This window comes from Orcinus orca, chromosome 8 (assembly GCF_937001465.1).
Source record: "Orcinus orca chromosome 8, mOrcOrc1.1, whole genome shotgun sequence".
Classification (NCBI taxonomy): Eukaryota; Metazoa; Chordata; class Mammalia; order Artiodactyla; family Delphinidae; genus Orcinus; species Orcinus orca.
Window position 1 is genome coordinate 77,297,317 of NC_064566.1, and position 248,961 is coordinate 77,546,277.

General features: G+C 36.6%; 3 protein-coding genes and 1 non-coding gene across 4 annotated transcripts; 3 read left to right on the forward strand and 1 right to left on the reverse strand.

The window, feature by feature from the left end:
* Positions 1-21,353: 21,353 nt before the first annotated feature.
* Positions 21,354-37,296, reverse strand: ANGPTL5 (angiopoietin like 5). Its single transcript, XM_004283351.4, has 8 exons — positions 36,953-37,296; positions 34,609-34,753; positions 32,646-32,749; positions 31,656-31,749; positions 29,168-29,268; positions 27,421-27,541; positions 25,153-25,338; positions 21,354-21,924 (listed from the first exon to the last, which is right to left on the reverse strand). The coding sequence occupies exons 1-8, from the start codon at positions 37,046-37,048 to the stop codon at positions 21,605-21,607; spliced, it is 1,167 nt and encodes a 388-aa protein (XP_004283399.1). The 5' UTR covers positions 37,049-37,296; the 3' UTR covers positions 21,354-21,604.
* Positions 37,297-42,014: 4,718 nt separating this feature from the next.
* Positions 42,015-160,412, forward strand: CEP126 (centrosomal protein 126). The gene is made up of 12 exons (XM_049714074.1): positions 42,015-42,154; positions 48,527-48,646; positions 78,397-78,542; positions 85,645-85,756; positions 107,222-107,417; positions 111,034-113,194; positions 129,729-129,841; positions 132,722-132,797; positions 134,614-134,823; positions 146,140-146,197; positions 150,466-150,534; positions 159,992-160,412. The coding sequence occupies exons 1-12, from the start codon at positions 42,027-42,029 to the stop codon at positions 160,050-160,052; spliced, it is 3,450 nt and encodes a 1,149-aa protein (XP_049570031.1). The 5' UTR covers positions 42,015-42,026; the 3' UTR covers positions 160,053-160,412.
* Positions 160,413-164,067: 3,655 nt separating this feature from the next.
* Positions 164,068-164,186, forward strand: LOC117197963 (small nucleolar RNA SNORA57). The gene has a single exon (XR_004478871.1). It is a non-coding gene; the product is annotated as a small nucleolar RNA SNORA57 (small nucleolar RNA).
* A 46,412-nt stretch (positions 164,187-210,598) lies between these two features.
* Positions 210,599-239,009, forward strand: CFAP300 (cilia and flagella associated protein 300). The gene is made up of 7 exons (XM_004283352.3): positions 210,599-210,741; positions 210,951-211,032; positions 222,501-222,576; positions 227,855-228,021; positions 231,493-231,665; positions 237,357-237,423; positions 238,325-239,009. Exons 1-7 carry the CDS (start codon positions 210,632-210,634, stop codon positions 238,451-238,453), a joined length of 804 nt encoding a protein of 267 aa, XP_004283400.1. The 5' UTR covers positions 210,599-210,631; the 3' UTR covers positions 238,454-239,009.
* Positions 239,010-248,961: the final 9,952 nt, after the last annotated feature.

The window sequence follows — 248,961 nt, forward strand, 5'->3', positions numbered from 1 at the left end:
CAGGGAATTCCCATAAGGCTATCAACTGACTTTTCAGCAGAAACCCTACAGGTCAGAAAGGAGTGGCACATATATTTAAAGTGATGAAAGGGGAAAACCTACAATCAAGAATACTCTACCTGACAAGGCTTTCATTCAAATTTGAAGGAGAAATCAAAAGTTTTATAGATAAGCAAAAGCAACAGGAGTTTGGCACCACCAAACCAGCTTTACAAGATATGTTAAAGGGACTTGTCTAAGCAAAAAAGAAAAGGCCACAATTATAAATTTTAAAATTACAAAAGGAAAAAAATCTCATTAGTAAAAACAAATACAAATTCAAGTTAGTAAATCAACCATATATAAAGCTAGTATGAAGGTTAAAAGACAAAAGTAGTAAAAAAAAAGAAAGTATATATCCACAATAAGTAGGTAAGGGATACACAAAACAAAATGTTGTAAAATATGATGTCACAAATAGTAAACGGGGTGGGAGGAGTAAAAATACTGGGTTGTTAAAATGCATTCAAACTAAAGAAATCAACAACTAAAAATAATCATATATAGTATGTCTATATCTATAGATACAGATATGATATTGATACATAGGCCTCATGGTAACCACCAACCAAAACTCTATAACAGATATACACACACAAAAGAGAAAGAAATCCAAACACAAAACTAAAGATAGTCCTCAAATCACAATGGATAAAAGCAAGAAAAGAAAAGAACAAAAAAGAACTACCAAAGCAATCCCCCCAAATTAATAAAATGGCAATAAGTACACACCTATCAATAATTATTTTAAATGTAAATGGATGAAATGTTCCAATCATAAGACATAGACTGGCTGAATGGAAACAAAAACAAGACCCATATAAATGCTGCTTACAAGAGACTCACTTCACATATAGGAGACAAAGTCTGATTGAAAGTCAGGAGTTGGAAAAATGTATACAATGCAAATGCCAATGAAAAGCAAGCCAGGGTAGCAACACTTATACCAAACAAAATAGATTTAAAAACAAAGACTATAACAAGAGACAAAGAAGGACATTACATAATGATCAAGCAATCAATCCAAAAAGAAGATATAATAGTAAATATATGTACCTATCATAAAAACACCTAAATACATAAAGCAAATATTAACAGACATAAAGGGAGAAATTGACAGTAAAATGATAATAATAGGAGACTTTAACACCTCACTTACTTCAATGGACAGATCATCCAGGTGGAAAACCAATAAGGAAACACTGACATTAAACAACACATTAGTTCAAACAAGTTTAATAGAAATATATATAGAACACCCCATCAAACACAGCATACACATTCTCTTCAGGTGTTCATGGAACATCCTCCAAGATAGATCACATGCCAGACCACAAAATAAGTCTCAGTAAATTTAAGAATATTGAAATCATGTCAAGGAACTATTCCAAAAAACATGGTATGAGACAAGAAATCCACTACAATATTAGAACTTCAAAAACCACAAAAACATGGAGGCTAAACAATATGCTAATGAACAACTAATGGGTCACTGAAGAAATCAAGAGAAAATTTTAAAATTCCTGGAGATAAAAGAAAACAGAAACACATGCTCCAAAATCTATAAGGCACAACAAAATAGTTCTAAGAAGGTAGTTTATAGTGATACAAGCCCACTGCAGGAAACAAGAAAAATCTCAAATAAACAACCTAATCTTACACATAAAGCAACTAGAAAATAAGAACAAACAAAAGCCAAAGTTAGTAGAAGGAAAGAAATCATGAAAATCAGAGCAGAAATAAATTAAAAAGAGAATAAAAAAACAATAGAAAAGATCAATGAAACTCAGGTTCTTGTTCTTTGAAAAGAAAAATAAAATTGATAAAAATTTAGCCAGACTCATCACGAACAAAAAAGAGAGCCCAAGTAAATAAAATCAGAAATGAAAAGGGAGAAGTAGACGTGCCTCCCCATCCCAGAGAGGGCGGGGAGGTGTCACCTTCGCCGCCTTCCTCCCTTCACCCCTTCCCTGCTGTAGGGAGATGCTGAAGAACCGTTTTGTGCGCTCCAAGCTTATCTCAATGCCTATCAACTTCAACCACCTGGTGCATGTGGGCCCTGCAGATGGAAGGCCCAGTGCCAGAGACCTGTCCCTGGTGAGTGTGAGTCCTCTGGAGCCAATCCCAAGCCTCCCTGGTGAGGCTGAGTCAATCACCAGCCTCTGCTTACTTGAGACCCGGGACCTCAGGGCATCCAGGCCGTATGCAGTTCATTTGACCTGGTTCCAGCCTTCCACACTGTCCCCAACAGGCTCAGAAGAGAAAGACCAAGGTGCCCGCAGCAGTCCCACAGCTTCTCTGAGGCCTCACGGCACCCAGCTTCCATGGGCAGTGACAGCCTCACTGGAGACACAGACCACAGTCTCAGAACAGCCCCAGAGCCTCCTCCCGGCCCCTGAATCTGATAGCTCCCCTTGACACCCTCCAGCAGGGCCCAACCCCCAATCCCAGGACTGAGAGATGCGAGAGAGCAAAGAACTTGAGGAACGTCATATTACAGCTGGTCCAGGACGTGTGGAAATTCAGACTCAGGGAGGGCCTGGGCTGGGCAGCCATGGCCTGGGTTGTAGGACAGGGCTGGGGGTGGGGTCTGAATCCCAGCTCTCATCCCACCCTTTGTTCTGCTCCCAGCCCCAGCCTGTACTAGTCATGGGGAATAGGTTGGCCCCCCTTCTGCCCTGGGGGACCCCTGCACCAGTGTCCAGGGGTGATTTTTCCAAAGCTCTCACTTCCAGGGCCAAGCCTCAGAAGTCCTGTGAGCAAGAGTCCAGAAGAGGGACAGAGAGGGGCCGGGTTCCTGGGAGCAGTCTGATGTCTAGGCTGTGGACTGTCTAACCCCCAAGGAGGTTAACTTGGGGTATTTCCCAGTCTCTGCTCAGGGTCAGGGCAGGAAAGACAGGCTCTAATCCAGAGGAAGAAGTAGAGATGGAGGAAGAGGATGTCGGTGAAAGAGGTGAGAGAGGCAAGAGGAAGGAAAGGAAGCACAAGAGGAAGGGATAGTGATTGGAAGGAGGTGAAAGCCATCCAGAGGAGAAGGAGAGAAGGATAAAGGAGGAGCGATGGAGAAGAGAGAAGCTAGAGGAAAGGGGTGGAGGGAGAGGGAGCTGGGAGAGCACACGCATAGGTGCTTTCTGTCTGGGGGGAGCCAGTGGGGGTAGGAAGAGGGAGGGGCTCCATGAGCCAACTGACATTGTCATCTAATCTGTCCAGGAGGAAGATAAGTCCGAGCCAGGGAATGGATGGGGAGGTATTTATAAGGGCTACTTGGTTGGAGATGGGCACCCTATGGGTTTCCAGGCACACTCTGGCCCTTCACAGAAAAGCCGGGGTGGAGGGGTGTCTTTTTTCTCAAAGCTTCAACCAACTGCATATTAGGGGATCATAGGGGCATTTTATTATTGATTGCAGTCATTATTATTGTTATTATATTACTATTTTTATTAAACCTCCCCCTACTGATGAGTAGGGAGCAAAATAAGTATTTATCTCCTCAAATGCCATATTCCTGGGAGGGATAGACACTGAAACCCTGTGAGGCAGTAAGAAACCAATAAAGACAACTTTGTAAGCTAAAGAAAAAAAAAAGGGAGAAATAACAACCAATAGCCCAGAAATAAAAAGTATCATATAGTATGACTATGAACAATTATATACTCATAAAATGGATAACCTAGAAGAAATGGACAAATTCCTAGATATGTACAAACTCCCAAGACAACCAGGAAGAAATAAAAAATATGAACAGACCAATTACCAGTAGTGAAATTGAAACAGTAATAAAAAAAAAAACTCCCAACAAACAGAAGTCCAGGACCAGATGGCTTCACAGATGAATTCTACTAAACTAGTAGAGAAGAATTAACACTCAACTCTATATCAATAAAATGGATAGGGCTTTCCTCATGGCACAGTGGTTGAGAGTCCGCCTGCCAATGCAGGGGACACAGGTTCATGCCCCAGTCCAGAAAGATCCCACATGTCACGGAGCAGCTAGGCCCATGAGCCATGGCCGCTGAGCCTGCATGTCTGGAGCCTGTGCTCCACAACAGGAGAGGCCACAACAGTGAGAGGCCCGCGTACTGCAAAAATAATAATAATAAAATTAATAAAATGGACAACCTGGAAGAAATGGACAAATTCTTAGAAAGTTATAACCTTCCAAAACTGAACGAGGAAGAAATAGAAAATATGAACAGACCAATCACAAGTAATGAAATTGAAACTGTGACTTAAAATCTTCCAACAGACAAAAGTCCAGGACCAGATGGTTTCACAGGTGAATTCTATCAAACATTTAGAGAAGAGCTAATATCCGTCCTTCTCAAACTTTTCCAAAAAATTGCAGAGGAAGGAGCACTCCCAAACTCATTCTATGAGGTCACCATCACCCTGATACAAAAACCAGACAAAGACACCACAAAAAAAGAAAATTACAGACCAATATCACTGACATAAATGCAAAAATCCTCAACAAAATTCTACCAAACAGAATCCAACAACACATTAAAAGAATCATACACCATGATCAAGTGAGATTTATCCCAGGTATGCAAGGATTCTTCAATATACACAAATCAGTCAATGTGATACACCATATTAACATACTGAAGAATAAAAACTATATGATCATCTCAATAGATGCAGAAAAAGCTTTTCCAAAATTCAGCATCCATTTATGATGAAAAAAAAAAAAACCTCTCCAGAAAGTGGGCATAGAGGGAACCTACCTCAACATAATAAAGGCCATATATGACAAACCCACAGAAAACATCATTCTCAATGGTGAAAAACTCAATGGTGAAAGCATCTGCTCTAAGATCAGGAACAAGACAAGGATGTCCACTCTCACCACTGTTATTCAACATAGTTCTGGAAGTCCTAGCCATGGTAACAGAGAAGAAAAAGAAATAAAAGGAATCCAAATTGGAAAAAAGAAGTAAAACTATCACTGTTTGCAGATGACATGATACTGTATATAGAGAATCCTAAAGATGCCACCGGAAAACTACTAGAGTTAATCAATGAATCTGGTAAATTTGCAGGTTACAAAACTAATGCACACAAATCTCTTGCATTCCTATACACTAAAAATGAAAGATCAGATAGAGAAATTAAGGAAACAATCTCATTCACCATTGCAACAAAAAGAATAAAATACCTAGGAATAAACCTACCTAAGGAGGTAAAAGAACTGTACTCAGAAAAAGAACAATAAGACAGTGATGAAAGAAATCAAAGATGACACAAACAGATGGAGAGGTATACCATGTTCTTGGATTGGAAGAATCAATATTGTGAAAATGACTACACTGCTCAAAGTAATCTACAGATTCAATGCAATCCCTATCAAATTTCCAATGGCATTTTTTACAGTACTAGAACAAAAAACCTTAAAATTTACATGGAGACCCAAAAGACCCCGAAGAGCCAAAGCAGTCTTGAGGGGAAAAAATGGAGTGGAGGAATCAGACTCCCTGACTTCAGACTATACTACAAAGCTACATTAATCAAGACAATATGGTACTCGTGCAAAAGCGGAAATATAGATCAATGGAACAGGATAGAAAGCTCAGAGATAAACCCATGCAGCTGTGGTCAACTAATCTATGACAACGGAGGCAAGGATATACAATGGAGAAAAGACAGTCTCTTCAATAAGTGGTGCTGGGCAAACAGGACAGCTACATGTAAAAGAATGAAATTATAATACTCCCTAACACCATACACAAAAATAAACTCAAAATGGCTTAAAGACCTAAATGTAAGACCAGACACTATAAAACTCTTAGAGGAAAACATAGGCAGAACACCCTATGACATAAACCACAGCAAGATCGTTTTTGATCCACCTCCCAGAGTAATGGAAATAAAAACAAAAATAAACAAATGGGACCTAATGAAATGTAAAAGCTTTGCAAAGCAAAAAGAAACTACAATCAAGATGAAAAGACAACCCTCAGAATGGGATAAAATATTTGTAAACAGATCAACGGACAAAGGATTAATCTCCAAAATATACAAACAGCTCATGCAGCTCAAATTAAAAAAACAAACAACCCAATCAAAAAATGGGAAGAAGGGCTTCCCTGGTGGCACAGTGTTTGAGAGTCCGCCTGCCGATGCAGGGGACATGGGTTCATGCCCCAGTCTGGGAGGATCCCATGTGCCACGGAGCGGCTGGGCCCATGAGCCACGGCCACTGGACCTGCGCGTCCAGAGCCTGTGCTCCACAGTAGGAGAGACCACAGCAGTGAGAGGCCCACGTACCACAAGAAAAAAAAAAAAAAATGGGAAGAAGACCTAAATAGACATTTCTCCAAAGAAGACATACAGATGGCCAAGAAGCACATGAAAAGCTGCTCAATATCACTAATTATTAGAGAAATGAAATCAAAACTACAGTGAGGTATCACTTCACACTAGTTACAATGAGCATCATCAGAAAATCTACTAACAACAAATGCTGAAGAAGGTGTGTAGAAAAGGGAACCCTCTTTCACTGTTAGGTGGGAAAGTAAATTGATACAGCCACTATGTTGACAGTATGGCGGTGCCTTAAAAAACTAAAATTAGAATTACCATATGACCCAGCAATCCCACTACTGGTCATATACCCTAAGAAAACCATAATTTTAAAAGAGTCATGCACCCCAATGTTCACTGCAGCACTATTTACAATAGCCAGGTCATGGAAGCAACCTAAGTGCCCATCGACAGATGAATGGATAAAGAAGAAGTGGTACATATATACAGTAGAATATTACTCAGCCATAAAAAAGAATGAAATAGGGTCATTTGTAGAGATGTGGATTGATCTAGACAGAGTGAAGTAAGTCAGAAAGAGTAAAACAAATATCGTATATTAACACATATATATGGAACCTAGAAATATGGTACAGATGAACCAGTTTGCAGGGCAGAAATAGAGACACAGTTGTAGAGAACAAACATATGGACACCAAGGGGGGAAAGTGGAGGGGTGGTGGGGTGGTGGGATGAATTGGGAGATTGGGATTGACATATATACACTAATATGTATAAAATAGATAACTAATAAGTCTCTGCTGTATAAAAAATAAATAAAATAAAATTCAAAAAAAAAGACTTAACACCTATCCTTTTCAAGCAATTCCCAAAAAATGGCAGATGAAGTAACACTTACACATTCATTCTGCCAAGCCAGCATCACCCTGATACAAACAACAACAACAACAACAACAAAGATATCACAAAAAAAGAAAATTACACGCCAATATCAGTGATGAATATGATGTGTATGGATGAAAAAATCCTCAACAAAATATTTGCAAACCAAATTCAACAACACATTAGAAGAATCATACACCATGAGGAAGAGGGATTTATCCCAGAGAAGCAAGGATGATTCAATATCCACATATCAATCAATGTGATACACCACATTAGTAAATTGAAGAATAAAAATTATATGACCATCTCAATAAATGTTTTAAAAAGGTTTTGATTAAATTTAATACTCATTTATGATTAAAAAAATCTCTCAATTAAATGGATATAGAAGTAACATACCTCAACATAATCAAGATCATATATGACAAGCCCACAGCTAATATCATATCAGCTGAAAGCAGTGTAGCTGAAAGCATTTACTCTAAGATTAGGAACAAGACAAGAATGCTCATTCTCACCAATTTAGTCAACATAGCATAGTCCTAACCACAGCAATCAGACAATAAAAAGAATTAAAAGAATCCAAATTGGAAAGGAAGAAGTAAAACTGTCACTGTTTGTAGATAACATAGTATACATAGAAAATCCTAAAGATGCCACCAAAAAACTATTAAAATTCATCAATGAATTCGTTAAAGTTGCAGGATACAAAGTTAATATACAGAAATTTGTTGAATTCCTATACACTAACAATCAGAAAGATAAATTAAGAAAACAATCCCATTTACAATCACATCAAAAAGAAAGAAATACCTAGGAATAATTCTAACTGAGGTAAAAGACCTGTACTTGGAAAACCATAAGACACTGATGAAATGAATTGAAGAAGACACAAATGGATGGAAAAATATACCTTGTTCATTAATTGGAAGAATAAATATTGTTAAAATGACCATACTACCCAAAGCAATCTACAGATTCAACGCAATCTCTATGAAAATACCAATGATATTTTTTCACAGAACTCGAATAAATAATTCTAAAATACGTATGGAAATACAAAAGACCCCAAATAACCAAAATAATCTTGATAAAGAAGAAAAAGCTGGAGGTATCATACTCCCTGATTTCAAACTATACTACAAAACTACAGTAATCAATAGTATGGTACTGGTACAAAATCAGACACATAGATCAATAGAACAGAATAGAAAGCTCAGAAATGAACCCACACTTACATGGGCAATTAATCTATGACAAAGAAGGCAAGAATAAACAATGGGAAAAACAGAGCTTCTTCAATAAATGGTGTTGAAACTGGACAGCTACATGCAGAACAATCAAACTGAACTACTCTCTCACACCATGCACAAAAGTAAATTAAAAATGGTTTAAAGACTTAAACGTAAGACCTGAAACCATAAGACTTCTAGAAGAAAACATAGACAATAGCTTTTTGACATTGGTCTTGTTAATATTTTTTGGATATTGTTCCTCAGGCAAGGGAAACAAAAGCAAAAATAAACAAATAGGACTACATCAAATGAAAAAGCTGTTGCACAGCAAGGGAAACTATCAACAAAACGAAAAGGCAACCTAATGAATGGGAGAAGATATTTGCAAATGATATGTCTGATAAGGAGTTAATACCCAAAATACACAAAGAATTCATACAACTCAACATCAAAACACAAACAACATAGTTAAAAACTGGGCAGAGGATCTGAATAGACATTTTTCTAAAGAAGACATACAGATGGCCAACAAACACATGAAAAGATGCTCAACATCACTAATCATCAGGAAAATGCAAATCAAAACCACAATGAGATATCACCTCCCACCTGTCAGAATGGCTGTTATCAAGAAGACAACAAATAAGAAGTGTTGACAAGGATATAGAGAAAAGGGAACCCTCATGCACTGTTAGTGGGAATGTAAATTGGTGCAGCCACTATGGAAAACAGTATGAAGATTTCTCAAAATTTGAAAATAGAACTACCATATGATCTAGCAGTGCCACTTCTGGGTATTCATCTGAGAAAAACAAAAACACTAACTGGAAAAGATATATGCACCCCAATGTTCATTGCAGTATTATTTATAGTAGCCAAGGTATGGAAACAACTTAAGTGCCCATCAATAGGTGAATGGATAAAGATATATATGTAATGAAATTTATACTCAACCATAAAAAAATGAAATCTTGCTATTTGGGACAACATGAGTGGACTTAGAGGGCATTATGCTAAGTGAAACATCAGACAGAGAAAGACATATACTGTGTAATTACACTTATATGTGGAATCTAAAAAACAAACAAATGAACAAACATAACAATACAGAAACACAATTATAGATAGAGAGAACAAACAGGTGATTGCCAGAGGGGAGGGAGGTGGGGGAAGGAAAGAAATAAGTGAGGGAGATTAAAAGGTACAAACTTACAGTTACAAAATAAATGAGTCACAGGTAAGAAATGTACAGTGTGGGGAATATAGTCTATAACCATGTAATATCTTTGTATGGTGCTATAAATAGACAATCATGGTATAGAAATATTGAATCACTATGTTGTGTAACAGGAACTAACATAGTGTTTTTGACCAATTATACTTCAAAAACAAGCAAAAATTATACTTCACAAACAAGCAAACAAACTCATAGAAAAAGAGATAAGATTTGTGGTTATCAGAGGAGGAGGTTGGAGGGAGAGAGAATTGGATGAAGGCAGTCAAAAGGTACAAATTACCACTTATAAGACAAGTAGTAGAGATGTAATGTACAACATGATAAAGATAATTAACACTGCTGTATGTTATATATGAAAGTTGTTAAGAGTAAATCTTAAGAGTTCTCATCACAAGGATAAATTTTTTTTCTATTTCTTCAATTTTGTACCTATATGAGATGATGAATGTCCACTAATCTTATCATGATGTATGTAAGTCAAATCATTATGCTGTATACCTTAAACCTATACAGTGCAATTATATCTCAATAAAACTGGAAGAAAAAAAAGAAGCCCTTCACCCAGAAAAAGACCTGCATTCAAATTCCAGTTCACTTACACATAAGTGGTATAGTTATGGGAGGTATATACAGGATTTAAATTTCTTCATCAGTAACTCATAAGATAAGTAAATACTTAATAAGTGAGTAGATACTAAATGTTAGCTATGACTGAATATTCATAACTGTGTATGTGGATATGTTATGGAATTGGGAAAATATGGATCCTTCTGACTATTCCTCAGCTCTAGATGAGAATTATCAAAGGTATGCTCCAACAAGTTTATGTCAATTTACACTAAAACAAAACATATGGTTAAGCCCATTTCCCAACTTCCGTACAAACACTGAGTAGTGCTACCTCATAAATGCTGACAGGTCCAACATTAGGTCTTAACTTTCATGATGATTCATGACATAATTCCATGTTTATTGACCATTTATATTCTGTGAATTGCTGTTCATGTCATTTGCCTATTCTATAAAGATTTCTGTTATTTTAGAATGCATCATACATAAGAAATAGAATTTTTCATTTGCTAAAATACTTTTTCTAGTTTTTCACTTGTCTCTAATTTTGCTTCTGTTGTTGGGGGTATATGGAACATTCAACTAATCAAATGAAATATTTATGCCAAGCCTATAGAGAGACCTTCAAGATGGCAGAGGAGTAAGATGTAGAGATCACCTTCCTCCCCACAAATATATCAGAAATACATCTACATGTGGAACAACTCCTACAGAACACCAACTGAACACTGGCAGAATACCTCAGACTTCCCAAAAGTCAAGGAACTCCCCACATAACTGGGTAGGGCAAAAGAAAAAACAGAGATAAAAGTTTAGGGATGGCACCTCTGGGAGGCAGCTGTGAAGGAGGAAAAGTTTCTACACACAAGGAAGGCCTTTCATTGGCAGAGTTGGGTGGTGGCAGTGGGGTGGGGGGGCGGGAAGCTTCGAAGCTATGGAGGAGAGCACAGCAACAGGGATGCAGAGGGCAAAGCAGAGAGATTCCTGCACAAAGGATCAGTGCTGACTAGCACTCACCAGCCTGAGAGGCTTGGCTGCTCACCCACCGGGGTAGGTGGGGCCTGGGACTGAGGCATGGGATTCAGAGGTCAGACCCCAGGTAAAGGACTGGGGTTGGCTGTGTGAACACACCCTGAAGGGGGCTAGTGCACCACAGCTAGCCAGGAGAGAGTCCAGGAAAAAGTCTGGAACTGCCTAATAGGCAAGACATCATTGTTTCGGGGTGCGTGATGAAAGGGGATTCAGAGCACCACCTAAACAAGCTCCAGAGACAGGCGCAAGCCGTGGCTATCAGCGCAGACATCAGAGATGGGCATGAAACACTAAGGTTGCTGCTGCAGCTACCAAGAAGACTGTGTGCAAGCACAGGTCACTACCCACAACTCCTCTCCTGGGAGCTTGTACAGCACACCACTGCCAGCGTCCCATGATCCAGGGACAACTTCCCCAGGAGAACACACGGTGCATCTCAGGCTGTTGCAATGTCACACCAGCCTCTACCGCTGCAGCCTTGCCCCACATTCCATACCCCACTCTCCCATGGGTCTGAGTGAGCCAGAGCCCCCTAATCAGCTGTTCCTTTAACCCTTTTTTTCTAAGCTGGAACAGATACTCTCAGGCAACCAACATGCAGAGGTGGGGCCAAATCCAAAGCTGAACCCCAGGAGCTGTGCAAACAAAAAAGAGAAAGGGAAATTTCTCCCAGCAGACTCAGGAGCAGTGTATTAAATCTCCACAATCAACTTGATGTCCCCTGCATCTCAGGAATACCTGAATAGACAACGAATCATCCCCAAATTGAGGGGGTGGACTTTGGGAGCAACTGTAGACTTGGGGTTTGCTTTCTGCAAATCTAATTTGTTTCCAGTTTTATGTTTACCTTAGTTTAATATTTAGAGTTTATTATCATTGGTAGATTTATTTACTGATTTGGTTGCTCTCATCCTTTTTTTTATATATAGATATATATTTTTTCCTTTTTCTCTTTTTGTGAGTGTGTATGTGTATGCATCTTTGTGTGATTTTGTCTGTATAGCTTTGCTTTTACCATTTGTCCCAAGGTTGTCTCTCTCCTTTTTTTAAATTAATTTTTTACATTTTTTATTTTTAATCATTTTTTATTTTAATAACTTTATTTTATTTTTTCTTTATCTCTTTTTTCTCCCTTTTCTTTAGAGCCGTGTGTCTGACAGGGTCTTGGTGCTATGGCTGGGTGTCAGGCCTGTGCCTCTGAGGTGGGAGAGCCGAGTTCAGGAGATTGGTCCATCAGCGACCCCCTGGCTCCAAATAATATCAAATGGCAAAAGCTCTCACAGAGATCTCCATCTGAATGCTAAAACCCAGCTCACTCAAAGACCAGTAAGCTACAGTGCTGGACACCCTATGCCAAACTAGCAAGATAAGAACACAACCACAACCATTAACAGAGAGGCTGCCTAAAATCATAACAAGGTCAGGGAAACCCCAAAACACACCACCAGACACGGTCCTGCCCAACAGAAAGACAAGATCTAGCTTCATCCAACAGAACACAGGCACCAGTCCCAAGCACCAGGAAGCCTACACAACCCACTGAACAAACCTTACCCACTGGGAGAAGACACAAAAACAAGGGAAACTGTGAATCTGCAGCCTGTGAAAAGGAGACTCCAAACACACTAAGTTAAGCAAAATGAGAAGACAGAGAAACACACAGCAGATGAAGGAGGAAGGTAAAAACCCACTGACCAAAAAATGAGGAAGAAATAGGCAGTCTACCTGAAAAAGAATTCAGAGTAATGATAATAAAGATGATCCAAAATCTTGGAAAAAGAAGGGAGAAAATACAACAAACAATTAACAAGGACCTAGAAGAACTAAAGAGCAAACAAACAATGATGAACAACACAATAAATGAAATTAAAAATTCTCTAGAAGGAATCAATAGCAGAATAACTGAGGCAGAAGAACGGATATGTGACCAGTAAGATAAAATACTGGAAATAACTACTGCAGAGCAGAGTAAAGAAAAAAAGAATGAAAAGAATTGAGGACTGTCTTAGAGACCTCTACAACAACATTAAATGCACCAACATTTGAATTATAGGTGTCCCAGAAGAAGAAGAGAAAAAGAAAGGGACTGAGAAAATATTTGAAGAGATTATAGTTGAACATTTCCCTAATATGGGAAAGGAAATAGTCAATCAAGGCCAGGAAGCACAGAGAGTCCGATACAGGATAAATCCAAGGAGAAACATGCCAAGACAAACATTAATCAAACTATCAAAAATTAAATACAAAGAAAAAATATTAAAAACAGCAAGGGAAAAACAACAAATAACATACAAGGGAATCCCCATAAGGTTAACAGCTGATCTTTCAGCAGAGACTCTGCAAGCCAGAAGGGATTGGCAGGACATATTTAAAGTGATGAAAGGGAAAAACTGACAACCAAGATTACTCTACCCAGCAAGGAACTCATTCAGATTTCACAGAGAAATTAAAACCTTTACAGAGAAGCAAAAGCTAAGAGAATTCAGCACTACCAAAGCAGCTTTACAACAAATGCTAAAGGAACTTTGCTAGGTGGGAAACACAAGAGAAGGAAAAGACCTACAATAACAAACCCAAAACAATTAAGAAAATGGGAATAGGAATATACATATCAATAATTACCTTAAATATAAATGGATTAAATGCTCCAAGCAAAAGACATAGACTGGCTGAATAGATAAAAAACAACACCTGTACATATGTTGTCTACAAGAGACCAACTTCAGACCTAGGGACACACACAGACTGAAAGTGAGGGGATGAAAAAGATATTCCATGCAAATGGAAATCAAAAGAAAGTTTGAGTAGCAATACTCATATCAGATAAAATAGACTTTAAAATAAAGATTATTACAAGAGACAAGAACGGACACTACATAATGACCAAGGGATCAATCAAAGAAGAAGATATAACAATTATAAATACATATGCACCCAACATAGGAGCATTTCAATACATAAGGCAACTGCTAACAGCTATGAAAGAGGAAATCGAGAGTAACACAATAATAGTGGGGGATTTTAACACCCCACTTACACCAATGGACAGATTATCCAGACAGAAAGTTAATAAGGAAACATAAGCTTTAAATGACACAATAGACCAGATAGATTTAATTGATACTTATAGGACATTTCATCCAAAAACAGCAGATTACACTTTCTTCTCAAGTGTACATGGAACATTCTCCAGGATAGATCGTATCTTGGGTCACAAATCAAACCTTGGTAAATTTAAGAAAATTGAAATTGTACCAACTATCTTTTCCAACCACAATGCTATAAGACTAGATATCAATTACAGCAAAAATCTGTAAAATATACAACACATGGAGGCTAAACAATACACTACTTAATTATCAAGAGATCACTGAAGAAATCAAAGAAGAAATCAAAAAAATACCTAGAAGCAAGTGACAATGAAAACACGACCACCCAAAACCTATGGGATGCAGTGAAAGCAGTTCTAAGAGGGAAGCTTAATGCAATACAATCTCAGCTCAAGAAACAAGAAACATCTCAAATAAAAGAGCTAACATTACACCTAAAGCAATTAGAGAAAGAAGAAGAAAAAAAAACCCAAAGTTAGCAGAAGGAAAGAAATCAAAAAGATCAGATCAGAAATAAATGAAAAAGAAATTAAGGAAATGATCAATAAAACTAAAATTTGCTTCTTTGAGAAGATAAATAAAATTGATAAACCATTCGCCAGACCCATCCAGAAAAAAAGGGAGAAGACTCAAATCAATAGAATTAGAAATGCAAAAGGGGAAGGAACAACTGTCACTGCAGAAATACAAAAGATCATGAGAGATTACTACAAGCAACTCTATGCCAATAAAACAGACAACCTGGAAGAAATGGAAAAATTCTTCGAAAAGTACGACCTTCTGAGACTGAACCAGGAAGAAATAGAAAATAAAAACAGACCAATCACAAACACTGAAATTGAAACTGTGATTAAAACTCTTCCAGCAAACCAACGTTCGGGACCAGATGGCTTCACAGAAGAATTCTATCAAACATTTAGAGAAGAGCTAACACCTATCCTTCTCAAACTCTTCCAAAATAGAACAGAGGGAGGAACACTCCCAAATTCCTTCTATGAGGCCACCATCACCCTGATACCAAAACCAGACAAGGATGTCACAAAGAAAGAAAACTACCGGCTAATATCACTGATGAACATAGATGCAAATATCCTCAACAAAATACTAGCAAACAGAATCCAACAGCACATTAAAAGGATCCTACACCATGATCAAGTGGGGTTTATCCCAGGAATGCAAGGATTCTTCATTATATGCAAATCAAACAATGTGATATACCATATTAACAAATTGAAGGAGTAAAACCATATGATGATCTCAATAGATGCAGAAATATCTTTTGACATAATTCAACTCCCATTTATCTTAAAAACCCTACAGAAAGTAGGCATAGATGGAACTTATCTCAACATAATAAAGGCCATATATGACAAACTCACAGCCAACTTCATCCTCAATGGTGAAAAACTGAAACCATTTCCTGTAAGATCATGAAAAAGACAAGGTTGTCCACTCTCACCACTATTATTCAACATAGTTTTGGAAGTTTCAACCACAGCAATCAAAGAAGAAAAAGAAATAAAAGAATCCAAATTGGAAAAGAAGAAGGAAAACTATCGTTGTTTGGAGATGACATGATACTATACATAGAGAATCCTAAAGATGCTACCAAAAAACTACTAGAGTTAATCAATGAGTTTGTCATAGTAGCAGGATACAAAATTAATGCACAGAAATCTCTTGCATTTCTGTACACTAACCATGAAACATCTTAAAGAGAAATTAAGGAAACACTCCCATTTACCATTGCAACAAAAAGAATAAAATACCTAGGAATAAACTTACCTAAGCAGACAAGAGACCTGTATGCAGAAATCTATAATACACTGATGAAAGAAATTAAAAATGATACAAACAGATGGGGAGATATGCCATGTTCTTGTATTGGAAGAATCAACATTGTGAAAATGACTATACTACCCAAAGCAATCTACAGATACAATGCAAACCCTGTCAAACTACCAATGGCATTTTTCACAGAGCTAGAACAAAACATTTCACAATTTATATGGAAACACAAAAGACCCCGAATAGCCAAAGCAATCTTGAGAAAGAAATATGGAGCTGGAGGAGTCAGGCTCCTGTACTTCAGACTATACTATAAAGCTACAGTAATCAAGACAGCATGGTACTGGCACAAAAACAGAAATATACATCAATGGAAGAGGATAGAAAGCCCAGAGATAAACCCATGCACATATGGTCACCTTATCTTTGATAAAGGAGGCAAGAATATAGAGTGGAGAAAAGACGGCCTCTTCAATAAGTGGTGCTGGGAAAACTGGACTGCTATATGTGAAAGAATGAAATTAGAACACTCCTAACACCATACACAAAAGTAAACTCGCAACGGATTAAAGACCTAAATGTAAGGCTAGACACTATAACACTCTTAGAGGAAAATTTAGGCAGCACACTCTATGACATAGATCACAGCAAGATCCTTTTTGATCCACCTCCTAGAGAAATGGAAATAAAAACAAAAGTAAACAAATGGGACCTAATGAAACAAAAGCTTTTGCATAGCAAAGAAAACCATAAACTAGATGAAAAGACAACCGTCAGATTGGGAGAAAATATTTGCAAATGAAGCAACTGACAAAGGATTAATCTCCAAAATTTACAAGCAACACATGCAGCGCAATATCAAAAAAACAAGCAACCCAATCCAAAAATGGGCATAAGACCTAAACAGACATTTCTCCAAAGAAGATATACAGATTGCCAACAAACACTTGAAAGGATGCTCAACATCACTAATCATTAGAGAAATGCAAATCAAAAGTACAATGAGGTATCACCTCACACCAGTCAGAATGGCCATCATCAAAAAATCTACAAACAATAAATGCTGGAGAGGGTGTGGAGAAACAGGAACCCTCTTGCACTGTTGGTGGGCATGCAAATTGATACAGCCACTATGGAGAACAGTATGGAGGTTCCTTAAGAAACTAAAAATAAAACTACCATATGACCCAGCAGTCCCACTACTGGGCTGAGAAAACCATAATTCAAAAAGAGGAGTCATGTACCACAATGTTCGTTGCAGCTCTACTTACAGTAACCAGGACATGGAAGCAACCTAAGTGTCCATCGACAGATGAATGGATAAAGAAAATGTGGCACGTATATACAATGGAATATTACTCAACCATAAAAAGAAACAAAATTGAGTTATTTGTAGTGAGGTGGATGGACCTAGAGTCTCTTATACAGAGCAAAGTAAGTCAGAAAGAGAAAAACAAATTCCTTATGCTAACACATATATATGGTATCTAAAAAAAAAGTTCTGAAGGACCTAGGGGCAGGGCAGGAATAAAGACACAGATGTAGGGAATGGACTTGAAGAAACGGGGATGGGTAAGGATAAGCTGGGACGAAGTGAGAGTGACATGGACTTGTATATACTACCAAATATAAAATAGAGAGCTAGTGGGAATCAGCCACATTGCCCAGGGAGATCAACTCGGTGCTTTGTGACCACCCAGAGTGGTGGGATAGGGAGGTTGGGAGGGAGACACAAGAAGGAGGGCATGTGGGGCTATATGTATATGTATACATGATTCACTTTTTTATAAAGCAGAAACTGACACATCATTGTAAAGCAATTATACTCCAATAAAGATATTTTAAAAGAAAACTGTTTATGCCTTTGAAATAAAAGATTTACTGTTAACGTTTGCCTCATATTTATCCAATAATTTGGACTTTTTAATATGTTTAATGAATCTGTAATCTATTTTTGTATAATTAGATGTTCCTTTTTATTTTCAAGTTGTTAGTAATTTTCCCTCTTTGCCATTTTTCAATCTGTCTCCTCCCCCACTAATATAAAACTCTACTTTTCCTGTATACTACATTATATATTTTTTAATAATTGTAGAATTTGTACTCTACTGACCTTTCTGCTTTTCTCATAATAATTATTTTGTCACTTTATTGCAGTAGGCAGAGTTCTAAGATGGCCCCAAGATTTCCAGACTCCATTTTACATATACCTTCTCCTAGTTATTCAATTAAACACTAATTTATGTATGGCTTCAAAAAGATTTTGCAGACATAATTAAGGTCTCAAATCAGTTAACCTGAAGATAAGATTATTCAGGTGCATCTGACCTAATCACATGAGCTCTTTTTAAAGCAGTGAGCTTTCTGTGGCTGGTCTAGCTGGCTGCAGAATAGGAAGTTAGAGAGCTGTTCTGGCTGCCTTGGAAGAAAACAAATATCCACCCTATAAACTGCACATCGGACCACATGGCAAGGAACCACAGGCAGCCTCTATGAGCTGAGAGTGGTCCAAGCTCACAACTAGCTGGACAACTGAGGCCTCAATCCTACAACCACAGGGAAATAAATTCTACCAACAACCAATGAGTTTGGAAGAGGTTCCTGAACCCAGAGGAGAGCTCAGCCTGGATGACATCTTGATTTGAGCATCATAATACCCTGAGCAGAACAGTGAGCTGGTAAATGAGTGTCATTTAATTTAAAGTCACTAAGTTTGTGGTAAGTTGTCCCATAATAATTTTTAAAAAATATATTTACAATATCAATTCTTTTTCAAACATTATCTGTTCTCATTCAATACACTTCAAGAAGCGCTTCAAATTTTCTCAAGTAAAAAAAAATCGTACTGACAATTCATGGTGTCCTTATGTTAAATTTATGGACTACTTTGGTGACAGATCCAAATAGTCTCCCTCCCTTTGGTATAAAGGAACAGGCTCAGAGGATCTGCAGTGGCTCAATGGAAAGAACAAGCTGGTACCAGCTGCTGAGTGAGTGAGCTCCCCTTTCAAACAAAGCCACTTTCTCAACCATGAAATTGTACTGTTACAAAAATACCCTCCCGGAATGCACTATTCATTAGCATAAGTAGGCTCTCCTACCTGCCAGCCTGTACATTTTTTCCCAATAAACACTATTTCATATATGCCAGTGAAGCAGTGTGTCAGTGATCTCCTTGGCATGACCTAAGTCCTCCTCACATATTGTTCTTGCAACTCCAAACTGCTCTTGGTTCTCAAACCCACTACTCCATTCATACATCTGGGGATATTTGCACCAAGTCCTCTATTCAAAGAACATGACTGTGCTGCTATTTAGAGTCATTTATGTTTCTTGGTAATGTTTTATGATTATTTTTAAATAGATTATTAGCCTACTTCTATAGCTGTCAAAGCTATTATGAATGTTAACCTTTTTATTTATAACTAATATATGCTGGTATAGAGAGAAGCTTTTGGATCTGTATAGTTTCCTTTTGATTTTTAACTGGACACAGTTTCAATTTTACTGATAATTAAATTGACAAAATAATAAATTATTTGTATTTTTAAATGGGACCATTTATCCAGAGAAGTCCTCAGATTCTGAAAGAATGAATCTACAATGATGTCATGTAGACCTTGGGTATGATACTCCAATCTTTTATGCTTACTTCTAAGAGATGTGGGCATGGTGTTGGGATAATAGAGAGCAGAAAAGGAACCGTTGTCTTGATACCATAACTTCTCCCAAGGTTAAGGTCACTTCATTTCTGGAAGTCTGAAGCTTAGGATTATTAACCAAAATATAGCTTCTCGTTTGCAGTGTGGGTTAAGGCCTCTTAGTACTTTCACACCTTCTCATAAGGCATCCTGGGGGCCATTGTCTTTTACCCATTCAAAGTCAAATACATCTTCTTATTCCCAAACCCAGAGAAATTAAAATTTCTTGCTTTTGTCTGGGTCTGTCATTCCCTTAACATCCCAACATTTATTCCCACTCTGCTTTTACCCTCAGTATCTCCGTAACCTTTATGGTAGGGTAAAAATGTGAAGCCCTTAGACCTTGCAGTACAATAAAGGAGATTCCCCTGTATAGGACCAAGAATTTCAAGGTCCAGAATCCACACATTAGACGTAGCTTGCTGAGTAGCAAAATTATTTCCTTAACTGTATATAAATTTGTTTCTAGTACTCGTATCACTGCAGGCAGTGAACCTACAGTTCTCTGCTCCTGCAACCTAGTAGACATCTTACTCCAATGTAAAGACACAGAACCTCAACTGTGCTTCTATGAGATGGACAGGAAGCCATGGGGAACCATGCTCAACCATTTGCAACTGTATCCCGTCTATAATCTGTACACGGTTTATTCACTGCTTGGTGAGGAGATCAAAGTGAAAGCAATCTTGAAAGGTGACCATGTCATTTTTGCTCATCCCTGAACTCAGATGAGGTTCTATGTTCTGATCAAACTAAGCCCTCTGCTGTACTCAGATAACTCACCGTGATCTCTATACCCTCATATGTATTTTTAATTCAGACCTCCTCCCACCTCACTTTTCAGTTACTTCTACCCACTGTATAGCCCTAACTCTGGACAAAGTACTTTTCCACTCAACACTAATTTTCTTAATTAACTGAATGTGGTCTAGCACATTCCTTGCTGTATTTTCCCATGGAAGCCTTACCACTCCAACTCCTTCCAACTTCCTAAAAAAAGCTTGCTCCTAGAGCCACCTCTAGACCAGTGATTCATTGTTCTTTCTCCTTCACTTAAAGCTCATACCATTCCTATTGTCTTAAAAAGAGTTAGGATATAAATGTGTTTTAGAATGCAACTGATCAGTATGCAAATGTACAGTAAGTTCATTACAAATAAGAATAAACTTATTAACCACAATAAAATAGGAAAACAAGAAGGACTTTATTTTTGCAGCAAACTCTTATTACCTGTAAAATATTATGGAATCACCTGGAAATAGTAAGGTTTTTAAACTATGTGAAGCTTATATATTAATCTGCACAAAATTATTCCTTGTAATTGTCTTCAACAGAAATTATCTGTAGATTATATATTTAGCCATTTCAAATAAATATAGAAATAAATATAACACTTTCTTTAATTTTCCTAATAATGCACTATGGTTTATATGTTTTAAAGAAAAGGGAAAATTTTTTAAAAGGACAACAGATTCCAGGTAGACAGGTTGCAATACACTCAAAACAAATTTTATTACATATTGTTAATATAATTAGTAGTAAAAGCATACATTGAACCATGTTTTCCTTTATAAAACTCTACAAAATTAAAGATTTCTATTTAGACTCATAATACCTAGATGTCACCTATGGTTAAATTTTGGCTAATATGCTTGAAACACTCAGTAAAAAGAGAAACTATATAAAATTGTTTATATATTATTAAAAATAACTGTGGAACACTCATTACAATTTAAAATGAGATTACTTAAAATATGGATTGTAAATTCTTCTAATTTTCATTGAAACAGATTTAATCTTGACAGGTGAGTTGTTTTTGGTCCATGTGCCCCATCGAATTCCAGTTGCAAGCAATTTTCCAGGGAAGTAATGAATGCCATTCAGATTTGCGAGACCACACTGGTTGAACCACCAGCCGGTATTGTTACTGAGGTGGCTGCAGCTCTTCACAGGCTGACCATTGATGAAGCATACAGGGCGACATCCATCATTATCAACATCTGATGTGCTAAAAGGCATTGCATTTTGATTATCTTCTTTTCTGAAACCCCGGAATGCATCACCTAGGTAAAATAGATTTTTTTGATGATGAAATTGAAAGGCATTTTTTGTAATTTTAATCAACCTTTACCAGCCCATTATGCAAAAGCATTACATTCCAGAACTAAGGTTTAAATTATATTTTAATAGGTGTTATATTAAAATCTCTCCTCCGGGTGCGATATGCCAAAATCTCGTAATAAATTCCTCAACATGATAGGCATGTTTAAGTAGACATTTGTTGGAACAAATTATGGTGGTCTGTGATGGCCTAGGAAAACTTTGCATATTATCAGTTAATAAAATGAAAACTGTTAAATCGTTGCATAATTGTATGAAAGGACCAAACAGTAGCAGTATAAATTGAATGATAGTTTCCTTCGTATGCTTTAAAAACTAAATCCCATCCCTTACCCCTGGTAACCAGGGGTAATGTGCTCTCCATTTCTACAATTTTGTCATTCCAATTATTTCATATAAATAGGCTCAGAATATGTAAACATGAATAAGTGGACATTCAATATAAAATCACAAAATGGAAGCTCGGCTGTGTAGACAGAAGCACATAATTTAGGTCAAAAATATGGTGTATAAACCTGTCATACTTTGGGGAAGAATAATATGGTAATTGGTAATTTAGGAAAAGAAAATAATTTACACACAAATTTTTATACCAGTACCATTTTACATCACTTTAGATAGAGAGGTATGGATGAAAGTGAAACCTCTACCTTTCAGGAACAAATTTATAACTGCAAAAGTTGTTTGATTTTATTTAGTGGCCACCAAGTTTATATTAAATGCCTAATGCCCTCAAGAAAAAAATCAGCTATACCACTGAGGTATGCCTTTTCTTCATGGCTCTCCATATGATATGCATACTAATTGGATAGTAGTTAAAACACCACCATATTTTAAAGACTTACATTGGACATTCTATGTATGGTATCCCTGATAGTCACAGTAATCTTCAAAGATTAAGTATCTTGGCCAAGGCAACCTGGCTAACTAAGTAGCAGGGGTAGAAGTCATGTTTGTTTGTTTCTTTTAAAACATATAAATAAAAGATTCTAATTAGTCCCATTGTACTTAGATTTCACTTATAGATAAAATTTGCTAAGATGTTTGAAACACTAAGTAAAAGTGAAGCTATGTAAAATCTTTGAAGAATTCAAAGCCCATGTTTGTTTCATTATGTTCCAAATGTTTGGCATCTTTTGAGATGTCTTTGAGGAACCTGGAGAACTTCACTAATGGTAGTGGCCTATCCTGTACCCCAGCCCTGTCTCTGACCATGCACTTCATAGGAACAAAATGCCAAAATTGCACATATTTGCAGGGAGAATATCATTTTCAATACCACATGGTGCAAAACCTTTCAGAAGTTCATGAGAAAGACAACACTTACGGAGCATTACCTAAATTATATGATCCCTCCACAGATACTCTCCCTGGTTAAGTCCAACCATCAGAAGGATCATACATTATATGAGCTCCTCACTGGATTATATTTAATAATTTACTCTAAAAATATAATGCATAGGTCTATTTTTAAAGAAATGGCCCATTAAAACTCACTGTTACGTTTTCTGTCCGAGTGTAATTAGAAAACATGACACTTTGTTTTCGCTAAGAACCCAGAGAAATGTCTCTCAAGTTTTAGAACCAGGGCAATGTGTCCTCATGGAACAACTGTGCTCCTCAAATGTTCAAATTTCATATTTCTATTTTTGTTCTGAGCTCAAAGTCAAATGTCTGGCTCACCTCTACCAAATATCTGATCATACTTAACTATACTGCTATCTTTACATTCTTTTGACATCTTTTTCTTTATCTTGATTATATTATGTGATCAACATTTGAAAGTTACTTAACAACTTTATTGGGAAAAGGCAGAATAAGGCATGACAAAATTTGAGGCTTCCAAAATGAAAAAATTCTTGCCATTATAAATTGTATCCTCTAATGAGATCCTAGTCATCTTCTAGAGAAATCCCACATAAACTTTTCCTAACATTGTATGTTCCATATTTAGATAGTTCATTACTCTTTTAGAGATGAAGCCTCAAAAATTATATAACTCCTTAAAATTGCCTCTATATGTCAATATTTAAATTTCAGACTTTTACTTAATATCCTAAGTCTAAACCCCCTCAGATATCAGAGATTCCATCCATATCAGACAACCTCTCATGCCCAGTAATTTTCCTTCTTCTGTGCCTTGACTCAAGCTGCTCTGTTTGCCACCATTCATTTGCCAAAAGCCTATCCATTCCTCCAAGTACAGATCAGTGATTCTCAACTATAAGGATGCCAACATATCCATCTAGTGAATACAAATACCTGGGCCCAGACTTACTGAATCAGATTCTACATGAGTATGTACTTTCACAAAGCATCCCAGGTTGACTCTACCATTAATTCTTTGTTGAAAACTACCCTTCTCTGGATGTAATCCATTGGAATCATTCTTTCTCTTTAGCCCCCAAAGCTCTATCTGTATTCTGTGTTTTCAGTTTTATTTAATCTCCCTCTCTATATTGTGATCAGTTAAAGAACTGGAAACATAACTCATTCATTTTTGGATTTCTAACACTAAACATACCTAATGAACAAGTACAATGATGAGCAATGAACAGGAGAGCTGAATTTAATATTAACTCAAGTTAAAAATATCAGCATCAAAATATGAATTTAATATCAAGTATTTTGAAGTTCTAAAAATTTAACTGATTTAGAAATGAGTAGATGTACCGAGATATAGCCAAAAAAAAGAAAAAACCTCACTAAACTAGTTGTTCTATCAACCTGGGTCCTTGCCCTTGCTCAGATGTGATGAGCTGGGACTCTTGGGCAAGTCACTTAATCTTTCAGGTTTCTTAACCTGCAGAGTGAGAAGAGTGAAGATCAGCTCTAACATTCTATGACTTCTAAACACCAGCCTCTCAGTACATGAAAATGTAAATAATGCCTTCCCAGCCTGCCCCACAGATTTGCTATCTAAATAATCAATTGTGATTACATATGGCAAAATTGTTTTAAAGTGTATAAAGCACTTCAAAATCACAAGGTGATGCAACCATCATAGCAGAGTTTCATAACTCAAGACTTAGCCAGTTTTCGCATTCCTAACCTATTCTGTTATCAGTTATGTGTCATATACCAAAAGAAATGCATTACTTTTATCTTCATCTAATATTGAGTCAGCTATATTTAAATCTTTTGGGTAAATTTAGGAATAAAAAACTTACCAGCATTTCCCGAATATCGTCCTAAGTGCATTTTAAAAAATCTTGTTTCATCCTCTAGCCAAAAATTATCATATGATGCATAAGCGAATGTGTCATCTTCAGATTCCAGTGCCACATACAGCATAAAACTGGTATTCTTCTGATTCACTATGTAAAAAATCTTTTTCAGCCCTAGCCAAAATTCACCTGTTTAAAAAAAATGCTTTTTTAAATATATTTTAATACAAGTTAGAATAACCCTTTGTTATTAAGTCTTTGGTTTTGCTTAGTGTTTCAATAACTCCAAGATGGCACACATAAATTATTTGAGAGACTAGATTGCCCTGGTTCAAATTATCAGTGTTTGCCTAATTTACCAAAACATATATATATGTGTATCTTCCCACTTCTACTTTACTAGACTTGGGATAACTAGTCTCTGTTTCATTTTTTTATCTCCCCAAATTAAATTCAAAAATTCATTTAAAGATCACATAAAAAGTCAAGTTTTACCTTAAGGCATGTCAACAAAAAATGAGTTCAAATATTATGACAGGTAACAAAATGATGTGTACCAGTAAATATAAGAGGTTTAGCCTCCAAATCAGCAATTCCTAAAGAACTATTTTCTGAAAATGCTCAGTAGAAATTATTTTTTCTGTCTTTGAGAATAATGTTTTGTGAACAAATATTTCTTTATTGTAATGAAGCTCGTCAGTTACCTATGAATGAAGACATAATGTAGCAACACTGGAGCATACTCAGGTTAAGGGTCAATATTTTCAAGATGATTATAGATCCAAGATGGATTATTGAACTCCCTAATTCAGACTGCATTCTTCTTGCATGTTCTAGCCAATGACTTTCTACCTCCCTCTACCCACTGTGGCATAACCTAAATGTAGACACTCCTGCTCTGAAGTATATCCCTCTGCTTGAATCATGAAATTACTGAAGGAAGTAAGGTTCCAGTCAAAACAAACTTCAAGAGCTGGGAGACAATGTGACAGAATTCAAATCTTAAAACTATAGCTAAGATTCTAAGTCACTCTCCAGGCCTTACAGGGGCATTTTAGCTACATACCCACTTAGAACTGAAAAGTATTCTGAAGAAATACTGGAAGAAAGGGAGTATAGGAAGTAAAAAATAAGTACAAGAAGGAAGGTGGGCCTGCTTAGTTTCTCACAGTCTGACACTACTATTTAAGTGTCCTTGCCATCTTTCTCCTCTACCCCAACCTCAGATTTAACTGAACAATACATTTTCCTTAATCCCAAGTTTATTTTTTTAAATAGGCCAAGTACAAAGCAGTCTGCTTATGTGAAGTATACCTTCCTGAAGACATTTTTTGTCAAAACTCAGATAATTTTCCCATGGAAATAAGCATTAAGTAAGGAAGATAACAACTTAGAGCCTGCAGATCTATGACAGCTCAATTCAGAAGGCAGCCCTTACTGGAAAATTGGAGGTAATGCTGAGAAAACACAAGTACTTCAAAGGCATTCCATAGCATGGCAGCTATTTGGCCTTACTTATGACATTTTATTACATTTCATGTCCCTTCTAACACCATTGGCATGCTGTAGGGTTTTTAGCAGTAGGACAAACACCACCACTTATTAAATCCTTGGATGACATTATTATGGGATGTTAAAGACTCTAAATTATAACAACAGTAACTTAAAATAATAGCATGAAAATGATCAAAGTCACCTGCAAATGTTCCAATTAATGTAAAATTCTGCAGGGTTCAGAAATACTGGTGCTTCTATTCACCAGCAAAAGTTGATGCTGCCATTTGGTAATAACGTGAACAGATTTTACAGTTCACCTGGGGTTTACATTTTTCAAGTTTTGAGCATAGTGATTTTTATTGACATTTACATAATTTGAATTCCTACAGCTATGGACCTCAATTCTCTATTTCATTTGCTTATGTAGACACAGCACAAATCTCAAGAATTTCAAGGTCCCTGCTCATTCAGGTTTTCATTCTACAAATAGTTATTGAGTATCTGCCAGAATTCTGCTGAGAGCATAGTCAATACTTAATAAATAACACAATTTAGAATTTTCACTCAAATCACATTTCAACTAAAAATAAAGATTTTCATATCTCAACTGAAGACCTATTTATTTTAAGTAATTTGGCATATAACCAGAGGGTAATTTGTCATATTTTTATATTCACAAGGATTTGCTATTTTTACTATTTGACCAATAGAGACAGAGTCCATAGGCATATTATCAAAAAGAAGAAAAAAGAGGAGAAATAAATAAAATTTGACCTAAAAGGTCACCAAATCCATCCAGATAGTCACACCATAACCTTTGGAAGTCAATTATCCCATCGATCCTTTTCTGTATCACAGTCCATCCACCTCCTCTGTAATCCATGTCACACATTACCTAAAATAAACCCAGAAAAGACAAAAATAATATAATATTATTTTCATTCTTTTATATAAAACTCATACTTCACCCTTAAAGCCTAGAGAAAGAGAAGATACTTCCACTGAAAGCTTCAATGCAACTGTATGTCATTAATGTATTCAGATTTTTAAAAAATCTCTAGAAATAATACTGTTTATTATAAAACAAACCTAATTGTGGTCCCTGTATCAGTCATTTTTTTAACATATGTGTTTGTAGCATTTTAAGGTTACCCTCTTATTCCTCAACTCCATAAATATTTTTCAGTTGAGTAATAACTGTACCAATCTGATATGGCAGAGTGATGTATTTCTTTATAAATTAACTCTTCCTTTTAATTAAAACACTGATTTTTTAAAAGAACAGTGTTAAATGTGCCTGTCTTTGATTGCTTTTTTCCTCCAAAAGCCTGGAAGGCCTGTGTTCAGACTGGGATTTTCAGACAGAAAGGCATGATTTGTGCCCCATCTCAGCAGGCACTCATAGGTACATCTGTGGTGCTCTGTTAAATGCCTCTAAGAGGACAACTGTAGGGGACCCATAGAAGTGACACAGCGAGAAAATCAGACCAATCCTCCCCATCAGAAACTTCCCACACACAGACAGAAAAAGGCCGTGTGGAGGAAGTTAGGGAACCAACACTTTCCCACAAAAGAGGTAATTATGCATCCCACTCTTCACAAAATTAGAAGCCTTCCCTTTTCACATCTGTTCAGGTCCATTTTTGAATCTGTAGGTGAAGTAATTTAGGTAATTTAAAATTATTTCCCACTTAATTCCCAATTTTTGACATCCTGTCAATAGATGTCAAAAAATAACGTTAGTAACTCTGAGATGAGAAACTGGTTTAGAAAAAATATTTTAATATTTTAATAAAGACTATCAATAAGGTATGATATTGGTATTATAAATTTCTTATGCACAAAAAAGTAACCAGAAAATTATATATATATAATGTTTATATATTATATATACTGTATGTAATATAGTAATATTATAATACTAATTTTAATAACACAATTTCTAGTAGAAATTTCTTCTAGAAATCATGGTATAGAACTACTAAGGATAAATATGAGTAATATATTTTATTTGATTTAAGAAATGGATCAGCTTCTCAATCTGTCTCGCAATTCAGTGAAAGGATTTTTTAATTATTAATTTTTTATACAATCACAAAAAATCACTTATCATCCAAAGAAAGTATAACCAAGTGTAGGAAGAGAAACTAAAGTATTTTTAGCAAGCCCCAAGGCAAAGCACACAATTATTTTTTAATATCCATAAGCTAATTCAAGCAAGTATTTATTTTGCATAGTTCTGCCTACTGTAAGGATAATATAAGATCTTGCACCAAATGGATTTACTTTAAAGAGTGTAACCATGAACACTCAAATAGAAAAGTGAAAGACCCTCTAGTTCCTTTATTGGTTTGTGGTTTGGGCAAAGAATTCCAGAAAACAAAACTTTTGAAACTGGAACTTACACTGATTTATTTTTAAATTGTTAAGAAAAAATAAAATATTAAAACAATTAAAATTCTAATATTATTTAAATAAATTAGATGTCTATCCTATTCCATATAATAAGGGAAAACTTTACCTCAAATGGGTAACTAGATCCTTCTGGGTGGATTATATACAAACCACTTGGTGTTTTAGTGACAGAGCCAATGGTATCTTTAATATCAGTACAATCTAAACCTAGAAAAGTAAAATTAGTTATTTAGGATATTTCCACATATACACTTAAGACAATCATTTTATAAAAGAGAATTGACAGTGCTATCTGAAATTGTTATTATTAAAATGTTCAGTAATGATGATGATTTTAACTTTTTGAAAATGAAAAATTATCTCAACTTTAGAAATAAGAAGAAACTAGATAGGTGGAGGAACTGGCATTGAATAAGTTATGCTGCAATAAACCTTCACTAATAACTAACTCACTGTTATTGATTAGTATTCCATTTGGTATCAACATTTATTTAATATATTTTATGATTATGCATTCTCTTGTCCAATAAATTATGCCCTTTAAGAAACCTAGGCTTACTTTGGGAACATAATATGTAACAGAAATCTGTGTGAATGAGGAGGAGAAAATCCAAAGGAATAAGTAGATTAATTACTATTGACACATCCTTTCTCCACTATTTGAAATTTCAGAGATTCTGGTGTTTTGGGGCCCACCATTACAAACAGGCAAAGGGAGAGGAGGGGGGAAATCACTTTCTTCACCAGAGAAAATGATGCTGAGGCTAGAGCCTGCTCTGTTGACAATAGCTAGAACTGTAGCAGTCTATAATCACCTTCTCTTAAGCACTCCCCTTTCTAGGGGATTGTAACTATATTATGTAGATATGATATTATAGTTTACACTTTGTGTTATCTATTATGTAGATATGTATGTAGATATGATGTTATAGTTTACTTTACTTTGTGTTATCTTTTATAAATGTGATAAAACAAATTCAACCCTTACAGCATCAGTTACCAAGAGAAAAAACACATGAAAGCCTGATACTTCAGAGCCAGAAGCTTGGGTTAGATTCCTAGTACTACTATTTACTAGCCAGAACCATTAACTAAGTTACTTAACTACTTTTCTTTTTTTTTTTTTTTTTTTTTTTTGCGGTAAGCGGGTCTCTCACTGTTGTGGCTTCTTCCGTTGCGGAGCACAGGCTCCGGACGCGCAGGCTCAGCGGCCATGGCTCACGGGCCCAGCCGCTCCGCGTCACGTGGGATCCTCCCAGACTGGGGCACGAACCCGTGTCCCCTGCATCGGCAGGCGGACTCTCAACCACGGCGCCACCAGAGAAGCCCCTTAACTACTTTTCTTCATGTGCAATATTGTTATAATAATAATACTATCTACTTCATAGTGTTATTCTGACGATATACATAGTAAGACATTATATCAATATAAAGCACTTAGCACAGTGCCTAGCGCACAGTATTTTGTTGCCTTCTTCTAAATTGCTAAGAGACATTTTCATAATAACTTTATGCTCAGAGATATGATAATAGAAGTTTACAATGAAGGACTAATCTGAGTTGGAATATCTGCTTTGCCATCACCATCCAAATAAATATGAACAGGTTATTCAGATGTTTCTGGGCTCCATATTCCTTATCTGATGATGAAGATCATCATAGCGAATGCTTATACTGTCTTACTATGCATCAAGCAATATTTTAGGAGCTTTTGGTGTATTTATTCATTTAATTCTCATAAGAACCATATGAGGTAGGTACTATCAGTTTACTGATGAGGAAACTGATATCAAGGAAACAGTGGATGAGGGATTTGAAGACAGGTGATCTGACACCAGAGTCCATGCTCATAACCACCATATTACACTACCTACCTACACTACTCACTTATGGGAAATAAATGAGATATAATAGAACAACAAAAAATAACATGTGAAAGTGCCTGTCATAGTACCTGACACATAGGTGATTCTCAGTAACAGTTTATTTCCTTCTCTTTGTAAGGAAAAAAGAAAGATCATTCACTAGGCTGTCAATAAATATTTACTTGCTTGGAACTTTTTGTTATTAATTCACAACTGTAAGATATATAGGGCACTTTTCTTAGAAACCCATGACTTTAGGAATTACTATATATTGTTTTAGTATAAACAGTGCTAAATTCCACTTTCTTTTGTCTTAAGTTTCTTTTTCTTTTCAAATTTTGTGTCCCAATTTGAAACATCTCAAACATGTGAAAAATAGTTTTTACAGGTGGGAGGAATTCTGAGACCTTCTTTTCTTCTAGCTGAAGGTTGATTATTAATATTAAAATGCAAAAGGAGAGCCTGAATTCAGTTACATAAAACTATGCTATTTTCAACAGATTCAGAATATCTGTATACAGCCATAGCTTTCAAATGGTCAGAAAAGCTTCCCAATTCAGGAAAGTACACATTGTCTGGGTTGAAATTTAGCAGGTATTACTCCTCCAGTCTGTTAGATGATAATGAGCTGTATTTTTTAAACAAAAGTTCTAAATGCTCCAACCTGTCCAGGAAATTTTTAAGCAATAAAAGACAAGTATGAAAAGGGTGAAATACCAAAGTTCTCACCATGTGACTGAACTGGTCTGTGAGGAAAAGTATCCAGCTGTTTTCTAAAAACTTCCGTAGTCAAAATGAGAACTCGATTCATGAGCTCATTAACCTAAACACACATGCATACATTTAAGCAAATTTATATTTGAACAAAAATCTCTTAGCTGAATTTTATAAGTGATATCTCTAAGACTCTTATAAATCCAGCTTTGAAATATATATATAATGTCCATTTTTCTTTTGAATTCTTTACTGCTCTAAGCAGTAAAGAAAGGCATTACTAAATAGCAGTCATTAAATTGAGTACTGTTTTCCTCCTACACATTGCTTTCATCTGCCCAGTTCTGCATTTGACTGCTCTTGCAGATCTGTTCTTTGTATCTTGCCTGCTCCTTTGCTGTAGTTTCTTATCTGATCTCCCTGTCTCCTCCCTCTGCTCTTCCTCAAGTCATCCTCCTCACTAGCTGTCAATCTAATCATCCTCACTAGCTGTCAATCTAATCATCGCATTTCCCTCCTTGGTGTGGCATGAGTTAGCTCCTATTTCTTTAAGTCAGTTTTCCTTATACACCTCAACCTCACCAGCCACTCCACCCCTGCACCACTTCAAGCAGTTCCCCAGAATGGAAGGTCCTACTCTTCTTACCCCACATTTGTGACCTTTGAAGCATTTATCCATCTTTCATGATTCAGTTCATAATCTCTGTCATCTGGGAACACTTCTCATAGCTCAGATATTGAATTTCTTTGGTGCATCTTTCTGACAGCAGTCACAACATTTTCAATACATTTTTCTGCTCTCTTAGACTGTATAAGCTTTAAGTGAAGATCTTTTTTTGTTGTTATTGCTTTCTGTTTGCCTGAGGCTTACTATGGTGCCTCTAACATAGTAGGCACTAAATAGATGTATGGACTTTAATGCATTAAAAAATTAAACAATTATACCTCTAGCTAAGTATATCAATGTACACATACAATAACAACACAATTCTAAAAAATCCATACCTGATTAGATAAATAATCCAAGGAAGCTTGCTGCTCATCCATCATATTTCTTAGTAGTTTTTTGGTACTTCGTGTATAAGAAACAATAGAATTTTGCAAATTTCCTTAAATCATAACAAAATGTGTTTGCTAAATATTATTTTTTTATAGAAAACAATTACAGTGAAAAATAATTTCAAAATGATTTTGGATAAATATGTAACAATAAAGCTCAATCTAATACATAGAATTGCATATTCTAGTCAGTACTTTTTTGTTTAACTCAGGATTATCCAAGAAAACAATTATTTCAATACCTCACAATGAAAGTATGCTTCCTAATAATTTAGATTACCCCCAAATAAGTTAATCTGATATAAATGCAAGACAACATTCTGAATATCAATTCTCACTTTATAAGATGAGAGGTACAGAAGCAGGAGGTCAAAGACTCATCAATTCTTACTACATAAGAAAGTAAAAGGCAATAATTCCATATCATGTAAGTTAATTTTAAAAGTAAATCTTTCTTTAAATTTTTTCTATTAATGATATATTTTTATATAAACAAATTACAAACACACATACATATATACTCATAATAAATCTTAGTCAAAAGTTTTAGCTGGTTGGTTTCTGGTTAAACTTTTACTATGTATTTTTGTTTTTATTTTAAAACAATCTTACTTATAGAATAGTTTCAAGAACAGTATGAAGAACTTTTTCTTAATTCTTTTGAGCATGCCACCATGATGCCCCTGGATACTTCACTGTGTTTTTCTTACACCAAAGACATTCTCCCCAACACAGCCATAAAAATCAGGAAATAAACATTGACTACCATGCACTTCTCAGATTTTATCCAAGTTTATTCAGTTATACTGATGATGTCCTTTACAACAAAAGGAGTCACACATTATGGCATACATTATTCTTTTAAAAATTATTTATTTCTATGTTCCTAACTTTTACTCTAGCAGTAGAATCACATTAATAATTCATGATATTTTAAAATCTACCTCACCCAGCTTCATCTCTCATTTTTACTTTCAGTCTCTCACTTTCTATTAGATACTCCCTGGATTTAGACATCTGTCTTAATGGATCTAAAGCCACACTCATAGGTTTGAGAAGCCTGAGATACCTGTGTTACACATAGAATTAAACACAATAAAGTGAGCTTTTTATACTTTCTGACCTAGGAGTTACAGTCCTATAAGAACTGGATCAGAACCTCCTCCCTTTCTGATCCCCTGTCTCATTTCACCGCCTATGTACATATAAATAGATCATGAAAATTACTGCACTATTACTAGTTTTAAACAAAAATGGAGATTTAAAAACTTTTTATTTTTTATGCTTTGCTACATAAATTCGCTGTGAATTTGTATTATATCTATTGTAGCATTTACTCAATATTAGTGAATTCCTTCTCAAAACTCAGGTGAAATTTGCCATTTGTTCAGACGGAAGTAAGAAAATAGTGCTAGGCGAATTGGTACCATCAGTGCGTTGTGGCTCGCCCCTTCCCTCTGTGGCTAGTTGGTGTCACTGGGCCATATTATACAAAAGAAGAATTTGTTCATTTACCAAACACTTACGAAGCACCTACTATGTGCCAAACACATAAAACTCCTGGCCTAGGATGATCAGGATATATATAAAATGACCCACACAAATGCTAATGTATATTTTTCCATCTCTACCCTAGAAATAATAAATCATATCCCTGTATAATTGTGGGTGGGGGTTTGTTTTGTTTTGTTTGCGGTACGCGGGCCTCTCACTGTTGTGGCCTGTCCCGTTGCGGAGCACAGGCTCCGGACGCACAGACCCAGCAGCCATGGCTCACGGGCCCAGCCACTCCGCGGCATGTGGGATCTTCCCGGACCGGGGCACGAACCCGTGTGCCCTGCATCGGCAGGCGGACTCTCAACCACTGCGCCACCAGGGAAGCCCAATTGTGGTTATTTTTAATACTTACTACACATGAAATGTTTTTCTTCTCGTGTAATTTTAGTTTTAACATCACATGATTCCTCACAATCTTCTTTATAAACAGTAGCATTACTTTTACTTTCACCTTTTGCATTAGATTCATCTTCTACAATGTTAACTACTGGAGAATCCTTCATATTAAAAAAATAGAAATAAGAAAAAATATATGAAATATGTTATATTACCTAATATGTCATAAATAAGAAGAGTGTAGAAAAAAAGATGAGATTTCAGGACATATACAAGGATGATCATTAGAAAAAAACATAATTAACTGGTTAGTTCAAACTTCCACAAATAAACCTTATGGGTAAATTCTAGGTATGAACAATAAATATATGTTAATTCATTATTTTTGCTCTCTTTTTTTCTTCTCCAATTCTAAAAGGAATCATTTAGGGTCTACGTTCTAGTGTGGTGGCTCTATGGCCTTGACCTTTAACTTTTACACAATTCCATGTGCAATATAGTTCTGACCGTCCCTCTTCCAGAAATTGTGCAATTTGAAGTTCTTTGAATGGGTACTAAGAAGGTTCCCTGAGATGCCTACAACATTTCTATGCCAAAGACACTTTCTGCCACTAGTTATTAGGAATCGTGGTTTGGGGAAAATGTGCAGGAGAATTGTCGCTCTTGTATAAGCTAAAGTATTTACAGATTTGAAAGGTAAAGTATGCATAGATTTAAAAGGTACTGCTGAATATTTAAAAAGGATACCCAACAAGGACCTACTGTATAGCACAGAGAACTCTGTTCAATGTCATGTGGCAGACTGGATGGGAGGGGAGTCTGAGGGAGAATGGATACGTGTATATGTATGGCTGAGTCACTTTGCTGTGCAACTGAAACTATCACAATATTGTTAATCGGCTATACTCCAATATAAAATAAAAAGTAAAAAAAATTTTTTTAAAAAGGTAGCAGTGATAACAGAAAAAAAGCACGGAATTTTGCTTTGCAAAATCAACAACAGATATCATTTTAAAAAGCCAGCAACCTTATATATAGAATGGATAAACAACAAGGTCCTACTGTGTAGCACAGGGAACTATATTCAATATCCTGTAATAAACCATAATGGAAAAGAATATGAAAAAAGATATATATATATTCAGTTACATATGTATAACTGAATAACTTTGCTATACAGCAGAAATTAACACAACATTGTAAATCAACTACACTTCAATAAAATAAATTTAAAAAAAATTAAATTTAACTTAAAATAAAAAGCCAACAACCAACTACAAACCTGTGATTGCTAGTGGGGAGAAGGAAGGAGAAAGGTGCAAGATGGGGTAGGAGATTAAAAAGTACTAACTACTATTCAAAAAGAAAAAAGAAAGAAAGCCAATTACAGATGTCATTCCAAAGGTATCTATTCTTGTTGGCACACTACTGGTTTTTTTAATGTTGAAACATCCTTTGGTATAAGTTATGTGATTTAGAATAACTCTGTAATTTAAAGAAAATAATAGCAAGCTTTGTCCTCTTTGACCTGGATATTGAGAGAAAGGTAAAGAGCTAATCACAATATAAAAGATATTTGCCCAAAAAGATGCTTACATTTTGTTACATAGATCTACTTTTAACTTTTTGCTCTTTCCCCTAAACTCCTATAATAATTGACATAGTAGATGTTTTCAAAAACTTAGGTTACAACTATATTTTTTAGATCTAAATAAGATTCTTAAATTTTTAGTATAGAGAATTGTTATTAATATTTCTGTAGCTTTTTTAGAATTTATTCTTGCTTCAGCTTTGGAATTTAGTATTGATACAGTGGTAAATACATTTTATAACATTTAAAAATTATAAGCCAACATTTATATGTATAGAGATTCAAATCACAATCTACTCATAGTATTGCATACACTATCTTAGCTATCAATCACTCTGACATTGTTTTGAATAAAATTTTCTAATTCTAAATTTTAACATTTCCTAGGTAACCAGTCACAAGACTATATTTGAAGTATGAAAGTTTCTAGAATAGTTTTTTTTAAGCAAAGTGAATTTTTTTACTACCTACCAGATATTTCATTATTAAAGTTAACTGGAAAGTTGTTGGCTAGTTTTTAACCAAGGCCTGCAATTTCTTTAACAATTTTTCACAAGAAATGTATTAAGAGTCAATCTTCAGTTTATGGTTTCCTAAGTTTAAAAGTCATATTATTTAAGCATAAGTCTCAGCATTTCTAAATAAACACTTTAATTTTCCCATTAATTATATTGAGTACTGTAATTAATCTTTTCAAACATCTAATATATATCTTGAAAACTATATAATCATGCTTTCCTAGATGAAATAATATTGCTGAAATTCTTACCGTAGAATGATGAACACAGTTACATTGTATAACTTCTCCACAAGTAAAAATACATAGATTTAAAAACAAGAGTGAAGCTTGGAAAAGATAAATCATATTTTTCTTGGTTGGAGAAATGAAAATTTTCTTCAAATATCAGTCAGCTCTGTGTGGAAAGAACTCTAGTACACAGAGTCTTCAGTCAAAAATTTCTGGAAGGTGTACAACAAAAACAGAAGCCAGTACTTACTAGTTTCCATGCCCTCATTTGAAACACCCTTCATATGAGAAACAAGGTAGCCTCTAGAGATCCAGTCATTTTAAGTTATACAAACCTTTTTTATCACTACATGCCTGCCTTGTAAATCCACACTTTTGGAATACAGGCAGTAGCCAGCCAGCTAGGTAGCTAAATCAAGTAAGCAAGCAAGAATTTATAGCATCATCTAATTTTTATGTCAGATTATATTTTTTTTGCCCTTAGGAAAAAATGCCTTTGATAAGGTATAACTCTATAATTGCGAACCAGTTTGCATAAAAATAGTAAGAAAGTAGAAATGAGTGATGTAGAGGGAAGAATATTACATTGGAACTATTTCTACAAAATACTAAGTAGAAATTTAATGAGTGTGGACACCCAGAGCAGATAATTCAGACTTAAAATATGTTTGCAACTTAATTTAGCTATCAGTGATGGTCACATTAACCACATAATGCCAAATTTCTAGGACTCTAATTGATTTATATGTTTTACATCAATAGTGTCAAAACTTCAAAAATTGTGACTATAAGGGGACTATTGTTATTGAAAATTACCACTCTCTGAAAGTTGATAGATCAATGTCTGTGATGAATTTTCAAATTCTCCATGATAGTGGCTCCTGTTTTTCACCACTTAAGCAAGCCTAAGTCTTCACTATCCTAAAATTAAGATTTTCCTGAGTCTTGCTTCCTATTCAAGGTATTATTTTATCCATTTCCTTTCCTAGCCCAAGAACAACAGGGCAGAGATCATAGTTTTTATGGTACTTGCATAGTGATTGGTATGGTATAGGCACTAGGATATCAATTAATGAAGTAATATCTTAAACAAATTATCTATTTTCTGACTTTACATCCTCACGCACTATTTAAATGCAAACACTCTTATCTCTTATTCTACTGAAAATTTCTCAGTTTCTCCAGTGAGGCAGCTTGGAGGTGGGGGTTGGGAGTGCTGGCTCTGGTACCAGAATGCCTGGGTGAATCTTGACTCACCACTCCCTTGCTCTGGAAACTTGGGCAAAATTACCTAATATCACTATAGCTTACTTTCTTTGTAGAATGAGGATTGTTGTGTGGATTCAGTTATTTAATATATGTAAGCACTTAGCACAGTGCAAGAGACACGACAAGTACTCAAGTGTTAGGTGGTATAATTATTTTTTTTTATTATTATCATCATTATTATTTGACTTGCTCTAAAATACAGTTCTAACATTGCTGGCAATATTGATGACCTTTAAAATCTATATTAGAACTAGACGAGTATGTATCTTTAATCTTAAATTTCTAGTTGACGTCTCATAAAATTGAAAAGAAGATGGCAGAACTTTAGCAATTTTAAATCAATCAGACATTAATATACTTTATTCTTTCACAGCATGCCCAGAGACAAATTCAGGAAATTCTTACTTGAGCAAGAAAATACTTCAGCAGAAAAAGTAATAGCCTCAGCAAGAAAATACTTCAGCAGAAGAAAAAATAGCCTCAGCCAAGATGAAAGTGAAAGCTCAAGAAATTGTCCATCACATGCTGCCTCACATAATTCACAATGTTATTTATAATGGTATCCAAATTAGATAAATTACGTGAACATGTTTTGTAACCATAAATTGGTTATTATATTTTCTTTTGTAAACAAAACATCATTAACAATTTCTGAGACCATGTTAATGAAGTTGGGTGTCTAATAGGCATCTCACATTTAACATATTTGAAACCTAAATCTTATTCTTTCTCCCACCCTCAACCTACTCCTCCCCATTTTAGGAAATGGCAAAACCCTTTAGGCAGTTGGTTCCAGCTCCAAATCTGAGAGTCACATTTGACTCTTTTTTAAAAAATTCCACTCACTTGCCACAACCATGCACCAACACATCTTACTGGCTCAAGTTTAAAATCTGGAAGACTTCTTGCCACCTCTATTACTACCATCCTAGTCCAAGCCGCCATAATCTCTCACCCAGCCTACCATTACAACATTCAATCTAGTCTCGTTTCTAGCCTTATCGACTGTAGCCTAGTTTCTCCATAGCCACTAGAGTGATCCTTTTGAAAGATTAAATTAGATCTTACTCTCCTACTCAAAAGTCTCCAATGGCTTTCCCTCCACTGGAAGCTGGATTTTATATTAATCCCTTGTATACTACATAAGTCTCCACTGCACTAGAAGGATATCCCCCATGCACTGTTCCAATTTCAAGTCCTAGCACACTTCCCCTACCCCACTCTTTTCTAGATACAGTGATCTTCTTGCTGTTCCTTGAACATATCAAATGAAATTCTGCCCTCAGAGCCTTTTGTATTTAAAGTATCCACTGCTTCTAGATAATATTCTTCACCCAAATATTTGAGTGGCAACCTTCTTTCTTCATTCAGACCTCTGCCCTAATTTCCCTCCTTGGAGGCCTTCCCTGAGCACCGTATCTAAAATAGAACTGACATCAGTCTCTATCCCTCTATACTACTCCATTTTTCCTCATAGCACTTTTCACTACCTCATATATTCTAGTAGGAAAGAAAAATAAATGTAAGCTTAATGAGCATAGGGACTTTGAAGTTTTGCTCACTACTGTATCCCAGCACCTAGAAAGTGCTTGGCACATAGTAGGTGCTCAATATTTATTTCCTTCATAAAAGAATGAATTATTTTATGGTTTTTGAAGTGTGAAAAGTTAACCATTATATTTAATTCATATGTCTCTTTTAACAAAATAGAGAGACTTTAATGTAATACTCTTTTTTATTGCTTAAATCATACTCATCTTTCCTGCCAAGAGAAAAAACTTATAAATGTCTCAAATTATCTTTCTATTATCCAAATATCTAACCTTAAAGCCTTTTTTTTTAGAATCAATACAACTTAATAAAGGACTGTACAACTTAAATAAAACATGAAAAACCTGCTTAAAATTTTGAAGAAAGAAATAAATAATTTAAAGGTGAAAAAATAGATCTGTAATTTTTAAAAAAGTTGGTAACATTGTGTTTAAATTTTCTTTTTTCTTGGGTATCATTGTAAAGCAACATTTGAATGAAGAATGATTATAAGAGTAAACATCTGTAAGCAACTAAGAAACCAAGTTATGCTTCTTAATGCTAATACACCATGTGACAAAGCAATAAGGTGCCTATGAGTGATGAGATATCAAACTAATAATATAGAAAACACTAGACTTTCAGGAAGGCTAACCATGCCCAAATACTTCAAACAGTAAGCACAACCTTCTCATTTTTATTTGCACTTTACACTGCCCTACTTTGCTTACTCTCTCTCAAATTGGCCCTGGAGAAACAGACTTGTGATGATAGCAGTGGGAATAGAATCAACTTAAATTCCTGTGACTAGGCCAGTTAAAAATTTGCAAAGATAGCTAATCGTCCCAGTATACACATTTAGCCTTTCTTTGTCAAGATCATCTATTCTACCCTCTTGGCATGGTCCTGAAGGGGGCTTATGTGTTTTGTGTTTTAACTCAAAACTGGATTCGTTGTGGCACTTTTGAATCTCAGTCACCAGAACACATTCCAATTTGAGTCATTGTATCCAACTTTGCAAAAACTCTGTTTTAAATAGCTTCAACTGGAAAAGTTTATTATTTGAACTCTAAAAATGAACAAATTGATTCACAAAGACAGAGGCATTTGAATGGTGGGCGAGTGATTTTTATTCTGTTTGTACATTCTGCTTCCAATCTGGGAGTTTTTTCCACACAAAAAGAAAGAAAGAAAGAAAGAAAGAAAAAAAACCTGGCTGAAATACAGTCAGAATTTATATGTACTTTTAAAATGAACTCCAACAAGGAGTTTCAGCCTTTTTTCAAATTTTTACTTGCAAAACCACTAAACCTGGTGGCTAAAATATCCAATTTTCCATAAGAGCTTGAAACAATTTCAATATGATGACCTCTTTTGGCATATCTTCCCAGGAGATTACTGAATTAAATCTGCACTACTTTCCTGGCCGCCGATGATCTATTTCCAGAATCTGGCAGCAAGGCTGGCACCATTAAAAGCCTTTGAAATGCGACGTTATAAGTAGGGAAATGGCAAGGAGGACGACTTGCAGACGGAATGGCAGAAGCGTCAGGGAGTGGGTGAGAGAATGTAGAGAAAGGAAATTTCCACTCCACAAAGCCTTTTAAAAGAGATGGTGTTTGGGGATAGTGATGCTCCAGAAAGACACAACTCAAACCCCACAGCAGGACTCGGTAGTTAAACAACAAATCCTACCCTGAATTATCCCCGAGGCAATCATTTCAGAATCCCCACGGTGGCGTTTGCCTGTATCTGAAGATTCTGCATCTCACTGTCTTTCATCACTCTCAATACCCTCACGAAAACATCATCATAAAAAGGGAGGTAGAACGGAGTCAGGCTCCGAGGAACAAGTCAGCTCCGCATTCCTGCGAAGACTTGCGTCCCTGAGGATGCTAGGCTTCCAGGCCGCCGCCCGCAGTCCGCTCAGAGGGATGGGGGGAGTAGGCGGCAGTCCGCTCCTCCTATTGGCTGCCCCTGGAGCCCCGCCCCCACACACTGGTAGCCGTCGCGAAGGACGCGGTGTCGGTTGGCTGTCAACATGGCGGAGGCGTTGGGGTCGCGGCCGCCACCTCTGCCATTGCCAGGCAAGGTCGCCGCTGCTGCAGCTGCCGTCGCCACAACAGCCAAGAGCGCCACTGTGCGGGAACCAGAGCTGCCGCGGCCAACCTTCCCGCCGCAGTGACGCGGGGCCTGAGAGACGGAGTGCAGGGAGGGGCGGAGGAGGAGGAAGCCGGAGCTGCCATGAGGGAGACTCTGGGGGCGAGCCGAGAGGCGGCGCTGAGGTGAATGAAGGATGATGACCCGGAGGCCCGGAGCCCGGAGCGCGGTCTCGAGACAGGGCACTGAATCCTCGGACACCCGCGTCAGAGCCCCCCTCAGCCCTCGGTTGAGCGACGGGCGTCACCGACCTGGCGCTTGCCTGTATCCTTCCAGCCGTGGCTGCCGGCGTAGCGATGTTGGAAGCGGGGCCCATCTTTTTTCCCATTCGATTCCCGTTATCACAGATGCAAGGTGATAGAAACTAGCTAGTCATCTTAGTGCGGATATTTGATTCAGTAACTGTCGTTGCTCCCCTTAAACCTGAAATACCATTTTATCCTATTCTAGGACCGCTTTCCCGGCCACCTTGTTATCTCACCCCCATTCAACTTTGGTGTAAGTTTTTTGTGAGTTTTCAAATAGATCAACCGTGTGTTCTGTGGGGATTGTTTTGTCTTCTAGAGTTATGCCATTATGCTCTTTACTTCATATTATCCACACCCTGATTAATCATGCTGCTTGGAGAAAAGAATTCCACAAACAGGTAAAATGTTTTGCTCTCCTGAAACAGTCCGTTTTAACAGTTAACCTAGCACTTCCCTAATTTATTTACCAGAGCTGCTAAAGCCTAACACAGTTGGTTAATTTGTTTTGTTTTCCATCCTCTGCCCAGGCTGTTGTCAGAGAGACAACAGACAGAAAATTAGAAGCAAAGGACCCGGAGGCTTCGCACTGGATTATCTCTGACCTGTCCCTAAGAATTGGTCTAGCTCACCTTTGAGATTGCTGTTGGTTGCATTGTAGAAAATTGAAAGAGTGAAAGAGTTTTGTTTTCAAAGTATGTAAACCATGTTTATTCCTTCAGAGAATGTTATGATAATTAGAGTGTAACCTTTGTATTCTCAAAGGACTTGGTTGGTAGTGATGGTGCTGTATAATCATCTTCATTCTTGTCAGAGAATGGAGTGTCTTCACTTTTCAAGTTAAACCCCATTTTCTTATCCTTATTGTCTTCCACTTCTGGGATGTTGCACTTTTAAAAGCAAGTCAATCAATTTTCATTTAGTGCCTGCTCTTTAACTAGGTGCTTGGGATACAACTCTAGTGAGGAAGACAGATATGTACAAAGCTTAACTGATGGTAAAATATCCCCCCCTCTGATCATGCTTTCCTCAAGCTTTTAACCCTTCTGTCTTTTCTTTCTTTAGTCAACTTCTCAGAAACCCTAACCACAATAGCAGCTTCTAATTCTTTTCATCTATTCATTATTAACTCCATTCACTTTGGCTTTTGCCCTTACTACTCCTCAAAACTGTCCTCGCTCAAGAAGTAATCTGAAATAAACTGTATTGCTTTCTGTATGGATTTGATTCTGTCCCCTTGACATTGTATTTTCTTGGACCCCGAACTCCTATTACACCGACCCTGATTTATAGCTAAATCAGAAAATAGGGAAGCACTGTAAGTGGCTCATTGACAAAGTGTATCTTTCCATCATTTTCATTAGTGAAATGGTCATAAACTTAATATTTTTAAATTTATGAGGTATGAATATTGATACAACAAAGGAAATATTTGTAAATAAATTCAGCAGTACCTCAAATGAACAAAACCAAATAGACATAATTCCAGAATTATGTTGGTTTCCTATAAAGAAATGCATTACTAAAAATATACTTGAATTATAAATATATAGTTAAAATTAAGAAAGTTGTAGATGATTATTTCAATAGATGCCCAGGGCTTTGCTAAAATCCAACAACTTTTGCTAGTATGTGTGTATATATATGCATCTGTATGTATATATAAGTATATATACTTTTTGCTAGTTTATATATATATATATATATTTGCTAGTATATATAAAATTAGTATATATATTTAAATTGGGATAGAGGAATTCTTTTGAACGTAATAAAGACTATGACACTAAATCAAGAATATCATTATGTTACTAGTTGGAGAAACACTTAAGCACCTTTTGTATTATTTTGGATGTTCTTAGTATCTGTAATGTTTCATATTGGATACCTGGTACAAAGTACGTATGCAAATTTATTGAATTAATGACTAAATTTAAAAAATGAACTGCAGACTTAAAATAAGCAAGTGGCTTGGTAAAATTTCTACATATGATTTCCAAATATGAATTCAATACTCAGAGGCCATCCAGCTTTCTGTTGAAGTTCTCTCACTCAAGTTAGAATTCCCTGACTCTAAAGGCAAGGAACAAAACCTTATGAAGTTCATCTAATTAAAATTAGCTGAAGTTCTATAATTTCAATTTCTTAAAATAATTCAAATATATATAGAAATAGAATAAAAAAGTGAAGTTTTCATGTCCCCTTCACACTATGCCTCTTATTTTCTCATAAATATCTCCAGTCTTTTCCCCTTCCATTTTATCCTAGCCCCCACTTTGCCTCTCTTTATTCCCTACCCAGTTTACACCCTATTCTTAATTATCTACACATATTCTCTCACCAACATCCTTGGTTCTTTGCACTCCTATTCTTCCTCAACAACCCAGTAACTACTACAACCCTATTTCTCTACTCCTTCACTCAACAATAAAAATGCTGTCAGAGAAAAAATCACAAAACCGCTACAGCTTGATGGTTTCCAGCTTCACCAGAACAAGAACAGGGTTCTCTCTTGTTCCTCTTAATTAGTTTCTGTGCCGGATCTTGATCACCTCCCGTCACTCGCAGTAGACTGTCTTACTACAATACTTCATAAGAGAATGGATGCCATGAACTCCCTCAGGTCCCTCCCAACAAACAACACAAACCTTCTTACTCCCATCACCACCCTCAATCCCCTACCCTGTTTTTATTCCAGGCTCACTGATGGGATATCACTTTTACTGTAGAAGGTGAATCCATTCACTTGTGCCCTATTTTCATCACCTCTCTTCTCAGTAACCCTGGATTGTAAATTATCCTAACTCTCTCTTACAATTTACTTACAACTTTTGTCAAATAGCCTTCTTTCCCTACAGCCTGTAAACATGCTCTGGTCTTAACTATCCTTAAAACTAACAATCAAACCCTTTTAACTGTGTTCTAATATCTCCTGTCTCCTTAGTCAAACCTCTAAAAAAGCATAGTCTAAATTCACCATCTCTATCTTGAGTCACATTTTACACTAAATTCCAAAATATGCTTGAACTGATAAAAAGGGTAAATATAAAAATAAATACAAAATCATAAAGGAAAACTGACAGAAAATAGAACTTCAACACTTTCATAGTTTGAAGGTATAGTAACTTTACCTTTTGAAAAGAAAGAATCAATTTCAAGTGAAAAATATCTCAAAAATAACTCATTAATTTAAAACTTCAGTGTAAGGAGAAATTGTATAATTAAATAAAACAAATTATCTGGGGAAAATACTTGTAGTAACTATGATAGAGGGTTAATATTTACACTATTCTATCTCTATTGAATTTACTGAAATTGATTTTTTAAATGACATTCTCAATAGATAAATGTCCAGTGACTCTGAACTAACGATTCACCAAAAAGGAAAATAAAAATTAGTTGCCCAACATGGCAATTATTCTATTTTGCTAATACATACATAATAAAACATGACTTTCCATTCGGTCTTTCTATAAAAAAAGTACTACCTTATGCTTGTGAGGTGTAGAAACTCATGTTCATATATTTCTAATGACATGTAGATTTATAGAACCCTTTTAGAAACCAATTTGTCTGTGAGGCACTAAAAGCTATAAAAATGTGTATACATTTTTTCCTAGTTTATCTACTGAGAATTTTCTCCAAGGAAGTCATTCAGTAAGCTTTTATTAAGCCATTACCATATTCTAAGCACCATGCCAGGCATTGGAGTTACAGAAATACAGAGGAGACGCATATGACGTACCCATGAGGGTGTTAAGTCATCCAGTGAGGGTTAGAAGAAGCTTCACAGGGGAGGAACTTCTTGAGGTGTCCCTGAAAGGATGAGTAGAATTAGCCAGCAAGTGCCAAAAGATAATGGCATACTACATCATGGCTTGTTCTGTTAATAAGTATCTTAGTGTGGCTGAGCATCGGAGACATGCAGGGAAATGTTGAAAAATGAAGTTGAAAAAACAGACCAGATTATAAAATGCTGTATATTCCAAGAAATTTTTAATGCATCATGAAGGTGATAGGGAGATTTTAGAGAATAACAAAGAATGAGAAACCCAATTAGATTTCTGTTTAGCTGGTTTTGTTGAGGTTCAAATGGAGGACGGCAAGTTTAGGAGTACTGTAATAAGATGAGTTAGAAGACTACTGAAGTAGTCCAGGCAAGGGATTTAGAACATCTGAGCCAAGTCTGTGGAGAGGTACAGAGAAGAAGAAAAAGAATCTGGATGGCTCTAATAAACTTGACAAGAGTATGGGTTATATGATTCATAGTTATTAGTGATGGTAACATATTTAAAACAACCTAAATAAGCTACAATTAGAAAAAGACTAAATTGGGAGAAGAAGAGATGAGGATGAGGTGGGGTAGATTAGGCTATGCTTTTAAATTATAATCATTATGTATTACGTGCCCGTAGTAATCTCGGGTTTGTTGTTGGTTGGTTATTTTACTGTTAAATATATAAAAATTACCTTCCTTTGAACAAGTATTTAACAGTGATTCTTATGGAAATATCTTACCTTTACAACACAGCTTGTATGAAAAATAAAAGTTTAACCAACCATCTAATATTTTTTAAATTTGGATACCATACTTTGAAGAGATGCAAAGGCAGCAGTATATTTTACAACTTGGCAGGCAATATTATACATATATTATATATAATACATGTGTATATTATATAGAGTAAGAGACATTTAATTAAATCTAACAATATATAGTTGTCAGAACATTATTACAAACGTTACGTTTGTGATTTTCTTTATGTTCCTGTGGTGAGACTTCAGGCATGTTAAACAGAGAACAGAATTATCTCCACATGCATCTTAGTCCTGCATATTTCTTACCTGAGCCAAAGCAATGTCTCCCTTTTCTCCCGACAATGTTGCTCTTGGGTACCCTGAAAGGAAGTTGCACTTTCCTCCACTGCCATGTTGTGACTTCGTAGTTAGCCATCTTGTTAAAGTCTGACTCCTTCTAATAAAGTACTCTATTAGAAAAGAACAAGCTAAATCTTTAGCTGTTTCTATGCTAACAAAAAACAAAAACAAAAACAGGTTGCTTCCCTTTCTGTTTCACTTTTATAAATCCTTCAAAAGAAACTTTAAGTAAAAATATTGTGTGTGAGTGCATGTATTTGTTTATGGTGAGGTAGTGCAAAATTTTTAATACAGGTAAATTAATTATGAGCAATGGCATAAAAATGGTTAAATAGCAACATAATTGAAAGCTCCCATTAGCAAAGTTTCAAATGACCAAAAAGTTCAAATAGACGTGCTTGTTTTGAAATATATAAGGTTTTTTTTACTATGTTGATGCTGAAGCACTGCAGGATCCTAAAATTAACACATTTTGAATTAACAACTTATGTATAGCATAATTTATTATTTAATATATTTCTTATATTCTGTTTTACCATTAATATTTATGACATATAAAAAAACTTGATTAAATAGAACTCTTAAAGAGAATTTCATACCTTTATTTTGAGGGGAGAAAATTTAAACACACTGTTTATTCTAAAAAGACAAATAGGCATGCCCTGCAATAAATAACTTCAGTACAATCTTGTATGCATCTACATCTAATGATGAGGTACTGAAAATGGTAATTGAATGACCACTTTTTAAAACTTCAAAATCATTAAAAACAGAAAAATACTGTGATAAATTTGGTAAAGGCATTCATTGATGCCAGTTGAAATGTAACTAAATAAGCTCAGACATCAATTAACCATATCAATTCAACTTATTTAAAGAAAGTTTAATTTTATACAGTAAATTTCAAATGAATGGATAATTAGGATAACTAAAATACTCCATATTTGGCAAAATTCTGAGTAAACATTACTGTGTATGGTTTTCCTAATGGTTTGTTTTTTAACTTATGAGTAAATCACTAAGTAATCTATATTCCCAAACTTCCCAGTTATATTGCTATTTGATTTTTAATATTTGAATATGACTTTCATGCTATGGATTAAAGGATCTACTGAAACGTTTAATTCATCGGCTTTCTATTAATGAGATATAACCTTCTTTCATTTTTCTATATACATGCCTAAGATAGTAACTTGTTAATAAGTACTCAAATATCTGTATAATGAATGAAAAGATATGTAGTCTCCTTATCTGGGCTCATGATGTCTAAAAGTAATTAATTTTTTTCCCCAAAGAAAGTAAAATATATCTTCAGTTCTAATACCAAGCCAAGAGTTTTTTTTATATAAAACATGTGCCGGTCATACACTAACAGTGATGTGTACACATACTAATTGTTCCACAAAAAATCATTACATCATTAGTATGAGGCTGTAATTGTACTTATCAGATAGCACTGATACTCATCCAGTAAAGACATAAACCACTGTCCTTAACTTTATGCTACCATTAGAGATATGAAAATCCATTTTGAGAAAAATTTAGAAGAAGAGCGCCAAATCTTACTGCAGCAACAAAAAATATGTCGAAATCAAGCACGTAAATATTTTGTGGAGTCAAACCGGAGAAAAAAGTAAGTAACTGTATTTTATTCAGAAGCATAGAAACTCAAAGGCATAAATTAATCATTTCTCTACTCTGTAGCATTTTATGAACCTAAGTCATGACAGTGTTTTATCTATAAAATTGATCAAGATTTTTGTGGCTTTTAAATTTTATTGTTTTTCTGCCACAGCACAAAGATAGTGATGTATCATCTAGTTTACTGACCATGACTGTAGCAGTCTTTTCTTGTCATAGAACTTATTAGTGTCATATTCACTTCTTAAAATGACTATAAAAAGTATTCTTCATTTTTTGTAACATTTTATGATAAAAGGTTACCAATTAGCATTTAGGCTCTAATAGAACATATTTCATTTTAATTCATTATTCACTTATATATAATTTTTCTATATGTGCTACCCTCATTCATCCAGTCAGAAAAATGGGGAAAATATGAATAGTTGTGGAAATATGATAAAAAAAATTTTATAAATGATTGCCATGAAAAAAGATGCTTTCTAATATAAACTGGAAACTAAATAAAGTAAAAATGCAAACCATCCTATCCCTGCTTGACATTTTTCAAGAGTGTTTGAATTATTAGATTTTTTTAATACAGAGTGGTTATGCCATTTTTATTGTTGTTTTTGCTACCTTGTTCATAGTTCTACAATAGGTGAATAGTAGAAAAGCCCTAGAATTTATTACTACATCATTGGGCATATGTTGCAAATCCCATTTGGGGAATACAAAATTGTTTATCTGTAATTTTTTTCTGGCGCTGAATTATCTTTAGACTAACTCTATATTGCCTGGCGTAGTTGAAAGTATTTAATGAAGCTTGTTTTTGTTTTTGTTTTATATTTGTGTATTTCTGTTTTTCTCCTACCTTTCAGCTCCTGAAGCTTATAAGAGGCACATGATAGGAGTTCAATAAAAATGAATAATCATATGTTGAAAGGGTCATGGGCTTTGGAATCAGAGATCTAGGTTTAAATCCTAGCTTCATGAGTTAGAGCAAGTTATTTAATCTCTTTGAGCTTCAGTTTCTTATTTATGATTGGAATTAATACAATATTTTTCAAGGAATTGTTACATAGAGCAAAAAAGGTAATATTAGAGATGAATAGTTGAGAACGCATGTAGAAGTATTTGTCTGTCACATAGTGCTCTTCATTAAGCTTATTTTATTGATTAATAAATAAATATTTGTCAGTTGTATATTTTCTAATAATTGTCTTGCTGTATGAAATAGCAGGCTTTACATGTGGAATTTGATTCATAAAGTTCCAACCTGTCTTCTCTTATCAAACACCCATAAGAATTCTGATGTAGAAAATATAGAAGAAAATTTTTGGTTTAAAATTCTAAGAGGCAGAACATTTTCCAATACAATTTGATTATATTTTATTTTTCTGTCACCCTACAGCGGTGTAAAAAAAAAAACAAACCCTTTTTGTTTTTGTAAAGCCACATAAAAATTTATTTTAAAACACTAATCTTTTGTTTCTATATTTCACCTTTTAAAAGGGGACCAAATTATTTGTACACTTCTGAATTTCAGAATATGTCTATCATTATGGATTTTTTGGCCTATCTATCTATGCTTAACCTCATCTAAGTTTATGCTGTCTATTCATATTATGGTTATAGAATTTAGAAAAAAATATTTTTCCTACAAGTAGAGATATTCTCCTAACACTGTTTTTTTCTACAAAAAGAGACAAATTTATACTTTGACATTGTCAGTACTGTTTCCCCAATAGTACTCAAAAGATGTTCATAGCACCAAGTGCTCTTTGTTTACTTGCATTAATCACTTAAAATCACACACATTTTAATTTTCTTGTTATGTATTATTTTTTGCATTTCTATTGCCAGTATTTTTCTTGTATGTTTTTATCACATTCTTAAGTTTTCCATTCTGTCACTCAGTGTCCATACAGTGGAGTCCCCTTTGTTTCCCTCCAAGTCCTCCTCCTTTCATCACTAGGTACTGCTACAACAGATACAGGTTACCTTTTAGACCTAATGCACAACGGGCATCTGAGACTTCCCTTTATTGGTCTCAGGAACTGGAGCCACAGTTTCTTGCCTCATAGCATCCCTTTTTTTGTTTTGTTTTATAACATTAGATTGCTGGATTACATCCTCAGGTAACTTTCTAGTAGGCTGCTTTGTGGACCAAGTAATTTTAATATATACACACATAAAGAAAATTAAATTATTTCCTACATTGTTTTTAATTTTCAACTTTAGAACTATCTTTTGATAAATCAGTGAATAAGCATTTATTCATTAGCAAGCATAACTGAGTACCAATTATTAAACATCATATTGGAAGAAAAAAATAATTTTGGTTAACCTATTTTATCACTAAACATTAGAAATGTCAATAATCTGATTTAACGTGACTTCATGAGGAAAATAAATTGAAATAAATTTTAGGAAGTAAAGAACTCAAAAGGAACCTTCAGATAGTTTTAAAATAATATAAGCATGTAGGCTTAAAAGTTCAGATGATCAGACTATATAACTAACTGGCAGAATAAGAAAGAAAAGGACAGAATGGGGAAAACTGCCCAAAAAAAGAGAAGAGGAAACACTACCAAGTGGTGAGAGACAAGCACTTAGGAAGAATCACTAAAATCTATAATTAAAAAAGATTCCTTACATATCCTATAGGCGGAAAAAAAAATTACCTAGAGAATCACGGAATGAATTACTTGGTGAACATGAAGTATGGGGTAGCTGCATTATCTATTCGTGAGAATGATGGAGTTTGGAGTTCCCCATGAAGCAGGAAAAATGTACCTTAGAATAAATAAGAAGGAATTATACTTTAAGCAATAAGTCATATTAATCAAACCTGCATATATAGAAGTTTGGTATAAGCTAAAAAATATAAACAGATTCAAATAAATCCAGGTATCAGTAGGTTTAAATATCCATGGGTATATTATCCATAATATATTCATAATGTATTAAAGGAAAATTAAAGGAATTTAGTATATTTAGAAGTTATCTTTGACCATTTAAAATGTCATACAGGACAGCACTTATTCATTCAACTAACATTTACTGGGTTTCATATACTAGAGGATAAAAATAAAATGCATGATTCTTGCCCTCAATTTACTAATAGTGAAGTAATAAAGGATGACAATGCTATGCAATAAATACTATGATTGAGTCACCTACAAGGTGCTGTAGAAGTACATCTCATATACTGCAGGACAAGGAAGAACTCCTGGAAGAGTAAAGTCTTATTAGATAACCAGGAGTTAGGGTACTTGAGAGATAAAGGAGAACAATAGGTGAAAAAGCTTAATGTTATGAAATAAAAGACAAAAGTTTTATGTGATTTAGGCACAGGAAAATGTGGAAGGGTATCAGGAAAGGAAGCTATAGAGATGATAGGAGTCATTTCATAAAATAACTTTTGTGTCAATCTGAAGACATTAAACCCTATCCTTAGGACTCTGAGAGGTTGTTGAAAGAGTGAAATCATAAAAGTATCATGATTATGTTTATATTTTATCTCATTGTAGCAGAGGGGTAGAGGATGAATTGAAAGCACAGGCTGGAGGCAAAGAAGACAGGTAGAAAGCTGTTATAGTGATCTAAGCCAGAGAAGGTATGAAGGTAGAGTATGAAGGTAGAGTCGGGATTGAGTAGGTAGGGTCAGTAGGAGTCAAAGGTCAGTTATGTGTGGTGCATGAAGAGCATTGTCAGAAATGGAATACTTATCAATTATGCAAATGTTATTGACATTATTAATATAAATCCTTCTAAATTGCAATGCATATTTCTGTAATCTTTTATACAAATTATGATAAATGCAGTTTGATCTATTCTTTATGCCTTAGAATCATTATTATGGGCATCAAATATTCTATTCTGTTGTATTACTGTATTGTCCTTGAGCTATTAAGCTTTATTTAGTTTACAGTACTAGCCTCAATTGGTAAGCTTGGTGAATTTTTTTTAATTTAATTTTTATTGAAGTATAACTGTTTTACAATGTTGTATTAGTTTCTACTGTACAGCAAAGTGAATCAGCTATATGTATACATATATCTCCTCTTTTTGGATTTCCTTCCCATTTAGGTCACCACAGAGCATTTAGTAGAGTTCTCTGTGCTATACAGTAGGTTCTTATTAGTTATCTATTTTATATGTAGTATCAATACTGTATATAATCAATCCCAATCTCCCAATTCATCCCCCCCCGCTTTCCACCTTGGTATCCATACGTTTGTTCTCTACATCTGTGTCTCTATTTCTGCTTTGTAAATAAGATCATCTATACCAGTTTTCTAGATTCCACATATATGCGTTAATATACGATATTTTTTTTTTCTCTTTCTGACTTACTTCACTGTGTATGACTCTCTAGGTCCATCCACAATTCTACAACTGACCCAATTTCATTCTTTTTTATGGTTGAGTAGTATCCCGTTGTATATATGTACCACATCTTCTTTAACCAGTCCTCTGTTGATGGACATTTAACTTGCTTCCATATCCTGGCTATTGTAAATAGTGCAGCAATGAACATTGGGGCACATGTGTCTTTCTTAATTATGTTTTTCTCTGGGTATATGCCCAGTAGTGGGATCACTGGGTCATATGGTAGCTCTGTTTTTAGTTTTTTAAGGAACCTCCATACTGTTCTCCATAGTGGCTGTACCAATCTACATTCCCAACAACAGTGTAACAGGATTCCCTTTTCTCTACACCCTCTTCAGCATTTATTATTTGTAGATTTTTTTGATGATGGCCATTCTGACTGATGAGAAGTGATACCTCACTGTACTTGTGATTTGCATTTCTCTCATAATTAGTGATGTTGAGCATCTTTTCATGTGTTTGTTGGCCATCAGTATGTCTTCTTTGGAGAAATGTCTGTATAGGTCTTCCGCCCATTTTTTGATTGGGTTGTTGTTTTCTGGGTTTTTTTTTTTTTTGACATTGAGCTGCATGAGCTATTTGTGTATATTGGAGATTAATACCTTGTCAGTTGCTTCGTTTGCAAATATTTTCTCCCATTCTGAGGGTTGTCTTTTCATCTTGTTTATGGTTTCCTTTGCCGTGCAAAAGCTAATAAGTTTAATTAGATCCCATTTGTTTATTTTTCTTTTTATTTTCATTACTCTAGGAGGTGGGTCAAAAAAGATCTTGCTGCAATTTATGTCAAAGAGTGTTTTGCCTATGTTTTCCTCTAAGACTTTTATAGTGCCCAGCCTTACATTTAGGTCTTTAGCCCATTTTGAGTTTATTTTTGTGTATGGTGTTAGGGAGTGTTCTAATTTCATTCTTTTACATGTAGTCGTCCAGTTTTCCCAGCACCACTTATAGAAGAGAGCATCTTTTCTCCATTATATATTCTTGCCTCCTTTATCAGAGATTAGGTGACCATAGGTGCCTGGGTTTATCTCTGGGCTTTCCATCCTGTTCCCTTGATCTATATTTCTGTTTTTGTGCGAGTACCATACTGTTTTAATGACTTAGTAGTATAGTCTGAAGTCCGGGAGCCTGATTCCTCCAGCTCTGTTTTTCTTTTTCAAGATTGTTTGAGCTATTCGGGGTCTTTTGTATTTCCATACAAATTGTAAATTTTTTATTCTAATTCTTTATAAAATGCCATTGGTAATTTGATAAGGATTACAGTGAATCTGTAGATTGCTTTGGGTAGTATAGTCATTTTCACAATATTGATTCTTCCAGTCCAGGAACATGGTATATCTCTCCATCTGTTTGTGTTGTCTTTGATTTCTTTCATCAGTATCTCATAGCTTTCTGATTACAGGTCTTTTGCCTCCTAGGTAGGTTTATCCCTAGGTATTTTACTCTTTTTGTTGCAATGGTAAATAGGATAGTTTTCTTAATTTCTCTTTCTGATTTTTTGTTATTAGTGTATAGGAATGCAAGAGATTTCTGTGTATTAATTTTGTATCCTGCAACTTTACCGAATTCATTGATTAGCTCTAGTAGTTTTGAGGCGGCATCTTTAGGATTTTCTATGCAAAGTATCATGTCATCTGCAAACAGTGACAGTTTTACTTCTTTCCAATTTGGAATCCTTTTATATCTTTTCCTTCTCTGATTGTTGTGGCTAGGACTTCCAAAACAATGTTGAATAAAAGTGGTGAGAGTGGTCATCCTTGCCTTGTTCCTGAATTTAGGGAAAATGCTTTCAGTTTTTTACCATTGAGAATGATGTTTGCTGTGGGTTTGTCATATATGGCCTTTATTAGGTTGAGGCTGGTTCCCTCTATGCCCATTTTCTGGAGAGTTTTTTAATCATAAATGGGTGTTGAATTTTGTCAAAAGCTTTTTCTGCATCTATTGAGATGATCATATGGCTTTTATTTCTCTATTTGTTAATATGGTGTATCACATTGATTGATTTGCATATATTGAAGGATCCTTGCATCCCAGGGATAAATCCCACTTGATCAGGGTATATGATCCTTTTAATGTATTGTTGGATTCTGCTTGCTAGTATTTTGCTGAGGATTTTTGCTTCTATTTTTATCAGTGATATTGGCCTGTAATTTTCTTTTTTGTGATATCTTTGTCACCTCTGGGTATCAGGGTGAAGGTGGCCTCATCGAATGAGGTTGGGGGTGGTCCTCCATCTGCAATTTTTTGTAAGAGTTTGAGAAGGATAGCTGTTAGCTCTTCTCTAAATGTTTGATAGAATTCACCTGTGAAGCCATCTGGTCCTGGACTTTTGTCTGTTGGAGGATTTTAATCACAGTTTCAATTTCATTACTTGTGATTGGTCTGTTTATAGTTTCTATTTCTTCCTGATTCAGTCTCAGAAGGTTGTGCTTTTCTAAGAATTTGTCCATTTCTTCCACATTGTCCATTTTATTGGCATATAGTTGCTTGTAGTAATCTCTCATGATCCTCTGTATTTCTGCACTGTCAGTTGTTACTTCTCCTTTTTCATTTCTAATTCTGTTGATTTGAGTCTGCTCCCTTTTTTTCTTGATGAGTTTGGCTAAAGGTTTATCAGTTTTGTTTATCATCTCAAAGAACCAGCTTTTAGTTTCATTGATCTTTGCTATTGTTTTCTTTGTTTCTATTTCATTTATTTCTGCTCTGATCTTTATGATTTCTTTCCTTCTACTAACTTTGGGTTTTGTTTGTTCTTCTTTCTCTTGTTGTTTCAAGTGTATTGTTAGGTTGTTTATTTGAGATTTTTTTGTTGTTGCTTGAGGTAGGATTGTATTGCTACAAGCTTCCCTCTCAGAACTGCTTTTGCTGAGTCCCATGGCATTTGGGTCATCATCTTTTTGTTATCATTTGTTTATAGGTATTTTTTTATTTTCTCTTTGATTTCTTCAGTGATCCATTGGTTACTTAGTAGCATATTGTTTAGCCTCCATGTGTTTGTGATTTTTATAGTTTATTTTCTGTAATTGATTTCTAATCTCATTGCATTGTGGTCAGAAAAGATGCTTGATATGATTTTGATTTTCTTCAATTTACCAAGGCTTGATTTGTGACCCAAGATGTGACCTATCCTGAAGGATGATCCATGTGCACTTGAGAAGAAAGTGTATCTGCTGCTTTCGGATGGAATGTCTTATAGATATCAATTAAGTCTATCTGGTCTAATGTGTGATTTAAGGCTTGTGTTTCCTTACTAATTTTCTGTTTGGATGATCTCTCCATTGGTGTGAGTAGAGTGTTAACGTTTCCCACTATTATTGTATTACTGTCAATTGCTTTTATGGCTGTTAGCATTTGCCTTATGTATTGAAGTGCTCCTATGTGGGTGTATAAATATTTACAATTGTTATATCTTCTTCTTGGATTGATCCCTTTATTCTTATGTAGTGTCCTTCCTTGTCTCTTATAACAGTCTTTATTTTAAAGTCTATTTTTTCTGATGTGAGTATTGCTACTCCAGCTTTCTTTTGATTTCCATTTGCATAGAATATCTTTTTCCTTCCCCTCACTTTCAGTCTGTATGTTTTCCTAGGTCTGAAGTGCAGCTCTTATAGACAGCATATATATGGATGTTGTTTTTGTATTTATTCAGCCAGTCTGTGTCTTTTGGTTGGAGCATTCAATCCATTTACATTTAAGGTAACTATCGATATGTATGTTCCTATTCCCATTTTCTTAATTGTTTTGGTTTTGTTTTTGTAGGTGTTTTTCTTCTCCTGTGTTTCCTGCCTAGAGAAGTTTCTTTAGCATATGTTGTAAAGCTGTTTGGTGGTCCTGAATTCTCTTAGCTTTTGCTTGTCTATAAAGCTTTTGATGTCTCTGTAGAATCTGAATGAGAACGTTACTGGGTACAGTGTTCTTGGCTGTAGGTTTTTCCTTTTCATCACTTTAAATATATCCTGCCATTGCCTTCTGGCCTGTAGAGTTTCTGCTGAAAAATCAGCTGATAACCTTATGGGGATTCCCTTGATGTTATTTTTGCTTTTCCTTTGCTGCTTTTAATTTTTTTCTTTGTATTTAATTTTTGTTAGTTTGATTAATATGTGTCTTGGTGTGTTCCTCCTAGGGTTTATCCTGTATGGGATTCTCTGGGCTTCTTGCACTTGGGTGACTATTTCCTTTCCCATGTTTGGGAAGTTTTCCACTTTAATCTCTTCAAATATTTTCTCAGACCCTTTCTCTTTCTCTTTTTCTTCTGGGACCCCTGTAATTTGAGTATTGGTGGGGTTAATGTTGTCCCAGAGGTCTCTGAGACTGATCTTATTTCTTTTCATCCTTTTTTTTCTTTATTCTGTTCTGTGGCATTTATTTCCACTATTCTATATTCCAGTTCACTTATCCATTCTTCTGCCTCAGTTATTCTGCTATTGATTTCTTCTTGTGTATTTTTCATTTAAGTTATTGTGTTGTTCATCACTGTTTGTTTGTTCTTTAGTTCTTCTAGGTCCTTGTTAAACATTTCTTGTATCTTCTCGATCCATGCCTGCATTCTATTTCTGAGATCTTGAATCATCTTAACTATCATTACTCTGAATCGTTTTTCAGGTAAATTGCCTATTTCCTCTTCATTTATTTAGTCTTGTGGATTTTTACCTTGCTTCTTCATCCGAAACCTATTTCTCTGTCGTCTCATTTTATCTAATTTACTGTGTTTGTGGTCTCCTTTCCACAGGCTGCAGTGTTGTAGTTCCTCTTGTTTCTGGTGTCTGCCCCCTGGTGGGTGAAGTTGGTCCAGGGGCTTTTGTAGGTTTCCTGTTGGAAGGGACTGGTGCCTGAACTGGTGGCTGGAGCTGAGTCTTGTCCCTCTGATCGGCAGGGCCTCATCGGGTAGTGTGTTTTGTGGTGTCTGTGAGTTTAGTACAACTTTAGGCAGCCTGTCTGCTAATGGATGTGGCTGTGTTATTGTCTTGCTGGTTGTTTGGTGTGGGGTGTCCAACACTGGTGCCTGCAGGCAGTTGGGTGGAGCCAGGTCTTGCTGTCGAGATGAAGACCTCCCGGAGAGCTCACATCATTTAATATTCCCTGGGGCCGGAAATTCTCTGGCATTCCAGCATCTTGGACTTGGTACTCTTACCCATGAGTCTCAGGCCTGACCCCTCGTTAGGGAACCATGACCCTGCAAGCTGTGTGGCACAGCCAGGAAAAAGAAAAGAAGACCAACAAAACCCAAGACAAATGATAAAAACAAAATGAAAGAAACAAGGAAAGAAAGATAGAAAAGAAAACCAAAAAAAGAAAACAAAAATCCAGAGAACAACCTAACAAACAAAAGAACCCAAAAACGAATAATAAAAACAAAATTAACAATAAAAACAAAACCAACAAAAACCAAGAACAGAACAAAAACAGAAAACAAGCTGAAAAAAAGAAAACATTAAACACACAAAAATGATAAAAACAAAACAAGAAAAATCACAAAACAATAAAGTAAAAATTTTAAATTTAAAAATATATTTTGAAAATTTTTAAATTAAAGCAAAAAAAGAAATAAGTAAAGAAAAAGTAACAAATAAAATATAATTAAAAAACAGAAAACAACAACAGAACAAAATGAAACAAAAAGGAAAAAGAGAGAAAAAATAATACTAGTAATAATATTTTCCTGAGTCCTTCACTGTCAGTGTCCTTGCCCCCCACTGACAGCAAGCCACAGTCAACCCCCACCTCCCCAGGAGGCCCTCCTGTACCTCTAGGTAGGTCTCTGGACCTGCCATGGGCACTGTGGGGGCAGCTCAGACTCTGACCTGGCCCAACTCCCACATGCACTTGCCCCCAAAGTCCACAGCTGCCAAAGTTAGACCGGTCTAAGTTGTGGGAGTACTCAGTGTCCATTCAGATATTCCACAGGTGCAGGGTTTACCAAGAAGATCACTGGGATTTAATCTGTGGCTTGTGCAGCTGCACAGAGAGATTTCCGTTCCTCTTCCTTAGTCAGACAGCCCCTGGGGCTCAGCTTTGGTTTTGGCCCCACCTCTGCATGTGGGCCACCCTCAGGTTTCTGTTCGCCATCCAGGTGAGAGAGAGGCAAAAGCAGTGGCCAGTTGGGTCCCTCAGTCTGATTGGGGCACTTATTCGCTCAGGCCAGGGAGGGAGAAGGAGACCACAACTGTGGCACATGCAAAGTGCTTGTGGCAGAGACCATCAGGAAGATGCAACAGACTGGGACGTGTCTGGTGGGAGTCCCTCCCAGTACCCATGGAGGCAGGGGTTAGCAGGTGGGGAAGGGTTTTGCAGTGGTGACCCTGCCCCTTGTGCACCACTCAACAATGGCACCTTGTTTCCAAGGCAGACCATGCTTCCTCTAGCAGCATTTCCAGCCATGGAGCCCCTCACTCCCGTCTCCTCAAGTTGTCTCTGCACAGCCAACAGCAGTCCTCTCCCCACATCCACTCTTCTAACACCACACTTTAGCACTCAGCTTCTGCCAGCATTGGCGTCTTTCTTTCTCAGTCTGGGGTGCCCAGGGCTGATTCTGGATGAAGCTTTGGCATGGGCATCGTGAGCAGGCCCCATGTGCACTCAAAGGAGGCTTTGGCAGTGGTGGAGCTCAGGACTCTGGAGCCTGTGCACCAAAGAGACCTTGGCTTGAGGAGCAGGTGGGCCTGCACAGACGGGTGCCCCTCCCAGTGCCCACAGAGGCAGGGGGCTGACAGGTGGGGAAGGGAGTTGCAGTGGCGGCCCCGCCCCTTGCATGCCACTCAACAATGGCGACTTGTTTCTATAGTGCTCCAGGATTCTTCAGAAAACTTTCCAGGTTGTGAAGCTCCTTACTCCGGTCCCTTCAGGCTGTCTCTTCACAGCCAGCAGCTGTCCCCTCCCTGGGTCCACTCTCCAAACCCCACTTTCTAGCACCCAGCCTCCCTCCACACCTGGAGACACACAACTCAGGCTGGGGTGTGCAGAGCAGCAGCATGGGCCATACACACAGTTCTTACTTTGTCCTGCCTTCCACAGACCAGTTGCTGCATTTCCCTTCAAACCCCTGAAGGTCCCTTTCTGCCCCAGCTGATTTCCCTGCCATGAATGGGCTTTTGTGAGTGCGGGAACCTCTCCTCACCTTCAGTTCCCTGCCAGGGGTGATGGTTCCTTCCTGTTTCCTTTTTTTTCTTTCTTTCTTTCATCTGTCCTGGTTGTGTGGGGATTTATCTTGTCCTTTTAGGTGTCCAGGGGCTTCCACTAGTGTTCAGCAGATGCTCTGTGAGAATTGATCCATTTGTAGATGTATTCTTAATGTACTTGTGAGGAGAGGCAAATTCTGAATCCTCCTATTCTGCCATCTGACTCCTCCCCACCAAATTTATTCCTTTTTGATTTTAGTCTTTCTCTTTCTAGAAGTTCCCTCACCTTTCTTCTTTTATATTTCTAATACATTATTACCTAAGTAAACAAAGGATTTTGTTGGAACTGAATCCAATAAGAATTCATGTGAATAAGGACCTAAGAGACTCTTATGATTAAAATTTATGGGCTTCAGTTAATTGATATTGACATGTTTATTTTGGCTGACACCTCAGCTTTTAGAGAAATGAGGTGCTATTATATTTTGCCTTTGTAGTATGTACATTACTAATTCTCTGTGTTAAATCAGAATATGGATCTTTGTTGTTTGGGTATTTTCCATTCCAATAGTCTGTTAAGGGTCATTTTTAATTTTTTATTTGTTTTCTTTTCCAGCAAAGTGACAGACAATAAGTTGGAAATATGATATTCAACATAGATTGGGGGATTTCAAATAAGTTTAAGTCTTGGCAAGTACAGGATTAATAACCACTGGGACATATGTGTTTCTTTGCCAAGCAGTGAAAACTGACAGTATATTCTTCAGTTGTTTTATTTCTTATAGGATGTTGACATTATTGTTTGTTTAAAATGTTATTCTTTATTTTTAAAAACTATATTTCTCCAATTGCATTTTTTAATTTAAAAGAATATTTTATCCTATTTTAAATGTCTTTAATTTCTATCTATCTAAAATAGTGCTGAGTTTTAAACTTAAATGTGATCATATCTCTAGAAAGTTATATTTACATAAGTCTGAATTATGGTTCCAAACAGGAAAAAGAAATACATCACAAATGGCTGGTCTCCAGTTCTAGTGGTGTCCCTTGTGACCTCAGTTACTCTTTCTTCTTTTTATTAACATCTTTATTGGAGTATAATTGCTTTACAATGGTGTGTTAGTTTCTGCTTTATAACAAAGTGAATCAGCTATGCATATACATATATCTCCATATCCCCTCCCTCTTGCATTTCCCTCCCTCCCTCCCTATCCCACCCTTCTAGGTGGTCAGAAAGCACCGAGCTGATCCTCCTGTACTATGCAGCTGCTTCCCACTAGCTATCTATTTTACATTTGGTAGTGTATATATGTCCATACCAATCTCTCACTTCGTCCCAGTTTACCCTTCCCCCTACCCGTGTCCTCAAGTCCATTCTCTACGTCTGCATCTTTACTCCTGTCCTGCCCCTAGCTTCTTGAGAACCTTTTTTTTTAGATTCCATATATATGTGTTAGCATACGGTATTTTTCTCTTTCTGACTTACTTCACTCTGTATGACAGACTATAGGTCCATCCATCTCACTACAAAAAACTCAATTTTGTTTCTTTTAATGGCTGAGTAATATTCCATTGTATATATGTGCCACCTCTTCTTTATTCATTCATCTGTTGATGGACACATAGGTTGCTTCCATGTCCTAGCTATTGTAAATAGAATTACAATGAACATTATGGTACATGACTGTTTCTGAATTATGGGTTTCTCTGCCTATATGCACAGTAGTGGGATTGCTGGGTCATATGGTACTTCTATTTTTAGTTTTCTAAGGAACCTCCATACTGTTCTCCATAGTGCCTGTATCAATTTACATTCCCACCAACAGTGCAAGAGGGTTCCCTTTTCTCCACACCCTCTCCAGCATTTATTGTTTGTAGATTTTTTGATGTTGGCCATTCTGACTGGTGAGAGGTGATACCTCACTGTACTTTTCATTTGCATTTTTCTCATAATTAGTGATGTTTAGCATCTTTTCATGTGTTTGTTGGCCATCTGTATGTCTTCTTTGGAGAAATGGCTATTTAGGTCTTCCGCCCATTTTTGGATTGGGTTGCTTGTTTTATTGATATTGAGCTGCATGAGCTGCTTGTAAATTTTGGAGATTAATCCTTTGTCAGTTTCTTCATTTGCAAATATTTTCTCCCATTCTGAGGGTTGTCTTCTCATCTTGTTTATGGTTTCCTTTGCTGTGCAAAAGCTTTTAAGTTTCATTAGGTCCCATTCGTTTATTTTCATTTTTGTTTCCATTTTTTTAGGAGGTGGGTCAAAAAGAATCTTGCTGTGATTTATGTCATAGAGTGTTCTGCCTATGTTTTCCTCTAAGAGTTTTATACTGTGTGGCCTTACTTTTGGTCTTTAATCCATTTTGAGTTTATTTTTGGGTATGGTGTTAGGGAGTGTTCTAATTTCACTCTTTTATAGGTAGCTGTCCAATTTTCCCAGCCCCACTTATTGAAGAGGCTGTCTTTTTTCCATTTTATATTCTTGCCTCCTTTATGAAAAATAAGGTGGCCATATGTGCATGAGCTTATCTCTCGGCTTTCTAACCTGTTCCATTGATATATTTCTGTTTTTGTGCCAGTACCATACTGTCTTGATTACTGTAGCTTTCTAGTATAGTCTGAAGTCAGGGAGCTTGATTTCCTCCAGCTCCATTTATCTTTCTCAAGATTGCTTTGGTTATTCAGGGTCTTTCAAGTTTCCATACAAATTGTGAAATGTTTTGTTCTAGTTCTGTAAAAAATGTCATTTGTAATTTAATAGGGATTGCATTGAATCTGTAGATTGCTTTGGGTAGTATAGTCATTTTCACAATATTGATTCTTCCAATCCAAGGATGTCGTATATCTCTCCATCTGTTTGTATCAACTTTGATTTCTTTCATGAGTGTCTTATAGTTTTCTGCATAGAGGTCTTTCACCTCCTTAGGTAGGTTTATTCCTAGGTATTTTATTGTTTTTGTTGCAATGGTAAATGGGAGTGTTTCCTTAATTTTGCTTTCAGATTTTTCATCGTTAGTGTATAGGAATGCAAGAGATTTATGTGCATTAATTTTGTATCCTGCTACTTTACCAAATTCATTGATTATCTCTAGTAGTTTTCTGGTAGCATCTTTAGGATTCTCTATATATAGTATCATGTCATCTGCAAACAGTGACAGCTTTACTTCTTCTTTTCCGATTCGGATTCCTTTTATTTCTTTTTCTTCTCTGATTGCTGTGGCTAAAACTTCCAAAACTTTGTTTAATAATAGTGGTGAGAGTGGACAACTTTGTCTTGTTCCTGACGTTAGAGGAAATGGTTGAAGTTTTTCACCATTAAGAACTATATTGGCTGTGGGTTTGTCATATATGGCCTTTATTATATTGAGGTAACTTCCCTCTATGCCTAATTTCTGGTGGGTTTCTATCATAAATGGGTGTTGAATATTGTTGAAAGCTTTTTCTGCATCTATTCAGATGACCATATGGTTTTTCTCCTTCAGTTTGTTAATATGTTTTATTACACTGATTGATTTGCCTATATTGAAGAATCCTTGCATTCCTGGGATAAACCCCACTTGATCATGGTGTATCATCCTTTAAATATACTGTTGGATTCCGTTTGCTAGTATTTTATTGAGGATTTTTGCATCTATGTTCATCAGGCATACTGGCCTGTAGTCTTCTTTCTTTGTGACATCTTTGTCTGGTTTTGGTATCAGGGTGATGGTGGCCTCATAGAATGAGTTTGGGAGTGTTCCTCCCTCTGCTATATTTTGGAAAAGTTTCAAAACGATCGATGTTAACTCTTCTCTAAATGTTTGATCGAATTCGCCTGTGAAGCCATCTGGTCCTGCAGTTTTGTTTGTTAGAAGAATTTTAATCACAGTTTCAACTTCAGTGCTTGTGATTGGTCTGTTTATAGTTTCTATTTCTTCCTAGTTCAGTCTCAGAAGGTTGTGCTTTTCTACGAATTTGTCCATTTCTTCCACGTTGTCCATTTTATTGGCATGTAGTTGCTTGTAGTAATCTCCCATGATCCTTTGTATTTCTGCACTGTCAGTTGTTCTTTTTCATTTCTAGTTCTGTTGATTTGAGTCTGCTCCCTTTTTTTCTTGATGAGTCTGGCTAATGGTTTATCAATTTTGTTTATCTTCTCAAAGAACCAGCTTTTAGTTTTATTGATCTTTGCTCTTGTTTCCTTCTTTTCTTTTTCATTTATTTCTGATCTGATCTTTATGATTTCTTTTCTTCTGCTAACTTTGGGGTTTTTTGTTATTCTTCTTTCTCTAATTGCTTTAGGTGCAAGATTCGGTTATTTGAGATGTTTCTGATTTCTTCAGGTAGGATTGTATTGCTCTAAACTTCCCTCTTAGAACTGCTTTTGCTGCATCCCATGGGTTTTTGGGTTGTCATGTTTTCATTGTCATTTGTTTCTAGGTATTTTTTGATCACCCCTTTGGTTTCTTCAGTGATCTCTTGGTTACTTAATAGTGTATTGTTTAGCCTCCATGTGTTTGTATTTTTTAGAGATTTTTTCCTGTAACTGATATCTAGTCTCATAGTGTGGTGGTCAGAAAAGACACTTGATATGATTTCAATTTTCTTAAATTTACCAAGGCTTGATTTGTGACCCAGGATATGATCTGACCTGGAGAATGTTCCATAAGCACTTGAGAAGAAAGTGTATTCTGTTGTTTTGGGATGGTATGTCCTATAAATATCAATTACATCCATCTTGTTTAATGTATCATTTAAAGTTTGTGTTTCCTTATTTATTTTCATTTTGGATGATCTGTCCATTGGTGAAAGTGCAGTGTTAAAGTCCCCTACTATGATTGTGTTACTGTCAATTTCCCCTTTTATGGGTGTTAGCATTTGCCTTATGTATTGAGGTGCTCCTATGTTGAGTGCATAAATATTTACACTTGTTATATCTTCTTCTTTGATTGATCCCTTGATCATTATGTAGTGTCCTTCTTTGTCTCTTGTAATAGTCTTTATTTTAAAGTCTATTTTTGTCTGATATCAGAATTGCTACTCCAGCTTTCTTTTAATTTCCATTTGCATGTAATATCTTTTTCCATCCCCTCACTTTCAGCCTGTATGTGTCCCTAGGTCTGAAGTGGGACTCTTGTAGACAGCATATATAAGGGTCTTGTCTTTGTACCCATTCAGCCAGTCTATGTCTTTTTGCTGGAGCATTTAATCCATTTACATTTAAGGTAATTATCAATATGTATGTTCCTATTACTATTTTATTAATTTATGGGGGTTTTGTTATTGTAGGTATTTTCCTACTCCTGAGTTTCCTGCCTAGAGAAGTTCCTTTAGAATTTGTGGTAAAGCTGGTTTTGTGGTGCTGAATTCTCATAGCTTGCTTGTCTGTATAGGTTTTGATTTCTCCATCGAATCTGAAAGACGTCCTTGCCAGGTAGAGTAATCTTGATTGTAGGTTTTTCCTTTTCATCCCTTTAAATATGTCCTGCCACTCCTTTCTGGCTTGCAGAGTTTCTGCTGAAATATCAGCTGTTAGCCTGATGGGGATTCCCTTGTATGTTATTTGTTGTTTGTCCCTTGCTGCTTTTAATACTTTTTCTTTGTATTTAATTTTTGATGTTTTGATTAATATGTGTCTTGGCATGTTTCTTCTTGGATTTATCCTGTATGGGACTCTCTGGGATTCCTGGACTTGATTGACTATTTCTTCTCCCTTATTAGTGGAGTTTTCAACTATAATCTCTTCAAATATTTCTCAGTCCCTTTCTTTTTGTCTTCTTCTTCTGGGAACCCTATAATTCGAATGTTGCTGCATTTAATGTTGTCCCAGAGGTCTCTGAGACTGTCCTCAATTCTTTTCATTCTTTTATCTTTATCCTGCTCTCTGGTAGTTATTTCCACAATTTTATCTTCCTGGTCACTTATCTGTTCTTCTGCCTCAGTTATTGTGCTATTGGTTCCTTGTAGAGAATTTTTATTTTCAATTTATTTTGTTGTTCATCATTGTTTGTTTACTCTTTAGTTCTTCTAGGTCCTTGTTAAACGTTTCTTGTATTTTCTCCATTCTATTTCCAAGATTTTGGATCAGCTTTACTATCATTACTCTGAATTCTTTTTCAGGTAGACCGCCTATTTCCTCTTCCTTTGTTTGGTCTAGTGGATTTCTACCTTGCTCCTTCATCTGCTGTGTGTTTCTCTGTCTTCTTATTTTGCTTAACTTATTGTGTTTGGGGTCTCCTTTTCTCAGGCTGAAAGTTTGTAGTTCCGTTGTTTTTGGTGTCTGCCCCCAGTGGGTAAGGTTGTTTCATTGGGTTGTGTAAGCTGGGTCTTAGCCTTGAGATGGAGATCTCTGGGAGAGCTTCTTTTGCCACTTGATATTATGGGGAAGTGGGAGGTCTCTGGTGGACCAATGTCCTGAACTTGGCTCTCCCACCTCAGCGGCATAGGCCTGACACCCAGCCAGAGCACCAAGACCCTGTCAACCACATGGCTCAGAAGAAATGGGAGAAACAAACAAAGAAAGAAAAAAAGACAACAAAATAAAGTTATTAAAATTTTAAAAATATATTAAAAATTTTAAAATATTTAAAAGTAATTTAATAAAAGACAGACAGAACCTTGGGACAAATTGTAAAGGCAAAGCTATACAGACAAAATCACACAAAGAAGCATACACATACACACTCACAAAAAGAGAAAAAGGAAAAATATATATATGTATATATTTTTTAAAAAAGGAAAAGAGCAACCAAATCAATAAACAAATCTACCAATGATAATAAACTCTAAATACTAAACTGAGATAAACATAAAACCAGAAACAAATTAGATACAGAAAGCAAACCCCAAGTCTACTGTTGCTCCCAAAGTCCAACACCTCAATTTTTGGATGATTTGTTGTCTATTCAGGTATTCCGGAGATGCAGGGTACATCAAGTTGATTGTTGACATTTAATCCACTGCTCCTGAGGCTGCTGAGCGAAATTTTCCTTTCTCTTCTTTGTTCGCACAGCTCCTGGGGTTCAGCTTTGCATTTGGCCCTGCCACTGCATGTAGGTCGCCTGGGGGCATGTGTTCTTCCCTCAGACAGGATGGGGTTAAAGGAGCATCTTATTAGGGGGCTCTGGCTCACTCAGGCCAGGGAGAGGGAGGGGTACAGAATGCAGGGCAAGCCTGCGGTGGCAGAGGCTGGCGTGATGTTGCAACAGCCTGAGGTGTGCTGTGTGTTCTCCCGGCAAAGTTGTCCTTGGTTCATGGGACCCTGGCAGTGGTGGGTTTGCCAGGCTCCCGGAAGGGGAGTTGTGGATAGTGACCTGTGCTTGCACACAGGCTTCTTGGTGGCTGCAGCAGCAGCCTTAGCATTTCATGCCCATCTCTGGTGTCTGTGCTGATAGCCACAGCTTGCACCCATCTCTGGAGCTCATTTAGGAGGTGCTCTGAATCCCTTCTCCTTGCGCACCCCAAAACAATGGTCTCTTGCCTCTTAGGCAGTTCCAGACTTTTTCCTGGACTCCCTCCAGCTAGCTGTGGCACACTAGCCCCCTTCAGGCTGTGTTCACACAGCCAACCCCAGTCCTGTCCCCGGGATCTGAACTCTGAAGCCAGAGCCTTAGCTCCCAACCCCCTCCAGTCCCGGTGGGTGAGTAGACAAGCCTCTCGGGCTGGTGAGTGCTGGTCAGCATTGATCCTCTGTGCGGGAATCTCTGTGCTTTGCCATCTGCACCCCTGTTGCTGCGCTGTCCTCCATGGCTCTGAAGCTTCCCCCCGACCACACGCCGTCTCCACCAGTGAAGGGCCTTCCTAGTGTGTGGAAACATTTCCTCCTTCACAGCTCCCTCCCAGAAGTGCAGGTGCTGTCCCTATTCTTTTGTCTCTGTTTTTTCTTTTTTCTTTTTCCCTACCCAGGTATGTGGGGAGTTTCTTGCCTTTTGGGAAGTCTGAGGTCTTCTGCCAGCATTCAGTAGGTGTTTTGTAGGAGTTGTTCCAAATGTAGATGTATTTCTGATGTATTTCTGGAGAGGAAGGTCATCTCCACGTCTTACTCTTCCACCATCTTGAAGGTCTCCCCCTCAGTTACTCTTAATTACTACAGCTTGGGTTCTATTGTTAAAGAAAGTTATTGCAATGGTGGTTATTTGTTCTCTTCTTAAGAATATTTCCAATAGAAGAAAATTATATGTCATAGCTGTAAATTCCCAGGAAACCAGAACAAACAGTTTAGTATATGGCCATCATTTTATGAGGTGTCTCGCTTTGAGCCAAGGTGGTCTACATCTTTCATGAGGCAAATTGTACATGTTAAATAGACCCTTTTAATGTTTCTAAGGCACATTATTCACAATACACAATCTAAAAGTCTGTTAATGGATGAATGGATAAAGAAAATGTGGGATATATATACCATGGAATATTACTCAGCCTTAAAAAAAAGGAAATCCTGTCATTTGCAACAACATGAATGAATCTGGAGGACATTATACTAAGTGAAATAAGCCAGACACAGAAAGACAAGTATTACATGATCTTTCACTTATATGTAGACTCTAAAAAAAAAAGTTGACTTCATAGTAACAGAGTGGAATTGTGGTTTATGGAGGCTGGTGGGAGGGTGTGGGCTAAAAGGAAAGAGATTGATTAAAGGATACAGACTTTCATTTATAAGATGAGTAAGTTCTGGAAATCTAATGCACAGTGACTGTAGTTAGTAATAATGTATTATATATTGGAAATTTGCTAAGAGAGTAGAGCTCAAGTGATCTCACCACACACACAAAAGAAGTAACTATGAGAGGTGATCGATATGTTAATTATTTTGCTTGTTGTAATCATTTCATAATGTATACATATATATCAAAATATGTTGTAAACCTTTAATATATATACTTTTTATTTATCAAAAAAAATGTTTTTCTGTTGCCAAGACAGACCATGTTTCTTCTGTGAAAAAGGCTAATCCCAGGGTTAATGGGATGCAGCAACATACTCTTCCAACTCTGCATTCTACAATGGTAGAGAAGCTATCTTTCTCATTTTTATCACCAGATCCTTCTATTCCCACAGCACTTACCACAGTGCCTGGCACTTATTAGCATAAAAGAAAATCAGTAACTAGTCATTAACTGAATAACGAAGGAACTACAGTAATCATCACTACAATTGCTTATCAAAACTTTTTATTATTGGGCCTATTAGTTTAGGAGTGGAAACGTCTGCTTTTTGATCACATTCCATCTCTGGTTTAATTTGATTCAGTCTATCACAGGCTTTATTTCCTATGGTCCAAGAAAGGGCTGTGTGAAATTATTATTACTATCTATATATGTTTTATCCCAGAGAACAGGGCCACTGTGGAACAATATAAAAATTGTTGAGGATGAGGTATAAGGAATCATTATTGCTACTCATTATCACTTCTAATAATTTCTCTCTCTTTTCTTTAAAATTCCCCAGTTCTTCTGAAGCAAATCCCATCAAACTATGTTGCTCACCACTTCCTCTCTGATTGTAGCCACTTATAGATCCTCTATGTCATCCCTTGAAAGTTTTAGCACCTGGCTCTTTTTGTCTCCCTACCACTATTACAGTGATTGTTCTTTGTAATTTTAATATTTGCCTAGACCACCCATCCAACCTGGTGACCTGTTATTTTCTTGAACTTCACCCAGTCAATGGCACCTCACCTCAGCTATTACCAATTACTCCTCCACCTCCAAAACCTAAATTTCAAGCATCTCAGTCTCTAATCTATACCTCCTATCTTTCCATATCACCTCCTCCTAGTACTCTGAATTCAGCAATTCTAAGACTACACCCCAGTCCACTTATCCTATCACCCTTTCTCTGTTCATTCCATGCCTCATATCTGCACTTTTATTCAAACTGAGCTTCTCACTCCATGATCTGTCATTATCATTCCCTTGCATATACCCTCAAATCCCTTGTAGTTAATTTCTACCTTTATAACAACCACTGCTCTGATTTCTGTCATCAGAATTCGTTTTGCCTGTTTTTGCACTTTTGTTTCTGGCTTCTTTTTCTTAATGTTGAGAGTCATCCATGTCATTACATATATCAGTAGTTCATTCTTTTTTATTGCTGAGTGACATTACATTGTAAGAAAATACCATAATTTGTTTATCCATTTTCCTATTGATGGACATTATGTTTTTTCAATTTATGACTATTAATAAAGCTGCTGACTGAAAGATAATTCACATGAAAGAATCAATAATTAAGAAAATTTTTTTGTGGACGTGTGTTTCATTTCTCCCAATAAATACCTAAAAGTAGAATTGCTGGGTCTTAGGGTATGTGTGTGTTTATCCATATATGAAGCTGTGAAACAGTTTTACAAAAGGGCTAACCATTTACACACCCACCAGCAATGTACATGAGCCCCAGTGGCTTTTATAACCTTCCAATCCAATCTGTTTCATTTTAGCCATATAATAGGTTTTAAATGGTTATATTTTGCACTTCCTTGACTAGCCATTCCTGTATGGTTTTTGTGAAGTTTCTCTTCTAATATTTTGTTCATTTTTTAATTGGGTTGTCATTTTCTTCTTGTAAGTTTTTTAATGTATTCTGGATACAATTTCTTCATATCATAAACATAAATCCCCTAATTCAAAGACAAAGAGTTTCCACAGGAAAAGCAGTAGCCAAAGCAATATCTTGTGTCAATTCCCCAACCTCCAGTCCCCAAAGGGCAGTGTACTGAAGGCCAGACAGCAGTTATACATGCAGTGGGGTTCATTACAGAGTCGGAACCACAGAATTGGGAAACTGATCTTATGCATGGCTACTGCCCATCCTCCCCTCCAGAGAGGGAGAGAGAGGCATCCTATCTTTACTCTGGAATGTAAGCAAGGAGAGATCTCTATCTTTACTACCCCAGGTTGTCTCCAGGAAGAGAAACCTCTCTAAGCTTTACTATCCTGGAATGTCTCCTTATACAAACATTTTGAACTGGGCTGTAAATGCCTTCACACAGAGGACCCGGACTGTGTGGAAACATGAAATATTCATAGAGAATTATCTCCCAAAACCAAGACTCTGCCTTTTAAATGGAGTGTTTCATCCATTTCCATTTAATAATTATTGAAATGGTTTGATTTAGGTCTATCATTTAACTTTGTTTTCTATTAATTCTGTATTTTTTCTACTGTTTGTCTTTTCCTCCTTCCCTGTCTTACTTTGGCTTAGTAAAAAAAATTTTTTTTCAATTTTCCTTTATTCAGTGGCACCTCTAGGAATTAAAAAATCCATTCTTAACTATTTGGAGTTAATATTGGATCATTTCACATAAAATATGAGGATCTTTTAACATTATAATTCTGTCTACCCCACCCCAACTCTGGCATCGTTTGTGCTATTATTGTCATTTCTTTTACATCTTTACATGTTATAAACCCAAAATACAATGTTGTATTTTTTTGTATTAAACCCTCAGTAGTCTTTTTAACAGTTGGAGAAGAGAGAATTAACATACTATTTTCCATTTACCCACAAATTTATTTTTCCAGTGTTCTTCATTCCTTTGTGGAGATCCATGTTTCCATCTGGTGTAATTTCCCTTTAGCCTGAAGAACTTCCTTTGGCATTTCTTGTAGTGGAGGACATCTGGCAACAAACACTCTCAGCTTTTGTTTATCTGAAGATAACTTTAGTTTGCTTTCATTTTTGAAAGAGAGTTGCACTGAATACACAATTCTGAGTTAAGAGCTATTTTCTTTTAGCACTATAAAAATGCCACTCTCTTGCCTTCTGACCTTCATGTTTCTCACTGAGAATTAGCTGTCATTCATATTGTTGCTCCCCTATATGTAATGTGTCTTTTTTCTGTAACTACCTTTAAGATTTTTTTAAATCATGCAAGTAATATATGTTTAATATAGAAATTTTTTTAATTTAACTTTTATATTAGAGTATAGTTTATCTACAATGATGTGATAGATTCAGGTCTACAGCAAAGTGAATCCATTATAAACATATATCCATTCTTTTTCAGATTCTTTTCCCATAGCAGATGTTACAGAATGTTGAATAGAGTTCCCTGTGTTATGCAGTAGGTCCTTGTTGATTATCTGTCTTATATATAGTAGTGTTTGTGTTAAACCCAAACTCCTAATTTATCCCTCCCCTGCACCTTTCCCCTTTAGTAAACATAAGTTTGTTTACTAAGTCTGTGAGTCTGTTTCTGTTTTGTAAATAAGTTCATTTGTACCATTTTTGAAGATTCCACATATAAGTGATATATATGATATTTGTCTTTATCTGTCTGGCTTACTTCACTTAGTATGATAATCTCTAGGTCCGTCCATGCTGCTGCAAATGGCATTATTTAATTCTTTTTATGGCTGAGTAATATTCCATTGTATATTTGCACCACATCTTCTTTATCCATTCCTCTGTTGATGAACATTTAGCTTACTTCCATGTCTTGGCTATTGTAAATAGTGCTGCAATGAACATTGGGGTGCATATAACTTTTCAAATTATGTTTTCTCTGGACATATGCCCCAGAGTGGGATTGCAGGATCATATGGTAGCTCTATTTTTAGTTTTTTAAGGAACTGCCATACTGTTCATAATAGCTGTACCAATTTACATTCCCACCAACAATGTAGGAGTGTTCCCTTTTCTCCACACCCTCTCCAGCATTTGTTATTTGTAGGCTTTTTGATGATGACCATTCTGACCAGTGTGAGGTGATACCTCATTGTAGTTTTGACCTGCGTTTCTCTAATAATTAGTGATGTTGAGCATCTTTTCATGTGTTTATTAACCATCTGTATGTCTTCTTTGGAGAAATGTCTAGTTAGATCTTCCGCCTATTTTTTGATTTTTTTTTTTTAATTGAGCTGCATGAGCTGTTAGTATATTTTGGAGATTAATCCCTTGTCAGTTGCTTCATTTGCAAATATTTTCTCCCATTCTGAGGGTTGTTTTTTCGTTTTGTTTGTGGTTTCCTTTGTCATGCAAAAGCTTTTAAGTTTAATTAGGTTCCATTTGTTTATTTTTGTTTTTATTTTCATTGCTCTATAAGAAGTGGGTCAAAATATCTTGCTGTGATTTATGTCAGAAAGTGTTCTGCCTATGTTTTCCTCTAAGAGTTTTTTGGTATCTGGCCTTACATTTAGGTCTTTAATCCATTTGGAGTTTATTTTTGTGTATGGTGTTAGGGAGTGTTCTAATTTCATTCTTTTACATGTAGTTGTCCAGTTTTCCCAGCACCACTTATTGAAGAGACTGTCTTTTCTCCATTGTATATTCTTCCCTCCTTTGTCATAGATTAGGTGACCATAAGTGTGTGGGTTTACCTCTAGGGTTTCTATCCTGTTCCACTGATCTATATTTCTGTTTTGGAACCAGTATCATACTGTTTTGGTGGCTGTAGCTTTGTAGTATAGTGTGAAGTCAGGGAGCCAGATTCCTCCAGCTCTGTTTTTCTTTCTCAAGATTACTTTGGCTATTAGGGGTATTCTGTGTTTTCATACAAATTATAAAATTTTTTGTTCTAATTCTGTGAAAAATGCCATTGGTAATTAGACAGGGATTGCATTGAATCTGTAGATTGCTTTGGGTAGTATAGTCATTTTCACAATATTGATTCTTCCAATCTGTCTGGTTTTGGTATCAGGGTGATGGGGACCTCATAGAATGAGTTTGGGAGTTTTTCTTCCTCTGCAAATTTTTGGAAGAGTTTTAGAAGAATAGGTGTTAGCTCTTCTCTAAACATTTGATCGAATTCGCCTGTGAAGCTATCTGGTCCTGGACTTTTGATTGTTGGAAGATTTTTTATCATAGTTTCAATTTCATTACTTGTGATTTGTCTGTTCATATTTTCTGTTTCTTCCTGGTTCAATCTTGGAAGGTTGTACCTTTCTAAGAAGTTGTCCATTTGTTCCAGGTTGACCATGTTTCGCCATGTAGTTGCTTGTAGTAGTCTCTTATGATCCTTTGTATTTCTGTGGTGTCAGTTGTAACTTCTCCTTTTTCATTTCTAGTTTTCTTGATTTGATTCCACTCCCTTTTTTTCTTGATGAGTCTGGCTAAAGGTTTATCAATTTTGTTTATCTTTTCAAAGAACCAGCTTTAGTTTTATTGATCTTTTCTATTTTCTTCACCTCTATTTCATTTATTTCTAGTCTGATCTTTATGATTTCTTTTGTTCTGCTAACTTTGGGTTCTGTTTGTTCTTTCCCTAATTGATTTAGGTGTAAGGTTAAGTTGTTTATTTGAGATTTTTCTTGTTTCTTGAGCTGGGATTGTATTGGTATAAATTTCCCTCTTAGAACTACTTTTGCTGAGTCCCGTAGGTTTTGGATTGTCATATTTTCATTGTCATTTGTCTCCAGGTACTTTTTAAAATTTTCTCTTTGATTTCTTCAGTGAGCCATTGTTTATTTAGTAACATATTGTTTAGCCTCCAAGTGTTTGTATTTTTTATGGTGTATTTTCTATAATTGATTTCTAGTCTATAGAGTTGTGGTTGGAAAAGACGCTTGATATGATTTCAGTTTTCTTAAATTTACCGAGGCTTTATTTTTGACTGACCATATGATCCATCCTGAAGAATTTCTATGTACATTTGAGAAGAAAGTGTATTCTGTTGCTTTTGGATGGAATGTCCTATAAATATCAATTAAGTCTACCTGGTCTAATGTGTCATTTAAGGCTTGTGTTTCCTTATTAATTTTCTGTCTGAATGATCTGTCCATTGCTGTAAGTGGGGTGTTAAAGTCCCCCACTATTATTATGTTACTGTCAATTTCCCCTTTTATGGCTGTTACATTTGCCTTACATATTGTGGAGCACCTATGTTGAGTGCATATATATTTACAATTGTTATGTTTTCTTCTTGGATTGATCCCTTGATCATTATGTAGTGTCCTTCCTAGTCTCTTGCAACAGTCTTTATTTTAAGGTCTATTTTATCTGATGTGAGTATTGCTACTCCAGCTTTCTTTTGATTTCCATTTGCATAGAATATCTTTTTCCAACCCCTCAGTTTCAGTCTGTATGTGTCCCTAGGTCTGAAGTGGGTCTCTTGTAGACAGCATATATATGGGTCCAGTTTTTGTATCCATTCAGCCAGTCTGTGTCTTTTGGTTGGAGCATTTAATCCATTTACATTTAAGGTAATTATCAATGTGTATGTTCCTATTCCCATTTTCTTAATTGTTTTGGGTTTGTTTTTGTAGGTCTTTTCCTTCTCTTGTGTTTCTTGCCTAGAGAAGTTCCATTAGCATTTATTGTAAAGCTGGTTTTGTCTTGCTGAATTCTCTTAACGTTTGCTTGTCTGTAAAGCTTTTGATGTCTCTGTAGAATCTGAATGAGATCCTTGCCGGGTAGACTAATCTTGGTTGTAGGTTTTTCCCTTTCATCACTTTAAATATATCCTGCCACTGCCTTCTGGCCTGCAGAGTGTCTGCTGAAAGATCAGCTGTTAACCTTATGGGGATTACCCTGTGTGTTATTTGTTCCATTTCCCTTGCTGCTTTTAATATTTTTTCTTTGTGTTTAGTTTTTGTTAGTTTGATTAATATGTGTCTTGGTGTGTTTGTCCTTGGATTTATCCTGTATGGGACTCTCTGGGCTTCCTGGACCTGGGTGACTCTTTCTTTTCCCATGTTAAGAAAGTTTTGGACTATAATCTCTTCACATATTTTCTCAGACCCTTTCTCTTTTTCTTCTTCTTCAAGGACCCCTATAATTCAAATATTGCCACGTTTAATGTTGCCCCAGAAGTTCTGAGACTGCCCTCATTTCTTTTCATTCTTTTTTCTTTATTTTGTTCTGTGGCAGTTATTTCCACCATTCTATATTCCAGCACATGTATCCATTCTTCTGTGTCAGTTATTCTGCTATTGATTCCTTCTAGTGTATGTTTCATTTAAGTTATTGTATTGTTCATCTCTGTTTATTTGTTCTTTAGTTCTTCTAGGTCCTTGTTAAACATTTCTTGTCTTTTCTCGATTTATGCTTGTATTCTATTTCTTAGATCTTGCATCATCTTTACTATCATTACTCTGAATTCTTTTTCAGGTAGATTGCCTATTTCCTCTTCATTTATTTGGTCTTGTCTATTTTTACCTTGCTCCTTCATCTGTAACTTATTTTTCTGTCATCTCATTTTGTCTAACTTTCTGTGTTTGTGGTCTCCTTTCTGCAGGCTACAGTGTTGTAGTTCCTCTTGTTTCTGGTGTCTGCCCCCTGTTGGGAGAGGTTGGTCCAGAGGCTTGTGCTGTTATCCCCTTGATAGGGGCTTTGATTTGTGTTGTGGTGATCAGATATTGCCCTAGATATTGAGCAGGGGCTCCCCTTTGCTCTGTGGTTGTCACTGCCCTGTCAGGGGTGGAGTCTGCTCCCTAGTTGTTGGAGTAGAGGCCCCCAGATCTGTTTCTTCACTGTGATTCTGATCTATGGTGCAAGGTAGGAAGAATTGGAGCATTCCCACTAGGAGAGAAGCCACTGAGTTTTCCTCCTTTAGAGCTGTTCACCTGTGTATATGCTCTGTTGTGTCCCCTTTCACCCACTGTGTGGGGTCAGAAAGTATCTGTTGTTGGCACTGCTCTCAGTCCCACCTTAACTGTGGGTATGCTGGTAATTGGCCCTGGTAACTCTCGGACATTCTTTTCACCCAGCCACCAGTGCAGGTCTACTGAGGTTAGGTCCCAGTACTGCAGTAATCATGCACCTGGACCCACTGTGGGGACTATGGAGGCAGCTCAAACTCGGTCTGGCCCTACTCCCACATGTACATGCCCACAGAGCCCACAGCTGGTAAAGCCAAACCCATCCCAGATGCAAGAGCACTTGTCCTTTCAGATGTTTCGCAGACACTGAATTTAGGAAGCTGTCAACCGAGGTGTAAGTCCACAGTTTGTGCAGCCACGAGGGGAGATTTAAGCTCTTATTTCTTAGTCACATAGCCCCTGGGGCTCAGCTGTGGTTTCAGCCCCTCCTCTGGGTGAATTTCCTAGTGCAGGGAACTATCTGCGCCCTCCTGGGACACCATGGAAAGTCCTGGCACCCACTAGCAAATTTCCTAGTGGGAGGCATTATCCACACACTCCCAGGACACCTGGCTGGTCCTGGAAGCCACTGGCGGATTTCCTAGTAGTGAAAGGTTTCCGTGCACTCCTGGGACAGCAGGGCCGGTTCAAGTACCCACTGATGGATTCTGGGGTAATTCTTGAAGGATATTGTTTTGAGAAGTAAAAATATCCTCTCCCACCTGTGGCACCACACCACTACCTCATACCTACCACAGAGATTGAACCACTTGAAGATCTATGGCCCTACTGCCCAGAATTATAGTTCCTAAAATCTGAGTTATTAAACTAGAATAATGCTCCAGCCAGTGGAGGTCTTCGGAAGGATGGTTAATAGTAACCTATGGCACTGAAAAATTTAAAGAGTTCTTACCAACCACCTCCCAACCCCATGTATTCCAAAGAGGTACTTGGAGGTTTCTCTACCAGTGAGTTGTAAACTTGCTTCTTCATTTTTCTCATTATCCAGAAGATAATTATTGAATCACTCAAACACACACATTCTTATGAACATAATTAATTCTTTGAAATTAATTCTTTGAATATAAACTCAAATGCCTAGGGACAATCAGAAATAAATGAAACAGGATAGTTAAGAAAAATAGAGATGGTAAGAATTATGGGCAGGTGTTTATAACCATGTGTGAATAAGAGTCCAGGGTTGCCAAATCTTTCATATTTTCAAGAGAAGTCGAGAATCAAGATTTTTATGTAAATTGTCCAGATTTTTAGCACAGTTCAGACTCAACATGACTGCCAATTTTGAACTTTTGGCTAAAAGAAAAAGAGAAATATACAATATTTTCCTGGTTACTCCATAATTTGCAAGACTGATTTTTTTACCAATGAGTTAGTTCTTCACATTATAGAAAATAGTGTAGCTTTTTAGAAAAGACTTTTTCCACAGCAGGGCTTGGGAAGTGGAAGGGGGACGTGTGTGCAGGCCTGCCCAAAATTAGAAAGAGCTTCATTAAAGGCCTTCTCTTAGTTGCAAAAGACCTAGATAAGGTTCTGAAATTACTATTTGCAAAGGTATTTAAATTCTTAGCAAAGGGCCTTTTTTTATTTAAAACTTGTTTTTTCTAAGTAATTAAACTTTTGAAATATGAAAACACTCATATAATAAATGTATTGTTTTGGAACTATTTTCTGTGTTGCGATTTTATAAACTTATTGTCAGTTCTGTTGTCCACTTTGTGTTTTAAATACAGAGCTTTTGAAGAGAAACGAAAACAACAAGAAGAAAGAGAACACCAAATCAGAGAACAAATACTTCAACAACGAAAAAAAAAGTTTGAAGAAGTTACTGAAAAATTCCAGCGGGCCCATATTCCTCTTTCACAGCGGAAGAGAACAGGTGCCTTAATTTCTAGAACAATATAAAAACAAAAAATGAAAGTTATAATCACATTCAGCTTGAGTAGACAATAAAATAAATTAAGAAACAGTGGAAATTCAGACTAAAAAGGCTACTATGCCTTTTGAATAACAGGACTAAAGTAAAATGAAATGAAAAATTGCAATTTGATATAGGTTTAATTTGGAGAATTAATATTTTGTTGGCTCTATTTGTAAATTTGGAAAGCACACAAGTTTGATTCTACTTAATACTGGCTTACAGTGTTTTGTCTTTTTAAAACTGATTTAATAAATAGCTTAACATAAAAAGAAAATTTAGCATTTAGGTTTAGTAAATTTATATATATATACATATATATATATATATATATACATATCCTTTTTTTTTTTTTTTGGCTGCACCACACAGCATGTGGAATCTTAATTCCCTGACCAGGGATCAAGCCCGTGCCCCCTGCAGTGGAAGCATGAAGTCTTAACCACTGGACCGGCAGAGAAGTCGTTAGGTTTAGTAAATTAATGTCAGATTCATTTTGGCATTTTGTCCACATTTTTGCTCAAATTCATATTTGAGAGACTGGCAAAATAAAACAAAAGTACAGAGTGACATAATCCAACAATCTAAGACTGAAACCAATTCAGAATTTTTAAATGATTATGTTTGATTCTTCAATATCACATCTATATTTTTTTATGCCTTACATAGTAACACAGAATTAGCAACAAAATGTCAAAGCTTCAAAAAAATAGGAGAAGCAGAACCTTTATGTATTCAGCAAACATATGTTGTGCTCCATTGTACACAGCCCTGGGCTAAGCTGAGATGCTGAGATACAGAGAAATCTAATTGTACTCTACCATTAAAGACCTCACAGTTTATTTTGGAGATGAGAGTGATATAAACAATTAATGTCAATAAATATAATTGCTATGGTAGCAGAATGTGTAAAGTACTATGAGAGCACAGAGGAAAGAACACTAAACTTATACAGGGATATGAGGGATATCATCCCTGGAAAATTTTGAATCTTAAAGAATAAGCATTTTGCCAAGCAAAGAGACAATTTTAAAAACATCCCAGACATAAGGAACAGCTTTTACAAATAAATTATACATTGCAAATACAAAGTGTATCCAAAGCATAGGATGGGGAAAAAAATGGATATAAGGCTAGAAAAATGAGTTGGAACAATTCTCTAAGAACTTTGTATCCCATGCTAGGAATTTTGTCTTTATCCAATATGCAGTCCACTTAAAGTTTTTTAACTGGAAAGAAGCCAGTTAACTGGGTCAATAAAAGATCTTACTGAAAGTAAGGGCAGCTAGTAACACTGCTAAAAATAATAATATCTTAAACATCATGGGGTTTATTTTTCTCTAGTGTAATATGAAGTCCTCAGTTCGGCAGTCAGGAGCTGGTTTGATGATTATGCAAAGTCACTGGGAACACAGACTCCTTCTGTCTCTCAGCTCAGCTGCCCTCAGTATGTGATTTACATAGCTTTACCCTCATGTTCATATGGTAGCGGCTGAAGCTCCAGACATAATGTCAGTGTTGTAGACAGGAAGAAGGAAGAAATGGAAAGGACAGAAGGGTATACCTCTGAGCTCCCTTTAAATTGTTTTCCTAGAAGCCCCCATCTATCTGCTTATATCTAATTGGCAACTCCATCTGCAAGGGAGACTGGAAAAATATAGTTGTTTTTTTTAATGTGGCTGTATTGCCACCCCTAACAATATAGGGTGTGTCACCAAGGAACAAAGGGAAAATGGATATTAGGTAGGAAACTAAGAGTCTGTGCTAAAATTAGATTTGTTGGAAAGGTAATTATCCATACAACATGGAAGGTGAATTGAAGTAGAGACATATTAAAGTAGGTAGACCAGTAGTAGACTATTTCAGTATTTGTGGCAAGAAGTGTTAAGCTGCTAAATTAAAGCACTGCACTGGATATAGAGACAGGAGGTAATATAGTCAAGAGATATAATCAATAGATTCAGTTACTAATTTATCAAGATGGCTGGAAGAAAGACTAGGAGAACAGTGCCCCTAGGAACTAGCGCATAGCCTCACAAATTTTTAGCACTCAGTAAGGACTTGGTTAATGAATCAATTATTTTGGTGGATGATGATATTAATCAAGGTTGCAAGTAAAGAAGAAGAATCAGGTTAGAGATAAAGATTATTAAGTTTTAAATGCATTGATTTTGAGCTTCCCATGACTCATGCAAATAGGGAAATCAAATCAACAACTAGAAATATGTATCTGAAACTTAAGAAAAAGATATGGAATAGAAATTACATTTAAGAGTCACTGATGAATAGATATATAGTTGGTAAAGGAAGCCACGTGGAAAGGTAAGGTAAATATTGGATATAGATGCAGACTGAAGATAGGGCCTAAAATAGAACCTTAGTGCACACTAGCATTTATTATAAGTAGAGAAATGAAAACTAAAAATGGATTTTGAAAAGTAGTTATCAAGAAAGTAGGATGGGAAACAAAAGCAAACAAAGAAAATTGTTATAAGAGGCAAAAGAAAAGGTAGTTTTAAGAAAGCGGATGTGGTCAGTTGTATTAAATGCCTCAGAGTACTCACCACTCATGAGTATCATTTGCCCCAGAGGGGGTGCTGACTACCCAAGGGCCTACGTACAGAAAGTGAGGAGTTTTAGTAAAAACAAATGACGTACACATTCACTCAATGGAATATAATGCAGCTATTAAAAAACTGGGAAATTCTTTATGGACTTATATGGAACAAACTCCAGCAGAGATAGATTTACCATAAAGCCAATAAGGTTTCAGTTTCACTGTCATGGCCTCTACATCTAATTTTATATTAGTAGTTTTGCAGTATTTTTTCTTAATGAAGCCCCCCAAATTGCATAGATTCATATCAGTATACATAATATTCTACCTTCCGTGTAAGACAAGAGGGAAATTAGAATATATATTAAGGGAGGAGATCAAGATGGCGGAGTAGGAGGACACAGAACTCACCTCCCCCAACAAACACATCAAAAATACATCTACATGTGAAACAGTTCTCACTGGAAACTGGTAGAAAGACTCCTGTGCAGCCAAGGCTGAAAGAAAGATCCACATGGAATAGGGTAGGAAAGAAAGAGAAGTGATAAGGTTGGGACCTGTGCTCCAGGAAGGGTACTCAGAGGAAAAGGGAGATTACACAGGCAGAAATCCTCCCTGGGGAGTGAGTGATTCTGTTCCAGCCACATATTGGGCGCCCCAGTCCTGGACTCCAACACAGGGAAGATGAGCCCCTAGGCTGGTTGGAGGGCTGGTGGGACTAACAGGAGGGCTGTGGGAAGCCTGTACTTGAGTTTGAGGGGAGTACACGCACACTTGCTTACTCCCAAAAGAGGGCAGAGAGGCATATTGAAACTGCGCAGGTGGCTGACTGGTTTCCTGAAACTGCTCTGGAGCACACCGCAGCCTGAGCCAAGTGAATGCTCAATCCCTGCTTACTTCATGTCACAGCTCCACACTGGAACTAGGGCTGCCACCACCAAAGAAACAGCTCAGCCATGAGACACAGAGGCAATTCAGAACCAAAGTGGTATCCTTTGGGTGAGGGCAGCCATTATGGACACTTGCACAGGCAGCACATCAAAAGCAGCCCAAACTCTGTATGTGGCCAAACTGTTGCAGCCTGCACCTGGTCACACACCAAGAGCTCACACTGGCCCCTCTTGTTTCAGCACTGCTTACGTCAGGGGCAAGAGTGCTGGTGCTGGGAGAGGGGAAGCTCACACTTAAATGGAAGAGAGCTAGCTCAGACCCAACCCTTCTGGGCTTCTGCTCCAGCAACTTGGGACCCGACCCTGGCCCCAATAAGGCGGTGACAGTCCCTGAGCAGAGAGGAAGCCCCAGCTCACTCCTGGCTCTGGACCTCCCCCACCCCCTTCTTCAGCCCCACATCCTTCCAAAGTGATAGCTGCCAGCACACCCTGAGGAAATACATGACTTGTGTTCATGTCAAATCCAGCCCTCCCACCAAAACCACTGGACACACAGGCTGTATAGGGATGCTCCCACATAAGGACACCCCTTCAAGACAGCAATAGGTAGCTGTTTCACCTAATTTCATAGAGACAGAGACTGCTAAGCAAAATGAGAAGACAGAAGAATTTGTCTCCATTGAAAGAGCAAGAGAAAAAAACAAATAATGAAACAGAAATAATTTACCAGATAAAGAACTCACAGCAATAGTAATAAGAATTCTAACTGAATTAGGGAAAATATATACAATGGAATATTAGCCGCAAAAAAGAATGAAATTCTGCCATTTGCAACAATGTGGATGGACCTATAGAGTATTATCCTTATTGCAATAAGTCAGAGAAAGACAAGCTCTGTTATCACTTATGCAAAATCAAAAAAAGAAAACAAATGAATGTATATTTAAAAACAGAAATAACCTTACAGATACAAAGAACAAACTAGTGGTTACCAGTGTGGAGGGTGAAAGGGTGGAACAAATAGGGGTATGGGTTAAAACAGGGGTCCCCAACCCCTGGACCGTGGACCACTACTGGTCTGTAGCCTGTTAGGAACAGGGCCGCACAGGAGGAGGTGAGCAGTGGGCAAGCGAGTGAAGCTTCATCTGCCACTCCCCATTGCTCCCCATCACTCGCATTACTGCCTGAACCATACCCCCCAACCCCATCTGTGGAAAAATTGTCTTCCACGAAACCAGTCCCTGGTGCCAAAAAGGTTGGGGACTGCTGGGTTAAAAGACACAAACTACTATGTATAAAATAGACAAGCAGCAAGGATATACTGTACAGCACAGGGAAATATAGCCATTATTTTTTAATAATGTTAAATGGAGTATAATCTATAAAAATATTGAATATCTGTGTTGTACACCTGAAACTAATATAGTGTTGTAAATGAACTATACTTCAACTTTTTAAAATAGAATATATACTTATGTATGTTTGTATTCGCATAAACAGTGATAGAATACACAAATGAGCAATAAGAGCAAGATTTCCAAATGTGTATTTTATTTTTTTGATTTCTGAACATGAATATATTACCTGTACAAAATATTAGATTAAAATTTTAAGAAAATGTAATGCCATGAGTGAAGAGCAACAACAAAGCTATGATAAATAACTGTTTATTTAATTGTCTATTGGTTTAGTTTATTCCCAAATTATGAGAGTTAAACCAAAGGTTCACCCTATGTGCATGATAGCTGATGCTTCCCCTTGCTTCGAAAAAGGGATTGGGAGTTCCGATGAGGTCAGAAAATTTTTGGAGTCAGAGAATGTTGGAGTTAGAATATTAGAGCAAAAGAACTGGAAGGAGGAGCCTAGTGGTTTAAATGAAATAATAAAGCCCGAATACACCATAAGTACACAAAAAATGTAAACTTAAATTTTCATCAGTGAATATGAGGTAGTGACTAGAAGGTCATTAGACAACAGCAACAAGAAAGAGTAATGGGTGTTTGTAAACTGTTTGTAAAACTACCTTAGTTTTAAAGGTAGTTTTTAAGTTCTCTTTGATAGACAGTAAGTGGTGAGTGTTAATAAAAGCAAAGTCTCAGACTATAGTCTAGCACAACTAAACATTTTTTAGCAAAGCAGACAAAAAACGATTGGTACTACTTGTTCGCTAAGCTCAATAAAGTCCCAGTTCTGTGTCCTTTTAGGTGCTTTGACTACACTTTATATGAAAGGTTCACTCAGACTTACACAGTCACATTCCAGAGACAAAATTTACGTGCCTTCTGGTATTGGACCATCAGAAATATTCCTGTTTAACAGCTGGAGCCAAGACTAATCAGAGATCAAACCTCAATACCATCTGTAAGGGTATAGGGTATAGACCTCCCTAGATTCTTATTCTCTGTTCATGCAAGGGTAGAGAGTGATTAAAATATTTTAGGAAAGTCCACTTAAATATCTTAAATTTCAACAAAGAAAATCCATTTTTAACATTCATCAGGCTGTGCAACTGGCCATTAGTTTTTCCAATAAGGAACCATTTGAGACATTGATTATGCTAATTAGAAAAACAATCAAAATCTAAAGCTTGATAGTTTCTGCCTCAAGAGGATTGGCCCTTTATGATTAGAATATCCAGCAAACCATCTTGTAACTGTGCATTTTTCACTGGTATTTTATGCAATCACCCCTTGACTCTAGAGTTCAAGTTTGAACTAACCCATTCATAAAAATATACTGGTTTTGCTTAAACATTTTAAGGTAAATAACAAACATTATAATAGTGGAAAAGTCTGAGGACATGGGTTTTTTAAAGAAGAAAGGAGGAAACAGTTTGTTAGTGTCATTGGAGAGCTAGAAAGTCACCTATTCTACCTTCAGATGTTGAGTTATTTTTAGTTATTTGTGCCTCCCCATAAGAGGGCTGAAGGAAAAGCAATATCCTTTAAAAAGAAGCTATGTTTCAACTGAAACAAGAAGGTGTGTACCAAAGTGCACAATGGAAATTCTTGGGAAAGTGGATACTTATGGGATCTAGGGTTGGATTAGAGGTTGTGTAGAGTGGTATGTGGAGGAGTGTCCATATAATGTATGACCTTGAACAAGTTACTTAGCTTCTCTATGCTTCAGTTTCGTCAGATGCAAAATGGAGATTCAAATAGCATCTGCCTCAAAGGCCTTAGTAAGAATTAAATTAGTTTAAACTTATACAGTGCTTAAAAATAATGTATTTAACAGTAAATGCTCAATAAATGTTAAATGGTGTTTTTATATCTTCCCCTTTTCTTCATAAGAATATTTATAAATTTTGTCAGAAGTTTATGGAACTATGAAATCAGATATCATGGAGTTTGCATGCCACACTAAAAAGGCTGGACATTTCTCAATGTTTCATTTTTCCAAATAAATATTCTTAAAATTGGTGATGATAATTTTGAGGTAACTGTTTCTTATTGGGGAATTGGGTGTCTACATTTAAAATATTTACACTATTCTAAAAAATATTTTTTACAAAAATTTTAAGGTAGTATTTTATCATTGACCAATTAAGTTATATATAAAGAGAGTGTTGAAGATGAAGTGCTTCTGTACTATTTGACCTTTATTATCCCCTTAGTTTTTCAAAAACCAGTTCCTCCATTAGAAGAGGCCCTCAAACAAATTCAGGAATCCAACTTAAAATCAGAGGTAAACCTTCCCTCTTCCCACAGACCAATAATAGGCTGGAGGTAAGTAATTTATGATTATCATGTGTAATTTACTAATATATAATAATTAAATAGTTCTCTAGTTGCTGAGTTTGTAGGCCTTTTCATCAGTTACTCCTTACCTCTGTTTTAGAGTTTACTATTTTATTTTCACACATTGAATTGAGGTAGAGTACAATATAAGCTGCTTCAAGAGTAAGGAATTTTAATTTGTTGTCTTTGGTATTACAATGCTGCCTATGTTAGTACTTTTCTATGGGAATTATCATAAAACCCATTTAAAAATATTGATATTGGTTTTACTGAGAGAAAAAAAAATTTTGAGTTGTAATGATATAAATTTAGGTAAGAGGAGTAACTTTATGGTAGAAATGGGTTTTTCCTCACTGAAAATCTTTCCTGGATATCTTTAAAAAGCTACAGTCCCTCCTGGTTCCTCTCCAGGTTAGTTTAAATGAATTATCTTGAAGCAATAGGATGGACCAACCAACCAGAGAGTACCCTCTGACATCCTGTATTTTCCATTTATTTATTATAAATGTTTCTTGAACCTACTATGTACGTAGCATTATATCAGGCATTGAGAAGGGGATATGGAGAAGTGTAATATTCAAAAATATAATCCCAAGAGTATAATCTAGGAGAGAAGTAAAATAATGCTTCAAAAAGTATAGAACAGTACCAAATGGGTAATGATAATAATATTTAATATTAATTTATGTAATGATGTCTACAATTCATATGTAATTTATGTTAATATTTTACCTGTTTATAATGTTATTTACTAAAGTACTTCCATTTTTAGAATACCTGTGGCAAATAGTTCCCTTGATCAAATCTAAGAACGATTAAATTCATTCAGTCTTTATTATAGTTCAAGAAAGACTTCATGGAATAAAAAACTCTTCAGCAAAACTTTGAAGAAAATAGGAGTTAATCATGAAACAAGTGGATAGTTGGTATTCCAGACAGAGGGATGAGCATGTGGAAAGGCCAAGAGTAACAGAAGGAATGATGTGTTCTAGGAGTCAGAGATGGCTGAATAATAGAATGCAGAATACCAATAGCTCACTAGATGTGAGATTGGAGAGGTAAATGACCTACATGCTAAGGAATATAAACTTTATCCTGAGCATTTAGGAGAAGTTAAGGATTTGAGCAGATGGGAGATAAGATCAACTTTTCTTTTTTAACATATCTTTCCAATCTATTGTGAACAAGTGTTGATAACTGATTGAAAGAGGACAAAACAGGAGGCTATTTCAATATATGTAATTGAAATTATATGGGTCTAGAGCTCAAGAGAAAGATCTAGGCTTAAGACATTTGAAGCCAAAACAATGGATGAGATCACCTGTGGAGATTATATACTATGACAACAGAACTAGGTTAGAACACTAAAGAACAGTAACATTTAAGGAAGTGAAAAAAAGAGAAGCCTACAGATAGGAACAGAATGGTTGATACAGGACTATATAGTGAGAGAAGGTAGAACTAAGGAAATACAGACTTTCATGGGGAAAAAAGCAGTTTACAGAGATCAAATGGCTTCTAGGGAATCAGTAAAATAAAAAGTTTGTATCAGGATACTGGCAGAAAACATGTAATGTTTAAAAGGGGTAATGAAAAAAGGTTAGTAAGGAGACTGGGAAGCCAACAGTGGATGATGAAGCAACCCTAGAACTGACAACAAAGTCAGTATTACCACCACAGACCTGAACTGAAAAGAGCTATAGCTATACGAGAGGGCTGCTAGGTAGAGTAACATTGCCACTACTAAACCAAGCCCAGAAGAGAGGAAGCCAGAGGAACAAAGTCAGCCATAAATCAAACGGCAAGGGATCATTTGGTCTCTGCCTAGCAGAGACAAGTAGAGAAGTATGGGAAGTGAATCAGGAGGGGCAAAGAAAAAATATCCAGCTTAGAGGCAATGTGTCCACTATACTTCACAACAAAAAAGTCACACTGGCAACTTTTGTCAGAGAAATTTCAGTGGAGGGATAGGGACAGAAAAGAGATTGTGATGAGTTGGAAAGAAATGGAGAGCAAGAAAGAAAAAATACCAAGTGTAGCTTGGCTGTGAAAGGAAAAGAACTGTAGAACAATAGCCAGAGGGGATATAGGGCCAAGATATGGCTTTTTCCCTTAAGATGGAAGAGATGTTATCATGTTTAAATATGGATGTCAAACTGATGAGTAACAGAATTGCAGTCTAGAAAAGTAGAGAATAAAAATGTTAAGTGTCTTAAGTACCTATTATTTGGACATTGATTAGCAAGGGTTATACATATGAAAGAGATATGGTCCTCTGCCCAAGAAGGGTTTGCAGTTACATTATAATACTCTTTAATGGTAGTTACAGTTACAGAAATACTAGCAAAATGATAAAGAATTATGAAATTTGACGTTGGAGAGGAGACTTAAAGAATGAGTACCCATTGTCTTCTAAAGTAGCATAGGTTGATTTTAGGCATGTTCAGGCCTACATTGTTGTAAAAGACAAAGACACCTAAGGAAATAGAACTTGTTCAGAGTGGCAGGGCTGTAGTATGTGTTGCTGGTAGGACAGGAGATTATCTAGAAATGTAGATTGAGATCAGATATGAAATTCTTGTATGTCTAGGAACTTTTAATTTCTATCCTATAACTAGTAGAGAATCAGTGGAGGTTTTTAAGCATGAAGTGATATAATCCTCTTTATTATTATTGAAAGATAATTGGTATGAATGTTGGAGAATGAAAAGAGTGGAAAGAAATTGGAAGCAAGGAGACTAAAAAAACTTAATGGGCTAATCCAAGGGATAGATCATTACTGCCTAAACTAAAATAGTACTATTTTGTATAGTGAGAAAAGGATAAATCTGACAAAGAATAAAAATATTTTCAGTGGTTAGAAGGAAAAGATGAGAGAAGAAAAAATGAAAATGCCTTTTCACAGCAGAGAAGAGACATAAATAAGAGTTTAAGAATATTGATCAAATAGAAGTGTAAGAATTGGAGTAGGGAAGGTGGGAGATGAAGAGGATGTGAGCTTACCTCCCCTGACAAAGAATTCAAAAATACATCCACATGTGGAACAATTCTAATGGAAAACTAACTGGAAACATGTAGAAGGACTCCTATACAACCAAGGCTGTAAGAAAGATACACATGTAATTGGCTAGGATGGCAAGAAAAGCATCAGGTAAGAGGCCTGTGCCTCTGGGAGAGGACTAAGAGGAAAAGGGAGATCACACAGGCAGACATTCACCCTGGGAAGTGAGTGGGTCAAGCCACAGACTGGATGTCCCCCTCCTGGGGTCCTACATATAGGAGACAAGCCCCTTTGGCTGCTTGAAGAACCACTGAAAGGCTAGAGAAGCCTAGACTCCACTCATGAGGAGTGTGCAAGTGTTAGCTTACCACCGGACAGGGCAGAGAGAGGTGTGCCCTCATGGCTGCTGCCTTGCCACACCCCCCAGTCTGAGCCGAGTGAATGTCAAGCCCTGCTCACTCCAAGCCACAGCTTGGCCCTGGATCTAGGCCAGACAGGACCTGGGAAAAGACTCAATCTAAAGATGCAGAGGCTACCTAGGGCCTGGGGTGTGGTCTAAGTGGAACAGTGTCCATTGTTGGCAGTTACTTAAACAGCACCCCAGAAGCAGCCCAGATTTCTGATGGCAGTGCAGGTGCTTGAACTCCCATGACCACCATTCCATGCTCCCCAGTTCCAGACAAGCAAACGCTCCAACCCCTCCCACTCCATGCCATAGCCTTACACTAGATCTGGGACAATCACAACAGGGGAAAAGATGCAAACTTAGGCTACATCTGAGTGGAGTCACAGATGCCTACAGGGCAGCATATCAGCCCTCTATAAGCACCTGAGCCCCATTTGCTTCAGCACTCCCCACCTTTGGGTCAAAGGCCCAGTGCAAGAAGAAGGAAAAACACACTTAAAGGAAGCAGAACCAGCTTGAGCCAAAATCTCAGGGCCTCTGCTCCAGCAACTTCAGAGCAGATCTCACCCCTGACAGGGCAGTGATGGCCACTAAGCAGAGTGGAAGTACATCTCACACCCCACACAGGCTCTAACTCCTCCATTACTAGCCACATTCCCTACCAAGGTGATAGAGGCCAGCATACCATGAGGAAAGATATGACTGGCATCCACATCAAATCCACCAAATGCACTGGGCACACACAGTCTGCATAGGGACACACCCACATAAGAACACCGCTTCAAGACCACAATAGGTAACTGTTTCACCCAAAATCATAGAGATACAGAAAGTTAAATACAGTAAAAAGGCAGAGGAACCTGCAACCTAAGATTGTCTACCCAGCAAGATTATCATTTAGAATAGAAGGTGAGATAAAGAACTTCTCAGACAAGCAAAAACTAAAAGAATTCAGCAATACTAAACCTACCCTAAAAGAAATGTTGATGGGTCTTCTCAAAATGGAAAAGAAGTAAGAATCTATCAGAAAGGGAAAAATCCCAATAGGAAAGACATATGTATGGGGATTGAAGATCACTTAAATAAGCCAGTACATAGATTAAAAGACAAAAAGTTGTAAAAGCAACTCCTACTACAATAAATACTTATGGGATAAACATGAAGCTGTAAAAAATACATCAAAAACAAAATATGGGGGAGGGGAGTAAAAAACGTAGATCTTTTAGAATGTGTTCAAAGTTAAATGACTATGAGTTCAAAGCAAGTAGATATAATTATGAGTTAACATATATGAACCCCATGGTAACCACAAAGCAAAAACCTACAATAGATACACAACAACCAAAAAGAAAGAAACTCAAGCATACTACAAAAGAATATCATCAAACCATAATGGGAGAAACAAAAAGAAGAAATCAACAGAGGAAAAAATACAAAACAACTGGAAAACAAGTAATAAAATGGCAATAAGTACATACCTATCAATAAATTACTCTAAATATCAATGGATTAATGCTTTAATCAAAAGAAATAGGATAGCTGATTGGTTAAAAAAAAAAAGAACAAGACCCTTCAATATGCTGCCTACAAGAGACTCACTTCAGGGCAAAAGACACAAACAAACTGAAAGTAAGGGGATAGAAAAGGATATTTCATGCAAATGGAAATGACAAGAAAGCAGGGCTAGCAATACTCTTATCAGACAAAATAAAACAGAGGCTATAATGAAAGACAAAAAGAGCATTATATAATGATTTAAAGGGATCAATACAAGAAGAGGATATATACTCTTTAACATATACACACCCAATACAGGAGCAACTAAATGTATAAAGAAAATACTAACAGACATAAAGGGAGAAATTGACAATAGTACAATAATTGTAGGAGACTTTAACACCCCATGGATATCAATGGACAAATCATCTAGAAAGAAAATCAATAAGGCAATAGTGGTCCTAAATGACACAGCATGACTAGTTGGACTTAACTGATATCTTCAGGACATTTCATCCAAAACCAGCAGAATACACATTCTTTTCAAGTGCACATGCAATGTTCTCCAGGATATATCACATACTAGGTCACAAAACAAGCCTCAACAAATTTAAGAGGATAGACATTATATCAAGCATTTCTTTCAACCTCAGTTGTATCAATTAGAAATCAATTACAGAAAGAAAAACAGAAAAGAACAAACACATGGAGACTAAACAACATGCAACTAAATACCAAGGGTCAATGATGAAATCAAAGAGTAAATCAGAAAATACCTCAAAACAAATGAAAGTAGAAAACAACTTTCCAAAATTTGGGGGATACAGCAAAAGCAGTTCTAAGAAGGAAATTCATAGCAAAACAGGCCTTCCTCGAGAAATAAGGAAAATCTCAAACAACCTAACCTACCATGTAAAAGAATTAGACAAAGAACAAACAAGGCCCAAAGTCAGCAGAAGGAAGGAAATAATGATATCACATACACATGGAATCTAAAAAATAATGCAAATGAATCTACATACAAAAAAGAAACTGACAGAAAGATTGGTTCAAGATGGCGGAGTAGAAGGACGTGTGCTCACTCCTTCTTGTGAGAGCACCGGAATCACAGCTAACTGCTGAACAATCATTGACAGGAAGACATTGGAACTCACCGAGAAAATACCCCACATTGAAAGTCAAAGGAGAAGCTACAATGAGACAGTAGGAGGTGCTCAATCACAATAAAATCAAATCCCATAACTGCTGGGCGGGTGACCCACAAACTGGAGAACACTTATACCACAGAGGTCCACCAACTGGAATGAAGGTTCTAAGCCCAACGTCAAGCTTCCCGACCTGGGGGTCTGGCGATGGGAGGAGGAATTCCTAGAGAATCAGACTTTGACAGCTAGAGAGATTTGACTGCAGGATTTCAACAGGACTGGGGGAAACAGAGACTCCTCTCATGGAGGGCACACACAAAGTAGTGTGCACACTGGGACCAAGGGGAAGGAGCAGTGACCGCATAGGAGACTGAACGAGACCTGCTACTGTTGGAGGGTCTTCTGCAGAGGTGGGGGGTGGCTGTGGCTCACCGTGAGGAAAAGGACACTGGCAGTAGAAGTTCTGGGAAGTACTCCTTCACGTGAGCCCTCCCAGAGTACACCATTAGCCCCACCAAAGAGCCGGGTAGGCTCCAGTGTTGGATCGCCTCAGGCCAAACAACCAACAGGGAGGGAACCCAGCCCCACCCATCAGCAGACAAGCTGATTAAAGTTTTACTGAGCTCTGCCCAGCACAGCAACCCCCAGCTCTACCCACCATCAGTCCCTCCCATCAGGAAACTTACACAAGCCTCTTTGATAGCCTCATCCACTAGAGGGCAGACAGCAGAAGCAAGAAGAACTACAGTCCTGCAGGCTATGGAATAAAAACCACATTCACAGAAAGATAGACAAGATGAAAAGGCAGAGAGCTATGTACCAGATAAAGGAACAATATAAAACCCCAGAAAAACAAAAAAAAATGAAGTGGAGATAGGCAACCTTCCAGAAAAAGAATGCAAAAAAATGATAGTGAAGATGATCAAGGACCTCGGAAAAAGAATGGAGGCAAAGATCGAGAAGATGCAAAAAATGTTTAACAAAGACCTAGAAAAATTAAAGAAAAAACACGTACAAGAATTAAAGAACAAACAAACAGAGATGAACAATGCAATAACTGAAATGAAAAATACACTAGAAGGAATCAATAGCAGAATAACTGAGGCAGAAGTATGGGTGAGTGACCTGGAAGATAAAATAGTGGAAATAACTACCGCAGAGCAGAATAAAGAAAAAAGAATGAAAAGAAATGAAGACAGCCTAAGAGACTTTTGGGACAACATTAAATACACCACCATTCTAATTAGAGGGGTCCAAGAAGGAGAAGAGAGAGAGAAAGGACCCGGGAAAATATTTGAAGAGATTATAGTCGAAAACTTCCCTAACATGGGAAAGGAAATAACCACCCAAGTCCAGGAAGCGCTGAGAGTCCCAGGGAGGATAAACCCAAGGAGAAACATGCAAAGACACATAGTAATCAAATTTACAAAAAATTAAAGACAAAGGAAACTTATTGAAAGCAACAAGGGAAAAATGACAAATAACATACAAGGGAACTCCCATAAGGTTAACAGCTGATTTCTCAGCAGAAACTCTACAAGCCAGAAGGGAGTGGCATGATACACTTAAAGTGATGAAAGGGAAAAATCTAAAACCAAGATTACTCTCCCCAGCAAGGATCTCATTGAGATTCAAAGGAGAAATCAAAAGCTTTACAGACAGGCAAAAGCTAAGACAATTCAGCACCACCAGACGAGCTTTGAAACAAATGCTAAAGGAAATTCTCTAAGTGGGAAACACAAAAGAAGAAAAGGACCTACAAAAACAAACCCATAACAATTAAGAAAATGGTAATACGAACATACGTATGGATAATTACCTTTAACGTGAATGGATTAATGCTGCAACCAAAAGACACAGGCTCGCTGAATGGATACAAAAACAAGACCCATATATATGCTGTCTAAAAGAGACCCACTTCAGACCTAGGGACACATACAGATTGAAAGTGAAGGGATGGAAAAAGATATTGCATGCAAATGGAAGTCAAAAGAAAGCTGTAGTAGCAATACTCATTTCAGATAAAATAGGTTTTAAAATAAAGAATGTTACAAGAGACAATGAAGGACACTACATAATGTTCAAGTGATGAATCCAAGAAGAAGATAGAACAACTGTAAATATATATACACCCAACATAGAAGCACCTCAATACATAAGGCAACTGCTAACAGCTATAAAAGAGGAAAACAACAGTAACACAATAATAGTGGGGGACGTTAACACCTCACTTACACCAATGGAGAGATCATCCAGACAGACAATTAATAAGGAAACACAAGCTTTAAATGACACAATAGACCAGATAGATTTAATTGCTATTTATATGACATTCCATCCAAAAAAAACATATTACACTTTCTTCTCAAATGCACATGGAACATTCTCGAAGATAGATCACATCTTGGGTAACAGATCAAGCCTCAGTAAATTTGAGAAAACTGAAATCATATCAACCATCTTTTCTGACCACAACGTTATGAGATTACAAATCAATTTCATGAGAAAAACTGTAAAAAACACAAACACATGGAAGCTAAACAATACGTTACTAAATAACCAAGAGATCACTGAAGAAATCAAAGAGGAAATTAAAAAATATCTAGTGACAAATTACAACAAAAACACGATGATTCAAAACCTATGGGATGCAGCAAAAGCAGTTCTAAGAGGGAAGTTTATAGCAATGAAAGCCTACCTCAAGAAACAAGAAAAATCTCAAATAAACAATCTAACCTTACACCTAAAGGAACTAGAGAAAGAAGAACAAACAAAACCCATAGTTAGTAAAAGGAAAGAAATCCTAAAGATCAGAGCAGAAATAAATGAAATAGAAACAAAAAAAACAATAACAAAGATCAATAAAACTAAAAGCTGATTCTTTGAGAAGATAAACAAAATTGATAAACCGTTAGCCACACTCATCAAGAAAAAGAGGGAGAGAACTCAAATCAATAAAATTAGAAATGGAAAAGGAGAAGTTACAACAGACACCGAAGAAATACAAAGCATCCTAAGAGACTGCTACAAGCAACTCTATGCCAGTAAAATGGACAACGTGGAGGAAATGGACAAATTCTTAGAAAGGTACAACCTTCCAAGACTGAACCAGGAAGAAATAGAAAATATGAACAGACCAATCACTAGTAATGAAATTGAAACTGTGATTAAAAATCTTCCAACAAACAACAGTCCAGGACCCAGATGACTTCACAGGTGAATTCTATCAGTTAGAGAAGAGCTAACCCCTATTCTTCTCAAACTCTTCACAAAACTTGCAGAAGAAGGAACACTCCCAAACTCATTCTATGAGAACACCATCACCCTGATACCAAAAACAGACAAAGATACTACCAAAAAAAAAAAAAATTACAGACCAATATCACTGATGAATATAGATGCAAAAATCCTCAACTAAACACTAGCAAACAGAATCCAACAACACATTAAAAGGATCATACACCATGATCATGTGGGATTTATCCCAGGGATGCAAGGATTCTTCAATATACATAATCAATGTGATACACCATATTAACAAATTGAAGAATAAAAACCATATGATCATCTCAGTAGATGCAGAAAAAGCTTTTGACAAAATTCAACACTGATATATAATAAAAAAAACTCTCCAGAAAGTAGGCATACAGGGGACCTACCACAGCATAATAAAGGCCATATATGACAAACCCACAGAAAACATCATTCTCAATGGTGAAAACTGTAAGCATTTCCTCTAAGATCAGGAATAAGACAAGAATGTCCACTCTTGCCACTATTATTCAACATAGTTTTGGAAGTCCTAGCCACGGCAATCAGAGAGGAAAAAGAAATAAAAGGAATACAAATTGGAAAAGAAGAAGTAAAAGTGTCACTGTTTGCAGATGACATAATAGTATACACAGAGCATCCTAAAGATGCCACCAGAAAACTACTAGAGCTAATCAATGAATTTGGTAAAGTTGCAGGATACAAAATTAATGCACAGAAATATCTTGCATTCCTATACACTAACGATGAAAAATCTGAAAGAGAAATTAAGGAAACACTCACATTTACCATTGCAACACAAAGAATAAAATACCTAGGAATAAACCTACCTAAGGAGGTAAAAGACCTGTATGCAGAAAACTATAAGACACTCATGAAAGAAATTAAAGATGATAAAAACAGATGGAGAGATAAACCATGCTCTTGGATTGGAAGAATCAACATCGTGAAAATGAATATACTACCCAAAGCCATCTACAGATTGAACGCAATCCCTATCAAATTACCAATAGCATTTATTACAGAACTAGAACAAAAAATCTTAAAATTTGTATGAAGACACAAAAGACCCCGAATAGCCAAAGCAGCCTTGAGGAAAAACACTGGAGCTGGAGGAATCAGACTCCCTGACTTCATACTATACTACAAAGCTACAGTAATCAAGACAATATGGTACTGGCACAAAAACAGAAATATAGATCAATGGAACCGGATAGAAAGACGAGAGATAAACCCATGCACATATGGTCACCTTATCTTTGATAAAGGAGGCAGGAATGTACAGTGGAGAAAAGACAGCCTCTTCAATAAGTGGTGCTGGGAAAACTGGACAGGTACATATAAAAGTATGAGATTAGATCACTCCCTAACACCATACACAAAAATAAGCTCAAAATGGATTAAAGACCTAAATGTAAGGCCAGAAACTATCAAACTCTTAGAGGAAAACATAGAACACTCTATGACATAAATCACAGCAAGATCCTTTTTGACCCACCTCCTAGAGAAATGGAAATAAAAACAAAAATAAACAAATGGGACCTAATGAAACTTCAAAGCTTTTGCACAGCAAAGGAAACCATAAACAAGACCAAAAGACAACCCTCAGAATGGGAGAAAATATTTGCAAATGAAGCAACCGACAAAGGATTAATCTCCAAAATTTACAAGCAGCTCATGCAGCTCAATAACAAAAAAACAACCCAATCCAAAAATGGGCAGAAGACCTAAATAGACATTTCTCCAAAGAAGATATACAGACTGCCAACAAACACATGAAAGAATGCTCAACATCATTAATCATTAGGGAAATGCAAATCAAAACTACAATGAGATATCATCTCACACTGGTCAGAATGGCCATCATCAAAAAATCTAGAAACAATAAATCCTGGAGAGTGTGTGGAAAAAAGGGAACACTGCTGGTGGAAATGTGAATTGGTACAGCCACTATGGAGAACAGTATGGAGGTCCCTTAAAAAACTAAAAGTAGAACTACCATACGACCCAGCAATCCCACTACTGGGCATATACCCTGAGAAAACCATAATTCAAAAAGAGTCATGTACCAAAATGTTCATTGCAGCTCTATTTACAATAGCCAGGAGATGGAAACAACCTAAGTGTCCATCAATGGATGAATGGATAAAGAAGGTGTGGCACATATATACAATGGAATATTACTCAGCCATAAAAAGAAACGAAATTGTTATTTATAGTGAGGTGGATGGACCTAGAGTCTGTCATACAGAGTGAGGTAAGTCAGAAAGAGGAAAAGAAATACCGTATGCTAACACATATATATGGAATCTAAGAAAAAAAATTAAAAAGGTCATGAAGAACCTAGGGCAAGAAGGGAATAAAGACACAGATCTACTAGAGAATGGACTTGAGGATATGCAGATGGGGAAGGTAAGCTGTGCCAAAGAGAGTGGCATGGACATATATACACTACCAAACGTAAAATAGATAGCTAGTGGGAAGCAGCCACATAGCACAGGGAGATCAGCTCGGTGCTTTGTGACCACCTAGAGTGTTTGGATAGGGAGGGTGAGAGAGAGAGGGACGCAAGAGGGAAGATATATGGGAACATATGTATATGTATAACTGATTCACTTTGTTATAAAGCAGAAACTAACACACCATTGTAGAGCAATAATACTTCAATAAAGATGTTAAAAAAAATAAAACCATAAGAGAATACTATGATCAGTTATAGCCAACAAACTGGACAACCTAGAAGAAATGGACAAATTTCTACAAACATAGAGCTTACCAAAACTGAGTCAAGAAGAAACAGACAATTTGAACAGACCAGTCACTAGATGTGAAATAAAATTTGCAATTAAAAAAAGACTCCCAGCAATCAAAATTCCAGGATGGGACAGCTCCACAGGGGAATTCTATCAAATGTATAAAGAAGAACTAATAACTGTCCTAATCAAACTATTCCAAAACTTTAAGAGGATAGAACACTCCCAGATTCATTCTACAAGGCCACACTTACTGTGATACCAAACCATGCAAAGACACTACAAAGAAATTAAATTACAGGCCAGTATTTTTGATGAATATAGATGCAGAAATCTTCAACAAAATATTCACAAACTGAATCCAACAATACATAAAAAGGATCATATATCATGATCAAGTTGGATTTATTCCAGGGTCACAAGAGTTGTTCACATTCACAAATCAATCACTAGGATCCACCACATTTAGAAAAGGAAAGATAAAAATTATGATTGTCTCTATAGATACAGAAAAAATATTTAACAAAATTCAATATTTATCATAAAAACTCTCATCAAAGTTTGTATGGAGGGAACATATCTCAACATAATAAAGTTCATTTATGACAAACCCACAGCCAAATCATACTCAATTATGAAAAATGAAAGTTTTTCTTTAAAATCAGGAACAAGACAAGAATGCCCACTTTTGCTGCTTCTGTTTAACATAGTGTTGGAAGTCCTAACCACAGCAATCAGACAAGAAAAAGTAATAAAATATATGCAGATTTTAAGAGGAAGAGGTAAAACTGTCACTATTTGCAGATGACATGACACTCTATATAGAGAACCCTAAAGTCTCCACCGAAGAACTATTAGAACTGATGTATTCAGAAAGGTTGCAGGATACAAGAATAATATACAGAAATCTGTTGTCTTTCTATACACTAGTAATGAAATATCAGAAAGAGAAAGTAAACAATCCTGTTTATAATCACATAAGAAAATAAAATACTTAGGAATAAACTTAACCAAGGAGGTGAGAGACCTGTACTCTGAAAACTATAAAACACTGATAAAGGAAATTGAAGATGATCCAAAAAAATGGAAAGATATCCCATGCTCTTGGGTTGGAGGGAGTGATATTATTAAAATAGACATACTACCCAAAGCAATCTACAGATTTAAGCACTCTCTATCAAAATACCCATGACATTTTTCATAGAACTAGAACAAATAATCCTAAAACTTATATAGAATCACAAAAGATGCTGAATTGCCAAAGCAATCCTGAGTAAAAAGAACAAAGCTAGAGGCATAACCCTCCCAGACTTCAGACTATACTACAAAGCTACAGTAATCAAAACAACGTGGTATTGGCACAACAACAGACAGAACAGAACAGAGAGCCCAGAAATAAACCCACACACTTATGGTCAATTAACCAATGACAAAGGAGGCAAGAATATACAACGGAGAAAAGACACATAGTCCAGGGAAAACTGGACAGCTACATGTAAAAGAATGAAATTAAAACATTCTCTAACACTGCATGCAAAAATAAACTCTTAATGGATTAAAGACCTAAATGTAAGACTGGAAACCATAAAACTCCTAGAAGAAAACATAAGGGTAATGGTCTTTGATGTAAATTATAGCAATATTTTTTTGGATCTGTCTCCTAAAGCAAAGGAAATAAGAGCAAAAATAAACAGATTGGATCTAATTAAACATAAAACCCTTTGCACAACAAAGGAAACCATAGACAAAGCAAAAAGACAACCTACTCAATGGGAGAAAATATTTGTAAATATTTTTTACAAGGAATAAGGGGTTAATAGCAAAAATATATAAACAGCTCATACAACTCAACTCAATACAGCAAAAAGAAACAACCCAATCAAAAAACAGACAGAAGACCTGAATGGATGTTTTTCCAAAGAAGACATACAGATGGCCAACAGGCATATGAAAAGATGCTCAACATCACTTTTGACTTAGTAGAGAAATGCAAATCAAAACCACAATGACGTATCACCTTACACCTGTCAGAATGGCCATCATCAAAATGTATACAAATAACAAATATTGAAGAGGATGTGGAGAAAAGGGAACCCTAGTACACTATTGGTGGGAATGTAAACTGGTGCAACCACCATGGGAAACAGTATGGAGATTCCTCAAAAAACTAAAAATAGAACTACCGTATGATCCAGTAATTCCACTCATGGGTATATATCTGGAAAAAATGAAATCACTAATTCAAAAACATACACGCACCCCAATGTTCATAGCAGCACCGTTTACAATAGCCAAGACATGGAAGCATCCCAGGTTCCCAGATGATTGGATTAAGAAGATGTGTTTTATATCTGTGGTGGAATATTACTCAGCCATAAAAAAGAATGAAATTCTGCCATTTGCAGCAACATGGATGGACCTAGAGGATACAATGCTTAATGAAGTAAGTCAGACAAAGACAAAATACTGTATGATATTACCTACATGTGAAATCTAAATAATAATACGTATGGATGTACATGCAAAACATAAAGACACACAGATAGAGAAACAAACTTATGGTTGCCAGAGGAGAGGGGGGGAAGGACAAGTTAGGGATATGAGATTAGCTGATACAAACTACTATATATAAAATAGATAAACAATAAGAATATACTGTATAGCATAGGAAATTGTGCCCATTATCTTACCTGTAATGGAGCATAATCTGCAAAAATACTGAATCAGTTGCCATATACCTGAATTTAACACAATATTATAGATCAACAAAAAATAAATTAATTTTAAAAAATAAGAGTAATGTGATAGGTTTCATATAGAATAAAATGTCCCTTGATAGTAAAAAAAAAAAAAAAAACTGGAGTTTGGATAAAACAGTGCAGGAAAATCAAGAGGTATCCAGCCATGAGTTTAAAAGGACCTATGTTAAAAGGGTGGCAGTGAAATAGAAAAGAAAGACAGAAGGAAAAGGTATTTCATGGAAAGACTAGATTATGACTTTGGTGTATGGTGGAATAATGAAAATGAAAAAAACAGAAAAATCAAAAGAACCTGAAATTTTGAGTCTTTGATAATTGAGGGAACTTGATGAATTTAAAAATTAAAAAGAATGTAATGAAAACGTACAGGTTTGGCAAGATATTATTAAACGTCATTTGAGCCTTCTGAGTTTAGGGAGTAAATATCCAAGTAGAAATGTATAAAACCAGTTTGACCTAAGATGAAACAAGAGGTCAAGGCTATGGAAATAAATTTTAAAGTCCTGATTGTGTATGTTGCTCAATTTTTATGTGTACTTATGTCTCCCCAACCAGATTGTAGTATTGTAGAGAACAATGGCTAAATCTTACACATGCAGATATTCCCTATGGTGCTTAGCTCAGTGCTATGCATGTTGGAGGTATTCAATAAATACTTTGAATAGAGAAACATCACTGGCATAATGAAAACTTCTCAGAGGATATAAACTTGACCTGAAGTTTAATAGATGAGAAAGATATTCATCAGAGACATTGAGAGGGAACTCCAGAAAGAGGGAACTCCAGAAAGAGGGAACAAGTAGTGCATGAAAAGGAAAGAAGGTATGAAAGGACATGTTGTATTAAGGGAGCTGAAAGTAGGTCGTTCATTTTGTGGGGTTTTTTGTTTGTTTTTTATTTTATTTTATTTTATATTGGAGCATAGTTGATTAACATTGTTGTGTTAGTTTCAGATGTACAGCAAAGTGATTCAGTCATGCATATACATGTATCTATTCTTTTGCAATTTATTTTCCCATTTAGGTTATTACAGAATATTGAGCAGTGTTCCCTGTGCTATACAGTAGGTCCTTGTTGGTTATCTATTTTAAATAAAGTAGTGCATACATGTCAATCCCAAGTCTATCCCTCCACCCCACCCTTCCCCGCTGGTAACCATAAGTTCATAGGTAGTTCATTTTGACTAGTGTGTACAGTGAGAAATTGTAGGCAGTTAGGTTGTTTAGAAAGGAAACCATGAGTTAAATCATGAAGAGCCTTGTTAAGGAGTTTGTCCTAAAAACAATTGCTGAAAAATTTGAAGAAAGCATATAACATTTACATTTTAGAAATATTGCCAGAATGAGAAAGAGTAAGGTAAGACTAAAAGTGGGAAAATCAGATAAAATGGTACTTTATTTAATGAAAACAATGGCTTCTTAAGACCTGTTTAGGAGGTAGAATCAATGTGATTTGGTAATTTTTTAAGAACTGAAAAGTGAATGGGAGGAATCAAGGATGACTCTGGAGATGGAGTTTGGTCAGTTAATGGATAGTGAAACCATGTATCAAAATAAGGACCATTCAGTACAAAGAGGTTTAAGGGAGAGAGTAACTGGAAGGATGATGATAAACTGTGAGTTTGAGATACTTATGGGCTACTCTGGAGTCAGTTTCTCATTTGTAAGATGTCTGGGCCGTGAATATAGATATGATAGCTGTCAATGAATGGATGAAGTTAAAGCCATGGTTCAATACCCACCAGTGGGGGTCTTGGTTCAGCTAAACAATCAAACTCCCATGACTACAATAGACCAGGTTTGCCTCAATTAGAAGACATAAAACATTGCATGTCGATAGGCAACATTCTTCAACAGGAGGACTTCTCATGGCATGCCACAAAACAGTCAAAGTGCTGATCTTTGCTGTGCCCCTATTCCCACAAGTGATGACATCACAATGAGCAGACAGCCACCCTGGGTTAGAAATCCCATGTTCCAAACAGAAGCCAATATTTCTTGTAATGGCTCTATATGAATAGTTTCCATGCAAGAGATATGTCCAGTTATAAGAATTACCACACTCAGGGAAACCTAAAGCTATAGCGTCCTACCAGGTATCTATGATTTATTCACAGTTGTCCCAGTACAGATAGCGTTTACCAATAAAGGGTCATTTTTTACATAGTCAATGTGCCTGAAACACAGTTCAAGTCCTGCTAGTAATCCAGGGAACAGAGTTAGAAAATTAACCCAAAGTTGAATTGGTCCACAGAGGATGGATTTTGTTAACCCTTCACTCACATACAGATACAGATAAGATCACACAGACAGTATAAATAAGATTACACAGAGTATGGATATATAAGCAAAGAAGAGGATGACATAACTCTCAAAAATTCCAGCATATCCAAGCAAAGAAAGAAGAGCTCAAAAAGACCCTGAGAAGAAACAACCAGAGAAGTCAGAAAATAACCAGAAATGTATGATGATATGGAAATAAAGGGAACTAAAGTCAGGAAAGATAGTGGTCAAGAAGTGTCTAGGTCTGCAATTAGGTCAATTAGTTAATCGCTAGCAAAAGCAGTACATTGGAACAGTAGAGGTAGAAGCCAGATAGCAGTAAGTTAAGGATCAAATGGAAGTTGTGGCAGTGAACACAGTATAATTTTAGAGTACTCTGTGGAAAGTTTTATCTGAAAAGGAAGATGACAGACAATTAGTGGGGATGGGGGGCTAGGGTCAAGGGGAATTTAGAGTGATAAAAAATTCCAAATCATTTAGTATAGAAGTAATGTGCATTTTTGTATACAGGTTTTCTTCACTATTAGATTTCTTTTTCTGTGCATTATTACCCTTTGTGTTATCAGACATTTTCAATTAAAAAAGCTCTTTTGCATTATGAATGAAAAGATAGACTTTTTTGTTCAACAATGTCTCTTCTAAGACTTCCTTAAAGTCTTAGAAGAGATAACGCGTCAGACAATTTTGATTTCGCTGTAGCAAACAAACATACAGTTATTATACCAAATCTTGCTAGGACCATTATATCAACTTTGTTTTATGAGAAATTATCTCCATTCTAAATTAGAATACATAGTTTTCAGTTGTTATTGTAATATACTATTATGACTATGACTTCATGATATTTATATCTACCTATATATACACACATAAATTTTATGTGTTTGGAAAACAAATGTATATAATTTATAGAGAGAACACTATTGTTTACTTATTTAAAAGTTGAACTCCTCTCCACAGATAACTAACAGTATTAAATCATGTATGTGAAAATGCTTTGTAAACTATAAAATGCTATACTATAAATATGACAGCTTGGAATATTAAAGATCAAGTATTAGGTTAATAGAAATATTTATATGTACTGTTATTGAAAATATAATTAAACTACAAATACTTATAAGCTATTGTCACATTAAAAATACATTTTCTGTACAATATAAGCCTAAAATGTGTTAGAGAATAAAGTAATGTCAAGAAACAGGGAGCTTCCAAAGAAGGGGAGGTATATCAGTACTCACAAATGATTGTTCTAATGTAGAAAATATTAGTTGTAGATTAAAATAATTTAAGATGTTGTAATGTGATAATCTAAAGGAGAAAAAAAGTTGTATGAAAAAAATGGAGGGCATTCAATGCTTAAGCCTCAAGAAAAATCAGAGACTTATGTCCATATGAAAATAAAAGCTACTTAGGAAATAATGAGATATAAGAATATTAATAAATGACTAATAAAATAAAAGCCTTCCATCACAACCAAATCCTTATCACAAAGATAATGTACTTGACCGTTCTTCTGGTAGATGTAGGGTAAAATAAGCTATATTTTCCCCATATTTTTATACTTTAAAATGATGTTATTAGATATCTATCTCCAATATCCATGTATTTGTGGTGAGACAGTTGATCCTGAACCACAGGCTACCCTGAGAAATGTGACCACAGCTAAGCAGTAATCTATTTGACCTCTTTTTGCCCTTTGTACCAGTACTTTAAACCAGATTTTCTAGCCCATATTCATTATCTGTATGACTATCAGACTTCTGAGAGGTGAAAATACTCTAAGAGCAAGGAATGAGAAAGAGGAACCTGAATAAGTAGGCTATGTACATTTCTCAGCTCGTGAGAGGACACTGGGTGATCAGAAGAACATCATGCATGGACCCTCAGAACAAAACATAATATGAATTGAAAGCCTCGAGGCAGCCCAATAAATCAAAAAACCATCTTAATAAGGCTGTCTCTCTACTTCCTGTTCAAATGCTTTTCCACCTGTGCAGATCCATTCCTGCCTGTCCAGCTGTCTCCATACCTGATCCCCTCTTACCTAATCAGCTGTCTCCTTTAAGAGCCCCATTGCTGTCCCACCATTCCCAAATTCTTCCTAGCTATCCAACTGTTTCTCCCACCCACCAGCCCCATACCCTGCCTATCTGTCCATCTGTCCCCTCTACTCTTCCAAAGAACTTCTTACCAGCCCCATTACTGTCCTACCCAATCAAATATCTTCCTCGCCCTCCAGCCCCAGTTACTTCCAGCTTTTCTAGCAGTTTCCCTCGTCTACCAGCCCCAATTCCTTCTGCCCAATTCCTATTTACCCCACCCACCCCGAGGTTCACCAGTCATTCCTGATTCTGACTCACAGAGTAAGTTATTTTACAAAACTTTCAGACCCAAACATTTCCTTCCAGCACAACGTTCTACCCCAACCACTCTAATGCCGGCCCTTGTTCATCATTCCCTTCCAGCTCAACTGATTGTTTCCCCAAACCCTTTGGAAGGTCTCCCAGTTTTGAAGCCTTCCTGTTTGTCCAGTCATCCCCCTCATCAACCTATCCCCACTCTTTCTTCTATCACTGCATTGCCTGAACATCCTGCTAGCTTAGATCATTTTCAGTCAGTCCAGCAATCTGTTCCACAAACCATAACATTATCAAATCTGCCCCAGGCCTTTGTAGATCATCCACCTACATCAGCTTTCTCCCATCCACCTCCCTGTCATTCTCCATCCTCTTCTTTGTCTTCATCTTCTACTTCCATATCCTCTTCTTCATCCCCTGTACAGTTTTCTTCCTCCTCATCTGTTTTTTCCTCTCCTTCACCTTCCACTTCTACCTCTCCATTCTTACCGCTTTCATTTATCCCTCTTTTTTCCTCTCCTTTGCATTCATCTCCCTCTCTGTATTTGCCTCCAACAAATTTAGATTTCCCGCCTCTAATTCCTCCTGTTTCTTCTTCCTTTATGATTTCTTCTTCCCATGCTTCACTCTTCCTCTCTTTCTACCTCCCCATCTCCTTTTATTCCTATCCATTCCTTCAATCCTCCTCACGAATTGAAAGTAGAGAAGAGAAGAGAAGCAAGTGGAGTAGAGAAGAAAGAAATAGAGAAGAAAAAGTTGACAGATGACAACTTTAAAGGTAAAAAAAATTAGTTTATTAGGTATTTTGTAGATTTAGCAATACTTCATTTGGGAAGGGTGACTGAAGAGGAAGGAATATGTAAGAGTATAAGAGTAGGAAACCTAAAACAAGAGAGAGAAACATATTCTCAGTGTTCAGGAACTTGTGTTAGGTACCTTTTTGCTCTTGTTGATCCCTCTGTGGTCACAAAATGATAGTCAGGAATCTAGTAATCATTGACTTTGACTATTCCAGTCTGTCCAAATAAAGATATATATGGGTATTGGAGATAGATATATGTCACATGTGGCCATGTGTCACCTTCCAAAACATTTGAATCCTCATTGAACTGGGAATAATTCCAATGAATTGAGAATAAATACCCTTGGGGTTCTCACTACTGCCCCTAATGCAACAGCAGTCAGCTATTTGATATACTTCACCCCCCAAAAAGAAATTATTCCTTTGTTCTTTTCTTTTCACTTTGTACATATATTGAAATGTTACATGCTATAAGTTTCCAGAAGATGTGAAATTCTAAAAGAAGATGATGTCATCCACTAATAATTTGCGGATGGCACTTTAACACACTAAAAATAAAGGTAGCCCCCTCTGTGGCATGAAAACCATGCTTATATTTGTGGTACAACTGAAAATAAATATGTACACTCTTCTCCATGCAATAAAATCCAAGCTTCCAAAACTAGTAAAGTTAGATGGAAATTCCTGTCTACCCTAACAAGAAATTTTATTTTCTATCTGCTTGAATCTTCAACCAACTCTATTAGGGTTATAGGGATACCTACCATCCATGACATCAACTCAGAACTAAGGGTATGCAGCATATCATTATCCAGATAGGAATTCTCTTAAAGAGCTGAGGACTAACTCTATACATCTACAGGAATTACTTCTATATCTATCCCAAACAGTAGATAGAGGAATAGGATTTAATAATCAGAGCCATGAATAATTGGATATCCCTACATGAAGACGGAGTGCTTTATTGGCACTGTAATCTCACATCCACTTTTATTCTACTGTTGACTCCTTGAAATTCCCTTTCTAATATGTCTATATATTTCTCCAATATCCTTATATGTGATTATCTGGACACACACACACACACACACACACACACACACACATACATATGAATATATCATATGTATGCTAACTTTATTTAAATGTACTAAACATTTTTTATGTATGGTTCACAGAGTCATAGATAATTCCTTGCCTTCATCATTGTCAAAAAATGATCACAAGCATCAGAAACATCTATCCAAAATCAATTCTGATAAAGAAATGAAGGAAAACAGCAAGGCAAACTTGACTACTAACAAAGATGCATTCCAGCTTAAACTGGAGGAAACTCAGAAACTCCTAGAAGATCAGCATCTAAGCAGTTTGCAAGTATGAAACTCTAAATACATTATTAATATTTTAATATCTAGCAATAATTCTGTCCCATTTTTGCAGTGTTCTCCACTAAAGAAATGTATACCACTAGCCAAGGGTGTGTTTAGATGAATCAGCACAAATTCATCACAGATACTAATGAAATAAGTTTTTAATATTTTTTTAACCTTTTACTCCATTTTTCTCTCTGCTTTTATTCTTATTTTTCCATCTCTCATATTTAGAAAAATATGCTTTATGGATGCTATTTTCTGAAAAACATGAAAGCTATTTGAAAGTATAATGTAATATAAGTAACATTATTAAAGACTGGATTATAAAAAGCAACTTGAAAATTATAATACATATGGACATAAGGTTCTTAATGAAAATATGGCACAATTAGCTAGAAATGGTGTCTCTATTCTGACTCTAATATGGTATTTACTTTGGTTTTTCCCACAAATGAGCATGGAGTTCATACTACATTTCCTGAAATATTCATGCACTTTATTTTTTATGAGTAATTACACACAGTTATGAGATTCTTAGTAGGCTGATATCAAGATTAAATTCATAACCTTGGCCTAATTTATCCAATAACTGAGCAATTATGGCAAGACTAGAAAAGCGAAGCAGGAGACTTCTGGCTATGATGAAGTGCCTTACTGCCATAAACAACTATAATTCTGAATAAATAATATGAAACAATTATTTTTAGACAGTATAGAACAGGTAGTATAAGATATGATCACTAAAAATAAGGGAAACAAATGAGGTAAGCCCTATGATTACATAAGCTTTTTACCTGTACATGTCCTCTGGAAAAGCCTAAAAAAATTCCACAGGTATTCCAACTACCTGTCAAAAAAAAACCCAACCCTTTCTAAAGAAGATTGACATCTAAACATTCAGCATAATGTTCACAACGTCCAACACTCAATCAGAACTTACTAGACATATGAAAAAGCAGAAACCTGTATGGCCCATAACCAGAAGAAAAATTAGCCAATATAATCAGACACATAAATGACAGAGATAACAGAATTATTAGGCAAGAATTTAAAATAACTTTTTAAATATTTTCAAGGAATTAAAGAAAAATGAACATAATGAAAATGGAATATTTGGAAGAACCAAATAGAACTTCTAGATCTGAAAACATATTATCTGAGATTAAAATTACACTGGATGGACTTAACAGAGCAGGCATTATGGACAAAAAGATCAGTGGACCGAAATCATCCAAACTGAAGCATTGGGAGAAAAAAGACGGAAAAAATATATAACAAAATGTTAGTGACCTGAGGAACAATATCTAAATCTAACATACATTTAATTTAAATATCACAAGGGGTAGAGGGAACCTTTAAAGAAAACAGTGGCTGAAAATGTTTCAAACTTGATGAAACTATGAATCCACAAATCAAAGAAGCTCAACAAACTCCAAGAAGGATAAGTGTGCACCCATGTGCATGTGCACACACACCCTTCATAAAAGCACATGAAAATTAGATTAAGCTAGAGGGGGGGGAAGATGTATTATGTGCAGGTGAACAAAGATAAGATGGACCATACTAATTTCAAGCCAGAAGACAGTGAAACAATATTTTTAAAGTTCTGAGAAAAAAACATATGACCAACTTATAATCTATATCTAACTAAAATGTCCTTCTAAATGTCCTTCTAAAATGAAGGCAAAATAGGCATTTTCAAACAAACATCAGCTGAACACCACCACCAGTATCTGCACTATAAGAAACGCTCCCAGAAATTTTTCAGGCAGAATGAAAATGATAACAGATGAAAACTCAGATCTATAGTGACAGAAAACAGATTAGTGGTTGTTAATGGGTAAGTATTGACTACAAAGAAGCATGATGGAAATTTCAACAGATGGAAAGGTTCTAAAATATTTCAGTATGATGGTTATGGGTAAATAATTTTTCAAAACCTATCGAACTATACATTTTAAATGAGTGCATTTTATTGTAGATAAGTATATCTCAATAAAGTTGATTTAAAGACTAAAACACAAGGCATGTTAAGTCTAGTACAGTTTATATCAGTAACTTACAAGCAAAACTTGAAGCTGATCATAATGTTTCATTTTTTAGTATAAGAAAATTTCTGAGGGAAAAAATAGTATAATTTAGTGAAATCAGAAGTTGATTAATTTCTTCTGAGGTGCTTTGGGAAATGAAGCCATCACAGACATATGTGAAGAGAAATCTTAAAGCCATGAACATCACACTTACAGCTAGAAGGACCTTCTAACCCAGATTTCTATATCTCATTAGATGCAATCTCAAAGAAATTCATATTAGAGTCATAGAGGTTTTAGGAGCCTCATTATCAATTAATATAACTCAATTCCAAAAACAGGCACTGAAGAAGCTGTGCTTTGATTTGTTCTAGTTAGGTAGAGTGACCATCTCTTTAAAAAGATATCACAGTACTGAAGGATGTGACAGGCAGGGAGTAAATGCTAGTAATAACAAACTCTTATGAATCATTTTCAAAACATTTCACAATAGTATATCAATAAGCATGAACTATACAAAGTAAAATATTTTATCTGTAACTGATTTCGTTGGTTTCTCAGTTTATTTGGGGGGCTATAAAAATAATAAATTTTTGTTTAATACCAAAATATTTAAATTTTCTAAAATTTTAAGGGAAGTAATTTTCTTTGAGTCCAGTTAACTTCTTGACTAGATTAACAATTTAAAGTCTTCTTGAATTTATTTCTACATATGTGATACAGATTAATGCATTCTAAACATATGTCATATATGTGAGAAATTAGAAATAGTTTTAAACATTGACTATACTTTGAAGTGATCATGAAATTTTATTAAAAACTGATAATTTCCATGAAATTTCATTGAAGTAGCGATAAGAACATGTAAGGAATTCATAGAAATTATTACTGTGCTAAATGTCCAAAAACGAGTCATTAAAATCAATCCTAAATCCACATTAGAGTTACCTGGGGAATTTAAAAATAATAATAATACCACCAGTACCTGGACCCCATCCAAGTATTCAATCAGCAGGACCTGGCATGTTTTTACAAAGCTTCTTATGTGGTTCTAATATGCAGCCAGAGTTGAGAACGCTATTATACAGACCATGAGATTAACTTTTATAAAAAGATGTAGCCTGACCAATAGGAAGCTCATATTAGAGTCATAGGGCTTTTAGGAGCCTCGTTCACGTCCAGTGAAGGTTCCAGGAAAAATATACCATTTGTAAATTACTATTTTTCAGAATTTCACATGCCATTATGAAATCTTCAAGAAACTCCATTCTCTGAATGGAATAGCAATAGCAAAATTATTTTTTAAGCTATAACTATGGCTAGGATAATTAAGTAATTATCAATACTTTAAGGTGAAGAAATTAAGGCACACACACTTTATTGTAAGTCTTTGTTGGCTCCCTCTTTTTCACTCTGAGGACTACTCCAGGGATATAGATTATTTATATACCTATACAGTTTGTAGTCGTACTACTCTATTTTATATGCCAAATAGAATTGGGCTCAGTAACAATGGTGTGTTGAATCATTAATTTTGGCACTTAAAATTTTCTAAGCTATAAAACAATGTTCTTTTTTTTCTTTCAGAAATTTTGTGATGAAGTTAATCATATAACAAATTCTGAAACCCTCTCAAGTATAGACAGTCTTGAGGCTAGGGAATGTGAAGAAATATATTTAAAACTTAATAAGGAGCCTTCTACATCAATCCAGCAGCAGAATTCTATTTCCCTCAAATCCGCAAATCTTCAATCAACTAATCTAAGCTGCTTTGATGAAGATAAGCTGTCATTCTCTAAAACTCAATATATAAATAATTGGCTTATAAATTTAGATGATCCAAACACTCAGACTGTCACACCTTTCTCAGATATTTTAAGTAAACCTAATGTTCTACCTTCACGTAAATGTCTTAATAGTGAAGAACAAAATTCATCTGCTCTGAGTAGAACTGTGGAAAGAGCCACTAATACTGCTAACAATTCAGTAGCCTTTGTATATAGTCCACCCATATTTGTAAAAGATATAAAAAGCAAAAAGACCTCTGAAACTAGTGCTATGAGGACAACTGACACCACTCCTGGATCATTCAAAAGGGAGAGACCATTAGTTACTGAGAGCCCAACATTTAAATTCAGCAAAGCCCAGGCCAATCCAGATTCTCCAACCCAGGAAATGGCAATAATTTCAGACCAAGAGAAATATTCTGAATTGACTCAAGAAAATAGAACTACTTCAGTACCCACTTCATTTGTACCTGTGGCAAAACCTTTAGTTTTGCCATCGAATACACAATCAGCTAGGCCTTTACCAAAAAAAAGTATACATATAAAAGAAATTGACCCAGTGCAGTGTTCTGATAAGTTAGGGGAAATGAAAGACATTAAAGATGAAAAGATAAGATATTCTAACTGTGATGAGGAAGAGTTGTCTTTATTTTCAGATAATTTTCAAGCTGGCTGTATACCTTACAACTCTGACTCAAAAGATAAAAAACAGAAAATAGCTGAAGCATCAACATCATTGTATAGTATAATTTCTAATTGTGACTTAGTTGGTCAGCACAAGAAAATGAAATGCAATATTCATGAGAGAAATGGTGTGAGGTTTCTTAAAAGTATTTTAAAGAAAGAATCTAAATACGAACATGATTATTTTAAGGCACTGGTTACAAACCAAGGCTTTAAGTTAGGAAATCAAAAAGCAGCAGATATCAGAGATAGTATTGAATTAACAAAAGAAAAAGGGAAAAGTGCAGAAATTCCAAAGATTATTAAAAAACTGAGATGGATTGATGAAACTGAAGATACAGAAAAACATGTTGAAGATAATCATTCACTGAAAAATAGAATAGGAATAACTCAACAGTGGTCTCAACAATTCCACATTCAAACTAAAAGTGTTGCTGCCAGCAACATTACTAGTATTATTCCTGCTTCTTCTGTGAATTCTGCTGATGAGAAAAAGCCCAAGGATGATTTTATCTCTGAAAATGTCACTGCTTTAGGAGGATCTGGAATAGACCATGTGCCTTTGAACTGCTTTATACCTTCAGGTTATAACATTGCTAAACAAGCCTGGCCAGACTCAAAAGAAGAGGAAAGTAAATCCCCTGTAAATAGTGGTGGTTCTAAAACTCAGAAAACTAATCCACAAAAGGGTGGAGCAAAAGTAATTAGAAGAACAAGATCTGCTAAAGTTCAATCAGGCTTTATATATACGAACAGAAAAGGCGCTGTTATTCGACCACAGTCTGCGAGCAAAGCCAACACATTTTTACAAGCTCAGGGTAAATTAATTGTGCCTCATCCTCCTCCTAAATCTCAATTAAATATTAGAAGTTGTAAAAATATACAAGTATCTCAGTATCAAACTGTAATGCCTGAAAATTCTCAAAACATCAGTACATGTGACTATGTTAATTCAAAACATGTGCTTCCAACAGAACACAAGTTAAATCAGTGGAATCAAGAAAGTAGTCTTCCACTCTCACATGTTTGTCCTGACTTAGTCACTGCGATGCCATCTCTACCATATTGTTCTTCTGAGTGCCAAACTTTAGCAAAAATAAATCATTCAAATGGCAATCAAATGGTTGCCCAGCAAGATGGGACATTATATTACACCCAAAGATGTCCAGCATATGAAGAAAGTCATTCCTCTGTGACTCTTAAAACTACTAAAGAAGAATTTGTTCCCTTGTGGAAAATACAGCATAATATTCTGGGTCAAAATGAAAAGGCCGCTGGTAAGAATAAATTTATATATTTTTATAGGTAAAAAGTACAAGTTTTTAAATTCATGTGAACTTTCTCTTCTTGAGATATGGCAATATGCACCTTATAAGATATTAATATTAAATAATAACAGCTTTATAGAAATAACTTATCACCCTTAATATTGTACCCTTGTCTATCTAGTAGCTATTGCTTTTAAGCGAATGACCCAACCTTTGCTCAACTAAAACTAGAAACTTTTGCCAACCTCCATTTTTTCCATGACTTTTCTTGTTAGTTTAAAAATAAATTCTGTTATTATCCCAATATTACAGTCAAAATTTCTGTCAAGCACAGTGAAAAATGTTGTTTAAAATATTCTAAATAGGTGAATAAATGTGATTATAATACTTTTCTTTATTCTTCTTTAAAATGTTTGTTAAATTTAATTGTTATAAGCTAATAATAGGTGTGCCTACCCCTCTCATTCTCTTTCCAAAAGAGTGGCAACTTTACTTTTATCTGTTATGTATGTAGGGTTTCATATGGAGAAAAAGTGATAGCATTCCTTTAAACATTTTTGAAAATTAATTCTCTATATTATGCCTTTGCCCTTAGTAGCTGGTTGATGCCTCATGAAGCTACTTTCCTCTAAGCGAATGGACTATAGGCCCATAAATTTTCCTACCAGTAGAAATCAATTGCCTATTCAGAAATAGATAAGACTTGGGAAACATCAGAAAAGCAACCCTTTTCTTCTCCCAAAGGTATGAATAAATATAAAGAGGATATAATGAGGTAGTTAGTTTAAATTTAAACTATTTAAAGCCTTCTTCAATTAGACCATGAGATTTTAAGGACAAGGGACTATTTTTATAATTCACCTTATCCCCAGGTTTTAACACTGCCTGGCACTTAGTAGGCATCCAGTCTTTTCTTGAATTGAATGGACACAAGCCAGATTAGCAGATGGGAAGCTAAATGCAAAGACCTTAATCTAAACCTAGATTTTTAACTATTATTTCTCTCACTAAAAGGTTTCCTTTTCTTTTTATCCAGCCACTTCACAATGTAACTTCAGTTTTCACACTCCTTCCAGAAAATGAAAGCATCATGTAGATTTGATATTTTAAAGGAAATTATGGTAAATAAATTATAATGGTTGCCTTTCTTGAATTCCTACTCTGTGCCAGTTATAGTGCTAAGTGCTTTACAATTATTGTCTCATTTAAACCTCACGGCAACCCTGACAAATAAGTATTTTTTAAAACCCCATTTTGCAAAGAAGGAAATAGAATTGCCCAAGGTCATGAGCTAGGAAATAGCAAAAATGGTACTTTCATTCAAATATCTATGGCTCCAAGTCCCATAGTTTTTCTACTAAAACTATGTAATAAATATAATTATTAAGTGAACATGTATCAGAGTCTGAGCTGATCAGGAAAAATATTAGGAAATATAGTTTCCCAATAGCTCAAGCATAAAAGGGTAACATATATTAGTTTCAGGTGTACATCATACTGATTCAATATTTTTATAGATTATACTTTAAAGTTATTGAATATGATGGCTATATTTTCCTGTGCTGTACAATATATCCTTGTTGCTTATCTATTTTATACATAGTAGTTTGTATCTCTTAATTCCATACCCCTGTCTTGCCTCTCCCCCATTCCCTCTTCCCTCAAACCACTAGTTTGTTCTCTACATCTGTGAGTCTGTTTTGTTATATAGATTCATTTGTTTTATTTTTTAGATTCCGCATATAAATGATAACAGAGTATTTGACTTTCTCTGTCTGGCTTATTTCACTAAGTATAATACTCTCTAGGTCCATCCATGTTATTGCAAATGACAGAATCTCATTCTTTTTTGTGGCTGAGTAATATTCCATTATGCACTGCTTCCATATCCTGGCTATTGTAAATAATGCTGCTATGAACATTGGGGTGCAAGTAGCTTTTCAAATTCGTGTCTTTGCTTTCATCAGACATATATCGAGGAGTGAAAGTAGTTCTATTTTTAGTTTTTTGAGGAAGCTTCATGCTGTTTTCCATAGTGACTGCAGCAATTTACATTCCCACCAACAGTGTATGAGGGTTCCCTTTTCTCCACATCCTCTCCAACATTTGTTATTTGTAGACTTTTCGGTGATAGCCATTCTGACAGATGTGGGGTCATACTTCATTGTGGTTTTGATGTGCATTTCTCTACTAATTCTAAAGTGATGTTGAGCATCTTTTCACATGCCTGTTGGCCATCCATATGTCTTCTTTGGAAAAATATCTGTGCAGGTCTTCTGCTTTTTTTTTTTTTGATTGGGTTTTTTGCTGTTGAGTTGTATGAGCTATTTATATATTTTAGATATTAATCCCTTATTGGTCATATCATTTACAAGTATTTTCTCCCATTCATGAGGTTGTCTTTTCATTTTGTTGATGGTTTCCTTTGCTGTGCAAAAGCTTTTAAGTTTAATTAGATTCCATTTGTTTATTTTTGCTCTTATTTCCTTTGCTTTAGGAGACAAAGCCAAAAAAATATTGCAATGATTTCTGTCAAAGAGTATTATGCCTATGTTTTCTTCTAGGAGTTTCCAGTCTTACATTTAGGTCTTTAATCCATTTTGGTTTTCAATCTTACATTTAGGTCTTTAATCCATTTTGATTTTATTTTTGTATACGGTATTAGAGAATATTCTAATTTCATTCTTTAACATGTAGCAGTCCAGTTTTCCCAGTGCCACTTATGGAAGAAACAGTCTTTTCTCCATTGTACATTCTTGCCTCCTTTGAAGTAGGTTAATAGACCATAAGTGCATGGGTTTATTTCTGGGCTCTCTATTCTGTTCCATTGTTCTATGTGTCTGTTTTTGTGCCAATACCACTCTGTTTTGTTGTATATGTCTATACTTCTTAATACTGTAATTATACTTGGAAAATCTAATACTAACAGGATTACATCTGTTCAGTATTACATTACTGAACATCTTTGTATGTTCAGTCATTCAAGCTTTTTTTTTTTCAAAACTATTTAAATATTAAACATTTCAAATGAACCCTTTGCTAATACTGGATTATAGTTCAGTGAGCATCTATTCATTTTTTTTCTACTCTCCTATTTGCCAGGTCACTTTTATTCTCACAGTGTACCCAGAGTTGACAATTGTGGAGGGCATCTTGCTCTCCATTAGCATATCCAGAACTCTCCAGCAAAACTCTCAGTAAAAACTCTATTTCCATGAGACCCAAGTCATTCAACTATGCCAACTCCTGATTTCTCAAGTAATTTTTCCCCTGAAAGAGGACTTTGGCATCTGGTTCACAGTCATTCTTTATTGGAAAAGTCTTTGCCAATATACTGGTGATTCAGTGTTGATGTGAATGAACAATCCAATGCCCTGATCTCTCTCAATCCTTTCTCACCTCTAATGAATTTCTCTACCATTCTGCCTCAAGTACCCATTCCTTTTGTCATACTCTGGACCAGGTCAACATCAATAACTTATTTCTAAAATCAATAATTATTTACATCCTTCTCTCTGACTACAATATGCTTTTTGCACCAGGATATTTACACCAATGGAACAGAATAGAGTCTAGAAACAGACCCACATATTTGAATGCTTGATTTTTGGCAAAGGTGGTACTGCATAGCAGGGAGAAAAGATTTGTCTTTTTTTTTTTTTTTTTTTTTGCAGTACACGGGCTTCTCACTGTTGTGGCCTCTCCCGTTGCGGAGCACAGGCTCCGGATGTGCAGGCTCAGCAGCCATGGCTCACGGGCCTAGCCACTGCACGGCATGTGGGATCTTCCTGGACCAGGTCACGAACCCGTGTCCCCTGCAACAGCAGGTGGACTGTCAACCACTGTGCCACCAGGGAAGCCCAATATTTGTCTTTTTATTAAATGGTGCTGAGTCAATTGAATGATTATATGGAATTAGTAAAATGACCCTTACCTCACACCATACACAAAAGTCAATTCCAAGTGAACTGTATATATGAATATGGAAAGTGAAAAAGAAATGCTTCTAGAAGATAACATAGGGAATATGCTTATGACTTTGGGATGGGCAGGGATTTTTTACACAGACATAAAAGCACTAACCATTAAGGAGAAGATTGAAACTTTTTCATCCAAAACACCATTAAGATATTAAAAAAGCAAACTATAGAGTGAAAGAAGATAGTTATAATGCATAATACCAACAAAGAGCTCATATCCAGAATCTATAAAGAACTCCTACAATCAATAAGAAAAAGACAACCTAATTATATCAGTCAGGTTTGAACCAGAGAAACAGAACCAGTAAGATATATTAAGATTTAGTTCAATAGGTTGGCTTACATAAATGTGTGTGGAGTCGGGGGAGAAGGGTATCTAGGCAAGTCTGAAATTTTTAGGGCAGGCCAAGAGGAAAGGCAGGAACTCATAGGAATAGACAAACGTTGCCATTCACAGGCAGAATTTTGTATTCTCTCAAGAAAGCTTGCTTCTGAGGCCTTTGAATTGATTGACTCAGGTACACTAAGATTATCTAGGATAATCCCCTTTACTTAAAGCAAACTGATTATAGACTTTAATAACATCTACAAAATACCTTCACAGCAACACATTAGTGTTTGATTGAATAACTGGGGACAGTAGACAGATGACACATCCAAAAGACCATCACACCGATTTATTTTAAAGGCAAAATATTTGAATTAGCTTCTCATAAAGGAGGATAGCCAAATGGTCAATAAACATGGAAAGATCTCAGCTTCAGTCCTCAGAAAAATTCACATTAAAACAATTAGATACAACTACACACACATTATCAGAATGGCTAAAATTTTTAAAATACAATACTAAGTATTAACAAAGATGTGTAACACCTGGAAACTCAATGTCTACTAAATTTGAATATACGCATATCCTTTGACCTGGCAATTCCAGACCAAGAGATGTGTGTGTGTGTGTGTGTGTGTGTGTGTGTGTCAGAAATTCATTCATATGTAAAACAGAAGACATGTACAAGAACTTTCTAAATTTCTAAAACTTTAGCAGCTTTATAGCCATAATCTACAATGATCTCAAATGTTCTTCAACACTACAATATATAAAGTGAAATTTATTCATTCAGAGAAATACCGTAATAAAAAATGAATTGGCCACTGCTAAGAAACAGTAACATGGATGAATCACCATGATATTGTGCAAAAGAAGCCAGTCATTAAAATGCATATTATATTCCATTTCTATCATGTTGAAGAATAGGTACAACTATGGATGGGGGTATATGGAAACAGGTTATAAGGAAAGCTTTTTCAGTGGGTGTCTGTGCAATCTGGGTGTGTCTACATAACCTGTATACTTATAATTTGCACATGTTTCTATAGGTGGTTATACTTCACTTTTTTAAAAAGCCAAATGATGTTGGCATATCAAATACTTCGAAACCTGATTTCAGAAAGAATGTATTTTTTTTCTTTTCTAGGAAGTATTAAAAATACCTTCAAGGAATCAAAATTTTGATTGCTAGAAAAGATCAAAGATGCAATTGAGCTTAACTCCCATATTTTATGGATGAGGAAATTGACACATGTAACAGTGAGATTATATAGCTCAAGATGACACAGGTAGTTCAAAACAAAGCCAGGATTTTGTATTGCAGCTCTAGTGTTCTTACCTTAGAATAAATCTAGTTTTCATGGAATCAGAAATGTAATCAGAGACACTGAAGCAAATTATTTTAGGTAAAAATTAGATAGCATCTACTGTGTGCCAATCACTATTCTGAGCACTTTACATATGGAAACAAATTTAATTCTCTCAATAACTCTGTGAGTAAATAATATTACCCCCATTTCATAAATGAGGAAACTGAAACAGTGAGAGGGCTAATAACTTGTGTAAGTCACATAACTAGTATAAATGGCAGAGCCAGGACTAAAATGCAGGCATTCTTTCTCTAGCATCTGTTCTCTTAATTACTTAGCTATTATGCTTGTTTAAAAAAAAAAACTCTCTCTGTGAGGAGATGGAGATAACCTTATTGTGGTGATTATTTTGAAATATATATGTGTATCTACTAATCACATTGTATAACTTGTAAACAAAATATGTTGTATTGTCAATATTTCAATAAAGCTGGAGAATATAAATTAATTTAATTTTTAAAATGCTGAATAACTAGATTTTTCAGTGATACACATTTTAAAAATAGTACATTCATCTATACAGTTTGTGGAAAGTACAGAGTAACAAAGGAAGTCATTAATAAAATGAAGAATGGCATGAAGATTTAAAATCATCTTTACTAACTGAAATGATAAACAAAAACTAATAAAGTTTGGTTTAGCAGAGATAACTATAGTCATGTATTTGCACTCAATATACTTTTTAAAGTTTCTCAATTGAGAAATATGTCTTACATACAAATAATGTACATAATGTACAAGAACAAGTTAAAGACTAATAATAAAAGAACCCTGTGCCCAATGCCCAGTTTCAGAAATAGAAAATCACTAGTATTGTTGAAATCTCACATGCCTCTCCTTAATTGCATCCCCCTCCTATCTTACAAAATGACACTACATAGAATTGTGTTAATTATTCTATGCTTTTCTTTATAATTTTACCATGTGTAAATGTATCTCAAACAATATATTGTTTAGTTTTGCCTAGTTTTGTAACTCATATAAATGGAGCCATTTCATCTATATACCTCTATGATTTGCTTTTCTCAATAGATTTGTTTTTTGGATCCATTATTCATTAGTTTAACTGTATTTCATTTGTATTCATTTTTGTATTACATTTCATTAAAATTGCTGTATTCTACAAAAATTTTTCATTCTCCTATTACTGGACATTGGGTTGCTTTCAGTTTCTTGCTTTTATGAATAATGCTTCTGGGAACAGTTTTGCACATCTACTGATAAACATGTTGCTGGGTCATAGAGTATGTGTATTTTTAAGTAGGTTAAGTGTATTTCAATAGGTAATGCCAAATTATTTTCCAGAGCAATATATGAAAGTCCCATTTCCTACATGCTCACCAAAACTCCGATAATCAGACTTTTTAATGTTTTCAATCATATGGGTGAGAAATGGTGTCTAATTATAACGATTTGCATTGCCCTGGTTACTAATGAACTGAGCATTTTTCATATGTTTATGCACTATTTGCATTTCCTCTTTTGTGAAATGTCTGCTCTTGGATTCTGGGGCAGGAAGGTGTTTCCCTTATTGATATAAGTTCCTTGTATACTCTAGGATTCTGCATCAGTTATATGTGTTGCATATATTTTCTGCCAATTTGTGATTTGTAGTTTCTCTCTTCTTGGTAAATAAAACTCATTTTTTTTTTTTTTTTTTTTTTTTTTTTTTTTGTGGTACGCGGGCCTCTTACTGCTATGGCCTCTCCCGTTGCGGAGCACAGGCTCCGGACGCACAGGCTTAGTGACCATGGATCACGGGCCCAGTCGCTCCGCGACATGTAGGATCTTCCCGGACCGGGGCACGAACCCATGTCCCCTGCATCGGCAGGCGGACTCTCAAACACTGCACTACCAGGGAAGCCCAAAACTCACACATTTTAATGTGTTTTTTGGGGTTTTTTTTTTTGCATTTTGCTTGTATCTATTTAGTTGGGGTTTTTTTTTCTTTTAATTTTACAGAAGAAGAAAGATATCCATCTTGACAACTGTTCTTTAAAAACAAGAAAAAATTCACACAAAACTAAACCAAAAAAAAAAAGTTTACTATATATGTTAAAAACTTAATATAATTTTAGGCTATAATAACCAGATCTTTGGAAGTACTGTTATACTCTACATTATTTTAGGCTATATATTTTAAGGGCTGCATATAAAAAATTGGGGTGAGCCACGACTCTGGAAGGAGGGGTTCGGTCTGATGACCAATTAAAGAAGCTCAAGCCTAAGAGACATGATAGCTCTGTACAAATGTTTGAAGGTTTATTATGTAAAAGAAGGAGAAAATAGAAAAAGATGAAGTGGTAAAAAGTGCAAGGATGTTTTCAGCTCAGCATAAGTAAGGGTTTGAGCTTAAACCACCAACAACTGAGGAGGGCACCACATGGGGTAATGGCTCCCCATCACTAAGCATTCAAGTTCACCTCTGAGTGATTTAGATCTATGAGTAAGTGGTTGAACTAGTTAATGTCTAAGATCTCATCTGAATATATAATTCCGTGAATGTCTCCAGATTTTTCCCTCGTTTATAATTAAGAATATTGCAAATTTTAAAATATGTAATACTTGGGCTTCCCTGGTGGCGCAGTGGTTGAGAGTCCTCCTGCCAATGCAGGGGACACGGGTCTGTGCCCCGGTCTGGGAAGATCCCACATGCCGCGCAGTGGCTGGGCCCGTGAGCCATGGCCACTGAGCCTGTGCGTCCGGAGCCTGTGCTCCACAACGGGAGAGGCCACAACAGTGAGAGGCCTGCGTACCACCAAAAAAAAAAAAAAATGTAATACTTTACTAAAGATTAGTAGCATTATTTTGAGTTTTAGTAGTAAAACTACCATATTTAGAATTTTCATTGAGACTAGAAATTTGGCCAGAGATGCCATTACAAGCTATATTATTTTTGCAAAAATACCAAGGTTGTCAGCTATTATATTAATTAGTAAATAGTATTTAAGTGCATGTATGTGAGTGGAACAGTTTTAAGCATAAACTTGTATCTTAGCTTTTGCTTGTGTGTAAAGCTTTTCATTTTTCTATCGAATCTGACTGAGATTCTTGCTGGTAGAGTAATCTTGGTTGTAGGTTCTTCCCCTTCATCTGTTCCTGGGATCAGTCTATAATCCACAAAACTGAACATCTACACAAAGAACACTCAAAAACAATTATGCTACAAATAAAGAAAGTACAAAAGTATTGGTAGATCTTGCCTCCAGAAGATTTATGAACAGGGCTAAAGGAAGGGAAAAATTATTGATACAGCACTCATGTGGCCAAGTTAATTTTCATTTATTTAATATATTTTTAAAGCTGTTCAAAAATAGAAAGATAGAGACTTTATAAGGTTTAGGGGAAGACAATTCCAAGCATACAAAACAGTATAAAAACTTTATACTGCCCAAATGATCTCACTATAAACTATAACATTTAGCATATCTATCATTTAACATATTTAGCATTCCCATATAGGTGAGAATAAACATAATACAGTACTTTTTAAACTACTGGTCATGATTCATTAGCAGATTATAAAATTGATTTAATGAGTAGTGACCAGGATTTTTTAATGAAATATAATTGTAGAATGTTCTAGAATAGAAACTACCAGAGGGCATTATATAAGACTAAGTATGTTTCACAAAACTATGTATACATCCTAATTCACAATGCAAAATATCTTTCTATGAGACACAGTCAAATCAGAATGAAAGTTACTAACATAGAGGGTAAGAGCTAGAATTTTAGATTTTAAAGACTGTTTGGAGCTAAATCCCAGCTTTGCTCTTTACTGGCTCTTTGCCCTTGGGCAAGTTACTTACCATCTCCTGTGCCTTAATTTCTTTATCTGTAAATATGGTGATAATAGTGCCTATAGTTTAGAACAATGCCTGGGCAATTACAAGTGCTCAACACATTAGCTAGAATTATGTTATTATTTCTTATTTTAAAAGGTCAGGTGTTCAATTACTAGCCAACTTTCTTGAAAGTTGGAAGCTTTTGTGCCTTTGTTGTTATATAGACATAAATATTTAATTATAGTGTATGTGTATAGCTATATATGTATAGTTATGTAGAGAAAATATACATGTATATTAGCTATGGTAACATAAATTAGATACAGTACTCATGTTCTTTCAGTACTTAATTTCAGGGCTAAAAATATTTGTATCATTTTTTCCTACCTGAACTCATATCACAAAAGCACATATACACACTCCCATGTAATTCCCAAGACATTTGTGTCCTTACATGCATATTCATATTCTATGTCCCAGACTAATTGAATTTTCCACATTTCAGCCCCAAGAATCTTAAACTATGTGTCACTGTTACTTTGTGCTTTAGAACATAGTGTTCCTTTTGACTCAAAGATCCTTTTATTTGGGACCTATTACGCCTTTAAGACCAAGCTTAAACATAACCTCTATGAAGCCTTTTTTTTTTTAACATCTTTATTGGAGTATAATTGCTTTACAATGGTGTGTTAGTTTCTGCTTTATAACAAAGTGAATCAGTTGTACATATACATATGTCCCCATATCTCTTCCCTCTTGCATCTCCCTCTCTCCCATCCTCCCTATCCCACCCCTCTAGGTGGTCACAAAGCACCGAGCTGATCTCCCTGTGGTATGCGGCTGCTTCCCACTAGCTATCTATTTTACATTTGGTAGTGTATATATGTCGATGCCACTCTCTTGCTTTGTCACAGCTTACCCTTCCCCCTCCCCATATCCTCAAGTCCATTCTCTAGTAGGTCTGTGTCTTTATTCCCTTCTTGCCCCTAGGTTCTTCATGACGTTTTTTGTTTTTTTTCTTAGATTCCATATATATGTGTTAGCATACGGTATTTGTTTTTCTCTTGCTGACTTACTTCACTCTGTATGACAGACTCTAAGACCATCCACCTCACTACAAATAACTCGATTTCATTTCTTTTTATGGCTGAGTAATATTCCATTGTATATATGTGCCACATCTTCTTTATCCATTCATCTGTCAATGGATACTTGGGTTGATTCCATGTCCTGGTTATTGTAAATAGTGCTGCAATGAACATTGTGGTACATGACACTTTTTGAATTATGGTTTTCTTAGGGTATATGCCCAGTAGTGGGATTGCTGGGTCGTATGGTAGTTCTATTTTTAGTTTTTTAAGGAACCTCCATACTGTTCTCCATAGTGGCTGTATCAATTTACATTCCCACCAGCAGTGCAAGAGGGTTCCCTTTTCTCCACACCCTCTCCAGCATTTAATGTTTGTAGATTTTTTGATGATGGCCATTCTGACTGGTATGAGATGATACCTCATTGCAGTTTTGATTTGCATTTGTGTAATGATTAGTGATGTTGAGCATCCTTTCATGTGTTTGTTAGCAATCTGTATATCTTCTTTGGAGAAATGTCTATCTAGGTCTTCTGTCCATTTTTGGATTACTCCACATTAAGTGCTTTGTAAGAATTATCTCATAGACTATTTATGACTGCATTTCTTAAACATTTTGGCCTCAGGACCCCTTTTCACTCAAAATTATTGATAACTCCTATATTGTTTATATGTGTTTTATCTGTCAGTATATATTATATTAAAGATTAAAACTGAGCACTTAAAAGTATTTATTCATTAATTTATAAGTAACAATAATAAATACATTACATGCTAACATAAGTAACTTTTTATTAAAAATAACAATATTTTTCAAAGCAAAAAAAGATTAGCAAGAAGACTGGCATTATTTTATATTTTTCAAATCTCTTAACTCTGGCTTAATATAATAAATCTGAATTCTCTTATCTTCATCTATATTTAATCTGTTGTGCAAGTTGTTTTAGTCAAAGTTAATGAGGAAAATGTGGTTACTTCACCGATATGAATGCAGAAAGGTGAAATGTTTCTATAATCTTTTCAGGTAACTACTGTGGGTGTTCTTCTTTGATACTACATCAAAACTTGACAAATCGTAGTTTTTTAAAGATTAGTTTCAAGGTAGAATCTGAAACCATATCAATGAACTTTTTGTACTATGTTATAAAAAAATTATCTATCTTAAGCTTTAAATGGACCTTTTACTCATGTGTGTGTGGGCTTGTAAAATCATGTATTAGTTAAATGGAAAATAATGGTTCACTGAATTATAGAGATCACTCAAATGTTGACTTATTTCATTATACAATACCAAAAAATCCTATTTGTCAGTATTATGACCCATCCCATCAGAAAAGTCTTCTGTGTCTTGGGAAGCTGTCATGCTCATGGTGGTGGATACTTGAAAACTCAAACTTTACAATTGACAAATACTATCAGCTGTTTCCTTGAAAAAACAAACTCACTTCATCAATTTTCCGGAAAGTTTTTGCCAAATACCCAAGACTGAATAATTGAAGTTTGTATTTCAGTCATTTTTTCTCAAGTAAAAATGACGATCAATGAAAATGTGGTTAGTTTAGCTTGCAACTCAAATGATTGCACTTTTTTTTCCTTGGGAAAACCATATGCAATATACAAAAGTACTTTAGGCATACCTCTCATTTCATCAAACAGAATACTATAATGTTATGGACTCGAAAGTAATGATTTTATAAAATTAATAATCTTCACTGCTTCATCAAAGATAATTCTTAAGTAAAACTGACATTTCTTTGTTTTTGTTGTGAATATATGTTTAGTAAAGAATCCAATGATTACCAGTCCACTTTGGTACCACTACCTTGTTTTATTCTAAGGCACCAACAGTTTTACCCACCATTGCTTTTGCACCATCAGTGCAAAGGTAAACATGGTAAGAAAGACAAATAATATCTTGTTATTATGAAAACACTTTTGATCTTGAAGAAATTTTGAGTACTGCTAGTTTATAACCAACACAAAAGCTGTTATTATTCCTTTTTTTCAGATGAGGAAGCTATACTTCAGAGAACTTAAAAGAACTGTTGAGGATCACAAGCCAAGAAGTGGTAGAGATAGGATCTGAACACAGCAGGAATGACTCTGGAGCTTGGTTTCTTAATCCGTTCCAAGAGAGTGGTGCCTAATAGGTTATAGCAAGTGCTCATCTCCATCCCTCTTGGCCTAGTCAAGATTGATAGAGATAGGGGTATGGGTTGAAGGCTTGTTAAATCAGAGCCACAGTTAGTTATTCCCAAGTTACCACTTCAAAGGAAAGTTACTTTTAAGGGACATAAGTTTTTAGTTGTAGGTTGTAACAAATAAGCACCTAGGGTACTGCCAAGGAGTAGTAAAAAGAAAGAACATCATATGATAGTTCTATTTTTAGTTTTTTAAGGAATCTCCATACTGTTCTCCATAGTGGCTCTATCAATTTACATTCCCACCAACAATTCAAGAGGGTTCCCTTTTCTCCACACCCTCTCCAGCATTTATTGTTTCTAGATTTTTTGATGATGGCCATTCTGACCAGTGTGAGACGATATCTCATTGTAGTTTTGATTTGCATTTCTCTAACGATTAATAATGTTGAGCATTCTTTCATATGTTTGTTGGCAATCTGTATATCTTATTTAGAGAAATGTCTATTTAGGTCTTCTGCGCATTTTTGGATTGGGTTGTTTGTTTTTTTGTTATTGAGCTGCATGAGCTGCTTGTAAATTTTGGAGATTAATCCTTTGTGCATTGCTTCATTTGCAAATATTTTCTCCCATTCTGAGGGTTGTCTTTTGGTCTTGTTTATGGTTTCCTTTGATGTGCAAAAGCTTTGAAGTTTCATTAGGTCCCATTTGTTTATTTTTGTTTTTATTTCCATTTCTCTAGGAGGTGGGTCAAAAAGGATCTTGCTGTCATTTATGTCATAGAGTGTTCTGCCTATATTTTCCTCTAAGAGTTTTATAGTTTCTGGCCTTACGTTTAGGTCTTTAATCCATTTTTAGCTTATTTTTGTGTATGGTGTTAGGGAGTGATCTAATCTCATACTTTTACATGTACCTGTCCAGTTTTCCCAGCACCACTTATTGAAGAGGCTGTCTTTTCCCCACTTATATTCTTGTCTCCTTTATCAAAGATAAGGGGACCATAAGTGTGTGGGTTTATCTCTGGGCTTTCTATCCGGTTCCATTGATCTATATTTCTGTTTTTGTGCCAGTACCATACTGTCTTGATTACTGTAGCTTTGTAGTATAGTCTGAAGTCAGGGAGCCTGATTCCTCCAGCTCCATTTTTTGTTCTCAAGATTGCTTTGGCTATTCGGGGTCTTTTGTGTCTCCATACAAATTGTGAAATTTTTTGTTCAATTCTGTGAAAAATGCCAGTGGTAGTTTGATAGAGATTGCATTAAATCTGTAGATTGTTTTGGGTAGTAGAGTCATTTTCACAATGTTGATTCTTCCAATCCAAGAACATGGTATATCTCTCCATCTATTTGTATCATATTTAATTTCTTTCATCAGTGTCTTATAATTTTCTGCATACAGTTCTTTTGTCTCCTTAGGTAGGTTTATTCCTAGATGTTTTATTCTTTTTGTTGCAGTGGTAAATGGTAGTGTTTTCTTAATTTCACTTTCAGATTTTTCATCATTAGTGTATAGGAATGCCAGAGATTTCTGTGCATTAATTTTGTATCCTGCTACTTTGCCAAATTCATTGATTAGCTCTAGTAGTTTTCTGGTAGCATCTTTAGGATTCTCTATATATAGTATCATGTCATCTGCAAACAGTGACAGCTTTACTTCTTCTTTTCCAATTTGGATTCCTTTTATTTCTTTTTTTCTCTGATTGCTGTTGCTAAAACTTCCAAAACTATGTTGAATAAGAGTGGTGAGAGAGCACAACCTTGTCTTGTTCCTAATCTTAGTGGAAATGCTTTCAGTGTTTCACCATTGAGGATGATGTTGGCTGTGGGTTTGTCATACATGGCCTTTATTATGTTGAGGAAAGTTCCCTCTATGCCTACTTTCTGCCTACTTTTTATCATAAATGGGTGTTCAATTTTCTCAAAAGCTTTCTCTGCATCGATTGAGATTATCATATGGTTCTTCTCCTTCAATTTGTTAATATGGTGTATCACACTAATTGATTTGCGTATATTGAAGAATCCTTGCATTCCTTGGACAAACCCCACTTGATCATGCTGTATGATCATCTTAATGTGCTGTTGGATTCTGTTTGCTAGTATTTTGTTGAGGATTTTTGCATCTATGTTCATCAGTGATATTGGCCTGTAGTTTTCTTTCTGGTTTTGGTATCAGGGTGATGGTGGCCTCATAGAATGAGTTTGGGAGTGTTCCTCCCTCTGCTATATTTTGGAAGAGTTTGAGAAGGATAGGTGTTAGCTCTTCTCTAAATGCTTTATAGAATTTGCCTCTGAAGCCATCTGGTCCTGGGCTTTTGTTTGTTGGAAGATTTTTAATAACAGTTTCAATTTCAATGCTTGTGACTGATTTGTTCATATTTTCTATTCTTCCTGGTTCAGTGTGAAGCCTTTCTTGATTCTTACAAATACACTGTAGCCTCTGTGCTTTCGCTTAATTCTGTTTATTGCTCCACATAGAATTTATTCACTTTACTGTAATCATTTAAATTTATATCCATTCTTCTGGACCACTGGACTCCAAGAGTTTTTATTGTACCACTGTTAAAAGTGGTACAATAAACTATTAAAAGCAAATATCATATATATGCCATATATGTACATATATGGATATATACACATATATGTATGGTATATATATAATGTATATGCCATATATTAGTACAGTATTACTGTACTAATACATACATTAAGGACCTTAGCCAGAATTAGAAATTTTTTTTAATGAGGTAAAGATGAAGTACAAGCATTTTAAATAATTTTTCAATTTTGTATTTATAAATCATACATTTTAAGATAATTATAAAAATAATTTTATGTATTAATATACAAAAAAAATCTCATGTATTATAAGTAATTTTCTGAATGCTTAGTTTCAAATGTCTTATCAATTTTGATGACTTCGTTCCACATACCATCCTTAGATAATATCTCAAGGAACAATATGCATTTAGGGTGAGGTTTATTGTTATTTTTTTTCATTTTTAAATTTGTGATTCTTTGTTACAATATAACTATACTGTCATTGTTATTATGTGGCAAAGAGTTTGTAATGAGAATAAGATGTGTGTGAGCTCTGTCTTTTTCTTATTTACCTGTGCTTGCATTATTAGTATTATCTTTATGATTTTGCAAGACTATGTTTTTGGTTAGTCATAGAGAAAGCATAGGAAATAATATAATTATCCATGTACCCACCACTCAGCTTAAATAATAAAACATTTCACGTACAATGGAAGCCCTAAAAACATCATTTTTATTCTCTTTTCCATTTTGTGAGGACTCATTCAGATACTACGAGTTATCCATAAATCGAGGGCACACATAAAATTTAGTGCATTGAAGGACACAAAAGAACACTAATGAATGATAACACTGCCAACCTTATACACTTAGAACCTCCACTGTTCCTCCAAGATAACTTTGTTTACTGTATGCAGTGTATGACCATCTACCTTGCAAACTGACAAAGGTGCCAGTGTCAATCATATATTACCATAGTAAAGTTTAAATTTCTAATTTTTAGATAATAAATTTAAACTGGAATTTTAATATGTTCTTCCTGTGCAGCAGTGATTTATTCTGGTGCTCTACCACCACCTTTAGAGGTCACTGCTCTAAACTATAAACCCCTCAAAAACAGAGATTTTGTTCAATTCTTTATTGTAACTGTGCCATGCACAGTACATAAAAGAGAAGCTCAATAGAAGTTTGCCAACTGAATGAAAGAAACGGTTTTCTGTGATGTTTGAAGGTAACTTGGAAGTTTACAGTGGGTATATACTGTCTACTCAGCTTGTGTAAATTTTGACATTGTCCTGGCATTTGTTTAAGATTCTACTGTTACAAGAAGAAAACAAATTTTTGAAAATAAGCACAGAAGTCTTTTAGAGCAAAAAAGACAAAACCCTGGATCTGTAGGACAGAAGTACAGTGAGCAGATGAATGTAAGTACAGTGTTAGTAAAAATCTTTATTCAATAGTGAAAAATTGCTTGGAAAACAGAATATTCTTACAGGATTGTGCTTTTCCTGTAAACTGTGCACCACAACATAAATGATATAGCCAAAGCCATTGTGAAGCAGTGCAGACTCTATGCTAGGGGCTTACTGCACCGTACTAATACACTATATTCTAGTTAGCCTAAATGATCAGTTACTAATGAATATTTTAAACTAACTTTAAGAAATCACATTATTTTACTTGTTATTATTTATACTCAACTCTGGGAAAAAACAGGTTATTCACAACAGTTATTTAAATATACATTAAAAAATGAAAAAAAAAAGAAGAGTAAATTAGAGCCATGGAAACAGGAAGCAAGTATGCTTATCATGAAGACTAATATAGTTCCATGTGTTTAAATATCCTATTGGTATCTAAGCTTCCTGGAAGACATGGCAAGAAGGAAAATAAGGTGTTGCATAGTTATCAGGGGATATCAATAATGATTTCATATGAGGTATACTGTATTAAAAGCCATTTTCCATTGAGAATCCTCTATAGGGAACCTTGAAGTTCATAATAGATATATCCCTATTAACAGTCAACAACAAATAAATAAGGAGTTTCATGTGCTGTTTCAAATAGAGATCTTCAATAAAGGTCCATAGCATAATAATGTTGATTTAAAAATTAGTGGATGTAATTCTGTAAGAGCTAAGTAAATGTGACCTAAATATGACATTTTCTAGAGGTCTAGCATGATCCAAGGGTTCAATTTAAAATATTAAAAAATCTTGGGGACTTCCCTGGTGGCACAGTGGTTAAGAATCCGCCTGCCAATGCAGGGGACACGAGTTCGAGCCCTGGTCTGGGAAGATCCCACATGCCACAGAGCCACTCAGCCCGTGCGCCACAACTACTGAGCCTGCACTCTAGAGCCTGCGAGCCACAACTACTGAGGCTGAGTGCTGCAACTACTGAAGCCCCCACACCTAGATCCCATGCTGTGCAGCAAGAGAAGCCACTGCAATGAGAAGCCCACTCACTGCAATGAAGAGAAGCCCCGGCTCGATGCAACTAGAGAAAGCCTGCATGCAACAATGAAGACCCAATGCAGCCATAAATAAATAAATAAATTTTACAAATATTAAAAAATCTAGATGGATAAGTGAATAGCATTTCACTTGAAGTTTCTACCTTAAATACCACTTCTGATTTTTAATAGAACTGGAAATAGAGTGTTTTATGAGGAATTTATATTCCACGTCAAAGGTTGAGGGTCCTATTATTTGCATACTGTAGAAACTATTGATTTTTATATAGATGATTATTAATATGAAGAATTATCAACAGTGATTTAATTTTATCAGCAAAACAAGTCAGTTTTTTATTTATGTAAATATTGTCTCATTACCAATATATTTTTACTGTTTAATAACAAACTTAATTACAAACATAACTTCCTGATTACAAATAGAATAATGCCTAAGTCCTTCCTTTTAATTTCCATGTTGTCCACATCGAACATCTCAAAATCTATAAAGTGAACAAATTTTATCTTTATTTTTTCTTTATTTTTATTAATATACATTAAATTTAAAAGTAATGTGTAGTTGTTATAACAAAAATAGAACAAATTAAATTTTAAATGCCATTATTAGGGCCCTTTCTAAATTCATCTTTATTTTTCTGTGTCTTATTCTGTTCTTCTGTGTCTTGCTCCTTTGCATTCTATCTTGCTGTCTTTAGAGTCCATTTATATTCTTTCCAGAAGCTTCACTTCCACTCTCACATAATACACATCTTCCACTCACACACCACTTATACATCTACCAAAGTCTTGTTAGCTTTAAAATAGGTCAGTGTTCCTGAATCAAAACAAAGTTTTGAAGTTTATTTGTTTTTCATCCTTGTTTCGTTTTGATATTTGGTTTTGGGTTGGGTTTGATTTTGTTTTTACTCAAGAGCTCAAACAAGCATTCAATTACTATAGCACCGGCCCTGTCACCTTGTATTAGGAAATATATTTTATCACAGTGGATATTTTCCCAGCCACTACTTCTACATGGAGAGAATCTAAAAGAGGTTAGTGAAAGATAGATAAAGCACAATTGCCACTTTGTGCCAGGGTCTCAGTCCAGGTTGTCTCAAGTCTATAATGGAGTTTAGGTGAGGCTATGAGAGCTATCGAAGCAGGGCTGTTGAAGAAACCTGCATCGGTTACTCTTCAAATTAGACTGAACAAAAGCTAGGTATAGTCATAGCCAGGCAATTTTATCTAAGAGAAACAGTCAGTTCTTAAGAGTGGAACAGAATGGGGGTAAAGAATCAAAGTAGACCATATCCAAGGAAGGAGAGTTGGTATCACTCATAGTATTGAATGGGAGTGCTAATTGCCAGTGCTCTGATATTTTTCATTTCCCAGTACTGTGCAACATCGAGGCAGCTATTTCTGTTTTAAGTTTTGTCACCTAAGACACTTACCTGTCCTTTGCATTAGCCATAATCAGAGGCTTTTGGCTACTATCAATAATTGTGACTTACCCTTACAAGGATAAACCAGCCTTAAGGTAATTTTTTACCTTTCCTTTAGTTAGCACTTCTGATTGCCACCCAACTTACTTCCTTCTTTCAAATGTCCAAGACAATATTGCAAACTGAAAATTTACCAAACTCTACGTAAAACATTTTTCTAATCTTTAGGCATCATAGAAAGGTCTTATTCCCATAATTCTTGATTTCTGCTCCAAAACAAAAGAAAATATATATTATATGAACAGAGATAGCTGAAAATATAAACAGCAAGTAAAAGTCTGCTAAGTCAATATATCATTAATTTTAAATATGGAATTATATTCTGATTCAATATTCTATTTTTATAGAATTTTGGACAAAGTGTCCAACTAAGTTCAAGTGAGCCAAAACAAACCACAAGGGCTACTTCTAATATTGAAGAAGGTATGTTTTAGTTTAAACATTTTCCTCTTAGCTTTGTTCCCAATGATTTCTTTTTTGTTGTTCTTATACATATTTTCCCAAGTACTTACATATTACATGACTGTTAAATGACCATTTGGGGACCTGAGTTCTCCACACCCTGCACATTTAGATTGTTGCCAGTTTTTTTATTTATTCTAAATAGTAATGTACTGAACATCTATCTACATTGTTTTTTCGGACTTTTCAATTATTTCCATATTTAGATTCCCAGAATTAAAATTACAGTACTTGGCATTAATTGGCACCCAATTAATATTTGTTGAATGAAACTCTGTATTAAATGAGTACTGGATCAAAGGAAATAAACATTGTTAGAGGTTATTATACATATTCCTATAGCATTTTCCTGAAAAGTATTATCATTCAAAATTCTTCTGGGGTGTATGCCAACTTGAGGTAGAATCACTTCTATTATTTACTTATAAGACAGACAAAGAAATGATATATTATTAGTTTTTATTTGTACATCTTTTATTAATAATAGGCTTAATTGTTTTTTTTGTTTGTTTTTTGGTTTTTTTGCGGTACGCGGGCCTCTCACTGTTGTGGCCTCTCCCGTTGCAGAGCACAAGCTCCGGACACGCAGGCTCAGCGGCCATGGCTCACAGGCCCAGCCGCTCTGCAGCATGTGGGATCTTCCCGGACCAGGGCACGAACCCATGTCCCCTGCATCGGCAGGTGGACTCTCAACCACTGTGCCACCAGGGAAGCCCTGTATATTTATTTTGATGAATTATTTCTTCATATTATTTTTCCCTGTAAATACTGGAGTTTTAGTATTTTCTTAATCATTTCTGAGAACTCTAAATATCAAGGATTCTGATCCTTATGTTAGTTACAAATGTTTTTACCACTTTACTATGTGCATTTTATTCCACTTAATGTTTTATTTTTACATATAGAAGTCTTACTTTACATTTTTTCATTCAATAAATAATTATTGAGAGCCAATCTCCTGCCTGCAACTAAATATTTTGGATATTCAATAATTAACAAAACGTACAAAATTCTTGGCCTTCAGAATTTAAAATCTATTAGGGAAGTCTGACCTTAAATAAACATGTTTTTAGTCTTTTCTTAGTGATTTGTCTATTACTCAAAGAAATTTCCCAATGCAGAAAATTAGAAATGTTTCTTTTCCTCTAGATTATTTTAATGGTTTGATTCATTAAATTTAATTCTTTAATGTCTTTGGAATTTGTTTAAATAGATGATGTGAAGTGATACTCCAAATTGATTATTTTATAAACAACAAACTAATTTATTGAGTCATCTTTCCCTTCTCTCAAGTCTTTGATACTTCTTTGATCATATATTCTTTTATTGAATTTGGTCAGTTTCTAGGCTTTCAATTCTGTTCAGCTGATCATCTAATTTTCTAAAATTTCCATAAGTTCCTTTTCTCTTACTTTTATTTATAACTCATCATAATTGCTATTATAAAGACAATCTACTTCACCTTCTCCTTGAACTACCAATGAATAACAAAAGCAAAACAGAAATAATATACATAATGTATTTTTTTTCCTTAGTTCAGGTAACACTCTAGAAATTATTACCTCACTGCCATCATTTTGAGTATTTTTTTTAAATTAGAGATGGGGAAATGGTAGCTATAGAAGATCCTGGTAAATAAAATGCAAAGTAACAAAAGATTTACTAGGTTTCTGTTTGTGAAATGAATACATACAGACATATGTCAGTTAAGTATGTATAAGGGCTAATCCCAAAGACAAAAAGGGATCAAAGAATAGTTAATGTAAAGTTTCTATAGTTTCAGGCAGTACTTCTGAATTTTTGATGGCTGAAAGCCTAGTGAAAGCTTCAGTGCCTGAGGATGAAATTCTAACTGTCATGAATAGCAAGCAGCTACAGAAATCAAATCTGACTTTAAATAAAACCCAGCAATTTAACATCTGTGCACTATCAGCTGAAGAACAAAAGATCCTACAGTCCCTTAATCATCTCAATGCAAGGTTACACTGTAAGTATGGAAGAACACCTTTTGTAAGAAATGTTGAATTTTATACTTAAACAGTTTTAATTTAAAATTTAATTTAAAAATTGAAAATAAAAATACAAAATGTATCCAGATTATCACCTACTTGAATCAAGTATATAACAAAAATTTATTTGAATATACCATACTATTTCGGGTATACTGTACTCATTTCATTTATGCTGATGCCAATTTCATTGGCAGGCTTAACAGTCTTTTGGGAATGTTTGAATAGACTTCATTTCAGCAGTGTGACAGGCTATCTGTACTGACCATCCATCAAAAACAACCATAAATTCAGGATTAAGTACTTTAAAAATCTTAAATATAGCAATGAGCTGGTAAGAATATAAGAAATTCTTAAGACCAGGAAGTAAATATAAATAAGAACCTAGAATGATAAGGAGAGTGCTGCTGCTAGCTTTTCTCTTGAGAACATTTAACCCATAGAGTGAAATTGAGCTTTGCTTTTCATGGCCTCACAGAAAAATGGGAACAGAAGACAAAAGCCATGGCCTACTTAAGATGAGTAGCCTCGTAGAAGATCCTCCCACCCTAAAGTTGGGCCTCCCAAAGAGCTACATCTTATACAGACTTACACTGCCAGAGAAACAGAGAGAGGGGTAAAAAGAAAAAAAAGAAAGCTTACATAACTTAAGTTTCAGTATTAAGCAGATGAGGGGAGAAGACATGCAAGCTTTTTTCACCTCTCTGCATGTATGTCTGTGTAGGATGTAACTCTTTAAGAGGTTTTGTCAACAGCAGTCTCTTACTAAAGGAAATTCTAAAGAATGTACTTCAGCAAACCAAAAATAATCTCAGATGGACAGTCTGAGAGGGTAAATTTGAACATTGTATAAAACAATAAATGTAATTTAAAAGTTGTATGTGGTTCAAAGAGAAAACAGAATTTAAATACCTATCAAAAATAATACATAAGTTGGAGAACATAAATGGTGTTAAAGTGTGCTAGGATTCTTGTATTATTAAGGAATTGAGTAAAGATACAGGTTAACTTTAGATGTTGATAAATGAAGCATGTCTATGGTAATTACTAAGGTCACAACTAAAGAGTCAGAAATAGAGTATACAAATTCCAGACTCTTAGAGAAAGAAAGTGACATGCAAAAGAAAAAAATCAAATCAAACCAAGTTAACACAAGAAAGGAGATAAAAATAATCATAGAAGAGATAGGACAAAAGGACAAATACAAATACTATACTATAAGATGGTGTATACAAATGTATATAATAAATGTAAAAATATATGTGTATTTTCATATATACAGTATTCATATATAATGCATATATATAAATAAATGTGTATTTACTGTGTGTGTGTATATTCCACTTCTGCCTAAAATGTAGAAAATTGGAATATAGCAATCGCACACTAAGAATAAGAAAAAGCAGATAAACAACACAAGTATAGATTTTCTTAAACCCATTAGAGAGCTGAGGTTCCAGCACAACCAAGTAGCCTGACATCCAAGGAAAGACAGGAACTTCCAAGGAGAGACATGACATGACAATTGGCTCAACTGTGGCTGAATAAGGGAGAAAAAAAAATGCCAGGCTCCATACAAGTTGATATTAGGAATTATACATATATTTTTAGCAAATTGCTCAAGGATAAATGTGAACTATTGTGAGAACATAAAATCCCCAGGAGCCTAGACACTCTTCTTGTTCACACCACTCACAGATTCTTCTTTATGAACCTACACTGTGTGTTCATGAGAAAAAGAGGGGGCAGAACAAGAATCCAGAGAAATCCTCTCTCAGTGGTGCAGGCTTGGAAAAGGGGAGCAGCCACCACTGTAGGTATGGTATGAAGCCCCATGCAGAACCTTCTCTCCTACAGAATAAAGGTCATAAAGTACTGGGACAGAGGCAGCAAACTTCGTTGATTGCCCCCAGGGCACAAATGAAGACTTACTCCGGATAGGGGAAAGGTAAAAGAAGTAAGCTTCTACTTCTGGAGAAGGGGCAAGAAAGAGGCATGGGCCCAGATTATTAGAGGTATCCTGCTATAGGAGGAGGGACGCAAAATTGTCTTGCGCAAAACCTGCCAAAGATACAAGGCAAAGTTGACTGCCATGGGAAGGAGGAGCAGGATGACTAAGAAGGAATAGAGGACATGCCTAAGACAGCCTCGACCAGGACAACAGAAAAATCTCCCTACTCCCCGACCACAAGGCCAGCAAGTACCAAAACACAAGCCATAGAAATCAGCTGGAGAAAGGCAAGGGCATAGAGAGAATCTAGTGATATTGTGCAGACACACAGGAAGGCCAAAAGCTGAAAGTAGAGCAGGAAAATTGAAGGAAAAAAACCTCCATGACTCCTGCAGAAGCACAAAATAACACCAGAGGATTTTGAAACCACTGGTGTACTGAAGGTCACCATAGCAACAATAAAACCCAAACCTAGCTCAATTCCTAAGTTGATTAACTACACACAGACACACACACACAGAAACACATATACACACACACGTACACATACATACACACATCAATTGCCTAACAGAAAAGACATGCCCATTTCCAGGCACAAACACTATTTACCTCAGTATCCACTATTCTAAACAAGAAGTCCAACATTCAATCAAAACTTACAAGACACAAAGAAGCAAGGAAAAAATCTCTATCAAGGGACAAAGCAATTAACAGATTGAGACACAGAGATGACCCAGATGTTGGAACTATCAGGTAATTTTAAATAACTATGACTAATATGTTAAAAGGTTAGAGTGGAAAACGTGGACAACATGGGAAATAGTCTACAAAAATGGACAGATACAGAATTTCAGCAGAGAGAGGGAACCCATACAAAAGACTCAAATAGAAATATGAAAAATAAGAACACTGTAACAGAAATGAATAATGTATTCTATGCGCTTGTCAGATTCAACAGAGATGAGGAAAGAATCAATGAATTTGAGAACAGGTGAGAGAAAATTTCCAAACTGAAACACCAAGAGAAAAAAAAAGATTGAGGGAAAATACAAGAACTGAGGATCTAAGAGCTGTGGGACAATATAAATCAGTCTCACAAATATGTGATTGGGATCCCAAAGTGAGAAATTGCAGCCTTTTTTCCTGGGAGAAGGAGCTACTGATTGGGTATAGGTAAAGCCCCTCTGACATGAGGTGAGAACATGTTTGTGGGTCCCAGGTAACTATGAAGAACTTCTGGGGTCATTTTGAGACTTCATATTGTAACAATTGGATACCAGATAGAAAGAAATTAAATTGAACCCCTACCAAATAACATACATAAAAGTCAGTTACAAGGTGATTAAAGATTAAATATGAAAGAAAATATATAAAGCTTTTAGGAGATACTATAAGAAAGTATTTTCTAGCCTCAGGGTAAGGTAGGATTTCTTAAGTAGAGTACAAGGATCAAAATCCATAGAGGAGAAAAATAATAAATTTAACTATATTAAAATTACAAACTTTTCTTCATATCAAAACATCATTAAAATAATGAGAAAACAGGCCACAAAATAAGAGAATATATCTATAATACATAGGAAAAAGACCCTTGTCCAAAATATATAAAGAACTCCTACAGGGGAAGAGGGGGAAGATGGCGGAAGAGTAAGACGCGGAGATCAGCTTCCTCCCCACAGATACATCAGAAATACATCTACACGTGGAACAACTCCTACAGAACACCCACTGAATGCTGGCAGAAGACCTCAGACCTCCCAAAAGGCAAGAAACTCCCCATGTACCTAGGTAGGGCAAAAGAAAAAAGAATAAACAGAGACAAAAGAATACGGACGGGACCTGCACCAGTGGGAGGGAGCTGTGAAGGAGGAAAGGTTTCCGCATACTGGGAAGCCCCTTTGCGGGCAGAGACTGGGGGTGGCGGAGGGGGGAGGCTTCAGAGCCGTGGAGGAGAGCGCAGCAACAGGAGTGCAGAGGACAAAGCGGAGAGATTCCCGCACAGAGGATCGGTGCCAACCAGCACTCAGCCCCAGAGGATTGTCTGCTCACCCGCTGGGGTAGGAGGGGGCTGGGAGTTGATGAGGCTCGGGCTTCAGTCTGAGTGCAGGGAGAGGACTGGGGTTGGCTGCGTGAACACAGCCTGAAGGGGTTAGTGCACCACGGCTAGCAGGGAAGGTGTTCGGGAAAAAGTCTGGACCTGCTGAAGAGGCAAGAGACATTTTCTTCCCCCTTTGTTTCCTGGTGCGTGAGGATTAAGAGCACTGCTTAAAGGAGCTCCAGAGATGGGCGTGAGCTGGGGCTAACAGTGTGGACCCCAGAGAAGGGCATTGGATGCTAAGGCTGCTGCTGCAGCCAACAAGAAGCCTGTGTGCGAGCACAGGTCACTATCCACACCTCCCTTCCGGGGAGCCTGTGCAGCCCGCCACTGCCAGGGTCCTGTGATCCAGGGACAACTTCCCCGGGGAGAATGCACGGCACGCCTCAGGCTGGTGCAACATCACACCGTCCTCTGCCGCAGGCTCGCCCTGCATCCGTACCCCTCCCTCCCCACCCCCCCGGCCTGAGTGATCCAGAGCCACCAAATCAGCTGCTCCTTTAAACCTGTCCTGTCTGGGCGAAGAACAGACACCCTAAAGCGACCTACACGCAGAGGCGGGGCCACATCCAAAGCTGAACCCCGGGAGCTGAGCGAACAAAGAAGAGAAAAGGAAATTACTCCCAGCAGCCTCAAGAGCAGCAGATTAAATCTCCACAAACAACTTGATGTACCCTGCATTGGTGGAACACCTGAATAGACAACGAATCAACCCAAATTGAGGAGGTGGACTTTGAGAGCAAGATTTATGATTTTTTCCCCTTTTCCTCTTTTTGTGAGTGTGTATGTGTATGCTTCCGTGTGAGATTTTATCTGTATAGCTTTGCTTTCACCATTTGTCCTAGGGTTCTGTCCGCCCGTTTTGTTTTTTGTTTTTTTTTCCGGTACGCGGGCCTCTCACTGTTGTGGCCTCTCCCGTTGCGGAGCACAGGCTCCGGACGTGCAGGTTCAGCAGCCATGGCTCACGGGCCCAGCCGCTCCGCAGCATGTGGGATCTTCTCAGACCGGGGCACGAACCAGTGTCCCCTGCATTGGCAGGTGGGCTCTCAACCACCGCACCACGAGGGAAGCACTTTTTTAAAAAAAATTTTTCTAAATTATTTTTTATTTTAATAACTTTTATTTTATCTTTATTTTATTTTATCCTCTTTCTTTCTACTTTTTCTCCCTTTTATTCTGAGCCGTGTGGATGAAAGGCTCTTGGTGCTCCAGCCAGGAGTCACTGCTGTGCCTCTGAGGTGGGAGAGCCAACTTCAGGACACCGGTCCACAAGAGACCTTCCAGCTCTACGTAATATCAAATGGTGAAGATCTCCATCTCAACACCAAGACCCAGCTTCACTCAAAGACCAGCAAGTTACAGTGCTGGACACCCTATGCCAAACAACTAGCAAGACAGGAACACAACCCCACCCATTAGCAGAGAGGCTGACTAAAGTCATAATAAGGCCACAGACACCACAGAACACACCACCAGACGTGGACCTGCCCACCAGAAAGACAAGATCCAGCCTCATCCACCAGAACACAAGCACTAGTCCCCTCCACCAGGAAGCCTACACAACCCACTGAACCAACCTTAGCCACTGGGGACAGACACCAAAAACAACAGGAACTACGAACCTGCAGCCTGCAAAAAGGAGACCCCAAACACAGTAAGATAAGCAAAATGAGAAGACAGAAAAACACATAGCAGATGAAGGAGCAAGATAAAAACCCACCAGACCTAACAAATGAAGAGGAAATAGGCAGTCTACCTGAAAAAGAATTCAGAATAATGATAGTAAAGATGATCCAAAGTCTTGGAAATAGAATAGAGAAAATGCAAGAAACATTTAACAAGGAACTAGAAGACCTAAAGAGGAAACAAGCAACGATGAACAACACAATAAATGAAATTAAAATTAATCTAGAAGGGATCAATAGCAGAATAACTGAGGCAGAAGAACGGATAAGTGACCTGGAAGATAAAATAGTGGAAATAACTACTGCAGAGCAGAATAAAGAAAAAAGAATGAAAAGAACCGAGGACAGTCTCAGAGGCCTCTGGGACAACATTAAATGCACCAACATTCGAATTACAGGGGTCCCAGAAGAAGAAGAGAAAAAGAAAGAGACTGAGAAAATATTTGAAGAGATTAGAGTTGAAAACTTCGCTAATATGGGAAAGGAAATAGTTAATGAAGTCCAGGAAGCACAGAGAGTCCCATACAGGATAAATCCAAGGAGAAACATACCAAGACACATATTAATCAAACTGTCAAAAATTAAATACAAAGAAAACATATTAAAAGTAGCAAGGGAAAAACAACAAATAATACACAAGGGAATCCCCATAAGGTTAACAGCTTATATTTCAGCAGAAACTCTGCAAGCCAGAAGGGAATGGCAGGACATATTTAAAGTGATAAAGCAGAAAAACCTACAACCAAGATTACTCTACCCAGCAAGGATCTCATTCAGATTTGATGGAGAAATTAAAACCTTTAATACAAGCAAGAGCTGAGAAAGTTCAGCACCACCAAACCAGCTTTACAACAAATGCTAAAGGAACTTCTCTAGGCAAGAAACACAAGAGAAGGAAAAGACCTACAATAACCAACCCAAAACAATTAAGAAAATGGGAATAGGAACATACATATCGATAATTACCTTAAATGTAAATGGAATAAATGCTCCCACCAAAAGACACAGACTGGCTGAATGGATACAAAAACAGGACCTGTATATATGCTGTCTACAAGAGACCCACTTCAGACCTAGGGACACATACAGACTGAAAGTGAGGGGATGGAGAAAATATTCCATGCAAATGGAAATCAAAAGAAAGCTGGAGTAGCAATTCTCATATCAGACAAAATAGACATTAAAATAAAGACTATTAGAAGAGACAAAGAAGGACACTACATAATGATCAAGGGATCAATCCAAGAAGATATAACAATTGTAAATATTTATGCGCCCAACATAGGAGCACCTCAATACATAAGGCAAATACTAACAGCCATAAAAGGGGAAATTGACAGTAACACATTCATAGTAGGGGAATTGAACACCCCACTTTCACCAATGGACAGATCATCCAAAATGAAAATAAATAAGGAAACACAAGCTTTAAATGATACATTAAACAAGGTGAAATTAATTGATATTTATTGGACATTCCATCCAAAAACAACAGAATACACATTTTTCTCAAGTACTCATGGAACATTCTCCAGGATAGACCATATCTTGGGTCACAAATCAAGCCTTGGTAAATTTAAGAAAATTGAAATTGTATCAAGTACCTTTTCCGACCACAACGCTATTAGACTAGACATCAATTACAGGAAAAGATCTGTAAATATTACAAACACACAGAGGCTAAACAATATACTACTTAATAACGAAGTGATCACTGAAGAAATCAAAGAGGAAATCCAAAAATACCTAGAAACAGGGCTTCCCTGGTGGCGCAGTGGTTGAGAGTCTGCCTGCTGATGCAGGGGACACAGGTTCATGCCTTGGTCCGGGAAGATCCCATGTGCCACAGAGCAGCTGGGCCCGTGAGCCATGGCCGCTTAGCCTGTGCGTCCAGAGCCTTTGCTCCTCAATGGGAGAGGCTACAACAGTGAGAGGCCCGCGTACTACAAAAAACCAAAAATACCTAGAAACAAATGACAATGGAGACACGATGACCAAAAACCTATGGGATGCTGCAAAAGCAGTTCTAAGAGGGAAGTTTATAGCAATACAATCCTACCTTAGAAACAGGAAGCATCTCAAATAAACAACCTAACCTTGCACCTAAAGCAATTAGAGAAAGAAGAACAAAAAAACTGCAAATTTAGCAGAAAGAAAGAAATCATAAAGATCAGATCAGAAATAAATGAAAAAGAAATGAAGGAAATGATAGCAAAGATCAATAAAAATAAAAGCTGGTTCTTTGAGAAGATAAACAAAATTGATAAACCATTAGCCACACTCATCAAGAAAAAAAGGGAAAAGACTCAAATCAATAGAATTAGAAATGAAAAAGGAGAAGTAACACCAGACACTGCAGAAATACAAAAGATCATGAGAGATTATTACAAGCAACTCTATGCCAATAAAATGGACAACCGGGAAGAAATGGACAAATTCTTAGATATGCACAACCTGACAAGACTGAACCAGGAAGAAATAGAAAATATGAACAGACCAATCACAAGCACTGAAATTGAGACTGTGATTAAAAATCTTCCAGAAAACAAAAGCCCGGGACCAAATTGCTTCACAGGCAAATTCTTTCAAACATTCAGAGAAGAGCTAACACCTATCTTTCTCAAACTCTTCCAAAATATAGCAGAGGGAGGAACACTCCCAAACACATTCTACGAGACCACCATCACCCTGATACCAAAATCAGACAAGGATGTCACAAAGAAAGAAAACTACAGGCCAATATCACCGATGAACATAGATGCAAAAATCCTCAACAAAATACTAGCAAACAGAATCCAACAGCACATTAAAAGGATCATACACTATGATCAACTGGGGTTTATTCCAGGAATGCAAGGATTCTTCAATATACGCAAATCAATCAACGTGATACACCATATTAACAAATTGAAGGAGAAAAACCATATGGTCATCTCAATAGATGCAGAGAAAGCGTTCGACAAAATTCAACACCCATTTATGATACAAACCCTGCAGAAAGTAGGCATAGAGGGAAATTTCCTCAACATAATAAAGGCCATATATGACAAACCCACAGCCAACATTGTCCTCAATGGTGAAAAACTGAAAGCATTTCCACTAAAATCAGGAATAAGACAATGTTGCCCACTCTCACCATTCTTATTCAACATAGTTTTGGAAGTTTTAGCCACAGCAATCAGAGAAGAAAAAGAAATTAAAAGAATCCAAATTGGAAAAGAAGTAAAGCTGTCACTGCAGATAACAAGATACTATACATAGAGAATCCCAAAGATGCTACCAGAAAACTACTAGAGCTAATCAATGAATTTGGTAAAGTAGCAGGATACAAAATTAATGCACAGAAATCTCTGGTATTCCTATATACTAATGATGAAAAATCTGAAGGTGAAATCAAGAAAACACTCCCATTTACCATTGCAACAAAAAGAATTAAATATCTAGGAATAAACCTACCTAAGGAGACAAAAGACGTGTATGCAGAAAATTATAAGACACTGATGAAAGAAATTAAGATGATACAAATAGATGGAGAGATATACCATGTTCTTGGATTGGAAGAATCAACATTGTGAAAATGAATCTACTACCCAAAGCAATCTACAGATTCAATGCAATCCCTATCAAACTACCACTGGCATTTTTCATAGAAGTAGAACAAAAAAATTCACAATTTGTATGGAAACACAAAAGACCTCGAATAGCCAAAGCAATCTTCAGAACGAAAAATGGAGCTGGAGGAATCAGGCTCCCTGACTTCAGACTATACTACAAAGCTACAGTAATCAAGGCAGTATGGTACTGGCACAAAAACAGAAATATAGATCAATGGAACAAGATAGAAAGTCCAGAGATAAACCCACACACTTATGGTCCCCTTATCTTTGATAAAGGAGACAAGAATATACAGTGGAGAAAAGACAGCCTCTTCAATAAGTGGTGCTGGGATAAATGGGCAGGTACATGTAAAAGTATGAGATTAGATCACTCCCTAACACCATACACAAAAATGAAATCAAAATGGGTTAAAGACTAATGTAAGGCCAGACACTGTCAAACTCTTAGAGGAAAACATAGAACACTCTATGACATAAATCACAGCAAGATCCTTTTTGATCCACCTCCTAGAGAAATGGAAATAAAAACAAAAATAAACAAATGGGACCTAATGAAACTTCAAAGCCTTTGCACAGCAAAGGAAACCAGAACACCAAAAGCCAGCCCTCAGAATGGGAGAAAATATTTGCAAAGGAAGCAACGGACAAAGGATTAATCTCCAAAATTTACAAGCAGCACATGCAGCTCAATAACAAAACAATAAACAACCCAATCCAAAAATGGGCAGAATATCTAAATAGACATTTCTCCAAAGAAGATATACAGACTGCCAACAAACACATGAAAGAATGCTCAACATCATTAATCATTAGAGAAATGCAAATCAAAACTACAATGAGATATCATCTCACACTGGTCAGAATGGCCAATATCAAAAAATCTAGAAAAAATAAAAGCTGGAGAGTGTGTGGAGAAAAGGGAACACTCTTGCACTGCTGGTGGGAATGTAACTTGATACAGCCACTATGGAGAACAGTATGGAGGTTCCTTAAAAAACTACAAATAGAACTACCATATGACCCAGCAATCCCACTACTGGGCGTATACCCTGAGGAAACCATAATTCAAAAAGAGTCATGTACCAAAATGTTCATTGCAGCTCTATTTACAAGAGCCAGGAGATGGAAGCAACCTAAGTGTCCATCATTGGATGAATAGATAAAGAAGATGTGGCACATATATACAATGGAATATTACTCAGCCATAAAGAGAAACGAAATTGAGTTATTTGTAGTGAGGTGGATGGACCTAGAGTCTGTCATACAGAGTGAAGTAAGTGAGAAAGAAAAACAAATACTGTATGCTAACACATATATATGTAATTTAAGGGGAAAAAATGTCATGAAGAACCTTCTGGTAAGACGGGAATAAAGACACAGTCCTACTAGAGAATGGACTTGAGGATATGGGGAGGGGAAAGGGTAAGCTGGGACAAAGTGAGAGAGTGGCATGGACATATATACACTACCAAACATAAAATAGATAGCTAGTGGGAAGCAGCTGCATAGCACAGGGATCAGCTTGGTACTTTGTGACCATCTAGAGGGGTGGGATAGGGAGGGTGGGAGGGAGGTAGATGCAAGAGGGAAGAGACATGGGAACATATGTACATGTATAACTGATTCACTTTGTTATAAAGCAGAAACTAATACACCATTGTAAAGCAATTATACTCCAATAAAGATGTTAAAAAAAAACAAACTACAAATCAATAAGGGAAAAGGCAACTTAGCAGAAAAATTGAGGGGCGGGGGGGAAGACTTGAACAGGAACTTCACAACAAAGGAAATGAAAATGACAATAAACATTGATAGATATTCAACATTATTAGTAATGCAAAATAAAACAATGCGATATAGTTATATACACATCAGAAATACATGACTTTATTATTTTTTTTTTCATCACCATGTGGCATGTGGGATCTTAATTCTCCAACCAGGGATCGAACCCGGGCCTCCTGCAGTGGAAGCATGGAGTCTTAACCACTGGACTGCTAGGTAAGAAGTCCCAAGACATGACTTTAAAAGCCTGGCAATGCTCAGGGTTGGCAAAGACGTACAGCTATTAGAGCTCTCTTATAATGCTGGTGGGAATGTAAACTGAGGCAATCTTTTAGGAAATTTTTTGCCACCACCTAATAAGTTGAACATGAACATACCCTACAATCCAGCAATTTTACTTCTACATGCATACCTAGTGAAAACGCTGCACATGTGTATAAGGAGACATGTATAAGTATATAGAGATCATCATTGTTACAAAATCCAAAAATTAAAAATATGTAAATGTGGTATATTCTTGTGCTGGAATACTAATCAGCAAGGAAAATGAATAAACTATGGCTACACATAACATCATGGATGAATCCAAATAACATATAATTTTGAGCAAAATAAGAAAAATCACAGGAGAATAAAGACAGTTCAATACTATTTATGTAAAATCAGAAACATGCAAAACTAAACAATGTTGTTTGGGGGATATACACATATGTATTAAACCTATAGAGAAACAAAGTCAGTTTAGAGAGTTACCTCTGTGGAGAAGGGAAGGGAGTACAATCCACAGGGCAGTGTTGAGGTAAGGAGCTCCAGGATGCCTCCGAAGTGGTGATAATATTCAAATGTCTTAGCCTAGGTGGTTACACAAGACGTTAGCTTTATTATTATTAATTAAAATATGCATATATGTTTTATATACTCTGTGTTAATTTCAAAATTAAAATGTTTAAATAATATATTAATAAAAGGCAGGGTGCTAAAACACAAAGCAATACAGAACTAAAGCTATAAGTTTAAGATGTAAAACTATGAAGATAAAGAGTAAAAACCTCAAGTCAGTTTTTTTGGAGGGTTCTTTTTTCCATTAGATATTTCCACATATCTTAAATGCTTCATGTAAAAGATTCCACCTGAATTTTTTTCTTTTGCCCAGACCCTTGTTATTATATGGACAAAAGCCAAAAGCCAAAAAGGCAAGAGCTGATCAAATTACTAAACTTTTTCGTGCCTCATTAATTAAATAAACATCTCCTACTTTTTCCTGAGATGCTCCAAGAATGAAATTCACTTTTGGTTTAAAAAGAAGAAAGAAAAATTTAACAGAAAAGATAACCTAGCATTTGAACAAAGATTGGTTTAGAATAGTCAAGGTACTAGGAATGCCTTTTTAGCAACTAAATTTTATGTAATTGTTTTTAATCAAATTAACTCTATTTCCTCACCTAATATAAGTATAAAGACTGTTTCTGGGGACAACAGGAAAATAAGTCTCTTACTCGATTTTGAATATTTTGACATATCAGAATTTAATATTTGATTCTTTAGTCATTCTTCTCTTTCAATATACATAACTAAATTATTTGTATATCATGGTATAATTATTTCAGATGTACAAGAAACCATTTGTAAAAATCCATCCATCTAAAAGTACTTTAGGGCTTCCCTGGTGGCGCAGTGGTTGAGAGTCCGCCTGCCGATGCAGGGGACACGGGTTCGTGCCCGGGTCCGGGAAGATCCCACATGCCGCAGAGCGGCTGGGCCCGTGAGCCGTGGCCACTGAGCCTGCGCGTCCGGAGCCTGTGCTCCGCAACGGGAGAGGCCACAACAGTGAGAGGTCCGCGTACCGCAAAAAGAAAATAAAAATAAGTAAAAATAGAAATAAAAAATCATAATATAAAGATTTCTACATTGAGAGTATTTCATCAGTCATGGGAACAGAAACAAGCATCAGTGCACTATTCTTCAAATAATTTTAGATATGTAGCCTAATTAGAAGATTGTTAAGGAGTTTACATTTATAATGAGCGCATCCTTGCTCATATCCCTTCCATGTCTTCAGATTTCAAAACTGGACATTACTAGTTTGATTTTTTTTTTTTTAAGTTTTGCCTTGACTCTGGATTCTGGCAGAGATATACATATAAATGAAAAACAGTCATTGCATTCAGGAATTTTCAGTCCAACAGGGATAAAGACATAAATGCATAGTATAAACAAATAGCTGTAATGTAAGGTAAGATAAGACTATGTGATGCACAATCTTAGGAAATCACAAAAGGAAAAAATCATATCTGGCCAGATGTGATCAGGAGACATTCAGGTCTATGGAAAGGGCATCCTCAAATTAAGATATTATCTGTACTCTCACAATCCTCAATTTAAATGTTCAACAAAGAAATGTTATTTTAGAGAATTAATTGGATGCTTGTTCAATGGATTTTCATCGTGTGCCCTCAGTTATGAAATCTCGACAGGAGAAAGTAAGTTTATGCAAATACACTTCATTTCTTGTTATTTGGTTTTACATAAATAAAGTTATACTTGTCTTACTTACGTTTCATATTTTTGCTATGCTCTGGGTATAGTAGTGAATAATAGTAAGTAAGAAAGAGGCTGTCCCTGCTCTCATGCAGTTTATTATTTACCTCTGAGCACATGGTTCTTAGAAGTGACCTTTTCAGTGTGGCATTTTTAATGCTACAATTTTTAGACGGAACTCTTGGCAAAGGTCATTTCAATTCCTGATGTATTTTTTCATGGTTACTTTTTACATCCTAGTTGTGGTTTTTGCTCAATTTTTCATCTCCAGCAATTTAAGTAATTTTTGCAGTGTTAATTTTTCTGGGTCTGAATTTTGATTGTGACAATTTTTTGTCATTTATGATATCTATGATTCTTACTTCACTTAAGTGAGATAATACCTACAGTGACTGAGATCACTCTTCTATACACTTCAAATTAAGTTGAAAACAGTTCACTAAACACAAATGACTGAGCATGAATTGTAAATACTACTCAACAGGAAGAGAAAGTTACCTACTCAGCAAATTACTATCTTGTGCACATTGGTGCACTGTGTCATGTTGCTAGAGTATCTACTAACTGAAAAGTTAATGGTGTGGATTAGGGTCTGGTAGGATTGAAATCATTTTTATCTCATATCTTTTTCATTCTTTTTGACAGGTGGTAACCATTAGCTTTCTTAGTCTCTTTATCTCCAACATGTTACTCTTCCGTATTTTAACATCACTAACATAGGTCAGGAACCTTCTTTTTTTTCAGGGAAAATGGTATAAATTCACAGAATTATTAACTCCCTGTTTAAGCAGCTGGCATCAAAATTACTTGATCCCCCTCCTCCATCAATACTGCTTCATTTGTCATATTCTGCATAGGGATTTGAACATTTTATTCTTGTTTGCCCTTTTGTCTGCTATTTTTATTTTGTGTTACTTTACTATTTACTTAGATCCACCAATTGTTGACATTTTGCCACACTTGATTTATCTGATAGAGGGATGGATGGATGGATGTATGGATGGGTGGATGGATGGATGAAAGAGTAGAAAAAAATACATAGAATAGGATAGGATAAGACATACTTACACACACACAAACATACATTTTAACGAACTGCTTAAAACTAAATAACAGACATGATGATACTTCCCCTCTAAATACTTCAGCATACATCTTGTCCTAAGAACAGATACTCTCCTACATAACCACAATACTATCATCACACCCAAGAAATTTAATATCAGATATGATATTATCTGATACCCATTCCATATTCAGAGTTCTTCAGTTGTCTATAAAAAAGTCTTCTGTGGCTATTTTATTTCTCTGATCCAGGATCAAACCCAGGATTATACATTGCAATTAGTTGTCATGTCTTTTAACCTAGAAAAGTCTCTTTGCTCTTTTTCAATCTTTCATACACATTGACACTTTCAAAGAATCCAGACCAGTTATCTTGTTGAATATCCTGTAATCTGAATTTGTCTGATTGTTTTCTCATTATTAGATTCAGTTTAATATTTATGGTAAATGCAGAGTTTCAAAGTTTATGCTTTTATAGCCTGTTTGTTTTCTTTTAATCACCTGGACTTACTCCTACCTATATATTGCCTTCAAGTCTTCTATTTAACTGCTTGTTATTTAGAGTCCAGAAAACAGATATGCAAGCTTTTCGAGTTACGTTAAAGCAAATAAATAGGTACTTATTGCCTCCCCTGGGAATAAAGTGCATGGGCTTTAGATATACTTTGGTCTTCTAAAAGATTTTGAAATTTGTTCCTGGATCTCCATTGTATTTTATATACATAAAATTATTTAATATGCAAGTTCTAGAAAGGCAATATATAACCATATTCTTACACTTTCTGTATGTATGACACAAGAGACCATTAAAACTGTATTGTATTTACCAGGACAACTGTGGTATAGCCTATTTCTAGTCAATAGAGATTTTTCTAAAACAGATTTCCATCTCTTCAAACAATGGCAAAAATAGCTACTGAGGAGTATTTGTTATTTTGGAGATGTTGCAGGTAAGCTTTTTATCAATGTTTTTTATTATACATTTCAGTTCCAATGTTTTCATACCCATATGAACTTAACAAGAATTTTGTTTTTAAATTATACTGTCTTATATAACAACTTTACAATGTACAAGTATTATGTAGTTAATTCAGAAACTGAATTTCTCAGCCTAGCAACATTAATTATATAATATCAGGTGCCCCAATACTGAAAACCCAAATGTCCTTGGTTTAAGATTTGAGAATTGGGCTTCCCTGGTGGCGCAGTGGTTAAGAATCTGCCTGCCAATGCAGGGGACACGGGTTTGAGCCCTGTTCCGAGAAGATCCCACATGCCGCGAAGCAACTCAGCCCATGCACCACAACTACTGAGCCTGCCTGTCACAACTACTGAAGCCTGTACACTTAGAGCCCATACTTCGCAACAAGAGAAGCCACCTCAGTGAGAAGACTGCACACCACAACGAAGAGTAGCCCCCACTCACCACAACTAGAGAAAGCCCGCACGCAGCAACGAAGACCCAATGCAGCCGAAAATAAAAATAAATAAATAAGTAAATACACTAAAAGAAAAAAAAGATTTGAGAATTGATGCTTAATTCCCAGAAATTGTATCTATCTCTGGAAAATTCACAACTTGGGTGAAGTTTATATATTAATCCACTACTTCCCACCCCACACATGCGTGGTTTTGTTGTTGTTGCTGTTTGTGTATTTACCCCTTCTATTGCCCTTTGGGGTTTGTTCCCCCACACGAGTGATTGATGGTGTTGATTTGGGTTTATCTCAGGCATAGAAGTAAGCTGATGTATTCATTCTTGTTAAGGTGTTTAGCATGAATCTTAAAAGACACTTTACCATTTCAAAAAATCATTTTAAAAGATCTAAAACAATTTCAATCATTTAAAACCATTATATGGAAAGAACAATAATGAATTTCTAATAGTGGGATTTCAGGCACTTTAACACTTGAGTGAGAGGAATAATTTTGAGCAGGAAGCCTTCTCAGTATCTTTCATAGCACAGGCAATCTTCTGCTATTTCTTAGAGCAAGTGCAGTTCTGAGATTTCCAGAAGAAAAGTATTCAACCCACTCTTTCCTGTATCCCTTCACTGAACACTCATAATCAACTTAATAATTATAGTATCTATCCCCATGGAGCACCTGTGAGGATTATGTGAGATAATCACCCATGTAAAACATTTAAAACAGAGCCTGTAACATAATATATGCTAAATACATGTTAAGCTAAATTATTAGTATTATTGCCACCATAATGATTATCTTAATAAGTTTAAATTGTCTCAAAAAAAAGTAACATTCCAGAAAGTACTTACATGAAATTTACATGCAAAGTATAACTTTTCCTTCAAAAAAATAAGAATTATTCTAACAATTTGTAGTCCCACTTGCCTTTCCTCTTACAGTATCAATCTTCCATTCCAGACAAACACATTTAGAGTGTTTCACTTAGGTTCATGCCCTCTTCACTTATGTTCATGCCCTCTTCACTTATGTTCATGCCCAATTCCTATCTACATTATATTTTTGCTCTGCTCTTCAGGTACAACCATCAAAGCTCCAACTTAATGTTAGTTCTCCCATGAAGTCTGTGATCGATCCAGCTATGATATTCTCACCCTCCTCTGAACTTATCTGTTTGTATACATATACTCCATATGCACTTTTTTTAAACATCGTTATTGGAGTATAATTGCTTTACAATGTTGTGTTAGTTTCTGCTGTATAGCAAAGTGAATCAGCTATATGTAAACATATATCCCCATATCTCCTCCCACTAGCGTCTCCCTCCCAGCTTCCCTATCCCACCCCTCTAGGTGGGATAAGTTTACAAAGCTCAGTCACGAAGCACCGAGCTGATCTCCCTGTGCTATGCAGCTACTTCCCACTAGCTATCTATTTTACACGTGGCAGTGTATATGTGTCAGTGTTACTCTCTAATTTTGTCCCAAATTACTCTTCCCCCTCCCCGTGTCCTCAAGTCCATTCTCAACATCTGTGTCTTTATTCCTGTCCTGGCTCCTAGGTTCATCACAACCATTTTTTTTTTAGATTCCATATATATGTGTTAGCATATGGTATTTGCTTTTCTCTTTCTGACTCACTTCACTCTGTATGACAGACTCTAGGTCCATCCACCTCATTACAAATAACTCAATTTCATTTTTTTTTCTTTTCTTTTTTTCTTTTTGCAGTACACGGGCTTCTAACTGTTGTGGCTTCTCCCGTTGTGGAGCACAGGCTCCAGACGCGCAGGCTCAGCGGCCATGGCTCACGGGCCTAGCCGCTCCGCGGCATGTGGGATCTTCCCGGACCGGGGCACAAACCCGTGTCCCCTGCATCAGCAGGCAGACTCTCAACCACTGCGTCACCAGGGAAGCCCTCAATTTCATTTCTTTTTATGGCTGAGTAATATTCCATTGTATATATGTACCACTTCTTTATCCATTCATCTGTCAATGGACACTTAGTTGCTTCCCTGTCCTGGCTATCATAAACAGAGCTGCAATGAACATTGTGGTACATAACTCTTTTAGAATTATGGTTTTCTCAGTGTATATGCCCAGTAGTGGGATTGCTGGGTCATATGGTAGTTCTATTTTTAGTTACTTAAGGAACCTCCATACTGTTCTCCATAGAGGCTTATCAATTTACATTCCCACCAACAGTGCAAGGGGATTCCCTTTTCTCCACATCCTCTCCACAATTTATTGTTTGTAGATTTTTTGATGGTAGCCATTCTGACCGGTGTGAGGTGATACCGCATTGTAGTTTTGATTTGCATTTCTCTAATGATTAGTGATGTTGAGCATTCTTTCATGTGCTTGTTGACAATCTGTATATCTTCTTTGGAGAAATGTCTATTTAGATCTTCTGCCCCTTTCTGGATTGGGTTGTTTGTTTTTTTGATACTGAGTTGCATGAGCTGCTTGCAAATTTTGAACGTTAATCCTTTGTCAGTTGCTTCATTTGCAAATATTTTCTCCCATTCTGAGAGATGGCTTTTGGTCTTGTTTATGGTTTCCTTTGCTGTGCAAAAGCTTTGAAGTTTCATTAGGTCCCATTTGTTTATTTTTGTTTTTATTTCCATTACTCTAGGAGGTGGGTCAGAAAGGATCTTGCTGTCATTTATGTCATAGAGTGTTCTGCCTATGTTTTCCTCTAAAAGTTTTAGAGTGTCTGCCTTTACATTAAGTCTTTAATCCATTTTGAGTTTATTTTTGTGTATGGTGTTAGGGAGTGTTTTAATTTCATTCTTTTACATGTAGCTGTCCAGTTTTCCCAGAACCACTTATTGAAGAGGCTGTCTTTTCTCCACTGTATATTCTTACCTCCTTAATCAAAGATAAGGTGACCATATGTGCGTGGGTTTATCTCTGGACTTTCTATGCTGTTCCATTGATCTATATTTCTGTTTTTGTGCCAGTACCATACTGTCTTGATTACAGTAGCTTTGTAGTATAGTATGAAGTCAGGGAGCCTGATTCCTCCAGCTCCGTTTTTCTTTCTCAAGATTGCTTTGGCTATTCGGGGTCTTTTGTGTTTCCATACAAATTGAGAAATGTTTTGTTCTAGTTCTGTGAAAAGTGCCATTCATAGTTTGATAGGGATTGCATTGAATCTGTAGATTACTTTGGGTAGTATAGTCATTTTCACAATGTTGACTCTTCCAATCCAAGAACATGGTATATATCTCCATGTGTTTGTATCATCTTTAATTTCTTTCATCAGTGTCTTATAGTTTTCTGCATACAGATCTTTTGTCTCCTTAGGTAGGTTTATTCCTAGGTATTTTATTCTTTCTGTTGAAATAGTAAATGGGAGTGTTTCCATAATTTCTCTTTCAGATTTTTCATACTTAGTGCATAGGAATGCAAGAGATTTCTCTGCATTAATTTTCTATCCTGCTACTTTAACAAATTCACTAATTAGCTCTAGTACTTTTCTGCTAGCATCGTTAGGATTCTCTATGTGTAATATCATGTCATCTGCGAACAGTGACAGCTTTACTTCCTCTTTTCTAATTTGGATTCTTTTTATTTCTTTTTTTTCTCTGATTGCTGTGGCTAAAACTTCCAAAAACTATGTTGAATAATAATGGTGAGAATGGACAACCTGGTCTTGGTCCTGATCTTTGTGGAAATGGTTTCAGTTTTTCACCATTGAGAATGATGTTGGCTGTGTGTCTGTCATATACGGCCTTTATTATGTAGACATAAGTTCCCTCTATGCCTACTTCCAGTAGAGTTTTTATTATACATGGGTGTTGAATTTTGTCAAAAGCTTTTTCTGTATCTATTGACATGATCACATGATCCTTCATTTTGTTAATATGGTTTATCACATTGATTGATTTGCGTATATTGAAGAATCCTTGCATTCCTGGGATAAACCCCAGTTGATCATGGTGTATGATCCTTTTAATGTGCCATTGGATTCTGTTTGCTAGTATTGTGTTGAGGATTTTTGCATCTATGTTCATCAGTGATATTGGCCTGTAGTTTTCTTTCTTTGTGACATCTTTGTCTGATTTTGGTATCAGGGTGATGGTGGCCTCGTAGAATGAGTTTGGGAGTGTTCCTCCCTCCGTTATATTTTGGAAGAGTTTGAGAAGGATAGGTGTTAGCTCTTTTCTAAATGTTTGATAGAATTCGCCTGGGAAGCCATCTGGTCCTGGGCTTTTCTTTTCTGGAAGATTTTTAATCATAGTCTCAATTTCAGTGCTTGTGATTGATCTGTTCATATTTTCTCTTTCTTCCTGGTTCAGTCTCAGAAGGTTGTGCTTTTCTAAGAATTTGTCCATTTCTTCCAGGTTGTCCATTTTATTGTCATAGAGTTGCTTGTAGTAATCTCTCATGATCCTTTGTATTTCTGCAGTGTCAGTTGTAACTTCTCCTTTTTCATTTCTAACTCTATTGATTTGAATATTTCCGTTTTTTTCTTGATGAGTCTGGCTAATGGTTTACCAACATTGTTTATCTTCTCAATGAACCAGGTTTTAGTTTTATTGATCTTTGCTATTTTTTCCTTCATTTCTTTTTCGTTTATTTCTTATCTGATATTTATGATTCCTTTCATTCTGCTAATTTTGGTGTCTTTTTTGTTCTTCTTTCCCTAATTGCTTTAGGTGTAAGGTTATGTTGTTTATTTGAGATGTTTCTTGTTTCTTGAGGTAGGATTGTATTGCTATAAATTTCCCTCTTAGTACTGCTTTTGCTGCATCCCACAGGTTTTGGGTCATTGTGTTTTCACTGTCATTTGTTTCTAGGTATTTTTTGATTTCCTCTTTGATTTCTTCAATGATCTCTTGGTTATTAAGTAGTGTATTGTTTAGCCTCCATGTGTTTGTATTTTTTTTACAGATTTTTATCTTTAATTGATATCTAGTCTCATAGCATGTGGTAAGAAAAGTTACTTGATATGATTTCAATTTTCTTAAATTTTCCAAGGCTTGATTTGTGACCCAAGTTATGGTCTATCCCAGAGAATGTCCATGAGCACTTGAAAAGAAAGTGTATTCTGGTTTTTTGGATGGAATGTCCTATAAATATCAATTAAGTCCATCTGGTTTAATGTGTCATTTAAAGTTTGTGTTTCCTTATTTATTTTCATTTTGGTTGATCTGTCCACTGGTGAAAGGGGGTGTTAAAGTCCCCTACTATGATTATGTTACTGTCAATTTCCTCTTTTATGGCTGTTAGCATTTGCCTTATGTATGGAGGTGCTCCTATGTTGGGTGCATAAATATTTACAACTGTTTTATCTTCTTCTTGGATTGATCCCTTGATCATTATGTAGTGTCCTTCTTTGTCTCTTGCAATAGTCTTTATTTTAAAGTGTATTTTGTCTGATATGAGAATTGCTACTCCAGTTTTCGTTTGATTTCCATTTGCATGGAATATCTTTTTCCATCCCCTCATTTTCAGTCTGTATGTGTCCCTAGCTCTGAAGTGGGTCTCTTGTAGACAGCATATGTATGGGTCTTGTTTTTGTATTCATTCAGCCAGTCTATCTCTTTTGGTTGGAGCATGTAATCCATTTACATTCAAGGTAATCATTGATATGTAGGTTCCTATTACCATTTTCTTAATTGTTTGGGGTTGTTGTTGTGGGTCTTTTCCTTCTCTTGTGTTTCCTGCCTAAAGAAGTTCCTTTAGCATTTGTTGTAAAGCTGGTTTGGTAGTGCCTAATTCTCTTAACTTTTGCTTATCTGTAAAGGTTTCAATTTCTCCATTGAATCTGAATGAGATCCTTGCTGGGTAGAGTAATCTTGCTTGTAGGTTTTCCCCCTTCATCACTTTAAATATGTCCTGCCACTCCCTTATGGCTTGCAGAGTTTCTGCTGAAAAATCAGCTGTTAACCTTATGGGGATTCCCTTGTATGTTATTTGTTGCTTTCCCTTGCTGCTTTTAATATTTTTTCTTTGTATTTAATTTTTGATAGTTTGATTACTATGTGTCTTGGCATGTTTCTCTTTGGGTTTATCCTGTATAGGACTCTCTGCGCTTCCTGGACTTGACTGATTATTTCCTTTCCCATGTTAGGGAAGTTTTCGACTATAATCTCTTCAAATATGTTCTCAGACCCTTTCTTTTTCTCCTCTTCTCCTGGGACCCCTGTAATTCGAATGTTGGTGCATTTAATGTTGTCCCAGAAGTCTCTGAGAGTGTCCTCAATTTTCATTCTTTTTTCTTTATTCTGCTCCCTGACAGTTATTTCTACCATTTTTTCTTCCAGGTCACTTATCCGTTCTTCTGCCTCTGTTATTCTGCTATTGATTCCTTCTAGAGTATTTTTAATTTCAGTAATTGTGTTGTTCATCACTGTTTGTTTGTTCTTTAGTTCTCCTAGATCCTTGTTAAATTTTTCTTTTATTTTCTCTATTCTGTTTCTGAGATTTTGGATCATCTTTACTATCATTACTCTGAATTCTTTTTCAGGTAGGTTGCTTCTTTCATCTTCATTTATTTGGTATTGTAGGTTTTTACCTTGCTCCTTCATCTGTAACATATTTTTTGTTGTTTGTTTTGTTTTGTTTTGTTTTGATGGGTGGTGCTGTATTCCTTTCTTACTGTTTGTTTGGCCTGTGACGTTTAGCACTGGAGTTTGCAGGCAGTTGGATAGAGCCAGGTCTTGGTGCTGAGTTGAGGACCTCCGGGAGGCCTCACTCTGATTGATATTCTCTGGGGTCTGAGGTTCTCTATTAGTCCAGCAGTTTGGACTTGGAGTTCCCACCACAGGAGTTCGGGCTCGACCTCCGGCCTGGGAACTAAGATCCCTCAAGCTTTGTGGAGCAGTAAAAAAAAAAAAAGAAAGAAAGAAAGAAAGAAAAAAAAAAAAGCAGTACAATATCAAAGAATAAAAAACAAAATAAAATTAGAAAGATAAAAAATATATTAGGAGAAATTAAACTATAATTGAAACAACCAGTCACTGGGGGTTCCTCCCATCCCCTTAGGTGTCCATGGTCCCCCATCGGTGCCTGGTAGGTTCCCTAGTTGTGAGAAGACGCGAATTCTGCATCCTCCTGGTATGCCATCTTGACTCTTCCCTCTCCGTATGCACTTTTGTTAGTTGTCTTTATATGTGAATAATCTTCTTTAGAACTATAATCTGAGAGGCTATTTTTCACTTATCTGCCTACTTCACAGAAACTTGCACATACTAAATACTTGAAAATATTGGTTGAGAGTTTATGATTTTTTATCCATGGGCTTTGAATATATAAATTATCCACATTTTTCAGACTGCAATAAAATGCAGAGATTTATTTGAAACTGAAACTTTTTTTTAATATTCTGACCATTTTATACTCCATAAAAGTACAACTGTTTCTAGAGTTCTTCCAAAGCCCTTTACTGAGTGTTAAGATTTAATCAATTAATATTCTTTGTGACAACTGAATATTGTTGAGATATAATTAGAAGAAAGGAAACTCACACTTACTGGGTTCCTATCCTTGAAAAGCACTATGCCAAATGGTGTCACCCATATTCTTCTGTTTAATCTTCTCAGCTAAAGACATCAAGTAATTTTCTCAAGTCTCAGAACTCTTCAGTGGCGAACTAGGGTTTACAGTTTCCCATCTTCCCCCCAAAATCTGTTCCTTTTACAATTTTTATTTCAATTAATGACACCATCATATACCAAATTTCCCAGGGAGAAATTTGTATCTCATCCAGGCTTCTTATTCTCCCTTACCCCTAGTCAATAAATCCTGTTAATAATAAAGTGCATCTCAAATCCATTCACTCCTCTCCATTTCTACTGATAGTATCTTAGTTTAAGAATTCATCATGTCTCATCTAGACCATTTCAACAGCCTCCCTGTTTGCTCGCTCCACTGCCTCTTTCACACCACCACCAGAGTAATCTTTTTAAAGCACAAATGTGAACATATCACTCTCTCTCTTAAAACTCAACCTCAGTAGTTACACATCACCTAAAAGATAAAATTATATCTCCAGAGAACTACATTCAAGACCTTTTCACCCTCATCTCCAGTTGCTCCACAGCTCATAATTTACACACTCTTGAATAACAGGCAGGTCTCCCTGGAACTTCTTGCAGCTTCCAAGGCCCACACTGCTCCCACTGCCTCACAGGACTTGCTCGTAAATGTCTCTCTCCTACTCTTCTTTAAGACTTGACTTTAGTGTCATCCCCTTTAGATGGGCTTATTCAGCCCAAATTTTGTCCCATCCAAAATTTAGAATTTCTTCTTTTTGGCAAACCATAGCAGCCTGATTTTTTTTTTCTTTTTTTCCTTTTTGTAAAACCTATGATATTTGTCTCTTTTTATTTGTTGAACAGATATTACCTGAGTTCTTACCATGTGCCAGGCTGGGACTAGAAAGAGGAAAACACTTTCCTTTCCTGAAGTAGTGTGCATTATAATAGAGACAAAATGCAAACAATATAGGATAATAGGGTTACTGCAGGGCATCCTCAAGACACCCACCATGATTTTTCAATGTAAAAACTAGGAATCTTAGAAGCAGAATTTTTAGTTTGGAATATTGTATTTACTTTTTTAAATGAAATAAATTTAATGAATTTTTAGCAGTTACCTTCCCAAGCAACTTCTTTAGCCCAATATGTTGTTAAACTATTCCTAGGGTATTATATCGGCTCCAAGTGTCTCCTGTAGAAAATGAAATTATTAAGTTTTGACCATTTACACAGCAGATTATGATTTTAAAAAGCACCTCTTAAGCAAATCTTACCAAAGAGTAAAGATTATGGACTATTATGATTAGTATGATGCCTTATGTAAAGTGGTAGTCACTATGTTGAAACTGATGTATATGTAGCATTTGAGAAATTGAATTGTGAGTTTAGTTTTATTAAAGTCTGTATTTTGTAAGGAGATCCACCTTACAGATTTTACCTTAAAGTCTATGAATACTACAGTTAAAGAATATTCTGAAATTATGTTACAGAACAGCCAGCCAAGGACCAATCCATCCTGATGTTGGATCCGGATCACAGAGAAAACACTGATGAAGTATAACAGTAACATCATTATTTTTGAGAATCTCCTGTAAATATATCATATATTTATGCATTTGTTAATTATTAAAACACTATAGCCATAAAATAAAGGTAAATCATAACATGGGCAATGGAGATAAATTGACTAGTTTACATTAATGCTACAAATTATACTTTATTATGTTTTTATTGATAAATACATTTTTAATAAATGAAAATACTTCATTGTTTTTAATGAGTATGCTACTGGAAATAAAGTCATTGTATTTAAAAATAAAATAAGGCATTTTATTATTCAAATTATGTATTAGCTATAGTACTGAAGCTTGTTTTTCTGAAATTCCTAATAAATTCTACAAAATTTTTGTACAGCAGTGTAAAAAGTTTATGATTAATAATTCCTCTCATAAATAGTAATGCTATTTATTTAAGACTTTGAAGGATCTCTGTACTCAGAGATGTTACCAAGGGGTCTTGTTCTCAATTATGCAGGTTCAGAAATTAAAGTTATCACTTTATCCAGGGCTGATGGGTCTCTAAAAAACTGACTTTACTAGCAAAGCTCACAAGGTAAATGGTAAATATAAAAAATAAACTGCAATCTCAACTGGATTACTTGAATTGCCTGATCAGTATGTTCTTTTCCCAATAAGAATGTCTGCTGGAGAAACCAGATATATATTAGAAGTTTGTTTTTTTCAGTATAGAAACAAAGCCAAAAGTTGTATGATCATCAAAATTTTTTTTCACAGAATTATGACAGTCTCATACATCCTTTTATTTTCCATCAACTATTTCTACTTCATGTTCTCATCACCTCTCATCTGGACTATCTCAAGATGAATTTCTTACCTCTGGCACCAATAAGGCTGCTAGAATGGCATTTCTAAAGTGTGAGTGAAATGACCAGAATGAAAATTATATCAATCCAATCTTAAATGTTTTTAGAGCTTCCTCTCTGGCTACTAGAGAAAATTTACACTCCTGAGTGTGGCATGTAAGGCTCTTCATATTATGAGTCCTCCCTCCTTACCTACATCATCTTTAACACCTTTCTCACCACACCACTTATTCCAATATACTGAACTCTTTATAGACTCTCAAATACAACCTGCTATTTCATACCGCTCTGCTTGTACATATACTACTATCTTGGAATGCCTTCCCTTTCACTCTACTTACATCTGCCTAATAAAATTTAATTCATTCTTTTAAATTCTGTTTAGGTTGAATTTTCTCCAATTTTTCCTAATAATCATCTCTACTGCCTCCTGTATATAAATTAGGTACTTTGTACCCCAAACTGTAATTATTTGTGTGTATAAATGTCTCCTTCTAAATCAAGAGCTCCTAGAAACTAAAGATTGTCATTCGTTTGTGCCCTTAGGAATTAAAATAGGGTACATAGTGGCAGATCAAAATAACAAATAAAGGAAAAAATATTCAATTGTTCAACTTATCGAGCCCCTACTATGTGCTAGGTACTGCTCTGTGTGTTAGAGATACAATAAAAGACAAAACTTATTATTTGCCATTATAGAACTTAAATTTTAGTGAGGATTACAGATTTTAAAACATAAAACTATAACATCAGATAGTTATACAGTATACCAAATGAAAACCAGAGCATGGTAAGGGACAGAGAATGATGGGAGTACTATTTTAGAGACAGAGGTAGAGTGCTCAGAGAAGGGGTCTGAGAAGGTGACATTTGAGCAAATATCTGAGTGAGTAGGAGAGCTAACCTTGGTGGTAGTAGAATAGAATTCTACATAGAGGGGACCTTCCACAAGAGTGTGCTTAACATGTTTAAGGAATAGAAAGGCTAGCATGGCTACTGAGCGGCGAGCAAGGCAGAATTGCTGGGAAATAATGTAAGAGAGGTAGCCACAGGAAGGACCATCTAGGGCTTGTAGGCCATGGGATTTCAGTCTAGATTTATGTGAATGAATCCTTTGCAGGGTTTAGGGTAAGGGAGGAACATGATCCTTTTAAAGGATCACCCCGGTGTCTGGAACATATATTTAGGAGAGGGAAGAAGGTAGCAAGTATTTAAGGAGGGGAGCAATTAAAGAAGTTTTGCAATAGCCTAAGTGAGAGACGTTTATGGCTTGGATCAGGTTAACAATGGTGGCAGTAATAAGCGGTCAGATAAAGAATATATTTTGAAATATTTTATGATGGAATGGATGTGAAATAAAGAAAAGGAGCAATCAAGGATGATTCCAATGTTTTTGGGCCTGAGTACCTGTGTGAATGATGGAACCATTTCCTGAGATGAAGAATACAGAAGGAGAAGCAGGTTTTGGCTGAAAATCCATTTTTAGGTTTAAGATGCTTATTATCTATCCAAGTGGTGATACTAAATAGGCAGTTAAATACACAAGTCTGGAATTTGGGTGTGTGGCCCTGAGTCAACATGTAATTTGGGAATTGCCAGTGTGCAGATGATGTTTACAGCCGTGAAATTAGTTGAAATCACCTGCAGAGAGAATGTAGCTAGAGAAGAGATCTGAGCAGAGAAGAAAGAAATTGTCTCAAGAAGGAGGGAGGAATCAACTGGGTCAAAGCTGGTAATAAGTTTGGGTTAAATTAAGACTGAAAAACTCCCACTGGATTTGGCTACCTGGAGGTCACTGGTGGTTTTTTTTTTGCGGTACGTGGGCCTCTCACTTCTGTGGCCCCTCCCATTGCGGAGCACAGGCTCCGGACGCGCAGGCTCAGCGGCCATGGCTCATGGGCCCAGCCGCTCCGCAGCATGTGGGATCTTCCCAGACCGGGGCACGAACCCGTGTACCCTGCATCAGCAGGCGGACTGTCAACCACTGCGCCACCAGGGAAGCCCCTCACTGGTGGTTTTGACAAAAATGATTCAGCAGAGTTTTGGAACAAAAATCTAATTGGAATGGGTTCAAGAGGGAGTAAAAAAAAAAAAAAAAAAAAAGATAATAAGGTATTACCAGAAATTTTATAGGAATAAACTTAAAAGTTAGGCAAAATGGAACTGGTTAGCAGAATTATGGTCCCCCAAGATGTTCACATCCTCCTCTTCAGGACACGTGAAGATATGACCTTAGATGGCAAAAGGAACTTTGCAGATATGACTAAGTTAAGGATATTAAGATGGGGATGTTATCCTGGGTTATCTGGGTGGATTCAGTGTAATCATAAGGGTCCAGATAAGTAAAAGAGGAAGGCAGGAGGGTCAGTGTTAAAGTCAGAGAGAGATATGCATATTATGCTAAACTGCAGGTTTTGAAGATGGAGGAGGGGACCACACCCTTAGGGATACAGGTGGCCTCTAAAAGCAAGAAAAGGTAAGGAAACAAATTCTGCCCTAGAGCCTACAGAAGTAACAGTCCTATCAACACCTTGATTCTAGCCCACAGAAACCCATTTTAGATTTCTGATCTTTAAGTAACAAATTTATATTGTCTTAAGACACTAAGTTTGTGGTATTTTGTTACATCACAATAGGAAACTAATACACCATTTTACATAACATAGTCCTGGGTTATGGGGATTAGAAAGTGACTTTTTTTTTTTTTTTTTTTTTTTGGTGGTACGCGGGCCTCTCACTGTTGTGGCCTCTGCCGTTGCGGAGCACAGGCTCCGGACACGCAGGCTCAGCGGCCATGGCTCACGGGCCCAGCCGCTCCGCGGCATGTGGGATCTTCCCACACCGGGGCACGAACCCGTGTCCCCTGCATCGGCAGGCGGACTCTCAACCACTGCGCCACCAGGGAAGCCCAGAATGTGACTGTTTTTGGTGAACCATTATTCTGTTACCATAATCCAGAGACAGTTAAACCCACCCAAGGTCATGACCAACTGAAAGAAGAAGCATTTTGTACCATCTTATTTGGGGTGTATAAGAGCAGAATTTAGGAAGGCAAGAGTAAATTTAGAGCTTAGATTTTAAAAAATAGAAAGTTGTATGCCTCTACTAGTAAATATTTTGGGACTTTTTTTTATGCCATCAATACAATTTTGTGAATTTTGATGTCATTTATTAAATGACATTCCTCTCGGTCCCAGTAATGTATGGAGGTCGAGGGAAAGGGCTCTGGCCTTCCCAGTGTCACATCTTCGGCATGGAAGGCTTCCATTCCATAGGTTCTAACCTCAAGTGCCCAGACACTGGGCTCCAAGGAGCAGGGCAAAACCAGGGTTCAGCAGGCTCCTTCCTGGGGTACTCACGCCTTCTTTGATTTCAGGTCTGTGGAGCTGCCCTAGGAGCCAGAGTTGTGGTATCCCCTCCTCTTCCACATTGCATTGCAAACTATAAAGGCTGTTCTACAGTAAATAAATAAATAAACAAACAAATAAATAAATAATGATATTCCAATGGGGTAAGCAGGCCAAATGGGTGTGCCATTATGTTTGTGAAGTATTCCAAACATCTCAAATGAAAATTTGTGGGTTTTTTTAAAGACAAAGATTTATATTTATATGCTACTGTAGATGTATTCAACAGCATCCTACATGCTAAACCAGCTCCACATTTAATAATCCCTAACTTTAATTCCTTTCATTTGTGCATCAAAGAATGCCTCTACAAACAAGGATAGTTAAAAATAGTTAAAATCCAAAGTCAGCCTAGGCTAAAACAGCCTCACTAGTAAGCTGGTAAAGCAGGACAAGATTTGTACTTTACTAATACATTATGACATTGTCCACTACTAGAATCACTGTGCAATATTGGCCATAACTCCCCCAAAAATAAATGTTAGAATTTTAGATCCAGAGGGGGTTCATTAAAAGTGAGAAAAGTAGAAAGACAAAGAGTAGAGGTTCCTTTTGAACTAAAGTGAAAGAGAATAGCATTTTGCATGCTACAAAAGTGAAGACTAAGTGAGAATGTGATAGTATATATATTTTTAAATAATGTAAGAAAGAAAAATGCCTTATCACACTGAGTTTTAAGTTTTAGGGAAAAAGGATTCTCTTTAGAATTGAGAAAGTAAATTTAGAAGAATCAAAGAAAGCATCACTTTCCTCAATGAATAAACTAATAAAACTCACTACAAGATATGGTAATCTCTTAGGCAAAGGATATCAAAAAAATCAGAAGAGGGACTTCTGGGCTTCCCTGGTGGCACAGTGGTTAAGAATCCACCTGCCAATGCAAAGGACACGGGTTTGAGCCCTGGTCCAGGAAGATCCCACATGCCATGGAGCAACTAAGCCTGTGTGCCACAACTACTGAGCCTGTATGCTGCAACTACTGAAGCCCACAGGCCTAGAGCCCATGCTCCACAACAAGAGAAGCCACCATGATGAGAAGCCCATGCACCACATCGAAGAGCAGCCCGCTCACCGCAACTAGAGAAAGCCCGCGTGCAGCAACAAAGACCCAACACAGCCAAATAATTTTTAAATAACTAAATTAATTAATTAATTAAAGAAATAGAAAAAAAAATTATAAAAAGAAAAAAGAGGGACTTCCTTAGTGGTGCAGTGGTTAAGAATCCGCCTGCCAGTGCAGGGGACACAGTTGGGATCCCTGGTCCAGGAAGATCCCACATGCTGTGGAGCAACTAAGCCTGTGCACCACAACTACTGAGCCTGTGCACTAGAGCCCACAAGCCACAACTACTGATCCTGCATGCTGTAACTACTGAAGCCTGCGTGTCTAGAGCCCATGCTCCACAACAAGAGAAGCCACCGCAATGAGAAGCCTACACACCGCAACGAAGAGTAGCCCCTGCTCGCCACAACTAGAGAAAGCCTGCATGCAGCAAAGAAGACCCAATGCAGCCAAATAAATAAATAAATTTAAATAAATAAAGGGATTTGAAAAAAATAATCAAAAGAAAATTTAGACCCACTTGTAGGAGGCAGAGCTTCTAATAACTGATAAGAGAAATTTAGACAGGTTTATCTAAAATCACTGTCAGAGAGGATCACTTGCTTACAACAGCATGGAAACACATTTGGATATTTGAACTGTCCAAGCATGAGTCTGGAAATATTTTAAGCAAATGTTTTAATTAAAATATAACACATATATAAAGGGGAAACAAATCATGTATATATCATATATATCTTGATAAAATTTTATGAAGTAACCACCTAGATTAAGATATGGAACATTACTAGCACCCCAGAAGTATTACACATTACCCCTCAAAAATAATTGCTATTCTGACTTCTGTCACCAGAGATTTAATTAGTCCATTTTGGGCATTTATATAAATAAAATCATACTGAAGTATATATATGTAATATTAAAATAAAATTGGCATCAAAGAGGATTACCATAACCTCATTTTAAATCCATGTTGGCAAAGCACATGAAGAGATGCTCAACATCACTAATTATTAGAGAAATGCAAATCAAAACTACAATGAGGTATCACCTCACACTGGTCAGAATGGCCATCATCAAAAAATCTACAAACAATAAATGCTGGAGAGAGTTTGGAGAAAATGGGACCCTCCTACACTGTTGGTGAGAATGTAAATTGGTACAGCCATTATGGAGAACAGTATGGAGGTTCCTTAAAAAACTAAAAATAGAACTACCAAATGATCCAGCAATCCCATTCCTGGAGAAAATCATAATTCAAAAAGATACATGCTTGACCACCTAGAGGGGTGGGGTAGGGAGGGTGGGAGGGAGATACAAGAGGGAGGAGATATGGGGATACATGTATATGTATAGCTGATTCACTTTGTTATAAAGCAGAAACTAACACACCATTGTAAAGCAATTATACTACAATAAAGATATTTAAAATATATATATATACATGTACCCCAATGTTCATTTCAACACTACTTACAATAGCCAGGACATAAAAGCAACCTTAATGTCCATCAACAGAAGAATAGATAAAGAAGATGTGGTGTATATATATATATATATATATATATATATATATATATATATACACACACACACACACACACACACACACACAAAATGCAATATTACTCAGCCATAAAAAAGAATGAAAATGCTATTTGCAGCAACATGGATGGACCTAGAGATTGTCATACTGAGCAAAGTTAAGTCAGACAGAGAAAGACAAATATATGATATCACTTATATGTGGAACCTAAAAAAAATGGTACAAATGAACTTATTTACAAAACAGAAATAGAGTCACAGATGTAGAAGCAATCTTGTGGTTACCAGAGGGGGAAGCGGGGGAGGGATAAATTGGGAGATTGGGATTGACATATACATGCTATTATATATAAAATAGATAACTAATAAGGAACTACTGTATAGCACAGGGAACTCTATTCTGTGATGACCTATATGGGAAAAGAATCTAAAAAAGAATGATATATGTATATGTATAACTGATTCGCTTTGCTATACAGCAGAAACTAACACAACATTATAAATCAACTATACTCCAGTAAAAATTTTAAAAATAGATAAATCACATTGGCAATAAAATACACCAACACCACTCAATTCAAGAAACATAGAGGTAAATTTTTGTTTCTAATAAGAACAAAACCTCATTAGTTTGAGTCAGAATGGCAATGCCTGTGTTCCTACAAATGTTGATGCTTTTAGAGAAAACTACATTGTATACATATATAAATACACACACACTTGCATATATTTTAATAGCTTGTAACATGTACCAGATTTTCTCAATTTCATGTAATTTTATCCTTTTCAATTAAAAAAATTCTTTAAATGTGTAACTAAATATGACAGTTTTTATATCTCTATAAATATTTTATATAAAAATTCCAAAAATGTTTATTCTTTTAGTTATTCAAAAATGTTTATTTCTTTCTTCTTTCTTTGGCATTAAGAAATCTGGCTCTCATTATCCACAATGAGTGCATTAATTTGTTTAACCCTGGTACACAATGAAAAGTAGTTTCATAACTGCTAACCCATATACCTATGAGAAACAAATTTACCAACTAAAGTTCAGTGTTTATACCATTCCTTTTGACTTTAGTCTTACTGATTCACTCAATATACTGTTTTCCAAAGTTTTGTAGGTCAGCTCCTTTCTTCCCCATCCCCTTCAGTGTGGTTATGTCGTTAATTTTAATAGATTTATTCGTCATGATCTGCATTCCATGTTGAGTTCTTACAATGTTCTGGCTAAAGTTTTTTCTAATTTGCACACAGTAAAATTCACTTTTTATGATATACAATTCTATGAATGTTGACAAATGCAGAGAGTTGTGCATCTACCACCACTGAACCATGAAGATTTGTCAAGCCAAAATTTCCCTTGTACAGCCTTGAGCAACCGCTGACCCATTTTTTGTTCTTACGGTTTTGCCTTTTCCAGAAAAGGGGAAAGCTAGAATAAAACCTCTGGTGCTGGGTGGGAGTCAGAGACAGCATGAATTCATGCTGTTTTAAAATATATATACAGATAGATGGATACAAAAATATAGATATGTATGTGTACATCAGTCAGCACACATATGCATATTTCCTTGCTCTGTCTGCTTAGAGAAACTGGCACTCAGATCTTGGTTTCTAACAACTATTCTCTGGGCTCCCCTGGTGGCACAGTGGTTGGGAGTCCGCCTGCCGATGCGAGGACATGGGTTCGTGCCCCGGTCTGGGAAGATCCCACATGTCGTGGAGCGGCTGGGGCCGTGAGCCATGGCCGCTGGGCCTCCGCGTCCGGAGCCTGTGCTCCGCAACGGGAGAGGCCACAACAGTGGGAGGCCTGCGTACCGCAAAAAAAAAAAAGAAAGAAAGAAAATGAAAAAACTATTCTCTAATAGAAGGAACCAGGGCTTTGGGGGAAGTAATTGATTCTAGAGCTGGTACAGGGAAAATACAAGATAGGCCTGGAGCAAATTAAAATGGAAGTATTTTAAAAGGACACAGGAACTAACCTAAAAGTGCTTCCAGTAGCCAAAACTGGAACAATTTGACCAAAAAAATAATGATAATATTGTATTATAACCCAAAGAATAAGACAAATATCTGTAAGTCCATACTGACATAAATGATTGAATAAATAGATGAGAGGGAAGAAACAACTCTTCTTTACAAAAGAATTCCAATTAATAAACGTAGAAGAAATGAGGGAAATAGAAAAATCACCATTAGAAAATTGTTACAAGCAAGATCCACAAATGAATGCTAAAATCAGCTGGAAAGTTTAAGGAGAAGCAGAATATTTACATAGCCTCAAAGTATCTCACCCAAAGTATTTATTCATCTCAAAGGGAAAAAAGTAATCTTATAGGAAAGGAGACCCTGGCTGCTATCACTTGAACCACATGATGAAGATTAAAATTACTAGTAAGAGAATATGTCAATATGTTGTACCCCCTAATATATCACACTGAGAAGGGTACATTACTTCTGTGGCACCCTTCCCCAAAATCTATAAACTCAATAATCTGGAGAAACACATCACACAAACTCAGACAAATTGAGGACATACTGCAAAATGCCTGACCAGTACTTTACAAAATTATCAAGGTCGTGAAAGGAAAGGAAAAACAAAGGAACTGTGACAGATTAGAAGAAACTAAAGGACAGAACAAAATGTAACATTATTATCTTGGGTTGGACCCTGAAACAGAATAAGGACATTAACGAAAGGAAAAATTAAGGAAAAAACTGTTGAAATCCTAATAAAATCTGTGGTTTAGTTAATAGTATTTTACAAACGTTTGTTTCTAAGTTTTAACAACTCTACCATGGTGATATGAGATGTTAACATTAGGGAAAGCTGAGTAATGGGTATGTAGGAACTCTCTGTACTGTCATGACCACTTTTCTGTAAGTCTAAAATGATCTCAAAATTAAAAGTTAAAATGTTTTAAACTCTTAAAACGTTTAAAAATTTTTGTTGTACCATACATCCCAATTTTTGGTTCAGAACAAATGTCACTATAATTATATAAAACAGTAAAACATATGTTTAATAGTTTGCTTAAAAATATATTAATCACGTATGTGTGCCATTTGGATATGGATTATACAGAGTAACATTCCTACCCATAGGAACTGATCATTTAGATAATCTGTTTGAAAGCCATATTACAAGCCCAACATCAGTGACTCTGTAGAAGAAAAATCTCACTCTTGCCAAAGTAGTAGAAGACCCTCAAGGTGCTTAATAACAAGGCTGTATTCCCCACTGCATCTGCAGGGGCAACAAAGGTAAGAACTCTTTGGACGGGAAACACTGTGAGAGGCTTTTTTTTTTTTTCGGTACGCGGGCCTCTCACCGCTGCGGCCCCTCCCGCCGCGGAGCACAGGCTCCGGACGTGCAGGCCCAGCGGCCACGGCCCACGGGCCCAGCAGCTCCGCGGCATGCGGGACCCCCCCGGACCGGGGCACGAACCCGCGTCCCCTGCATCGGCAGGCGGACTCCCAACCACTGCACCACCAGGGAAGCCCTGTGAGAGACTTTTTGAGGCCCATGGAGTCTGATCCCCACCAGCCCAGGCTATCGCATCGCACAGCAGGGGCTTCACTTTACCTTCACCAAGGTCCTCATGCTCTCAAGCCCCCATTTGCTTATGCCATATGTCTTATCAAAATGGCAAGAATAAACTTCTTACAGCCATAGTGGGGGGAAAAAATCCATTAAGCGCTGGTTTTTTGAAAGAAAAAGAAAAGTCTACACGCCAAGAAAAAAATGCTTTTATCTTGCAGTAAAGATCTTTATCTAGTAATAATAGCTAACATTTATTGAAAGCTCACAATATGCCAAATCTTGTGCAAAGCTCTTTACAGGCAGGACCTCATCTAATCCTCCTAGCAACCCAGTGAGGGAAGTACTGTTGCTGTGTCCATATTTCAAATGAGGGAACTGAAGTGAGGTGAGGTTGAGTAATGTGCCCAAGGTCACAAAGCCAGAAAAAGACATACCCAGGACTCAAACCAAAGTCTATTTGATTTTAGACCTTACTTAACCCTTGTAATGTACAACCAGGTCTCTTTACAGAGCAGAATTTCCTAGATGACTATGAGTATGGGCATATCTATAAGATTTAAAACAAGCTAAAAATACTTTTTAATTTTTTTGCAAGCATATCTAAAGTGAACATATAACAAAAACTTTTATAAAAAACTACGTATACCACTTGGATGGAGAATTGTTTAATTTGCCACATGAGTACTTGGGGCATGTTGAAACTTGACTGATTTCTTTAGCTTTTGTAAATCACAATGGAATGTACTAGGCATCCTGTCTTCTTAATGCTAAAGGTGTCAGGGTTGTTAACTGCTAGCCAAATGACAAACATAACCACTTTGCCTACTTGGCTACTGTAAGATAGGGACAGAAGAACAAAGATTATTTAGTCTCAGCTGTGTATTGCTAAAGTGAAGATCATTCCCCAAGGTGTCATGGGGGAAATATCAGGGAAAACTAAATTATCCTCCAAAATTCATTACCCTTTCCTTTTCTTATTTGGCAAAGCCTAACTCTCCCTCACCATCAGGAAGTCAAAGCATCCTGTCTTTCGTTTAGATGCTTTTTAGTGGCATGTACAGAAGGAGAGCGTAGAAGGATCAATGGAGAGACTATAGAGGAAATTATCTCATTACAGTATCTATTCATAGCACTTTTATTTGCTCATTTATTAAAAATGCATTTTAAGCACTGTCTATGTGATAAGCACAACCACAGCAAGAGAAACAAAAATGAACAACACATCCCTTGCCTTCCAGCAGCTCAGTTTCCTAGGGAAAAGAGACATAAGTCATCAACTCTACGAGGACTAGACTTGGTTCCAAAGGAGTGGAACGGAGAAAGCACATGCTTGCACTTAACTTTGCCTGGGAAAGTCAGGATTTTGGAGTTTGAGGTGTAAATTGGGGTTCACCAGGCAGAGAGAAGCACAAACAGTATCCCAGGAAGAGAGAACAGCATGTCCAAGACAATTAGGAGTAGTCAGCATGACCACAGCTCAGCTTGAAATCTGGGGAGTGGCAGGATATGTGGCTGGAAAGGCAGACACAAGCCAAACCGAAGTGAATAACTGACTGCCTTGTGTTATCACCCTTGTCTTCTTACTAAATTATAGAACATGTCTTATTCATCAGTATATCCCTAACTCGGTGTATGCCATGTGATAGGTCCTCACATACCATTAAACTAACAGTCCAACATAAAATTATGTGTAATTTTATGTTTATCATAATCAGTTGTAAAACTAGGTCGAGTTGTATTAAGTTGTACTGTCTGAGATTTTTTTTTAAAACTAATGTAATATACTGCCCTCTAGTGGTTAGGAGACAATGGGCTTTCTATCACAATGAATGCCAGTAGCTTTTACCCTTTAAAATCGGGTGCTGGTTGTTTTCATGTCTTGGCTATTGTAAATAATGCTGCAGTGAACATGCGGGTGCAGATATTGTTTTGAGATAGTGATTTCATTTCCTTCACATAAATACCCAGAAGTAGAACTGCCAGATTGTTTGGTAGTTCTACTTTTTATTTTTTGAGGAATTTAACAGTTGCTTGGAAGTTAACTAAATTTATTGTGGTAATCATTTTGCAATATATACATTATTTTGTACACCTAAAACTAATACAATGTTATATGTCAATTATATCTCAATTAAAAAAACAAAACAATGCTGGTTACAACCAATAAAATATCTTCACTCACTGATAACTTGCAACCTAGTTTGAAGATCAGTGATTTCTGACAACACTTGTTTTATGTTAATATATTGTTTTATATAGAGAAAGAAAAACCAGGAAATCTATGCAACAGAATATTAGCAGTGGTGGTTTCTCAGTAGTATATTTTTCACACTATATTTTTCACACTACTTTGTACATTTATTTTTTTATCAGATAAGCCAAAAAATTAAGAGGAAATGAGAATGTCTTCTTTGATAAAAGTGTACACATGAGAGGCTAAAGAATGTCCCTTAAAGTCTGCCTTTCCAGAGTTCCGATGAAGCTGAATTATAGATCCTATAACAGTTTTTCCACATTGGAGACTGAGTTTGCTTGTCACATAAGCAACTTCCAGGGCATTCTTTAAACAAATATTCCTGAAAGGGGCTCCTGTAGCTTCAGAATCAGAAGAGGAGTAACTAATCATAAACTTGCTTTATTTCTTCCTGTATATGAGCATCAATGAAATAAACTCTGCAAGGACTTCCTTGAAAAGATTACATTAGAATAACTTTTGTTCTGTGGTTGGTGCTTTTGAAAACAAAGTATAGTAAAGCACTATTAATACTGTACTACAGAGTGGTAAACTATGTAAGCAAAAATACAATATTGAAGGGTTGCCTTAATGATTGTTATTGCTTATATTTCCTAAAAGTTGGGTTATGAGCCAAAAAATACTTATTAAACACTTAAAATAGTTTTTAAATCTCTTCTCCATTTTTAATATTTTATCTTCATACTTTATTGCTTATGTAGTAGTTGTCATAATGCCTTTCTTCTAGAGATTTTTATAATGCCTAGATACTAAAATTAGAAGTTTGAGTAGTAAACATTTAAAGAACTTAAAAGAAAGAGAGAACTTTACACATCATCTACTCCTAACCCATATTAGTGATAAACTCAAGTACCTTTAAAATGGCATTGGTTAAGACATTAACATCTATGGGTCTAATAACCATCAAAATAAAACTAGTATTGCCTTTTTGGTTTCTAGAGTCCAGCAAATAAAGAAAAGAAAAAATATTTATCTACAGAAAAGTGAGAGCTTTGTAAGTTACTGCATTTATTGGAAATCAACTCAAAGCTGTGTGATTTATTTATGTATCAATATATATTCACTCAGTACAACTCTGTTGAATACCTCTTAAATCACCTCTGTGCTTGGGACTGGGGACTCCAATAGAGATCAAATACAATCCCCGTCAATAAATGTGTAGCCTATGAGATGTTAAAAGCTGGTAAACAAGGATTTAGCACAAAGTGTGATAAATGTTACAATAAGAGGAACAAAGTTTATACTGCAATCACATAGAAGGAGTATCTAACCCAAACTTGGGCTGTGAAGGCAGGCATCCTGGAGAATGTGACTACTACTTTGAGACCTGAAGGGTGGGTTAGGCAAGCAAAGATGAAGAAGAAAGAAGGGGTAATTCGGGCCTTCTTGAGAAACAGCCTATGTCAAACTCCGCCCACTTTACCTTTGTTTCATAAATCTCCAAATCCAGATACTGAGAGAGCTTCCAGGCAAGAACAATTGAACACACAATTTACCTCTGTTCCTTCCTGAACCCAACTTAAATGACAATTAAGGGATAAAAAAGAGAGAGACCAGGGGAGAAGACAGCATCAGGCCTTTGAAGGTCAGAAAGCAGGTAGTCAAGTGGTAACAGACTTGGATGACCAAAGAAAGCTAAAACCTATGCTGCAGTGGGAGAAGCCTAAGAGCAAGCCAGTCTGTCCTGCAAAACCACAGAAAAAGCTCGGGTTACCTGGGGTAAAGGTGAGGCGGATGCAGGATGAGTTGAAAGTCTGTTTAAGAAGCAGTCAGGGCTTCCCTGGTGGCGCAGTGGTTGACAGTCCGCCTGCCGATGCAGGGAACACGGGTTCGTGCCCCGGTCTGGGAAGATTCCACATGCCGCAGAGCGGCTGGGCCCGTGAGCCATGGCCGCTGAGCCTGCGCGTCCGGAGCCTGTGCTCCGCAGCGGGAGAGGCCACGACAGTGAGAGGCCCGCGTACCACAAAAAAAAAAAAAAAAAAAAAAGAAGCAGTCAGACCCCACATCCAATTCCCCACATCGTACAGGTAGGCACCTCGTCTCCTTTTGCAAAAGCAGGAGCATTTAACAAAACTAAGAATATAAAAGAGAGCTCTTCAATCTGTTAAAGGACATTTAATAGTTGCTCTGATAGTCGGCTGAGACTCCCCCTTCAGGCCTAAGTAGTATTTCCTAGCTGGTGGGAGCGTCGACAGCTGGCAGCTCTCATTTGAGTCATTCTCCAGACAATGGCCTCAGGCCAAGAGACTCCTCACATAGGGTCACACCCAGTCCCTGAGGGCAGCCCTTAGCCAGTAACTGGTAGATGTGGGATATAAAGGCCAGGCCTCTTTGCCTCAAAGTAGGACAATTCTGAAAGGCATGACTATACTCCAGCAAGAAACAGAAAATATAACTTTTTTGAAGAAAAGATGCCATTTACAACAACGACAAAAATTTAAAGTACCAATGATGAATCTTTAAAAAGATATGCAATGGGGCTTCCCTGGTGGCTCAATGGTTGAGAATCCACCTGCCAATGCAGGGGAAACGGGTTCGTGCCCCGGTCTGGGAAGATCCCACATGCCGCGGAGCGGCTAGGCCCGTGAGCCATGGCCACTGAGCCTAGGCGTCCGGAGCCTGTGCTCCGCAACGGGAGAGGCCACAACAGTGAGAGGCCCGCGTACCGCAAAACAAACAAACAAACAAATAAAAAGATATGCAAGCCTTTTCTGGAAAAATATATATGTATAATATTGAAAGACATTTAAAAAGAAATAAACAGAAGGATATACCATGTCATTGGATTTGAAAACACACTACCATACAGATGTCAGTTCTTCCCAATGATCTTAAATATTCAATGCAATTCCAGTCAAAACACTAAAGGGCTGCTTCTGGAACTTGACAAGCTGATCGGAAAATTTATGTGAATGAGGAAAGGAACAAGAATAGCTCAGATACACCTGTATAAGTAGAAAAACATGGAGATACTTGCTTTACAAATAACAAGACGTAATAGAAAGTTCTTATAATTAAGACAATATGGTATTGGCACAGGGATACATATAAAATCAGTGTAACAGAATAGAGAGCCCCAAAATAAACCCATGCAAACAAAGAGACCTGATTTATGACAAAGCAGGCATTGCAGATCAGTGGGGGAAGGATAGAAATGACAATCATGGGTGTGCAGTGTTTAGATTTCCCTTTGTAAGTAAAAAGAACAAAGACTGTCGCTCATCATCATACAAAGTGTTAAGATGCAACACAGCAACAGTGCACCCGAGGGGAATTCAGGATGGGAAAATCAAGATGAAAGTTCTGTGCTTTGGATATTTGGACCCCTAGATAGTTAAGGTGCATATCTAAGGGAGAATTTCAATGACCCCAGATTCTTGCATCATCCTACAGTAGAAAAGCACTAAAATCATTAACTTGAGATGTCTGTATTTGTGAATAGCAGTAATGTTTTATCAAGATGTATGCATGACTACATGTACTTTCCAGCCAAAAACTTCATGCGTATACTAACTGGCTCCTCCCCTACCTCTTTGGAGCAGTCCCCTCAGACCTACTGAGAGGCTGTTTCCCGGGCTATAGTTCTCAGTAAGATCCTTGAATAAAACTTAACTCACAACTTCGTTTTTCTTTAAGTTGACACCTTTGACCCAGGGAGGATATTGGCTGAAGCCTCTACCTGTGGTAGCTTCAGCATCCCCACAGTGTTCAAACCAATGCCTCACTCCCCCAGGCTCTTCCCTGTGACTGAGTAGTGAGTGGACTAAAAGAGGACTGTTCTGGCCCAATGGGGACTCGTCCAGTGGGCAGTCTTTGCTGACAAGTGACTCATTAGCGTGGGCAAGACTTTCTTAAAGCTGCTTCTTCCTTCCTTCTTTCCACATCATAATATCAAAACTTTCCTAGCTAACCCCTGCTCTTACCCCACATTAGCCTTCACAGGTGTTTCATCCTAATAAATCTCGTACGTCTCCAATTCCATCATGGTATCTGCTTCTCAGAGGAACTGAACTGAATAGTTGGTACTGAGAAATGGTCCAAGAAAGCAGCCTGTAGAGGGAAGGCCAGATCACTCACTGGCTGGCAAGGAAAACCCCAACCTGAGTGGAATGTTGGCCGCAGATCATCCCTGGCACAAGATGGTGGCTTAACTGCTGAATATTTCACAGATAATGGCCTGGGGAAACATACCCAGTGGAGAAAAACAGGCTTACCAATGCAATAATTCAGGCCTTTAAAAGGCACAGGAGGGACCATACCTGCAAGGACAGTGACTAGTTTTTACTAAGTGAATGGAAGCCCTTCAGAGGGTTAATGCAAAACTTAGGGCAGCTGGCAAACAGTTAAAGGCTAAGTGTGAGAACCAACGTGTGCTTGTTGTGATACTTCTTTCAAAGAGGTCCTTCTCTTCCTGCAGTGGAAGAGGACACAGCTAAGGAGCAATCACAGGACTTAATATGTAGAATGGGGAGCTGCAGAGGTGATTAAATGCTATGTTACATTAAGGTATCAGAGCATTTAGTGAAACATGGGATGGGGGACATCTGGGTAGATGTCCCCCAGTATTGAGGCTCAACAGACACCCAGCTCTGTGCCCATTCTCTTACCATCAGCCCCAGACTACAGAGGGGAACCAGCACTGCAGTTCTTAGTGATGCTGGTCCCTCTCTCACCAGACAGATTCTTCTGGCATATCCTTCAGGCCTAGCACTTCCCTAGCAATATTGTGCTGGGATTTTGTAAGAGTTATCTGCCTGGCAGCCAGAAGAGGAAGTGGGGACAACTCTGAGGCATATTCATTGCTTTGTGGTAGAGAGGCCTCAGTAGGGTCTTACAAGGGGTAAGTGCTAGCGCTTACAGAGGCAGGTGCTATCACTAAGAACTTCAGCGCCAGTTCTCCTCTGTAGTCCAGGCCTAAATGTAGAAGAGGATGTCACAGAGCAGGGCTCATTAATAGTGATGGACATGATGAGCCCCCAAAGTAAGAGAAACCAGGTAGCAGCACTTAACTGTCAGAAGTCAGGGGGCCACAGTTACCATGAAACCAGCAAGGTTAAAGAGGCAGCTGAGAGAACTTAACTGGCAGAGAGAGAATTAATAGAAATTTGGAGTTCCTAAGGACAAAATACCCAGGCACCCTTCAAGGGTACTACTTAACATCTTCAACTAGGGGTAAGAATGCAGGAGCAGGAGGCTGAGGACAGTGGTCCCAATAAAAAGTCACAATGCCTTGCTCAGTTCCCAGACCTGAGCCAATTTTCAGATCTGGAACCACTAAGTGAAAAGACGGCCAGGTCCCCAGGAAGAAGGACCCTGCAATACATTCAACAAATATACTGTAAATATACTGTAAAGATTCCCTCAGTCCTTGCCTAAAGGGACCATTTCAGTGAATATATACTGAGAAAAGGGGAATAAACCAAATATTAAGGAATATTGCACAGGATATGAGTGTACCATGATCTTAAGCTACTAGAGTATATGATCTACTAAAACAAAGGAGTAAACGAAAGAAAAAAAGATATTAAATCTAAGAAACAGGTGGTTATGGTGGCCATGAGAATGCACCTGACAGCCCTCCAACTATAGGAGGATATTGACCAAGGGCCCTAGGTGCTGTGCTCGGAAATCCAGCCCAGCCCACACTTTCCATGCGGTGATCCCAGTGAATGACTCCATTACTAAGGCAGGCTTATTCCTGGGAGACACAGGACTCTTCTGATGGGCCACTTGAAGGCTGGTTTAACCTTCCTTCCATCTACCCATCCTTCCCTGAGGGTCAGACTTGTCTTCTGTTTTGATGGATTCCCTCAGCCTCTCCCAGTTTCCTCTCTGTTTTTGCTCACAGGCATTTCATTAATAAATTATTGCTTATTTATTTATTTATTTTAGGCTGTGTTGGGTCTTCATTTCTGTGCGAGGGCTTTCTCTAGTTGTGGCAAGTGGGGGCCACTCTTCATCGCAGTGCGCAGGCCTCTCACTATGGCAGTCTCTCGTTGCAGAGCACAGGCTCCAGACGCACAGGCTCAGTAGTTGTGGCTCACGGGCCTAGTCGCTCCGCGGCATGTGGGGTCCTCCCAGACCAGGACACGAACCTGTGTCCCCTGCATTAGCAGGCAGATTCTCAACCACTGCGCCACCAGGGAAGCCCCAAATTATTGCTTATTTAACCCCATCTTGGCATTTAGTTCTTGGAAGACCCAGTGCCAATACAAGAAAAGTCTAAAAAAAAAAACCCTAGGATGATGGTAAAGGAAGATTCCAGCTGTGCACCAAGCATAGAAAGCAACCATTAAGACAAATGCAAAAGAGATGGCTACAAAAACATAAACAGAATGGAAAATCTACTATGTTTGATGTTATTTATTACTCTTCACTCTGGCAGAGTTAGAATTAGCAATAAATTACATTAAAAACTGAACAGAAAGTCATGATTTTTTAATGACAACCAAAACAAAAAGTTGAATAAGAAATAAATATGTTCATAGTATGCTACATAACAGCAGCAAATTATATTTACATAGTTATTTATTAAATATTAATATAAAAATTATAATATATTGGTAAGTACTTTACAGGCTAAAAGGAAAGGTGGTATGGGGAGAAGGGTAGAGAATGCGATAAGAACTACCATAGGAGGTGAATATATCACATATAAAACTGAAATATCAAGAATGACAGTATAGGCATGTGGCTTAGAAATATTGAGGTAAATACTGAAAGAAAGAGCTAAAAGAATTAAAAGTGATTATCACTGGGAAGAAAGAATGGAGATGGGTGCTGGTAATTATTTCATAATAACACTTGTAGATTTTTAAGCTATGTGTAGCTTTGGTAAAGTTTAAATTAAAAATAATTATTAAAAATCAACAATTTGACAATTATATGTGGAATATATAAAGAGTTATTAGAAATCAACAAAAGGCAAGCACCACTATGTGAATAAACAAGCGATTCATAAAAAAACTGAAAATGTGAATTAAATGTAAAAACATTTTATTTAAGAATTAATTTAATTAATTAAAGTTTAACAAAGGTTATGAAATGACTTCTAGATTTATACCCAAGAGAATGTAAAGCATATGTCCACATAAAAACATGTACACAAATATTTGTATCAGCCTTATTCATAATAGCTAAAAAAAAAAGTTGATGGACCCAAATGTCCATCAGCTGATGGATAAATCAAATGTGATATATCCAAATAACAGACTATTATTCTGCAATTAAAAAAAGAATGAAGTACTGATGCAAGCTACAACACGGATTATGCTAAGTGAAAGAAGCCAGTCAAAAAAGGTCACATATCATATGATTCCATTTATATGAAATGTCCAGAATAGTCAAATCCACAGAAGCAGAAAATAGTTTAGTGGTTGCCAGAGACTAGTGGAGGGGGAAATAGAGATTTTCTGCTAATGGGTATGGAGTGTTTTTATGGGATTGCGAAAATATTCTAAAATTAGATAGTGGTGATGATTGCACAACTCTATTAAAAACCACTGAATTGTACACTTTATAAGGGCAAATGTTATGGTATGAGAATATATCTCAATAAAGCTGTTGTAAAATTAAAATCACAAACCCCCCCCCAAAAAAAACAAAGAGAAATGTACAGCAGAAAATAGTAAGACTGAAAGAGAAAGAAACAGAAGAAAAGCTGAAAGCCACAATTCAAGCAAATGTGTTTCATGGTTAAATGAGTGAGTGATAAATTATAGAGATCCTCACTCATGGAATCACACATGGAAATTTGTGTCTCAAATTTGGACACAATAAATAATATTCTTCCGGATGTGTCATTTCTGTGTACAAAATATTTTATTTTACATACTGATTACCACAAATAAATGTTCAAATAGCTCAAGATACTTTTTTAAACATCTTGACAGGCTAAGGATTAGAATAAAAACCTATGACAGAATCTATTTCATCAACAAAGAGAAGTAAGACTGTTTTCTTCTTGGCCTGAGAAGAAAACCAAAGAATAAATGGATTTTTAAAATAAACTGTTAAAGCCACAGGTTTAGCAAGGAGATGCCGCATTTCTAGAAAAATCTAGTTGAACTACCCCAATGCAAAATATTCCATTGTGTTTACTTAGGTTGCTTTCCAAGTGTGCATATTGCCTGAAGTGGGTAAGGTTTTCAAATGGCTTTTTGCCAAATGAATTGGGAAGGCAAAAATATCATCAAAGACCCAGAGATGCTATCAGAGCATTACAAGAAAAGACCTAGAAGGAGTGCCTGACCAGGAAGCCAAGAATTCATTCATCCAAATGAATCATAAACCAAAAGCATCATTTTCAATGGGAAAGTTTCTTCCATAAAACCATCTCCTCACTTCCCAGCTTATTTTCATGACAAACAAGCTAGAAATACATGGGATTTAATTGGCAAGGTTAGTTTTTAATCATTTGAGGCATATTTATAAGTTTGATATAAACAGAAGGTAATCTCCTCCCAGAAACATCTGCTAGAGTATTTCTCATACACAGAGCTTCAGTGACACATATTCTCTGCCAGTCAAATCAATTCTTAAATAATTCATGTAACTTCATCTTTCATCTTGGGTACCTAAATAAACCAGATTAAACACAAACACTTTGGATTTTTTTAAAGAAAATATAACAAAAAAAGAATCATTTTAAGGAATAGGGTATTCAAGCACAGCATTTCCTGCCTTTGGAAGACAGGAGTGTATGTAAGCCTTCTGAATAAGCCTAGCTAATATATCTGTCAAGATCATGAGTCTGTTTTTTATTCCTATGAATTAGAAATGCTATAGCAATATTAAAATCTATATATTATGACTACACTACTATTAAAATCTTAAAATAATTTTAAATATTTATATTCAGGTATGTTATTTTGAGACTATCATTTTCAAAACTACTGATTGTTTTCATGTCCCACAATTTCCAGGATATATTTAATTTTAAGGTAAAATTCAAACTTTCTATTATTGAAATATTTTGATATGCCTTCTTTTAAGATTAAAGGAATCAAATAAAAATAATTCAAGTGCAAGTTGATTTAACATATATGACCCGACAATAGATTCATATACCCCATAAATGGAAAGGCAGGAAAGCTCCAACTACATTTTCAGTCAGCTTTTATTGAGGACACACTTTATGTCAAGCCCTTATAAAACTAAGGTACTCTAGATAATTTTTCAGGCATAAACAGTGGTGTGCAGTCATGGGCAGCTTTTGGATGAGTTACTGTAATGATAATTTATTGACATTTACAACTGATGTCAATTGATATTGCCAATGATAATCTAAGGACAATTTATCACGCACTTACAATGTGCCAGGCATTTTGCTAGACACAGTACATGATAATTTCATTTAATGCTCTCAAAACCTTATAATGTAGCTGGGACACTTTTACCCCTTTTAACAGATGGAACAGTGAAGCACAGAGAAGTTAAGAAACTTTTCCAAAGCCACACAGGATGTGAGACAAGCTGGAATTCTAAACCATGTGATCTGACCTCAGAACCTACACTCTTAGCTACTATACTATCTCTTGAAATTCAGAATGAATTGTCCTTTGGAACTATATTGTAACTGTAATTAGTTTCACAAGCTAGGCTATAAAAGCCTAGAAACATATCTAGACAACAGACTATACACACATAACTGGACTGCTCTGACTGATGAGCCAATTCAGATGGAGAAGGAATTGATAGCAAAAGGGGTGTTTTAGCTCTACTTTTAGCAATAGTCATTACCTTGGGGGGAAAAAAAGGATTTTGAACATTTTAAAGCCAAAGAATCCTCTTTGCAAATGAGATCTTACCCAGCACTTCAGTTTCTAAAACAGATAAAAGTAGGGCTGCTCTAACTGAAGCAGGAAAGGAAAAACCATACTCTCCTTCCTCCACTCCCCAAAATAAACTCCAAGCACTTTCCCAAAATTTCAGGGCTCCAAGGAATACAGCCTGAAAAACCACTGAAGGAGATGAGACTGCTACAGACCCAATGGATTTTATTTTCCAGAAATCACTGGAGAAAGTAACATGATATTCTCATAGACAAAACAGATATATGTAAGTTGTAAGATAGCTATAGTTATTAACAGTAGATCTGCCCATCTAATGGAAAGTCTTTCTTTAGTGTCATGCCAGAGGATTTTGTATCTGGTCCTATTTCTGTTCAACATTTTTCGTCAATAACTTGGATGAAGTCACAAGAGGTATATGCCTATGAAACAAAATAGAAAACAGTTGTAAATTATCACCAAACATAATCAAAGAGAGTGTAAGCTGCAAGCAGTTCAGGAATACACATTTTAAAACGCTGAACATTTTACACAGAATTCTTTTTACGAGAGACCTAGTGTAGGAGCAGACCCTTGAAGGAGTCAAAGCATTCAAGACTCCATCTTAAACCTAAACCCCAAGGTGAACTCACTCCTTGCACAGCTAACTTTCCAGTTGTATGAATTCCAGCCCTCCTCCCCAGGCTACAGGAATGGATTGTCCACAAGAACACAGGCAATGCCAAAATCAAAGAACAGAAAACTAAACTTCAAGGAGACAGAGTGATGTATAAATTAACTGATCCAGAAACAGATTCTAAAACCAGTGTAAGAAGCCAAGAATACAAAAACCAGGGAGACTAGCAATAACTGATCCATGTGTCACAAGGATCGGTCTGGGTCAAATGTTGTTCTTTTGTTTTGCTTGTGTAAACTGGCCAGGGTGTGGAGCGGGGGCTGACAGCCAAGTTTAAACGTCCAGAGTCGAAACAGACACAATTCTCTCCAAGGTAGGGTGGAATAAGTATTTTCCTGGTTCACCCAATGGGAAGTTATGATAAGTTCCAGGCTATTCTTGAGGTGAATGCATATACACATGACCTCTTGCAACCCCAAAGCACTCTTACAGATATACTAAGTATTTGAACTGAATTGGTCTCAAAAGTAATCTAATGCTTTTGTATTTAGTTCCCTGTCTCAGATAACAGAGTGTGGGGTAGAGGGCAGCATTTCAGCTCGCCAGGTGAAGCAAGGAAGTGGTAGAAGATGGGGCAGATAACCATGGAACAGTGTAATGACTGTGGGAGTATCATAGCATTAGTGAATTCCACAAAGATGGTCTCTGGTCATTTACTGTCTTTGTCACTGTTTTATAGGAAGGCAATGCATGTATGTTGGAAAGAGAGATAAACAGTGTCTCCCTTATTGTGCAGTAAAAATAGGTCTATGCTTTGTACTACTATAATACCCACATAACAGTGTTTCTGAGAGAATTAAAGGAAAACCCATAGAGAATGTTTAGAACAATGCCTGTTAAAACAGTACATGCTTGAAAATATTAGCTATTCTTTTACCATTATATTACTCATCACTATAATTATCATCCTGGCATCTATCAGTCCTCTTCAACAGTCTATAAATCCCCCAGGTACTGACCAGCTGCTTCGGGGAGCGGTATAGAGACGTCATGAAATTGGGAGTGTTTTAGCCCAGATCTGGGATAAGGGAAAGGCTAATTCTAGCCTTGTTTCAACAGTCTCCAGTGTATCTTCTGTTAATTGCCCTGTCTGGACCAGATGAGTGGTGATGCTTCCTATAGGCTAGGCTCCAGGGAGTTTGCCTAGGTTGGAAATCAGAAAAAGTAAGAACAGATAATGATCTAGAACGCTCATTAAACTAGTGCTCAGTAATGGTGGCACAAAAAGAGCACTAAGGGGTTTCCCTGGTGGCACAGTGGTTGAGAGTCCGCCTGCCGATGCAGGGGACGCGGGTTCGTGCCCCGGCCCGGGAGGATCCCACATGCAGCGGGGCGGTTGGGCCCGTGGGCCATGGCCGCTGAGCCTGAGCGTCCGGAGCCTGTGCTCCGCAACGGGAGAGGCCACAGCAGTGAGAGGCCCATGTACCGCAAAAAATAAATAAATAAAGAGCACTAAGGAGTCTGATGAAATCTCTACAAGTTGGCAACTACATAAGTGTGGAGAAAGTTTTGTTTTGGACTTGAATAGGGAATATAAAACTTGGATCCCGGCCATAAATTCTGTTTTGAAATGACATCAATTTAGGGGATCCCTTCCACTCCCAGGCAAAGTCTGAAAATAACCTCTGGGAGGTAACCTTTGATGAGGATTCAAGACCCATGTGGGACAGGAAGCTGGGAGGAGGGAGGTTTTGTATGGAAGGACTTTGTGGAGGTCATAGATAATGGTATGACAGAATTCAGAGGTAAAGGAAGTTGCAGAGTGTGGGTTTCCAGGCAAAAGAGACTGAGAGCTAGAGAGAAACACATGTAACACATGAGCAAAACTATCGGTCCGCAGAATCCAACCGCAGGTGTAATTCATGGGACAGTTTTACAGATCACCATGATGCCTAGTAGAAAGTGTCCACCACAAAGGCTACCTCTTCCAGAGAAGATTTTGGTTTGATGAGCAGTTGGACCAAGACTTGAAGTATATTCTAACCTTTTTTTCTTATGTATGTATATGTTTTGTAAATAATGGGCTCATCATTACACAGCTTTTTTTAGCTGCTCTTTTTTGCCTAAAAATATAACAAGAAGCTCTTTTCAAATAATGTTTTATCAACTCTTTCATTCAGCAAATGTTTACTGAGCACATACTACGTGTCAGGTGCTGTCCTTGGCACCAAGGATACAGTGGTGACTATGACAGATTAAGTCCTCAGTCTCAGGAGATTTCAGCCTGGCGGAGGAGAAAATAAATAAATGATAAAGGGAGACTGAGAATGTCAGGGCTTGATAGGAGCTACATGAAGAATTCAGCAGGGTGATGTGATTGAGTGTCTGAGTCTACTTTCCATTGGATGGTTAGAGAAGGCCTCAGTGAAGAGGTCTTACTGAGAATAACAAGAGCCAGCTATGCAAAACGAGGGTAAGGAATCACAGACAAATGGAAAGCTAGTGCAAAGGCTTAAGGCATAAAGAAGCTCAGACCATGTAAGAAACAGCAAGAAGGCCAGTGACTGAGTGTAGTGGGGAAGAGAGGCGAGGTCACAGCAGTTAGGAAGGCCTAGATCTCCCGAGAGAAGTGAGAGGGGTTTGGAGTTCTATTCCAAATGTGAAGGGAAGCCATTGGAGATTATTATATAGAAAATGTGTGTGTGTGTGTGTGTGTGTGTATCAGCTTTTCTGAGGTATAATTTACTTACAATAGAATTTCCCAATTTTAAATCTACAACTTGACTACTTTTCATAAATATATACAGTTGTATAATCAATACCACAATCTACTGGGTTAGCCAAAATTTTGTTCAGGTTTTCCCATAACATATTACTGAAAAACCCGAATTAAATATTTCATCAATCCAATGTGATATAAAACCTTTTCATCACTCCAAAAGGTTTCTTCTGTCTCTTTGCAGTCAATCCCCTCTCTCCTAACAACCACTGATCTGCTGTCACCAGAATTTTAACTTCCCTAGAATCTCATATCAAAGGAATCATGCAATGAAGACAATTACATAATTTGCAGGGCCCTCATTAAAAAAATTATTAAGAATTTCAAGGCAGCAAAAACAGAGCATTAAACCAAGCACAGGGCCCTTCTGAGCATGGAGCCCATGTGACTACACAGGTCAAACACCCCTGAAGCCAGCCCTACATTCACTGTGTAATTTTTTGGTGTCTGGCTCCTTTCACTTAGCACTGAGATTAATTCATGTTGTTGCATGGACCTGTGGTTTATCCCTTTCTGTTGCTGAGTAGTATTCCATTGCTTGAGCATGCCACAATTTATTTATCTACCAATGAAAGAACATTTGTACTGTTTCCAGTTTAAACTGCTATAAACATTTAAATGCAAGTATTTATGTGAAGTCTTTTGAAGAGAAGTTTTTAATTTTAATGAAGTCTAAATTGTGAACCTTTTTCTTTTATGATTCATACTTTCTATCCCCAATCTAAGAAATATTTACCTAACCCAAGATAACAAAGATGTTCTCCCAACTTCTTTCAGAAGTTTCACAATTTTAGATTTTAAATTTAGGTCTATGTTCCATTTTGAGTTAGTTTTGTATGTGGTGCAAAGTATGATTCAAAGTCCTTTTTTAAAAAATTTAATTGATTTATTGGCTAGCTATGAGAAAGGAACTAACAACTTGCAAATATCCTTGGAGTCCTAAATTCGGTTAGCTGTTTTTTCTTTTTTTGGCTTTTTTCTTTCAATTTATTTAAACTAAAACAAAACAAAAACAGTTCACCCATTTCTCCCACCCCCTTCATCCCCCACCTCTTGTCAACTGTTCTCTGCCTCTATGAGCTTGGAGTTTTTTGTTTTTTGTTTTTTTTAAGAGTCCACATATATGAGATCACACAGTATTTGTCTTTCTCTTTCTAACTTATTTCACTTAGCATAATGCCCTTGCATTTTCATTTTTCATTTTTTGAGAAACATCTATACTGTTTTCCATAGTGACTGCAACAGTTTACACCCCCACCAACAGTGCACAAGTGTTTCCTTTTCTCCACATCCTTGCCAACACTTCTTCTTTTGTATCTTTTTTTATACTCACCATTTTAACAGGTATAAGGTGATATCTCATTGCTGTTTTGATTTGCATTTTCCTGATGATGATTTCCTGATTTGCATCTTTTCATGTACCTGTTAGATATCTGCATGTCTTCTTTGGAAAAATCTCCATTCAGATCTATTGCCCATTTTTGAATAGGATTGTTTGCTTTTTGATATTGAGTTGTGTAAGTTATCTATATGTTTTGCTGAAGGTTGAGGTGGCTGTAGCAATTTCTTACAATTAGACAACAACAAAGTTTGCCACATAGACTGATTCTTTCACAAATAATTTCTCTGTGAAATGCAATGTTGTTAGATAGCATTTTACCCACAGTAAAACTTCTTTCAAAATTGGATTCAATCCTCTCAAACCCTGCCACTGCTTTAGCAACTAGGTGAATGTAGTATTCTCAGTGCTTTGTTGTCATTTCAACAATCATCATACCTTCTTCCCTAGTAGATTCCATCTTAAGAAACCACTTTCTTTGCTCATCCATAAGAAGCAACTACTCACCCACTAAAGTTTTATCATGAGATTGCAGCAATTCAGTTACATCTTCAGTCTCTACCTCTAATTCTAGTTCTTTTGCTATTTCCACCACGTCTGCAGTTACTTCCTCCACTGAAGTCCTCAAAGTCCCTCAAAGTCATCCATGAGTGTTGGATTCAACTTCTTCCAAACTCCTGTTAATATTGCTATTTTTACCTCTTCCCATGAATCATGAATGTTCTTAATGGTATCTAGAATGATGAATCCTTTCCAGAAGGTTTTCAGTTTACCTTGTCCAGATCCATCAGAGAATCACTTTCTGTGGTGGCTGTAGCCTTATGAAATGTATTTCTTAAATAACAAGACTTGACATTCAAAATTACTTCTTGATCTATGAGCTGCAGAATGGATGTTGCGTTAGCAGGCATGAAAACAACATTAATCTCATTGTACAAGTCCACAAATCCATCAAAGCTCTTGGGTGGCCAAGTACATTGTCAATGGGCAGTAATTTTTTTTTTTTTTTTTTGAGCTGTAGTTCTCAACAGTGGGCTTAAAATATCCAGTAAACCATGTTGTAAATAGATGTTCTGACACCCAGGCTTTGTTGTTCCATTTCTAGAGCACAGGCAGAGTAGATTTAGCATAATTCTTAAGGACTCTAGGATTTTCGGAATGGTAAATGGGGAGTGGCTTCAACTTTTAGTCACCAGCTGCACTAGACCCTAACAAGAGAGTCAGCCTGTCCTTCAAAGCTTTTGAAGCCAGGCATTGCCTTCTCCTCTCTAGCTATGAAAGCCCAAGATGACATCTTCTTCCAATAGAAGGCTGTTATGTCTACATTGAAAATCTGTTGTTTAGTGGAACCACCTTCATTAATTATCTTAGCTAGATCTTCTTGATAACTTGCTGCAGCTTCTCTATCAGCACTTGCTGCTTCACCTCGCACTTTTAGGTTATAGAGATGGCTTCTTTCCTTAAAGCTCATGAACCAACCTCTGCTAGCTTCAAACTTTTCTTCTGTAGCTTCTTCACCTCTGTCAGCCTTCAGAGAATTGAAGAGAGTTAGGACCTTTGTGTGGATTAGGCTTCGCCTTAAAGGAATGTTGTGTTTGGCTTGATCTTTTATCCCGACCACTAAAACTTTTTCCATATCAGCAATAAGGCTATTTGGCTTTCTTATCATTCCTGTGTTCACTGGAGTAGCACTTTTAATTTCCTTCAGGAACTTTTCCTTTGTATTCACAACTTGGCTAGAGGCCTAGCTTTGAGCCTATCTCAGCTTTTGACATGCCTTCCTCACTAAGCTTAATCATTTCTAGCTTTTGATTTAAAGTAAGAATTCCTATCACTTGAACTCTTGGACGTCATTGTAGGGTTATTAATTGGCCTAATTTCAATATTGTTGTGTCTCAGGAAATAAGGAGGCCCAAGGAGAGGGAGAGAGATGGGGGAATGGCTGCTCCCTGGAGCAGTCAGAACACGCACAACATTTATCAGTTAAGTTTGAAGTCTTATGTGTGTGCGGTTTATGGTTCTCCAAAATAATTACAATAGTAACATCAAAGATCACTGATAACAGATCACCACAACAAATACAAGAATAATTAAAAAGGTTGAAATATTGTAAGAATTTCCAAAATGAGACACAGAGTCATGAAGTGAGCAAATGCTGTTGGAAAATGGCACCGATAGACTTACTTGATGCAGGGCCACCACAAACCTTCAATTTGTAAAAAATGCAGTATCCATGAAGTGCAATAAAATGAAGCGAAGTAAAACAAGGTATAATGGAAGCAAAAGTGGAAGCAGAGAGATCAGCTGGAAGACTATAGTACAAGTGAGAAATGATGGAAGCTGGGACTGGTTTTGAGCAGTGAAATGACAAGATCTCACTCTGGTTTTGGTTGTCGTTTTCCTAATGGCTAATGATACTGAGCATTTTTCATGGGCTTATTTGCCATTTATTAACCATCTTTGGTGAGTGTCCATTTAAACCATTTACCATTTTGTTTTTGTTGTTGTTTTACATTTAAGTTCAATGCTCACTACAGGGTTTTAAGCAGAGGAGTGACAAGATCTCATTGTAGTTTTAGTTGGCATTTCCCTAATATCTAATGATGTCAAGCATTTCTTTGCCATCCATTGAACATCTTTGGTGAACTGCCCATTCAAATCTTTTGTCTATTTTGCTTTTACATTTAAGTCTATGATCCATTGGAGGATTTTATTTATTTATTTATTTTTAGTATTTATTTATTTGGCTTGCTGGGTCTTAGTTGTGGCACGCGGGATCTTTGTTGTAGAATGTGGGATCTTTTAGCTGTGGTGTGCAGACTTCTTAGTCACAACATTGGAGGATTTTAAAACAGAGGAGTGACAAGATCTTTTTACAAGATCATTTAGCTACTATGAGAATGGATTATAATGAAGCAAAAGTAGAATCAGAAAGATCAATTAGGAAGCTATTGTCCAAGGGAGAAAAAAGGGAGACTTGTACTGGCCTGAGAATAGAAATGGACAGATTTGGAAAATTTTAGAAGTAGAATTGATAGAAACTGCTGGTACATTGGTTGTGGAAGATGGGGGAAAGACAGGAATTCTTATATTTGGGGCTTGAACTACAAAGAAGATGGAGAGGCTATTGACTAAGATGGAAAAAATTAGAAAGTGGTGGAAGAAGCAGGAGAGGGAGGGGGCCTGTTTTGGCCATGTTAAATGTAGGTGCTTTTAGATATCCATGCAAGATGTTAAGGAGGCATTTGGAGATAAAAGTCCAGCATTTCAGAGAGAGATCAGAGTCAGGGAATTTTTTTTTTTATGGCCTATAGATGGTATTTAAAACTAAAATAACTCTTATGTACAAAATTGTGTGTCCCACTCCAAATTTCATAGGTTAAAGCCCTAACCCACAATGAGATTGTAATTGGAGATAGAGCCTTTACGGAAGTAATTAAGGTTAAATGAGGTCATAAGTGTGGAACTCTAACCCACAGGACTGGTGTATTTATAAGGAAAGGAAGAGACACCAGGAATACACAGCTACTAAAAGATCAAGTAAAGAATAAAAAAGAAACAATAAGATTTAGAAACACTGGCAGTCACTAATAACATTGACAAGACAGTCTTAATGGATTAGTGCAGACCCAAGATTAACTAGAGCAGCTGGAGGAGAAAATGTGAAGTAAAACAGTGACTAAGACAAGTTTTCAAGATGTTTTGCTGTGAAGGGGAGCTAAGAAATGGGGTCAATTCCTTTCAATTTCCTTTCTTATAGCTGTTTTAAAAACTTCCAAAGAAGTTTTTATGGGTTTGTTTTTGTGTTGTTTTTAGGATGGGAGATAATGGTGTACATTTGTGTGGAAGGTCAAGTAAAGAATCAAGTAGAAAAAAAAAAGAATCAAGTAGAGTGAAAGAGCTAATACAGGAGAGAAGGAAACAAATGCAGGAGGTAAGTCCTTGAGGAAGTCGAAGGGGTAGAATCCAAGTGAAGGGTTTGAAGTTTGATGGGGGACAAGGCAATGGTGCTTCTATTAGGTTGACAGAGTTGATGGTGTGAAAATGAAGAGATTCTCTCTGATTGATTTTTTCTCATTCAAATACAAGGCAAGTTCACAAGCTCATGTGGGAATGCAAATGTAGAATTTAGGGGCTATCGGGGAAGGTGTGGTATAATTGTCTTAGAAAGTGGGAAAGTGAACATACTGGAGAAATTTCATAGGAATGCTCAGCAATGTTGAAAGTCCAGGGAGGAGTTTTTCCTGGAAGTCTTCTAGCTGACTTACCCTTCTATTTCAACAACCTAAATAGACTTCAGATTTACACTTAAACTAGGGACTGGAAGTGCCTTAATTGAAAACGTTAAACCTCTACCCAATTTGAAAACATAGCTATGATTCTGTTAGCAAGTAAGAAGGCAGGGTGGTGACTTTGGGGTAAGCAACCAACAGTATCTGCCATACATTGCCAGGTTGATAAGTGAAAAAAAAGGACATCATTGTTTTAATTATACTTATTTCTTTGATTATTAGAATTCTTTTTTTAATTTTGGTTGGTCATTTAATATTTTTTCTTTTGTGAATTAGTTGTTCATATAATTTACCCAATTTTTCTATATTTAAGTTGATCTTTATGAGCATTTTGTGTATTTTTTAAAACATTTTTTCATGTGGACCATTTTTTTAAAGTCTTTATTAAATTTTTTATGATATTGCTTCTGTTTTATGCTTTGGTTTTTTGGCCACAAGGCATGTGGGATCTTAGCTCTCCAACCAGGGATCGAACCCGCACCCCCTGCATTGGAAAGTGAAGTCTTAACCACTGGACCACCAGAGAAGTCCCATGAGTCTTTTATGTATTCAGGATAGTAATCCATAATCTATTTTATTTATTTCAAAATATATTTTCCAATTGTCATTTGGCTTTCTTTCTTACATGTACAGATGTTTCTAATTTTTCATATAAATCTGTCAATCTTTTTCTTTCTTTCTTGAGTATCATACTTAAAAAGAATGCCCCCACATTGGTTCAACATGGCAGAGTAGAAGGACGTGTGATCACTCCCTCTTGTGAGAGGACTGGAATCACAACTAACTGCTGAACAGTCATCGACAGGAAGACACTGGTAATCACCAAAAAAGATACCCCACATCCAAAGACAAAGGAGAAGCCACAGTGAGATGGGAGGAGCTTCCACAATAAAATCAAATCCCATAGCCTCTGGGTGGGTGACTCACAAACTAGAGAACAATTATATCACAGAAGTCCAACAACTGGAGTGAAGGTTCTGAGCCCCACATCAGGCTTCCCAACCTGGGGGTCTGGCAAGGAGAGGAGGAATTCCCAGAGAATCAGACATTGAAGGCTACCGGGATTTGATTGCACAACTTTGACAGGTCTGGGGGAAACAGAGATTCCACTCTTGAAGGGCACACACAAAGTAGTGTGCACATCAGGACCTGGGAGAAGGAGCAGTGACCCCATAGGAGAGTGAACCAGACCTACATGCTAGTGTTGGAGGGTTTCCTAAAGAGGTGGGGAGCAGCTGTGGCCCACTGCAGGGCCAAGGACACAGGAAGCGGAAGTACTCCTTGGCTGGGGGGGGGGGGAGCGGGGGGGGGGCTCACAGAGTCAGCCAATAGCCTCACCAAAGGGCCTGTAGGCTCCAGTGCTGGTTTGCCTCAGGACAAACAACCAACAGGGAAGGAACTCAGCCCCACCCATCAGCAGACAAGTGGATTAAAGTTTTACTGAGCTCTGCCCACCAGATCAACACCCAGCTCTACTCACCATCAGCCCCTCCCATCAGGAAGCTTGCACAAGCCTCTTAGATAGCCTCACCCACCAGAGGACAGACAACAGAAGCAAGAAAAACTACAATCTTGCATCCTGTGGAATGAAAACCACATTCACAGAAACATAGACAAGATGAAAAGGCAGAGGACTGTGTACCAGATGAAGGAACAAGATAAAACCCAAGAAAAACAACTAAATGAAGTGGACATAGGCAACCATCCAGAAAAAGAATTCAGAATGACAGTGAAGATGATCCAGACCTCGGAAAAAGAATGGAGGCAAAGATGGAGAATATGCAAGAAATGTTTAACAAAGACCTAGAAGAATTAAAGAACAAACACCTAGAAGATTTAAAGAACAAACAAACAGAGATGAACAATACAATAACTGAAATGAAAAATACACTAGAAGGAATCAAGAGCATAATAACTGAGGCAGAAGAGTGGATAAGTGACCTGGAAGACAGAATGGTGGAATTAACTGCTGTGGAACACAATAAAGAAAAAAGAATGAAAAGAAATGAAGACAGCCTAAGAGACCTCTGGGACAACATTAAATGCACCAACATTCACATTGCAGGGGTCCCAGCAGGAGAACAGAGAGAGAAAGGACCCGAGAAAATATTTGAAGAGATTATAGTCAAAAATTTCCCTAACATGGGAAAGGAAATAGCCACCCAAGTCCAGGAAATGCAGAGAGTCCCAGGCAGGATGAACCCAAGGAGAAACACACTAAGACACATAGTAATCAAATTGACAAAAATTAAAGACAAAGAAAAATTATTAAAAACAAGAAGGGAAAAATGATAAATAACATACAAAGGAACTCCCATAAGGTTAACAGCTGATTTCTCAGCAGAAACTCTACAAGCCAGAAGGGAGTGGCATGATATACTTACAGTGATGAAAGGGAAGAACCGACAACCAAGATTACTCTACCAGGCAAAGGTCTCATTCAGATTTGATGGAGAAATCAAAAGCTTTACAGACAAGCAAAAGCTAAGAGAATTCAGCATCACCAAACCAGCTCTACAACAAGTGCTAAAGGAACTTCTCTAAGTGGGAAACACAAGAGAAGAAAAGGATCTACAAAAACAAACATAAAACAATTAAGAAAATGGTAATAGGAACATACATATCGGTAATTACCTTAAATGTAAATGGATTAAATGCTCCCACCAAAAGTCACAGGCTCTCTGAAAGGATACAAAAACAAGATCCATATGTATGCTGTCTACAAGACACCAGCTTCAGACCTAGGGACACATACAGACTGAAAATGAGGGGATGGAAAAAGATATTCCATGCAAATGGAAATCAAAAGAAAGCTGGAGGAGCAATACTCATATCAGATAAAATGGACTTTAAAATAAAGACTGTTGCCAGAGACAAGGAAGCACACTACATAATGATCAAGGGATCAATCCAAAAAGATGATAGAACAATTATAAATATATATGCACCCAACATAGGAGCACCTCAATACATAAGGCAAATGCTAACAGCTATAAGAAAGGAAATTGACAGTAACACAATAATAGTGGGGGACTTTAAAACCTCACTTACACCAACGGACGGATCATCCAGCCAGAAAATTAATAAGGAAACACAAGCTTTAAATGACACATTAAACCAGATGAAATTAATTGATATCTATAGGACATTCCATCCAAAAACAGCAGATTACACTTTCTTCTCAAGTACACGTGGAACATTCTCCAGGATAGATCATATTTCGGGTCACAAATCAAGCCTTGGTAAATTTAAGAAAATTGAAATCATATCAAGCATCTTTTCCAACCAGAACGCTATGAGATTAACAATAAGTTACAGGGAAAAAAATGTAAAAACACAAACACATGGACGCTAAACAATACATTACTAAACAACCAAAAGATCACTGAAGAAATCAAAGGGGAAATCAAAATATACCTAGAGACAAATGACAATGAAAACACAACAATCCAAACCTTTGGGAGGCAGCAAAAGCAGCTCTAAGAGGGAAGTTTATAGCAATACAATCCTACCTCAAGAAACAAGAAAAATCTCAAATAAACAATCTAAACTTACACCTAAAGGAACCAGAGAAAGAAGAACAAACAAAACCCAAAGTTAGTAGAAGGAAAGAAATCATAAGTATTAGAGCAGAAATAAATGAAATAGAAACAAAGAAAACAATAGCAAAGATCAATAAAACTAAAAGGTGGTTCTCTGAGAAGATAAACAAGCTTCATAAAACTTTAGCCAGACTCATCAAGAAAAAGAGGGAGAAGCCTCAAATTAATAAAGTTAGAAATTAAAAAGAAGTTACAATGGACACCGCAGAAATACAAAGCATCTTAAGAGACTACTACAAGCAACTCTACGCCAATAAAATGGACAACCTGGAAGAAATGGACAAATTCTTAGAAAGGTATAACCTTCCAAGACTGAACCAGGAAGAAATAGAAAATATGAACAGACCAATCACAAGTAATGAAATCGAAACTCTGATTAAAAATCTTTCAACAAACGAAAGTCCAGGACCAGATGGCTTCACAGGTGAATTCTATCAAACAGTTAGTGAAGAGCTAACACCTATTCTCAAACTCTTCCAAAAAACTGCAGAAGAAGGAACACTCCCAAACTCATTCTATGAGGACACCATCACCCTGATACCAAAACCAGACAAAGATACTACAAAAAAAAAAAAAAATTACAGACCAATATCACTGATGAATATAGATTTAAAAATCCTCAACTAAACACTAGCAAACAGAATCCAACAACACATTAAAAGGATTATACACCATGATAACATGGAATTTATCCCAGGGATGCAAGGATTCTTCAATATACACAAATCAATCAATGTGATACACCATATTAACAAACTGAAGGATAAAAACGATATGGTCATCTCCATAGATGCAGAAAAAGCTTTTGACAAAATTCAACACCCACTGATGATAAAACCTCTCCAGAAAGTTAGCATACAGGGATCCTACCTCAACATAATAAAGGCCATATATGACAAACCCACAGCAAACATCATTCTCAATGGTGAAAAAACTGCAAGCATTTCATCTAAGATCAGGAAGAAGGCAAGGATGTCCACTCTCGCCACTATTATTCAACATAGTTTTGGAAGTCCTAGCCATGGCAGTCAGAGAAGAAAAAGAAATAAAAGTATACAAGTTTGAAAAGAAGAAGTGAAACTTTCACTGTTCACAGATGACATGATACTATACATAGAAAATCCTAAAGATGCCACCAGAAATGTACCAGAGCTAATCAATGAATTTGGTAAAGTTGCAGGATACAAAATTAATGCATAGAAATCTCTTGAATTCCTATACACCAACAATGAAAGATCAGAAAGAGAAATTAAGGAAACAATTCCATTCACCATTGCAACAAAAAGAATAAAATACCTAGGAATAAACCTACCTAAGGACGTAAAAGACCTGTACTCAGAAAACTATAAGACACTGATGAAAGAAATCATGAATGACACAAAGAGATGGAGAGATATACCATGTTCTTGGGCTGGAAGACTCAATATTGTGAAAATGCCTTTTCTACCCAAAGCAATCTACAGATTCAATGCAATCCCTATCAAATTGCCAGTGGTATTTTTTACAGAACTGAAACAAAAAATCTTAAAATTTGTATGGAGACACAGAAGATCCTGAATAACCAAAGCAACCTTGAGTGGAAAAAAAAAAAACAGGGCTGGACGAATCAGACTCCCTGGCTTCAGACTATACTACAAAGCTACAGTAATCAAGACAATATGGTACTGGCACAAAAACAGAAATATAGATCAATGGAACAGGACAGAAAGCCCAGAGATAAACCCATGCACCTTTAGTCAACTAATCTTTGACAAAGGAGGCAAGGATATACAATGGAGAAAAGACAGTCTCTTCAATAAGTGCTGCTGGAACAACTGGACAACTACATGTAAAAGAATGAAATAGAACACTTCCTAACACCATACACAAAAATAAACTCAAAATGGATTAGAGACCTAAATGTAAGACCAGACATTATAAAACTCTTAGAGGAAAACATAGGAAGAACACTGTTTGACATAAATCACAGCACGATCTTTTTCAGCCCACCTCCCAGAGTAATGGAAATAAAAGCAAAAATAAACAACTGGGACCTAATGAAACTTAAAAGATTTTGCACAGCAAAGGAAACTGTAAACAAGACGAAAGGACAACCTTCAGAATAGGAGAAAATATATGCAAATGAATCAACGGACAAAGGATTAATCTCCAAAATATATAAACAGCTCACACAGCTCAATATTAAAAAAAACAAACAACCCAATCCAAAAATGGGCTGAAGACCTAAATAGACATTTCTCCAAAGAAGACATACAGATGGCCAAGAAGTACATGAAAAGCTGCTCAACATCACTAATTATTAGAGAAATGCAACTCAAAACTACAATGAGGTATCACCACACACCAGTTAGAACGGACATCATCAGAAAATCTACAAACAACAAATGCTGGAGAGGGTGTGGAGAAAAGGGAACCCTCTTGCACTGTTGGTGGGAATGTAAATTGATACAGCCACTATGGAGAACATTATGGATGTTCCTTAAAAAACTAAAAATAGACTTACCATATGACTCAGCAATCCCACTACTGGGCATATACCCAGAGAAAACCATAATTCAAAAAGATACATGCACCCCAATGTTCATTGCAGCACTATTTACAATAGCCAGGTCATGGAAGCAACCTAAATGCCCATCAACAGATGAATGGATAAAGAAGATGTGGTACATATATACAATGGAATATTACACAGCCATAAAAACGAATGAAATTGGGTCATTTGTAGAGATGTGGATGGACCTAAAGACTGTCATACAGCATGAAGTAAGTCAGAAGGAGAAAAACAAATATCGTATATTAACGCATATATGTGGAACCTAGAAAATGGTACAGATGAACTGGTTGGCAGGGCAGAAATTGAGACACAGATGTAGAGAACAAAGTTATGGACACAAAGGGGGTAAGGGGGGTGGGACGAACTGGCAGATTGGGATTGAAATATATACATTAATATGTATAAAATAGATAACCAATAAGAACGTGCTGTATAAAAAAAGTAAATAAATAAAAATTAAATGTAAAAAAAAAAAGAAAAGACTGCCCCCAGGTAACTCCTGTGGTATCATGTTTTTAAGGAAAACCCCAAGATTGTGTAAATATTTATATATTTTATAGGAATTTTATGACTTCATTACATGTATGTATTTATTCCACCTGAGAATTGTTGTGTAACGTGAGGTAGAGATTTCTTTTTTTCCCCTTATGTTTAGCCATTTGCCTCAATGCAGTTCTGATCATGTTAGCCCCTTAATTAGATACTGTCAAAACTCTCCATACCCTCCTACTCTCACCTCCAGAATAATGTTCAGATTTCCTGTCCTGACATCCAAAGCACTCAATGGCCTGGCCCTGTTTTCTTTCCTACCCTGTTTCATGGATTCTGTGATTTTCCTACTGCTTTTTGAACTGTACAGAGACGAGACCCAGTGGGTGTGTAAAGCCCTCTGAGAACCATTTTGGCATAGAATAAGGGAGTCAAAACAGACAAAGACAGTATCGCTCACTCCCACTTCAAGTACAGAAACTCCCCTTTCACCAGATTTACATGATGATGCTTCCAGACAAGAATTTTATTGAAGATATTTAATTGCTTTAAAAGGAAAAATAAAAAACCAAAAAACCCACTCTCTAAACCAACTGATCCTCCTGTGTGAGCCTCACAATATCTGCTTCTTATAGATCAAAATCCCCAGGAAACAGACTTTGAGGCAGAGATCTGTGCACAAGAGTTTTATCGAGGAGTGATCTCCTGTAAAGGAGTGAAGGAAGTAGGATGAAATAGAAAGAGGTGTTAGAACTCTGAAACAGTTACAATAGAGATTCCAGACAAAGCTAGGAGGACCTCTGAAGCTTGAATGAGATGTCCCAAATTGAGGTAAGGGGCAGTGTTGTCCAGCCGTTGGATTGTGGCTGCCCTGAGGAAGTAAACTTGGGTGAAGAACTCTCTTGGGTTGTGGGCCTTTCCTGGAGAAAGACTCAGATATTAGCCACCCACAGACCACAATTCCACCAGTTGGGGGAATGAGTGCCTCAGTTCTGCAAGGGTTTCTGGGCGGTACACACGTCTACACCATTTCCATGCACTGGCTCAGGCTATTTTGTCAAGGGTGACATTTCTAACCACCTCCAAATCCTACCTATCCATTAAGCCTGGCTCTATAGCCTCCATTGAACATTCCCTGATTCTTGTCATTGTTAATAATATTTTTCTCCTCTAAGTTTCAAGCACTTTATCTATATTCCTCTTCTGGCACTATAGCATTTATCTTGGTCTACCTTCCATTAGAGCCAATTTTTACTTCAATTAATTAAGAACTTTCAACAATCCAGGCAATAAACTAGGACCTGGGGATATAGCGTGAATAAAACAGATATGATTCTCTCCATACTTTAAACAAATAATTAGAAGTTTTAAAGTTCACAGTAGTAAAAGAACATGTAGCACAAAACAATTCAAACAAGGGTGTCAGGGAATGACTCTCTAAAGAAGTGATGTTAAACACAGGGCAAAAGCATAAGGAGAGAGTAGTTTAGTGAAAGAAGGTGATGGGGATAAGAAGTGGGTTGTATTCAAGTAAGAGAGAGTCGCAAATGCTAACACTGACATTTATTCAACAAATATATATATATATCTTCCTGTGTGCCAGACATCATTTTAGGTGCTGGAGTTCCATCACTAAACAAAACAGAAGAAAATTCCTTCCTCTCATGGACTTTGCATTCTAGGAAATGAAACAATCCAATATAGCTAGAGTTTAGAGAACAAAGGAGAAAGTGGTACGAGAGGTGCAAGATCTGACTGTATTGGTAGGTAGAGACAGACTACTAGAAGCCTGATAAGAATTTGAAAATATTTATACGATAGGATATGGTCAGATTTTTTTAAAAACAATAACTCTAGCTGCTATGTACATGTCCTGTCTCTCCTACGATACTGAAAGCTTTTAGAAGACTGCTCTCTAAGAAGCACATAAAGCCCCTTTGTAAATAATGGGCACCTAATAAACAATAACAATAACTAACACTTGAGTGCTTTCTGTGTGCACGAGACTGGTCTAAGCACATACCATGTGTTAAATCATTAATCCTCACAATCCACCATCTCAGCTGACTGGCTGAATGAGAGGAGGTATGCTTATTCCTTTGCAACACTGGAACATGGATACACCTGAAAATCTACAGATATGTGCAAGGTAAGGGGAGAAGGAAGTGACAGAGGAGAAAAAAAGTCAAAATGCCACATGCACAGCTCCATACGCCTTAGCATCTTATTCAAACCAAATCATTTTAAAACATTCACAGTGAACTACAAAGATAAGAATACGTGGACAAGAAAACAGCATGATCTTACGGCCAAGAAAGACTGGTGTACACACTGGCACATCTCTAGTGCCCTCATCGTATCCTGTGTATTAATAACTGTTTAAACACGTGTCTAAAGAACATGATAAACTGGTTTAACAAAATTGTTGTGCTTTCTGAGGAGGCGTTTTTTACAAATCATAATAATCTCTTAAAGCATCAACAGTAGCCCATCCCTCTTGTAAAAAAGTTTAATTTTTTTTTTTAAATCTCCTGGGGAGATTTAAATTTGTCAATTAATTTAACTTTGTCTCCTGGGGTCTGCAAAGAGACCTGCCCTGACTGGGAGACCCCTACCCACCCACCCCCATCCCTGGAGTTCCCTGACATTGCAACACACTAAATGAAAGCATCTCCTGTAGCCTTGGAAGAGGGGCCGCACCTGCCTGCCTGAAAAGCTAGATAAATATTACCCTTACGAAGAGGCACCCAGGAACAGAGCCTCACAAGTATGTTCCTATTTCCAAATAGGAAACAACACAACGAGCCAGGCTATCTCAGAAGATGAGGAAAGGCAATTCAGGTGGGAGGATACAGTTGTGTGGCGAAGGGTGGTCACGTTTAATAGGTTTACAGGAGGATCTTTAACCAGAATTCCATTCACATACAAAACAAATGTGAAACAGTTCAGCGGTCCTTTCCTTCAAGCAATCCTGAGTTCTTGGATTAAGTGTAGGTTTATCTATGTAGGTTTATCTGTAGATTTACCCATAAAGAACGTATAAATAATAATCAAGAGCCACACCCTCCCCGATCGGAGCTTTATTTCTGTGTGCCAATTTCCTGAAGATTGGATCTCCTGCTTGACTTCTTTAGCGTTTTCCTCCATTGCAGGCAAGAGTTTCAGCCCCTCGCTGGCCCTTGTCCCTCTCGCAGTGCTGGAGGCATGGCGGACTGATCTGAGTAGGAAATCAAGACACCTTAACTTTATAACATTTCATAAATTTTGTTTAAACAAGTGCAAACCAAAACCAGGATTTTGCAATAAAAAGTATTTTTTATAGAAACCAAACAAGACTAACAGCCATTAGAAAGGCAGAGGAACTGCTTTTTTTTGACAGCCCTGAAAAGCTTTAATGTCAAAGACAGGAGCCCTGTCACAGAACAGAGAGACAAGTTCTACCCCCTACTTGTTTATATCTTCTTGAGGCCCTAACTCCACCCCAGCCCACCCCACTCCCAGAGGTCTTCCAGAAACAGAAGGCGTCAGGTTTAACCCTTTCCTTTACCACAGGGCCTTTTAACTGCCCGGAGACGTATGACTTGATGAACGACAGGCTGCAGCTGTGCTAAACGTAGTCAAAATCAATACATAAGCAAATAACGATAACGTTCTGTTAGCACATACAGGCACAGTGTTAAGCGTATATATTATTGCAGCAATCCAGACGAGGAAACTGAGGCTTAGAGATTAGCACCTGGCAGAATAAAGAGCAGATTGCTTGATCTAAAAAATCTATGCTTGGGCTTCCCTGGTGGCGCAGTGGTTGAGAATCTGCCTGCTAATGCAGGGGACACGAGTTTGAGCCCTGGTCTGGGAGGATCCCACATGCCGTGGAGCGACTAGGCCCGTGAGCCACAACTACTGAGCGTGCGCGTCTGGAGCCTGTGCTCCGCAACAAGAGAGGCCGCGATAGTGAGAGGCCCGCGCACCGTGATGAAGAGTGGCCCCCGCTTGCCACAACTAGAGAAAGCCCTTGCACGGAAACGAAGACCCAACACAGCAAAAATAAATAAAAATAAATTAATAAACTAAAAAAAAAAAAAACCTCGCTGTGAGCACTCTTTAAAAAAAAAAAAAATCTATGCTTTACCCACAGTACTACACTACCTATAAATTAAATTTATAAAATGTTATCTTTAAATAGACTTCTTAATCCTTAAGTACTCAAAATTGTTTTAAATTAAATAAATATAGCCGGGCAGCAAGTCTGCCTGTGGCTAAATTTAATGCTTAGGACAAAAATACAACTCAAATTATTTGCCTTTTTCATATATAATATGATATAGCTCAGAAAAATCAGAATCATTGATTCATTTACTCAACAGATTTTTTGGAATTTCCTTCTGTGCGCCAGTGACCAAGAACACGTGTTGAACAGTCTCTGACCTCTTGAATTTTACTGGCTAGTGAGGGAGACAAACATTAACTACGGAAGCACACAAATATTTAAATAACTACATTGTTATAAGCGTTGTGAGGGACAAGTATGTGTTATGAGAGGAAAACCAGTATTAACTGGGCTGTCAGAAAGGTCCCTCTGGGGAAGCAATTAATAATTTGAAATGTGAAGGATGCATAGAAAGTAGTTTGGCTGAAAGTAAAAGGAAGGAAGGTGTTCCAGGCAAAGGATATACTTTTACCAAGGCCCTGAGCAAGAAAAGAGCTTGGCTCTTTCCAGACTAGGGATCCCTGAGTAGGGATCCCAGGAAGAAGGTAGGAAATGAGGCTGAAAATGAAGAATATAGACCATCAGGAGTTGGATTTTACCCTAAGTGCAACAGAAACCCATTAAAGGATTCTCAACAGGATAGTTTTAGAATCTGATTTATTATTTTTAAAAGCTCAAATCTGGCTGCTGTGTACAAAATGGATGTCAGGAGGGCAAAAGTGAAAGAGGGAGATGAGGTAGGAAGTCTTGCTTACAGTCTTCCAAGCAAAAAGATTGGGGCTTCCCTGGTGGCGCAGCGGTTGAGAGTCCTCCTGCCGATGCAGGGGACACAGGTTCGTGACCCGGTCCGGGAGGATCGCACATGCCGCAGAGCAGCTGGGTCCATGAGCCATGGCCGCTGGGCCTGCGTGTCCGGAGCCTGTGCTCCGCAACGGGAGAGGCCACAACAGTGAGAGGCCCGCGTACCGCAAGAAAAGATTGGTGGTGGCTTGGACTAAAGTGTCAACACTGGAACCTGAAGAGTTGTAAACAGTTTGTAGTATATACATTTAGAAGATTATAAGATTTAATGATGAGTTTTATATGGGAGAGGATAAGGGAGGGGTGAGATAAGGTAGGGTCAAAGATAAGTCCCAGGTTTCTGAATTGAGCAATTGGGTAGATGGAAGTATAGAATAACTTGAAAATAAGAGTAAAAGGGGGTAGGGCTGGTAGATGGGTATCATCTAGACCAGCGTCTCTAATTTAAGGTATATATGAATCACCTGCAGAATCTGATTCAGTAGGTCTGGGGTGGGGTCAGAGATACTGCATTTCTACAAGCTCTCAAATGATGTCCATCGACCACACTTCGAGTAGCAAGGCTCTACTCTACCAACCCAACATAGGGTTATAAAATTTTTATTTAATTATGATGATTTCCTAAGGAAAGGAGATTTTGATTACAAAAAAGAGAGCCTAATTTAAAAATAAAGTTCTTTAATATGAAGTGATTTAATTTTATGAAAAAGTACACCACCCTTAGTTTGTCCATTTGGCCACAGATGAAACGAAATTTTTATTATGAATTGACTTTGAATAGCCACTGATGTAAACAAAATAACTTATTGATGAACAACATTTTTCAAATTTCAACTACTTGTGATCACAGCTACTATTTCATTCCTCCATAAAGTAAAAATCCTATTCTTATCTATCAGGAGCACACAACCACTAGAATCAGCTTAATATTGTTCTTGGCTTCTAACTGTGTTCAGTAAATCTTTTTCAAATCATTAGAATCATAGAAAATTTATACCAAGTAGAACCACAGAAAGAAAATAAGTGCTATTTTGACACATTGATATAAGTCAATATTAGAATTAGCTCCCTCCTCACTTTATTGAATGTTTTTAGTCAGACTTACTTTAGGTAAAATATATGTGTATTGTAAATTATCAGATAAAAGCTGGTAGTTTGGCAACTTTAAACAGTGACTAGAGAGCAATTAAATGGTCAATAAGATTAGATTGAATTTTAGAAGGATGAGAGGAAGCAAGTAGAGTTTAAATACATGAAATAGCAAGATGACAAGTATTGTTCAATAATTTCCAAATAATTTGTAAGGGCTTTGAAGGCAGGATCGATATTTTATACATTTTGGAATTCCCACAGTGCCTAGCGACATGCAGGGTGCTAACTAGCCAAATGAAAGGAATGTAAAACCTGAAAGAATAATGACAGTTAATGACCAAATATTAGAACAACGGTAATGTATCACTTGGTAAACTTTTACAGTTAAATGAAGTGAATGGGAGCCAGTAGTAATAATTAACACCTTCATCTTGTAGCAACAACTTACAATCCAATGAGGCAAAGTCCATATTTTAAGGATGTAAAATTGAGATTCATAGCAATTAGGTGATGAAAAACTAGAAGAAGCTAAAGGAGAGAAAACAATAATTTCTAACCCAGTGAGTCTCTAGGAGAGAGCCATAAATTAAAATATGTCAAGTCAAACCTTATTTCCTGTATACACAAACTATATACTGAGATTCTGTTCCTAGAAGCCCACATGAAAATAGCCATTAATATTAAGAACTACCATACATTAGAATTTTGTGTCAATCATTGTGATAAGCACTTCACACAACTTAACTAATTTAATTTTTATGATAACCCTATAAAGTAAAAAAAAAAAATTATGTTTTATTTACAGATGAGGAAACCTAGACACTAGAGCTAGAGTTGGATTTCTGATCTGACTTCACTGTCCATGCTGTTAAACATAGCTGTACTGAGACAGGCTGGGACCTGGGGCCTGGGACCGTTTGCTGCAGTGCTTGCATGTGGACATGCATCTCCTAGAGCAATAGAATATAAAGAAACTGTAACTGCCCTGTTGTGACAAATTATGAACAGCAAGATACAAAGAGGCCAAAAACCACATGCCACTTCTGAGGTGCAGGGAGCAATAGCACGGTACTGCACATCATCCCTGCACACAGCACCACCAAGGGGGTATGCAGACCATCTAAGCCACCCTTCCAGCCCAATCCACCAATCAACCCCCACTCTCACCCCTTTTAAGGGATCAGCTAGCAGCCCCTCAGGGGGTGAGCAAGGGAACCTGTTACTTGTTTTTGCTCCCTCGTTGCTGCAGCACGAATCCCAGTAAAGCCTTCTCTGAATTCCTCATCTGGCCTCTTACCAATTTCTTTTGATTAAAGAGTCCAAGGGGGCTTCCCTGGTGGTGCAGTGTTTAAGAATCTGCCTGCCAATGCAAGGGGCACGGGTTCAAGCCCTAGTCCAGGAAGATCCCACATGCCGCGGAGCAACTAAGCCCGTGCACCACAACTACTGAGCCTGCGCTCTACAGCCCACGCACCACAACTACTGAAGCCCACACGTGCCCTAGAGCCTGTGCTCCGCAACAAGAGAAGCCACCGCAATGAGGAGCCCGCACACCGCAAGGAAGAGTAGCTCCCGCTCGCCGCAACTAGAGGAAGTCCGCGCGCAGCAGCAAAGACCCAACACAGCCAAAAATAAATAAATAAATTTTTTAATAAAAGAGTCCAAGGACCCTGATCAATAACAATACTGTACTGTGAAAATACTGAAACTGACCATAAAAATAAAGATTAAAAATAACATAAACATACATAAAATTAAACACAATATGAGAACTGTTTTGTAAATGTGGGAGGGTTTTTTCCCACATATACTTGTCTGGCCAAGACTCCTTAAAGTGTAAGTCAATGAAAGTTAGACTGAAAACATCTTTTTTCTGGAAAATCTCCCTGTGGAAAATGTTCTTCTTTGCTCCAAGAAGTTGAAAAATCATAGTTCTGAGATTATGGGTATTTTTATTCTTTTTGCTTATTTGTTTCTTTCCTGTGTTAAACATGTGTTACTTATGCAATTTTTTTTAAAAAAAGAAAAACTAAAGATAATTGGGAGATAAAAATAAAAAACTATTGTCAGGACTGAATTAATAAAGGTTGTATAGAACATATACCAATCATGCATATTTAAGTGACAAATAACAACTAGAAAACTATCAATTTCCAAGTAAACATTGAACTTAAGACTATATAGTCAAAGTATAATCACTGATTATAGGGTTGAAAAAAAGAGGATGAATTTCATCAACAACACAATAAAAATGATTACTTTTGAGTAATGCAAAACATAAGCAAAAAATTCCTAATTTAAATTAGCATCCTAAGTCCAAAATAAGTATATCTTTATTTTTAATGGGGGATTTTTTTTTTAATTTAAGGAACATTAAAGAGGTTCCTTAAAAAATTAAAAATAGAATTAACATATGACCCAGCAATCCCACTACTGGGCATATACCCAGAGAAAACCATAATTCAAAATGACACATGCACCCAATGTTCATTGTAGTAATATTTACAATAGCCAGGTCATGGAAGCAACCTAAATGCCCATTGACAGATGAATGGATAAAGAAGATGTGGTATATATATACAATGGAATATTACTCAGCCATAAAAAGGAACGAAATTGGGTCATTTGTAGAGATGTGGATGGACCTAGAGACTGTCATACAGAGTGAAGTAAGTCAGAAAGAGAAAAACAAATATCGTATATTAATGCATATATGTGGAACCTAGAAAAATGGTACAGATGAACCAGTTTGCAAGGCAGAAATTGAGACACAGATGTAGAAAACAAACGTATGGACACCAAGGGGGGAAAGCGGTGGGGGGTGGGGTTGGTGGTATGATGAATTGGGCGATTGGGATTGACATGTATACACTGATGTGTATAAAATTTATGACTAATAAGAAAAAACCCCCCACAAATATCACATATAGCAAATCTCATGACATTGTACACTTTAAATATATGCAGTTTATTGTATGTTGGTTATACCACAATAAAACCAGAAAAACCTAGAAAAAAATTAACTAAACAAATACTATGTGCTTAGGTCATGTGGAAAAATGTTTTTATAAAATGTCAAGCAAATTCCCCCATGTTGAACAGTATGTAATCTATTTGGAAAGATGTTCACAAAAAATCAGAAAAATAAAAGTACAGTATAGTATATGACCAAATATTTGATTGTCTAGCAAAAACTAAATGTATACAAAGTCAGACAGAAGTATTGGAATAAATTTCTTCATGAGATGGGATTTAAGATAAATTGTAAAGAAAGTGTGGGAAAGTTTTTCTCAATGAATAGTGTAGAAAACCTGCATCGAATTCATCTAAAGAGCATATTAAAAATACAAGTTCCTAGGCACCATCCAAGACCTGTGGAATCTCAATCTCTGGTCTCTGAAATCTCTCAATCTCAATCTCTGAAATCAAGGAATCTGCATTCTAATACTTCCCTCAGAAAATCCTTCCAAGATGAGCTGATGTTTACAAGACCTTTCTTTCAATAGTCTCATTTACTGGCTGATATACAAAGTAAAGATTGAATGACTTTTGGTGGTCATGCAAGGAAGTCTGAAGGGTCAAACATGGCTACACTTCCAAAGAAAATTTGCTGAGTTTGGGTACTACGTGTAGGATGCTGAGTTGCTCTACAAAGGCCTCTAAAGCACAGAGTGAGATCTTCCATAATGTCATGGTGCTTAGAAAACAAAGTCCTACTGGAAGGACGGGGCCTGCCTCAAACACACATTCGGTCTCCCCATTAAGACATTTGCTAGATTTCAGTGCTGTAGGATGTGGGAAGCTAAAGAGCAAGCTCAACACCTCTGAAAGGAAAACCTGAATTTTCTCATCTTTGGGGGCCAAGAAGATAGAGATCTGTTAGATTTTTAGTCAGGCCTGCTCAAGTTATAGGAGAAAAGAGATGGACTGCGGTTCAGTCCTACTAAAACTAAAACTCAGCCTTGACCCATTGAATCCCTGATTGTATTAAAGTTGTCGGCTATTCACCTTCAAATAGTGAATACTTTCCAGTGGAAGATAATGTCTTCTGAATCTCTTACACTTTTCAAACACACAATGTTGTACCTAAAACAAAAAGTTGTTAAATGTGTGAGAAGACAGAGAAACATGATTTATAATCAAGAAATAAACAGGGAAAAGAAGCAGATCCAAAAATAATTCTCCTATTGAAGAACTCAAAGATTTAAAAATAACTTTAACCTGTTAAATAAAGAAAAATGTATACTAAATGAATGAAAAAATGGAGATTTAAATAGAATATATTAAACAAGATTAAGATGGACATTCAAGAACTAAAAAATAAAATATCTGAAATTAAGAGTTAAGCAGAAAAGATTAGTGAATTCAAAGTCAGGTCAATAAAGAATGGAAAAGATGAAGCACAAGAAGAAACAAAGAATTGAAAAAGATATAACAGAGAAATATGGGAAATTGTTAAAAGTTCTAATATACATGTAATTGGAGTCCAAGAAAAAGAGAAGAGTGAGAACAAAGTGGAAGAACTATTTGAAGAGATAATAGCTGAGTTTTTAAAAACTGGTTAAAAGGCATCAGTGAAAGAATTCAAGAAGCTCAGCAAATCCCAAACAGGATGAAAACAGAAGACACACACAAAAGCACACATACACAAGAATACATACACACACACACGACAGATGGAAGAGGATTGCCAAACTACTGAAACCAAAGGCAAAGAAAAAAATTTTAAGCAGGAAGAGGAAAAAAAGACATATGACTTTGAACGGAGCAACACTAAAACTAATGTTTGACCTTTCAACAAAAATTTGGAATCCAGAAGACAACAGAATACATTTTTAAAGTGCTGGAAAAAAGTTGTCAACTTACAATTCTGTACAGTCTGTTGTAAGATATCATTTAAAAATGACGATAAGGACATTTTCAGACAACAAACTCTGAGAAACTTACTCATCAGGAGACCTGAATTATAGGAAATACCAACAGAAGATGTTCAAACTCAATGAAAATAATCCCAGATTATAAATTCAGAACTGCTGGAAGGAATAAGAAAAATGTAAAGGGTAAATATACTAGCAAATATGAAATATTACTGGCTGTTTAAAATAACAGTAACAAAATAATGTATTTTGGACCTATGTAGAAGTAAAATATTGACCAAAAAAACCCGAAAGGTGAAAAATGAATAAATAGATTTTACCTGTTGTAAGGTTCTTGTTTGAAACATAGTGTAAGTGATGGGTTAAGGTGCTATGTAATAAATCAAGGAGTCATATTTTATCTTGAGTAACCAATAAAAATTATACTAAAATGTATAACTAAAAAGCTAAAAAGGAGAAAAATGGAATAATAAAAATACTCTATTATTCCTTTCTTGCCTACTTTTGGATTAAAGGAAAAAAGAACAGAATTAGAAAACAACAAACAAGATGGTAAGCTTAAACCCAACCATGTCCATAACATAAAAGGACTAAATCTACTTAGAAGACCAAGGCTTGATGAAAAACTAAAATCAACAACGAAAACGAATATTCTGTGTGTTTGCGTTTCCCTCCCTCTTTCTCCTACTGCTGTTGGCTGAATATGGAATAATCAAGATCAGTTTTTGGAGGACTAGGGGAAAAGGAAAGGGAGTTAGCAAGGAGGTGGAAAAGAACGACATCCCTCTCTCCCCCTTCTGAAGCTCAGATACACAGCTATTAGACAAAACAAAACGACAACAAAACTATAGATACGAAAGGTCATTTTCAATAGGAAATAAGAAATATGTGTTTCTATTAAACAGCACGTTGTACTGTAGTGTATATGGAAAATTACTTTAGCCTTCAGATGTAACTTTTGAAGAAAAAAAAAAAAGCCGGATGGTAAAAGAATAGTTTCCCAAGTAGTCATGATAGTTAAACCTAATTAATTAACCTAAATAATTCAAAATAACTTTTTATTCAGAAATGTTTGAGTCACTAAACTTAGATAGCTATAAATCTAAGATTACACCGTTTGAGACTAAGAAATTAACCCACGCGGCGTAATTATTATCGAGTTAATTTCAACAAGTATGTACTGGCAATTTTTCTCCGCCCCCGCCCCCTAGTTTCCAGCACCGCTAACATGGCGTGAAGGAGCGAAAGTGACGGTAATTGAGGCAGAAGCTGCGGTAGCGGCGCCCCGAAACCCCAAGGGGGATTCTTCCTCCGCTAGCTGCAGCCGGGCCGGGAGGCGAGTCTCCTCGGCCTAGGTAGACCCGTGGCCCCGCCCCACTCTGCCCCCGCCCCCGAAGCGTCAGGCCCACCCGACGGCCGCCGCGTTGCTATGGAAACCACCCCCGCGTTGCTATGGAAACGACCGTCGCTCCGCGCAGCCAATACAGAGATGGCGGCTGGGGAGCTGGTGCCTTTGGGCGGCTACTACTTCAGATTCCTGCCTCAGAAAACCTTCAAGTCTCTGAGCACGCCGGAGACCACCAGCCGGCTCCGCCAGTGGTGAGAGGCCGAGGGGCAGGAAGAGAAGAGCCCCTCGGTCTTCGCGCCTGCGGAGACGCGGGTCGGGCGGCGAGGCGGCCCCTTCCTGAGTGAAACCGGGAGGCAGCAGTAACAGGGGCGAGGGGCGGACTTCGTGGGTGGGACGGGCTGAATGTGCTCCCCCAGAGGATGCTACCCCAAGTCGACTGTCTTTCTCTTCTCTGCCCCAGGTCCATGCTGGGTAGAATCAAGGCGCAGGCGTTCGGATTTGACCAGACGTTTCAGGTTTATCGGAAGGATGATTTCGTTATGGTTGGTATGGGGGTTGGAGAGTCCCTTGGACCACTGCTGATTTTACATTTTTTCCCACTTCGGCATAAATTCTTGTGAAGACGCCATTACTTAATGACGTCGTTTTCTTGGAGTTTGAGAATAATAAAAAGGTTCAAATGATCAGTTTTAAGAGGAACTTTTATATTTCGTATCACCATAAATTAGCTCATCTTCAGTATCCTGCCATATAGAACTTTTCTATTTTGAAAAGTCAATCTCTCGCTAGAAAATTGGGTCTCTCTTTTAGTAGGTACACCTAATATTATCCAGCTTTATCACCAGCTTTATTTACTAGGGTTAGCTTCAAAGTACTTCTGGTTGTTTCTCGAAATCAAGTCTACCCTGTGAGTACAGGCTCTATTAGCAGTTCCAATGAAGAATTCCAGAAAAAGTCTTAAGCAGTGGCAGAGTTATTGGAATAAGTCTTTAGCTGGTAGAGGTAGCTGCTTTGAAAAGGGAAAAACTCATTTGAAGGTGCAAATTCTGGTGTGTTTGTTAAATTTCATTCACGTTATTTAAAATCCTGAAGTTTTTTAATCCTCAATTAAATGGAAAATACTGTTATGGTTTGTGATATTATTTTTGCCATTCATGCCCTTCAGGCATTGACTGTAGCATAGTTGACATAGTTTATTTACTCATTCACAAACACTTCCTGAGAGCTACCATGTGCTAGGAATTCTGTCAAGTGGTGGGGTTGCTAGAAGGAACAAGACAGACAGGAGCCTGGCTTTCAAGGATCTTACAGACCCGTGGCAAGACTGCCAACAAATAAAAAAATCAGATCATCTCATACAGAATGATAGTGCAGTGAAGAAAATATTAGCCTAGTTAAGAAACCAAAATATTTACTGTGAGGGAAATTAGTTTCCCAGGGCTGCTGTAGCAAAGTACCACAAATTGGGTGGCTTAAAACAACAGAAATGTATTGTCTTACAGTTTTGCAGGCTAGAAGTCCAAAAGCAGGGTTATGCTCTCTCTGAAATCTATAGGGACAAATCCTTCCTTACCTCTTCCTAGCTTCTCATGGTTGCCAGCAGTCCTCGGCACTCCTTGGCTTGCAGCTGCAGAACTTGAATCTCTACCTCTGTCAAAGTCCCGTAGCGCTCTCTCATCATGTGTCCATGACTGTGTCTCTTCTCTTTTTATAACAACACCAGTCATTTCGAATTAAGAGTCCACCCTACTCCAGTATAACCTCATTTTAACTAATTTTATCTGCAACAACCCTGTTTCCAACTAAGGTCACTTTCTGAGGTTCCAAGAAGGACATGAATTTTGGGTAGAGGGTTGAGGGTGGAATACTCTTCAACCCTGAACAGAGGGTAAATTGGTTAAATGTCTATTTCCCTTTACCTAAGTTAGTGTTATAATGTTAATATAATATGCCACTGATGATGGCATTAGTGACATTTCTCAAATATTCATGGTAAGATTTGTATAGTTTTTAATATTTTTCATTTATGCCAGTACTGGCTCTCAAATTAATATTTTTTTAAAAGGAGATGATCAGGATTTTAATTTGCTGAATTTTAGAGTGCTGTACAATTTTTAATATAAGCCATTTACTCAATAAATATTTGTTGGATACTTACTGTATCCCTGCTGGGAGGTATTAAAAAGATGAAGAGACCTGATCCCAGCTTGTAAGTGATGTGTACAGTTTTGGAAGCTAGAAATGTAAAGAACTCTCTACAAGACAAAATAATTTCTATACTGGAGGATATATAAGGTGCCCTAGGCACAAGGAAAACAAAAGATCACTCAATTGGAGGGTCATTGGTGTCAGAAAAATTTCATAGAGAAGGGTGTAGAATTAATTTGAGTTTTAATAGACACAAAGTTCTTCAACAAAATCAAAATTCATCCATAAAGCACAACAAATTTCCAAATAGCAGGCAATTTTTTTCAAACTAATTTTCAATATCTTCATGTTTATTTATCCTAATTTTTTCCTGTGAGGTAGACAGTATTATTCCCATATTTCAATTTAAAGAACTGTATTCATACAATCATTATTTTTACTCATGTAACTAATTTGGAGGAAATAAAGCACTGTGGCTAAGAGCATGGCCCAGAAGGAGATTTACCTTGAAGCTAATGAATCTTCAGGGCCCCTCACTAGCTAAAGCTCCTCACTTAGAGAATCCCCTTCCAAGGAACTCAGAGATACTCCAGCAGTATGTTCACATGTTTTTGGAGTTTTTCAAAAGCAGATGTTTTATATTCTTAGAGTCCCTAAAATCATTTATGCTTAGAGCCCTACAAAACCTGGATCCCCCGCTCATTTGGCCTCAAGTTAGCTGTCTCTGTTCAAATTCCAACTCTTGCCACTTGCTGGCTGTATGACATTGGGCAAGTTACTTAACCTTCTTCAGCCTCTGTTTACTTTTCTGCAAAATGATCACAGTGCTTGTCTTTTTGAAAATGAAAATAATGCTGAATATCTGATGGGATTATTAAGAAGATTCAATGAATCATATAAAATATTTAGCAAAATGCCTGGCTCATAATAAGTGCTGTTATTGTTATTAACATTTGTATACTACTTTACAAAGTGTTTTCCCAAAGCAGTAGTGACTCCTGTGTGCCAGATTTAGCTTTCAGCACTTTTTATCCATTTATCACTAATCTTTACAACAATCTGGTAAATTTGGTGTTTTGACCCCCGTTTTACAGCTGAGGAAACTGAAGCTCAGAATGGTTAAATAATTTGTGCAAGCTTGCCCAGCAAATGGCAAAACCCAGGCCTTTGACTCCAACTTCCATTTCATTTCTACTACAAAAACTATAACTGAACAAAGGGTACTGCTTAAACTAGGATTCCAGATTATGAATTTTCCCTTTCAACTTAAAAACAAATTATGTTCCAAAAGTTTATTTGTGAGGTAGTAAGTGGATGGAAGGAAGGAAGGAAATATTCATCCAGCAAATATTTCTTTAGTTCCTAAGTCTGTACAGATGAACAATACACAGTTAAAGAGAAGGAAACAGACCAAAAATTGCATTGCAGAATGAGAAGTGATATAAAACATAACATGCACAAGGTACTGTAGTGGCACAAAAGAGAAAGTGGTCATTTTTGACTGAGGTGGTTAAAGGAGGGTTTCCAAAAGACAGGGCACTTGAGCTAGGGCCTGAAAGATGAGTAGGAGTTTGTCAGGTAGACAAAGTGGAATTATTTTAGACAGACGGGTGGGACGATATTGTATAAGACTTTATGTGCCATACAAAGGAGTTCAGACTTTAGCTGCTGAGGAGTTGCTGAAAGGTTTTCAGCAAGACAGTAATATTTAAAGTACTGAGATCACCTGGCAGAAGTATGGAAGGTAGATTGTTAGGACTGAGTCTGGAAGCAGTGAGAACAAATTGAAAACTGTTATCCTCCAGACAGTATATGGTGATACCCTGAATTAAGACAGGGGCACCGGGATAGCCTGGAGAGACGTTTATGAGAAACGTAGTACTCAAGGGCTGATAAGATAATTGAGAGTTAGGCAAAGGGCAACATGTAGGATGACCAAGTTTTTGATTTGGTTGATTAGAGTGGCCAATTTAAATACACAGAAAGTGGAAAAGAGTATATAATGAAAATGAATTCAGTTTCAGGCATGCTAAATTTGAGGTGCATACAAGTGGAAATATCCTAGATAGTTCAATATATTATCTCACTTTGAGTCTCAAGAGAAAGCTCTGGGCTTAGTATATAGTGTTGGCATCCTCACCATGGACTAGGGATAATGACAGGAATCTTCCATATGTCCTGCAAGGGACCTCCTTAATTTACAGAGTTTTCTGAAGATCCGCACAACACATTATATCTCATGACCAGACTCTGCTTACATCTCAGGACCACATACCACAGAGACTGCTAGGAACTGCAAATGTTTAGCTGAGCACATGGCTGTCCCAAATAAAATTGGGATTCCTTAAGGAAGAAGGAGAGATTTGATATTGGATCAGAAATCAGCAGTCTGCCAGATAGATGATAAAGTCAAACATCTACTTATATTTCATATTTGTGACATATAATAAACATACATTTAAACTGTGTTATATAAAATATTAGTTTAGAAATATGTTTCTACTCTAACATTTTATGAAACAAGTTTATGCAAATCTTCACATGCATTTGACATCAGTATCTTTGTTATCACTGGAACTAGTTTGTGAATCAAATATTTTTCCAAAGGATATCAGCTTTCCTAAAGCTATCTGAGATTCAGAGAATCCCTTCTAATGTCTCACTGGAAATTCTATAACGCAAAATACCATTTGTACACATTAGGGCAGGGTTTCTTGTTTTCTTTAAAAAAATTCATTCTTCAGGTATATAATTGTGATTTCAATAACAACTGTTGCTTTGAGGGGTCTTTATGAAGACTTATTTCCATTGGCTCCAGGCCAATTCACTGCAGGCCACTTAACCTACTTCCTTTCATTATGACATGTAAAATGTAATTGTAAGTGGATACCCCCCAGGGATAATTACTAAAACTGAATTAAATTCCCCCTTTTGCTGATTCTTCAGAAGACCTCTAAAAAGCATTCAGAACGAGTATTAATTGGGGTTAATTCCAGCATATATGTATCTTTTCAAGATATGTATTATATAAATTAAAACAATTGCACAAACACTCTTTATCTGACTTTTTAAAGTTATAAGGCAACTTCCCTTTTTTCTGAAGAATAATTTGGGGGAAGACTTTTGTAATTGGGCATATATGATACCTGTAAATTGTTTACCTTTAACCTCCACCATTAGAATGTGGAGACATGAGAACAGAGACTTTGTCTTGCTTGGCATAATGTAGACATTCACAAATATTTGTTGAATGTACTAATTTTCACCCACATACCTGGTCCTCTCCACTTTTGCCTCTCATTAAACAACATTCATTCTGCCTTATTATTCATGCAAAAATTGTAAGAGTCATCTTTGATTCCTCCTTCTCCCTTTGTCCCTTCTTCTAAATATTCATTGAATCCATCCACTTCTCTCCCTCCCACTTGCTATCATTTTGACATGATAGCATTCTCATGGGAACATCAGACCTTTCTGGATTACAGTAGTACCATCCCTCCTAATCAGTCTCTTTACAGCCCCTCAGTTCATCTCCACATTGCAGCAGGAATGAGCTTTTAAAAATATGACTCTAATCACATCTTTCCTCTGTTTACATCTCTTCAGGGTCTTCCAACTGCCCTTAAGCTCAAAATACTGATCAATCTAGATCAATATTAGATTAAGATAAAAAATTTTGACTTGACCTACAAGGTCCTATTTAACTCCCCAACCTCATCAGACCATCAGCCCATCAACTCTGGTCACACTGAACCTCATTACTTGTCTTCAGTGGGAAGTCCCCCTTCCATTCTCCCCTTACAGACTTGACATTTTCTTCATCTTGAAAAATAGTCTTGCCAGTGTCATGCTGGAACCAGCTCAGGACAGCCTAACTGCTAAATTTTCAGGAAGCTTTGCTGGTTGTTAAGCTTTTGGCAACTTGAAATCCACCCTGGAAATCAGCAAGTGCTACAAATCAGGGCTTTTGGCTGGGAGGAAGGGGTATTTAAGAATTTGTTAAGAATTTACCAGTATACCTTTTGCCCAGCTGACTCCTACTCACCTTTTAGATCTAAACCTAAATGTTCTTTCTGCATTAACCTTTCTTCCCAAAACCAGTAGAGTAGATCTACCTATTACGTACTCGCATTATAGCACCCTGCATTTTTTCATAACACTCATAGCGTGTTACTTAATATCTTCCCTTTTAGTCTGTAAACTCTATGAGAGCAGGGACTGCGTCCATTTGATTTTTGGAACTGTGATGTCAAGTGTACTTTCAATTGAGTGATGGGAGCAAGAGCCAGATACAGAAGAATAACTGGTAGACAGAGAAGTGAAACAAGATAGACTCCTCTTTCAAAAAGCTATTTAGGAAAAGAGAGTGACAGCTTAAAGGGAGTGTCAGAATAAGATAAATATTTACTGCAGCAATCTAAACAGCAAAGAACAAAGAGTCAACAATCTTTATCAAATCCAACCCTCTCAACCCCTCTCTTCCCACAAGCCTACACAACCACCACTTCTTAGGTGACTTGTTAATGTTTGGTATATATACTTCCATACTTTTGTTTATGTGCATATAAATAGAGGTTTTATTTTGTTTTGTTTTTTCAAACATATTACTTTTAAACTACTCTTTTTACTCAAAATACTTACGGCTTTCCTTCAAATTCAATACAGTAAACGTTTATTGAGTAACTGCTAAATGCCAGGCCCTGGGGATATAGCAGTGAATAAGAAAAAAAGGATATGGAGCTTACATTCTATTCTAATACTTTCTTTTCAATAACTGCATACCATCTAGCATAGATATACTGTGTTCAACCACTTTTATTTTATTATTATTCAGCCATTTTATTCAGTCATTCTACTGATGGGCACTGAAGTTTCCAGGTTTTGACACCACAAACAATACTATTAAAAAAATTCCTTGCACATAAATCTTATCTATTGGTGGTTTCATTTTTATATGACACACACATAAAAGAGGAATTTCTTGGCTCATAAGCTATACATGTTTTTAAAGTTCAAGATAGTATCCAATACTTCCCCAAAGGTGGTAAAAATTCACACTTCCACCAGCAGTATGTAAGAGTGCGTATCTTCTGGTACTCTGACCAAAACTCTTTTTATTTTTTTTATCTTTTTGGCTGCACTGTGCAGCATGTGGGATCTTAGTTCCCCAACCAGGGATCAAACCCGTGTCCCCTGCAGTGGAAGCACGGAGTCTTAACCACTTGACCACCAGGGAAGTCTGTTACTAGTCTTTTAAAATCTTGCCAATATAATGAGTAAAAATGATATCTTCTGGTTTTTATTTTCATTTCTCTCACTGCTCTTGAAGTTGAGCATCTTTTCATAAGTTTATTGGCTATTTGTAATTTTTACATGACTTTTTGTAGCCTTTGGCTATGTTTAAATCAGGCTGTCAGTTTTTCTTATAAATATTGGGCTTTTTTTAAGCCATTGATGTCATCCTCCCCCACCTTTTTTTTTTTTTTTTTAATTTATTTTTGGCTGCGTTGGGTCTTCATTGCTGCACGGGCTTTCTCTAGTTGTGGCAAGCAGGAGCTACTCTTTGTTGTGGCGCGCTGGCTTCTCATTGCAGTGGTTTCTCTTGTTGCAAAGCACGGGGTCTAGGCACGCAGGCTTCAGTAGTTGTGGCACGTGGGCTCAGTAGTTGTGGCTCGCGGGCTCTAGAGCGCAGGCTCAGTAGTTGCGGCGCACGGGCTGAGTTGCTTCACTGAATGTGCGATCTTCCTGGACCAGGGTTTGAACCCGTGTCCCCTGCATTGGCAGGTGGATTCTTAACCATTGCACCACCAGGGAAGTCCCCTCCCCCACCTTTTAAATCATATTTGTTGCAAATATTTCCTCCCAGTCTATTGTTTTTTTTTTCTTTACTACTCATCATGGACATCATTATGTTTTCTGACTGCCCAACACTTCTTGAACATACATGTGATTTGGAGTGATTTCCACCTTTCATTTTTTAGGAAGTCCGAAGTGGAATCCAAAACACTTGCCTGTTTTTAGGTATAATTGACATGATATTATATTAGTTTCAGGTATACAACATAATGATTTGATATTAGTATGTACTGCGAAATGATCACCACAGTAAGTCTAGTTATCATCTGTCACCATACAGAATTACAAAATTTCTTGTGATGAGAACTTTTAAATTTTATTCTCTTAGCAATTTTCAAATATGCAGTACAGGGCTTCCCTGTTGGCGCAGTGGTTGAGAGTCTGCCTGCCGATGCAGGGGACACGGGTTCGTGCCCCGGTCCGGGAAGATCCCACATGCCGCAGAGTGGCTGGGCCCATGAGCCATGGCCGCTGAGCCTGCACATCCGGAGCCTGTGCTCCACAATGGGAAAGGCCACAACAGTGAGAGGCCCGTGTACCATCAAAAAAAAAATATATATATATATATATGCAGTACAGTATTATTAATTATAGTCACCATGCTGTCCATTACATACCTATAACTTACTTATTTTGTAACTGGAAGTTTGTACCTCTTCAACCCCTTCACCCGTTTCATTCACCTCCCAGCCCTTCTCTCTGGCAACAACCAGTGTGCTTTCTGTATCTATTTGTTTGGTTTGGTTTGTTCTGTTTTTTTAGATTCTACATATAAGTGAAACGATGGAGTATTTGTCTTTCTCTGTCTGACATTTCATTTAACATAATACCCTCAAGGTCCATCTATGTTGTTGCAAATGGCAAGTTTTCATTCTTTTTTATGACTAAGTAGTATTCCTGTGTGTGTGTGTGTGTGTGTGTGTGTGTACACCACAACTTCTTTATCCATTCATTCACCTATGGACATTTAGGTCATTTAGGTTGTTTCCATATCTTGGCTATTGTGAATAATGCTGCAATGAAATAGGGATGCATATAGCTTTTTTGATGTGGACCATTTTTAAAGTCTTTATTGAATTTGTTACCATATTGCTTCTGTTTTATGTTTTGGTTTTTTGGCCCTGAGGCATGTGGTATCTTAGTTCCCCGACCAGGGATCGAACCCACACCCCCTGCATTGGAAGGTGAAGTCTTAACCACTAGACCGCCAGGGAAGTCCCTATAGCTTTTTGAATTAGAGTTTTGTATTCTTTGGATAAATACTCAGAAGTGGAGTTGCTGGATAATATGGTAGTTCTATTTTTTTATTTTCTGAGGAACCTCCATACTGTTTTCCGTAGTAGCTGCACAAATTCACATTCCCACCAACAGTGCATGAGGGTTCCCTTTTCTTCACATCCTTGCTAACACTTGTTATTTCTTGTCTTTTTGTTGATAGCTATTCTAACAGGTGTGAAGTGATACCTCATTGTGGTTTTGATTTGCATTTCCCTGATGATTAATGTTGAGCATCTTTTCATGTGCCTGTTCACCATCTGTTTGTCTTCTTTGGAAAAATGTCTATTCAGATTCTCTGACCATTTTTTAAACAGATTTTTAGGAGTTTTGTTGTTGTTATTGAGTTGTATGAGTTCCTTATGTACTTTGGATATTAACCCCTTATCAGATATATGATTTGCAAATATTTTGCCTGTTCAGTAGGTTGCCTTTTCATTTTGTTGATGGTTTCCTTCACTGTGTAATACTTGCCTCTTTTGCACTCAGAGCACAAACCTGGGATCTAGGGCTACCAACCAGATTTATCAGTGCAAAACCAGTTTTTGAAAAGTGAGCAACTTAAGGAAAGAGGTACACACAGAATCCTGAATTTTTATGGCAAAGGTGGTGGCAAAGGCATCCAGCTTTCAGTTAGGGCAGTCCTGGAACAGCAGTAGCCTTGGTGAGGAAAGGATCATGGTAGCTCTTTTTAGTGCTTGATGGGACTATAGCAAGGATGACTGTTTCCTCATCAGGGCAGTTCTACATATGATTTTGTGTTATTCTGAGGGCCCAGCACTTAACCCACTTAACCTGATTCTCTACATCTCCTGATAATTAGGCAGTAGACTGCCTAAGATACTTTTAATAAGTTTCTCTTCAGATCTTTTCAGCCAGAGTCAACTGCTGGTGCCTGGAAATAAAACTCTTGGCTACTTTTATTTCTTTTGCCATACAGAAAGTTTTCATTTTTTAAGAAGTGAAATTTATCACTTTTCTATGTGCCCTTGGATAGAATTAAATTGACAATTACGTTTAGATTTAGATTTAGTTGGGGAGAGTGGAAGCAGTGATTACTTACTTAAGTGGTGCTGGGAAAACTGGACAGCTACATGTAAAAGAATGAAATTAGAATACTCCCTAACACCATACACAAAGATAAACTCAAAATGCATTACAGACCTAGATGTAAGACTGGACACTATAAAACTCTTAGAGGAAAACATAGGAAGAACACACTTTGACATAAATCACAGCAAGATCTTTTTTGATCCACCTCCTATAGTAATGGAAATAAAAACAAAAATAAACAAATGGGACCTAATGAAACTTAAAAGCTTTTGCACAGTAAAGGAAACCATAAACAAGACGAAAAGACAACCCTCAGAATGGGAGAAAATATTTGCAAACGAATCAACAAAGGATTAATCTCCAAAATATAGAAACAGCTCATGCAACTCAATATTAAAAAAACAAACAACCCAATCCAAAAATGGGCAGAAGACCTAAATAGACATTTCTCCAAAGAAGATATACAGATGACCAAGAAGCACATGAGAAGCTGCTCAACATCATTAATTATTAGAGAAATGCAAATCAAAACTACAATGAGGTCTCACCTCACACCAGTTAGAATGGGCATCATCAGAAAATCTACAAACAACAAATGCTGGAGAAGGTGTGGAGAAAAGGGAACCCTCTTGCACTGTTGGTGGGAATGTAAATTGATACAGCCACTATGGAGAACAGTATGAAGGTTCCTTAAAAATCTAAAAATAGAATTACCATATGACCCAGCAATCCCACTACTGGGCATATACCCAGAGAAAACCATAATTCAAAAAGACACATGCTCCCCAATGTTCATTGCAGCACTATTTACAATAGTCAGGTCATGGAAGCAACCTAAATGACTATTGACAGACGAATGGATAAAGAAGATGTGGTATATATATACAATGGAATATTACTCAGCCATAAAAAGGAACAAAATTGGGTCATTTGTAGAGATGTGGATGCATCTAGAGACTGTCATACAGAGTGAAGTAAGTCAGAAAGAGAAAAACAAATATCATATATTAACACATATATGTGGAACTTAGAAAATGGTACAGATGAACTGGTTTGCAGGGCAGAAATAGAGACACAGATGTAGAGAACAAACGTATGGACACCAAGCGGGGAAAGCAGTGGGGGTTTGGGGTGGTGGTGTGATGAATTGGGAGAATTGGACTGACATGTATACACTGATGTGTATAAAATGGATGACTTATAAGAACCTGCTGTGTAAAAATATTAAAAAAATTTTAAAAAGAAGTGAAATTTATCACTTTTCTATGTGCCCCTTGGATAGAATTAAATTGACAATTAGATTTAGATTTAGTTGGGGAGAGTGGAAGCAGTGATTACTTACATCAGCTAATTGGGAGAACAAGGTTGAAAGAAAACAAAATTTTCAAACATTATATAACCTCTTACTTTTCACTGTAAATCATTACTTTCTATTTATTAAATTAGTCCCAAAGGTATCTACTTGGACATAACAGTATTGTTCATACTGTTCCAACTTGAAGGTAACAGAACTTCATTTCTTTATGAAACATTTATTGCTTAAGACATTTTAGCAATTTAAAATTATCCTTCCCCAATTTAAATTAAATGAGATTTTACTATAGTTATTTAAGAAGTTAATTCTTATTACTGTTTATAATAATATATCTAACTTGTTCCCCTCAAATTTGTATTTTAGGCTTTTTTTAAAGATCCAAATGTTATTCCCAATTTGAAGTTACTTTCAGATTCTTCTGGACAGTGGATTACATTAGGTAAACAAAATTTATTTTCATCTCTTCAGATTACTATTTTACTATTATAACAAAATTTTACCTCAGGAATTTTCATTATTAAAATATAAATTGTGAATAATGACTCATTTGCTTGACAACATCAAAGTCAAATATTACCAACTGTGCCAGGCCTGCCCTGCATCATTCTCCTGGTAGTGCACTGCTGCTATCCTGGCTTAACACTTAAGAGCAACTTTTCACTCTTTACATTTGTTTGGAAAGTATTTATTGTGCACCTTTCATGGACTCTGACAGATGCAGGGAACATAAAGGTGAGTAAGAGAAAACGTGTACTCAAGGAACTCACTGATATATTTTAAAATATGTGCAATAGTGTATCAAAGGTGCTAACATAGCAATGGGAGCAAAAGGAAGGGATTGGTCAATTCTACCCAGTGGGAAAAGGTCAGGTAAGATTCCACAGATGTGCGGATGCGTGGGCAAAATCTCAGCTGGGTCGGGAATGAATTTCTGGCAGCCACCATGGAACAGTCTTTAAAAATAATATATTAAATCATGGAGGAGAGAGTCTTAAATTCTCAAAAGGAGAACTTCATATAGATAATATTTTCATAGTACGTTGAAACACAGCTAGAAATCTTTAAAGAAAATTACCCAAACATTTAAACACTTAATAACACTCAAATCTCTTAAATAACTCTCAGGTCAAGGAATAAATTAGAGTTAACAGAAAACTATTTTGAAAACAGAAACATGAACACTGTATTTGAAAATTTAGGTTGAGCCCTCTTAACAGAATAAGTTATCATTCCAATTAGAAGAAGAATCTGGTTGGTAATGTGAATATGTGCTCAAGAAAATGTAAGTTGATTTCAAATTAGATGGGGTTGTTTTGGTAAATTCTTACAACGTATTTTCATGGAACTCTAGTGGCCTTACACAAAAATAACTTTTCATGAAGTATTAGTCAAGCACAAGTTTACAAACAGTTCATGATGTTGGACTTAGTAGGTCAAATTTTATTGATTTTGGCTAAAGACCACTGCAAAATTTATAGAACAAAATGTTAGTACAGTGTGATCTTCAGACTACTTACAAAGTTAAACTGAGTACCTAAGCAAATATATTTACCATTTCCAAATCTTCAAAAGGAAATAATCAGAGTCACGTATCATAGTGTTTACAAACCATGTTTACAATAACTTCAGTAAACTCATTTACAAAAGATAACGTTCATTGAAATAGGCATTCTACCTTCCCCCATTTTGGTACATACTTCACAAAACAGCACTGACTTTTTTCTAATTTTTGTAAAAGGCACTGCAAAAAGAAACGTTCTAAAATTCCACATGTACTTGACAGAACCAATTAGAAGTACTCTGAAAAATAGAAGAAGAGGTAGCACTCCATTTCAGGAACAGAAGTTTCTAGTGGATTGCTTGTACTCTTCCATTAACTTGTTTTTAATCTCCTCCTATTTGCTTTTCTTCTTCTTTTTCTCATATATCGGTCATCTTCTCTCTAATTTTACTCTAGGGGCCTTTATAAGCATAAGAAATAGCTTTTGTTTAATGAGAGAAAAGACATTTTTCAAGCAAGTGAACCAGGTTTAAAGAGAATGATGATGGAATCTCCTTCACTACTGGCTACACTGCCTACGTTGCCAATTGTTGGTGCTGATATATCCTTTCAGCCAGCTGCCACGGCCCCCTTCTTTTAGACATACTTTGCCCTTCTTTGGCTGACGTGTAATGGGTGCTTCCTATGTGCTCAGCTAAGGGCATTATGCACATTTACCTCCTTTAATTCTCAAAACAACTCTGAGAGAGGTATTATTGTATGTTCCTATTTCAAAAATGAGGGGTCAGAGGCATGAGCTAAGTAACTTGTGCAGTTTTACATAGCTGGCCAGGTGGAGTTGAGATTCAAATCCAGGCTCTAGAACTCATCTTGCCTCTGTCACTTCCACATTAACGGGGTTTCCAGAAAAGCACCGACTTGGACACTAAATAAAAAGGAGCTATCCAGTGTATTGTAATGCTAGTATTGAGGGGGAAAAAACAATACATTCTTAACTTTCTGTGTGATCTTAGTGATGCATTGTAAAACTTATAAATGCTGGAGACACAATTTAACCAAATTTCTACATAACAGAGAGTGTGTGCTATGCACTGGATTGTGTCCCCTCCCAAATTCTTATATTGAAGCCTTAACTCCTGATGTGACAGTATTTGGAGATGAGGTCTTTGGGAGATTTCAGGTTTAGATAAGGTCTTGAGAGGCCCTCATGATGGGATTAGTGTTCTTATAAGAGTCTGTCACATGTGGACACAGCTAGAAGGCAGCCATTTGCAAGCCAGGAAGAGAGTCCTCACCAGGAACTAAATCAGCTGACATCTTGATTCTAGACTTCCCACCCTATAGAACTGTGGAAAAATAAATGTCTGTTGTTTAAACTACCCAGTCTATAGTATTTTGTGATAGCAGCCCAAGCAGACTAATACAGATTTTGGTACCAAGTGGAGTGCTTCTGTAAAAATACCTAAAAATGTGGAAGTAGCATTGAAATTGTGTAATGGTTATAGTCTGTAAGAGTCTTGAGGTGCATGCTAGAATATGGATGTTAAGGTTGATTCTGGTGAGGTCTCAGATGGAAATGAGGAACATGGCATTCGAAACCGGAAGGAAAGCAGTCCTTGTTATAAAATGGCAGAGAACTTGGCTGAACTGTGTTCTAGTGCTTTTGTGGAAAATAGAACTTGTAAGTGGTAAAATTAATATTTGCTGAGGAGATTTCTAAGCAAAGTATTGATGGAGTGGCTTGTTTCCTCCTGAATGGTTATAGTAAAATATGGAAGGAGAGAGATGAATTGAAGAAGGAATTGTTAAGCGGAATGGAACCAGAACTTGAAGATTTGGAAAATTCTCAGCATATCCATATTGCAGAAAATGAGAAAGCTTGTTCTGAAGAGAACACTAAGCGTGTCCTTGAGCAACAATTTGATAAAGAGATCATGGGTGCAACTTATTGGCTTAATCAGCCATTTCAGCAGAAGCCAGATATAGAGATGGGATTGTACCAGCAAAGACACTGCCAGCTTGAACTAAAGGGGACAGAAAAAAATGAGACAAAATGAAGGCTATCAGACTTTTTAGATCCTACAGGCCCAGACCATGGAGCCACTCAACTGTAAGCATGTGCTATTCTTCAAGAAAAGAGAAGGACTGAGAAGGCAATTTAGAGATCATCAGGGTCACCCCCTCAGTTTCAACAGCACACTTCCTTGGAGGAAGAACCGCCCCAGTAGGTATGGAAAGCAGAACATTGAACCAAAGAGGATTATTCTTGAGGCTTAAAGTCTAATGGAATTTGCCTTGCCAAGTTCTAGGCTTGCTTGGGACCATCACCCCTATCTTCTTTCCTATTTCTCCCTTTTGGAATGTAAATGTCTATCCTATGCCTATCTCACCACTGTATTTTGGAAGCATGTAACTTGTCTTGTTTTGCAGGTTCTTAGCTGGAGAGGAATTTTGCCTCAGGATGAATTGTACCTCAACTCTCACCCATATCTGACTTAGATGATATTTAGATGAGACTTTGGACTTTAGACTTTAGGGTTGATGCTGGAATGAGTTAAGACTTTTGGGGCTGTTGGGATAGAATCAATGTATTTTTCATGTGAGAAGGACATGAATTTGGGGGTCCAGGAGCAGAAGGCTGTGGACTGGATTGTGTCCCTTCAAAATTCATATGTTGAGGTCCTCCTAACCCCACCCATGACCTCATCTAACCCTAATTACTTCCCCAAAGACTCCATCTCAAAATACCATCACTTTGGGGGTTAGGGCTTTAACATATGAATTTTGGAGGGACACAATTCAGTCCACAGCAAGTTCTGTTTCTATGTTTCAGATTAAGTGGTTTAAATTCAATTACCTTCTCTCACCATCCACACCCTCCTGCCACTCCCCAAATCAGACCTAGGGTAGATTTATTAAAATGGCATGTTGCCCAATGTCAGTCCCTCATCCTATGGCCAACAACCCATCTTTGAAAATTGTCTGGCTTTATACGGCTCTTGTTCTTTGGTCTTCCAATATTACTCAGACCTACTCTGTCATTTTCTCGGGTCTTCTTTTTACTTTAATCTTCCAAAGGATTTTGCTTCTAGAACAAAAGGAGCTTTTCTTAGCAGCATATCTTTTGCAATAACTGAGGCATGCACAGTTCTTGGCTCCAGGCATTCTTCTTGCCTCCACACTAGCCCAGCTCAGGATCAGAATGAGAGCGACAGGTCCTAGCAAGACTCTGGGTGGACAGCCAGAGGAAGGAAGTGCAAATAATCACCAACATTACTCTTCTCAAGCTCAAATTGCTTCTCAGGTCAGAGATCCAGCAAATATATTGGGGAGAGGACACACCATATCTAAGTCTGCAATCGTCCTAGAACTTTGAACAAGGAGAACTCCACCCCTTCATATCTGAGTGAGTGCGTGTGCGTATCTAGGTGCATAAAGGAGAGAAACCGATTGAGTGACTCACTGAGGCAATAATAAAAGTATTCACCTTAATCTTTATGTCTTTTTGCAATTTAATAGAACCTCTAGTAACAGAAAATCCATTCCTGAAAGACACATTCAGGAAATAAATGGGGGGGGGGTGTTGGTGTGGAAATGGGAAGAACTAGAGCTACAAGAGAAAAATAGACAGAACACCATGATTTCAAATTTCTCTAACACTTGTAATAACTTGATTAGGGCCTGGTTTGAAATTTACCTTGATTTGGAAAACCTTTTTTTTGTAATAAACACTATAAGTGAGATCACAAGGGAGAAATTTTTAAATGGAGAGAAACATTTTCAAAATACCCTCAGTGACTTTAGAAACATCCTTACTTATGTTAATTAAAATTTTTGTAATATGAATTATTAAGCATAATACAAATCCAAAATCATATGAAGCAATTTCTATGTTTTATAGGCAATTCTGATATATACATTAAAACTGATCTAAGAACCTCCTACTACACAATAAATATTTCATTTTCAAGTATTTTTTAATTTACATATCCTTCATCTAGGCCTGAAATGGTAAAATTTTGTTATCAACTTTTAATAATTAATAAAAATAAACAACCTGCAAAATAAGAATTTAATAAAATCCCTAAACTAATGTGTCTTTTAAATATATCAAAACATACGTTGTATTTGATTACTTCTTAGAATCTCTGCAGAGTGATATTTGTTTTGGCAATAATTGAGAGTACTAAATTAATTTTTATATCTCTTTATTCAGGAACTGAAGTGAAAAAAATTGAAGCTATAAATGTTCCTTGCACACAGCTTTCAATGTCATTTTTTAATCTGTTATATGATGAAGATATTGTACGAGAGAATGGACATATTGTTAAATGTTTAGATTCTTTTTGTGATCCCTTCCTTATTTCTGATGAATTACGAAAAGTAAGTACAGAATTTTAAATTTTCACAATAGAATTTCATTTCAGGAAATGCTTAATGTCAAATACTTTTGCCTGCCTGAAACCCATAAATTACCTCTTATCAATGAATAATGATCAGTCATAATCATTACCCGGGTAGGTTTCTTCTTGGATGGCACTTTTCTTACCAACTTGATTATGTGTGTATTTCATTAGTTCTCAGTGGGCTTCTACTGACATCTAATGGGTAGAGGCCAGGGATGCTGCTAAGCATCATGCCATGCACAGGACAGTCCCTACAGCAAAGTTATCTGGCCCAAAATGTAGTGCTGAGGTCAAGAAACTCTGGCCGATTTAATTGATGACTATTTTTCTTCAATATTTTCTCTTAACATATCAAATGAATATTTAAAAACATCCCTGGAGGGAAATAATCTTTTAATCTCATTGCTGAGATCAAAAAGGCATTTGATTAACTAAGTTAACTTTTGTTTTAATGAGAGGCATACTGAACTTGGCATCAGAAGACATGGATTATTTTCCTAATTCCTGATTTATTATTTACAAGATAATAATAACCTTAGGCAAGTCATTCAATATCTTGAGCCTCAAGATCTTATCTGTACAATATGGAAATTAAAATGCCCATTCTACCTTCTTCCTAAAATTGTTGAGAAAGCATTTTATGAAATGCTGTTAAAATGAAATATCATCATTATTATTATTTTAATTGATGAGAAAGAGTATTTACAAAACGGTCAAAAATTAGGGCTATCAAATAGATGTAGGTTCAAATCTAGGCTCTGTCACTTTAATAACTGTCATACTTAACCTCTCTAAGCTTCAGTTTCTTCATATATGAAATAGGAATAATGTAAGAATTATGTGACATAATGCATTTAAAGTGCTTTACAGAATACTCAGCACTTAGTAAGATTTCAATAATATGAACAACTACTAATTACTATTATTATTATACATTAAGAGAGAAGGAAGATGTACAAGTCTAATGTATTACAAATGCAGATAGAAATGAAACAGGGAGGCTACTGATATATCGTTCTGGACACAGGAATCTTGTCTGTAGGGGACGAGGGAGCATCCAGCCAGTCCATACATTGATCTTCACTAAGACAGTACCTAAAAGGACTCACTCCTACACCATCACTTCTACAGAGAGAGCCTCAGCAATGACGTTTGTTTGTTTGTTTGTTTGCGTTACGCGGGCCTCTCACTGTTGTGGCCTCTCCCATTGCGGAGCACAGGCTCCGGACGCGCAGGCTCAGCGGCCATGGCTCACGGGCCCAGCCGCTCCGCGGAATGTGGGATCTTCCTGGAACGGGGCACGAACCCGTGTCCCCTGCAGCGGCAGACAAACTCTCAACCACTGCGCCACCAGGGAAGCCCAGCAATGACGTTTTAAAAGGAGGATTTGTGGGACTTCCCTGGCTGTCCGGTGGTTGAGACTCCGTGCTTCCAATGCAGGGGGCACGACTTCGATTCCTGGTTGGGGAACTAGGATGCGGCGCGGCCAAAAAATAAAAATAAAAGGAGGGTTTGCTCTTCACCAGAATACCCTGCAAAACTGCCTCCCGCTTATTTATTGCCATGAGTAGCACCTCTATTCAGGAAGGGCCGGGGCTCGGTGTTTTTTGCTGATTGCCTGTATGTTTTGCTCTTGTGTTCTTTGCCGCTCCGTGGCAACAGAGCGGGCTTTAACTTGGTTGCTTTCCGGCTGAGAAAAATATAAATAACTTTTAGCTTTAGCCTGAACTAGAAAGGGCCCTCCCATTGTGTAGCAACACAGATTCTGTTGGCACACTGTGTAATTAAGTTCTGATAATAGCCTCCTTCCTGACCACCGCTCAGAAGTTGGACTCATTAACCATTGCCTATCTCCTCTCTGAGGGCTACACAACTAAACAGATCTGTATGTGAATAGAGAGGGAGATCAGACATAAAATGCTATTGTTTTAACATTCACTCCAAAAATGTTTTTAATTATAATTTTTTAATTGCACACCCTAATCAATTCAATATATGAGTCCTTGTGTAAGGAATGTGTAAACTATTCATCCCTAAGGGCTTTTGTCACCCTTGTATTAAGCCAAATCTTTAGGTGGCTGCAAACTTGGGTTTTAATATCACATTATTTCCTTATAGAGAGAGAGGGAGGGAGGGAGAGATGTTACAGGTCTTATATGTGGCACACAGAGAGCAATAAACTGTGGACCACTTCCTCTTACATTTTACTACATATAACTTCAGCTTTCATCAAGTCATTATAAGTAAACTACATATAGACAACACCATAGAGTTTATTGCTTTTTAATGCCTCTTATATAATGACCTTGTAATGATTTTCATTTGAGATTGAGGTAAATAAAATGTGAAGTTTAATCAATTTTCCTAATAAACAGTGTACTTCTTACTGCTAGACAGTGATTGTTATATGACTCATATATCCTTCCTTTACCTATGTGATAGCATTAAGTGTTATGCACAATTTTTATAGCTTTTTTCCATCTAGAGTTTCTTATGTGTATTTATGTTTGTGTTAAGTGTATGGTAATGTTAAATGTCATGCACAATTTTTAAAGCTTTTCTCCATGTAGAGTTCCTTATGTGTTTTTATTTTCTCTTCCCACTTTATATCTTGGTTACATTCTCTTGTCTTTTATTATTTTTATCTTACTGTATCCATATTTTATTATTAGCTATTTCACATTCTTTTTTCAAGTAAATGGGCTATAAGCAATTCAATAAAAGGAATATATTTTGTAGTATACATTCATCACCTGTTCATGTCCACTACAGTCAACAAATTAAGCAATTGTCTGTAATGCCCAATGGTGTAAGAAAATCCCCCACATCAGACCTAGTCAAACTATTTTCTGAAAGAGGTAGCAAGGTGTCAAGAGAGCAAGCATCCATGTAGCTTGGTGATGTGTAAGGTGATATTATTAGAGGAGAACAGAAGAAGAGGTGATTATGAGGCTCCAGCTACCGGAATAGTTCAAAATGGTGTAACTGTGGGCATAAGGAAAATAGTAATCCAAACACTATGAAAGGGCTTAGAAAATGACCATTTGTGTTTAACCTCTTGATGGAAGCAAAGACTATGGACCTTATGGGATGGAGAAGTTTCTCCATTTATTTATACTCCCATTGTTTCCAAATGAGATTCACAGTGACTCAACTCTAAAATTTCAGTAGCACTGAAACAATTACTAAAGATATAAACTAGAACAAAGAAAGCAGAAGAGAAGGCTTATGTTTAGATTTATTCCTTTCACTGTCTGTACCTGATAAAATGATAGAATGGAGGGACAATAAGCACAGGTCTCGCAGATCATTTTCTCCATTGCTTCAGGATTGCTTCTGAAAATAGGTCTAAAATTACTTTTAAACATATAAACTGGAACTTTTGAAAACATAAAAATTAGAACCTCAAATTATGTTACATTGAGATGAATTTTATCATCTTACATAGGTTTTGCTAGTGGAAGACTCAGAAAAATATGAAGTATTCAGCCAACCAGATAGAGAAGAGTTCCTGTTTTGTCTTTTCAAACATCTTTGCCTTGGTGGAGCCCTTTGTCAATATGAAGATGTACTTAATCCATATCTGGAAACAACAAAGCTTATCTATAAGGATCTAGTGAGGTAATGTTGCTTGATTACAATATGTAAATCTCTGGTTAATAGAGCAAATTATTTATTTAACTCTGGTAGGATTACCCAGCAACTATTTGTGGATCTATTAACAACCAAAGTGAGTAAAAATAGTGCCACCCTGACCCCCTCGTCAGAGCCTCCTTATTCTCTTCCAGGCTACAAAATTTCTAGATTTCCCTGACCCTATTTTAGTCCTCAGTCCTCTCAGCTGCCTCTTGTCCTTGTTTTCTCATCCAGACCTGTCACCCATTCCATCCCTTACTAGCAACTGCCTTCTTCCAGGTCTCCCTTTTATCCCTAGGCCTTCTTGCTTGACTAATATTGATGAATATAATAGTAAAAAAAATTATTACCTTTGTTCTAAAGAGGTAGAAGAATTTTCACCTAAGTGTTAATCTTTTCAAAATTAATCCTAAATTTGTTTTAGGTATTCCACTAGGGCTTTTTTTTTTTTTTCCTTTTTGAAGACCAAGTGAGGATAAAGACTTTACAAATCTTTTATTTATGCTTTTATTTTAACTGGAGTGAACATTCTTTAGTTGGGTTTTTCAATGATGAAGATATTGGATCATCTTTATAGGCAAAGGGGATAGGAACAAGTAAAAGCAAAAGTTCCCAGAGTTTAGTTACACAATTTTACTTTTTTAAAAATATTTATTTATTTATTTATTTATTTATTTATTTATTTATTTTATTCTTGGCTGCGTTGAGTCTTCGTTGCTGCGTGCAGGCTTTCTCTAGTTGCAGCAACTGGGGGCTACTCTTTGTTGCAGTGCACGGGCTTCTCATTGCGGTAGCTTCTCTTGTTGCGGAGCACGGGCTCTAGGTGCGTAGGCTTCAGTAGTTGCGGCACGCAGGCTCAGTAGTCGTGGCTCGCGTGCTCTAGAGCGCAGGCTCAGTAGTTGTGGCTCATGGGCTTAGTTGCTCCGCGGCATGTGGGATCTTCCTGGACCAGGGCTTGAACCTGTGTCCCCTGCATTGGCAGGCGGATTCTTAACCGCTGTGCCATCAGGGAAGCCCCACAATTTTACTTTAATAGGAAAACAACAGAATTAGATTCTCATCAAACTCTTTTTTTTTTTTTTTTCTTTTTTGCGCTACGCGGGCCTCTCACTGTTGTGACCTCTCCCGTTGCGGAGCACAGGCTCCGGACGTGCAGGCTCAGTGGCCATGGCTCACAGGCCCAGCCGCTCTGCGGCATGTGTGATCCTCCCAGACCGGGGCATGAACCCATGTCCCCTGCATCGGCAGGCGGACCCTCAACCACTGCACCACCAGGGAAGCCCCTCTCATCAAACTCTTGATTGTTACTTTACTTATCCTCAACACCTCAATTCTCATATCCATTACATGTGTCATACAGCAGCTATACAACAAACTGCATGATTCAGTTATTCTACTGAGTTTATTTTTGATATAGTTTTAAAAACAGAAAAGTATTTCTATAATCTGTCTCTGATATTTATGAAAAAGTTATTGTGTCAATACATAAAGATTGTTGGAAGAGAAATTATAGAAACAGAATTTCAGAAATAACATGCACATACCTACATCAAACATATTCTGTTCTTATCATTTGCAGCTCATGAAAACTTACAAGACTGCTTCTAGCACTCCTGCTAGATACTCCTCGGTGTACCCTAAACACACACACACACACCACACACACACACACACACACACCCCACACACACACAAACACACACACCACAGCCACCACAGTGTTGTACCTCATCAACCACATGAACCTGTGGAATTCCTCACTACCATGTGCTGTAGAGGAAGAGATTCTATTAGAGATATTTGAAATAGAAATAACTTTAGAACCTAAACATTGAAGAAACTGCTATTTTTTCCAACATTCCCTTCCCTGAATCATCACTTGTGATACTCTTCTATACTTTTTGGGTGCTAAGAAAAAGTATGACTCAAAGAGTATGACCACTCATAAAATGAGTATCCAAAATTCATGACATCTTACAGAAAGGATAAGAATTGTGTCCATGGAATCACTTAATCAGGCAACCAGCAAGTGTTAACATTGGGCACTGAACTCGACCAAGCACTAAAGAGTGCAAGAGGAGGCATCAGGCAGTCTCTGACCTTAAGGAAATTACAAGTTAACATAGTAAATAATAGTAAAGTAATTGTTTAAAATATTTTATAAGTAAACATTTTTTTATATAATCAAATGTTCAGTTATTATAGGCAAATATTTACAGCTCTTTATACTGTAATAAAAACCCTGGAAGTTCAAAAGAAAAAATTGTCAGTGTGGGTGTGAGCAATCAGGGACGTCTTGATGGAGTCAAGTCCACAAGGGCCAGCAAAGAGAGGGGCAGTCTTTTCCCAATTCAGGGACGATGCATCACAAGTCTGTCATTCTAGGGGAGACTGGGAAGGAGACCAGCCCAGTTACAGCATTACTTTTCTCTGAGACCCATTAAATATTTCTCTCGATGATCCAAGTTAAGCATGCTTATGAATTTCCTTGCTGAATGAGGAGAGGATGTGAAATTGTCTTCCCAAAGCAACTTCAGTAGAAAATTATTAGAATAAATATTTGCTTGAGATGGCTTAGGTGCCAACACAAAGCAAATGAATGCGTTAAATGACCTCAAAATCCCTTAGGAGCTATGTTGGTTTGCTTATCATATGCACTACATGGGGCTTTTCTAATATTAGTCGTGCTGATTTGGGTCAGATGCTGTGTCAGTTGGTTAAGGTAAAGATACAGGTTGGTTCAACATACCATTTATCAAGGGGTGTATAAGTAGAGGAAGCACAAGTGGAACTTGAAGTATCATCAGTAATTTCTCAGAATTCTGAGCCATGTATCTAATCAAGTCATTTGTACAAGCTAACTTAACCAAGACGGATGTTTTTTCCTGTTCCTTTACTTGAGTTTTAGGTGTTTTTACATGCTTTAGAAAAATGTTTGCTATCTTTCTAATTAAACATGCAGTAGCTACCTTACATTATCTAACCTGCACTTGCAGATAAACATTGTCCCTGATTCATTCTAGCAAAGAAGTACATCCCTTATGTTTGTAGATATTGAGGGCACATTACAGAGCCTGATTTTAGGGGTCTCTGACTCAAACAAAAAGGTAAAAACATTCTTAAGATATTTTCTCCCTCATCCATTATTACAAGTCCTATAAAAGACATCTTTTAAAGGTTTTGGAAAATGCCTTATTTTCAAGGATTATGGTCCCTTTAAATCGCATAGGCAATACTTCAAAACCATTTTCTTGGAGAGCAAATGATCAATTGTTTCATTGCATCTCAAAAATAATTCTATAGTTACTAACGGTGTCTGTGTCTTTCCTACTTTAGACATTAAACACATGCTTTTGCCAAAGTTTTAGGAGACGTTCTCCAAAGTACATATCTGCCCCAAATTTTATGATTTGAACTGAGAGTCTTAGATTATGCCCTTCAGATGCTAATTAAACGGTGGGGCCCTTGTGTCTTAAAATGAGCAGAGTTAGTTAGAATGGTCTGTACACCATAACGTTTAGAGTCAATATGGGACTGATGCTCAGAAATTAGCACAAATGATATTGATAAGAAACCAATCATTACACTATTTCTAAACCATTAATACAATCATACTTTTTAAAAACACTACATGGAAATTATGTTCCAGCATCCTTAAAAACTATGGTTACCTGAAGAGTGAATTAGTGACTGCCAAAAATCTGTTATAATGCAATTATTAGTAGAACACCCTAGGGCACAAATGAATATCACTTCACATTTCCTTTTCTTTTTTTCTTATGAGATATAGGACAGGTGATAATATACTTTGCTTGACCTATAAAAAACTAGACAAATTGTCTTAGAGATATTTTAAAGTAACAGTAATACAGGATCAGCAGTAATAAAATGGAATAATATGATTTATTTCCATTAGGAACCAACTCCTAATAATGTACAAATGTAGTTTCTTTTTAAAAATAATACACCTATGGTATGTGTTTGTATGTGTTAAGTGATTACTATGTGAAGTATCAAATACTAAATTTCCTCTAAGTTTATTTGATAAGCACAAACTTTTACAGGAGCTCTTTTTTTTTAAACTGAGGAGTAATTTACATACAGTAAACTGAACAAATCGTAGTGTACATAAGTTCAGTGAATTTTTATATATGTTTACACCCATATAACCACCTCCAGATCAGTATTTAAAATTAGATATAACCATAGATATGTTCTGTATTTTGATCTGGGTGGTCATACAGGTGTATGCAAACGTTTTATATGTAGTGGTGATAGTCTTCTCTCAGATAAGCATGAAATTTTAAATGTAGTCTCCAACTTTCCAGCAGTGTATCTTACACATTAGAGAAATAAAAGAAAATGACCTCAACTTATGTTATAGAAATATATGGAAATCAATTTAATTGCATGATTCCTGGGTTTAAATTTGAATGAAATGTTTTAAAGATGAAAACTGCCTAAGAATCTTGAACCCTAAACCCTGAAATGGCTTGCATCTGGTCATCTCTAACAGGTGCACAAGCCAAACACACATGCATGCACACCCTCCCACAGAGTCCCCCTTCTTCCTCCTCCTCTCTCTTTCTCCCCATTTCTTTACATATGTAGTGAAGGGAAAGAAGTACTTTTACCTGATAAAGTGAAGAAGAGGGATATCTTCCTTTAAATTTAACCTTCACATGTAACACATGGACAATACCTTTGATGTATATGAATTTAGAGTAGGTATAAGATAAACAGGTGAGGTGTAGGGAAAGAAAACTGGACTCTATATCACCTAAATTCTATTCCCAGACATACCACTTTTAGTTGGAATGTCTGAAATGTATCATTTAACTGCTCTATTTCTATTATCTGTAAAATTGGCAAAATAATGCCTACCTCACTGAGTTGTGTGATCTTTACATGAGGTAAAGTATATAAAGGTATTTTGCAAATTGTAAAGCATTATAAATATGTGCATATATTTATATATGAATTAATGTATAAATATATATCTGTAGCTTATTTCCTCAATCCTCAGTTTGCTTCCTCACTATATATTGCTACAGATTATCTTTTGTAGGGAGAATAACTGAAAGAGAGCTATGAGAGAAAGTGATTTTAATAGAATATAATTTAGTAATAAATAATTTAATAAATAGTTTTCATATACATTACTCCACCTAATTCTCATATAATCCTAAAGGGAACCATATCCTACCCAGTCTGCATATGAGAAAGTTGAGGTTCAGAAAGGTTAATCTTGCCTAAAGTGAAATAACAAATCAGTGGCAGAACTGTCATTTATGTTCAGCCTGTTTAATTCTTCAAGTTTAGTATGTTTTTATCTACCCCTTACGGCTGTTTACACTTCAGTCTGACTTTAACCAATTCTCGTTTTTCCAGTAATTGTCTCTGGCCTAGGAGTCTTTTCATCATCTGAGTCTCAAACTGACCTCAAACCCTCTAACTGTAAAATTCAATTTTTTGCAATTTCAATTCAGTTAACGTTGCCCTATCCTTTGATGAAACCACAGATGCCATTCTTTTCAAACCACTTAATTGGATATTCTGTATTTCCATGTTATATATGGATAAGAACACCTGAATACTAAAAGGGATCAACATCTTAAATGTATTATGCCAGTGCTTGTTATATTTTAAAATGTTCCCTTTTCCTCCCTATTTTAGTGTTCGAAAGAATCCTCAAACCAAGAAAATACGAATTACCTCTTCTGTCTTTAAAGTTACAGCATATGTAAGTGTTGAGGGGAAATGTGCAACCAACCCATCTAATTATTTGTTATTAAGAGGATTGTAATAACTGGAGATAGCAACTAGGACGATGTTAAACCTCAGAGAGGAATAGCTAACAGAACATATACCTGTATATACAGAACATAGTTAACATAAACTAAATAGTTTTCTGTTAAAATTAAAAGTTGATAAGGTATGCTTTTATTTGGAGAAAGTATGAACATTTTTCCCCGGCTTCTTTTCTGTTATCCATGTCTAATAATAGTTCTTTCTTATTTTAGAGCTAAATCTGTGGCTCAGATGAGGTAGAACACAGTTCTTTAGCCTGTCAAATGATAATTTGGGGGCAAATAAGTAAGAATGACATAAATGTCTTTATATCACAGAATCTGATACTTGAATTTTAGTATCACACAAAAGATTGTTAATACATATGAAGCAGTTCCTAAGTATCTGTATTCAATCATTTAACAATTATCTTTTGAATACCTACTGTGTATCAGCTACTGTGCGGGACTAGAGCCCAGTGATAAACAAAAGAAACATAGTCCCAGCCCGCATAGTATGTATAGACCATGTTCTGAAAAAAGCAAAGATAGAGGAAAAATGCAAAATAAATTTTTGCAATATTAGGACTTTTTTCAAAGATAGAATTTACTTTGGACTATAAATTCCTTAAGGTCAAGAATTATGCATGTTTGCATAGTACATATGTATTGTTAGCATAGTAAGTAGACTGTGCTGCCCACAAATATTTTAAAATAGTAATTAACTGCCAATTTATTGTCAAAGATTTGATATATGTTTCATGACATTTTACCACAAAATATATAATAGCTAAATATGTTGATTATTATTTAAATGTAGTTGTATACTAAATAATTTGGGTTTATCTTTTTCAGGATTCTGTTGGTATGTGCTACCCTTCAACAAAGAGTCACGAACAAACATTTTCTTACTTTATTGTGGATCCTATCATGCGTCATGTTCATGTTTTATACCACTGTTATGGCGTGGGGGAAATGTCTTAATGTTTTTTTCAGATTATCTATATTTAGATAACTTTTTATTACCTATTTACCAGTTTTTAATTTTAATACTGATTTATGGATAAACATTTACTTTGCAAGTTAATTCAAGTAAAATATAAAGAAGCTGCTTAGAGCAAAAGAAAACAAATACCAAGATGCCTTTCTTTAAATTTATCTGGAATACTAACACAGGAACCAAATTTCATCCCTAGCATAATCTACACCAATACAGTTATGGAATTTTTACAGAAAATTACAAAGAACTAAAAATCTAGTTCATATTTGTTGCGTTAAGATTCAAGTGAGTCCTCAATTTTCCATTTATTTTATTTTAGAACCAAATTAATTCTGGATTGAAATTGTGACAGAAAACTAAACATCTCTAACCACTGATCATTAATATGAATCATTAGCTTTTAAAATTTGAGTTTCACTTAGTCACGTTTCTTCACTGCATAAAGGTTTACATCTCTGGAGCTGTGGAAAACATAACAATTCCTTTAATTCATTTGTCCCACTTAAAATCCTCAATAAAAAAATAGTGTTCTGAACATAATTGTAAACTCTTTTATCACGTAATAAATTAAAACTGAGCTGCCCCCACAGCTAATACAAGAACTACATGTAAACAAAGAGGGTTGTCCTGATGGTATTATTAAGTTGGCAAAAGAGTAAAGCACAGGATGCCTTAGTACTGTCTCCTTGTTACCCTAGTAAAATGAATATATAACTTATATTTTTTTAATGGAAAAAGTGATTGACATGTATGCCCAAAATGATGATGGAGACCCTAAAAGAAATGTTGAAACTTTGAGGAAGGGGCAAGTTTGGAATATGTGTTTCTGAGTTGCAGGGGTAAGGATGATGATCTTGGATTTGAACCTGTGATTGTATCTGGAAGGCGGCTGGAAATTTAGGTATACAGCTCAGGAGAGAGAGTTTGTTTTACTTCTAATACTTAGCACAATGCTTTGGCACATTAATTGTTTATTGAATGAATATTTTCCAGACATGGTCATAACATAGATTTTTTGTTAACTCATATAAAAAACATAAAATCAAAAACTAAAATGTTCATTTGCTACCAGTTTGGCCGCCTACCACACAGACCCCTACAAGCTGGGGACCCTCTCTTAATCAATAATTCTTTCTGAGTACCAGTTCTGTACAAGGCACTGTGTGATTTACTTTGGGGAAACATACACTCCCTATAAACCTAGTAGAGAACGTAATCTGTAAGAGTTTTTATAGACAGTGATTGTAACATGAATTCAGAGATGGAAGTGATCACTGTGAACTAGGTCTAGGAAGGGTTTCATCTGGCTTCTATAGAAGAACTAGTGGGGTTTCAACAACTAAGAAGGAAAGCAGTTCAGCCGAGTGGAGAAGCATGATGTGGCAGAGTGCTCTGAGCCTGGCCCTGGGATGAACGTTCAGAGGCAAAAGATGGGAATGCACCTTTGAAGAAAGATTATGCAATTCTCTGTATTGAGAGGTATAATGGCATAGTAACAAAGACTTTGGGTTGCAGTCAGATTGCCTGAATTTTTAATTCTGCCATTACTTTCTGTGTGACTTTGAGCTAGTTATAATCTTTCTGTGCCTTAGTTGCCTCATCTGTGAAATGGGGAAAATAATAGGACTCCTTCATAGGTTATTGTGAAAATTATATAAATTAATATGTATATTGGGCTTAGAATGGTGTCAAGCACACAGTTTAAGTGTTCATTCATTTTGGCTCTTTTCATTCTCTGTGGAGGAAATATTAAAAACAAAAAAAAACGTAGGAGCTAAACTGTCTGCATAATAATGTAAAATGGTGTCTTCCTAAAGGTCAAAATTGCTTTTCTACAGATTATACCATTATTATTGTGGTTAGATATCTGTAAGAGATGGGAACACTGTTTTTCCCCCCTCTTCCTGAGCCACAGAGAATGTAGAGGACCTAAAATTGTACTCCAGGTATTTCTTTGGCAGCATTTTGCATACTTAGAATTATTTTCTCAACTATTTGTAGTAATTTATTTTATGTCTGTCTGGAAAACAGGAACTGTGTGTATTTGGTTCATCCCCAGTGCCTAGCACACTGCCTGGCACTTAATTGACACTCAGTATCTGTTCCCTGACTGAATGAGCCCACTTGCTGGAAAAAAGCCGGCCCTTGAAGTGTGACTGCAGGTGTGGAGAAAAAGAGAGGGAGTGGGGAAGGGTGGGCGACTAAGGTCCAAGAGTATCAGTAGTGCAGTAGTTTCTCTAGCTATCCCTAAGCCTGGTGTAAAATTTTGCAAACTATTATACTGTAATCTGAATTTAGCTGGACTGTGTGGGATAAGATATACAGCCTGGGAACATGCCTGGGACAAAATTGTCTCTGGAGAGCAGCAGCAGCCTGTGAATCCAACTTTGAAAGAGCAAGCTGTGATCAACTGAGGGTGAGGATTTTTCTGGGGTGAAAGATCAACCATGGTGACAAGTGACAACAGAATGGTTTTATGGAATTTGAGAGCATTCTTCAGAAATTCTGATAGTTACTTAAGGAGAGAAGGCTCACTGAATTATAATTTGGACATCCAAAAAAGGGACTTAGGCTGGAGACCAGAGAACTTGGAACTTTTAGGACCCATGAGCAAGAAAATAAATACAGAGGCATAGAAACACAAGGTGGTTTGGGGAAGACATAAGTACACCTGACTAGTTGGAACTGAAGAGTTCTGTCCAAGAGTTCTGGGTAATAACACAGGGAAGACAGATGAATGGGGTCCTGGTTACCGAGGGCTATAGATACAAAGCTAAGATATTTAAATCTTTTAAGTAGATGATGTATAGGAGTCAAAAACTTTTGAGCAGGGTAGTAGCATCATAAAAGTGATATTCTGGAAAGATTAGACTGGCAGTGATAAATTGGAGTGAAGAAAGACCAAGGTCCAGAGATTAAATAGAAGATTAGAGTAATTGTCAAAGCACAAAATTGAGTAATCTGAGTTAATAACAATGGAAACCTTTCTGGGCATCATGAAGTATGTGACAATGGAGTGCTCATTAGGAAAAAATCAAATATGGCCCCCCAAATGGTTAGCTACTGGGTAAATTATGAAGTGTTGGCCATTTGAGGTACTTAGAACAGGGAAGTGGGAACTGTGGTAGGAAGCTGTGGTCAGAGAGGGGAACTCCCTCTTTCTTCCTTTCATCCCTATCCCAGCCCATGCTCAACCAACTTTGATCCTTACAACTTTGAAAACCTAGGTCTGAAGTTTCTGAAAACTGACTGAAGGCTTCTCAGTCATCCAATTAATCAGCAAGTATTGCTAAGAACTAATATCCTTCATTTTTCTGCAAATATTTATTAATTACCTACTATGAATGTGCTGGGTGGGCACTTTCTAGGTACTGCAGATACAGTGATGAACATAAAAGACAAAAATGTCTTTATTGGGGAGTTTACATTCTAGAGCCCATAATACTTATTAGGCATAGTGAAAGATAGAAGTACCCAATTACTCTTAAGAAACTTGAAGTTTTGTTGGAGAATGAAACACTCATAATTTTTAATTTTTTTCAGTCTGACGGGTATGAAATGATATTTGTTATTTTAATTGTTCTGACTTTTTTATGAGGTAGAGCATTATTTTGCATATTTCCTCAAACATATATATTAATTCTAGTGGGCAACTCCACAGTTGGGAACAACTGCTTTGCTCTCTACTTCTCTAGTTTAAAAAAAAGAGAGAGAAAGAAAGAATAGATGAAAACAAAAGAACAAAGGGAAGAATAAAAGACAGGGAAGTATGTTGTGTCTTACAGTAAAAGCTGCATTAATTAGCACTAAAAAGCCGCATTTAGAGACACATTTAGCAGTGTCCAACTGACAAACTCTAGCAGCTGGTATACCTGATATCCTCTAATGTAAGTCTTCAATCTCCTGACTTAGCACACATGTTAAAGTTCATTGGGATAGGCAGGCTGAACTGGGTTTCAATAAGGTTGAAACTTATCATTCCTGTTTATCTTCTTTTTTTGTGCCTGTAAAAAGAAAAAAATGTCACTAGGCTTTAACAAACACTAAGAATCTGTAAATTTTTGTTACCAGAAGGGTGTGTGAGAGAAAGTAAAATAGAAACCACCTATAACAATATAAATTAACTTTTATTCAACAAAATTTTTGATCAGGTGTCACCTTTCATCCCTTTAACATGTAGAATAAAACGCTTATTTTCCTTAAAACTACTTACTTCCTACATATAAAATAACTGCTTACTTCATACATATAAAATATAAAACTTAACCTCTGAAGTTCTGAGGGAACCTAGAGAGATCAGAGCCAAGGATGATCCATAATGAAAGGCCTCCCTGAGAAGGGGATTGAGGTACATTTTAAAAGAAAGGACATCCAGCAATCCCACTCCTGGGCATATATCCAGGGAAAACCATAATTCAGAAAGGTACATGCACCCCAATGTTCATTGCAGCACTATTTACAATAGCCAGGACATGGAAGCAACCTAAATATCCATTGACAGGTGAATGGATAAAGAAGATGTACATATATACAATGGAATCTTACTCAGCCATAAAAAAGAATGAAATAATGCCATTTGCAGCAACATGGATGGACCTAGAGATTGTCATACTGAACGAAGTATGTCAGACCGAGAAAGACAAATATATGATATTGCTTATATGTGGAGTCTAAAAAAATGGTACAAATGAACTTATTTACAAGCATCAGAGATGTAGAAAACAAACTTATGGTTGCCAAGGGGGAAAGAGTTTGGGAGGGTGGATAAATTGGGAGATTGGGATTGACACATACATAGTACTATATATAAAATAGATAATAAGGGCCTACTGTATGGCACAGGGAACTCTACTCAATACTCTGTAATGACCTATATGGGAAAAGAATCTAAAAACTGCGTGGATATATGTATATGTATAACTGATTCACTTTGCTGTACAGCAGAAACTAACACAACATTGCAAATCAACTATATCCCAATAAAAATTTAAAAAAAGAAAGGACAATTATGGATTGGCTTAGGGGAGGAAAGAATTCTAGGCAGAGAAAATGTTTCAGTCTGTGGTATAGAGGTAGAAAGTATCAATACATGTGGGGTTACAAACTTCCCTGAATAGAGCAGCAGATATGCTTAGAAAAGTAGATTATTCACCTAATGTCCACTGTGTACCAGGCACAATGCTAAGCCTGTGGACACAGTGTAAACAAAACACAAAATCGCTGCTTCCAAAAAACATACAATCTAGTGACAAAAAATATGGTAAAATACATAAAGTAATTACAAATTATAGTTTTTCTAGGGAATATATCAAGAGTAGTTAGTCTGAGAATGTTCTCAGGAAAAATACAGCATATGTGAAGGCCCTGGAATGGAAATGAGTTTAGTGTGTTCCAGGAATTGACAGAAGTCATTGTGAACAGAGCATAGCAGGCAAGAAAGAGTGACATGAGTTGAAACTGGGAAAATAGATCATGCATATCTTATAAGCCAATAAAATGAGTGTGGAATTTAACGGTAGTGCAATGGGAAACTACTATAAGTTTTGAAGCAAGGGAGTGATGTATATTTTCAAAAGATCAAAAGATCACCATGGCTATTGAATGGTAAATGGATTTGATAAGAGTTGGGGAAACTACCACCACTGTCTGATGAGAAATGAAGCAGTGTGGGCAAGGATGGTTTTGGTGAATATGGAGTGTTATGGGCTGAACTGTGTCTTCCCCAAAGCTTATATGTTGATGTCCTAACCCTCAGTACCTCAGAATATGACTGTATTTGGAGATAAGGCCTTTAAAGATGTAGTTAAGGTAAAATGAGGTCATATTGATGGGCCCTAATTCAATATGACTAGTATCCTTACAGGAAGAGAAGATTAGGATACGGACACCAAATGAAGACCATGTAAAGACTCCAGAAGAAGACAGCCATCTACAAGCCAAGGAGAGAAACTTCAGAGGAAACCAACCCTGGTGACACCTTGATGTTAGACTTCTAGCCTCCAGAACTGTGGGAAGATAAATTTCTGTTGTTTAAGCCATACAGTCTGGAATATTTTGTTATGGCAGCCCTAGCAAACTAATATATGGAGGGAAGTGGATATATTCCAGATGTTATTCTGGACCCAGAACCAACATTACTTGCAGATGGATTGAACTGGGGGATGGGGAATGGGAATTGGAAAAGTCAAGGTTGACTCTCAAGTTCCTGGTTTTAGAACTTTTAGAAAAAAATCTACTTAAAATACTTAACAAGAAACAATCTTTTGAAACAAAAGGGTTTGAATTCTAGAAAGATGGGAATAAATTAAATGGGATAATGTGTGGGGAAGTTTTTGTGTATGCAAATGTAAGTCATTGACTGTATCACAGTTGTTGTTAGTGTATGATACACACTAGGAATCTACTACAGTTTTTTGTTGTTGTTGTTTTGGTTTTTGTTTTGCAGTACGCGGGGCTCTCACTGTCGTGGCCTCTCCCATTGCAGAGCAAGGCTCCGGACGTGCAGGCTCAGCAGCAGTGGCTCATGGGCCCAGCCGCTCCGCGGCATGTGGGATCCTCCCGGACCGGGGCACGAACCCATGTCCATGCATCGTCAGGCAGACTCTCAACCCCTGCGCCACCAGGGAAGCCCTCTACTAGAGTTTTGAGTAGGAGATCAAGGGTGAAAATGGCACTTGAGGGAAATGGGTTTCGAATTATAGAAAATTGATTGAAGCAGGAAAGAACAAATGGAGCCTAGGAGATCAGCCAGCAATGGGCTGCAGGAACTAAGGTGTGAGCTGAGAAGTGTCCAATGTCTCTGGGAAAATCAAAGGAACTGAAGATACTTCAGTAAACATTCAGTGAATGTACATTTGCATACATATACAGTGGACCCTTGAACAACACAGGTTTCAGCTGCTTGGGTCCACTCACACCCAGATATCTTTCACTAAATACACACCATGGTACCGTATGATCTGAGATAAGTTGAATCCTCAGATGCAAAATCAAGGGACAAGTGTGAAGTTATATGTGGATTTTTGGACTGCGCCTCCCCCAGCATTGTTCAAGAGTGAACTGTAGACATTAAATAGCCGGAGGCCAGAAGGGAGATGTAACTAAACCACCTGCCGTTTTCTATATAGGCAGTAAGCCCACCTAAAGTAATTTCCTTCAAACCTTCTTGGGGTCAGGATCCATGCCTCCCACAATGCTTTTTATAAAACTTAATAAGCATTGTAGATAGGATAAGTAATCTATTATATTTTGTCCTTTTAAAAAGGTAGTAGTATGGTGGGATATCTTGGGACCAGGAACTAGAAGCTCTGGCTCTGTCACAGAGAAGCTGTATGGCTTTGGGCAAGTCATTTACCCAGTGCTAGCCAGTAGAACTTTCTGAGGTTAGGGGAATGTTCTATATCTGTTCTGTCTGATACTGGAGCTGCTAACCACATGTGTAGCTACTGAGCACTTAAAACGTGGCTAGTGTGACCAAAGGAACTGAATTTTCTATTTAATATGCAGCTAGTGGCTACCATTTTGGACAGTGCAGAATAACTTCTCAAGACCATAAGTTCTTGTGTAAAAGAAGGAAGTTGGGCTAAGTGATCTCCTTTGCCTTTTAGTTCTAAAATGCTGTCATTCTAATTCAGCATAAAAAATTCATGTGCATGTTATAAGCGTTCAAATTTTGACTCCCTAAAACTATATTTCTAAAGAATAAATTATACCCTTTTACACATAGAAAGTATGTAAATAATGACCTTCACAAATTTAAATCAAATGTGTATAAATGATGTTTGGGACACTATGTAGCGTATATAGTATCTTAACAACTGAAGAAGAACATGGGGTACTTGGAGAAGAGTCAGAGGACTACAAGAGAAGAATAAAAGTGTTGAGAAACAAGACATTGAGTAAAGGTTAAGTAACTGGGATAGTTTAGAAAAAAAAGACTGTCAGGAGACTTAATAAATGTATTCAGGTATATGAAGAATTATTAGAGATGGTATCCAGATATTTTCCATTAGATAGAACACTAGAAAATTAAGTTAAAGAGGAAATAAGTTATAAATGAAGAGGCACTTTCAGAGTTTGGTATATCAAATTCTCAAAAGACATTTAGATTTTAAATTGTTTTAAAACAATTTTGTGCCACATCGTTGAAGGTATGCATATGTCAAAGTAATAGTCACAAGATGTTAAAACTATAAACAAGTTGGAATCACTGCTTAACAGAGCTTTTAAAATAGGATTAGTGGTTAACTTTCAGGTAAGAATCAAGACATCACCTTTTGAGATCCTTTACACCATGAATATGTTACCAAATAAATAGATTTTTTCAATTCTCAAATACATATTATATACTAGATATAGATATTTCTAGAATAAATGATGAAATTAAAGGGATACTTATCTATAAATGGTGAAGCATAATGTTTACAAAACATATTTAATATTTATAAAATAAAAACAGAATGTGGAATATCATATAGAGTAGTGGTTCTCAAATGTTAATCACCTAGCGCAGGCTTGTTAAAACCCAGATTGCCGTTTACCTCCAGAGTTTCTGATTCAGTAGGTCTGGGTTATGGCCTAAGCATTTACATTTCTAACAAGTTTTCAGTGATGCTGATGCTGCTGATTTGGGGACCACACCTTGGGAACAATTGATAGAGAATATATTTAGTATTTTTAGAAGACACCTTTCCATTTTTAATATAATTCAGAAAAGTATAGTAAATGAGGAGACTAGTAACCTTTACGTTCAAGCATAGATGTGGAAAGTACAAGCCTGAATTTGATAACCTGTATTGCATAAAGCACTGGAAAGGTGCTTTGGGGCCTCCATTACACACCCCACTTAGTTCTGCCCGAAGTCTGAAGGGCTTCATACTCCAAAATTCTTCACAGCCAGATCTCAGACCAAACTTTAATTTCTCCCATATGGATAATTTTAGCTAGATTTTAGAAGAAAAAGAAATCTGATTTTAAATGATTTTTTTACTACAGTATATATGACTTTACATTAAAAAAAAAGGAGCCTATTAACCAAAATGCATCTATAGTGCTGAAATATGAAAAAAATATATATAATATATATTTTGAAAGGAGTGGTCCTTCTGTAATAGGCCTGACATGTCCTCTAACACAAAACAGGATTGAGCAATTTACTCATGCCCCCAATCCTTTCTGGATGGTGTCATACCTTTGACGTATTGTTTATTAGTTTAGGCAACCAGCTCACATGGATAGGAACTGGGAGTATAATTGCTCATAAATATTTTTTCTGCTATCAGAGAAAAGTGTCCACTATACAACCAGTGTCAGAAAAACCCATTGAAATGAGTGAAAAGTTGGCATTATAAATTTTACAAAGAAGTATTGTCACACGCTGTGGCTTATCTCTTTTCTAATCCCAGCTCCCCAGCTCCCTACCCCAACTGATACTGTGTAACTAAACAGGGGTGAACATGATTTGGGTTTTTAAAGTAATTACTTGCATATAGATGTCCATTTTTAAAGTGCTTTAAGATGGCCTGTTCTCTAAAATTGGTAAACAAATGACACTTTGTCTTTCTTATTTGCTTAGGCTTATCATAGCTGAAACCTAGGGGAAAAAACCTCAGTCTAACACCGCTTATTGTCACATACCTCAAAATAATGGATTCCGAATTAATGAAGTTCCCCATGCGTTGCAGCATATACCCTTTAGCTGAGTATATAGCTTTGCAGTGACCTGCCTTTAAACACCTGTGTGCTAAATCCCTTTTCCAATTCTGCTTATATCTGTTCAATAATAAGATCAGTAATTTGTACTATTTAAGAAGTGGGTAGCTTACAGCTCTAAAGTAGAGGTAGGGCTACAAGATTTGGGAATCCCTTCTATCCACAACTAGACTGAAACAGTGTTCAAAACCAGCCAGCCTCCTGATCATTATCATATCCACTTATTGTTCACAGTTGTTTCTTGCTATTGTAGAAGAATCTCCTTCAAACCAGAGACTTATCTCATAATTATTGATTAGTGTCTAATGTGGAACACACATGACAATCAACAAAGGCTGTGGCAATAAACATTTTATATTTGAGTATTTAGAACATGAATTAGAATAAAAGAATAATGTCAGGACTATGTTAATTCACAAATACACACAAATTATCTTCTAAATATTAAAGTGGAGAACTCTGAAATAATGTCTCTGAGTTGAATAATGAAGTACTGTCAGGTCAAGCAGAACTTTCTTCAGCAAGCTGTTCCTTAATTTCTCTTCATGCAATTATACCAAGTCAACTGTATCTTGCGCCTTCTTAATCCTCATGATGCAATAATAAAAACTTATTCATACTTATTTAATTTTTGTTTTTCTATGAAATAGGCATCATTATACCAATTACTACCAATGCCTGGCACATAATCAGCACTCTACAAGTACTTACACAAATGTTTCATCTCAATTTCATCCACTCCTATAGTTAGCAGACAGTAGGAAGATCCAGAAACAGAAGG

What these genes read in the sequence shown, in the direction of transcription:
- ANGPTL5 (XM_004283351.4), bottom strand. Translation starts at nt 37,048, where the DNA reads ATGATTTATCTTTTCCAAGCTTCACTCTTGTTTTTAAATCTATGTATT. An exon ending in TGGATTATTTATCTAATCAG is followed by an intron (nt 31,750 to 32,645) that starts GTATGGATTTTT and finishes ATGTGTGTTTAG; the next exon opens with GTTAATGAGCTCATGAATCG. An exon ending in ACGATATTCGGGAAATGCTG is followed by an intron (nt 21,925 to 25,152) that starts GTAAGTTTTTTA and finishes TATTTTACCTAG; the next exon opens with GTGATGCATTCCGGGGTTTC.
- CEP126 (XM_049714074.1), top strand. Translation starts at nt 42,027, where the DNA reads ATGATGACCCGGAGGCCCGGAGCCCGGAGCGCGGTCTCGAGACAGGGC. An exon ending in AGACCAATAATAGGCTGGAG is followed by an intron (nt 85,757 to 107,221) that starts GTAAGTAATTTA and finishes TATGGTTCACAG; the next exon opens with AGTCATAGATAATTCCTTGC. An exon ending in AGCATCTAAGCAGTTTGCAA is followed by an intron (nt 107,418 to 111,033) that starts GTATGAAACTCT and finishes TTTTTCTTTCAG; the next exon opens with AAATTTTGTGATGAAGTTAA.
- CFAP300 (XM_004283352.3), top strand. Translation starts at nt 210,632, where the DNA reads ATGGCGGCTGGGGAGCTGGTGCCTTTGGGCGGCTACTACTTCAGATTC. An exon ending in ACCAGCCGGCTCCGCCAGTG is followed by an intron (nt 210,742 to 210,950) that starts GTGAGAGGCCGA and finishes TCTCTGCCCCAG; the next exon opens with GTCCATGCTGGGTAGAATCA. An exon ending in ATCTATAAGGATCTAGTGAG is followed by an intron (nt 231,666 to 237,356) that starts GTAATGTTGCTT and finishes TCCCTATTTTAG; the next exon opens with TGTTCGAAAGAATCCTCAAA.